Source organism: Rhamphochromis sp. 'chilingali', assembly GCF_963969265.1.
Source record: "Rhamphochromis sp. 'chilingali' genome assembly, chromosome: 16".
Classification (NCBI taxonomy): Eukaryota; Metazoa; Chordata; class Actinopteri; order Cichliformes; family Cichlidae; genus Rhamphochromis; species Rhamphochromis sp. 'chilingali'.
Genome location: NC_137943.1, coordinates 17,350,120 through 17,608,369, shown reverse-complemented (window position 1 = coordinate 17,608,369; position 258,250 = coordinate 17,350,120). Strand labels below are relative to the sequence as shown.

The 258,250-nt window shown below is 40.9% G+C and overlaps 16 protein-coding genes and 1 long non-coding RNA gene across 25 annotated transcripts; 6 read left to right on the top strand and 11 right to left on the bottom strand.

Annotated features, from left to right (window-relative positions):
• Window positions 1-12,248: 12,248 nt before the first annotated feature.
• Window positions 12,249-24,472, bottom strand: LOC308412885 (solute carrier family 12 member 9-like). Its single transcript, XM_080907555.1, has 14 exons — window positions 24,131-24,472; window positions 21,994-22,128; window positions 20,501-20,638; window positions 20,315-20,421; window positions 19,859-20,060; window positions 19,555-19,662; window positions 18,652-18,763; window positions 18,162-18,319; window positions 17,601-17,683; window positions 14,665-14,789; window positions 14,347-14,539; window positions 14,070-14,244; window positions 13,670-13,816; window positions 12,249-13,523 (listed from the first exon to the last, which is right to left on the bottom strand). The coding sequence occupies exons 1-14, from the start codon at window positions 24,330-24,332 to the stop codon at window positions 12,637-12,639; spliced, it is 2,772 nt and encodes a 923-aa protein (XP_080763681.1). The 5' UTR covers window positions 24,333-24,472; the 3' UTR covers window positions 12,249-12,636.
• A 145-nt stretch (window positions 24,473-24,617) lies between these two features.
• On the bottom strand, window positions 24,618-34,378 carry thpo (thrombopoietin). The gene is made up of 5 exons (XM_080907578.1): window positions 34,266-34,378; window positions 34,053-34,177; window positions 33,780-33,866; window positions 27,351-27,515; window positions 24,618-25,518 (listed from the first exon to the last, which is right to left on the bottom strand). Exons 1-5 carry the CDS (start codon window positions 34,276-34,278, stop codon window positions 25,372-25,374), a joined length of 537 nt encoding a protein of 178 aa, XP_080763704.1. The 5' UTR covers window positions 34,279-34,378; the 3' UTR covers window positions 24,618-25,371.
• Window positions 34,379-40,493: 6,115 nt separating this feature from the next.
• clcn2a (chloride channel, voltage-sensitive 2a) lies at window positions 40,494-101,260 on the top strand. Its single transcript, XM_080907554.1, has 24 exons — window positions 40,494-40,581; window positions 62,961-63,126; window positions 71,437-71,568; window positions 72,385-72,513; window positions 72,850-72,983; window positions 73,344-73,424; window positions 76,301-76,379; window positions 79,149-79,274; window positions 80,669-80,753; window positions 81,198-81,299; window positions 83,592-83,676; window positions 85,885-86,040; window positions 86,369-86,438; window positions 86,525-86,635; window positions 88,270-88,483; window positions 88,656-88,789; window positions 89,086-89,330; window positions 89,672-89,783; window positions 89,870-89,916; window positions 92,271-92,339; window positions 92,860-92,898; window positions 92,989-93,093; window positions 94,621-94,707; window positions 94,837-101,260. Exons 1-24 carry the CDS (start codon window positions 40,531-40,533, stop codon window positions 95,350-95,352), a joined length of 3,075 nt encoding a protein of 1,024 aa, XP_080763680.1. The 5' UTR covers window positions 40,494-40,530; the 3' UTR covers window positions 95,353-101,260.
• Window positions 59,998-62,457, bottom strand: LOC308412888 (zona pellucida sperm-binding protein 4-like; the record flags this gene model as incomplete). Its single annotated transcript, XM_080907564.1, has 8 exons — window positions 59,998-60,116; window positions 60,402-60,477; window positions 60,571-60,718; window positions 60,794-60,986; window positions 61,060-61,217; window positions 61,705-61,802; window positions 61,902-62,089; window positions 62,178-62,457. The coding sequence occupies 8 exons, from the start codon at window positions 62,455-62,457 to the stop codon at window positions 59,998-60,000; spliced, it is 1,260 nt and encodes a 419-aa protein (XP_080763690.1).
• A 433-nt stretch (window positions 101,261-101,693) lies between the features above and the next one.
• fam131aa (family with sequence similarity 131 member Aa) lies at window positions 101,694-107,279 on the bottom strand. The gene is made up of 5 exons (XM_080907402.1): window positions 107,006-107,279; window positions 104,297-104,408; window positions 104,025-104,207; window positions 102,727-102,864; window positions 101,694-102,621 (listed from the first exon to the last, which is right to left on the bottom strand). Exons 2-5 carry the CDS (start codon window positions 104,385-104,387, stop codon window positions 102,083-102,085), a joined length of 951 nt encoding a protein of 316 aa, XP_080763528.1. The 5' UTR covers window positions 104,388-104,408; window positions 107,006-107,279; the 3' UTR covers window positions 101,694-102,082.
• A 1,370-nt stretch (window positions 107,280-108,649) lies between these two features.
• Window positions 108,650-131,111, bottom strand: eif4g1a (eukaryotic translation initiation factor 4 gamma, 1a). 8 transcript variants are annotated; one of them, XM_080907392.1, is made up of 32 exons: window positions 130,661-131,111; window positions 128,867-128,993; window positions 128,682-128,768; window positions 128,457-128,489; window positions 127,053-127,223; window positions 125,394-125,493; window positions 124,401-124,511; window positions 123,379-123,530; window positions 123,075-123,164; window positions 122,170-122,239; window positions 121,178-122,080; window positions 120,993-121,081; window positions 120,691-120,880; window positions 120,167-120,300; window positions 118,115-118,234; window positions 117,372-117,740; window positions 117,015-117,161; window positions 116,691-116,927; window positions 116,376-116,480; window positions 115,229-115,507; window positions 115,028-115,145; window positions 114,839-114,938; window positions 114,209-114,507; window positions 113,981-114,102; window positions 113,715-113,887; window positions 113,491-113,616; window positions 113,128-113,209; window positions 112,900-112,998; window positions 112,421-112,564; window positions 112,225-112,306; window positions 111,852-111,992; window positions 108,650-110,145 (listed from the first exon to the last, which is right to left on the bottom strand). In XM_080907392.1, the coding sequence occupies exons 2-32, from the start codon at window positions 128,939-128,941 to the stop codon at window positions 109,964-109,966; spliced, it is 5,130 nt and encodes a 1,709-aa protein (XP_080763518.1). In that variant the 5' UTR covers window positions 128,942-128,993; window positions 130,661-131,111; the 3' UTR covers window positions 108,650-109,963. The 8 variants fall into 8 exon arrangements, with proteins under 8 accessions (XP_080763518.1, XP_080763521.1, XP_080763519.1 ...); XM_080907395.1 differs by having other exon boundaries at window positions 123,382-123,530; XM_080907393.1 differs by having other exon boundaries at window positions 128,867-128,989.
• A 2,434-nt stretch (window positions 131,112-133,545) lies between these two features.
• On the bottom strand, window positions 133,546-140,818 carry tfa (transferrin-a). The gene is made up of 17 exons (XM_080906831.1): window positions 140,709-140,818; window positions 140,467-140,618; window positions 139,668-139,770; window positions 139,343-139,534; window positions 138,404-138,533; window positions 138,252-138,307; window positions 137,711-137,883; window positions 137,451-137,604; window positions 137,200-137,363; window positions 137,012-137,108; window positions 136,895-136,915; window positions 136,143-136,307; window positions 135,778-135,928; window positions 135,383-135,450; window positions 135,116-135,297; window positions 134,011-134,203; window positions 133,546-133,887 (listed from the first exon to the last, which is right to left on the bottom strand). The coding sequence occupies exons 1-17, from the start codon at window positions 140,746-140,748 to the stop codon at window positions 133,844-133,846; spliced, it is 2,085 nt and encodes a 694-aa protein (XP_080762957.1). The 5' UTR covers window positions 140,749-140,818; the 3' UTR covers window positions 133,546-133,843.
• Window positions 140,819-141,921: 1,103 nt separating this feature from the next.
• LOC308412461 lies at window positions 141,922-150,144 on the top strand. The gene is made up of 4 exons (XR_013974578.1): window positions 141,922-142,180; window positions 142,968-143,027; window positions 143,283-143,412; window positions 148,294-150,144. It is a non-coding gene; the product is annotated as an uncharacterized lncRNA (long non-coding RNA).
• A 148-nt stretch (window positions 150,145-150,292) lies between these two features.
• ubxn7 (UBX domain protein 7) lies at window positions 150,293-165,625 on the bottom strand. Its single transcript, XM_080906832.1, has 11 exons — window positions 165,508-165,625; window positions 160,520-160,673; window positions 160,147-160,211; window positions 159,948-160,013; window positions 159,688-159,800; window positions 157,356-157,502; window positions 154,516-154,606; window positions 153,917-154,047; window positions 153,079-153,586; window positions 151,433-151,512; window positions 150,293-151,299 (listed from the first exon to the last, which is right to left on the bottom strand). The coding sequence occupies exons 1-11, from the start codon at window positions 165,611-165,613 to the stop codon at window positions 151,138-151,140; spliced, it is 1,623 nt and encodes a 540-aa protein (XP_080762958.1). The 5' UTR covers window positions 165,614-165,625; the 3' UTR covers window positions 150,293-151,137.
• Window positions 165,626-167,350: 1,725 nt separating this feature from the next.
• ppp1r7 (protein phosphatase 1, regulatory (inhibitor) subunit 7) lies at window positions 167,351-173,620 on the bottom strand. The gene is made up of 10 exons (XM_080907945.1): window positions 173,495-173,620; window positions 172,702-172,797; window positions 172,469-172,524; window positions 172,189-172,254; window positions 171,870-172,000; window positions 171,605-171,767; window positions 171,333-171,449; window positions 171,144-171,248; window positions 170,947-171,033; window positions 167,351-170,235 (listed from the first exon to the last, which is right to left on the bottom strand). Exons 1-10 carry the CDS (start codon window positions 173,601-173,603, stop codon window positions 170,059-170,061), a joined length of 1,107 nt encoding a protein of 368 aa, XP_080764071.1. The 5' UTR covers window positions 173,604-173,620; the 3' UTR covers window positions 167,351-170,058.
• A 3,630-nt stretch (window positions 173,621-177,250) lies between these two features.
• On the top strand, window positions 177,251-183,644 carry LOC308413132 (uncharacterized protein). Its single transcript, XM_080907946.1, has 6 exons — window positions 177,251-177,575; window positions 179,480-179,662; window positions 179,754-180,011; window positions 181,870-181,968; window positions 182,239-182,256; window positions 182,526-183,644. Exons 1-6 carry the CDS (start codon window positions 177,509-177,511, stop codon window positions 182,597-182,599), a joined length of 699 nt encoding a protein of 232 aa, XP_080764072.1. The 5' UTR covers window positions 177,251-177,508; the 3' UTR covers window positions 182,600-183,644.
• Window positions 183,645-184,206: 562 nt separating this feature from the next.
• On the top strand, window positions 184,207-188,240 carry cdc20 (cell division cycle 20 homolog; the record flags this gene model as incomplete). Its single annotated transcript, XM_080907944.1, has 11 exons — window positions 184,207-184,314; window positions 184,672-184,882; window positions 184,991-185,130; window positions 185,208-185,304; window positions 185,386-185,511; window positions 186,052-186,248; window positions 186,347-186,441; window positions 186,542-186,779; window positions 186,920-187,045; window positions 187,595-187,712; window positions 187,808-188,240. The coding sequence occupies 11 exons, from the start codon at window positions 184,207-184,209 to the stop codon at window positions 187,984-187,986; spliced, it is 1,635 nt and encodes a 544-aa protein (XP_080764070.1). The 3' UTR covers window positions 187,987-188,240.
• A 561-nt stretch (window positions 188,241-188,801) lies between these two features.
• elovl1a (ELOVL fatty acid elongase 1a) lies at window positions 188,802-192,572 on the bottom strand. The gene is made up of 8 exons (XM_080907391.1): window positions 192,260-192,572; window positions 191,613-191,706; window positions 191,226-191,416; window positions 191,036-191,116; window positions 190,830-190,886; window positions 190,609-190,714; window positions 190,355-190,494; window positions 188,802-190,237 (listed from the first exon to the last, which is right to left on the bottom strand). The coding sequence occupies exons 2-8, from the start codon at window positions 191,671-191,673 to the stop codon at window positions 189,929-189,931; spliced, it is 945 nt and encodes a 314-aa protein (XP_080763517.1). The 5' UTR covers window positions 191,674-191,706; window positions 192,260-192,572; the 3' UTR covers window positions 188,802-189,928.
• A 5,072-nt stretch (window positions 192,573-197,644) lies between these two features.
• On the top strand, window positions 197,645-208,620 carry bokb (BCL2 family apoptosis regulator BOK b). 2 transcript variants are annotated; one of them, XM_080861395.1, is made up of 5 exons: window positions 197,645-197,879; window positions 198,302-198,616; window positions 199,423-199,551; window positions 205,563-205,726; window positions 207,474-208,619. In XM_080861395.1, exons 2-5 carry the CDS (start codon window positions 198,394-198,396, stop codon window positions 207,597-207,599), a joined length of 642 nt encoding a protein of 213 aa, XP_080717521.1. In that variant the 5' UTR covers window positions 197,645-197,879; window positions 198,302-198,393; the 3' UTR covers window positions 207,600-208,619. The 2 variants fall into 2 exon arrangements, with proteins under 2 accessions (XP_080717521.1, XP_080717522.1); XM_080861396.1 differs by lacking the exon at window positions 197,645-197,879 and adding an exon at window positions 197,905-198,140 and having other exon boundaries at window positions 207,474-208,620.
• A 428-nt stretch (window positions 208,621-209,048) lies between these two features.
• On the bottom strand, window positions 209,049-217,978 carry thap4 (THAP domain containing 4). The gene is made up of 5 exons (XM_080907121.1): window positions 217,873-217,978; window positions 211,043-211,196; window positions 210,609-210,718; window positions 209,840-209,943; window positions 209,049-209,711 (listed from the first exon to the last, which is right to left on the bottom strand). The coding sequence occupies exons 1-5, from the start codon at window positions 217,895-217,897 to the stop codon at window positions 209,595-209,597; spliced, it is 510 nt and encodes a 169-aa protein (XP_080763247.1). The 5' UTR covers window positions 217,898-217,978; the 3' UTR covers window positions 209,049-209,594.
• A 128-nt stretch (window positions 217,979-218,106) lies between these two features.
• On the bottom strand, window positions 218,107-223,866 carry agxtb (alanine--glyoxylate and serine--pyruvate aminotransferase b). The gene is made up of 11 exons (XM_080907120.1): window positions 223,483-223,866; window positions 222,863-223,055; window positions 222,674-222,738; window positions 221,040-221,140; window positions 220,882-220,952; window positions 220,711-220,795; window positions 220,489-220,587; window positions 220,236-220,305; window positions 219,212-219,307; window positions 218,873-219,001; window positions 218,107-218,544 (listed from the first exon to the last, which is right to left on the bottom strand). The coding sequence occupies exons 1-11, from the start codon at window positions 223,756-223,758 to the stop codon at window positions 218,437-218,439; spliced, it is 1,293 nt and encodes a 430-aa protein (XP_080763246.1). The 5' UTR covers window positions 223,759-223,866; the 3' UTR covers window positions 218,107-218,436.
• A 6,746-nt stretch (window positions 223,867-230,612) lies between these two features.
• On the top strand, window positions 230,613-254,937 carry kif1ab (kinesin family member 1Ab). Its single transcript, XM_080906651.1, has 48 exons — window positions 230,613-231,166; window positions 232,248-232,419; window positions 236,058-236,131; window positions 236,372-236,551; window positions 236,672-236,740; window positions 236,997-237,175; window positions 237,258-237,369; window positions 237,667-237,744; window positions 238,807-238,872; window positions 238,967-238,984; window positions 239,070-239,148; window positions 239,241-239,319; window positions 239,656-239,798; window positions 241,135-241,265; window positions 241,461-241,540; window positions 242,391-242,466; window positions 242,570-242,649; window positions 242,744-242,850; window positions 242,933-243,016; window positions 243,151-243,331; window positions 243,419-243,491; window positions 243,597-243,687; window positions 243,774-243,922; window positions 244,338-244,516; window positions 244,698-244,835; window positions 244,919-245,037; window positions 245,147-245,232; window positions 245,367-245,502; window positions 245,640-245,823; window positions 246,157-246,247; window positions 246,399-246,517; window positions 246,603-246,658; window positions 246,900-247,008; window positions 247,128-247,194; window positions 247,291-247,375; window positions 247,474-247,579; window positions 247,701-247,724; window positions 247,835-247,949; window positions 248,033-248,166; window positions 248,458-248,519; window positions 248,614-248,759; window positions 249,885-250,073; window positions 250,203-250,274; window positions 250,941-251,050; window positions 251,675-251,794; window positions 251,926-252,118; window positions 252,225-252,343; window positions 252,590-254,937. The coding sequence occupies exons 2-48, from the start codon at window positions 232,314-232,316 to the stop codon at window positions 252,645-252,647; spliced, it is 5,052 nt and encodes a 1,683-aa protein (XP_080762777.1). The 5' UTR covers window positions 230,613-231,166; window positions 232,248-232,313; the 3' UTR covers window positions 252,648-254,937.
• The last annotated feature ends 3,313 nt before the right edge of the window (window positions 254,938-258,250 follow it).

The following is a 258,250-nucleotide window of genomic DNA, read 5'->3' as shown; positions in this document are numbered from 1 at the left end:
AGGTCTCATTGATCGCGGCTGTTACCTAATTACAGTCACCCTTACATAAAAAAGTGGGAACTTGTCGCTGAAGCTGCTTCTAAGATATGTCGTAACACAGAACTGTGCAAAATCATCTGACGATGACGTATCAAGATATAAAGGCAGGTTTTGTTCTTTTTTTGTATTTGTTTGTTTTTGTTTTTCCTGTTTGCAGACTAGTCACATAACTCAAGCAGTAAAATTAAATAATAAATGATAATTATATTTTGGTGTGACCACCGTTCCTCTCAGAGTTGTCGTTCCTTCAGGTAGGCATACACACAGGTCTCTTCACTTCTGTCTCTTCATATAATGACAGGATGATGTTGAGGTCAGGGCTCTTTGGGGAGGCACACTCTCTGCAGGACGACCTGTCCCTCTTGTGGCTGAATGTAGGTTTTTTCTGCCTTTTTAAAAAAAATTTTTTTTAGATATCGTGGACTTGGATACTGAGCTATAGGGGAAAAAAAAGAAAAAGAAAAAAATAATAATAAAAGAACAACAACAACAACAACAACAACAACAATAATAATAATAATAATAATAATAATAATAATAATAATAATAATAATAATAATAATAATATGGTTGTCTGTCCCTGTGTGTTGGCCCTGCGACAGACTGGCGACCTGTCCAGGGTGTACCCTGCCTCTCGCCCTATGACAGCTGGGATAGGCTCCAGCGCCCCCCGCGACCCTGAAAAGGATAAGCGGAAGCGAATGGGTGGATGGAATAATAATAATAATAATAATAATAATAATAATAATAATAATAATAATAATAATAATAATAATAATAATAAGTGTTGAGGTGGCTCAGGAGATAGGGCAGGTCACCTATTAAGCTGAAGGCTGGGGGTTCACTCCTTGTCTTCTCCAGTGCCAAATATCCTTGAGCAACATACTAACTCCAAGTCTCTCTCTGATGTGAATTTGTATGAATGGTAGATAGAAAGCATAGAAACAAGGGAATGTGGCATGATTTATATAAAAAAGTGCTTTGTGTGTTCAGTTAGAATAGAACAGTGCTATATAGGAACCAGTTTATTTCTTATTTAATAATAATGCACCTAAACATTTTACAAGTCCTCATTTTTCACCAGCCATTTTATTAGATACACCCATTCAACTGCTTGTTAACATAAGTATCTCAGTCATGCAACTGAGCACATTTAAAGCATGTGGACATGTTCAGGATGACCTGCTGAAGTTCAAACTGAGCATCAGAATGTGGAAGAAAGGTGATCTAAGTGACTTTTAAACATGGGATGGTTGCTGGCAGCAGATGACCTACTCTAAGTATTTCAGAAACTCTGATTTTCCTGGTTTTTTTCCACACATCCCTAGGGTTTACAGAGAATGGTGTGAAAAAGAGAACATTTCCAGTGAGTGGCAGCTGCGTGAAAATTTCCTGCTGATGTCAGAGGTTAGAGAGGAATAGCCAGACTGCTACAAGTTGACAGGAAGGCAACAGAAACTCAAGCACAGACATGTTAGAACCAAAGTATGCAGAAGAGCATTCTCTGAATGAACAGCAGATGGACTAAAGCAGCAGAAGTCTGGGTCTGCTGTCTGGGTCTTCTGTCAGCTATGAACAAGAAACTGAGGCTACACGTCACAAAACAGAAGACTGGAAAAACATTGGTGATCTCGATTTCTGATGCAACAGCCAGACGAAGAATAGTATGAACATTCAGAATTTGGCATAAGCAACATGAAAACATGGACCCATCCTGCTTTGTATCACTGATTCAGACTGGTAGCGGTGTGATGGTGTGTGGGATGCACTCCACAGCCAATCTGCGTATTGTCGTTAACCATCTTTTGATGGCTACTTCCAACAGGTAGCACACCATGTCACAAAGCTCAACACATCTAAAACTGGTTTATTTAATATGACAGTCATATCCAACAGATCACCTTTAGGATAAGTAGGAACAGGAAATTAATCTCTTGGATGTGCAGCAAACAAATCTGCAGCAACTGAGTGGCGCTATCACATCTTTATGAATCAAAATCTCTGAGGAATGTTCCAGCAACCATAGGAAATCTGCACCATCAAGAAATGGGGATTTTCTGGAGGTAAAAGGAGGTCCAGCCCAGTACTAGAAAGGTGAACAAACTGGTGGTACGTGTAGCTTGTACTCATGCTGAAAAGACTCTTGTAAATAAAGTATATCTATATACTGGTTCTTACATAGTAATTAGTCCATTATACAGCAAGACATGATTCAAATTTTACATACATAAATGCATAAAATGTTCATATTGCCCAGTAACAACTCTTAGCACAGTCAGGAGGAAGCAATTCAAAATCATCAAAGTTAAAATGTCCCTTCAGGGGTCTCTTTTGTACATCGCTTGTGGTTGTTGACTTGTCTTTTGCCCCAAAGTCTTAGTGGTCGAGACCAACATTCATGTTTACCCTTCGCTTTTGCTCCAGTTACATTATAATTTAACTTGTAAATCCTTACAGTTAAACACATTTTGTGGTTGTGTTGATGCTTGCACTGTGATATTATTTCTTCCTGTTCTGTGTTTACAGTAACGTATCACAGGTTGACTGTGTGAGGCAGTGCCAAGTTTTAAATGTGTAGCATTGGAGTAGCTGGTGTAGCAGGCACTTACATTTGTTCCAGTTGCCACTAAGTTGTGTGTGTTCACTTGACTAGAGGCAGGAAAAAATCAGTCACATAGTGGCTTCCCACATTCTTCTTAGTGAAGCTTGGTGACATATTGGAAGTCTTTTGTGTTAACTGTCTGTGGGTGTATCAAACAGCTCTGTGATTAATACTGAGATCTCAAACTAGGTTGCATGAATTTACCCGCATTTTTTGTTACTTGCACATTATTCATTTTGCAGTATGCTTGCCATGAGAGTAGAGTATGTTGCCTATGGCCCATATTTATGTACAGCCAGTTTGTTTTTCTACAGTTTGCTCCTGTGTGTGATATCGACAACCGATTATGTTTCAGTGAACTAATCCAACTGATTTATGTGAAGCTATCTCTCATCCTACACTGAACTTCTCATCATGTGTAAGAGGCTGGAGCATATCCCAGCTAACCTCAGCATGAAGACAGACAGACACATTACACACACCTACAAGTGGTCTGTAGTCTCCACCTGGCCTGCACTTCTGGAAACAGAAGCAGCTGGAGGAAGCCCACACAGACAAAGGGTGACACGTGCTGCTCATCTTTTCACACAGAGTGGCTAACCATAACGCTACCACGCAGCACTCCCTCATATTCCTTTTGTAGTACAATTTAAGCTAGAAGGCCACTGATCATACATGCATTCACTGTCGCAGGTAAAATGCAATACAAAGTCATATTTTGCCTTTATCAGCTGCTCCCTCTAGGGGTCGCCACAGAGGATGATCTGCCCTCTGGCATCTCACCCTTTCCCTAGCATCCTCTTCTGTCACACTAACCCTCTGCATGTCCTCCTTCACAGCATCCATGAACCTCCTCTTTTATCATCCTTTTTTTCACTTGCCTGGCAGCTCCATAACGTGTCCCGGGTATCCACTATCCCCCCTCTGCTCATGTCCAAACCATATAACTTTGTCTCAAAATGACTGAGTCCCGCTGATTCCCATCAAATTCTGCCACCTGTCTTTTTATCAGTGCCACTATCTCCAAACCATACATCATAGCAGGTTGTAAACATTCCCTTTCTGCTATCCTCCTGTCACAAATCACCCCTGACACTCATCTCCACCCACTCCACTATCTTTTTTTACCTCTCTTCTGTGCTGTCTGGTGTTTTGAATGGTTGGCCCCAGGTATTTAAACCCCTCCACCTTCACTGCCTCTGCTCCCGCAGCTTCACTGTCACAGTGCTAGTGCTAAAAATCCTACTGGTCAACAAACGCCGCACCTCATGCACTATTCTGACCTCTGATCACCGATTCAGAGACGTACTGTGAAGCACCAAGTTGGTGATAGCACAAGGTATAAATAAGGAAGCACTGTAGAAGATCTCATCCCATCACAATTTAAAATCTGAAAGTTATGTTGTTTTGTATTCACAAATACAATCAAGAAGGTTTTGAACATCTATGATTGTTGGACATCATTGATCTCAAGATTTGTAAAATGATTGCGTGGTGCACACATTTCCAAATGAGCCAGCCTGGTCTAAACCCTTTAAATAAAAACCAATAGAGCACATAAAAGTTTTTTGAGGTATACTTCTAAACTTTTACTGAAACCAAATCAAAATAGTTGTGGTCTAACTTCCGGTATCATTCAGTTCACCATTATCTGGGTCCACAGATCATCTGTCTGTGCTTACACAGAAAAACTGTTTCCATATAAGGAAGAGAGCAACAGATGGCAGAAAGAACTAGTCAGATTTGGCTTGTGCCGCGTGGTTTGTGCTGTGCAGAAGGCTGAGCCGGGCAATGCGAAAAGGCGAGAAAGTGGGCGTGCCAGACATGTGCAACCTCCCAAAAACAAAGATGACACCCAGACTCCAGTCACATCCTCTTTCATTCACACATTCGTGCATGACGAATGTAAAAAGACAGAAGGTCGATTTATATTTACGAAGAAAGAAGCTTTTCAAAGAGAAAGTCTTTCCATTTAATCCATACAGTATAAACTAAAGATTGAAAGTAACAAAAAGTAAAGTAAAAGTAAAGTGACCCTGTGAAAACTCAGATAGACTCCCCACAATCCTGCATTAGGAAGATGGAAGAAAATAGATGGATGGATGATTAAAGTGCTTCCAGTGCCACTGCTGCAGAGCTCCTAAACGTAAACCTACTAATCCACTGCTACGCAATCAGTGACGCAGGCATCCTAATATTTCACTGAACTGGGATTAGTAATACCCATGTAAACCGCTGATGGCTGACAAACATTATGAGACATCATGATGCAACATAAGCAGCTCCCTTGTTTGATCCCTGGATGTAAAAGAGTGAGACTGACGCAAATCAGCCCATCGGTCCACGGTGCTGTCAAGGCCTCCATAAAAACAAGGGCATCCCCGCTATGTGGGGGTGGTGTGAGACAGCCACTGCATGACCATCACAATCACTCAAGGCAAACAGTGAGTAATTTAGGATCATACAAGTTACTGTTGTAGGCATGTGATAATATTCTATTACATAAAGTGATCTAAAGGAATCCTGATAAGGTCAAGAAATGAAGTCTGACAGTGGCAACTTCCTGAGCTCCTATGGTCAAAAGTGGCTAATAAACTTCTAGCTGAGCCTGTGGAAGATGCTGAGACCCGAGGTCATGTTTTGTTTTTTAAATTTCAAAGACTTTTATTGGTAAATAAATCAAGTATATGCAGAGAGTCAGGATTTACAGTGCTGACTCTTCTTTGTAACCCCTGTAGTTCTCTGTGGAGATCCATTCCTGCCATATCAACGCTCCAAGCTGATCACAGTTCAATGATTAACCCCTGATCCTTGGTCCCATTAAGATCTGGGTAGTTTTCCGGTCTGAGATATTATTTTGCAGATCTCCGAGCCTCTGTGGTGTCATTCGTGCCTCCATGATGACATGGTGTTCCACGATGCTGGAAAACACACAGACTGTAAATTTAAGCAGGTTATTTTGTTACATAAACACAACATAAAATGCTAAATTTGATGAAATCCGGTCAACTGAAACTTCCTTGATTCATATACATTCAGTTTAAACCGAGCACATTTACCTTAATAATGAATTGTTTGAATTAATTAACCTTTGATTTTAAATATTTGACTTGCATGTTAAATAAAATTGTTATTTTGAGTTTATTGAGGGTGAAGTTTTATGTATGTATGTATGTATGTATGTATGTATGTATGCATGTATGTATGTATTAATGTTGAGCATATGCTAAACATTTATGTGGCAATTGAAATTGGGTTGTCAATTTATTAGGGACACCTCACTGACACAATTGCCTTTCAAGAAGGTTGTTGTTTTCTTTTTTTATTAGTTCTAAAATCATCTGATAGTGCTTCCTAAACTTTGTGTTCACTTTGGTGAGCTCTGCCGCATCGCATTAAAAAGGTTCCTGGTTCAAACTTTAGCTAAGGCATCTCTTTATGACATTTCCATGTTTCCACTGCGCCTGTGTGGAGTTTCTCCATTTGCTTCTTACTACAGTCCAAAGACAGCTCAGCAGAATAAAGTGCTGTATGACGGAATAGTTTAACACTTACCATCAGACTTGAAATGCCACTCCATGTCAGTCTTTGAAGGCGACAGGTTGTGTTGCTTTTTAACTGCACTGTATTATACAGAGAGGTGTTTCTGTTATCAAAAGGACCATCCATGTAATGAGCTACACTTCAGCAGCACCTTAAATTTAAGTCTGAAATTAGACCAATTCTCCAAGAGGGTTAAAAATGGACATTATAACCTTCATGAAGGAAAGTTTATTCAGGCAAAGCTGCATCAGGTTCGACCAAGTGCCCCAGTTTAGCCACCTGTGTGCAAAGAATAAAGCAATGTGATACAGTAAACGACTATCAAATAAAAGCAGTGAATAAGTTGAAAGCAAACATACACCAAAGCTATCAGTATTTTTATTGACACTGTGCCCAAGGTCCTGCTGTGGTCTCAATTGATAACAGTTATATTTGCTTAATGTAGGGCAGTAAATGGAGACACAAATGCATCTAAAACGAGTCACTTACTCCTTTAAGTCATGACCACATCTGACAAAAATCTGTCTATTTAACTGACAGGACAAACTCATAAAGCCTTCTTTTGTTTATCCCCCAGTTACAAACTAAATAATATGCTAGGAATTGATTATTTATTAACATGTATTTAACCAGGAAGTGAAACTTTTAAGATCAAGTGTTTATTTTGCATGAAAGATTCTAGTAAAATCTCAACCTGAACTAGGCCTATGGATGCTGTGGCAGCAGGAGGAGAAAGAATCGTACACTTCCACAGGACTAAACTGTCGACATATCCTCCCAGTCCGCCCACTCTCACATGAAGTGGAGCTATTTCCACAGTAACAGCAGTTTGAACTACGTCACTAGTGCAGATCCAGAGAGTAGAGGCAGATGATGTGGGAAAATTTTACATCAGCGTACATATATTGGCAGCACTATGCGGCCAGCTCCCACTCACACTATTTTTCACTTGAGTGGTCCTGATACTTTAAGAAAATGCAGCTGATGGTTAATCAGAACTTATAGATGTGTCTTTTCAGAGGTTTAATAATGACAAGACTACAGAGGAGATGTCAGAGAAGGAAATTCGGAAAAGACTTGATAATACCGCAATGCTTGAAGACACGTGAGGACACTTGTGACAAAAACACACCGTCATCTATCAGCTGGTGAATTACACCCACTGCCACTTCATTAGGTACACCCATTCAACTGCTCTTTCACGTAAATATCTGATGAGTCAATCACATGGCAGCAATTTACTCCATTTAGACATGGAGACATGGTCAAGATGACCTGCTGAAATTCAAACCAAGCATCAGAATTTTGAAAGAAAGATGATAAACATGGCATCGTTGTTGGTGCCAGACGGGCTGCTCTGAGTGAATACTGCTGATCTACTGGGATTTTCCCACACAGTCATCTCTAGGGTTTACAGAGAGTGATCAGAAAAACAAAAATTATCCAGGGAATTAGCTGAGTGGAAATGCCTTCTTCATAGGGGATATTGTGTTGGCACACTTTGGGCCCCTTAGTTCCAAATGAGCATCATTTAAACACACATCAGCCTACACGAGTATTGCTGCTGTCCATGTCTATACTTTTACAACAACAGTGTATACATTTTCTAATTGCTGCTTCCTGCATGTCCCAAAGCTCCAATGACCTCAGTCTGGTTTCTTGAGCGTGACACAGAAACAGTCACCAGATCACAGAATAATACAGCACCTTTTGGGTGTTGTGGAACAGGAGATTTGGATCATGGATGTGCAGCTGATAAATCGACAGTAACTGTGTGATGCAATCACGTTAATAAGGAACAAAATCTCTGAGGACTGTTTCCAGCACCTTATTGAAACTGTGAAACAATTACTTAATGCAGCTCTGAAAGAAAAGGGTGGTCAAACCCAGTACTAGCAAGGTGTGCCTACTGAAATGGCATGTGAATTTATACATGAAATATACTTCATTTCCCAGACTGCTCTTTGTATATTAATGGCAGGTTGCAAATTTGCCGTTCTTTGTCACAGACTGTTGTTCAAAGACAAAGTGAAAGAATCAAAAATCGTTGTCATACTGCTTGTAGAGGATGATATGCAGAAGCATTTGATTTGCTTTCACTTATCATTTATACAATACATCCTTTGGAACGCTACTTATGGCTGTAGAAACAGCATACAAACTTTTGGGCTGGCATGAAGCAGGGAATCGAACCAACAGGAAGACGAGCAGTCCGACCATCTCAAATCCAAGCAAACAGATTTCTGAACAGAAATTTAGCAAATATATCGTCATCCCAGCAGCAACATATGAGCAGCTTAACTATTTTTAGTCATTACCATTTTTGCTGCCATATCTACAATCTGCTTCTCTGATGTTTCTCATACCATTTATGGTAAGTTGGAGGTTAAAATTTTGATTTGACCACCTGAATTATATGTAAGGTTTTGGACCTAATTTAAACTTTTTGCCAGGAGGGCATTAATCTATCCCCTTCTCTCAAACTGTCTATAGTATTTTGTTTTTGGTACACTAATTAAAGACTAAAGGCAGGTCCAGTTTTTTTTTCTTTCATTACTGATCCTTCTTTATACTTTTCATACATCAGCACTTCTCCATTCTACAGCTGGTCAGTCGGAAGTGAGTCAACCTGTGGGCATGAAGGAATCCCCCTCAAACCAGTCCCCAGTGCTGCACGAGAAATACGCGCTAAAAGCAAAAAGTCTTCTCCTCGTAGGAGGCATGTAGGACTACTGCACGTTGTATCCAGTCCAAAATAGTTGAACACTCCGAGTTACTCTTATGACTGTAAACGTGGCATCCCCTTATAGTGCTCAGAGCCCAGGCTGCCTCCGCCTGTGAACGTGCTCCCTCCCACACGCAGTTTGTCAGTGAGGTGTAGGCGGGTGTCGATACACTTATACGAAAGATATGCAGCTCTGCAGCAAATGTGACGTATGCAACAGTTGGCACCGTCTTTTCGTCACAAGATGCATTATAGCTGTTGCCCACAATCACTAAATCTGCTGTTGGCAAATTGCATCAGCCAGCTCAGTGTCATGCCAAACTGGTGGGCAACTAATTTTCCCCATGGGAGCCACACTGAGGGACTGGGACTGTTGTGGAAGACCGCAGCAATAAACTTGTTTCTGCTCATTATTCACTTTATCTCTTTATAAACTCTTTATAAGCTTTGCAGCTCCCCGGTCAGCTCGAATGACTGAGATCAGGTGCTCATTAACATTTTGAAAGTGGAACAAAGTTGGTGATGCTGGGTGGATACACAGCTGTTTGGTGCTGAAGTGGGGCCCTCAGTATTTGTCTTTCATTCTGACTAATCCTCTGAGTGTGATTTCTCTCCATTTAACTGCTGTGTTTAAATCCTTGCCCAGCAATGAGACCTCCAATTGTCTTTTTGTCATCTCTTCCTCTGTCCTCTGCCTGACTGCCAATGCCCACTGGACTTGTTCCCCACTCAAATCAAGCTGCGCATATAATTACTCTGCATGTTTAAAAGAGCAGATAAGTAGAGAGTTAGACTCTGTGTGTATTTAACCTGGCTTTTTTATAATTACATTCAAGAAACCGTCTGTTCTTTTTGTGGCTGCTCATCTCATTCACTGCTCCTGGAGACTGGACCAGGAATCACACACACACAGACGAGGAGAGTCTGATTGTTTGGAAAGATTTATGTTCAGGGGTGGATACTAGAAGATGTTTTCATTTCTAAAAAAAAAAACAGTCAGTAAACATAATTGTTATGTTAGGAGCATTTTTCTTGCTTTTCTTATAACCCCTGACTGGCTCTTATTTGTCATTTTGGACACTGATGTGTCAAGGAAATGTGTGCAGATTTATAATCCTAAAAATATATATAGATTTTTAAGATTTCTAGTCTTTAATTTAGTAATATTTCACGCCTAACCGTCAAACATTGTAATGTTCTACCATAAGCAAGGCTAACAGCCCTAAAATGGAAAGATTTACTGCACCAGAAGCCTGTAGACCAGGGGTGGGGAACTCCAGGCTTCAAGGGTCGGTGTCCTGCAGATTTTAGATGTGTCCTTGACAACACAGCTGATTTAAATGGCTAAATTACCTCCTCAACATGTCTTTAAGTTCTCCAGAGGCCTGGTAATGAACTAATCATTTGATTCAGGCGTGTTGACATGGATGGATGACTAAAACCTGCAGGACACCGGCCCTCGAGGCCCGGAGTTCTCCACCCCTGCTGTAGACCAATCCCAACATCATTAAATCAATCACAGACAAGAACAAACAGCATTGTACTCCTTTGTATTTTAAGCAATTTATAATTTAAGCAATAATTTTAGTCACTAATATAGCTTGGAGTCTACCTAATCAAGCATCTTTACTTCTGCGAGTGTTTGGAGCTCAAGATTAAGCCGTTACAAGCTCTAAAAAAATGTATTCATACCCAGTATTTCACACTATGTCAGAACAACAGTACTTTCTTACTTTTTTGTTCATGGACTACAGCAATCTGTATTTAAAAGTATCACAGCCCGGAAGTGTTTTTATTACACTTTTACTGCACCAGCAGTTCTCCCAGCGGCGCTGAAGCGAGTCCGACCTTCAGCTTAAAACCTTAAATATAAAAGATGGGCCAGACTCGATGTGCGCCCACACTGTCAGATCACAGGAGTCACCGTGTGCTGGTGCACTATTGCTTCTTTGTGACTTCTAAGTAAATGCACTCATTAGAAAAGTGGAGAAAAAGGTGCCTCGGTGTCCTTGGATCTGCTGCCATCTGTGAACAAATTCCCTCCCACATACTGTTTGACAGTAATGTGTAGGTGGGTGTTGTTTTCTGCTGTAAACCCATTAGAATTTCTCTAAATGCGACATGCCGCTGGCTCCTATTCAGTATGCGCCGCCTTACCCACCACAGCATACATGTGCCAAACAATAGTGTCATTCAGAAAATCTTCACTGTATTTTAATTATCTTTTAAAGCAACAGATGAGTTTGCCTTGTTATCAAGCAATCTACATCATATTCTTATTTTAAAACTATCCTGTGGCATAAAAACACTTAAAGATACGACATCTGTACACTGGCTTTATTCCGAGGGGCAAAAAGTTGCACTACAAGTAAAAATTCCATTATAAAATAATGATAGTACAACACAGTCTGACTGGATAAAACAGTCATGTCTTTAATGATCGTGTTCAGTAATCACTCACAGCTCAGGCTGGAAAAACTAAGTTAAGTCTTGAATTTAGTAGTTCAAAGAAACTTCTCTAACAACAGCATCATTTCCTGGAGATGCTGATAAGAAGTGCACAATGAGTATTTGGGGGATTTCTTGATTGTCCAGCCTTGCTCAGCTCACACCACAGCATCTCAAGGTGGTTACAGACCAAAATTGTTGTTTCTTTTTCTTTAAACCATCTGTTCATTTATTTGTGCACCCCAGGTCAATGTCATGTTGGATGACCCAGTCTGTAGCATAGCGCCCTGACATTCGCCCCTAATATTTCTTGATTTAATTTTAGCTCCCTCAGTGCTAAGCCAATGGTGCTTTGCTGTTTGTATACAGCAAACATAATCCTCCTAGAAGTCATTTCCAAAATAATAATGAAAACACTTGACTCCAAGTTTAATTTGGAACACATAGGACTCTATTATTAGTTTAGTAAGACTGCCTTGGTCCATAATTACAACTCAGAAGGAGATCCTGTCAGCCCTGAAAAGTTTTCAACCGTTTTTCTGGGAACTGCATTCTTTATCTTGGCAAGAAAGCCGATCATAAACAGACCGACCACGTGGAGAGTTCTGAATGAGCAGATCAGTCTATGTTAGCTTATTTGTAGTACACATTCAGTTACATGGTATTTGCACCATTGTGGTGCACTAAGAGCCTTGTAAATTCTTACTTGTATAGCTGTGATTGTGGGCAGTTTGCTAAGCAAATATCGCCCTCTGCAGGTTCAACAGGAAACACTCAGGTGTAACTTTTTTTGTAGTAGCTAACAATTACTAACTATAAACAGGCCATTCAGGTAATACAATCGTTTATTTTTCTATAAATCTGTGCAAAATTTAAAGCACACAATAGCAAGATGGCACCCAACTGTGGCAGCAATATTTTAGCAAATAAATGAGAATCTAATACATTAACATCCAATCAGCTTACTAATACAATCATCTCCTCTCACACAAAAAAGTGCAGATTAATTTTCTTAATGCCACTATGGCCTAATCTCAGTTTCAAAGGGATAGCCTCAGTTCCCTCAAGCATTCATGTTTGTTGGTGTATTAGTGGGAGGAATAGGTGTGTGTAACATTCATGTTTGATTAAAGTTTAAAACTGAGATTTGCAGTGTTTTCATCTATTGTAATACTGTGGTTGACGACTAACATGTCAATAAATCGGGAGGCAACAGGCACAGCCCCGTCCATGAACGATACTAGATTCTGCTAGTCGATGACAAAGAGTTAGTAAAATTCTAGATGTCAGTCGTAACCACAGGAGTGACTCCGTGAACGAGCAATGTCGGACCAAGGTTTCGACTCAACAGGTCCACCTGATGCAGGTAGGCACGGTAACGGCTTCTATCAGCTGGGGGGTGTGGCAAATACAAGAAACGCACAGCTGGCTGAGGGACACCATGACGGCAAATCATATCATTGACGGCACAGATGTACTCATCTGTAAGTTGAGAGGCATTATTGGGATATGTCTGGTTACAGTCTTCTCTCTCATCTTCCTCATTCTGTTCAGCCCTTTCTCTTTGCCTCTGCCAGTGTAGCGCCACCACCTCATCCCAAGCCACCATCTGCACCTGAGCTGAGATCCTTAGATCCCTAAGCATACCCTGGAGCTTTGCTTCCTCCTTTTCTTGCAGACTGTAGCCAGCCTCCATGCACAAGAAGAGTCGGAGTCTCGCCTGGTTCCAGGCACGGGAATCGTGAAGCACACAAGCCAGCTGGAGAAGAAACAATGAGCAGATGCCAACATAACTATGGCTGTCTGGCTGAAGAAGATTCATAGGCCACACATCAATGAATGGCCCGGCCACACCTCTGATCTTTCTTCCTGACCCTAAGACTCTGTCCCGGTTGAACTGGTCGAAACACCGAGCCAGAGTCACATTCTTTCCCATTTTTACAGCATCAGCAATCACAGAGACGTATTCCTCTTCCTGGAGGTCTTTGGGGTCCTCAGCACCTCGCAGACTGGGAAAGAAGGGAGAGCGTTGCTCTCCAGGGACTTTGGTTGGACAGACCGTATCAAAGCTATGGCCTGTAGACAGGAGAATATGACCTTGGAGGTGGTCATGAGGAGTGCAGTCATCATAGAAACCCAAGACAAGGGTGTTGGGCCTCATTCCACCTAGAATCAAAGACTTGTATCAACTGTGCTTTGAATAAGAAAAATATGAATGATAAAATGATGTATTATATTGGAAATGCTGCCATAACTACTGCTCAGTGACAGACAGGACCTAATCCTACAACAGTAAAGGTAAAGCCACCTACCAAAGCCTGAGATGAAAAGCAAATTCTGAACGCCGTGTCGGACGGAGTCAGCCAGGGTCAGGTTGACAAACGCTTTGATTTTCAAATGATCCACTAAACAGAGCCAGGAGTCATATCGACTCTGCAAAGGATCAGAGGGCAGCTCATCTGCACACACACAGAGGCACACACAATATAACAAGAATCAGACTTTCATAGGGAAAACAAGCAAACTTCTGTTTTAACACTTTTCCCTCTCACTGTGAAATCTCGTTAACGTTAGGATTCATTAAAACTGATTTACACTCAGAAATAACAGCTCTTTTCATCAAAGACTATCACTGAGGTACAAATATCTCCCTCTAAGACCTAAAGTACTCAATAATCCACTAGATCGGGCTCCAGCGTACACATTTCTTACCCAGCAAGCCCAGCTTTATGTGTCCAAGCACATAGAGGCCGCTCTTCTTCAGATCATTAATGAAAGTCATGAGGCCTGTACAGCTGCGAGGGTTTGCAACCATCAGAAGCACCTGGGGCCTCCAGAACTTAACATGGTCCTTTCGCACATCCAACATCAACAAGTACTTACGCACCTTGGTAATTACAGAAAATAGTAAATAATGATTAAATATAAGTGATTCATGCATATTTATGTCACATTTGTGATTCATGTGAGTGAAAAACACTTTATGCACCTGGTGGAAGATGAGGGCCTGGCTGATGTAGCCCCAGTTGCTGATGGGCCCCAGGTAGTGGATAAGCATCAAGAGCACCAGCATAAAGGCTATGCTGGCAAATGCATAAATTGCATTGATCAAAAATATCATGACCAGGCAGCCGAGGATGCCCACAGTGCAGGTGTGCCATGTAAAGAAACGGAACGAGGGTCTAAATATAAAACAAGAAATAAACAAAAATGAAAGAACATGTATGAAAATGTTCCATTTTGGTTTTACCTGTGCAAATAAAATCTAAAGCAGAAAGGTAAGCCACTGCCTTATGCTGCACTGTACCTGAAGTTTGGTGCAGAAGCCCATTCAAGAGCCAAACAGGCCAGGTTCACAGCAGCATACACCAACAAGAAGAAGATGGTTACAATACCAGCAATGGTGTTCAATTTACCTGCAAATAGCACCATCTAGTGGAGGCGATTGGAAAAAACAGGTTTTAGTGAAAATTAAGAGTGGCTTTAGTAGAAAATCTCAAACTGATATGCCATTGAGACCAAAAATTCTTCTGTTTTAGTCCAGAAAAATATCCAGTCAAATGATACCAAGTGAACAGGCTTTGACATGCACCATTAAAATGCAACAGAACAATGTTTGCAACAATAAAACTCACCATACGTCAACTATGATAGCTTTGAACCCCCGGCTGCCTCGACACCACAAATTTAAACAGCTACACTGTATCTGAATTTACAGGATAAAATTTAAAATACAAAAATCCTTTCACTCGAGCTAATGAGCTGAAGTTAAGCAGCATGGTACTGTAAGAATTCACTTATTAGTTTGACAACATTCAGCTCCGTCTCCCTGCCAGAACCTTTCAAGCTGTGAGTCCTCTTCACTCGACAAATGAGCGAAAATCTGAAGCTGAGCACAATGATGCTCAAAGTCTTTTTGCATCGCTGAGCAGCGGCTGAAGAATGAGCAAAGTTAAATGAGCTATCAGTTTGTCTGCTCTTGATTTTTCCTTCCTCTGTTCCAGCTTTCATTTACAATCAACTGCAGACAGCACTGCACCTTTAGCAAACAGTGTATGACGTCAGTGCTGATGCAGCATCACTACACACATCCTAATTTATTTTTCCCCACCTGTATTAGAAACAGAAGACAGGGTGGAAGTGGAAAGATTTTCTTTTATTTTTTAAATTACTTTTCTTAATATGCTATTACTGACTTTTTCACTAGTTTCCTCAAATTTTATTCAGGGTCCATAATTCAGACCAAGAGAACAAGATCCCTTCAAAATGTGACTTGGACACTTTAAGTCTGGTTAACCTTTGAATCTGAGCCTTCTGCACTTTGGCAAAGCTACAAGAAGCTCGCCAAGCTTCGCCTAGTCACAGTTGCCACTGTAAACATGTTCATGCATTTGAGGGCGTCTACGGTTTGATGGCAGAGCCATACTTGGCAAATGGGCAATAAGCTGGTCCACTGATGTGCATGACATTGGTCTTAAAAGTGTTAAGGTACAGACTGAGTAGCACTTTTGGGTCTGTGCAGAAATTATTTTGCAACTTCAATCGTGTCTTCAAGAAGGCAGATGTTATCTGCAAAATCGAGGTTCTGAAGGATAACAGCTGCATGCTGGGAACCTTCTCTTAGTGGGGCCATCAGTACTGCAAAGCGTGTCGAGTGTAATGATATAACTTTAAAGGTGCAAGTGACTGTCGGGGGGAAACTGTACTCCAGCAGGGTCTTCAACAATATATTACAACTGATCTTCAAGGCAATAAAGCATGACTTTGTTAAGAGATGTATTCTAAAACACTTCTTTAGCTGAGAATCAGAGAGGAGAAACACACAGTTTTACTTGTTGCTTAGCAAGGGCAGCTCTGAGCTCTCGCACGAGAGTGAGGGCTCAGGGACTCGCACTCTGAGACTGCCCTGGTCTTTATTTCATACATCAGTGGGTGTTTATTCCTTACATTGGAATGTGGAGGTATATATATATATATGTGTGTGTGTGTGTGTGTGTGTGTGTGTGTGTGTGTGTGTGTGTGTGTGTGTGTGTGACCGACCCCATAAACGACTTCCCTAAACCTGCTGGTCTGGAAAATCCAACAGTTCATCTAAATGTAAAAAAGGCACTTAGACTAAAACTGACATAGCTACGTTTAGGCACGACCTTTCCCATGCTCCCAGGATGTGGGTGTGAATGCCAGAGCACTCTGGAATGCACACAAAGCCTTTGCAGACTATTAAGGATCGCATATCCTATCACTACTATATGTAAACTTATATTATTAAAAGATTATACTGACTACTAAGTACAATTTTCTATTGACAGACTTCCTTACAGGGGCCGTGGCCTCTTCCAGGACTCTGCGTTGTCAGAATATGGGCCAATGTTGATCATACTGATGTACTAGTTTGAGCAGAAGGTGGTTGTAAGAAAGGGTGATGGCAACTGCAGTCTTCAAGAAGGGTGAGGTTTCCTCTTGTTAGTACACGGACTATACCTGACAGACCTCAACATCAGTGGAGAGAAGTTTTAGAAAGCAGTATTTTCCAAGTGTTGGGTCTTCCTGCACCTTTATATGAAAATTTCTTCAGTTTTCTTGCCAGAGAGCTCAAAAACTAGTTTTCAAAGTGATGAACAGGCTGCAAGACAGGCTGCCGTCTGTGGTGATGTGAATGAACTCTGCAGTGTTTTCAGTTAGTAGTTAACGAGCATGTCCTACGAAGAGGTTATTAGCCACATCTGCCACCCAGCAGTCTTTTCGTGCCATCCTAAATGTTTCCAGGAGGAGCCCCATCACCTACAGGAACCTACTGAAGATCTTGAGTGTCACCCGCAATCACTGACTACCTCATGATGGCCATGTGATGCTTTAACATGTGACAACTGGGGCTGCCTCGCTGTGGGACACAGATGTTAAGAGGTATTGTGGCGGACCATCTCTGACGCAAGAAACTGATTGAAGAGGACGTTAGACTGCAGAAAGAAAACCTGTGTGTCATGCTGAACTGAGGTGTTTGGAAGGACTTCATAGTATAACCAAGAAGAATTGGAGGATGATGTGTCTGCCCTTTACCATTCATCTATTTTCATCAGGTATTTTGAATTGGTTGCTGTATCCTAGATTACTGGGTATGTGTAAACAATCAGTGTAAGATGGCTCAGCCTATAAGCTAATGAGATATCTGCTTTCAAGGCGAGACTGTCTAAACTTCAAACACAGAGGAAAATGCAAACATATGATGTGATACTGATATCCTACCTGCACAAGCAACCAAGAGACAAGCACTGAGACCCAGGGGTTTCCACTTTGAGAGGTTTTCCTTGCCAGAGCCAGAACACCGCCTGCAGAGATTTAGACAACTAACAAAAGCAAAGTCTCTCTGTCTGTTTCGCTCATCGTCCCAAATCCAATAAATAACTGAGTCACACGAGGACTTTTTTTCCTTTTGAGAAAGTCAACACCGCGTGCCATCTGTTGTCAAACGAAGCTTTCCAGATTAACATGTCTCCACTTGGAAAATGACACATGATGAAATTAATAACAAGTGACAATTTCTCACATTTGAGATGGAGACCCAGCTCAGCAGATGGCTGAATATTAAAATGTCGACTCAGCTACAGAAGACCAGATGAATTGGATATGCTTTTATATAATCCAGATCAACACTTCACAGCCTGATCATTAGTAATTAACTCCTTTTTATTACAGGAAAGGTTAGCATCCACATCTGATGGCTTCTTATAGGAAATTGTTAATGTTAGAGACAAGAAATCCAAATTACAATCATCAGGCAGCAAAACGCATGCTCAAGAATCTCACCAAACAGGTCGTCTTTGGACAGGGCGTACAGCACCCTGGAGGCTCCAATAAGGTTACTCATTGCTGCAGACAGGGCCGAGGAGTAAATGCCAACTGTGACCATGGGTGGCAATATATTAATGTCCCCCAGGAAGCTGTAGTCTCTTTGGAGAAGATAACTAGGAGAAATTGGGAAAATTTGACATGTGAAACTAGTTGTAAAGTCTAAAAAGTTTATTAAATTTTAATTATATAGTTCTAATTCACAACAACAGTCACCCCAAGGTGCTTTATATTGTAAGGTAAGGATGCTATAACATTAGAAAGAAACAATCAGACGACCTCCTGTGAGCAAGCACTTAGTGACAGTGGGAAGGAAAAAATTTTTTTTTGTAAAACAGACAGTTTTGTTTTCACAGATCCGACTCTGAAAGCAGTGACTGTCAACATCTTAAACAAGAGTAGTTGTTTATACTTGTTTCAGAGTATCTGTGTGTGTTGTGTGTCTAACCGGTCACAGGACCATGCCGCCAGCAGACTCAGCACATTATATGTGATGAAAGTTGTAAAAACAGCAGCAAGACTTCCTCTCGGGATGGAATAGCCAGGGTTTTTCAGATCACCTGAAGGAGGAAAAATAAATCAGCATCCATGTTGAACACATTTAAACATAGAAACATTAAGGTTTGGCCAAACTCAGACCTTTCCCACATTATACACGGCGTGCCGAATCTGCGCCTGGATCCAAGAAAAACCTGCAGTTCTAGAGATGCGTTAGTCAACCCATTATTTTGCTCTGCAAGCAGGCGATTACCTACAGCTTAATACGTACACTCTCACAGCATATTTTTCCATTTTTCCTTTCAGGCTGTCAACAGTTGCTGGTCAATACAGTGCTGTGAAAAAGTATTTTTCCCCTCACTGATTTCCTTGCATGCGAGTCACATTCGCATGTTTTATTTCAAACAGAATTTAACAATAGACAAAAATAACCAGAGTAAATACAAAATGCAGTTTAAATTATTTCCTTTATTAAGAGAAAAAAATGCTATACCACATAGACCCATGCAGATTTGATGAATAACTTAATTTGATGATCTGTGTGACAAAACGAAAAAAATAAATTTGGGAGGAAAATACTTCTACACACCACAGCAGCTAAAAAAAAAAAAAAAAAAAAAAAAAAAAAAGTGGTAAATTTTAAAAACCAAATGATTAATATCAAATAAAGTACAATAACTACAGGCTTTTACTCTCTGGCCTATGGATCCTCTGACAGGACTTTCTTTTATGGCTTTTGCGAGAATTATAGCACTCAGCATGTTAAACTTGTTGTTTTCATCATTCCTGAAGTGACATACAGCTAGAGAAAGCCACCACTGCTTTCCCTCATCTTTTTTTAATGAAGTTTTACCTGACATGTTGGACCCTGCCATGATTCCAGTGCAGCCGTTGAACATGACCGCAAACACTCTGGTAAAACTCATCATGGCACCAGTGGTGTAGTCCACCGTGTAGGCGGCTAGAGGGAGTAACAGGAGGCTCGACTGTGTCATTTATACAAACAAAAAGGATGTTTGAATGTAAATGTCAGCATTTTTTACTAATTCAAAGCGTTATTGGAAAACTGGATCTGTAATTGCATTTTTCTGTCTCCTTACAAAGCAAAAACTAAATAAAAGCCAATCAACACATCTGATGACGTGTCCAATGCTTACAGAACAGGTTTCCCTCCAGCGTGTGCAGCCTGAAGCCTGTATAATTGGCAGTGCTCATGCTGGTGGTGTTCACTGCAGACGTGTGTGACAGAGTCACCACGGTGGGCCCCACAATGAAGAAACTAATGAAGATCGAAGCCAGGACCGTCATGACTACGATGAAGATAATGAAGGTGGCTTTTGCATAGATGTGGGCTCCCACCTGTAATCATAAGCTGGTAAAGTTACTCCACTTAAATATCTATACATTGTTTCTATGCATGAATCAAAAATTCAGATATAAATATTAAAAGAAAAGTATAGCTTAAAAAATAAATTTGGAACAGTAATAATTGTTGATTTAAAACATTCAAATTCCTCAGTTCTTTATTTGTTTAGCTCTCATACAATACAGTAAATATCTCAATAATCTTAGAATATATCTAAAAGAAGGGCAATGAAAAACTCCAATCTCACCAGGCACACAAGGAAACACAGGAAAAGCAGGGCGGTGCCATAAAGCAGAGACCACCAGTATCCTGATGGCAGCATGTGATGGTGACCTGCAGCAGCTGCAGCCCCCTCTGAGTGACAGTAAAACAGAGTTAGTGCATAAACAAGCCAAAACATCTACATGTCCCATCTTGTCCCAATAGACTTCACCTTCTGGGACCCCGAAGGTAGATGTAATAGCCTCGACCAAACCCAAAATGTAGAGAGCACTACTGCAAATGTTGGCAAAGAAAAACATGATCCCAATGCTGCCACCAAACTCTGGACCCAGGGCTCGGCTGATCATGTCTGGTGGTCCAAGTTGAGGAATTTCTGACTTGAGGGTGGCAGTGGAATAATTAGTTTTCCCCTGGGGGGTCTTAAAGGACTGAAATGACCTAAAGTGTTCAAGTGTCATGAACATGGATGAATGCTCTAAATTAGAATGAAAGTTTCTTCAATGCTTCACTTCTAATCTCCTAAGAAAGAATACAGTGGACCATCATTACAAGAAAAGAGAAAGAGCTAATGGTCTACGACTGCTGGAACTGATCATGTTAATAAAGATGTATTTTTTATTGCATCTCAGGACTTATTTAAATAGTCTTCGATTGTCCAGTTTTAGTGAGGCTGTGCAAATTGTTGCCGCTTTCTGATCTTGCGTTCTTTTTGTCCTCCGTAAACCTTCGAGATGGTTGTGTTAAAAAAAAAATAAAAATAAAAGAATCCCAGCAGCAGGTTTTGAATACTCAGACCAGCCTGTCTGCCACCAACACACATGCAACATTCAAACTCACTTAAATCTATTTTGTTACCCATACTGATGCTCGCTTTAAACTTCAGCAGGTTGTCTGAACCATGTTAAGTTACTGCCAAGTAATTGGCAGGACAGTTATTTGCTGTCGTAAGCAGTTCAACAGGTGTACCTAATAAAGAGGCTACTAAGAATATAAAGTTTGAAACAATATTTAAAGGTAAGCCATTGCATCGCTTAAAACCTAATTTATCAATTATTGGCAGGCTTTAGGATTATCATGTATTATTTAATTTTGAAAGCATCTGTGACCAAAATGGGAAGGACTTACAAGGGATCATTTCTTCATTTAGAATAAAAAAAAAAAAAAAAAAAACATGAGTGGGCCAGTAGGAGAGCAGCAAAGCTCAAAGGAATAATACTGATTTACTTTTGACACTGGTGTCTTTTTTTATTTGAATTTTAACCATCTTTTATCTAGCCTGCATGAAAGTACACATGGACCAAAGCTAAGACACGCTTTAAAAGGTGCACAACTCAAGACAACTTGCTGCCATCACACAATTAAGCAGCCTAGTGTGGCTGCATTCTCTTAGCTATCTTTTCCTGAATTTGAATGACATCTCTTTCACGTCTTCCCTTACATAACCTCAAGACATTTTCAATCACAGTCAAGAGAAGACCTTTGACTGCAGCCAGATTCTAAAATATAAAATGCCAAACACTTGGTCTCAATACTTCCCCTTTAAGAGGCAGCTAAAGACCTGAAAAGAAACAAAGGAGATGCCTGTGCAGCTAGAGGATATACAGCAATAAAGCAAATCAGAGGGAAAAAATAAGTGTGTTAATGAATTCATAAACAAGGTGTGATTTGAAAGGCCACTTCCCTTTCTAAGCAATAAAAGGATACAGTAGGCACCTCCAGCATCTAGAGCTCCATTGGTGGAGATTGCACAGATGGAGAGCACAGTCATTGTGATGATGAAGTAGGCCACCAGGAACATGGCAATAGAATGGTACAGCCCTGCTTGGCCCACAACAAATCCTGTAATAAGCAAGTAATAGCACATCTTTCACTGAACATCCTTTTTTTTTTAAATCACTTTAAACCTTTGAGCATCACATTTAAAAAAAATAATAATAAAAATGATTGAAACAAGTTTAAAATCTATCAGACGAGAAATATCAAACATTTGCTGCAGTTTGAATACTCACAGCTTGCAGTAGTAACTTCTCCAAACTCAGCGCCCTGATTCATAAGTACGGGTTGGACTGTTTTACAGGCTGACGTGATAACTATCAGAGCCTGACTACACAGCTTCAGTATCAGTCTATTTTCTAACATGTAAGCAGAATTTTCCTCAAACAGTGAGCGTGCAGTGCAGAGTGGAGGCCCGAAGTCTACTCAGATTCAACAGATCTTTGAATAGCGAGCCATAATCACTTCAGCTGCATTTGTGTCACTGGGACTAGATTACCGTATTTCCCGATTTACCTTTTTTACGCATCCAAATAATACAAAACGCTGCAGCCAGACTTCTAATATGTTTCAGTAAGCAAGCCCAGATTATTCCTGTGTTACTTTCCACCTACTTCCACTTGATTTCAGAATTTGAGTTCAAGTAGTCATACTAACCTCAACACCATACAAAGTGCTATGGTCCAGACTCTCAAATTCTTGCTTTTTGCAGGATTTGCTAACAAGCTCTGAATTTAGTAGTTAGGGGGACTGGGAATAGTCTCCCACTCCAGCTACGTTTAGGTGACTGTGTTTAACCTCTCTGTTTTTAGGATCTGCTTTTTACCTGTGTTTTTGTTTTTAAAATATGGTTGTGTTATTTATTGTCATTTTTGATTATTTACTACGATTTTTCTTTTTGTATCTTATTTTGTTGAACAGCACTTTATGACTATATGTCTGTGGAAAGCATTTAATAAATGTAATCACTGAAAGTGCTTAACCAACTTAGTAGACAACCCAGTGTAAGGTTTATGCCACAGCTGCCCCACATTAACAATATTGGTAATGACCAAAATCAGCTTTTACATTTCTGTAATGGTTAATCCACCAGTTTACACAAGCGATTTAATGGAAATATTTTAAACACTAAAATTAAATAATTATTGTTCTCCATGAAGTTTCAAATTACCTTTAGAAAGTAGAAAATAGTAAAGCACTTTAAAAAAAAATTAAGTTGCCAAATTACAGTTATTTTCTTGCATTATTGAAAGACAGAAAAAACAGAAAAAAATAGTTTGCGGTCAAATGTTATGTTCAATTGATTTCCTATTCAGTCATTTTTTGTTTCGAACAAGTTTTTTCAAACAGTTCAAAAACATTTGTGTTTTCTTGTTTTGTATAAAAGGTGTATCATATATCATAATAACACACACGGGTCTTCAGACAGCTGCTTTAAAAAAAGGTCCAGGCATTTGTAAAAGCAGATGAATGAGCAAGGAAGGGTATGACCATTAGCACAAGGTTAAGTTTAATCAGCCCACATCTCCCCTGAATATCCATTAAAAACACCATCTAGATGATTAGTTGGATGACCTATAAAATCTTGAGGCCCAGGCTATTTTAGTGAAATGCCTCAGGTTTAAACCCCTAGAGGCGTTTGGTATTTTATAAAGTTGTTTCATAAAACAACTTTATGGGAGTTTTTTGTTTTATAAAGTTTCTAAAGGAGAACAAGCCGAGAACCAAACCAAATCAATTCCCTAGTTTGCACCTGTGGATCCTCACAGAGGGCCATAGCACAGGTGAGGCGTTGATGTCCAGAGAAAAATGAGGAAATAAGAGTTAACCGGTGATATTACTGAACTAATCGTCAGTATCAAGTTAAACTCATTTTTAATTGTCCATAACTGATGGAAAAAAAATGGGTGTGGGGAGTAAAATATCTCCATATTCTGGAGTCGGACATGAAAGATTGAAAACCACTTATTTGGCTACAAATAATCCACTGAACACGTGTCAGGACTCATTTTTGTTGAGGTAGAGACTTTATTTTTCAGTCTTTTTAAGATCTCCTGCTGATACTCACCAATCCGCAAGAACACAACAACGCTGAACATGGACAGTAAAGTTGGAATGACGACTCCAAACAGCACCCCGAGCTTCTGAGGCGCCCTATCCTTGGATCGTCCGGGGTGTACCCCTCCTCCGACCCCGGTGCGTTTAGATCCATCAGACGGCTCGCCGCTAGTGGTCAGTCGGTAGTGTAATAAAGGCGTTTTTTCTGACATCGTAGATTATCAATAATAAAGGTAAGTGCAACTTTATTGTTGTTATGGTGAAACGTGCCATCCACGTCGAGAGCCGCCATTTACCTCCACGCCTCACCTGCACGAGCCCTTCACCTTGGGCAGGTAATTTGCTAATTGGAGACAAAAATGACGTTGCTTCCTGCAAGGGCTCGTCCAATAATGTCCAGTCTCGTCTCCTTATAATTAGCTTCTTTTTTGTTTTTATTAGACAACAATCAATTAAAATAAATTAAATGATTAGTAAAAAACAAAAAACAGTCTTTCTGTGTTTCGTCTATATTATAAAAGTCCTGTATCACAATTATTTTGAATAATGTATCTTTAAATGCAAAATATATGAATTCTATCGAGAAATTTTCCAACAATACGGAGATTTCTTGTACTAGAAAAGCAAATAATAATCATATTAATAATAATAATGCTGATAATAATAGCAGCATACTTCTTTAGCAATGCTCTTATTCAAAGGGTAAACAAGATAAGATTTAAAAGTGCAAAGAGAAAAACACATTTGCTTTCTCCTAAAAAGATATTGCAGTATTAGCAGGGCTGAAGAGCAACAAATATGTTGGAATAAGTCTCATTCTGTTTACATTATTAAGCTGAAAAACATCTGGAACCAGGATTTAGATAATACAGATGTTGTCTGAAGGCATCATAAAAACGCTACATGGCAGATTTTAGCCTGTTGTAGGACCTACAGGCTTACAGTCGTATTTAAAGCATCTCCACTGTCCTGCAGAATGATACAAAGATAAAACTAAAACAAACAAACATAAAACGCCTCAATATCATACATTCATTTTTCTTATATTCATATTACCCTGGCTTTGCTTTATCTTAATGACCGACAGATAGTGAAGTATTCACTCTCTTCTGGCTATAAAAAACAGAACATCCATAACAGTGACTTCTGCGAAAAGGTGACGGAAAAAAATGTAGATCAATCCAGTTTTTGCTTTGATGGACCTCCTTCGTGAGCGACCCCCAGCTGCAGTAGTGAAAAGCTGCTCCGGTGTCACCGGGAATTGGTGCACTTGTGCTCCAGGCCAACCATGAACCACTCCAGCTTGGCTGAGATCAGCAGGTTGTAACTCATCAGGACTGTTCTCAGACTCTGAGTGCTTCGAGGAACACAAGACAGCGATGGAGTCACCACTGCCCCCTGGTGGTTGAAATAGGAAACACAGCAATGATGTGTAGTTTTTAAAATGGAAATAGGGAAGAGCATGAAGCCTGTGAAAATGTTCGGAGTCACCTGGAAATGAGATTGTTGTTGAACTGGGCTATTATTGACAGTAGGTGGTTTAATGACTGTCATTAATGAGCCTCTGTGTGTTTTAATACCACATTCTATATTACCGAATATTATAGTTAAAAAGATCTTTTATTTCCTATTTGATGACTATTTTTGTATTGTAGTAGCACAGCTGATTTTTTCCCCTGCTGTTTAATTAAACTTTAATTTAGTTAGTTCATTATCTGGAGCATCCATCTTTTTTATGGATGATTATAATTGTAAAATGGACCAAAAGTGTTTACCACTCGCTTTATAGAAAAGCACAAACTGACTCTAAACAGCATAAAAATGAAAATTAGATTAGATTAGCATCCAGATAATGGTCTTGGAGGCAGAGCTGTAAATTAAAAAATAACACCCAACTAAGACTGTCCACTAAAAGGTAAAGACGGGCTCACAAATACGATGATAAAATGGGAGATTTGTACAGGATCAAAGGAATCTTTAATAAGGAAGGCTATCAGTCCTATCGGTCCTCTGGATGCTGCATAGTTGGAGCCAGGTTGCTCCTATGACAGGACCGAGCACTAGATCCAAACTATTTAAAGAAGAAGCAGGTAGCAAGTATCCTGATTGAGCGGGCAGCACACTTGTGAGAAGCACTTTATGAGGCTTGAACACGCTGAAAATTGAAAATACTAGCAGTGCTACTCCTCAGCCTGCTAGCACTTATGATATAAATTGGAAAAATCGCAGATGATTTTCAGGAAAGTTGAACGACTGACTTTGACCTTGAGGTCAATGTCACTGGGATTCAGACTACTTGGAGATTTCTAGCAGATACACCAATCTCAAAATCCTACGTTGCCTCATTCATGAGTTATCGCATTCACAACCTTGGGTTACCACACTGCCAGCCTAGCAGGGTGACGACAATACACTGTCAGCCTTTTACATCTAACAAGAAGACTGTCAAAGGTTTGACATGCTTTGTCGTTTCTTTGACATAAACAAAGCAAAATGTTATTATTATTTCAACTAAAAATAATTATTTCTATATTTGTTAGTGCTGTACTAAATTTTTTATTCACTTTACACCTGATTGGATGATTAAAAATATGAGATTCATGTCAAATATAATTTCTTTTTGGGTGAACAGCAAACCTGTGCTCACGCACATTGAGCTTAAGTTTGTGGTCTTGCCCTTATGACTTCTGAGAACAACTTTCTCACTAACAAAGTATGCGCTGTTATCTTCTTCATGTCCTGAGGAAGGAAAGCTCGGGTCACACAGCATAACATCATCGCTTCCAGTGCACGGAGATTCCAGAAAGACTCACAGACTTACGAGAAACCAGGATATTTCCACGCCAGAGGAAGCTGATAATGCCTCTGTATCACATGCACACCAGTGGTAGAGAACCCCGTTACATGTGTTCCCTCACGATGTGCGAACTTGTATCAACACAACACGTGTCGTAATGTGTCTGATGTACTTGAGTGACAGAGACACTCAGTCAGCTTTTGGATTTGCAGGTGAGAAGACATGCAGACTTTAGTTTGACAGTGAAAGCTTCTAAGGAGCTGAAATTCTACGTTACCTAAAGAAAATATCTGAATCCAAGACATTCAGAAATTTTGTGGCCAAATTTACAGCTAGTCTACCATTTGCACTTACACTGAACGGCAAATCGGTGCTTACTGGGAGTGCTTATGAGCTTGTTTGCATGCAACTTGTCACTGTGAGTGCGTCTTACGCTCAGCTGAAGGCGGGTGAGGATGAGCAGGTAGTTGTTGATATTGTTCTCCAGTCTCTGCAGCAGCAAAGCGCCACATCCTGCCGGTCTGAGGCTCCTTTCAGACTTCACACCCTCGACAAGAAGCCTTAAAGATGCAACTATCTCTCCTCTCTTCTCCTGCTCCTGCAGTTACATGCACATTCAGAAAAGGGAGGAGAGGTAATAAAATGTTTGGCAGCACTTCATAATAAAGCCCATGACTTATGGTGCAATTTTCGATCGTTTTACGTGTAATTTTTCTTGATTTAGGGAGTAATTTTCAGTACCTAAAAATACTTAGAACAAAAAGGTTTTAGAGTGTGGTCACGTGGTACGCCCGCCCAAGATGGCAGCTTAAGTTGGAGACGCGCACTCCTCTTCCCCCGAAACCTCGTTAAAAATAGGTCAGAGCCGGTTATTTGTCTTATTTGGGATCTGCCCTGGTAAATTCAGTGGAAGGAGTCAGAAGAATCATTACGTTTTACGCAACGATTCGATTATGCCGCGAGGAAAAACACACAACACTCAGGCTACTTCACTAACTACTATGGTGGAGACACCTGATGGAGTCGATGCCAGGTGTCCTTCCCAAGATGGTGTGGCGGCCGAGCTGACTTCTATAAGATCTCTGCTTGAGCAGGTAGCACAAGACATGACGGCGGTGAAAGGTGGTATCGAGTCTCTCAAGGAAGCTGTGAACAGTTTGGGTGTGAGAGTGGATGAAACAGAGACAAGAATTTCTCGATTGGAGGACGAAGAGGCTAAAGCCAGCTCAATATGTAAGATCTTGAAGATACAGAACCAGCGGCTGCAGGAAAAAGTAACGGCGCTTGAGGGTTCCTCACGGCGCCAGAATATTAGAATATCGGGTATTAGAGAAGGATCCGAAGGCAGTAATATTGAGGATTACGTGAAGAATTTGCTGTCTGAGGCTCTGGACATTGAGATGGGAGATTACTACGAAATAGATAGAATCCATCGAGTGGGGCCAGCTTTTCCGAAGCCCACGGCGGACTCCAGACCGAGACACATTATTGTTCGCTTCCTATGGGATAAAGCCAAGATGTCCGTGCTGGCGGCTGCCAGAAAAAAGGGGCAGATCGTTTGGAAAGGCATGAGAGTTCTTTTTTTCCAGGATTACGCTCAGGAGGTACAAGAAAAACGCAGGAAGTTTGATGAGGTGCGCCGCTTGTTGCAACAGTACAAGATTGGCTATTCTCTTCGTTTTCCGGCTGTTATGACTTTTTCAGTGGATAACCAGTATCATCAGTTTTCCAACCCAACTGAGGCTAAGCAATTTCTAAGCGGCCTGGATTTGGTTAACATTCCGGGTGATGTAGATTAAGAGGATTTGATAAGCTATGGGTTGGTTTACTTCTGAGGGGGGGGGAGACGTAAGGAGGGACACCATCTGGGAATTTTTTTTGAGTGCCACGGACCTGCGATTTTTTTATGTTTTCATGTTCTTCTGTTTTTTTGTTTGTTTTTTGTTTTTTTTTTTTGTTTTTTTTTTTTGTTTTTTTCTTCTTTTCTCGTGTTTGGTTTTGTTGTTGGTTTTGATGGTATGGTACCAACTGTCCCGTATAGACCTAATTTTTGGATCATTGAGTTGTCTCATGTTACTGGCTCTAAGAGTTGTTATATGGGTAAATGGGATATTCCTCTGGATAAATTTGTATAATAATTCGGCTCACATGGTGTGATGGAGTTATGTAAAATTGTGTCGTGGAATATAGCGGGTTGTCATAATGTTATTAAAAGGAAGAAAATCCTCACATATCTGAAACAGAAAAAGACTGATATAGCCCTGATTCAGGAGACCCATCTTGATGAGGCCGAATCATTAAAGCTTAAAAGAGACTGGGTGGCGCAAGTTTATTTTAGTGCATTTTCGGCTAGAAAAAGAGGGGTGGTCATATTGATTAGAAGAAACTTGGATTTTCAGGTCTTTAAGCATTATACAGATCAGGAGGGTAGATGGGTGGTTTTGGATGCATGTTTACAGGGGCGGAAAATGACATTGGTCAATATATATGCTCCTAATTCTCCTCAGCCACAATTTTTTCATGAAGTCTGTAACATGGTGCGGACTATAGGTAACACACACATTGTAATTGGGGGAGATTTTAACCGGGTCAGGGATGTCTTATTGGATAAATCTTCTTGTACTGGACTAAGCAAGGACCCAACAAATGCTGCGGTGGACGTGATGTCAGAGGAACTGAGTCTAGTAGATATATGGAGACTTCTTCATCCTCAAGAAAGAGACTATACCTTTTTTTCGCATCCTCACTCAACCTACTCCAGGATAGATTACTTTTTGGTGTCCCGTTCTTTGGCAAGTCAAACTATTGGGTCCTCTATTGGTAACATTGCTATATCGGATCATGCTCCCATTGACCTTGTTCTTACTGACACTGATAATATTAAACCGTCACCTAGGTGGCGCTTGAATAACTCAATATTGAAGAATAAGGGTCATTGCGAATGTATAAGGGAAATGATAAAGGAGTTTTGGTTGTACAATGAGGGCTCTATTGACGACGTTGGAATGACCTGGGATGCTTTTAAGGCCTATTTAAGGGGGCGCCTTATTCAATATTGCTCCTTGATTAAAAAAGCTGAGAGGGATAAGCTGATGAAGTTGGAACAGGATATCAAGGAGCTTGAAAAACAACATATGTTGCTCCCAGAGAGGGACTTATGGAACAAATTAATTAAATTTAAATTTGAGATGAATAGCATATTGGAGAAAAAAGTGGAATATGCAATGTTTTGTCTAAATCAGAAGTACTTTGAACAAGGGGAGAGAACAGGTAAAATGTTGGCACACAGGGTTAAGCAGATAAAATCTAGTAACCTTATACCATCTATTTTTGATCCTAGTAATAATAATAAGTTGACTACTAGTAAAAAAGAAATAAATGATATTTTTACTAAATATTATCAGGAGCTGTACACTTCTAATGGACTGGTGGAGGAACAGAGGCTGTCAGATTTCTTCTCTTCTATTAAAATTCCCAGCCTGTCGGAAGATCAAAGAAGTATATTAGAAGGTAAGATTACATTAATTGAAGTTAAGCAGGCAATCGGCAGCCTTAGAGTGGGTAAATCTCCAGGTAATGATGGATTTCCATCAGATTTTTATAAGGTGTTTGTGGACGAACTAGCTCCAAGACTACTGTCGGTATATCAAGATGCGTTTCAAAGAGGGAGACTACCGTTTAGTATGCGATCGGCAGTGATCACGTTATTACATAAAAAAGGGAAAGACCCACAGCATTGTGGGAATTATCGCCCAATTTCATTAATTAATGTGGATGAAAAAATTATTTCTAAGATATTAGCTTTTAGGCTTGAAAAAGTTCTTCCGTATTTGGTGCATAGGGATCAGGTCGGTTTTGTGAAAAATAGAAGCTCTGCGGATAATCTACGTAGGTTATTGCATATACTCTGGAAGAGCAGGACTAAGCTAGACCCTGTCGTTGCCTTCTCTTTGGACGCAGAGAAAGCTTTTGATAAAGTTGAGTATCCTTTTCTGTTTCATACCTTGAAGAGATTTGGTTTCGGTCCCTTTTTTAGGCAGTGGATTCAGGTGGTATACACAGATCCAATGGCTACAGTTATTACCAATGGGATAATGTCACCCTCATTTTCGTTAAGTCGGGGTACTAGACAAGGTTCACCCTTATCACCTCTCATTTTTGCTCTGTTTTTGGAGCCTTTAGCCATAGCTTTACGTGAATGTAAGAAAATTAGAGGGGTGGATTTGGGTCAAGAAGAACATAAAACTTTTTTGTATGCAGATGATATTTTACTGATTTCAACTAACCCAGAACAGGCCGTTCTTGCAATTTCCTCAATTATTGATTCTTTCTCTGTAATCTCTGGATACACTATAAATTGGTCTAAGTCTGAAGCTATGCCTATTTCTAAAATGTGTCCGCCTGTTATGAGGAGTTCATGGCATTTCAAGTGGAAGCCCGAGGGTCTGACTTATTTGGGGATTAAATTGACCCCTGGTTTAGACAACATAATGAAAGTAAATATTTCCCCAGTGATTCAAAACATCCGTTCGCTGTTGCAGAATTGGGTTAAAATAAATCTGTCCCTTTTGGGCAGAATTAATTTGGTGAAGATGATTATTGCCCCTAAACTTCAGTACTTTCTTCACATGTTACCGATAGCAGTCCCACATAATTTGCTAAAGCTTTATAATACATGTGTAGAGGGTTTTGTGTGGGCAGGTAAAAAGCCATTGTTCAATCGGTCTAAATTATATGCTGCTAAAGAGAGTGGTGGGTTGGCATTGTCTAAGATGGTCTGGTATCATTACGCTTTCTCCCTCTCTCAGTTAGTTAAGATACATAATTCCTCTACTGATAAGCCATCATGGGTTGGGATTGAGGAAAGTCTTGTGGCCCCTTCGTCTTTAGAGGCCTTCCTTACTCAGAAGGGTAGGCCAGTACCGTTTAAAGATCCAGTACTGTCTTTCATGCAAGAGACCTGGCTTAGAGCTCACCAATATACCAACAGCAGCCCTTATCTCACCGCTAGAGCCTCTATTTGGTATAATAAGAAAGTATTAATAGGGAAGAAACCGGTCTGGTGGGAGGCCTGGGCTAGGACAGGTATTAATCAGATGGGGGACCTATTTGGGCAGACTGGCATGAAATCGTTTGCAGAAATCAGACGAGAATTCAATTTGGATCCAAGGGAAATTTGGAGGTTTTTTCAAATAAGACATTGTATTAAAGCCATTTTGAAAAATAATCTAGACCCTCCATCTAGTGTTCAGAAGATGTTTGCAACCCCTGACAATAACAGAATCAGGGCATCTAAATTTTATGGGAGCTTCAGAGAGGCACATGCTCCCAGTTTGGGGGGACTGAGGCGGTGTTGGGAGAAAGATCTGGGTATCCAGATCTCAGAGGACAGTTGGAAGATGCTGATCTCATCATGGTATGTTTGCTCACCTGAAACACAGTCTCAACTTATCCAGTACAAGTTGCTTCACAGAAACTATTGGACACCCAGTAAATTAGTCAGGTTGAAGCTCGCAGATAAGGACATTTGTTGGAAATGTCAGCAGGAAGTCGGGACTTTAGTTCATATGTTGTATACATGTCGGAAAAATGATTATTTGTGGGATGGGATCATCAACTTGGTGAATGATATTTTTAAACTTAATCTTTCTAAATCTCCAGCTATATGCGTCCTGGGCCTACTACCTGACGATAACATTCTCTCAAAAAAACAGAGATTGTGGATGCGTTTGGCTTTTATAACTGGTTGCAGGGTAATTCTTAGGCATTGGAAGTCATCCAGCCCCTGTTCTTTCAAGGAATGGACCGAACAAATGTCTAGGATGGCATCATATGAACGGGTTATGTATAGAATGAAGGGAAGAGAAGATATTTTTGAGCAGGTCTGGGGTCCCTTTTTGCGGTACATTGACAATGTCTCTTAGACATTATGATAAATGGTCTCTTAGAGGGATATTTCATGTGTCATTGGTATTTTGGTTGTTGCCCCTTTTTTTTTTTTTTTTTTTTTTTTTTTTTTTTTGCACCAGGGGGTTTTACCCTTATTCGTTTTTGTTTTTGCTGATGTTTTCCAGGAGGCGGTGTATTATTTTGTTTCTCCTGGGTTTTATTTATTTTATTTATTTATTTATTTATGTAATTTTTTTTTTTTTTTTTTTTTTTTTTTTTTTTGTTTGTTAGTGTGTTGTTTGTTTGCTTGTCTTAGTTTGTTTGTTTGTTTAGAAATGGACAGAGAAATGACAGTATGATTATTGCAGTTGTATATTTATTTATTAATGTTTCTGTCCATCCAAAAATATTAATAAAAAAAAAAAAAAAAAAAAAAAAGAACAAAAAGGTTTTAAAGGAAAGAATAAACGAATTATACTTTAAGTATTTTGCTTAATGTGAACCTTTTGTGTATATCAGCATCCTAATGTTTCCCAAATTACCCAAAGTTGACGATGAACCCTAAATGTCTATTAGTAATGTAAGAAGGGGAGGTTAAGATATTACATAATGCAGCCCACAGCCTTAATGAGGAAGCAGTGTTTGTCTTTTCCTCTAAAATAGCCCAAAGGTATCTTTCTCCATATTATATTGACAGTGTAATCTGGGCCTGCTTTATAATAACCCAAAATGTGTTCACTGCTAAATGCTCACAGTGCAATTTGTGCCTTAATTAGTTTAAATCCTCCAATTTGATACCAAGTTGTTCTGTTGTGCCTATTGTGCTGAACATTACACCCTAAATTCAGACAAAACACACTGTGAATACTGGGAAATTACACCATAAGCTGTGGGCTGTTGTACAAAGTGCTACCAAATGTTTTACTCAAATCTGCTGCGGTGGAGGATGGATTCATATGTGTGCCAGCATTACCGATTTGTGTTCCCAAGATGCTGCGTGAAGCTCAGTGCAGGGTAGCTGAACCTGTGTGGAGAGGGTTGCCGAGCCATTACAATTACTCTGCAACGGAGGAGACACGGGAGAGACAAGTGACAGAGACAAGACAGACAGGTGGCCAGGCTGACTACAGGTAACAACAGACAACAGGCGGATTAGATACAGCATCCAGATGGAGGTTGTGAAACAACCCATTTCTTTAAAATAAATTGATCTTGAAGCCAGAGAGGAAGGCAGTGACATTCTTACCAGTGCACTGGACATCTCGGGCACAATATTCAAAGCCTTTCTGGCTGCTCTACTGCACACAAACTCTGTGGACTTGGTCTCACTGTCCCACACTTCAGAGGCTATCATACAGAGCAGCAGAAGTCCTGGATAAGGTCAGAAATACATGCTGAAAGTGAGCCGTCCCAATAAAGTTTGTAATAAAAGACTCATAAGTCAACCTTTTGTACTCACTGCTTAAAGCCATGCCCTGCTTGGCTTCTCCGTATGAGTCCACATTTGTTCCATTAAGAGATGTGCCCAGAAATTGAAAATGTGGAAAATGCCCAGAGTCTGCTGTGGTGTCCTGTTTGTCTTCTCACCACTTGATTTCCCACCTTCTCATTCAGTAGTGGGAAGTGCGAGTGTTATCTAGCCTGAGAGCAGGATGTGCTCCAACTTCTCTGCTGCGCAGCACAACAGAATGTTATAAACTGAAAGTGGCATTTTATTGATATCAGCGAGACTATTTTGCTTCTGAGTTGGCTGTCGTAGTACTCGGGGAACAGCATCGTTGCTGGAAAACAGGTTAATGATCTATCATTGTGAAATAATCCATTGACACAGCTGTCCTGAAAGATATTTACTTTTCGTCCAGGTTAGCGCTGGCCAATAGAAGTCACAGCCAGGGTACATAAACGTCCCCAAACTGTCCTAGGGAGCTAAAGGCGCCAGCAGGTGGGTGTGTGTAAGCACCGTGGGTGTATAACCTGTGTGTGATGACATAATGCATGCGTGACTTAATGTGTTTAGAGAATTTGAGGCGCCCTAAACGCCCAGCAGATTGCAAATGTTTCATTTTTTTTTTTTAACAAAAGCTTATAGAAAGACACAGCTTGTAACTTCTAAACAGGCTTGCGGTCTTTGCAGGCAGGACAAGGTGACATCACTGGCAACGTGATTACCCACTCGAGGATCGCTTAATAGCTTGTAAACATGACAGAGAAGGAGAAGTGAACAGTCTGCACCCGGATGCATGCAATCACCCACCGGGTTGCGCTACCTTTTGGGTCGCAGCTGGAGGACGAAGCGGTGAGGCTCCAGTTCAGCTGCCATGTGAGGGTTAAGGTTAAAAGGAGGCGCATTAGCTGTCAACACACATGGACAGGAGACAACGTGGGGAGTGCACCATTCATCCTCATTTTCAGTCACACGCGCTCATCATCCTACCACCTCAGTCTGGACATTGACTGAGCCCCGCTGTCTTCACCTTCCTGCACCCGAGCTATTTTTGCGTGTCATGATTAAGACGCACGACGCTTAATATGGGACCTTAAAGTGTTTGCGCGCGCGTGTGGTGGTGGTGGTGCCACATGCGAGCAGAGAGGGAGAGAGAGAAAGAGAGAGAGAGAGAGAGAGGGATGCAGAGCATGACCGAGCATCAACACTCAGTCTATGTTCTGTTTCCCCCCTCCAAGCTTCCCTCTGTTTCTGCAGTCGATCCCGGCCGCTGTTAATTAAGACGAATGCGCGACGCCGATCCGCATATGATGAGCGGAGCGCCTGGATTTCTGCACACGAGGAGAAAACTGCGGTCTGTAACATTGACGGTACCCGCATTGCATCACGGACACGACACCCGGTACCCCGCTGTCTCCCTCCCACCTCAGCAGGCGCAGATGAGGAGGCTGTAGCATCTTATCATAGAGTTTCTTTGACTTGTGCAGCCGCGCTCTCAGGCGGCCGGCTGCTGTTGCTCATGGTCTCCAGATTCAGCCAACAGCTGGCTGCTCCTCTGTGCGCCGTTCTGGAGGCGCAAAGCCGGTAATTACGCGCGGTGCTGACAACTTTGGCGCGGCGCTGTATGGAATGCGCACCAGCAACAGGCCATTCTCTGGGATCTACTGAGATTTCCCTTCCTGGGAGTAAAGTGCGATTTTCGGGAGTCATCTGCAATCAGATCGCCTCATCGACTGAGTGAGCGCTACAACCTGTGGCTGTGCGCCACTTTATTTCTGTCAAAATCCTGCTAAGGCGCAATGGAAGGACAGAGCTGACGGTTTTGAATACGTAGCCCGGAGAGCAGGGGGGAAAAAGGGAGAGAGGAAGACAGCAGCCCAGGGAAAAAACGTGAGTGCACAGTTGGATTAGTGTCTCTTTTCTGTCTTTTTTTTAAAGTATCAAATGTCACAAAATGTTCCAAAGTTTGCTCATTCCAGGGTCAAGGGCAAATTCTAACTGAAGGTCTAACTGGGCTTTGGTGTATTTGCTGGTGTTCAGGTTTCGTTTTGTCTTTATTTCTTCTCAGTTTTCTTATTCTCTATCAGCTGTATCAGCCAACAGGAATGAAAGACAACTGAGAAACTTGGCACACAAAACTGAAGGGGCACAGGTGGTTGCACATCTTCATGTTGCAGAGGAATGACTCAAGGTGCTTGTGGCAGTGTGGCTGTATCACACATCTATGCCAAATGTTCCATAACAAAACAACTTTGCCAGTGATCCGTATGTATACACCACCTAAACATTCATTTAATTCTAATGACAGGCTTTTTATATAATACGGAAGAGCGTCTTACCTCATGTAGACACCGAGGATCAGTGGGTAAGAAACACATCAATCTGTCTGTGGGTTTTTTTCCCTCCTGTATGCTGGTGCCACACTGGCCTCCGTGCACAGGTGATAGATTTCTAAAAACTCCTGTAGAAATGGAGAGATGTGGGTCAGTGTGCTGGTGCTTGGGGCTGCAGAGCACCCAGTTTCTCTGCTGTCAGGACCACAATACACACAATACCTCTGCCCGTTTATGAATGCCAGGTCCTTGATATAATGATGCCAGTGACACATATTGCTCTCAAGGTTATAATGCAAGGCCGAGTTGGAAGCCCACGGTGCATATGAACACGAAGAGCATGAACAATTGTTTTTTGTGAACGTGTGTGTTTCTGTGCGTGTGTTTTTAGGTAAAATGCCACAGTGGTCTCTGAGGGCCTGGTTCATTTTGGTGCCTGTGGCCCAGCGCTTTGAACCGGTTGCCTTGCCAATAGCCAATAAGCTGCAGCCTTTTGCAGGACTGTCAGCCAGTCAAACTAGTCCCCACAGGAAGTTGTGATGTTTTTTATTCAGGATGACCTGAGACTGGTTCAATTTTTTAATGTGAGAGCCACAATTTCAAGAATTTATTAGCAACCCGCCATTTGGTGGTAAAACGTTCTAACAATGCAAGTAGCAGTTTAGAAAAGACTCTTTGGTTTGGCTTAAAAAAAAGTTTTAAACGTCCTGAAACCAAACAGAAAAAAATATTGGCAGACATGAAGGTTTTTTTTTTTTTTTTTTTTGAAGCAGTGAATCCCTGGAACAGTGGTTATCGTTTAGGTGTGAGGCCCACTTGGCAGCACATCTGTCAGGGCAGTAGATTTCACTGCCAGTATGTAGCACCTCTGAAAAGCCTTCCAGTGAAAGCCCAGAGAGATGACTGCTTGCAGTATAATTACACCGCACATGTGGGAAAAGGAAATGATCTGAATGTGTAGCAAGTCTTCTCGTGTGAGCGTTTGGAGGTGGATACTAGCTCTCTTGAGACACGCACAGATGGGTGACAAATTATAGGAAAAACATGAACACTTGTGCGGGGTTTTCTGTCTCAAATAGGCCTTTGTGTGTGACGGTTGATTAATCTGCACAGAGGAATGGCAATGAGCCTGTGTTACTTTACCTAACAGAAATCTGTGCATTTTTCTGTATTTTATAATTGAAGAAATTAAACACTACTTAAAATATAGTCAGTACAGTCCTAGTAGTTAACTTTTTTCCCCCAAGTCCACTTCTGCCTTTAGAGGAAAAGGTCACTCCAAAGCATGTTAAAACATCACATCAAGAAACATTTCTATTTATTTATTTACTTTTGGATTGGATTTCTTTTTGAATGAAAAAGCTTTGCAGAGAGAAATGCATTTTAGTTTCCAGCACAATATGAGGCATTTCCAGCTCGCACATTTTTCACATAAAAAATCTCTTATATTTTCCTCATTTCATCCTGAGAGTGTGCTGCCTTCGTGCTTCAAAGAGTCAGAGAGTTACTGTCATTTTAGCTCAGATTGCATCAACACGAGAATGTTTAAAAATTTAAGGCCACACGATACAGATTTCTCATGTGAAACTCAGCGTAATTGTTATGGGAGGCGCTAAACGGGCTGAGAAAACAGTTGCATCTTGTCTGTGGCTCCCAGAGGAGATTTCTAAAGTCAGTGAAAACAACTTTGATCATGTCATCAGGGTTATGTTCGGTTTTAGCACAAAAGAGTGCAACACCAACGTAGTTACCCCGCAAATGATGGAGGGCTCAATTACACACACTAATGAGTTGCTTTATGGGAATTCACTTTGACCTTGCTTCAGTTTTGCCCACTTCACTTTTCATGTTTGAGAGATATTATCACACATGCTGACTTATCTTTTTAAAATATCTATGAAGGATTTAATGCAGTCAGATGCTGTGACATAGACCGACAAACAAGATCCTCTACAGGCTATGCCAAAAAGTGATTGCTGGTATTTAAACTGATGTAAATGACTTGCTGACCTGTAATCTCTCAAACATATCTCTCTTGAATGATTTCAAGCCATTTTGAGACACAAGGTAGAAGCTGCAGTCAGTAATTTTTATATAGCCTTGAAAACGTCTCATTAAGATAAAAAAAAAAAATCTGCTTTTAAAGAGACAGCCGGCCAAAATACAGGATAAAAAAACATGAGTGAGAGAAATAGGTATTTGATCCCCAAGCAAAACATGATTTAGCACAAGATGGAGAAACCCTTGTTAGTGAGTACAGCTATAAGATGTTTCTTGTAGTTGCTCATCAGGTTTGTGCACATCTCAGGAGGGATTTTAGCCCACTTCTCTTTACAGAAGCTTTCAAAGTCTGTTAGGTTTCTTGGCTGGTCTGGAGACTTGCTAGGCCACTCCATGACCTTAATGTGCTTCTTCTTAACGTACTCCTTTGTTTCCTCAGTGGTATGTTTTGGGTCACTGTCGTGCTGGACGGCCCATCTATGACCCATCGTCAGTGTTGTGACTGAGGGAAGCAGGCTCTCGACCAAAGGTCTATGGTACATCGGTGCTAATTTTGACAACAAAATTTGATTAAGTTCAATCTTTTACTTTTAGTCCAGGTAGTTAGCCCCCCCAATTCTGCTTTTCAGGCACAGATAAAATGTGCGTACCTAACCTGGAGATTACCTCTGACCAGATCACTTTCACACTCATCCCGCTTTTGTACACTACTTAATTAGTTCTGATTGGATTTCATCTCTCCAGAAAAGTTTCATCTTGTTTTTATTCATTGACACAAATGTCAGTACATTTCCATCCCAGTTTTTGTGCTGGTGCATTTGTTTTTATTTAGTTATCGTCTTGTTTTTATCAGAAGAAAAGGTCATTGATAAAAACTGATCAAAATTATTGGTCAGTAAAATGAACACTGTTGTACATGGCTCTGTCCTTTGTCCCCTCAATGTAACAAAGTCGCTCTGTAACCTTAGCAGACAAACAGCCATACAGCAGAATGTTTCCACCTCTGTGCTTGATGTGGGGATGCTGCTCTTTGGGTCATAAACAACACGGAGGATCGAGCAGATGCCAAACAGCTTGATTGTGGTTTCATCTGACTTTCTCCTAAACCTTCTCTGGATCATTTATATGTTTCTTCCATTTCCAAATAATCACACCAACAGCTGTCACCTTCTCACCAACCTTCCAATCTGCTGGAGCCAGAATTCCTGCTGGGTTGGGCATCACTTATTTGACTCAAATGTGTATAACACCTTCAAAAATTCGATTGGTTACAGCCTATTAACCCCAAAATATAAAAAAATATACAAGGACATTAACCGTTTTAAAAAACAAAACAAAAAACAACAAAACAACAAAAATGACTTTTTTGTCACAACACCTCGTCCTGACAGCCCTGCTGGGATATTGTAAGGACTTCTTTCTGACACTCATTGAGCCATAAAGCTAAGCCCACTACATTACTCATCACACTTGATCAATCCAGTGATGACTCAAATCAGGAGCAAAGGAGAGCTGGGTCGTCCATGATGTTTGTCCGAAACAATCTCGGCAGAGCCGCAGGCTACCTGACGCCCTCGCACTAAAGCACGAAAAAATAAAGCAGAATAAAATGCGAACATCCTCAAGTCCAGTAAGTCCAAAGAGAGACAGACAGCAGCGGCAGCACAGTGAGAGTGGAGGAGGGAGGCGGTGTATGCAGTCCAGCCTCACCAGCGCTGCTGTGACGCTACAGCCGGCCGTGGCTCTCAATCCGGTGCACCCACCTCGCTTTGCACCATGCAGGAGGTCTTACGATAAAGAAACCTGTTACTCTCTGCACACGAGATGGCAGGCGGCAGCACAGAGTCTTCCTCCTCCTCCTCCTCCTCCACAGACTGATTAGCGGGCGACTCCTGAGAGTCTCGGATTTCTTTTTTGTGGGGGTCTTCAATGGGGATATTGCCGCAATGGTGAAGGACAAGGCCGAAAACAGGACGCTTCAGTACCAGCAAACTTTGGTGAGTTTCACAGATCTCGGTTTGAGTCGTGTGGAGGGCTTTCATGGATGCTTGTTTGACTGGAGGACGGGCGCAGCTGGTGCCTGTTCAGCCGTGTCCTGGATGAGAATAGCAGGAGAGTGTGCAGCTCCTGTGTCCAACATTTCTATACAAAACCAAATAAGATATCTATTTTTTTCTTTTAAAATATGAAGAAAGGGTTTCGGTGTGCTCTCCCTCCTGTGATATGTAACGTCACTCGCTGCTCTCCAGTCATTCACCTTGATCCACAGGTGTTGCATCACTCTCAGCCTCTGCCTGCACCGACCCTCCTAATTAATCCCAATCAATTCCGATGTCACCAAACCACGTATGATTAATTAGTTCGGCTTGCAGAATCTCATGTTTGCCTATCTATATTAACCTCATATGTGTCCTAATTGCTTATTATTTAGATGTTAATAACCTTGAAATGCACATCAGAGCCTGCTGGGTGCTTTTGTATTCCAATCATGTCCTGTATTTTCTTATCTTCTCCATTTCTCCTGCACATCTTGGTGTCCCCAGTAATGCCCCCACCCTCCCCTCTTTTATCTTCCTCTCAGCCCTCCTGTCTGTGAGAGTGGCCCCTTGCACATATGAACTAAAAGTGGAGTGTTTCTGAATATTAATTTCCTCGTGCACTAGTTTTCCTCACTTATGTCATTTCACTTGGCTGACAGTGATACCCTGGAGCACTTGAAACAGTGATATTCAGATAAAGGGAACGAGAGAGACAGACAGATTGGCAGGGAGTCAGTCAGGCAAAGCAGTGGATTAAAGTGTCACCCTTCACTGATTTGTGAGCCTTGGTGTGCAGTTGTCTTTTAGCTTCTGGTGACATGTTTTTTTGTCTCGCGTGGATTTGCACATGTGGACTTGAGATCTGTTGGTCAGTCTGTGTTCGTGCAGCGGCATAGGTGTTAAGTGGTACAGAGGTGTTTTTGCTGTTCTTGTTTGTGTGGGGGATCGATGCCGTGCCGTGTGCCTTAGATCAATAGTAATGTAAAATGGCAGTCGGTGTCTCTGAGGATTGGAACGTGCCATCTATCCCCAGAACCTCCTCTGGCCATAGGACTGCGATCAATGGCTTTATCATTCACTCCCCGTACAGCAGTCCATTACCCCAAAAATAGATATGTGTGTTTCTCCACATGCTTGCCATGGTGCAGTGTGTCTCGTAATGCTTCCTATAGGTACAAAGTGGCAGCGCTATTCATCACATACTTTCGTGCAGGTGAAACATCTGTGCTTCTCCCGGGGAAAACTGAGAGATGGATACAAATAAAAAAATCTGATAAGTAAAGGCTCGCAGTGTTTCTTCAAAGTGTGGCTGCAGTCTAAAATTGGATTCTAATGTTGACAAAAGGATCTTTTGTGTTTTATTGTTTGCCATCAGCAAGATTCAGAGGATTTTCAGTAATGCTTGGATTTTGGCAGCAGAGGAACACGGGTGCTGTAGCAGGACTGAGCAGATGACACGGAGCAGATAGAGCGATATGGAGATCTGTTTGATAACTTCTGCCGGATGAGGAAGCGCAGAAACACCATCCCTTCATTTACACGTATTGTAGTCCAAAAAAAGGCTTTCCCCTCCTGTATTTACACTATACTGGCAAAAATCTTTTAATACACCGAGCAGCAGTTTTTACAAGACAATGAGACAAAAAAAAACCCTTTAATTTATTACTGCTGTTGGAGCTGGAGCTTTTACAGCCTCTCAGCGCTGCTGTGACAATCCATTAAGAAAAGCTGTGCTGGGTATTACAAACTTGTCATATAAATGGTACTAACAACTGAATAATTGATACAATTACATTGCAGATGGCCATGTTTGCATTTCTTATTAGAGCCACCCCTAAAGTAAACTGACTTCTGAGATGTAAATAATACCCACTGATATATTGTGCACCGATGCTGCACAAAACCCTAGCTCTTGGAAATTGCTTTGGAAGGAATTCACAGTCTTCACCGATGTCTCTGAGCTTATTATCCAAAGAGAAGAGCAAAAACTGAGAAAAAGAAGTTATTAATAACCATTGAGACTTTCACAAGAAGGAAGCATGAATGAATTTGATCATTTTAGGCAGTAGCGGTTGTTTTCTGCAGGAGGAATCTGCGTGTGACAGTTTGAAAGCAAACAACAATTTGGTGCATGGGTCACTGGCTTCTACAACTGTCAGGTGCAGTGGCATGCTGGGACGGCGTGCGGCGGCTTTCTGCCTCCCCGCTGTCTCGTGGGACGGAGGAACGGAGCAGGTGAAGTGAAGAAGAGGCAGGTCAGAGACTGAAAAGAAAAGAGACAGACGGTGTTGTGGTGACTTGGTTGTCGAGGTGTTGCCGCTTCCATCTGAAGCTTTTTCAAAGGCCTTTCTCAGAGGTGTGGGAGGTCTGAATGTGTCATTGGGTTTGCGTGTGTTTTCTCTTTTCAGAAGCGTGGGCAAGTTTGCTCTATAGGTCCTGCATGTGCAGTTAGTTTGTGATTATACGTGAGTGTGTGTTTGTGTGGGAGGGTATGCACTGCACCTACGCATATGTCTGCCTACGTACACAGTCTTAAACGAGTGCGTGGTGAAGTCGTTGTCAGAGCAGATGTCAGCAACAGCCCGTTCGTGTCCTTCCCGCAGCAGGAGGCTTTTACATTCCACTGCTGCAAGGATCAAAGTCCTCATCCAGTTGAGAAGGAGAAGCCAGCCGCGCTCCACCGGCACTATCACCACCAACACCACCACCAGAGCACTGCAGCGCCACAGAAATATACAGCACCTACTGTACACATGTTGAAATGTATGTGTATGTAAATGTATGTAAAAATGTATGGAAGTCTACACAAGGTGTTTTTTTTTATTTGTGCCTTTTAGCGATCCAATTCTTGCTATTTTAAAATCACTTTCAGCGTGTGTGTGTGTGTGTGTGTGTGTGTGTGTGTGTGTGTGTGTGGACGCTGACTATATAAAGCAACATTACTGCATTTTTATGTAAAGAGAGCACACAGTGGCACACCAGGAAAGAAATCCATTTGATATTTTCCCAGCGAGACCGAATTTTAGCATGTGGATTTCAAATTCTTGTATAGATTATGGAGATTTTCTCAAAAATGTTCCTTTATTTAATACAAAAACCCAACTTACGTGCATCTTTTTCATACATGCATCCATACAAATACGGTGCTAACACACTATTTTCATAGCCTGTTAGTATGCACAGATTGCCTCTAGATCAGCAGCGAGCAGGCGCTCTGTCTACAGAAAACTGGACTCACCAGTGCGAGTCTATTGCCTCTCTTCTTTCTTTTGTATTGTTTGGTGCAAAGTGTCACAGACCAGTTGGGTTGGTAAATATGAACATGCTGCTTGCAGTTTACTTGTGTCACTCTGAAGGATTTCTGCCTTTTGGAATTAACAAAAGTGTTACCATTTCTCTCAGTGCCATTTGGTGCAGCTAGCTTCAAAAGTTGCCTTTGCGCTCTATGATGAGATCTCTTCAGGATTCAAACACTGTGTACATTTATATTCATATATTTTCAGCCTCTTTCTCTGTTGTTTTTGCACACACACACACACACATACACACACATAAAAGCGCTGTCTCTTCAGGGGGGTTTAGTTGCTCTTAGTCAGCATTCTGTTCGTTCTCCCACACAGACGCTGGCTCGAGTCCATTTCAGGTCCTGTCACTTCCAAATAGTGCTGTTACCTGCACACAATTGAACAGGCCACTGCAGAGACTGTAGACAGAAGAAAATCTCATTTTAGGCGCTTCTTAAAATAGCCCGTGCTCATTGTACTGTGTTCATGAGCTAAATGGTATCCATTAAAAGAAATGCATAGTAGCCATTAAAAATGTTTAAATGGTTACATGCTCTGTGGAACAACTTCAAAGTGGATGCAGGGGACAGTGACTTAAAACTCAAATAGTGAAATGTTGACAAACCAAAATTCATGATTAGCAACGTGTAAAACAAAGCGGTGGACGAGTAAATGTGCTCAGTAACTAAAAATGCAGTAAAGGTCAATGTCAGAGGCAATATACATTTATCCTATGATAATAACGGCATAGTTGGTTGATGTGGCTAACTAATTTAACTAATTTATACTGTATACTGTTGAGCAATACTGAAAGCACAATATCAGGCTAAATGTGTAACTGTGCTGACGGGTGGGTGATTAGGGTGTACGACAGGTCCTCAGCTCTGATTCCAGGCCACCTGGATATTTTTTGTCTTAACGTCATCCCACTGCTCTCTTTCCTTACACTTCCTGATTTTCTCCCTACTGCAACTCCCCATGTCACTGGTAATATATTCCTTTTCCTTTCGGCTTAGGAGAGATTGCCGCCTGTGTGGAACGTACAGGAGGCGGCACACATGACAAACACTTGCTTGCTGTGAAATCACTGAGCTGTTACTGCTCTGTTCTTATATTAGTGCCGTCAAATGTCATACAAATTTTATAGTAGAGAGCTGGCAGGTTAAAAAAAACCTTTGTGACAGATCTTAGCCGGGTACGATCTATGGATGTAGTAATAGCTTCAAGCAATATTTTCATGACTAAATATGAATTATCTCCATGATTTCTAATATTCAAATCAAAAACCTGCTTTTTCATCCCCTGAAAGTTCAAAACCCAAAGATATTTAGACTCATATAACACAAAGGAAATCAGCATTTTCTGACATTTAGGCATCTGTTGATAGACTAATCAGTCGAGTCACTGCAGGGTTGAACTTCAATCAAATCTAAAAGAGCAAAATGAATAAAGTTCAAATAAATAACAACATCAAGGCTTGGCTGAAGAGGTACCGAAGTTTGCAGGATTGACAGTTCAATATGAGAGAAGCCCGAGGGAACCAGATGATTCCAATTGGATGGATCGTGTACGTGTGTGCATGCGTGTGTGTGTGTGTGTGTGTGTGTGTGTGTGTGCGTACACCATGAACAGATGAACGAGAGGCATTGGGGAAAATAATATATGAAACACAGTGCAGTATTGAATTTTTGCAGACACCTGACTGCTAACCACATTGTAGATCATTGGTTAAATGATCACCAAGCAATATTTGTTTGTGCGGACCTGCCATAACTGTGGGGGACTAGTCCAACCGGAATAGTATGGTGGGGGGAGTTTTGTTCTTCCGGGGCGGTCTGTGTGTTTTGTCATGTGCTGGAGTACGCATTAAAAGTTTTACAGCGGACTAACATCGAGAGTGATTATTAGCTCGTCGCATCACACGAGAGTGCTACATGGTGTCAGAAGACGGTACGGACGTCACGCCAGCGCGTATGTTTATATCCCTGTCGGGGTACCGCACTGCTTATTGTGCGCTGTATCGGATTAGCCGCTAAAGAAAAAAAGAAGTCGCCCCATCATGGCGGACGGATTTCGCAGACCTGACCCTCTGGTTTTTGATGAGAACATTGCCGAGAATTGGCGTGTTTTTGAAAGGGAGTATGATATTTTCATCGCCGCTGCTCACTCTGACAAGCCGGCGAAGACAAGGGCTTACATTCTCCTGAATATTGCTGGACCAGACGCCATTGAACGAGAACGCTCGTTCGTTTATGCTCCTGCCGTTCGCGCAGCTGGTGCAGATGGAGAGATACTCACTGCTGCTGAGTCCAGAGAGGATCCAGAGTGTTTAAAGGCAAAATTTCGAGAAATCTGCAATCCTCAACACAACAGGACGATGGAAAGATATAGATTCCACACCAGAAATCAGAAGCCAGGTGAGACACTTGAATCATTCATCAGTGATTTAAAGATCAAGGCTAAATGTTGTCACTTTGGGGACCTCACTGACGAGATGCTCAGTGATCGTATCGTCTGTGGTGTCATTAGCGACACGTTGAGAAAGGCTCTGCTAAGAGACAGCGAGCTAACACTTGCTAAAGCTATCTCGGTGTGTCGAATACACGAAATGACTGAAAAAAACAGCAAGACACTAGCAACACAAGCTACCAGTGTCGACGCAGTAAAGCCCATTCTGAACAGCAAGCACAAGCCGAAGCCCCTTTCATTCCCACAGACTGTCACCAATTGCTCCAATTGTGGAGGCAGCCACGCGGCCAAGCGAGACAAGTGTCCAGCATTTGGACAACAGTGTCACAACTGTAAAAAACTGAATCACTACAAAAGTTGCTGCAAGTCTAAACCACGCAGCCATCACAGAGCCCCTAACAGACAGACTGCAAGGCGGCTTGTGAACGAATTAACAGTGAGTGAGCCACCACTTCAAGATGAAACGTTTTACGTGGATGGTGTAGAGCTTGACAGACAGATTGACTGCATCCACGCTAAAGCTAATAAAAAAGATGAGGGATTTGTCACAATACACATAAATGGCGTGCCCACAGAGATGAAAGTAGATACGGGAGCGAAATGCAACGTCATGTCACTCAAGACTTTCGAAACAGTGAATGGCGGAAGACAGACTGTTAAACAAGAGAATCCTGTGAGCCTTGTTGCCTATGGAGGCACGAGAATTCAGACCACTGGAACTGTTACACTCCCTTGTTGCTTAAAGAAGCAGTGTCACACGTTGCCTTTCTTTTTGGTGGATAGAGAAGTGCAACCGCTGCTAGGATTTCGAGCATGCATGGAAATGGGCATTGTGAAAATGAGCCCTGAGGTCCACCAGATCAGCACAGAAAGCAGCACAGATTTCAGCTCCCACATATTCACACAATACCATGACCTGTTCAGAGATGAACTGGGGGAACTTCCAGTCACATACTCAATGATACTAGACCCTGATGTGCAGCCTGTGGTCCGTCCAGCCCACCGCATCCCCATCGCGATGCAGGAAAGAGTCAAAGCTGAACTTGAACGCATGCAACGCATCGGCGTTGTAACACCAGTCACCGAGCCTACTGACTGGGTGTCCTCAATGGTGGCAGCACACAAGAAAGACAAGCATGAGATCAGACTGTGCATAAATCCAAAAGACCTCAACACAGCACTGAAAAGACCCCATCACCCAATGCGTAGCGTTGAGGAAGTGGCAGCACAGATGTCAGGAGCAACAGTGTTCTCAGTGCTAGATGCAAAAAACTCCTTCTGGCAAATAAAGCTCGACGAGAAATCCTCAATGCTGACCACATTCAGCACCCCATTTGGGCGATACAGGTTTCTGCGGATGCCCTTTGGTATCAACTCAGCCAGTGAGGTGTTCCAGCGCTCCATGGAACAGCTGTTTACCGGTTACCCGTGCTCTGTCATCGTGGATGACATCATCATCGGAGGACACGGAGTGGCCGAACATGATGCCAACCTAAAAAAAGTGCTGACACGTGCTCGAGAGATCAAACTCAGGCTAAACCCTGACAAGTGCAAATTTCGCCTAGATCAAGTGTCATATGTGGGCCACATCTTCACAAGGGACGGTCTAAAAGCAGACCCCTCCAAAACCACAGCAGTAGGAGCAATGCCAGTGCCCACGGATGTCACGTCGCTACAGCGCTTCCTCGGTATGGTTAATTACCTTTGGAAATACATACCGAACCTTAGTGAGATTGCCGCACCCCTAAGGAAACTAACCCACAAAGAGACTGCGTGGTGCTGGTTCCCACAGCACCAAGAGGCTTTCGACCACCTCAAATCATGCCTCTCCAGCCCGCCAGTATTGGCGTATTACAACGTCAAGGAGCCAGTCACACTGACATGTGATGCATCATGCTATGGGCTGGGTGCCGCGTGTTTGCAAAATGGCAGACCAGTGGCCTTCGCCTCGCGTGCTCTCACTGACACAGAGACGCGATATGCTCAAATAGAGAAGGAGCTCCTCGCCGTGGTGTTTGCCTGCACGAAGTTCAAAGATTATGTCTATGGCAAAGCAACTATCATTGAAACCGACCACCAGCCCCTGGTGACCATAATGAAAAAGCCAATCCATGCCGCCCCTGCCCGGCTCCAGAGGATGTTACTGCGACTACAGAGTTACGACATCAGTCTGGTCTACAAAAAGGGGAAATACATGTATCTAGCCGACACCCTTTCAAGAGCCCCGCTTGCCCCGCTATCACGCTGCCCGGTCGAACACACTGATTATGAAGTGATGACAGTGAGCTACATCTCCACTGCTCGCCTGGAGGAGCTAAGACAGCACACAGCACAAGATGATGTGCTACAAGCGCTCAGCACAGTCATTCAGCGAGGGTGGCCCAGCAGAGAGAGCCAAGTCCAGCCCGCACTGGCTCCGTTTTTTCCATATAGAGATGAGCTCAGCATGGAGGATGGGATCATCATGAAAAGCCACAAAACTGTCATTCCCCAGTCCCTGCACAAAGAGTACATCAACATCGTACACAAAGGCCATCCAGGTACCGAAGCAACCAAGCGCAGAGCTAGGAGTGTAATTTTTTGGCCAGCAATGTCAAAAGACATCGCAGAAGAGCTGCTCTCTTGCACTGTGTGTAACAGCACTAAGACACATCAGCAGAGAGAACCGCTACAACTGCACCCTGTTCCAGACCTCCCATGGTCAACGGTGGCTGCTGACATTTTTACCTGGCATGGAAAACAATACCAGGTCCTTGTAGATTCCTATTCAGGATGGATTGAGATTGACCTTCTCCGTGACTTGACCACAGCAGCGGTCATTTCCAAGCTAAAGAGACACTTTTCAGTTCATGGCACACCGCACACGCTCCTCACTGACAATGGCAGACAATACACTAGTCAACAGTTTGTTGATTTCGCAAAACAGTGGGACTTCACCCATTCAACCAGCAGCCCAGAGTTTCCACAGTCAAACGGTCTTGCTGAGAGAGCGGTGCGCAGTGCAAAACAGCTCATGGAAAAATCTCACCGAGATGGAACCGATGTGTTTCTTGACCTCCTAAACCTTAGAAACATTCCCCGTGACACACAACTAGGCTCCCCTGCTGAACGCCTCATGTCTCGTCAGACACGCGCGGGCATTCCTGTGTGCAGCAAGCTGTTGGCACCCATTGCAAAAGACACAGGACAGATCCGTGACCGACTTCGCGACAAAAGACTCGGACTGAAGCGTCACTATGATAAGTCCAGTCGCACGCTACAGCCGTTGCAAGAAGGACAAGTGGTCCGCGTGCAGACAGAGAAAGGCTACGACAAGCTGGGAATTGTGGAAAGGAAGAGCAAGGAGCCACGATCCTACATCATTCAGGTCGGTGGAAGAACCTACAGGAGGAATCGCCGCCACATCCTCCCAGTGGCAGAACCGCCTCCGCCACCACTCCATGACTATGACCCTGAGTGCCAGGACACTAACCATTCTACAATGGACAGTTCCACACTCACACCGCAATCACACACACGCTCAAACGAAGATTCACAAAACACATCCTCTCCTCAGCCCCAACCTGCTGTGCAGGTGCCCGGCCAGAACATTGTGAACCAGACACCATACACTACACGTGCAGGTCGCATCTGCAGACCCAACCCAAGATACACGTAAATGGAAAACACTAGGATGCCTTAGGTGTAATCAGTTTGTTGTCAGTATGTTGAAATATGATGCTTGCTATTTGCATTTTTCATAATTGCTGTTATGTTAAGGTGTGGGGTTACTCCGAGCAAAAAACATTGTTACCGGTAAGTTAAAGTTGTGTTAAGAAGCACTGTCTAGAGACTTGTGAGTGAATTAGTTTTGTTAGGTGCTACCAGCTAAATGGGGAGGATGTAGATCATTGGTTAAATGATCACCAAGCAATATTTGTTTGTGCGGACCTGCCATAACTGTGGGGGACTAGTCCAACCGGAATAGTATGGTGGGGGGAGTTTTGTTCTTCCGGGGCGGTCTGTGTGTTTTGTCATGTGCTGGAGTACGCATTAAAAGTTTTACAGCGGACTAACATCGAGAGTGATTATTAGCTCGTCGCATCACACGAGAGTGCTACACACATGATGCTGACTTGTCCGTCGTTTTGGAAATGTTACATTCACGGTGACAATGTAAGGTCAAGTGAATAAGGCCTCAGTCACACAGGCCAGTAACTCCCTGGCAACAATATTACGGTTTGCCTGAAGATATCGTACAACTGGTCATGAGGGAAATTGTATTTTGTGACTGGCTGCAACTGGTTTGATCAGTACAAGATTGACACGTATCACCTGTAGTTTGCATGGAGCATGTTGTTTTGGTCTCCAGTTATTCTACAAGAGCAGAGCCATCAAGAAAGTTTCATTCAAATTAAATGGCTCTGTCCTAGCGGTAGTGAAAATGCGAAACATGTGACTCCAAACGGAAATGGTAACCATTTGAAACATGCTTGTTGCAGCAGTAAAGCACAGCTTTTATTTTGAAGGGGAACATACTCCGTTTCGCGTTTCCGCTCAGCTAGTAGTTTGCAAGGTCCTCCGTACAAACTACAGGTGACTGCAGCAATCTGTTGGCTGCTGAGGAGGTTTTAGGTGCAGCACCCGCTTTGGAACCAATTTCACCTGGTGACAGTTTTTCACCTCCAATAATCACTCACTAGGGAATCCATATTTGTCCTTAGCGACCTGAGGTTGTATCACGTTCAACTCTTAAGCAATGTGTGCATGACGTCAACTACGTATACAGAAGCTTTTAAGTATAAAACACCATTAACGACAAAAAGAATGTACACACATTGTTGATTAAAAGTATCTTTTAACAGTTTGAATTGCACAAATCAAATTTAAATGCTTAACATTTAGTTGCATATGCAAAAAACAAAAACACCTCTCTTAAATAAGTATGTTGATGTTTGAGTCTCTCTCAGTCCTTCGGCTGTCTCCCATCCCATGTTCTGCTTTCCCACCGGTGTGACTGAAGTGTATTTTGTAATTTTTTTCCTCACACGTGTGCACAAGTCTGCTCGACTACAAAAAGGTTTTCTGCTGCGTGGAGCTCTGACTCACGGTTAACTATCCTAAAAGCAGCCTCCGCTACCTGCCTGAATGCAAATGTAGACAGTCGAGTGAGTCGAATGTGTCACTTCCTCCTCTAATTCAATTTTCCTGTCCCTGGAGGCTGCAGGGTCCAGATTAGCTTGAGTGCTTTAGTCCTCTTGTTGTTCTCCTGCTCTCATCAATACACACTCAGCATGCGCTTAAGTAATCACACGGCCTTGACGGTATGTAGGAGTTTAAGGGTCTAAAACATCCGTCATTCACAACAGAAGAAATTAAAATCACGCCATGAATATGTGTTAATAAAAAGCAGCAAGGATGGAAGTTTTTTGATGTTCCAGCCTTCATCATTACAGCGTCAAATATTTGTCCTTGGTGTCGCCTCATGGTGAATAAATTGTCTCGCAGCGCTCCTGATAATTGCTGAATCATATAGGACGTTTTAGTTAATCTGTTGTTCTGGACTCGCACATGGTCGGACTTAGAAAGGCGGGAGAGTGTGGTGTAACAGTAAAGTAGGGGGTCGAGCGGGAGAGTGTGGTGTAACAGTAAAGTAGGGGGTCTTACGCAGTAGAATGTCGCAGGACAAGTGGTCCTCGCTTCTTGTTAAAATGTTGGTGGCTTGATTTGAAAAGCTGTGCTCACACTGCCAAAATAGACTGACTACTAGACATTTGAAAGGACGTGGGCATTATAAAGCTACAGACTGAAGCCAACACTTGCTGCTGTGTGATGGACGCGATGAGGGACTGATCAAAGTTGAGGAGGCTTCAGTTTTTTAGCAGCATTGCTTTAATACTGTAAAGCTCAACGAAGCGCATTTATTCATGTTCGCAGACACACACGAGTCCAAATATGATGTTCATGAGTGCTAGAGCAGCATTTCAGTATAGCTAACCATGCCTGGCTGTATAATAACTTTGCTGCTTGTAGTGTTAATCAGTTTAGGGTAACTCAGAGGACAGATTTGGGCTTTTTTTTTTTTTTTTACAACCATTCACAGGTGATTAAATTTCAGGTGAAGCCAAAAATTAATTAACAAATTTAATGCTGATTATAAAAATCAACTGTAAAACTAACAATAGGTTTGTCGATGCTCGCTTACGGTCAGGCCACACAAGTCAAGTGCTAATGGGTGATTTTGTTGTGTATAATTGGCTAAAAAAAGTCACCACCTGGATTATGTAGTAATTAGATAATTACTACAGTGATTACTGTTTTGGCTGATAACAGGGTTTTAAGCTTAACTGATGCAGTGTGTAGCTTCGCATTTCATTCTCATTACATATTCTGTGGTTATGAAAAAGATGTTCCTATGTGTCAGAAGCATCAAATTATTGGTTTTCTTTAAGGAAAAAAAACAACTAGAGAGATTATTGAAACTAAAGCTGGATTAAGAACTGTCCAACACGTTACTAAAACCAGGAAGGATAGTGGAGAAACATTACCTTCGAAGACGTTAAGAAACAAAACCTCATGAGTCGTCGTGATTGATTACTTAAATGTTTCTAGAAAAACAGTACAACTGGTGTTCATATTTAATAGCGAAAGTAAGAACATTTCCACATGCACAGTCCAAAGAGAACTCTGGGGACTGGGACTAAATTAATTATCGGTGACGCTAATTTGGAAAGCAAAAGGTCTTCAGTTTGCTAGGGAGCGTAAAGATTGAACTCTGGATAAATGGAAAAAGGTCACGTGGTTCGATGAGTCCAGATTTATCCTCTTCCAGAATGAAGGTGCATCAGGATAGTCAGCTCCTGTCTGTAGGGCCGGTGTTTGATCAGAGGTTGTTTCAGTTGTTTAGGTATGTAGTTCAGCTACATGATGGGTGCAAAAAATTAGGTCAGCTGACTACCTGAAACATACTGAATGACCAGGTTTTCCTCCATCAGTGGACATTTTTTTCCCCCCTGATGACACTCAGATGTTTAAGATGACAGTGCCACGATTAACTGGGCTCAATAGCAAAAGGGCGGTCACACACACACGAGACCACAGAGCCAAGACTTTAAGCCATTTTGCTGCAGTGGTCTAACTCTCCCCTAATCAATTCAAATCACCAAGGGCTTGGTGAAAAATTCCTGCACTCTGAATGGGAATAAATGTAATATTGCATAAACTCATTGAAAAGAATCTATGGTGAATACATGCCAAAAAAGGAATGAGTGTTTTCCGCTTACAAACTTTCTTCACATTGATGGGAGAATGTCTTAAATCGGTGCTGCAGGCTTACTGGCACATTGTCAGCACATCGTGATATTATGGATACTAGACAGTAAAATTCTGTTTTCACTTTCTACTGAAATTTTTAAACAAAGTTTCAATCTGTTGCTGATAGAAGCAAATCTACCAAGTGTCATCACATGAACCAGCTTTGCAAAGGACTACATTGAGTCATGCCCTCAACGTTTTGTGTTCTTTACCATAAACGGGAGTGGCAGCTGAAATCAGTCAAAAACTCAAGTGCACAGACATAGTGTCAGGCTGGTGAACACAGTGGAACATAAAACAGGCATCTATGGATGCACGAATAGAAACTGTTTGCGACCAAAAGTATGCAATAGAGTAAACATTGGACTCCATTGTGATGTTTTAGTCATTGGTGTTTTGTGCTGGTGAAGATACTGGTGAAGGTCTCATCCAGAAATCAAAATACTTATTTGGGCTGCCAGGTTTGGTTAAGCCAATAGAAAATAAAACTTTCAACTTTTACCTGAAATGAAATATTTGAAGTGCGGGTTCAGGTCAGGAGATTGCCAGGCATCCCAAGTGTCTTTTAAAGGTTCCAGGTAGAACCAAGTGCAATTGGGATAGCCAAATTAACCCTTAATCATTAACCCTATTGCTGCCAGTTAATATTAGTGAAGGCTTTGTGAAACCCAGAAATGTTCAGGATTATGCGTGAATCATATAGAGCATAGGTGTCAAACTCTGGCCCGCGGGCCAAATTTGGCCCGCAGCCTAATTACATTTGGCCCGCGAAGCCAATACCAAATTACTATTAGAGCTGGCCTACTGGTATTATACAGCTAATATATATATTGTTTAGTATTAAGCTTTGCTTGTTCCATATTCAGTTTTTCAGCAAAACTTGTTTGAGTCAATAAGAAAAGATTCATTCTTTTATCTAGATCTTCAATAAATATTAATGTTAGCCCGCGACTTTGTTCCAGTTTTGAATTTTGGCCCACTGTGTATTTAAGTTTGACACCCCTGATATAGAGTTTTCGTTTTCGAACCCTTCTCCACAGAGACACCTGCTGGCGTCTTTTGCTATTGTTACATTTTGGCTGTGCTGTGGCAGGCAGGAAGTGGGTCCAAATACAGGACTCAACACGAAAAAGGTAAACTTAGAACGGCAGCTTTATTCGCTGGGAAAACTTCTCCATAAAAAAAAACTAAAAAAAACCAAAACAACCCAAAACCCTGAGTAAGAAACTAAGAACAAAAAACACCAGGAAAGTAGTACAGAACAAAGCTAGAAACCAGAACCATGAAGAGACTTAAAGCACATAAGGCGGTATGACACAACAAAGGGCAAAGGAAAACACAGGGCTTAAATACAAAAGGGAGTAACGAGGGAATGGGAAACAGGAGGGAAACACAGCTGGGACTAATCAGACATAATGAGACAAGAGGAAGCAAAACTAGATGCACTGCACACAGGACAGGGACTATCAAAATAAAACAGGTGACAATCACAAAGACAGACGTGACACAGAGACATGACTGACTGGGGAGACAGAGGGAACATGGAGACAAGAGTGACTAGACGTGGAACACAGGAAAGGCAAAGTAACAGAAACCTAAATCCTAGGAACTACAAATAAACATGAGCAAAAAACATTAAAAAGACCCCAAACCTTGAATAACAATAATGAAGGAATATAAATTAACCAACAAACACAAAACACTGGGTCACAGACCCAGTACCCTGACAAAATGCCACTATGTTTGTTGTGATAACCACACAGGTTTTGTGGGAATGAACGTTTTCTTTGTAGGTATGCTAAACGTAGTCCTTGTGGAAGATGTGTCCTGTGCGGTGGATTGAAGTGTGAATGAATGAGTCATTGTGCTGACTGAAAATGAAGATCAATAAGAGAAAATCAAGTAAAATATGTCTAATGTCTTAATTTGTCATATGTGCAGATTTTTATTCAAAATTTCATTTTCTGTTTTTCACTTCTCTCTTAGCAAATTAAGTCACATAACTGAGTTGTTGCAAGTCTACGCAGGAATTTTGTAGTTTTTGCTGAGATGAAAGTCATGGATATACCACAAATCCACTTGCCAATAAACTAATACCATACCATACCATACCACCTTTATTTATAAAGCACTTTAACATAAAACCAGAGTTCACAAAGTGCTGTACATGCTAAAAGCATAAGTAAAGAAAATTAAAATGAGATAAGATAAAATAAATAACTAAAAAACTAAAATAAATTGAAACATGTCAAAACAAATTGAGTCAACCCCTCTAATCAATGCCAAAGGCTTCAGCGAATAAATATGTTTTAAGAAGACTTTTAAATTCAGAGAGAGAAGAGGCCTGCCTAACATGCAAGGGTAGATCATTCCACAACTTTGGAGCAACTACAGCAAAAGCACGATCACCTTTAGATTTATACTTAGTTTTTGGTACCTTAAGGAGCTGCTGATTGGCGGACCTAAGGGAACGGGGAAGTGTATATGGTTGTAGTAGCTCCGAGAGGTAGGGGGGGGGGCAGGCCATTAAGAGATTTAAAAGCAAATAAGAGAATTTTAAAAACAATCCTAAAATGTACAGGTAGCCAGTGGAGTGAAATTAAAATTGGGGTAATGTGCTCAAACTTTTTTGTTCCAGTTAAGAGACGTGCTGCAGCATTTTGCACAACCTGCAGGCGCCTAATGGACGCATCACTAACCCCAAAATAAAGTGCGTTACAATAATCCAGCCTAGAAGTAACAAAGGCATGGATTACTGTCTCAAAATGCTGTTTCGATCATATGCCCTTGGAACAAATGATTAGTGAGGTATCTTTTGACCTCTACAGCAGGATCACCAGTTGCATTGTGGGTAAAATGAGCTTCTCTAACCCGGCTGTCAAAAAAATTCCCACAAACTGTCTCTTGCTGTGGTTTCTGCTAGTGATGATGATGGCTTTTAAGCTTTCTGGGAGTTTGCGGTGTCATCAAGTTTGCTCTACACTCTGTCAGTCAAGCCTAGTAGCAGCAGGTAAGCTACCTGTCAAAACCGTGGTGAAAAAAACCTCACTGAGCTCTGGTGATGTGACGTGAGTTTGGAGCAGTTTTTTTGAAACATCTGCACTTTGTGAACTCGACACAGCATTGAAATGTCAGTACTGAGTGTCTCCTCACTAGTTGACATCAGAAGCTGCTGCTGGAGTACTTGTGGGGAAAAGCGTCTAATTTTGTTTTTAATTCATTGCATCACTCTAAATTTTAATACAATAGTAATAATGTTTAATTTGAGGTATGTTGCTTTTATTGTGATAAGGACAGAGGAAGAAGAGGCAGAAAATAGAGGAGGGCAGTATCTGAAGGCAGGAATCTGCTGCATGGGATATATGCAGCCTAACTGCTGGTTAGCCGTGTTTGTTATATTTAAAATAGTAAAAATTAGTAAATGTAACACTATTCTGTTCTTTTAAAATAAATGATTTTCTGTTACAATCATAGGTGTGTGTTTTGTTTTTTTAGTTCAGAGTGTGTTCATGTTTAAAAAAACAACTTTTTAATATGACATAACAGCCATGATAGTTGCCTCTGACTACTCCGCTCCACTCAGGCTTTTGCTGCTATTTAACCAATTAACTGACACCACCTTATTCATTGGAGACGTGCCTTCTTTCTCTCTGTGAGCACTGTGATCAATGAGAAACCAGTCAATACCAATCAGCAGGAAGCAGGAGCCGAACTGGTTTTAAAGGGTTCAAGTGTGGGATGCTAACCGACTGATGTAGATACAGAGGTTAGCCATGTAGGAGTTAAGCTGGTTACAGATAACAGCTCATTTAACCCACAGGGTCCCACCTGCTGCTCTCACCAGGGGGCCGTGCTCCAGATGGCCTGTGATTGGTTTCACACAGGCCGAAGTAAGAAGCACTAACAGGCCCTGTTTATACTCCCAGTGGGAGTTTGTCTGATGCTCATGGCGGATTTGTGTGCAACCATGTGGGTGCATGAAAATTTATTTGCCACCTTATAAAAGTCAGAGAGAATTGAGTTTCTGAGTGTAGTGATTAACATGGAGACGCTACTTTTCTGGTCAAGATCTTTAGACTTTGACTGATATGAGTCATTTAATTTGGGAGGTACTAATCTATTTGAATTTTATCTTCTATCTTCTGTGTCTAAATGCTTTATGTCTAAGATTCATACTCTGATGTACACAGCAACTCGGGGTTCAGTATTTTGCCCATGGACACTTTGGTGTGCGGACTGGACTGGACACCCCTGATTCTTTTTGATTACATTAAATTGAAGCTGTCCACACCGCCCCCATTTTGTCAGTTTTTGCAGCACATTGTTTCTTTACACTCATGCTTTGTTCTTTTAGAGGTTTCTAGTGCAGGTGTTCAGCACATGCATGAACAAATATTAAGTCTCCATCGTCACTGAGCAGATCAGAAGCTTTTAGCAGTGGGGTTTCTCTCGCTGGTAACTGAGAGCATCATTGGCACCTCAGCTATGATTCACAGCACTGCTGCTTCCTTATCAAAGGACACTGAAGAATTGTAAAAGCCAAAAGAACAATTCATGTGTCACAATCAAGCACCAGCCTCCAGAGCTGAACAAAGTAGCAAATATGGAATTGGCAGAAACTGCAGTTCCTCCAGTTAAGTTGCTGAAAAGGATTTACCTTCCCAGTACATTCACCTGTGGCTGACACCAACAAAAAAACCCAAATACAGACTCGACCCATTCATGTCACAGAGTGCAGAGTTGGACACGCTAGGCTTTTCGGCTAGCCAAGTAAAAACAAAAAGTTATGTGATGCTAGTACAAGGTATATTATTCAAGTGTCTCTCCCCCACAGTTAAGGCTAGAGTAGTAGATATTTAATCTTTATTATCCGCTCCACTCACAGTTGGAAACTGAGTCATGCATGCCACTTAAACCACTAGTGAGTGGAGTCAGGTGGAGCCCCCTGTAGTTTAAAATTGGTCAGCTCTCAGAGAAGCCCTCCCCCTGTCTGTAAGGCCTCACTCTTTTGGAACATTTTCATAAAGCAGAATTATCTGAAAAAATATTACAATGATAAAACAAATAATAATACAGAACACCAAATCACCCCAATGATCTTGAAATGCAGACTGAGAAAAACGTGCATGTCATTAATGCATGATTGTAGGACATGCTGAGATTGATGTGAAGTTGTGTCACAAAACCTGAATACGAGGTTTTTTTTAAATATTTTTTCTTCATTGCACTTTCCAGACTGAACAGCGTTAATCTCATTCGTTAGAAACAGATGGAAATGAATTTTCAAAACAATCTTACATCCTGTATTTTATCAAAATGAAAGCTTTCATTAGCTGGAGTTTCTCATTAAGGACAGAAATTGATTTACATGAACAGTTCCATTTTCACCCCAAATAATAGTTATCATAACTGCCCCCCACCCACCCCTTGTTTCTCTAACATTTAGCATTCCACACTGCACCTATTTTTAATCTATCAACCCGACAGCATTTTTAACCAGTGGCAAAACATTTTCCACTGTTTATATCCACACAGCAGCTGTTACTGCTCGCCATCCAATGGGCCAGTTCCTCTGAGAATTTTGCAGCAGTACTTAAATGCAGTCCTGCCTGAATATGATACATAGCGGCATCATGTTTGATTTCCAGCAGGTTAGGTTTTTTAAAAAAAAAAATACAAAGTAGAGTAAGATGGACATCTGACAGCATAGTTCTCTGCACGTCAGACTGAACCTATACAGCTGCTCTGCTTTCCCTCTGCACCTCCTGTTCATGCGAGCAGAAAGACAGTCTGGAGGAGTCGTGATGCCCATCTCAATAAGAGGAGGAGTTGAGTGGGACACAAAAAGGGAGGTGGTGCATAGAGCAGTGGAGGAGAGATGTTGCAGGTTGTAGCATAGAGAAATCTACAAGCCTACCAGCAGGTCTTGAGGAATCATGAGTCTCATCTTAATGAGACATGGTAGGAGGAGGTCGGAAGAGAAAAAAAAAAAACTCTACATCTAATGTTGCTAGTCAAGCACATTTCCTGACATGCAGTTTTTCACTACTGAAAGCAAATCTGCTGTGTTATACAATGCTATTGTACATTTCAGTATAGATTTTCCAAGCATCTAGTTGTAATGCAATCTTGCTGCCTTGTCAGCAAGAATCAGGAAAACAGGGTGGCACCTTCATCATGTTACTGGCTTGACTTTGTAGAATATCTACCTCAGCGAAAGTTAGTCACCTTCAAGCAGTGATTTGAGACAAAACCCAGTTGTTCAGCATGAGCTTTTAACAAGCTTTTTATTAAAAATGACAGCCAGAAATGGCGTGCCAGTGGAAGGTCATCCTTTCAGTTTAGCGTTCAGTGCTGCTGTGGTCTTCTCAGTCAGGATCACTTCACCACTTGAGACTAGGCCCCTCTGGCTCTGGGAAACTTTCCTTGCTGCAGATACTGCTCTTCCTGCAAGGCAGGCATTTTTTCCTTTAAGTGCTGAAAAAGAAAATCTTACAGAAGTGCATAAGTGAATATGTAAAGCTAAAAATTCTAGATGCCATTTCAGCTCTTCCAGGGGGAAGCCTTTCTACCTTTGATTTAAGCTTGCAAATGCCAATTTCAGTGCGATCTACCTTCTTGAAGTGTAAAAGCTCTGGAAAGTTTTGCTAAACTTGCATAAAGCTGCAGTTCTGTAAACTTAGGGCAGAATGCCAGGCAGTTTAAGTATTAGACTACAATCAAGATACTCACGCTGTCGATGACAGTACTGCTCACAAGAGTCCATGCTGGTTGGATAGCAAACAGCTGTGGTGCAGTGGATGAACACCTTTTTTTTAAAAAAAAAAAAGAAAAAAAAAGTACATTTGGTCAAGAAAACAGTTTCTGTAAGGGAATCCAATTTAAATAAGCTCTGCTGTACCCGGTCTTGCTGTGGAAAGAAGTCGTTTGGATCCACAAATGTAAACATCTTTATGACAAAACGTTTGTGGTGCGTCGGGTACTGAAGCCCAGAGGAGCCGTCCACATGAACCACTGTGGTCAGGAATTTGTCATCATGGTATGGACACCTGCAGCCAAGAAGAATCCACCTTAGCACAAAATACAAAAACTGTACAAAGTTGTATCTGATTGCTTTTATATACCCATTAAACAGAAGGTCCCACTGTGGCAGGCTGTCAGGATTTGGATTGGAAGTGGCCCAGCAGTGCTCCAAGTTCAGAATGATATTTGGGTCGGACCTTGCCAAGATGCGCACCTCAACATAGACGGGTTCCCGTAACACTTTGGTGATTGGGTAGTCTGACGGGGCATAGAAGGAGCTGTACGCTGCCACTTCTGCAAGTAGAGTAATAGTTTTAGTGCATACAAGTTCATTTCTGTACTGCTTCTTAGGGGTTGTGTCACTCACCCTCCACACATCCTTTTGTGCGGCACTGTCCACTTCCCAGTCTGAGCTCCACTCTGAGAGGTCCTGCAGCAGCAACCGGTACGGGAGGAGGAACAGGGCTCACCTCCAGGATGAGAGCCTCTGTGGCTGTGCCGGAGTACCGACACTGGAACAGTAGCCTGTTGGCAGAGCACAACTTTGTGCTATTTAAGCAGTCAAAGGCCTACTTAAGTTTAAGAGTTAAATCATAGAATGAATGGAAATCAACTACAGGCTAATTGCTTTGTAGTGTGGCACGACAACAGAGGCACTGGTTCTAGATATTAGTCCAATAGGATCGACAGGTTCTCTTTCAAGTCCAACATGTACCCACTGAACTGCTTAAGCTTTTTGGAAATTATACCTTAAACATACACTATCAGAAGTATGAACCTTTTAGGGATGGCCGTCATTTTATTTACAGCACATTTAAACAAAATTTGACTGGCAGTGCTTTAGAAACAGTACATTTACATCGCAGCTGCCAAAGGAGAAAAGTTTACAATACATGAAGCTAAAGGGGGTTTTATATAGAGTTGACTCAAAAATAAATAATCAGTGCTTTTGTGTTGTCATTGTGTTCAGAATTTGCCAATTAATGACTCAATTCCCATTTGACAGACTCACTCAAAATGGCTGTCCCTGGTGATTGAGCCTTTTAGGCCAACTCCTACTTCATATGAAGACGACATGTGGTTTTCATAAACAACAAAACCATCCTCCTCCTGTGGGAAGAGGGGAAAAAAATATGACTATGTTCAAGTGATGAATCCGATCAGATTGTATTTTCATATTAAAAACTGTCTAGATAACCCTCCACCTACCGTAACTGTGGTGCCACATGCTGTCACAGGGAACTGAAAGATGGCAAAGGCAGAGGTGCTGTCGACAGAGGTACAGAAGACATCGTCAGTCTCCAGCAGGTCGATTGAGTCCAGCTCTATAGGTGGCAGGGTGGCATCTCTAGCCACAACCACCACAAACTGGCCATCCCTGGTACACTGCACAGTCACTGGGAGACAAGACAATAGATGGGTGAAGGTCTGCTCAGTTTCACATGTCCACCAACAGGAAAAGAAACCTCACCGAAGCATAAATACCTGTTTTCCCATAGTAGCACCGTAGCCCATCAAAGCAGCAGTTCATTTTTTCACATTGTTCAGGGGTCAAATCTGGAGTCCCACACCGGAGCTTCTGAGCCTCCTCTACCAGGCATTTATTAAGAGGAGCTGCAGTTGGAGGGACATTTGACTGTTGTTGAAACCACTGAAAAGAATGAGAAGTTTGAGGTTTCTGCAGAGGAATCTTCCAGGAATGCTGCGCAGTAACACAACAAACACAAACAACCACAACACTAAACAGCAGCTTGAAAAACTTCATTATGGTGTTAATAACTAACTACACACTGGCCAAATCTACAACAACCACATCTATGGCTGGGATGCAGTCTTTATACGTGATTGATTGTGTGTAGTTCGCTATGAACACCGCCTCTCATTGTTAGTAGTCAATTGTGTGCCAGCCCTGCAGAGTTAATCAGCTGGGAGCTGACAGGTGGAGCTTATTGTCTGCTCATCTGTCTGAAAAGAAGTCATTACACGACTGCTGAGTCAAAGCTGAGTGATTTTTTTTTATTTATTTCTAAAGGAGAATTAAAGAGGAAAGCTGTGAATGGAGTTTCTATTTGCAGTCAGTGAATTTTCCACAGCTGGGTCTGTTTACTCAGAGCTTGAACCTTTGCATGTTTACGCTGAATGTATTATTGTGACCCAACACAGTATTAATTTTTAAAGTGGAAAACATGCTGTATCACACTGACATTTTCTACACTGCCTTCCTCTGTTACTGCCAGTGTAAAAACTTTTTCCTTTCCATCTATTCAGATGTATGGGCGGTACACCCAGGAGCTGGGTGTGTTTGCCAAGGAGGAGGCGGCGCGCCTACGTGATGGAGGGGTGCGGGATGGCGGTGGCATGAGGAGGAACGCCAGCGTTCGTAGTCGTGCTGATCTTCTGGAATATGAGAAGGACCCTTGTGCAAAGTGCCAGTGTAAGTGACGATCACTCTTTTAACCCCTAACCCACATATTGATTCATAAACCACGTACAGACAAATTTGATTTTAGGTGGGCCAGACCAGTAAAACGGTTTCTACAAAATGTTCCAGTTTTTCTATTTTCACCTATTCAGTTTATCTAAATGATATTTATGTATCACTAGTTCACAACAGTGACTTCAAGTCACAAAGACACTGCAGTACAAGCTACTGTTGTACAGTACTGTGCAAAAGTCTTGAGGCAGTCCTCATTTCTTTGTATTTTGTTGGGAAAATGGGAAAAAGGTGCAGCAATTTATTAAAACGTGCAAACGTGCCTGGAAATACAGTATATCATGCAAAAACAGAGTTTGTATACTTCTAACAAGCTTGAAAGTCAATATTTGGTATGACCATATTTATTCTTCAACATAGCCTGAACTCTCTTAGGCAAGCTTTCTTGTAATTTCTTCAAGTAGTCTTCAGGAATAGTTCTCCAGGCTTCTTGAAGGACATTCGGAGCTCTTCTTTGGATGTTTGCTGCCTTTTGTTCCCTTCTCTGTCACAATGATCCCGCACTGCTGCCTGAAGATACAATGGTGCTTTTTAAGTTGTCTGCTACGTGTAGATACAACACTTGTTCGTCCCTTGAGTTTGGTGCCTTTTTATCCTTGAATGATTCATAGGTCAGTGTTGAGTGGCTTAACAAAACAAAACAAAAAAATTCCTCTGAAAATGGTCAGCTACAAGAACTGGAGTGAACAAAACCGCCAATGTCAATATAAGAAGTTTGAAAGACCTTCAGAAAGCCTGGATTTAAAAAATCATAGAAACACATCGGTATGGTGTAGTGTGGGTAATGTTTTTAAAACTGACAATGATTTAGACTTCAGAGTTTGGACAAACACGGTCAGCTCATGATCTGCTACAACAATACTTTGTGATTAAGAATAAAACCGTCCTTCTCTCCTGCTGGACTCTGCAGAACTCGTTGTAAGGCTGAATGTTTGATACTCCCTCTTCAGACTCAGGCTTGCAAGGAGAAACTGTGCAGGTAGTGCCTGAAGGTCAGACCAATGTAGTGATTAACTATAGTGAATCGTGTGTGTGCGCACCCCTAAAAATGTGATTTCAGCTCTCCACTGAGCGTTAAAGTCGTGTGAAAGCGACGAGTTCTTGAAGTACAGCACAGCAGCTACAAAAGATGGAGAAAAAAGGTCCTACATATTTATGGTTTCCTGATAGTATTCCTGATGGTGTCGGACTTTTACGTCCGATAAAAGTTCCTCAGTTTAACAGTCCCAGCCTGGCAGTGATCAGGACAAAAACTCAGAACTGAGGCTGATAAACGTCTTAGAGAGTAACACCCCCACATAACCAACAAAAACATAATTTGCATTAAAAAACTAGACTTTCCTTACAGAATAGATCATTTACATGTCACAGTAAGATTTTCTAAAAGGCTCATTTTGAGTGTTTTTCTGCTCACACCATGCTACCTGCATGCGACTTGTATGCTTTATAAATGAAGCCCAAAGAGAAGAATTAAATGTGTCTGATCTGAGCAACGACCTCCAGACACCAAGGACTGTCTCAATGTCAAAGGCAGGGACAGCGTCCTCTGCTGGCAGCCAGTGGCCCAGATTGTGTTTGTCAGTGTGTGAGTGTATCCGATTGCTTCACTTTGTGTTTACGTTTGTTTATGTGAGCAAAACGCTGATCTGAGCTGTCAGGTTATTTTATGTCTAGTCTTCCCAGATGACTGCAGATAAAGGAGTGGCACCAGCAGAGAGCTCCACTTGAGACCGATGTACTCTACAGTAATGGAGTGTTATGTGTATTTCTGTGTGTATGCGTGCATCTTCCAAATGTGTTTTGAATGACTGTGATATTGCTTTTCAGAAAGTCACACTGTATTTGTCATTTTTCAAAGCTTACAGCTCTACAAATGAACTCATCGTATCTTAATCAATCCAGGCGAAACCTTACAGATAAATACGTATCTTAAAGCTGGAGTGTCTGTCGAGCGAGGAAATGTTTTAGTGTCTACTTCAAGTTGAGTCGACCTTCTTTCCAGAGCCTTGTACTACAAAGTGAGTTTAACACAGCCAGGGGATCTTTTTGTTATCTGAATTCACTTACCCTAACGCAGGCATTCGGGATAGGCAGCAACACAAGGGTAACGATCTCACTGAGCTAACCCAGGGTTTCCCTGCATATACACGTGAAAGAGGTGGTGTTGGCAGCATCTGACCATTCACAAGAATGGCTGAAGAACTTAAACTATACTATGGGAAAAATATGACGAGGTTAAACACAGCAACACAGCTCCTGCAGACAAATCAGCAGTGTGAGTTTGCGTGAGAGGAAAAGCACTTTAGAGTAATATTGTATTAAGAGTGTCTACTTTAAGTGCTTTGGTCAGTAAGGTTGGAAAAGAGCTGCTATATTAATAAAGTGTAGCCTATTTATAGCCAGGAAAGAAAGCCAGTAAAAAAGCATAGTGTGTGAGTTAACAGACCTATCAATAACACGGTTCTGTCGTTAAGATAAGGGAGAGTGGGAGACTCTGATAGATTATAACGAGTATTTGATTAAATTGATGTTTAAAAGATAGTTTTAGTTTTTGTTCTTTTAGCAGCAGCCTCAGTGGTGTTTAACAGCCTGACAGTAAAGAACAAATATAAAAACTGTACTCAAACTTAGGCTTAGTTTACGTGCAAGTCGAAGATGAGGTCAGCCAGAACGTGTTATATTATGATGTCAATATACCCAGTAAGAAGTGATCCACAACTCATAGTATTAGGAATCCTGGGTTAACCTGAAAGTTGCCTGGATAAAAGGAAACCATGCCTCGTAGTACAGACCTCTGCTGTGGCATTTTGGTTGGTAAAATGAAGAATCTGATTATTCAATTTATTGATTTTTGTAATTTCTGATTTTGTGGATCAGATAAAATACATTTTTCCAAAGCAGTTTATATTATAGAGTAAAGATCCTATGATAATAATAATTCTTAAGGTTTGCTTTGCTGCATTTGCATTTATTGCTGACACCATCAGCACTTGCAGCTGTAGGAGAACTTTAATAAAACTGTCTGTGCCCACTCTCTACAGTTTGTGTCAAAATTGTTTTTTTCTGCTTAGACTCCAAATTTGGTAAAGTGTGAACATGCAAACAAGGGCCACGTTTTTAAATTCACTTCGACTTGCACTCATATTTGTCAAAGCTGATGTTTTGACACTTTGCGGATCTGGAGCATTCAGATGTGTGTCTAACAAGATGTCACAGAGAGACGGCACGGCTTTTGGAAGTATTGAGAAATGGTTCTCTTAAGTGTTCCTGTGAGTGGCTCAAAGATTACGGCCATTAAAATCTGTTTTTCAGACCTTTTTCTCGTGTATAGAGGTTCCTCCCAATTCTCTGAATCTTTTCATGATACTGGCACTGCGGTGCAGTGGTCTTAACTCACAACAAGAACTATCCTGTGTGGACTGCATGTTCTCCTTGTGTCTGCATAGGTTTATTACTGGTGCTCTGCCTTCCTCCCACCATCCAAAACATAGACGATGGGTTAATTGGTGATTCTAAACTGGCCATAGATGTGAGGTGGATAGAGGCCTGAATGAATGCATGGTTAAATGTGATCATAGTGTAAAAGAGCTGTAAATGTTAGCCAGTGTCAGTCCACTGTGTACAGAAGATGAAACTCCTTATCAGTATAGCAAACTGTTTAGAGTGGCCAGATCCTCCTTATCTTCACCCATGAAATAAGTAACAATAAGGACTTAATAAGGCAACATGATTGATTATTCCCAGTTTTTGTTGCTTAACCTAATTTCTTTCAAGATATTCCCCACAACACAAGCTTTAGCATCACATACCTTTTCAGTCTTTTGTCTGTATTTTACACATTTTTTTGGAAACAGCATTATAAATACTTAAAAGTTCCACTTGCAGTTTACCCGATTGTTTTTCAGAGGGGACACAGATTTATTGAACTCTATTAGTAACTGGGGGAAAAAGTTATGTAAGCCAAATAACAGAAAATAAAGTGTTAAAATAAATAATCACTCTCAGGGATGACTCTCGACAAGGCAATAGGAGGGAAAGGCAGTGTTTGTTTTTACTCGTGCTTGCGTAAGTGAGCCAGCGTGGCGGCTTTCCAGTATCCATCGCTGCCTCTTTGCCCTTGTGACTAGTGATCTGATTAAAGAGCAATAGATTGCACTATAGGTGAAAGCTGCACTATATCAGCACAGCGTTGCTTGCTGGCTGTAATAGAAGCCATTTAAAACAATCAGTCAGATCAGCAGCCAGCCAGAGTGATTTGTGTGTTCACTGTCTGCCGTGTGTGCTCATAGATCAAGAGGTGTTCGTATTTTTAGACTCATCTTTGGAGAGGCGCTCAGGCTGGCCAGGCACCGCTGCTTTCATTCTTAGGTAATGTGTGCTGAGAGAGCCTTCAGATTTGGTGGAAGTGGGAGTTTTAGTGCTTTCCTCTCATGCATCTGTGTGGGAACATCATATCTGTGGGTGATGGACTAGTGTGTGCCTCGGTTCGTATCAGTAGTTGGAGGTTTTTGAACAAGGCAACCTACACATGCAACTAAAGACTGTGCTGCTGAGCTACAAAACATGTACTCCCCTCACTGATTATTTTTGCCTCACAGAGTGAAATGTTGGTGCATTTTTGTAGCAGGTATTAATCAGACCTGGGACTGCAGGTTATTCCAAGGTTCAGCCTCAGTGAATAATATCACAGCTAGTGTTTCACTGTACATTCGAGGACTGTAAATCTTTGAAAAGGGCTGTAGGTGAATGATCTCCTGCATTTTCAACATTATTAATGATTAGGGTGATGCAATGCAGGACTCGCAGAGGTGGAGAAAGTGTCTGGCGTTGGGTGTGATTTTTAGTGCGGGATCAGGAGAAGACATCTGTGAACGCCACTGAGCCTGCGGATGTGAGTGTGAGCCAAGATGCACATGGAAGTATGTGGTGGTGCAGGTGCCAGAGTGTGTGTGTGTGTGTGTGTGTGTGTGTGTGTGTGTGTGTGTGTGTGTGTGTGTGTGTGTGTGTGTGTGTGTGTGTGTGTGTGTGTGTGTGTGTGTGTGTGTGTGTGAGAAAGAGATTAAAGGGAATACATACAGAGAATCTCTGAGAATACCCCCTCTTTCTTTTTAAAAAGAGTTTCAACTGAACTGTCAAGTAAAATGACACAATCTAGAAAACCATGTCATCTCATATGTTCACTTAGATTTATCTGCTAAATATTTTTCAGAGGCATGTTTTCTTTTTGACTCTGTGTGAGATTGTGTCATGTGTCAGATTGCATGCTTATCCCATGTTCATGTGTAGGTTCTATGCTGGCTGTTTGCCATCCAGCAGGTGGCCTGGCAGCTGGACAGCCTGCCCCATCACGCACACAGTTGTGCCTCATTTGCCTCAGGAGACGCTGCATCCCATTGTGACCCGCTTCCCGGCCTAGAAAGACTGCTGCAAAGTCCTTTCATTTATCATTTTCCTTGTTTTGGTTTTTGAATAGCAGCATGCCATTCAAACAAGATTTAACACGAGCAGTTCTTTTTTTGAGCCACATCAAAACATTATACAAGCAGCATAACCACAAGATATCTTGATGTGAAATAGTAAATATTATCACATTACACGGTGGGGGCAGAGTAATGTGACTCATTGTGAACTCAGTGAACTCATTGTCATGTTCAAGAAACCAGTTCATTCATTTGGTACTAAGAGGTACCGAGTGTGCCAAGAAAACATCCCCCACACCATTAGCTCACTACCATCAGCCTGAATCATTGATACAAGGCAGGATGAGTCTTTCATGTTGTTTACCCCAAATTCTACAATCAGAACTCAAGACTTAGACCAGGCGGTGTTTTTTTTAATCTTCTGTTGTCCAACTTTGGTAACTCTGTTTCAATTATAGCCTCAGTTTCCCGTTCTTAGCTGACAAGAGTGGCACCTGGTGTGTTCTTTTGCTGTGTAGCCCATCTGCTTCAAGGTTTGACATGTTTTGCATTCAAAGATGCTCTTCTGAATATCTTGGAGTGGTTCTTGGAGTTGCTGTTGTCTTCCTACCAGCTCTTTGGCATCAATAAGGTATTTTCACCCAGAGAACTGCTGCTCACTGGATATTTTTTCTTTTTCAGCCCATTCTCTATAAACCCCAGAGATGGTTGTGTAGGAAAATCCCAGCAGATCAGCAGTTTCTGAAAGACTCAACATCCAATAACTATGCCACGTTAATTTCAGTGCTCAGTTTGACCTTCAGCAGGTTGTTTTTAACCATGTCTGTAAATGCATTGAGTTGCTGCCATGTGATTGGTTTCATTTAAAAATGATAAATCATTTCATAAGACAGCTCAGTACTTAAGCTTTGAGCAAATGTCACAAACTGCATCGTAATGAACATTTATTTCCAATTAGTCACATAATGAGTGTCGAATAACAAACTTTTTCCTCTACAACCGTTTCCATTTCCTCTACAAACAAGCTGAACAATTAACAAAAAAGTGTTTTTGGTTTCTCACTTGGCTGTAACGGTGTCATGAAGTGTGGATCTGGCAAATGTGTTAGTAGCACATTTTTAGCTTCTCTGGGGACAGGCACATCTATGAATGCTCTGGATATTTGTGAATTCCAGGCTTTGGCAGTGTCCGCAGACAAGCGAGGAGAAATTAGTCCAGCAATGCTTCTTTTAGCTGACCTAACCCAGAGTTATAGATTATAATGTAATAGTAGAATTTATAACCATGACCTAGCTTTTTTTTTCTTGATATTCTCATATTTGAACTGGATGAAGATAATGTGATTCTCTCATGTGCAAACGTGATAACATCTCTCTGCTCACTGCATCTTTTTACTCTTGTTTTCTTCATCAAAATACACATAAAATCACTCAAATTTTGTCCAGTGCTGACCTAAAAATGTATTCAGTTTTGTTTTGTTTTTTAAGACTAGTGCAACCCCATGATGTCTCATGCTCCCTCAACCACTCTTTTACGATTTGAACCCAGTGAATCCTGGCAGTGTCATCTATAAATATGCCTGTGCCACCAGTAAAAGAAAACTCCACTGGTAGAAACACCTTTTTTGGCAAATAATGTTTCTGAACCTAAACTTGACCACCTGAAGCAACTCCAAATCAAAACACCACCACAGGCTTGTAAAGCAAGCGCTAGTCACAAGGGGTGCATTGCTTCATCCAGCTCTCTTCTTACTCTGATTTAACCTTCACAGTGAAACAGGTCAAATCTGGAATCATCAAACCACATGAGCTTTTTCCATTGCTCCAGGGTCCAATCTTTATGTGGCAAACTGAAGCCTGTTTTCCAGATTAGTCTCACTGATGAGTGTTTTTCTTAAGTCTACACAGATGTTTATTGCCAATCCCTTCAGATCTCTTTGCAGTGTATGTGTCGAAATATAGTCGTGAGTTCCATATTTCTTCTTAAAAGATGATAGTTTACCACTATCTTTGAACTGTTATTATAATAGTTTCAGCAGTCTCCTTAGTTGTTTTCATCGTTTAATGCTGGCCAATAATTTAGTTACTCACTGTCCCGTTTAGAGTTAAATAACTTGTTGCCAGCTGAAACATATTAATTAATGCAACCAATGGGTGACTGAGTTTGTAGGACCAAAAGAAATTACGTTCCTTGAATGCAACTAGTTGTTGTTTATTTATATAATTGAGTTATTATTTTTTCCATATGTAGTAGAGTTGAGTGATTATGTGACTTTAACAAAATATGACAATTAGTAATTTTTGTGAGCTTTTTTTTTTTTTTTGGTTTAACTAGCTCACAAAGAAATTTAGGTTACATTTACCAAAGAGAAGTCACACTTCCTCTTTAAAAGCTGGGCTATGGCAGGCAAGCATAGTCCTAACAAGCTGGTTAGTCTTTGTAACAGTGAAGCCGACAGTTTTCACTCTAAAAATGTCCATCCATCCGGTTTTTACCGCTTCTCTGGTTTTGCGACCCGAACCTGGTTAGGCATATCTATATAGATATGCTAATATGCCTGTATATGTAGCAGCCATATGTCTATGCCTATTACGTTTAAATGAATGGGTGTATTAATCTTTTATTCATACCTTTTTTAACTCAACCATTCAACATCATATCACAGTTTTGAATCTTTTTCAAAAGTTTTATTATTTAGACTTCCTTTTTTCAGCTTATTTATAATTCAGTTTGATTGGAGTCGCATACAAACAAGTATATCTCTGCAGTCTCATCACACCTGGAATTTCTTTGCTTTTGATTCCCTCTCTCTGTTTCTCTGTGCCCTCAGTGTGTGCATCTCGCTGCCAGAAGTTCTTGATCTCACGGGTGGGGGAGGACTGGATCTTCCTCATTCTGCTGGGGCTACTCATGGCTCTGGTCAGCTGGGTGATGGACTATGCCATCGCCTTCTGCCAAGAAGGTAGGAAAGAGATGCATACCAAAAACGAGAGAGAGATGCTTGAAAGACTGGACAGACAGCAAATGTGATGCTGTTCTCACAGGGGCGGCATTAAACCTCGAAGAGTTAGGCTTCATATGAACGGCTAAGAGGTGCATTGTGAAGACAATTTAATTGTGATGAAATATTGGTTCATAATATTTAGAAATCACGGTTTCTATTCACATTTCAAACAAACTGGGATTTTACAAACATCTGTGATGTGAATAGAAACTATACAGTATTTGATACAAAAAATTCCCAAAATCTCACAATAAATTATAATAAACCAGATTATTTTTCCTGACATTTCTTTCCTAAAAGTGTTCAAACAAAACCAAAACTTGTAAAAAATAAAATAAAATGAAAAGGTTGACACATCATTAACTTTAACAAAACACTACTCAGCCATGACTGAGCAAACACGCCATCTTTTCCGCCCATGCTGATGTTTTCCAGCGCATCCTCTCTGAGCATCAGAACATTTTTGAAAAGATCTTTTTTTCAGGTACGAGTGAAGAAAAATAGATGGCGAAATACACAGCTGGCTTAGTTTAGTAGCTTTCGTTTTTTTTCCTCTGTTTTTGAAACTGTAAATTTGCTCGTAGGAATGAAAGAGGAGTTGCTGAGGGTGAGGAAATCAAAGGCAGAGATTTGAGGTTAGAGCACAGAGAAGCAGTCGAAGAGAAGAAGAAGAGAAAAGGAGTCACAGAAAATTAATTGGGAATAGTTTTTGACTAGTTTAGTTTTGTACTGCATGATACTGAAATGAAGTTCCTTATATATGTGTGTGTGCAGCACAGAAGTGGATGTACGGTGGACTGGACAGTAACTTGCTTCTGCAGTACATTGCCTGGATCAGCTACCCTGTAGTCCTCATTACTTTCTCTGCAGGATTCACACAGATACTTGCGCCTCAGGCTGTGGGTAAGACATGCACACAGAATGTGGACATAAACATATGTATTTATATTCAAATTCTAATTCATGGTCTTATTTCTGTGTAATTGGCTCTGTAGTGCTCCATAAGGGCTCCAAGGACATGTGCTGTATGTCTTAGTGATTGCATCTGCAGGAAATCCATTAAATATAGCTCTGATGAGATGTGCATACTAAAACTATATGAATATCAATCAGCTTTTCCCCTTACTGTCTCCTCTTGCTCTTCATTTATTCCCCCACCCCCCTCTGTGTAATTGCTTTCTTTCAACTCATCTTTTCTCTGCACTGCATCATCCCACCTGGCATCTTTTCATGTCTCAGGTTCAGGTATTCCAGAGATGAAGACCATACTCAGGGGGGTGGTCCTGAAGGAGTATCTGACTTTTAAGACCTTTGTTGCCAAAGTGATTGGTCTGACCTGCGCGCTGGGTAGTGGAATGCCTCTGGGGAAGGAGGTAGAGAGTTTATTTTTCCCCTAGCCTTCACCCATTAGAGTCTTCTTGGCTTCACAAATTACAACCAATGAATTAAAGGCTTTTTTGTAGGTCTGGAAGATTTAATAATGTTCTCTCTTCTAGTCTCATTAAAGTCAGAGCTGTCAAAATAAAAGTGTGATTTACTGCTAATAGCAGTTACATTTCCCATCCAGGGTGTAATAAAGCAGTTTGAATCTGCATCTGAGCGTGGTTTAATCGTGCAAAGGTTTTTGAATAATGCTCTTGATCTTGGAGGCAGCATGCTCTGCTTAGTCTTTAAGTGTGCTTTTAGTCGTGTCCTGTCTTCTAACGTCTGCCTTTCTCTATCCTCCCTCACAGGGACCCTTCGTTCATGTTGCCAGTCTGTGCGCCGCTCTCCTGAGCAAATTTATGGCTGCTGTTTTTGGTGGGATTTACAAGGTGAGGATGGAGAACAACTGATATGCAGATGTCCCAGCAGACTGCAGCACAGCACTGTGTTTGAGGGCTTTCCGCTTACTTCTATAAAAAGTGTCATGTTATCGTCTGTGATAAAATCTAATTTATGAGTTCTCGTATGTCTGCAGCTCAAGTCCACAAATGTTTTCAGTCAGATTGAGCCTCTGATTTTAATTAAACAGGAAAGCTGTTTTTGGCTCTTTACAATAATTTTTAAAAAAGCTTGAAAAATTGGTGTGAAAACTTTGAAATGTATTTCTGTCTTCTATTCATCAATCATCATCACTAGTTGTTAATTTGACCCCTTTTGTGCTCACATTCAGCTGCAGAGTCACACATGCTGATATTTGTAGTGAGATCTGTTTAGATCCTAACTTTAGCCTCAATATTGGGGAGTGTTTGTTTATGAGTGGGGAAAAGTGAAAGAGCCACTTCCTTACATTACTATCAGAAGCACTACAACAACAGATTCATTGTAAAGATAACTGTCACTGGTCTAAACTGTATGAAGGGTCACTACAGGTCATTGCTGCCAAAGACCAGTCAGTGACCCCCCCCTGGCAACCTCCAGTCGCTAGGGAAAAATGCGTATTTCCTGGTTGGTCGTGATGTGGTTGCAGGCATTGGCTAGGGTACTATCTGTAGCAAAGAGAGTGCTGCACCAAAACCCTCCTTGTGATTGCTTTTGCCACTAGTTGAGTAAAAGTTGCACCTTTTGAAATGTGTTGGATTTATTAATCCTTTATTTATCCAGGTAAAAAATGTCATTGAGATTAAAAATCTCATTTCCAAGAGAGACCTGGATGAAGTGATGAAGCATAATTTGAAGGCAGGGAGTCTAAAGGGTGCTAGTTTAACTAAGTTAAACTTTTTAGTGCATAACGAGAGCTCGATAACTTCTCACAAGAAGTGGTGGCCCTCCCTCACCTTATCACGCTGCCACTTCAAGACCAGCAGGGGTTTCAGAGGGGCATAATGAGTTACAAATGAACTCGTTAAATTACACATTAGAAAGTGAAGTAAGGATTAATTAATATTTAGTTTTATTTATATAGTTTTAACTCATAACAACAGTCATATTAAGCCACTTTCAATTGTAAGGTAAAGACTATAAGATATAAGATTGGTTGGGAATGGTGGGAAGGAAGAACTCCCCGATAAGAGGAAGAGACCTGCAGCAGAATCAGGTTGAGGAAAGGGCAGCAGATGATATTACAAACTACGAAAAAAAGAAAACACAAGTTAATGATCTTTAGTAGTGGCTTAACATGAACGAGAAGTAAAAAAAAAAAGTGGTGGGGGGGTTCTTAGTAGTACCTGTGCGATGCTAGCTAAATCACTGTGACTTTTATTTTCTTCAGTAATTAACTAACACAATAAAACAGACCAGTCAGATTTTCATGTATGTTGGAACTTTTTTTTGGAAACCTGGACTGTAAACGTGCCTGTCATTGAAGGTCAACTTCTATTGTTTAAATGTGTTATAGGCTATAAATCAAATGGTAATGACAGTGAACATAAAAGGTTCAGACATTTTCATAGTGCATGTTTGAGGTGTATTTTTTCATTTCTAAAAAAAAATCATTTATATAACACAAGTCAGTGGGTTACATAGTTACAAGATGCAACAAAGTATTGCACTGATCCAATACCAAGTCCCCGAGAATGAGCCTAAAGCTAAACTGAGCTAAACTACTTTATCATTTCTGTGTGTAAACTCAAACCAGCAGACGAAGAGCTTACATGTAAGTGTGTACCACGCTTTGCTGAGAGTGCCACTGATATGTGCACATACACGTTAACTCACACAAGTGGGAGGCAAATAAAGGCAAATGTGGAATAAATCATGTAACTCCTTAAGCCTGTAATTTCATGATTTATCACCTTCCTCCTTATTTGAGTATAATCACTGTGAAGGGCGAATAACACACGCACATGCAGTTTTTATTTGAAAAATCTTTGACATTTCTTCGACTTTCTGCCGTTCCCCAGGACGGACTCTCACCTCCACTCATGTGAGACTTCACCCTGAGCTTCTGTCTATTTCTCCACTGGATACTGTGATGTGCCTCTCCTCCTTGCATCAACAGCCACATCAGCGTGGAGGAAGATAGGCTGCAGTGATGTGAAGGAAGAAAAACACGTGTCAGCACAGTTAGAACGACTCAAATAGTGCAGGGACCACTAAACCTAATCAGTCTGGGAAAATGTTAATTCAGTTCACAGTAAAATCAGGATTGTTTGCTGAAGCTCATTCGCTGCTTGTTTGGGTCTGCTTGCTTTGAATAATAACTTGGATGTCTTCCAGGAGGAAGATAAAAAAAAACATACATTTAAAAAAAGGTAACCACTACACTCACACATGTCTGTCCTCTTTTCACTTTTACTGCTAAAGGAAGAGCCCTTTGAAGGAAGCAAGGTACGAATGCATGACTCGGATAGTTTCTTTATTTCCAATCCCATCAACATTAATTCAAGCTGTCCATTTGAGAGCTGAGACAGATTGATGTCTTTCCATTTGTCTGCGCTGTGTTAGTGAACCATCGCAGAGAGGCATCATTCTGTGTTGCTTTTGCTTCGACAAAATCTCATTTCATGATTTCAACCCTCAATCATGGTTTTTCAGTTATAGCCTCCCATCAAACTCCAATCATATATAAGTAATCTTGTCGAATGTGTGCAAACAGCAGCTTTGCAGTCAAACTGCTGCGTTTGTAAAATAAAACTGGTTCTGGATGTACGTTTGTGGCATTTGCAAATAAACGTGCACCTCTTGGGATTTGAATGTGTGTGTATTTGCTTGAATGCACTGCTCTGCGTGTATTGGTATGTGCGTGTATCTGACCCTTGTTGGACAGAATGAGTTGAGGAACACGGAGATGCTGTCGGCTGCCTGTGCGGTGGGTGTGGGCTGCTGCTTTGCTGCTCCTATTGGAGGTAAGTCAACACGACTGTAGCCTCTGATTGAACTGGATTTAATTATGTGAGACATTTACAGGAGCTAATTAGATGAAGAGAATATTTACCCCACTAGCAGCCGAAGATGCCAGTCTTAGCCAGTATATTTGTCTAAATCCAAGGTTCTCAAAGTCTGACTCTCAGTCTAATGGCTGTCCATAGGAAGGAATATTGCGCATTTCATTCATTAACAGCTTATGTCATCCTATGATACAGCAGCACATAACAAGCCCAACTCTTCTCTCCAGCTTTAGCACTTTTCTTTTAATGCTTGATGTCAAAATGCATGTTTTTAGGCTACACGTGAACATGCCATGAGGTTAAAATATTTATTAATACAGTTGTGGTCAGACATTTACACATACTCATCATGGCTATGACAGTCATGCTAATTTTGGCCTTTTAATGATTTCTTTGAACTGTACTGTTTTTTTACAGAGTGGAGTGAGTGTACGGCATACACCGTTTCTAGCTAAAAAAAAGTCTGCAAACACTCCTCTTCAAATGCTCTTTTCAAGCTTTGCTGGAGTTTTAACCTCTTCAGACCTTTTCCTCTCCTTCACGCGCTCCTTAATTGGGTGAAGTTGAGCCAGAAACTTTGCTCTATTTGTCATTTAGTTAGGAGAACTTAATTGGTAGACTGACACGTTCTGGTCTTCTCCAGGATCCCAATTAACCATATTACACACAGCATTTTAAATTGGGTTGTAACCACAAAACAACCCATCTTATACAGCCACATATAGATTAAGATATGTGTAACACCATATTTGGTCCTGAGGGTACACACGTCTTCTTTTAGGTGCTCCACTTTGATTGATTGATTGATTGATTGATTGATGGGCTTAAACCCACATGACTATATGACCCAACCTACTGTATGTATGCCTCTTTGGCTTTATATGTGTATTTGAATGATCACTTATTTTGTTTTTCTTTTTACTACTTAATACCAATCCTCTTTAACTGCTGTCGGCAACATATTTATTTTGATAGACCGCCACAGCTCTAACAGTGAAGTCAGCACTGCTGAAGTTTTAACACCTTCAGCTCTTCCGTTCTCACCATTTTAGCAGACTAAACCTTCCTCATACTGATAAATTAAGTTGGCTTCAAGTTCAAATGTAAATCTACCGTATTCACTGATGGTTAATATACAGTCCCATGTGAAACTACATTAAAACTTTAAAAACTGCTTTTCATTCAGAGAAGCAAACTCTGTCAGCTGCCAAATGCTCATGTGTCCATGAATGTTAATGTTTCCTGTAACTTTAGATAACCTTTTGAGCATTGTTATCAACTTTTACTTGATCAACTCTTTAAATTACTTTGAAAGTGATCTAAATGATATTTTATAATACTAATGCACCAAACTATAACATGAAAACAGTGAGGAATTGTTGTACTTAGCGTTAAACATACAGATAATTCTCAAATTTGTGGTGCTTTTGGCGACTTCGAGCAGCTGAGGAGCTTCTGCTCTGCAGGAGCTGATAGGGATCAACGTGGGTTAAAAAAGAGTGATTATTAGATTTATGTCTTTAAATGGATGACGTTGTGTCTTAGTGGTCCTGTTTAACTGTTGGCTGTTGATACTTGTGGTGCAGCGGGGATTAGGATTATGTTTTCTCAAGGGTGAAGATCATAATCATCCACATTAGAGCCACGTTAAAATCCTCAGATTAAAGTGGTTTTCCGTGGATGCTCACATGATGAATCATACTTGGTATCACTCGGTGGTTGTTCTGCATTCGACTGCATCTTACCATCTTCTTCAACAGATGGACTCGCCCACTTATGCAAATGCTAAAATTTCCATTTTTTTCCCCTGAGAACTTCAAGTACTTCTCGACCTTTGCTCTAATTGTTGATTATTAGGGTGAATTTCCATCTTCTGCTTCATTATAAGATTTTTTGTTAGACCTTATTTTCTTCTTTCTTAATTGACGTTCTTCATGAGTCGGGTTGTTCAGAAGGTTTTAATTGTCGTGTGAATTCACTTCTGTGTTTGAAATTTGCTTGCTAAATAAAGGTGCCCATTCTTTCACAGCGGTTTGAATAGAGTGACATGTTCTTTAGCATTTTAATCTATGCTTAATGACAATGACAAGACTAATAAAAGCTGTAAAGAGGACCTTAAGTTATAATTATTTTGATCAATGTCTTCTCGTCTGCATCATTTGAGCCATATAGAATGGATGCTTGTGGCCACAAGCGACAAGAGGAACTTGTTTTTGGGGCGTGATTGACACCCTGTCTCATTTATTTAGAACGACTAGACAAACTCATACTGACAACAGTACAGTATGTACTACACATTCACCGAGACACGATTCATGTAGCTGTGTGGCATTTCCAAACAAGCAAACAAACAGGTCCTGCGAGTTAGAAATCTTTGTTGGGTTTTTTGCAAAATGCTGAAAATCCATGAGAAAATAACAAAAGATTATAGCCGTGATGATCAGAGCTGAAGTATTTAATTGATTCACTGAGTCACTGAAGCTAAATATGCAGCTACTGTGGTATTTTTGTGTTTTTCTAAAATGTTATAGACTACATGAATCAGTTAAGGAAGGTCACGATTTATAGAGATCATCTGATAGTTAAATAATTATAAGGTGAAAGCCTGAGAATAGCTCTTTGCTAGAATATCTGATATTAAAATAAAGTTGAGAATTTGCTGCTTTCTTGACTGCAGTTGGGCTCTGGGAACGGCTCACTCTCTGTATGTATATTTGTGCGTTGCAGGGGTGCTGTTCAGTATTGAGGTCACGTCAACATTTTTTGCTGTGAGGAACTACTGGAGGGGCTTCTTCGCTGCCACCTTCAGCGCCTTCATATTCAGAGTGCTTGCTGTCTGGAATCAGGAGGAAGGTAAAGTACAAAACAGAAACAGACTCTTCCAGTTCTGTTTCAAGAAAAATATCATAATATGCAATTAAACGAGTTAATTTAAACTCACCGACCCTTTCATCAGGTACATCTATTCAACTGCTCGTTAAAATAAATCTAATCAGCCAGTCACGTGGAAGCTACTCAGTGCATTTAGGTATCTAAACATGGTCAAGACGACCTGCTGGAGCATCAGAATGGGGAAGAAAGGTGATTTAAACAACTTTAAATGTTGCATGTTTGTCAGTTCCAGACTGATGCTCAGAGTACTTCAGAAACTGCTGATCTACACAATCCACACAACTACCTCTAGGGTTTACAGAAAATGGTCTGAAAAAGCAAAAAAATATCTAGTGAGAGGCAGTTCTGTGGGCGAAAATGCCTTGTTGATGTCAAAGGTCAAAGGAGAACGGCCTGAATGCTTCAAGCTGACAGGAAGGCAACAGAAACCCCAACAAACACTTATTACAACCAAGACATACAGAAGAGCATCTCGGAAATTTACATCATGTCAGTCATTGAAAGAGAGCGCTGAAGCAGCAGAAGACCACACCAGGTGCTGCTTCTGTCAGCTAAGAACTGGAAACTGAGGCTACGATTTACTCAGGCTCACCAAAACTGGACAATAGAGGATTGGATAAATGTTGTCTAGTCTGATTTATCTTAATTTCTGATGTGACCTTCAAATCATAGGGTTAGAATTCAGCATGGACAACATGGAAGCATGGCTCCATCCTGCCTTTTATCAGTGATTGAGGCTGGTGGTGCTAGTGTAATAGTCTTTTCTCTACTGTCTTTGCGCACGACACCACGGCCGACCTGAACATTGTTGCTGATCATTTCCACCATGTCACAAAACTCAAATCATCTCAAAATTATTGTCCCTGAACATGACACTAAGTTCATTGTACTCAGATGACCTCCTTTGGGATGTGGTAAAACAGGGGATTCACATCATGATGGATCAGGATCATCAGGACATGATCAGGATGTGTAGCTGACAAACCCACAGCTACTGTGTGATGCTATGTCTATACTACGCTATGTCATGCGAAGTGTTTCCAGCACCTTGTTAAATCTCTGCCATTAAGAATTAATGCATTTCTGAAGGCCAAAGTGGATCTCTTTCATATAAAAGGGTGAACTTAATCGAAAAGGGAACCCCTTTCCAATTCAATTTAACAAGTTACTAGGTGTACCTAACATGGTGGCTACTTTAATGAGACTCTATATAAAATGTAATTCAGTATATATAAGTATATCTTTAAGAGGCGTGATGAGGTAAGTGGTTGTCTTTAGTGGTTCAGTTTAAAAGCCAGTTTTCATTCATAACAGATTGCTGTATAGCAGAGTGAGAACAGTCTTCTTTTTCTCAGAGACCATCACTGCTCTCTTTAAGACCCGTTTCCGTCTGGACTTCCCGTTTGACCTTCAGGAGCTGCCAGCCTTTGCCATACTGGGGTGAGTGTGTTTCTCTGGACTGGCGCCACATTAAACGGAGCCCTGATCCCCAAGCAGCTTCTGTTACTGAGGAGATCTGAGCTCCTTTTCTGCCGTTCTCCCAAGTCTTTTAAGAGTCTGAAGGTTGATTTGTATTCGATGAACGGGGCATGAAATTAACTTTTTACTCTGCTGATTACAAGCAGAGGCTCGGTCCAGATCAGAACGTGCCAAATGTGATTTGTTTGATGTATCTTCATGGAGAGAAACGATGAATTAACATCGGTTGGCTTCCTTGAAAAGAGCTTCCAACTGTGACTGACTTAACCAGGCATAGCAAAACTGTAGCTTTGTTTCATTTGTGGTAATTCTTTTTCCATGTGGCTGCTTTTGTTTTGCACCACAATGCTGTTCTGTTTTACCTTCAACAGGCCAAACAAGCCGTGTCTCTGTGTGTGTGTGTAGGATTGCGTGTGGTTTTGGGGGAGCTCTGTTTGTCTACCTGAACCGGCTGATAGTCGAGTGCATGAGGAAGCAGAAGACAATTAACAAGTTCTTGCTGAGGAAGTAAGTATCTCACCCCAGTCTTACACAAAATCATTAAACATTTGTAGATTCATAGACCCAACGTCCCCTTGCCCAGCTTAAAGGAACAGTTTGACATATTTGGAAATTACTCACAGAGTTTGATGAAACGATTAATACTGCAACTGCTAGCAGAAAGCTAGCTTAACTGAGACTGGAAACAATGACTGTGGATCTTTCACAGGGTACTGAAACTAGCTAACCAAGTCATCTAAAGCTGACTAATGTATAACATCGTTTTTTTCATGCTCTTACTCTGAGGCACAAACTGTCTCACAAACTCACAAACCTGCTGTGAGTTGTACACACACTTTTTCCCTCATCCATCTTCTTTCAGCTGGTCCCTTTATGAGGCTCTAAAGCACTTCATCTGCTTCCATCTCACCCTGCACTTAGCATCCTGTCACACTAACCCTCTGCATGTCCTCCTTCGCCACATCCATGAATTCTTTACCAGACATGTCCACTGTCCCTCATCTGCACATGTCCAAACAATCTCAGCCTTGGCTCTCTAACTTTGTCTCCAAACCACTGATTTACACATTTCTAATTCTGTCCATCCTGCTCACTCCCAGCTCTGCCACCTCCAGCTCAGCCCTCTGTCTTTTTATCAGGTCTCACTACCATCTTGTAAAGCTTTTCTTTAACTCTTGCTGCTGTTCTTCTGTCACAAATCACCCCTGAAACTCATCTCCACCCTCTCCACCCGGCCTGCACTCTCATCTTTGTCTCTCTTGTGTGCAGTCCTTTGCTTTGAATGGCTGACCCCAGGTATTTCAACTCCACCTTCACTACTTATGCTTCACTGCTACACAAGTTACATCTGCCTCCCTCTCATCTACATACGTATATTCTGTCTTACTTCTACTGACTTTCATTCCTCTTCTCTACGGAGCATACCTCCACCTATCCAGAGTTTTCCGCCTGCTTCTTACTCTCACTACAGAACACAATGTCATCTGCAAACATCAGAGTTCACAGAAAGTCCTGCCTGACCTCATCTGTCAACCTATCCAACATCACTGCAAACAAGAAGGGCCTCAGAGGAGATCCCCGGTGTAATCCCACCCCCACCTCCTCATACATGTCCTACACCACCCTCACATACTTTTCTCCCACTCCACAAAGACACAGTGCAATTCCCTGTTACCTCCTCAAAGCAAACACTGGATCTGTATGAATTCATACTGCTGCTCATTGATCGTCAGCTCTCTTCTCAGCCTAGCCATACTTTCATGGTATGCCTCATCAACTTTTTCCCACTGTAGTTACTATAGCTCTGCACATCCTGCTTGTTCACGAAGGTACCAGTACACTTAATCTCCTTATCTGGTTAAAAGGTCCACTACCCTCTCTTCTAGACATCTCCATAGTCCCAGAGTGCCGTGCTTCATCTTCTTCAAAACAGCAACTTTTCAGGTTGATGTTTTGACTTGTGTACAAAGGAGCCAAATAAAGACAAAGCTTGTAAATCTAGGAGCTTTGAGTGCAAGGCTAGCTGTTTCCAACATAGACTGTATGTAAAAGATGGACATGGCAAGTGTCGGCTCATTTGGAAGCCTCAAGCTGAGCATTTTTGGGTGTCACCATCTGTGGGAACTGGGAAGCTATAAAATGAGTATCATGTTGTATTCAAGAGGACATAAACTAGTGACTGAAATCATAAATTCATTAGGCATTTTACTACAAGCTTAATTTTCCACTAGTCTTTTTTACAACCCTCTGTGGGAAATAGGGGGGAAAAGCACTTTGTGTTGTTTTTTTTATTTTCAGACTGCACTGTTCTGTCCGTCATATATATATAATTATACTCTTTAGTTTCCAGTCTTTATACTCAGTTAAGCTATCATCTGTTGGCTTTAACTTCATATTTAACAAACTGAAATAATAACAGTATTATGATCTTCTCATCTTACTCTGCCTTAAAACCAATAAGCATATGTCAGATATTAAAGACACATCTAAAAACACAACCACACACACTGACACATTTTAGCTGGTTAAACTCTAACTAAACACAAGGATCATGAACATCCTGCCCATGTGCTCCTATGCTTCTATTTAAAATTGGCCTCACACTCTATGTCACAAAGCTAATGTAGTCCTGGGAAATGTAGGTAAATCTCTTGTATGAATTGGGTCGGTTTCACACACGTCATCGGGAGCTATTTATACACTATCTCTCTCTTTCCACACCACCAAGAAACTAGGTATGCACATACAGTGTGTCAAGCACACTCATTAATGACCCCACAGTCCATCTCTTCCTGTCAGGCGTCTGGTGTATCCTGCGCTTGTCACCCTGCTGATCTCCACACTCACGTTCCCTCCGGGCTTCGGACAGTTCATGGCTGGACAGGTGAAAAAATACTTTCACACTCCTTTGACAGTATGGAAGCATGCGATGACTGTTGTGAGATGATTGATGGTCATTTTAAATGAAGCCTACATAAAGGCTTCAAGAGGGCTTAAAGGCTATTCCCAAAGCACGGGGACAGATGTAGTCTAATCACTGGGAATCAGAAAAGGAAGACTGCAGCAAGATCTTAATTTTTATTTATATATAATTTTTTTTATTTATTTCAGCAGTGTAACTCTGTATCTGGGAGTGGAGTGGGGATGCTCCAGAACTTTTCTTCAGTATTAAAAGCAGCTGTCAGTTCAATTCTATTTCATTTTTATCGCACCAAATCACAACAACAGTTGCCTCAAGGCACTTCATATTGTAAAGTAACAATCCCAACAATCAGAAGACCCCCTACGAGCAAGCACTTTGCAACAGTGGGAAGGAAAAACTCTCTTTCTACAGGAAGAGATAGGAGAACGACAGGAAAAAAGACACACTGTAGAAGTCACATATTATTATTATTATTATTAAATAATTATTAAATACAAAGTGATGTATAAACACATAGTGAGTAAAAAGAGATGAAGAAGAAGCACTAGGTCCATCATGGGAAGCCCCAGCAGGCTAGGCCTATTGCAGCATAACTAAGAGAGGATTCGGGGTCGCCATACGCCTAACGATCTGCTTTTTTAAAAACAACAGTTTTGAGCTTAATCATAAAAGTAGAGAGGGTGTCTGTCTCCTGAATCCAAACTGGGAGCTGGTTTCACCTCCCATTGTACTTTTAAACATCCTAGGGGCCACAAGTAAGCCCACTGTCTGAGACTGAAGTGCTTTTTTACGGTGATATTGTAATAGGATATCTCTAAGATAAGATAGGCCTGATTATTCAGGATCTTTTGAGAAGAAGGACGTTAGAATTGATTCTGGATTTAAAAGGGAGCCAATGAAGAGAACCCACTATGGGACAAATATGTGCTCTCTTATACTGTAAAGTACACACAATTGTATGCAGTTTAAACAGAGCTGATAATAGTTCATAATTCAGTCATGTCAGATCAATTCACGCATTTATTTTACAGAGCAGTTACACATCTAATCCAGCAGTCGCCAAACAGCTATCACCACTCTTCTATACGCAGAGCTGTTGAATTTGTGTGGGAGGACTTTTTACCTGGATGTCTATCCTAACATTTGTGCAGCTTCCATAAACAGCTGCTAAATGTAATCACAGCACTTTGAATGACATTGAGAACTTTAATCTCCTTAAAATCCTTCCTCATAAAAAAATGACAAAAACGGTCAGCACTTGGCCATGAAACTGCTCGTGAGTCAGTTTTGTGGTTACTTCTCAGTCTATTGAGATGATTTTGTGTGTAAAAGGGAAAAAAAGTGTAATCTTTGGTGTAATTTGGCACATTTAAAGCACAGATGTCAAAACTTACACATGACGGAGCAAAATTGATCAACACCGTCTCCTCGCAGCCAGTAGACACTGGGTTCGGACCTTCCTGTGTGGAGTTTGCATGTTCTCCCTGTGTCTGTGTGGGTTTCCTACCAGGGCTCAAAGACATGCCTGTTAGGTTAGCTAGTGATTCTAAATAAGCAGGAGGTGTGAATGCGAGAGTGTGTTGTTGTCTGTCTCTGTGTTATCCTCGTGATGGGCTGGCGACCTGTGCGTCCTGCTGGGATAGACTCTGATGCCTCCCCGCAACCCTAAGTTGGATAAGCGGTGGATGGATGGAGTGTTTCAAGAGATGTGTCACAGTTATCAAAAGTAGTCAGTCAATTAATTGCTACAGCTTACAGTTTTGAAGCCTGCAAGATGAAGTTTTAAACAGCTACATCATTTCTTCTACAGTTTTTGTGCCTAAATTTGAAAGAAAAAAATCAAAACTACTTTCAAGTGCCAAGTCTCCAGTGTACTATGAGTAGGTTTATATCAATATAGAAAGAACTGTGTGGGTGGAAATAGCCCTTTCTAAGACAGAGAGCAAATAGTATGGGTTCACATGTAATTGGACCCCTGGTTACTGAACGTTTCTTTTTCCAGGGGACTTGTATTCGAACAGAGCCTTTGTGGCTGACCTTGTCAGACTGCTAGAGTCTCCTAAACAGATCCTTCTGACGTTAGAGAGCCAAAACAGATATTCAGATTCAGGATGCTTCTTTTTTGGGTATGTCTGTGTGTGTTTGCGTTTCCGTGTGTCGATCTGTCAGCTGACGCAGCACGAGTCTCTAGTGGCGCTGTTTGACAATCGGACATGGTGCCGTCAGGGTGTGGCGGAGGAGTTTGACTACATCAGCCACCACCATGCCTGGAAACACCCCCAGGTCAACGTCTTCATCACGCTCATCCTCTTCACTGTTATGAAGGTAGGCGACGTGAAAGGCTTTTATGCACTGAAATCAAACCGGCGACGCTTTCAAACTTACTGTGACAAGTAGTTCTTGTCGATTACCTTTAGTGTCATTGAGAGCTTGGCAGAGGTCACAGCAGTGTCTCCTGCCTCTTCGTCTAATCCCAAACTCACTCTGTGATAATATCAGGGCTCTGGGAGGGTCAGACAATCAGATGTGGGACTGTTTTCTCTTTTCATAATTAATGATAGTATTTCAAGACTTCATCTGTATGTCTAATCTTGGTGCCTTGTAAGAGTTTCAGAGATGGTTAAGTCTGTAAAACTCTGTCTCCCTCTTTCAGTTCTGGATGTCTGCTGTGGCCACCACCATGCCCGTTCCATGCGGAGCCTTCATGCCTGTTTTTCTTATTGGTGAATTAAACCTCTTTCTCTTTTTTAAATGATTTCCACTGCCCTGGTGAACCTTAAACTAATGTTCTTGCTGTATTGGTGTGCAGGTGCAGCCTTTGGCAGACTTGTTGGTGAGATCATGGCAACCATGTTTCCTGATGGTATACATGCTGCAGGCAGCGTGTATCCCATAGTTCCTGGTGGTTATGCTGTAGTTGGTGAGTGACTCTATTTCTATATCGATGTTTGTTTTGAGATTTAATTAGATTAATTACATAGTTTCTTTTTGTGGGGATCCTGTAGTATTAGAATGTATCACAGCTGGAAAAGTCGTCACTGTTTTTACTACTTTATCAGTTTGGTCAGAAGATTGTTTCTAATATTACTTGTACTATGACTCTGTTCTGAAACATACAAAGCCAGTGTTGGGGAGAGCAGCAGAAAGATTAATTGCTGAGTGTTTCAATTTGCTGTTTTAATTTTTGTACAATTAGCAGTACTGAGCAAAAGTTTTAAGCCACCCATCATTTCTTTACGTTTCACTTCCCAGCAGCCAGACTTTTATGCCATTTTTTTTAAAAAGTTGTCTTGAGCAATAGTTCTCCAAGTTTCTGTTTTTCTTTGGATTTCGGCTTTTACCCTCATTTTCAGTCCAGTCCTTGTACCTGACTGTGAGGATTGTTTTGGGGTTGTTTTTTCGCTTAACATTGACCTATGATTCATTCAAGCGTTAAACAAAGTAGCTAACTCAATGAATGAACTCATTTTCTGTCTAAAGGTAACAGACAATTTATCAAAGAATCAAATTTAAATTGTCTCTTTAGGCACTTTGTTACTAGGAAAACAAGAAAAAAACAATTTTTTTTAGTTAGTTTATTTAGTTCCGTGATAAATTCCCAAACTAACTGCGTTTGATAGCTATAGCATAGTAATTTTGCTCAAACAGGGTGATTCCCAAAGAGCTATTGCCTGAAAATTTGGCATATCTCACCATAAGTTTGTCCATAAAAGGAAGCTGGACAAGTTGAGAAAAAAGGGAAGTAGTGGCAGGCACAAAAAAATCTACAGCAGATGAACAGTCTCTGAAAATAGGAAAAGATCCAGCAAACATCTGTCACAGGACCTGAGAGATGCATCTGACTCTTTGGGTGATCCATCTGCTGTTCACTGAAGGCTCATTAGAAATGGTCTCAGTGGAAGGATGGCTGTCTTGAGGAAAGGAAATGGAGAGAAAAGGCTGAGGTATGCAAAATTACAGACTTTACTGAAAAATCAGGTGTTATGGAGTGATGAACCCAGATTTGAATATATGTATGGTGAAAGTCAGGAAAGTGATACAACACAGTGTGTCTGAAGCCATCTGGAGGCACTGTCATGATTTAGTGCTGCGTCTGACAGGTTTATTTTTTTAGTATGAAAACGATCCCAAACACACTGCCAGTACAATAAAATCATACCTGATGGAAAAACACACAGTAGAACTCAACATTGTAGAAATGGTGTGAGATCATCTTGACAGAGAGCAAAATAAAAGGCAGCCAACATTCAAAGAAGAGCTTTAAATGCCCTTCAGGAAGCCTTAAAAGCTGTTCCTGTTTTAAAAATTACAAAAGGCTTGCCTAAGAGAGTTCAGGCTATGATGAAGAAGAAAGGTGTTCACACAAAATGTTGACTCATTATTACAATTGACTCTCATTAGAATTGTATAAACTCAGATTTTGCCTTATATTCTGTATATACATGTAAATTTAAACTTTTTCTGTGGATCAGACACTCCATCTTTGCCATTTTGCTCCATGTAAATGGCTTCAAGGAGACTGACAGATATAAAAGATTTTCCCTTCATTCACAGGTGCTGCTGCTCTGTCTGGAGCGGTCACCCACACTGTATCCACAGCGGTCATAGTGTTCGAGCTGACCGGTCAGATCTCACACATCCTGCCTGTGATGATCGCTGTGATCCTGGCCAACGCCGTGGCCCAGGCGCTCCAACCATCGCTGTACGACTCCATCATTCGCATCAAGAAGCTCCCTTATCTGCCTGAGCTGGGGATGGGACATCATGAGTGAGTCTGCTGATGCTGATGCTGCTTTCCTCTTTTGCAGTGATTCTGCACCTTTTTTCACTTTTTTTATTCCATTTCCTCTTCATCTTCCTTTCGCTTATCTTCCCGTTCATTTCCTTCCCTTATGTTTGCAGGTGTCTCATTAACCTCTATCTTCTCCTCCATGTTTCAGGAAGTATAATATCCGTGTGGAGGACATCATGGTCAGAGATGTGCGCTACATCACCCTTAACTCTTCCTATCGGGATCTGCAAGAGATGTTAATGACAGGTCAGCTCAAAACGCTGGCCCTGGTTGAATCCAGAGGTAAGAGCATACACAGTATGGGTATGAGCTCATCACTGTGCTTGTGCCTCCTAATTAATTACAAGGTCCCATTAAGAGACATGTCAATGCATTCAGCACAAAGTTATGACTTATTCTAAGCCAGAGGCAACTCACATCAGCAGTACTACAGCACTAAAAAGTCCCAGACAATACCGACCTCTCTTGTCTGATTTTCTTTTTAATATGTGCTTTTTTTGTTTGTTTTCACAGCCCCTAACTAATAATTTTACTCCTCCCTTGCCATTGCCTATCCCGTGCCCTTCCTTCTCCCTCAGACTCCATGATCCTGCTGGGCTCCATAGAGCGTTTGCAGCTCCAGTCGCTGCTTTCGCTTCAGCTGTCACGCCAGCGGAGGCTGGAGTACCTCCGCCAGCTGGCGCAGGACAACGGCACGCACGATCACCTGCCCAGTCTTACCAGTGACAGCACCCCCAGCTCTCCCTGCACCCACACCCACCTCAACTCCTCGACCAATTCCAGTGCTCGCCAAGCGGTCCGCTTCTTGGTGAGCACTCAACAGGTGTGAGGCGTCCGGGGGCGCCAGGGCTGGGCTGGGGCGAAGTCTGGATTGGGTTGGGGTTGTAGCAGTAGACTAAAAGTGGATCAGCATGTGTGAAGCATGTAGCAGTAGGTAAAGGCACAGATGGAGTTTTTGGACAGCTGTTGTGGTAAGTGCTTACAAGCTGTGTGAATGTACTTCATTTGTATTTTAACATTAAAATGTGTCTTCTGTGTCTCTGTCGTCTGTGCCCTTACCTGTGCTGTCCTGTTCGTTTACGTGCATGTGTATTCGTCCTTTGTGTGTCTCCCTCGTTTTTGTTTTTGTCCTTTTTTTCCTGCGTTAATGTATTTTCCGTGTAGATCTCCACAGAGGAGTCTTCATCCTTCAGCCCAGTGGTTTCCAATGTTCAGCTTCCTCTGAAATCTGCCCTGAAAACCGTGTCTGCCATCAGTGACACAGAGACGCCAAACAGTATGTATTTTACAAAAACAAATAAATTAAAGATCAGAGTTCAGATTCAAATGTACTAAACCTTTTTTTTTTGTCCCCTCTCTGAGGCTCTCAGACCCTTTCCTGTGCTGACCAAGACAAGGAGCTGCTGGAGGTGAGGAGAAGCAGAGATGTTATAGATGCATGAGTGCGAGTGTCCTTTAAGAGTGCGACATGCACTGTACGAGCGGGGATGTGTGCGCTCTCTCAGTCCTCACATATATCGTCCACCTCGTCGTCCTCCTGCTGCTGACAGGCAGGATCCACCCACAGACAGCAGGGTTTTCCTGTGTAATCTCATGCTGTGGTCGAAGCTTTTTGTATAAAACGTCTATGAATCATTGCACCCTCACCGCACAGCACATCCACTGCTGGTCAAACGGGTTTTTTTTAACATCCTACATTTTAGCATTTCTTTTTTCTTTTCTTTTTTTTAGTTTTATTTAAAGCGGTCATGGCGTCATGCAGTGTGGTTTAAAAAAATGTTTCTTATCTCTTTTCAACACCTTTCAGCACAGTTCAGTCCTCAGCCACTGCTGTGCTGCCAAACGCTGTTCAAATGCGCAATTCTTTTTAAAAATCGGGTGTAGATCAATCAGAGATATAAAACGTGTCAACCTGATGGTTTTGGGTTTAAATATTTCAGTCGGTTCACACATAAAGGATCAAGCTGTTTCTACTGTTCTGGAAATGAAACATTTTTGGTTTTGGACTGGTCAAAATAAGTAATATTGAACACGCTCCTGGAAGTTTAAAGCATAGAGCAAAGCTGAATTACAACCCTTATTCAAAATATTTGCAAATCTCATAATCCCATATTTTATTCTCAACAAAAACATATCAGAGGCTTAAACTAAGACAATTTACCATTTTAATAAAAATATTGGTTTATTTTGAATTTGAAGGCAGCAACACATCTCAAAAAAGTTGGGACAGAGTCACGTTTTCCACTGTGCAGCATCCTCTCTTCTTTTAACAACAGTCTGTAAACATCTGGGAACTGAGGAGATCAGCTGCAGGACGATTTTACAAGTGTTGTCCCATTCGTGTCTGATTGAAGATTCCAGATTCTCAACAGTCCTGAATCTTCTATATCATATTTAACTGTCTGACATCAGGCAGATCAATTCAGCACTCAGACTCTTCTACTATGAAGTTGTAATACATGCAGGATGCAGTTGAGCATTGAATTACTGAAATATTTAAGGCCTTCCCTCAAACCCTCATCTAGATGTTGCTCTAAAATCTGTACACACCTTGATATGTACGAGTTGTACATCAGCTCTAAGGCACCTCAATACCATCAGAAATGCAGAGGTTTGAATTGAGAGCTGATAGCTGGGTTCACGTCTTCCAACAATAATTTCCAATTTCAAATCGTATGATCACTTTTTTCCACTTTGTCTGAGTCCATTTTAAATGAGCTTTGGTTCAGAGGAGACAGCAGCAGTTTGGGATCATGTCCACATATGGCTTCTTCTTTGCTGTTTGGGAAGTGTTCCTCAATTTAAACATTTGATGTATTTTCTGTGTTGTGAATAAAATTTGGGTGTATGAGATTTGCACATTTCAAAATTAGAAATTATGATTGTAGATTAAAAATTAGCATTGCCCCCAGAAAAAAACCCAAAAAGTGGAAAAAAACTGACCTCAGTGTCATATCTTTGTTATTATGTTACTCACCTTAGAGGCTGGCAGCCTGTCCACACTGTAGCCTTCCGCTCGGACCAAGACGGTAGGCTCCAGCCTTCCTGTGACACTAAATCGGATAAACATTTAAAATACAGATGCACGGATGGACAAAGAAAAGAAATGTAGAACAGGTATTACAAAAAAAACCCCACAACCTTTTGTAGAGACACTTGACTGACACTCATGTAGGCCCTAATAGGCAGGTTGTGTTGACAAATGTAACCATAGTATCTGAACCCTGAAATAATTGCCAGAAAATTCAAGTTACTTTGAAAATAAAAAACTTTATTGAATCTTCTGACAATTTTTTTGCCAAATAAAATGATGGAGATGATGTAGAAGTCTCAAAAACTCACAAAAATGGGATAAAGTCTTTTCTTTTTTTTTATCCAACCATTTGAAGAAGCAGCCATTTGTTCATTAAAGAAGCTGATTCAATAAGACATTTGCTCTCAGCTGCAAAGCTCCTAAAGGGATGACACGAGATATTAAAATACTAAAATATAAGATGTTCAAGCTCCTTTTTTCTGGCAGTGCATCATATTGTATTAACCGTTGGGCTTCTTGTACAGCTTCTGTGCCCTCACCTCCATCTGTGGTGTAGTAATTATACCCTTTCAGCAACATTGTGCTCTCATCACAAAGACTTCTCCCAGCAGAAGTCAGACTGGGCTCCAATGTTGCAGTGGCGCGATGTTAAAGGGGAAAAACTGTCCGCTTCCACTGACGCTGTGTTAATGTTGTGCTGTGTTGATGCCTTCTCTCCCTGGCTGGAAGAGCCCGGCTGGGCCGGCTCCTTCTGAAAAAAGAAAGCCCAAGCCCAAACGTGTGAGGATCTCCATGGCGGTAAGATTGTCTGCCGCCTAGAGACTGTTGCTTAGTAACCGTTGCCTTGCGACACACACGTAGTGAGTGCTGGACCAAAATATTTGTGGTGCACAAACCAGAGCATTAGAGTGCTTTAGCAGAGAGAGCGAGAGAAAGTGTGTGTGTTTTAGAGAGGTGTGAATGTCTGTCAGTGTTTCATCAGCTTTCACTCGGGTCTGAATGCCTGGTCTGTGCGACTGTGTGTGTGTTTTTTATTTAAAGGTGGTTGATTCTCTGAGTTTTATTGTTGTTGTCAGTGTAATTTTCGGGATTCTGGCTGCACAGAGATCAATAAACCAAAGTTTTCCTTCAGCCTCGTATTCTCATAGACTGGTAGATATAAATGCTGCACTGGTTTACAGCCTGTGTCTTTACCATACTACACTGAAGCAAACACATGTATACTAGGTATTCAATCAGGTGTTGCGTTTTGAACATTTACTTTGTATAAATCTGTTTGTTGAAGCAATGAATGAATAACTGAATGTTGGCTTTTTAGGACTCTACCGAGGTGGAAGACTGCATGACCCCCTCAGAGGTGAGCCCTACACTAACAAAAGATTTAACATATGAAATGAGCTTTCTTTGAATTCAGAGTTTAGAGGTTCCAGTGTCCTCCTTAATGCAGATAACAGAGTGGGAGGAGCAGCAGCTTGACGAACCGGTGGATTTCAAGAACTGCAAGATTGATCCGGCACCCTTCCAGCTGGTGGAGCAAACATCTCTGCATAAGGTGCAATATAAACAAACAACTAGCAACACAAATAAAATACAAATTTTAACTATAAATCACACACACAAAAAATGTGCAGACATTATGCTCCTTCAGTTGCATTAGCACGATGCTTTTAAAATATTACGTCAGTGTGAGCTCAACACAACCCTTTAATGCCAGCTTCTGGTTTTGTCTCGCTCCTCTTCTGCGCAAACAGTGGTAAGTGTCGTAATGCTGCTCACTTCTGCTGAATACATTTTCTCTGACACCACCAGGACTTTATAGTAGAAGCTTGCATTGGTCACTGGAGGATCAGTTTCACAGCGCAGAAAACTGAATGAAAAAATGCAAAAAAAATAAATAAAACAAAGCAAACCGTGCAAGTGGTCATAATGGGTCTTCAAGGGATCTAAAAATAGCAGCTGTGCCAGAAGCTGTCTGGACAGGCATGAGAAGATGACCTTTGCGGGCATATAAAGTTTAAATCAGGTATGCCTTTTATGGGCCGACCTTTTTCATTACGCCTCATAAAATGAAAATGGTCCCTTTAGTCACAGACTAATATGCAGAACAAGTCACTAACACTGATGTTAGAAAATCCATGAACCCACTCTTTTTTTCTTGTTTCTTGAAAGGCTCCATACAAATCTAAGTTTCTAGTTTTTGATGTGCTCATTCTCTTCCCTCTTGTATGAAAACACAGACAGTATGGTGCTCATTTATTATGTATTCTTTTCATCTTCCTTATATCACTGTATATAATCAGAAGGCAGAAACGGCTTCTCATGAACAGCAAACAAATTAATATTAAAAATACAGACTTATTGTTCTTCTTTTGGATTTTTGGACTTTCATTGTATAAGTAAATGGGCTGGTTCTTGTGTAGTGCTCTTCTGCTCGAACACAAAGCGCTTTATGTAACATGTCTGAATCACCCGAGCACTTTATTTTCTGTCTTAAGTGCATTCTAGCTAACATTCACGCTTAGATGAACCCATCGAGATCAACATGTTGCACAAAGATGGCACATAGAGATCGAACCACCAACCTTCTGAGTAGTAAATGAGCTCTCTCAAAGACAGCTATGTGCACTGTATATGAGCTTATTATAGTAAGATTATTATTATTTAATAATGAAAAGCACTTTGAATGAATGTGTGCTGATTGCTAAGTTCAAACTCTAAACTGCTGCTCCCATGAAATCAGCCCTTTAATGGTCCAACCCAACACATTTATCTTGAAGGTCAGGAGCGTTATACCAAATTAACCACAGCACCCATGAGCTTACCTGGTTTTACCTGAAGACTGTTGCTTCGATTCCTTAATCTCCTTTCCGAATACCTGTGATTGTCATGCATCATAAATCACAGCGAGCTGTGGTTAGTTGGTTCAGTTTTATGACTCGGGCACCGTCTTGTCTGACACAGTGTCCATGTTGAAAAGGGAGAAACATGATGCAGTTTCTATAACCCAGATCCAAAATGCATGTGAACTCCCTTTGAGTCTGTATCCAGGGCATGACCCACCTTTTCTCCTCCTCCACAGACTCACACCATCTTCTCTCTCCTTGGTCTGGACCACGCCTATGTGACCAGCATGGGACGACTGGTTGGAGTGGTTTCTCTCAAAGAGGTGTGCAATTCTGTCTGATGAAAGCTGTTTTATTTATATGTTATATGTTCCACCTCTCCTCTTTCTTCACCTCTTTTCTTGGCTCTCCTTCCTGTCTTTCTTTTTTTTTCGGGCTGACCGCATCTCCAGCTGCGTAAGGCCATCGAAGGCTCAGTGACGGTGACTGGAGTGAAAGTGCGCCCTCCGCTGGCCAGTTTCCGTGACAGTGGGAACACCACAAATGTATCCGAGGTAACTGAACTTCACAAGCTGTGCATCCGCCACAGGGGGCTCTCTTTGCCACGGGAACCCAACCCTCCAAATGTGGAGGATCAGCCAGATCTCCAGTACAAAGAGATCCCTGTCAACTTTTCGGACGAAACAAACGTGCAGTTCGAAGCCAGCCCCGGCGACATCACAAATCCCTCGTCAGAGCTGCCGCTCCAGGAAAGCCCCTCGTTCACAGAGGATCAGTCTGAGTTTACTTTTGACTGCAGCCCCTCCCACACCGAGGAATCGGAGCTGGCCTGTGACTTTGACCCCTCCAACCAAACTCCTGAGCCAGACGAAATGGAGCAAGAGGAGGCGCCTCCGTCTCTAAACAACAGCCAATCCGAACCTGGGGGGGAGGGTAGCACAGGCCACACTGAGGATCAGTCGGAATGATCAGATCCACACTGTCGCCTCATGAATGTTGACGTTTCTTACATTTGTTGGGGTCACACTCACCTCCAAGTCCAGCCTAGATACTCGTGGTATGACAGTGAGCGAGTGCTTGAAAGATATATGAGGGATAAAGCTGGTTTTGTTTTATGTTTTTAATGCTGACAGCTAATCTCCTGGAAGGACCAAAAGTAGCACTTTCTGACCAAAAGAGTCAATATTTACAGGGTATAAAATTCAAATATCAGGATTTTTGGTTTTAAAATGTTGCTCTGCTACGCCTGCGGAAGACAATGAAGTTGAATCCACAATTTGTAAACTGGTTTCTCCATCCATACAAACATACAAACATACATACATGTGAAACCAAGAACACAGCACTCAGTAACAGATTGGTGCCCGTGAGCATACCCTGAATAATCTCCGTTCCGAGCTAATAACGACCATATTTTACAAAAAGAGTCTCATATTATATTATAGATAATCTGTAGCTAGCAATTGACCCAAAGAGTCATCAGAAACTTTGGGAAAGGGTCACTTTCACATAGACTATAGACTACACTATACTACACTATTCTGGTGGTCTTGCTGCCACCAGAGGAGTCGCCCCCTGCTGGCCTTCATAAAGAATGCCAAGTCTGATTAGAGGGCTCAGGGGGTTGGAATGAAAGGGCTCTTTGTAGTCTTTTCTGCTGTGTTAAGCTGGATTTATGGTCCAGTAGCATTGGCTTTAATTTTTCTCCCCTTCTTGTTCTTCTTTTCTTTATTTCAGCTCCTTTTTGTTAGATGCCAGCTGCTGGACAAAGAGTTTATACACATATGTGCATCCAGCTGTCAACTTGCAGCTGGTTGTAGTTGGAGATGATCTTCCTCTCTTGCCTCTCTCTAGCTCCTCTTTCACTCCTCCAGTTCTTTTAATCAGTGTTTCTCTTCTCCTCCTTTTTTACCTCCTTCATAATCCATGACGGCTTGTCGCCTCCTCTTTGAAGCTCACTTCTAGAGCATCACAAGTGTTTATCTGGGGTTGTCTACTCCTTCTCAGCTCCTTGTCTAATTGATTGTGGTCAAGGGTCTAAGCAAGAGCTTTACTGAGTTTGTACTTGATTTTTCTTTTTCTTTTTCGTGCTTTAAAAGAGCTCAACTTATTTGAGCTCTTCTCTGAGTCGTCTCACTTGCTGCTTTTGCCCATCTTCCACAAGGCCAGTCTGCTCCTTTTGAGATCTGTTTCCCTCCTTGAGACACTTTATCTCTATGATGGCAGAGCAGAGGCCATCTCTCAGTCCCTGCACAGCTGAGTTTTGAGGGGAGTTGGTCAGTGTGCTATTTCACACTGAAGCTGCTCTCTTTAAACTGCATTAGCCCAAATCCCTTAAAGATTCAAACATACTTATCATTAAAGTCCAGGCACACAAACATTAAAATGGCAATATGCCAATAGGATCCTTTTTCTCATCTTATTTTATTGCACAAAGTACAATGAGGACGAGGATGAAATCACAGAAAAAAAAGATTTAGGAAGGTTTGTGGGAAAAAAAACGTGAAAAAGGGGGGTGAGTCTCATCTGTGACTGCTGCTTTTGCACTTCCCTTTAGGGCTGAACATTTCCTTTTTTTGTGTGTTTTGTTGGCTTGAGGCAACAACACTTGGTTTATGCTAAAAGCAAACAAAGACAACAACTTTGGATTAAAATACACAATTTACAAAAATACAATGATGCTTAAGGGATACAGAGTGCTTTCACATGTAATGCCTCAGCGTCAGTACATGTGACTGTAGGGAAGAGTAGGGACTAAGGTTGTTCTCTATGGACAGCCCTCACTACAGTAAAAGTCATCAGGGAGCAAAAATTTACTTTATTTATTCATTTATTTTAGCTATGGCATCACATCTGTCACCCGCCTGTCTGTCCATCCACAGGTCATAGGAATCGCTCCGACGACGACAGTATTAGTCAGATTTTGTTTCATTTAACTCTGATCGAGAATGCTTCTGTTGCAGCAAGTTGGTTCATGAAGTTTTTTCCTTCCTGGATATTCCACAATCAACTGTAAGTGGTTTTATTGCAAAGTGGAAGTGTTTAGCAACCACAGGAACTCAGTCCCAAAGTGTCAGAGTGAGGTCAAAGAGCTCCAGTCCTCCTCTGGCATTAACATTTTTCAATTCAATTCAAATTTATTTATATAGCACAAAATCACAACAACAGTCACCTCAAGGTGCTTTATATTGTAAGGGAGACCCTACAATAATGCACACAGAGAAAAACCCAACAATTATATGATTGTGAGGAAGCATGAGCAAGCACTTTGATGACAGTGGGAAGGAAAAACTCCCTTTTAACAGGAAGAAACCTCCAGCAGAACCAGGCTCAGGGAGGGGCCATCTGCTGCGACCGGTTGGGGTGAGAGAAGGAAAACAGGATAAAGACATGCTGTGGAAGATCAGCACAAAAACTGTGCACTGGGAGCTTCATGGTGTCACAATGTGCTATGTGGCAGGCAGGATGACGGACTCAAGACAGAGAAATAAACTTAAAATGGCAACTTTTATCCTGGAAAAAAACTAACATTAAATACAAAACTAAACTAGAAACAGGAAGCAAGAAACTTCAATTAGAAAACAAACCAGAAACTGTAAACTTGGTTATGGCTGGAAAGACGGTGGGGAAACGCAAAGCATAATGAAGATATGATGCAAGAAAGCGCAAAGGAAAACACAGGGCTTATATACACAGAGGGATAACGAGGGAATGAGACACAGGAGGAGAGCACAGCTGGGAGTAATCAGGCCTAACAAGACAAAGGAAGCAAAGCAGAATACAATGACAAAAGACAGACTGTCAAAGTAAAACAAGAAGTATAACACAGAGACACGGACTTGACAGAGGCTGAGACAGAGGCATGAACTGTAGTACAGGGGGGGAAAAAAGCACAGAGAAGACATAACACAGACACAGGGAGGGCATACTGTCTGAAACTAGAACAACAAAATATAACCTCAAGAGAACGGAAACCATGAATAACAAATAATCAAAAAATCTAAATTAAATACAAAACACTGGGTCACACCCAGGACTATGACACATGACATGGGTTTTCATAGACCAGCAGCTCCTGTATGTGTGGTGTGTAGGGGCCCAATGCTTTTGTCCACATAGTGGACACTAAATATCATTAATTAGTAGGGATGGGTATCGAAAACCGGTTCTTGTTGAGAACCGGTTCCCACTGTTTCAATTCCTTGGAGTTGTTTGCCATTTTTGGAAACGATTCCCTTATCGATTCCAGTCACCACGTTGCAGAGCGTCATTTGCCTGGCAGGAAACACGGCGCGTAAGCGGCTCAAACACTCAAAAGTTTGGTTATACTTTACAAGAACGGATGACAACAGGGCAACTTGCAATACTTGCAAAGTAGATACTTCATTTAAGGGAGGAAACACTACGAATATGCAAAAGCATTTGCTCACAAAACACGTGATAACCTTAAATGAATGTCATGTTTTTAATTCCGCTCCGGACTCGTTAATCTCAACCCAGCAGCAGCGGTAACGTTTGCACGTCCTCTCCCGTTAATGCGGCAGGTAAATAATCAACTAACAGTGCATATTATGTTAGCGCGATCTGCCTTGTTACAAAACCTGCCATTACTGCGCATTTAGGTGACCATGATGAGACAGACAGACAGAGTCTGGCTCAGATGCTGGCAGTTGTCGCTGCAGTCTACCGTTAGCGTCTCCTTTCAGGCCAGGATAGACGAACGTCACAGAGCAGTGGCTAAGTTTGTGGTAAAAGGCTTGAACCCATTTGCCACAGCAGATGCCCCTAATTTTCGGTAAGTGAATGTGTTTAATTGTAGGCAGGGACATTACTGGATATTCTTGTGTAATTGCTACAGAATCATTTATGTTATACTTTGTTATTGCTACAGAAGAATATTTATTTTATTATTTTACATTTACAATTTTTTTTCCTGGGGACCCTGTGACACCCCATTGAAGAGCCGTAGGCTGTGGATCTCTTAAGATGTCATTGTTGGGTTTGTAAGGCCATGTTACTCCTAAGTTTCTATCTTGTTCAAAGAGAAGATATAAAACAAAGTTCTAAGCTAATCGAACTTAGTGTTCTCCTTTTTTAAAAAGAATCGATAAGAGAATCGATAAAGAATCGAATCGTTAAACAGAATCGAAAATGGAATCGGAATCGTGAAAATCTTATCAATACCCATCCCTATTAATTAGTCACATTTAACATGAATTACCAGTTGTAATTCAAGTAAAAATAATTTTAATGAGGTAAATGATAAAACTCAACAGTAGCAAACACTACATGCAGAGGTTAACTGCATGAACCAGTAGTCTGATAAAAAAAACCACATAAACTGCTATCCTGTAATATCATCATGTTACGCCGGTGCATTATTGGTTAGGATTATTTTTAGCGTGGATTAAATACATTTACATGGCCAGAGAGGTGTGTGAGGGATATAACTCCTGTTGACTATAATAGAGGAACACCCCCACCCCAGCCCCCTGAGCAAGAATGGTTTTCTAACGCAGCTTGTTTTTAGATAACATTACAAAAACGTAGTGAATAATAAAGAAATCGTATTAGAAGCTATGTACCGTTTCTGATAGATAGATTAGGAAGCGTGTGGTGGAAACTACAACTGCCTCTATTGTAATAGAGAATCACGTCCAGCAGTACAACTCTGTGGTTCATTAAGTTTCCAGACCCACTAACCTACTTCCAACACCACAGGCTGCTTTTGTCAAGTAAGATGGTGTTAGTTTGGTCTTTTTTCTGGGATTTGTTGACAGCAAAAACACAGAACACCACCTCCAGCTTTATCTTTTATGTGTGTGTGATATGTGTGCATATATATGTGTGTGTGTGTATGTGTGTGCGAGAGTGCAACTTTCTTTGCCACACTCAAATCTGGATCAGACTCGTAACTTTTGGGTCTTCATGCCAAATCAACATCCTGTAAACATGATGCCAAACATTACAAGGACAGAAATGAGTGACGTACGATTAACTGCGAGTGGAAAAATCAAAACAATAAGAGAAAGCACAGAAAAACAAAGAACATTTCTAATGAGCACACGATGGTATGACTTCAAACAACTACCTATTCACTAGCGGTGGGTTTATATATCCGAGGGTCATAATGTTAAGACGTATTGCGGTGTTGTTTTATGTGTTTCGGTGATAGGCAATAAATTTACATTAACAATGCAGGAAAGGTTCAGACTACATTATTTATAACACTCTGCTGTCCTGTCAGAGCTTCATGTTGCAGCATATCATGAGGTTTGGGCGGGTTTTTTCTTCTTCTTTTTCTGCTATTAAATACTGGTTGCATCAGCCCCCGGTAGTCCACAATGAGCTGGGAACTATAAACACATCGACAAAGGCAGCTTCCAAATGTCCACCAAGCTTTAGTACAGGGCTCTAAAGAACAGTGAAGCACATTGTAATTACCATGACTATAATTTAATGCACATGTAGCCTTGTCTGGCTTAATAAGGGCAATGCAGACTGAACTGCCTCTACATTCGTGTCTAGCGATGAAGGAACGCTTTGGCTCTGAGTTACAGGAATATACTGGCTGTTGTATAGAGAACACACACACACACACACACACATTTATACGTATAATACACACATATACCGTACCGTACGTGGCCTGTAGATATTAAACATCACGATATGTTACCACGTGTCTTTATGACATTTACTCCAGCCTGACCTCTAATGCAGCGTTGAGAAATGTAACTACTGTCTGAAGCCCGTGACACCCACAAGTCCCCCCCAAAAAAAGAAAAAAAACCTTGTAGAGCTACAAGCGTGTGTGTGAGTCCTTGTTACGACCTTCAAATGTTTTTTTTTTCTCCTTGCAGGCATCTGTGCAGAGATTTTATTAATGTCTTAACTTTTTTTTCTTGTTTGCATTTAGGAATGTGAAGTAGTGCTTGCCATATAAGATTAATTATAAAGGAGTTAAACTTAGAGAGTGTATAAGCTCATTTGCAGCGTATCTAGTTAAGCAATAAGTCTGTAGTATCTCCCTTTATATGGCACTGGCCTGTATATGCTTTGTATATATATATATGAAAGAGTTACGCACATGCTATTGTACATAGGAGAATTATGCATTTGCAGTCAACAGCCATTGTTATTTTTCAGAGGACATGAACTTGTTTTTGTACATGAGTGAATGATTAAATTTAAAGGGAAAAAAAAACTGCATTTGAAGGGTAAACGAGCAGTCGTGTTTCTTTCTTGCTTTTTGGATTGCGGAGAAAAAATAAAACAACAACAAAGTATATTCTTTCAAAAACTCATATTTATATATGCAAGACATTCAGGCATTCAATATCAAACAGAGCCCAACCCACGTGACACAGCGTGACCCAGAGGAAACAACACTAGAAAATATCCATAGAAAACCAATGCAATAGCAACACATGACTGTTCACACACACACAAAAAATAAACGTACAAAACTTAGTGAACAACAGCATTACATTCTGATTGAACTCTCTCAACATATTGACTGTTTACAGCAGCGATAAACAGTGGAGCAAGATCAGTATGAAAGGCTTGGAGGATGAGAGACAGGAGACAGAATGAGTGGAGGAGGAAGGAGAAGAGGAGGAGGAGGAGAGGTGTAAGGATGAAGCATAATATCCAGAATCAACACAGACTCAAGGGGATAAAAAGGTGGACGACACATCACATCAAATACTCTTTTTTTCCTTCTGCTTCTTCTCTCTCTTCTTCTTCCTCATCGAATGACGCCACCCCGGAAGACGCCCGGTCAGAGAAAAAGCTCCTGGGGCTGCAGTGCCACACCCGGACCTCGTGAAACACGCTGCCTTCCTCTTCCTCCTCGTCTTCCTCGTCCTCCTCTCCAGGAGACTCGGAGTGAGAGGTGGAGTAGCAGGAGTCAAACCTGCTGCTCCTGCACCTCGGCCTCCACTCGGGCTTGCTGTGGATGCACACTTCGCTGCGGTGCTCCTGCAAAGGAGCCGGCTGCTCCTCGAGGCTATCCAGCCTCTCCTCCTCTTCCTCCTCCTCCTCCAGGCACGTACTCATGGAGTCGCTGGGCAAAGTGGGTGAGTTGCTTTGTGATGACTGTGGGGCATTTTCAGTTGCTAGCCTGCCACAGGGCAGGCTGCTGTTGTGGGAGCCCAGGGGACCATCGGATGGTGGCGTCTCAGTCCGGTCCACCCCGGGCGGTGCTCCAGAGGTGGAACTGTAGATGGTGGCTTCTGAAGGAGGAACAAAGAGTCAGAAGACCGGGAAGTGGATTCACCGATGAGGTGACAGGGTGCAAAGATGAGATGTTTGATGTAGAATGATGCAAAGTTGGATACCTGAGTTTTGGCTGGATACCGTGTGAGTCTGTCCGCTGATGTGGGAGTCTTCATCATTGAAATCTTCCTCATCATCGTCATCCACAGATGCCCAAGCACGTAGCTTAGCCTCCGCGATGGCAAACTGCTCGGCCACTCCTAGCAGGAAAACAGGTCCGACAAATGAAGCTAGATTAAGGTGGCTGTAATGTCATTTCAAACTCTAAACTGTGTATTTACTAATGTTGTCTGCAATACGGTGAGAAAAAAAGTGAATCATCTTGCTTATCTTTATCTCACAACATCTTATACGGGACAGAAACAAAGTGAGTATTCTAGTGATGACGTGGACCAGCTGATAGCTCAGCTTATACTCATACTGCAAGCCACATTGCAACCCATGGTCCTCTTCATGCCATGTCTATTAAGTTGTTTGCATGACCAGGATTCTTGCTGCCTCTCTCTGCCTACGCCCTTTCACATACACATGTTAAAGTGCAGCGAGGTCCCACAACACAACAAATATAAATTACTGCAGATGGAAGCAACAATCTTCTCTGGATGTTAATGGTCCAGGCAATACAAAAGGGAGGGGGGAGGAGTAAAGGTGAATTTCTATCCTCCTATTATTTGCTAATTTACCTGAGTGTGACATTGTCTGAGTCATCTCTGCCACCGATGTGTCACTATGAGCCTTAAATAAGAGCGTCAAATCAGAATTCCCAGGGTTACCTATTCAAACGGCTTGAAAAAATGACCCATAAAAAAGAAACTAACACATAGTTTTCTGCTTTTACTTAAAGTGACCCAAAAAATTCATTACAGAAAATAATTTCATTCAATTTAATATTATCATAACACAGCTAATTGTTTAAGTTCGCGAGCTTCGCTGTGTGGCATACGCAGCTGCATATCAGTCAGCCTCTCTCTCTCTCTCTTTCTCTCTCGATCAATCCACACCGATGGCACTGGTGCCACAGATGATGAGTCACAGCAAAACAACAGGAGCTGCTGTAACATTGGTGGCCAGTGAAGTGATTGGGGAGAGTATCTAACAGGCCACCATCTGCTGCCAAGACAAGCCGTCACCCAGGAGACACGATGGTGGGCGGAGCAAACCGCTAACATGCAGGAGTTTTAGGGCATTAGATGCATGACAGAAGGTGAGAGAAAGCCAGATGAGAGGATGCATGTTCCCACACACACACACAAAAAAAATTACAGCTAATTATCCTGTATGTGTGTTCTCGAATAGCATTTTAATCTGAATATCAAACATTCTGCTGGCCGAGAGGTCAGAAGGTCAAAGAAGTCAGTACCTGCAGCAAAACGAGCCTCCTTCTCCCCTTCAGTCAGATTGCAGTAGGAGCTGAACTGGGAGTGTGCGGCCAGTGAAGGAGCTGCAGGTTTAGGCCAACCTTTCCACTCGATGAGGTGAGCGACCCGGCCCTGAGCCAGCGAGGTGGGCTTTGTCATGTGGTCTCTCACTGCCTGAGAGATACCTGGACGGGGGAGAGGTAAAGGCCAGGGTTTCATGTTTAAATTCACAGCATATAGATGATAACGAGGCTAGTGCTAGAAAGATCATCACCATTCAAGGAGGATCTGGCAAGCGCTGCAAACTCATGAATGCCGGCAGATTTCCGTGAGTCTGCTGGAGATTTTCCGGACTTTGGAATCATTTCAATCTCCTCAAATTTCACCTGTAAAACAAAATTATTAGTTTTTAGAAAGAAAAACTAGATTTGTGCGCCACATTCAGAATTAGTCTGCCATTTCAGTATTCCCGCACTTGTTTATATTGTACAGCTTTTATTACAGATGACACCAAATCTGGCGCACAGACCGAGTTCAAGAAATAAAACCTCTTGATTTTCCTACCTCTTCCTCTGTTTTTGTCTCCATTCTTTCTCTACTCCCGGACCTCAGCTTCATCGTGGACGTGCAGAGATGGTATCACGGCACAGCGCACAAACGACTAAAAGTCACAGCTTGCGTTCACTGGTTTAAACCACCAGCCAGACAAGCAAACATCAATGGCCTACATTTACCGCACAGATGCTAAAGCCACGATAAGCCTGTGCAACCGGTTAGAATGGTTGGGGTGGAGGGAGGCGAGCGCAATTGCGGCAGTTTCCATGCGTCTGAGCAAACATATGGCGTGTGACCAGCACGGGTAAGCAGCTCCAGCTGGGCCTCCTCATTGCAAAGCTGCAGATTAAAATGATAGCGCTACCTAACTAACTCCACAACAAACACACATGGCCACACTGAGCAGATGTGATGGGTCAGCAAAATCTACAATGTGGCTTACAGTAGCCGGAGCACAAGATGGATTTGTAATATGTTGTGTTTTCAGGCCATCTGACTAGCAGGAAAGGAAACTGTGAGCACGTGCATGAGTGGACAGATATCCTTAAGCAGATTGACCTCCAAAGCGGCTAAGAAAGACGAGGCCCCTGACAGCATTTAAAAGCTCACACTGAAGTCAGCCATGAAAGTAAATGTGTGTCAGAGGCAAACAGGTGGGTAGGGACTCTGGGAGGATGTGATATGAAGGTGCAACCAGCTCTGTTCAGAGGAAAGCTTCAGCTGTTAAACACCCGTGAGACGTCACTCATGCTGAAGGCTGATAAACACAACACATGTCCAGCATGTACAGCTCAGAGCGGCTCCCTCCAGCGAGACCGACAGCTCGCCTCTTTAATCATGCAGGCACAATAAATCTACAGCTTTTACTTGAACCTGAATATCAAAGGCAGCCACTGCTGCAAATGTGGATTAGGACATATGGAAATTAAGCCTTGACTACAAATGGAGACGTGTCCAAAACTGCCTGTGACGTGAGTTTTTGTCCTGCAGTTTTCCCTAATCTGTTCTTTCCTTTAATAATTTAAAAGAAACTGAAACTGTCAGGGAACATTAAGAGTCTGAACAAGATTAAAGGGTACTCATTAAGAGTTCCCTTATATTTCTGTCAGAAATGTAACAGTGTAACAGTTTCAAACTCAGATCAGAACATGTGAGTGTGAGCCAAACGCCTCACCTACCTGCTCAAACCTTGTGTCTGCAAGGGGCAGATAGATAAGTGTCTTAAATGGGAGGGGCAAAGACTAAAACTACTTGTTTCAGAGTGAATGTACTGTGCAGGAGAAATAAGGGATATTTTGAACCATGCAAAGCGACTCTAGTAGAATTCTGGGATCAAAATATGGTCTCTTATTCTTATTTAAATCTTATTTCCTATCCCATTAATCAGCTCAAACTTATTATGGGAACCTCTAAAAAGGGTGCAGGGTAATAGACGATGATCACATCTCTTCATTTGCTTTAAATGTCTGCAGTTTTACTATTTTAATATTCGTCAGCCCACAGGCGACCACAGAAAAATGTAACCTTCAATAAACTTAATGAGCAACTATTTGTGATTAAAAAAAAATCCGTTTTTGTTTCTATTCAATAATAAATAATAATAACAGAAGAAAATAAATGATTTAAAAACATCACACTTGCATTTGTAAATCTTGTGTTTCATTCTTTTTTCCCCCAACCAGTGCACCTGCATATAATTTGGCCTCTCTGGAGCAGTTAATTACGTGAGGTGCTTTTAAGCGTGCGCGCACACACACGCAAACACACATCCCCACCCCCCTTTTTAATTTTTTTTAATTTTTACATCTGACAAATGCTGCTAATTAGCACCTATGATAATAACAGCCACATGTGTAACTGCGCTTCTAATTAACTCGCTCTAGGCCTTTTTCCCCCCTCACGAGGTGTTTGGATTGTTTTGTCCACTCCCTGCAGAGGCAGACCAGTTTGCGACTTCCTGACATTAACATATGCGTGACTAAACATATACAACAGGGCTGATGTGTCGTCTGACACCTCCAGAGACACTGATTGTGACTTAGGGGACCAACAAGTGGGATCGAGCTAAGCCAGCGTGTCTGCAGCCAAACATCTTCAGCTCGGAGGAAGCTGCAGTGCTCATATGTGAGGAGGGTTTTTTTCTTCTTCTGGAAATGGTGCATTCAAGCAACAGAAGCGGAACGCTGATGGCTGAATAACACATCACCCCGCCATTGATGACAGATTACGCAGAAAATAACGCAGGAGAAGTGCGGATGCTGCAGCAGCAGGTCCCCGGGAATCTCTGAAGTCTCCATCTGCATACCAATAGCTCCATACCCGCATCGGGTAAACACCAACAGCACCTGCCATTTATCTGCACCTCTACCGCTCTATCGGGGTTCGTGTGGTCGGAATCGTTCCCCGCACAGCCACTCTCGGTACCTACCTGTAAGTCGGACCGCGGCGGCTCGTCATAATGCCTGTAACGTCTCCAATCCGATCAACAGATGTCACCGCGCTGTTCGTCCTCCAGCTGCAGGGTCTGCAGTAGAGCATTAAAGCGACGCTGACGGCGGAAACATCTTCCCAACTCCAGCATCAGCTACATCTCCGACACAGACGGACGCACCATTTGTTGCTCGCTATGTGGGTTACATAGGCTGTCCGAATGTCTCCCGATGGCAAGCGTCATCAACGCAAGGCGGTGTCATTGCACCCGCCCCCCTCCATGCAGCCAAGAAGACACAGCAACCTGCAGCTTCAGTCTTTCCTAGAAACCGCACGTTTTTAATCCCCTTTCGTCTAAGGCACCAGCAGTACGCACGCAGGACGGATGTGTTGAAATTTACTTACTGCAGTAAAAATAAAAAAGGGGGTGATCGTTCCAAAAAACGGGTTTCCGTCACGAGTTTGACCTTATTTGTCCAGTTTTGTGAGCGACAAGATGAACAAATCAGACTTTAAAAAAAAAAGAGCAAAAGAAAAACATTAAAACCGTGATTCGAGGTTAAAGGTCAAAACCGTGCAACCTCCGACAGTGAACTCTCTAAACATTTAATAAAAGGTCCATTCATTTGCATTATAATTCATTTACAATGTGTTTATATGGCATCATATCCTGATTTGGACAAGGCCTCGACAATAGTCACAACGACATATAACCCGATATCTTCTTATAGTTTATGTAGATTGACACTTTAAAATAAAAGTGCATCATCTGTTACTCTGAAAATCAATTTGTAACATCGGGGTTTAAGTCAGGAAATGTATATTTTAAAATATACATTGGCACAGATTCAAAGTGCTGGAAACATTCCTCATTGATTTCGGTTAGCACTGACATGCTGGCATCACAGAGGTGCTGCAGATCCATGATGCAAATCTCCAGATCCACCACATCCCAAGGGTACTCTTTTGGATTGAGATCTGGTGACTGAGTACAGCGAGCTCATCGTCACATTCACAAAGCCAGTTTGTGATGATATGAGCTTTGTGCGTGGTTCTACTGGAACCAGCCATCACACTTTTCTGTTGCACCGTTGTTTCTGCTTCATTCTGTTCTGTCTGGTGTTGCACCGTTTTTGGTTTTTTGCAGCTTTTGCACACCTGCACTTTATTATGTAGTCCTGTGTTTATTGTCTGTTATACGTAGCACCATGGTCTTGGAGGACCGTTGTCCTGTTTCACTGTGTACTGCACATGGTTGGAATGACAATAAAGCCACTTGCCCTGACCGGACGACGGGTACACTGTGGTCATCTAAGGATGAACACGGTCAGTAACAATACTCAGACTGTGGTGTTGAAGTCATTCTCAGTTGGTACTAAGGCACTTTTCCCATATTTGTAGGTCTGCATGGACAAATCTTCAAAACTAGAAACTGATTGCAATATGGATCAGTAAAACCACAGTGGAGGGACTCGTTTTTCATCTCATCAAACACGTTTTGCTGTCACACACATTGACCCTGTGTTAACTTACACGTGACAAAAACAAAAATACAAACTGAAAATAAACTGGTCTGGTTTCAGATGAGAGTGGCCTTAGTTCAACGTAAAATCATCATCAGAGGCAAAAACCAAAACTCGGCTCAGCAACTTAATAAGTCCTTTATTTGCAATGTTCCATTACCTTTCCAGTTTCCGATGCAAAAGAAGCAATAATTTTTTTTTTAAATAACGAAAGCGGAAAAAAAAGAAAAAAAAAAAAAAAAAAAAGGAAAGAAAATATTTACAAAATTCAAATAAAACTAATAATCAATGGATTATCTAAAGCACCTCTCTGCATCCGGACAACTGCGGTTTCTGCTGGATAAGGAGACACTGCAATTACATCAGCAATTTGTTTCTGAAAAATAAAACTGAAAAAGTTTATTATCATCATCATTATTATTATTATTATTATATATTTACAGAACGCTCCTGAAATCCTGAAACTAGTTTCCACTTAAAGTAGAAAAGGCTTTCGGATCATTTCTGTGTCTTTTTTTTTTTTTTTTTTAACTTTATATATTTTATCAAGTCAATTTTCTGTAGATTTCAAGTTTTAACGGTGATTGGGTCGTTAAGTGTCCTCTACAACAGCTCAGGTTTAAGTACAGAAGAGGTAAAAGATGAAGAGTCAGTCAGTGTGGTTCACTACTGGGGGATGGGAGAGAATGGCTTTAAAGAGGAAGCATTAAGACCACCCCCTAGTAGTCAAGGTCAAAGGTCAACATCAGCCCTCTGTGTTTCTGTCCTCTGCTAGTTTATCATGATAGGAAAGGAGAGAAAATAGACAACCTTTGCTTTAAAAACTCCGTCAAATTAAGATTAGTTCATGTACACTGTAACGTTTTGTCCACTGGATCGTTAATAGGAACACACTTCAGTCATGCTGCACACTCCGGAAAAGGACAAGGACATAAGAGCCGTGTCGGGACTGAACAAATGTTATGGCATGTTGATAAACCCCCCTCCACCAACCCACCCGCCCGCTACACTTCACGCCCTGCTGTTTCCTCTTGTAGATCAGAAAGGTTGTTTGTCATTAGAATCGTCTAGAGGGGTGAAAGAGCAGCCAGTTGGTTTGCTTTACTTTGACATAGAAAGTTTCGTAGTGATGTGGGATACTTCACACCTCGCTAATGAGTAATCCTGCTGAAACCTGCATTTTCAAGTTTGCTTTGATGAGGACACTTGCTGTGACAAGCAGGTGGAGAAATAATGAGGAAGCAGGAGAGGGAAGGTAGAAAAGAAATGATTGTTTTTCAGAGTCCATCCCTCCAAAAAAAGAAGAAAAAAAAGGAACACAATAAAGATTTATCCTCATTGAGGATTGATTCGAGTCTGCCTCTCTGGCAATACTGTCCATGACTCTCCGTGGTCGCCTGCAGAGCTCTGGCGGCAGCTTTTAGTTCAGTATTTTACTCCTTGTCAGATTCCTCTTCGGCCTCGCGGAGCCAGGTGAAGAAGCCGGTGACCGACTTCAAGGCCACGCCTTTGCCTGTCTGCTCTGCCGGGTCTTTGCTGGTTTCCCATTCGTAGAAGGCCTCCTCTTTAATGACGTCCTCATCATACAAGGCGTCGAAGAACATCCGCAGCAGGTCTGCAGAGACAAAATTAGAGCATTATAGAAGCTTTATTAACAGCTCCATTTTAAAATTGTTTCTGTTTGCATTGAGTCAGGGACACTTGAAAAGCTATAAAGAGCTAATCAGTAGGTCAAATCCTAATTAACACGTTTCTTTTAGTGATTAGGCTTTTCTGTTTCAACCCTCCAATCCAGTTCATAACACTTTAAAAAATAAATTTAAAAAAAAAAAATCACCCCAAGAATGTGTTTTCCTCCAAAATAGACCACTTCCATTTCTGTGTTCAGGGAAAATGACTCAGGCCCTCCAGCAGCAACACTACAAAAACCTTCAGTCTCATCTTTAAATCTTGATACCCTGAATACACAGCTGCTGTACACATGATGATTTTATCTGTTTTCACCCTGAACAAAAACAACCTGGAAATACAGGCAGATCTTTTCTGATAAGGAGCTGCGTTTCAGACAAACCAACAAGGTCCATTTTTTAATGCCTGTGATCATCACATAACCAATTACACATTACTTTAGAGCAGCAGCTGTTTTTGTTTTTAAACCCCCCCCCAAAAGCTGCACCCAACAGCACATAGAGGTAAACATTAAACATCTAAGAAGCTGCAATCCGTGTCTGGCAAAGGGAATTTTACAGATCCTTTATTTATCCAGGTAAAAAGTCTCGCAAACATTAAAAACATATTTTTAAAGAATGATCTGGGAAGCAAAAATGACAACATAACATTGCTGATCTATAAAAATTATTTCAAGTGGTCAACAAGGACTGGATTGATTAGAAAGTAGATACAATAACGCAAATCTATAAAGATACTTTGTAACAGTTGATTTTGTAGTTTTCGCTTAAAAACTGACTTTAAGTTTTTTCCTTTCTTTGGGGAAACATGAACTTTGTATATGCCAACAAGACTGCTTACAGTGACGTGAAGGCTTTTTAAAATAGACAGCAACATAAAGAACCGAAGCATTGAATTTCCAGCAAACAGCTGATTTCGTTACATGTCCCTGCTCGATTACTCTGAGCGACAGCTACTGTCAGCTGAATTTGAAACAAGCTCACAGGAAAGATTTCTGCTTGATTTGTGCTCTTTAAACAAGCTTACTGGACTTTAGTAACATTTAAAAAAAAAAAAAAAACTTCTCTGAAATAATTCAAAGACAGACTTGGAGGGAGCGAGACTCATCCAGAGAACATTTATCACTAATAATTTACAAAGGCCAATAAATTTGCCATCTTGTGCCATTATCTGAACCGATTTATGGTATCTTCCTGCTGTGTCTCGATGCACGATCAAGAATCCAGGTTAAACAAAAAAGAAATCTCAGAAAGCTGAGCGACATTATCAGTGGGAGGTGCATCAGTGGGACATTATCAGTGGGAGCATCACATCACTCATCCATGTGACTTCTTTAAGTTCCCCCAACCTTATAATCAGCCCAGCTGCACGACTGAAACCAGTATCACCGCATTACAGTAAGCCTTGAGTTCAGTTTCGTCTCCACTGACTTTCATGAAATTTGGGATCATTTGCTTATGTTGCCAAAAAGACGCAACAGCTGAGGAAACCACATTAAAATGACACTTTGAATCATTGGCGACTTTGACGCCTGGATTTAACAGATGCTTCAGTATCTAAATATTTATAAGTGAACCAATCAGATTTGTATGTTCGGCAGTATTACAGTTCACTGTAAGTGGGGAAACTCACGAGCAGGCTGCTCCATGTGCACCATCAGAGCCTGGAGGGCGTACAGGGCCTGCAGCTCTTTCTGCTCGTCGTACAGGTATCTCTGCAGCAGAGAGGCTCTCTGGCCGATCTGCTGTGCATCCACCTTGTACGGGTTGTCACCTGAAACGAAGTGAACAAGTTTTTAAACCAGAAAGTGTGATTTTTAAAAGTAAGCGCTATTAAAATTTACTATAAAATAAATCCGTTTTAATTTATTTAAAAAAAACAAAACAACAACTATATTTTCCATACTTCAGAATTTGAGCTTGGGTCGTTGTGAAAAGAAAAAAGACTAAATCATAGACACACACACAGAAATAGAGGCAGCTCGTGGTGTATTAGTCATACTTACATATGATAGCAGACTGGCACACTGATGTCATCAATGCTCGTACAAACTGGTTCGAAGCAGTCTGCTGCTCGTCCAAGTTAGCCTGAAAATAGGAAACAAAATGCAGTTGGAGAGGGGGAACATGAACAACACTGGGAAATAAGAGCACGCACAAAATGTTCAGGTCTGAAAACACTCTGTACTGCCTCACACACACCTCGATCCAGTCTCTGATGCGTTGATTGTTGGCCTTGTCCTGGAGGAGTCTGTCCAGCTGTTTGCTGATCTCCTCTCCGCTGAGGACCTTCTTCTTACTGGCCTCTTTGGGCTCCATCTCCTCTCCCACGGTGAACTCCACTTTCTGAAATACACAATTAAATGTGTAAAAAAAAAAGAAAAAAAAGAAAAAAAGAAAAAAGCCTGAAGACACGGAGTAACTTGTTTCTAATCGTAAATCCCCACAAGCAAAAATCTCTCTTGCTTTCATCTCTGCCCACCAGGTAGACTCCAGCTGTGTTTGTCTTTGGTGCTGTGCAGGATGTGCTGCTTTCTCGTTACCATTTTAAGCTTTGTTGTTACAAAATAGACCAATTATAGCTGCTTTAAACGTATCCTAACATTTTTAGACCACTAAACAAAACTCCAAAAGTGCAGACAAGTGTTTTATCGTCTAAAACCTGAACGTGTTGCACGTACCTGATCGGTGACAAACTTGTTGACGTCTTCATCTTTGGGCAAGAAGTCGTTCCAATTTAGCCCAGCCTCTGTCCACAAAGCCCCGACCTTATTGGGGGTCTTAAGGGGAGAAAAGGGCCAGATAATTAAATATCTGTGGCTTTTATTTCTTTTTCTTTCTCTCTTTTTTTTAACCAAAACCAAAAAACATGTGCAACACAAGGTAATAAAACGAGTGTGTTCGGTTACCTTTTCTTTACAAAGCAACTTGAGGATCTGTACCAGCAGCACGCTGGCCTTCCCCAGAGGCACAAGAGGCTTTGAGATCTCCCTGAAGACACAGATGCACTGAATTAAGCTCCCATTTTTCTTAGAGCTGGATTATAATTCAGTTTATCTCATTTTAAAGCTGGAAATAAGTGACCTAGTTTTAAATTTAGCTTAAAATCTTTATTTCCGAGAAACACCGTCAACAAAAGAATCTCTGGAAAATGATTCCAACACTATTTACAGTTTAAAAACGTCCATTTCCATCAGACTATATTCTAAAGTCAAAGTATTCGAGTTTGCTTTCACTTATTTGAAATGTGACCGCTGACATTAAGCTCTCACCTGAACAGCTGTCCCATAGGGATGCCTCCCTCGTGGAGCATAGGAGTAATAAGCTCAGCCAGGTAGAGCCAGATGTGAGGTATATCTATGGCCATGTCTTCTGCTACCTCCAGAATCTCTAGTAGCCTGCAAAAGAATCGGCTTTAGTTCCATCTGCTCGAGAACATCCATCGAGGGTAGATTTTAGTTGAAACCAGGCGGCGTTCTTCCTGTTACACGCTTACCCTTTGTAGTACTGCTGCGTGGGCAAAGTCCCTGCCTTTATAAGCTGGTGCAGCAACAGGCCCATGTGTTCCCGAGCGATGGTGCTTCGTTCAAGCGTCGACTCCAAGCCGTTCCGCACGAACACGTACAGCAGTGATGTGCTGTTGAGCTCCACCACACACTGCAATGCCTCCTACAGCACCAGAGTGACACAAAGCAATGCTGTTAACACGGTTCACTTTTAAACATGGAAGTACAACTCTGATTGTTAGAGGCAAGTCTGCACCTTGACATCATTGATGTGGAGGTATTCTTCAATGATCGCATGCGACTTCTTCTCCACTTCCTCTTCAGTCAAGGCAGGTTTAGGGAGAGATGGAGGAGGAGTGGGAGCGCTCTCACGCTTAACTGAAGAAAAAGGTAAAAATACAACTTGAAGCTCATTGTTCTTTATGTCCTTTTCTTTAAACCACATCTTTCTCTATTCAACTCTTTTTAATTCTTTATTTCATACCTGGGACGAAGTCACTACCCTTGTCCCGACTTCCTCTATCTCTGCTTCCTCGGTCTCTGCTTCCCCGATCCCTGCTTCCTCTGTCCCGACTGTCTGTCATGCTGGCGACGCGGCGCACAGATTCAGTTGAAGACCTGCCATCTCCTCCCCTCCCGCCGCGCTCTTGCGACTCTCTGCTGAAGCTTCTCTTGGTGACTTGGTTCGCTTCCCGTCCTTCGCTGCGATCAAATCTGTCAAATCGATCCCTGTTGCGGTCGCTCCTGTCCCTGTTGCTCCCACGTTCGCGGCTCGAACTCGACCTAATGGTAAAAGGAGACACAAAGAGGTCATTTTAACACACTCAATCAATTTGTAATCATGTACCACTAAACTTTTTGTATTTTTTGAGACCGCAGTAGGCTCTTGTATACAAAGGGGAGGCCAGATGGAGGAAGATTAGTATTCAAGTGGTCGCCATCTGCAACCTCACAACTAGATGCCAGTAAAATGTGTTTTGAAAAACGTGACATAAACATAAAGTAAAAAATAAGAGTGCCTATGACAAGTGATAAACTAAAATTTGTGAATCAAGTACTCAACTAAAGCAGAAGCAGACCAATTAATGAGAAAATATTTGGTGCTTCTGAGTACCTTTGAGGAACTCTGCGATCAGAGTCTGTTGCAGACATCAATGACCCAGACTGTAGGGCAGAGAAGCGGTTGAGAGTGCTGGTACCCGGACGCCCAGAGTCTAGAAAGATGGAAATGAATAGATTAAGAGCCAAACCACAAACAGCCACTAAGCAATGCTGTGCTTTAGAAGAAAGCTGAAGGTCTTACCCTGGTCTCCACTCGCTGGTTTAGCTCCAGTTCCTCCGCTGCTGCCTTTTCCCCAGCTGCCCCACATGCCTTTGCCACCCGGAGCCAACAGCTGGTTGTTGAAATCCATAGCACCAGGCTACAGGGAAACAAAAAAGTTATATTCATTCTCAAGAGGCCTGAGAAAGAGCTCAAGCCTTCACATGAATTTTCGGACGTTACCTTTGTGATCTTGCTTAGGCGGGTGGTGTCAATGGGTCTGTTCTTGGAGATGGGGACTGTGTTCCACCCCTCATCCTGAGGCTGGCTGGTCCGGCCACCTCCTGGTGTGTGAGGGCCTCGGCTGCCCATGTTTCCCGTGAACCTGTCTCTGCTTTCCTTCTTGGTCATGAGCTGCTGCTGGACTTTCATCTGTTCCCTGTGCTCCTCCATCTCTGCTTCCTTGTGAATCTGATCAATTGTCTTAGGACCCTGGTCTCCTCTACGAGGCACCCAGTTATTCTGTGGATCAGAGACAGAAGACAATTAACACCCGTGAGCCACTCTGGGGTGTTTCCTGTCTGTGTTTTGGATTACATTTGTAATAGTACAAATGTTCTGATAGGAGAACCTGAGACAGAAAGCATATCCACCCTGAATAACACAGTTTTACGTGCGTCAAAGATTTTCATTTTTAAGCCCTTTGTGACATAAAAGAAAAAGGGGAAAAAATGAAATCCTTGTTCTATTCTGCAGCTTCAGTATGATCAACATAAACCGCTTTCCAGTGTTCCTCCTGTTCACAGCAAATCTCTAGAGCGGAACAAAAATTGTCATTGCCAACTGCAGGCCAAGATGTTGGAGATGAGATACTGAAAGGGCAAGCAGCTGAATGTTATCAAGAACCACCACACCAGTGACATGGCTTGATATCCAGCAGGTAAGGAAATATGAGAAGGAAAGAACTGGACCTAGGTGATTTGCAACGTGAACACCGTAAACTTTCAAAATAAAAGTCAGGGGTCTGCTTGCTGGCAAATCTATGCCTGATGATGCCGTTCTCATGGACAGAAAAAAAAAAAAAGTTTTTTCAAACTAACCCTTTACCCCTTTGAAACCTACCAGCAGTAACCCTTGACGCCATTTTCTGAACCGAGTACTCACTGTCTTATTTTAGCACTGCTTATAGAACAAAACAACTGGGTGCGCACCACAAGTTTGAGAGTGTGGTCTCTGCTATGTAGATAGCCTTGTAAAAAAACAAAACAAAACCCTTCAGATTGTACTGTATATAAACACTGAGATACATACACTACTAAGTCAAGTCATGATAAATGCTGGCTATCAGTTCTTTATTGCTCTAAAATGTTGAATATGATTTAACAGTTACCCTTCTGAGGTCCAAAACATCTTGCAGCATGAAGCGGATTCTTGATGAAGTCTTTCTCTCTTTAATGATCTTGTCCATCTGATTAAAATACTGATCCATGCGAGGCTGTCGGGGACACAGAAAAGAGTGAATTTTATGAGGTACAGGTACCAAATGACAAACTGTGTGTACCTAATGATACATCGAGAACTGCCTCCTCAGTTCCTCAACCCATCACTAATGATCAGTGGCCCAGACACGTGGCACAAAAACAAGGTCATCACAGGAGACATCTTAACGTGTACATATAGCGGTGTTAGTCCATGCTTTACTTACCTTTGCCTTCTCAAAGTCCAGGTCTTTACCAATAGTCGACAGCAGTCTGCAGAGACACTCGAGAGACTCCTCATCATGATTCTTAAGTAGTTTCACGACACAGTCGTGCATGATTGGCTCTGTCAGCATCTTAAGCTTAAACAGTTCACCAATGAACTTTATGTTGCCCAGTGAGCGGCGTCGAGCTTTATCTCTGGCCTCCTCCAGCTCCACCCTGAAGCGCTCACGCTCCTCACCCTGCAGGCGGATACAAGTTTGTTCTTAGTGTATGAGTCATATGACAAGTTTACTCTAAATCTGAACGGTGGTTTTGACAGTTCTTACGTCTTTGGCAGCCTCCAATTCCTTTTGCTTTTTCTCAAAGATCTCATCATCATCCTGGTCCTTCTCAAACTCTTTCTGGCAGCGGTTGAGCAGCAGTTTGCGGAAGTTCACAAAAACTCCTGGCTTGTCTGAAGTGGGGACTTTCAGCTGGTGGAAGACAACATTCAATGTCACCAGGGGGTTTTAACGCACGTTTTCCTATTCAACTGCATTTAACAAATATGTAGCTGAGAGTATGCTCCTTCAGTTCCTCAATACCATCACAAAAAGTTCAGTGGCCCAGACACGTGGCACTAAAAAGAAGTCATCACTAGAGCATGTGATCAAAGCACAACATCCAACCTTCACTAGACTCACCCCCATAAGGCAGCGGCACATGTTGGCGTAGGCCACAGAGAAGTTGGGCTCTGAGATGGCCTTCTCAAAGATGAGGTCGATGGCTCCCTTCAGCCTCTCCTCAGTGTCTATCGTCAGCTCTGTCACTTGTTTCATCAGCTCCTGAAACTTCTGTGGCGTAAGCTTGTTGAGGATGCTCCGCAGACGCTTGAACAGCTCTCGAGTCTTGGCCTGTTCTGGGTCTTCCTCTTCAGGCTCATCAACACGGCCACGAGTGACCTTTTTCACAGAGGGCTTCCAGGCCTTCTCAGCCTTGCTGAGCTGCACGTCGTCATTTAGCGACATGCTGGTGATAATTTTTTTGGTTTGAGAGCGACGGGGCCCGGATGGCTAAATGGAGAGAAACGCGTAAATATTTTAAAGAGCTAGTAGGAAAAAACTTCACTAAACAAAAAGTTTACGTTAGAGATCGCTGCCTTTGCAAACAGCTTGTCTGCCAAACGTAACATCACAACTGCTGGCATTCATTGCACTTTTGTGTCATGTCAGCTCATAATACATCTCTTTATCTCAAAAAACATCAGACAAGTACTCCAGCACGTTGTAGGAAGACAGGCACAGAGGGAGATCGTTTTACTTCAGGGCATCACGTCTCAAGTGCAAAAGTATAAAAACGGTGTGCTGACGACACAATTGGTAAACCTATTAACTATAATGCAAGTTAATGCTTAAAGTGTCTTTTAAAAACTGTAAAATTAGCTAACCGGGCCACGAGGTCCTCCCACTGATCTGCTCCCAAGGTTCCCTAAATATGAGGGAGTAAAATCAGGACCAGTGTTCATCAGGCGAGATGGGTCAGCAGGTCGTAGTGGAGTCTTGTTCACCTGCAATTAAAGAGGCAAAAATAAATAAAGGAAAAATCACCCGTGTTTTCACACAAAGTTTAAAATACTGGCAGTCGGCAGCACTACCCCTCAGCCTCCTAGTAGATCAACATATGGTATCAGTTTGAAAATCCTGACTTTGTTCTCGAGTTTTTGCATTCACAAGATTTTCAGGAAACTTCACCTCTGACCTTGAACTTTAGGACAAGGTCACTGAAATTCAAACTTGGAGATTTTTAGCAGATGCACCTACTGATGTGAATTTCAAAATCCTACATCGCCTCATTATCGCATTTACACCCGCCCACTCGCTCGCTCTGTGTGGTGACAACTAGAGATGGACCGATCCGATATTACGTATCGGTATCGGTCCGATACTGACCTAAATTACTGGATCGGATATCGGAGAAAAATAAAAAATGTAATCCGATCCATTAAATATCACGAAAGCACCTCGCAAAACTTGCAACGCGCCGTAACTCGCCTCCGAACGTTAGCAGTATGCATCACGTGATAGAGCGGCTGCCGCATGCGGGACCTGTCGTGGTCTGGATAGCATGTGGAGCTTCGCTAGCAACCCGGCATTTCATCTCCGACAAAGTTATCCCCGAGAGAAGTAAAGCAAGTGTGTAAGTCCATCTCTGAATGTTTGTAAAGCATTCCTGCGTTAAGCTTAACAAACGATATATGGAGCGACTGCCTCTCCTGCTGCTACTTCAATCATGAAACTGCTTAACGATCAGCTGATCGGCTTTTCTGTCGGGAGTCCGTGTCTCTGGTTTGTTTTTGGCCCACTTTGCACCAGAAAGAGGAAACCAGCGGCTAAACAACAGCAGCACGTTTAAGCTTGATCAGCTGTTGTTAGAATGTATTTAATATTACTTTCTACTCCAGGATCTTTTTCTACGTAGCTGACGCTGGTAACTGTGCAGGGGCGGATCTAGCAAAGTTTAGCCAGGGGGGCCGATAGGGCGTTAACAGGGAAAAGGGGAGCAGAAAGACATACTTTTCTTTCTTATTCTCATTTAAAATGTCTAGCTTTTAATAAATAATTATCTGACACCCAAAGTTTTAATTTGATGCAAAATGAATAGAAGTCCATTACTGTATATAGTAACTATTAAGTCTAATATATACCCTAGTAAGCTATAGTACTTTTTCCTTTGGGAAGGTACCATCTGTGCAGTCTGCAATTTTGTTGAAGAAAGATGTTGAATCTATTTAATATTTCTTGAAAAATAATTGATTTCTGTGCATTTTTTTTTTCACACTGCATCAAATTAAGGTTGATTACGTTGATTAAGCATCATGAGGTGGAACGTGAGGGGTGGTTCCCTATTTTTTATTTATTTATTTTTGTTGTTGCTGGGAGTTGGAACCCTATTAGTTAGGTTGCTTAATATTTACGCTAAGTACTCTTTAAAATACCAGAATAGGGAGGATGGTGTAGGTTTAAGTTTATTAGATTGATCAGTGTTGCTGAACTATGAAATATTTTTTTTGCATACAGGTATAACAGAATAGCTTTAGTGTAGTTGTTGTTTTAAACTTGAGTATGAACTTATACAAAATGCAGCAAGATATTTAAAAAAAAACTGTTTTGTTGAAACACACTATATCGGATTCATATCGGTATCGGCAGATATCCAAATTTATGATATCGGTATCGGACATAAAAAAGTGGTATCGTGCCATCTCTAGTGACAACAATACCCCGTCAGCCTTTAACAAAGCTGTGACGGCCCGGGACAACGCATCGGGTTACAAAAATCGGGAGTTGCACGACTGGCTGAAGCGCCTCAAAGATTGTGGTGCGCTTCATGATGTGAGGTCAAAATTTACAGATGAGGGGTAAAAAAAACAACTGCCATATTCTTCAACTCAATTTGTATCGTTTCTGCGTTCTTTTACACAAAGCTCAACATCACCTACCTTATCCAGCACCACATCACTGATGATAGGCAGGCCCTCAGGCTTGTGCATACTGGCGCTGATGAACTGGCAGCCCAGGAGGAACTCCCTGTCGTACCGCTTCTTGTCCTCCGGGTTTATCGGCTTCCATTCTTCTGCACAACGTACAGGAAATATGCAAAGGCACATGATTAAAGGCACACTACAGTAAAGGCACAGCTGAAAGATGGCTGTGATAATCCACTCTGTCAGTGCAGATTCTTTGAAACTAAAATAATAAAACGATGACGGCACATGAGCAAAACTATGAGAGAAACTAAAATCACCATAAAGAGATTTTCACACTGTGCTTAAATCAAACAAGGCCTCATCCTTCCAGCATATAAATGCAGGCACAAGGAAAAAACAGACTTAAAATTTAATGCTGAAATAAATTATATTTGCCCTAAGACCAAAGTATGTACAGAGTTTTATCAGTTTAGCTTTAGGGAAAAGATTAAAACATTTAAAGATTTTTTTTAGCCTTTTAAGCTTTCAAAGCGTACCTTGTTTGTACTGGTATTTCTGCTCAGTTGGCTCAGGTGTGGCTTTAGACTTGTCAGGTTCTGCATTCTGCTTGTCCTCTTTTTGCTCCCAGGTCTCATCTGCCACTTCGACAGGAAGTTCAGCTGGTGCTGGAGCTGGAGGGTTGGCCTGAGTGGGCATGGGTTCAGAGGCAGGCTTGGCACCCTGTTCCTGCAAAAAGAAAGAAAAGATCAAGTTTTCTAAGAATCTGTTGTTTATTGAGAGTAAAAGATGGACACCCAGTTTAAGAGCTCTTTGGACTGTCGTCTGATTTAACACAAACCTCTGTGAAGGCATCCAGGAGATTCCCAATGGCCTCCTTCTTGTTAAACTCTTTCATGTTCTTTTTCTTCCTTTGCACATGTGTAGCAGCTTCAAAAGGAAAGACAAAGTGATGACATTAAAATTCAGATAAAACAAGATTAGGCATGTGACAGCCTGAGAAGCAAGGGGGGGGATTAACTGTACCTTGCATAGTAGATTCTTCTGGGCAGCTAACAGACGCAGGAGGGGTATCCTCACTTTTCTTCTTGCACTCTTCCTCCTCCTCCCTCTCTTCAGCCTCCTCTTTCACCTCCTGGGCTGCTGTTGCCGTTTTAGCCATAGGTGTGGATTCCTGAGATTGAGAAGCGTCTGGCTGTTTGTGGGGCGTAGTGTCTGAAATTGCATTATCCTTGGGCAGTTCTTCGGTCTCCTGAGGAAGGCCGTTGGGGAGAACAGGCTCTGCTGCCTCAACTTGTGTGGATTCAGGTTCGGGGGTAGAGCGCAGAACGGCGTTCTGGGTCTGTGGACCAGCAGGCTCCCGTGCAGGTGGGGGAGGCTGGGAGACTTCAGTTGCCGTTTTTGTAGCCATTTCTTCTTTATTCTTTCTTTCTTCTTCAAGATTGGAAGAACCTGCTGCTGCAGCCTCAGCTGCAGGCTCCAACTTTGTGGTGGCCACCTGCTCTTCTTTTTCCACCTTCTTCACTTCCTCTGTTTTTGCTTCTTCCTTTTCTGGACCCTTCTCAGCTTGAGCTGGAGCAGCCGGTAGTTCCTCTATTTTCACAGGGGCTTCTGGTGCTTCTGAAGACTGTGAGGTTGCATGAGGAGCATCTACTGTATCAGAAACGGTAGTGCCAACTTTATTTACTGCCTCAGCAGGAGTAGTGGTCAACGTTGCTCCTGGAGGAAGGGAAGGAGGAGACTGCTGGTCCTTTATCAGTGTGGATGGCACCTCAGTAGTAGCTACGGGGGCTACAGATTGTGCAGCTAACTCAGTAGGCAGCACTATTTGGCTGTCCACTTCCTGTTTGCTCTCCAACACAGGCTCAGCATTTGCCGCAGCAAGAGAAGGAGGGGTTTCAGCACTAGTAGGACGCTCTGTGTTATCATCTGGACAGCGAGAGACGTGACAATAAATGACGAGAAAAAAATTTAGTCATTTCTTTTTCACAGAGTCAAACTTAAGAAAATATTCTCACCTCTTCTCGTCTGTGCAATCACAGGCTGGGCAATTTCCCCATTGACCTGTGCAGAACTTGCATCCGGTGCCTGCAATCACAAAGCAATAGCGGCCTTTAATAAATAAAATAGAAAACCCACTAGACGGGCTTTTAACAATGAGCATCAACACATTTGGTGCAGTTTGTTACAAGTTTTTTTTCTCCTCACATTTGGTGGATATTGTCTGAGGTGGTATTGATTCAGACCTGTTTCTTTGAAGGCTGCAGTGTCACTCAACTCTTTTAAAAAGTGATTCGTTTGTGTTGCCCGTTTCCCCTCCAACTAGCAATTTTCAACTTTGGCAATAGCTCAACGCATCAGTGCATTTTTGTTTGCATTTGCTTAGACTCAGCATAGTTTGCTTAGTGAAACTGACCTCAGCTGTGCTGACTATTAGAAAGTACCATGAAGACAAAAAAAAAGAGAAAAAAAAAAAAAAAGACATCAACACAGTCGCAGATGTACTTAAAAAAAAAAAAAATCCACAACGGTGCCTTTATGTACAGATAAATTCATATTCATTCCTTTTTAAAGTAAGAGGAAATAAAAATAAAAATAAAAAAGTGAGAGCAATCCTCACCTAACAACATCTTCTTTTGTTGTCTTTTTATAACTTACCATTGTTTTGTCTATATAAAGCAAAACGTTGGCTTCACATTGAAAAAAAATTACTTTGTTCTAAAGCAAATAGTGAAGTGAAGTGAAGACAAAATGAACATGAGAAAAACATAATGAAGTTCTGAGCTTTACTGTATTACTTTAAACACAGAGTACCACATGTCAGTACAAGATAGCCAACTATACTTTAGATTTCTGATAAAAGACAAATGTACAACACCATCATTACTCTATTTAACTCAGTCACTTCAAAGTAAAGTCTTACCTGTGGTGTCGGTGTGGTGGAGGACATTACACCCGACAGGATCTCGTGCGTGATATCGCGTCCACCCTGGTTGGGGTCTCGTATTGTTATCTATTAGAGAAAAGGCAAATGACATTAAAATACAAACAATGTGCAACCATCCTGCCACTACTGATCTACAGCTGCTGACCCCCATCATGACAAATACTATTGTTGTTTTCAGGTTAAAAGGGAAAGTTCCACATTGAACACACAATACAGTGTCTCTCCATTCAACATTTTTGACCTCATTCAAGAGGTGTGCTGTGCTTTTGTTGGGACATACTACCGGTCTGCGTTCTCTCTTCATTAGGCCTTGTGACTGTGCAGGGGCTTGCTGAGGAGGCGGGACTTGTAGCTGTTGCTGGGTGGACAGCATGACCGTTGAAGGCTGGACAGATGGGGGATACTGAGGCGGAGTTGGATAGTATGCTCCAGCTGTAAAGTTGAAATGAAACAAAGAATAGAAATTACAAAATAAATCATAAAAACAACTCAGAATAAACAAGAGTTTTCAAGAGTTCAAACTAAAATAAAAATCTGTATGTACTTGTTTCATTTGATTGAGATTTTTTTTTCTACCATTGCTGATAAATGTTGGGGGGAAAAAATGTAAAGGTGCAATAGCAAACATTTGTACGTGTACACAAAGTGTGGTTTCAGATATAAACGTGTACTTAAAGGCTAATTTGTGGGCTTATTTTTTATGTTTTTGATCCACATTATATATTAAGTTAACAACAAAGTCTATGAATTAATGATGGCTGAATTTGACTACTACACAAAACTTTACTACTTCTGTCTACAATACGTGATGAATTCAAACAGCCCACTTTACATTCAGTTGTGTAAGGAGGCATAACTGCCATTTGCTCTTTACATTCACATCTGTCCAGACTTTTTAAAGCAATTTAATGGGCTGGCACCAGAAGCTGGAGCCACCGATTCAGCATCCAGCCAAATTTAAACATTTACAAGTAGTATTGCTGTACAGAAAATTACTTCAAACGGAAGTTGGTTTTTGACGCTTTGTATGCAAAATTCCATTTATTTAGCTTCTTAAACAAGAAACAAATGGAGAGGGAAAAAAAGCCATAAGCTGTCATCACCACAGAGGCATCACTAGGCTACAAGCTAAAAGTTTCAGTTAAAGTTTTTCTCTGTATTTGCTACAACTACATTTAAATAACATCCATCGTCGTGTGTACGTGGCCTACACGTACGAAATCAGAGACAGGAAGACACGGTTAGAGACAGGAAGTGCCACAGAAGCCTGCTGACCACCACAAAAGCACACACACTACTCACCGGGGTAGCGCTGGGAGGCGAGAGGCGCACCGTGGAGAGAGAGACGGCCGTTCTCTCGCCCGCCTCCTCTCCCCCCGCCACCCCGCCTCTCCCTCGCGGCAAGAGAGGGCTCTGAACCAACGCAGCAAAGGAGAGGAAGGGAGTGAGGGACGGGAGAGGGAGGAAAGAAGGAGAGGGCAGGAAGAGACAGATGCAGAATGTGTTAATGAGAGGATCCAGAGGAAGCAGGGTGTTAAGAAGGTCCCATGAAATGAACAATGTCTCTACTGTACACTTACCTTGTGCTCTTGGCATATATTTAGTTTCAAATAGTACAAATTTTGAAGTGCACTACCATCACACAAGGGTCTTTATAAGTAAATACAATGGGGGTTTTAACTGAGCCAACAAACCCCCACTTATCTATACGTCGTATATATAAAATATCTGTGCATTAGTACAAATGTACTAAAGCAAATCAGTTTTTGTAGCAGTTGCGTTTCCTGCTTAAAAAGTGCAGTTCATTCATATTTAAATAGGGTTTCTGGCAACGTTAGCTCCCACACAACGCTTCTGCTGCTGTATGTAGACATGCAAAAAAGGAGAAAACTGCGGTTTCAAAGCCATTTCATGGAACCTACAAGGCAGCGTAAGGTGCAGAAAATGAACACAGGCCAAAGCAGAATTAAGCCCAACTACATGCACATACAGCAGTGTTTGGACTCAAAGGCATATTAAAAAAAAACGAAGAAAAAGAAACACACACACAGAGACAGACATACTACAGCAACAAAGACAATTAACCCCCATCACAGAAAAAATAGAAACAAGAAAACAACCCAATCAGCCAAGCAAAACCACCCCACATTCAGGAATACTTCACAGATGAGGAATTCTGCATGTGGATGTGGTTTTAAATACGGGTTAGAACTTCTCCATTAAGTTCTGTGTTTAAACTGAACGCGTTTGTGGTTTGGCTTGGTTGTTGTGAGTCTTGGGGTTAAAAACCCTTACCATAAGGAGGGTATTCAGCAGGGCTAGTTCCAGTATAGAAGTTTGCTGTGCCGCTGGTCACGGGATACTGCTGGGTAGGAGGCATGTATGGAGCTCGGTACTGTAGAAACAAGACAAACAACAATTAAGTTTTGAGATCCTCACTCCAAAAACCTCTATTAAGAGGACTTTCAAATATTAATGTAGCTCATCGTAACAGGTTTCCAAACTGCGTCTCTCCCGTCCTCACATAGGATCACAAGCTTCAGACGAATTTCCACACTAGCGCTGGTACAGGAGAAGTCAAAACCGAAAGCAAAGAAACTGCCAAGTTTTGGATTTTTTTTTTTTTTTTTTTTTTTTTTACAAAAGTCTCGTGTTACTACATGTCGTCTGTACAATTTGTGAATCTCTGAGCTTTTGTAAGGTTATCATTAAAACAGTAAAAACCAACACAATTATATACAGTGTTCTCAACTCAGCTGTGATGGCAGCAGCAGTGGGAGATTATGACAAAATAAATAAATACGTTTAAATTGTGAGGTGAACAACCTGCAGAATCGGCTGTGATGTCACCTTCAGTTTTGGGTGTGGCTGCTAAGGACTGGAAGGTGGGTATAATGAAACTCTTTAGAAGACACTTTGGATGAGCCATCAGAAGGACTCCTAAAGCACTGAGTGTTTGTTCTTCACTATTAGCGCTTTTTCAACTAGTAAGTACTTGGCACGACTCGGCTTGGTTTCAGTCGTTTTCCATTACACCTGAGTACCACCTAATGTGCATAGGGTCGTTATATCAACGTGGTCGAAGGGCCTACAGCGTTATTTGTACCCGACACAAACAACACAACAATGGAGGACATCGAGGTGAAGGTATATCCTTGTTGCCGGGTTACAAAAGTGGCCATTTTGATTTTTGTGAAGGAGATGCTCTCATGACTTACAGTGACACTATTGACCAGTCAAACAGTGGCATGCAGTCTATTGACATCACATTTTCGGATCAACGGAGAGCATTTTGGAACCCCAGCCGAGTACCAGGTACTAAAAAAGTACCTGGTAGCGCCACCTAATGGAGAACCCTAAAAACAGTCGATCCGAGTACGTACTAGTGAAAGAGGGCTTTGTGTGTTTATACACCACTATGCATTTAATCATTAGTTATTCTTAATCTCTGGCTCTCTTGCACAGAGTGTCTTTTGTCCTGTTTTCCTCCCACCACCCCCAACTGGTCACGGCACATGGCCGCCCCTCCCCAAGCCTGATTGCGACAGAGGTTTTTTCCTGTTAAAAGGGAGTTTTTCCTTTCTGCTGTCAACAAGAGGGTCATTTGATTGTTGGACTTTTCTCTCCATTGTTGCCGGATAACTCTACAATATAAAGTGCCTTGAGATGACTGCTGTTGGGATTTGGTGCTAAATAAATAAAACTGAATTCAAGTTTAAAATGAAATCTGACACTAAAGACACCAAACTGACATGAATAATACTGCAACCTTCCAACATTAAACATACAAACAATAATGAAGAGCAATAAGCTCAACATGTTACTATTAAATTCAATTCATTCAGAAGGTAATGTTATCCAAATAAAAGTGTTAAAAAGTGATTGCAACTGTTATGATAAGTATGTATTGATTACTTGGGCTGGCTGCAGAGTAGAGCTCGTGTGTGCACTAACCTGTCCAGAGGGAATGAAGTAGCCTTGAGGAGAGCCAGCAAAAGGTTGGGATATCATCATCATTTGTGAGCCGGGTGGGTAGACATGAGCTGGTGCAACAGCTCGAGGGCCACTATTTCCCGGTACCCTTGGAGCACTGGTGGCCATGGTGGGTCGGTTCTGATAGTAGCTCTTAAAAGAACAAAAACAAAAAGATGAAGACTGCATCATATCAGCAGCAAACTTCTGGTTCTGCCTGTGCATTTCATAACAACGGTATTCCTAATTCTTGCTTTTACATTTTTCTGTGCGTTTGCTTCGAGTTACGCACACGCCGATACCCTTCACCTGGAATCTACGCACTCACAGCAACTGCACATGTGCACACTAAATTCAATTCTGGGTAACTTGGGAGTTTAAATTATCCTGAAAGTCATGACTTCCTGCCACAATGAAGTTAGCACAAGTTAACAGGGGAGGGACGAAGAGAAAAGCTGTTACCTGTAATGCTCTGTATCCACCCTTCAGCCGCGCAACACATGAGCAAAGAGCAAGAAAGGGAGTAAGATTAAGGTGAAAATGAGGACCGGACACAATGAGGGGGATGTTTGAATTTGCAGGAAGAAGGGAGGAGTATGAGAGGTAGCAGTGTGCCTCGCAGTCATGATGGGTACGCTCAAACAACTACAGACGCACATGCAATCGATTCTGGACAGATCATTATAGAAACACGATCCCCTTCTAGTCCTGCAGGGCCCTACTTCTGGTAGGTTAAAGAATCACATTAAGGGCTGCAGGCACATGCAGTTTAATTCATTTTAATATCTGGTGGCAACAAGGCCCTTTATCACTGTGGGATTAGGACAAATGTGGTGATCAATGCAAAACAGTGGCGAGACGTGGGCTGTTTTCAAATGACAGCCTGCTGCACAATTTAGACCGTATCAGAAATGCTTTCATTTCTCAAAATTTTCACAATAATACAATTCATGTCTACAAACCAGGTATTTAAATAAAAAACGATCTGATGCAAGATATGCTGACTTGGTACTAAATTAAGATGAAAGGGGAAAACAAGGACTGAGGAAAAAGGAAAGAACTTTGGGGGACACTGGAAAAGAAAACTGCGTAGAGTTGAATTTTCAGCTGTTTTTAATTTACATCATAGACTCACTTGCAAAACGTAACTTGCATTAAAGTTACATAATGTTGATTACACAATCTATGGGCTTGAATAATAATTTAATGTTGCAAAAGAGCTCATTTGGATTTGAATGTTTTTTTTTAAAGTAAACTAATCTAAATGGATGTTTAGAAGGGCAGATCTAAACACTCATCTTATCTTCTTTCCCAATTTGTATCTGAAAGCATGCATTACACTAAGGAGACAGAGGGGATGTGAGGAAAAGTAAGGGGTGTTAGTACCTGTTGATGTAAAGTACGGGGCCCAGTAGCAAACTAGGACAGCAGAAGAGAGGAAAGAAGTCAAGATTCACATTCAAGGACAAGGACGGCAAATAGCGGTTATAATACACAAGTCGAGGCAAAGCCTTACAGCAGAAGAAGCTATGTCAGAAACTGTTGTGAAAGAGCAAGAAAGAAAGGGGTTTTCAACCATATCAACAACAGAAAGCATGCTGTGAACAATACCTGTCTTGGCTGTGGTGCAGAGTTCATTTGTGGAGGTGGAGGGGTTGCAAAAACAAGAGAAGTTGGCTGTCCAGGGCCGTAGGCAGCCTTAATAGGAGAGAACAGAAGAGGAGGGAGAGGGGGGAAAAGGTTACTAAACTCTAAACTACCAAAATAAATAAACAAACTATGTTAGTGGGTCTCACCTGTGTCAATCCAGGGGAAGGGGCAGGATTGGGGACAGAAGTGGGTCCCGCTATAGGCTGTGGTGGTTTGTTCATTTCACGTTCTTTTATGGTACTGCATTAGGGTGGCGATGTGGTGCCAGCCTTCCTGGGGGGAAAGACGAGCAAGAAATAATGTCAAAATGAGAAGAACATGAAATTACTTTGAGCTGAAATGTGATTTTTTAACATTTGCAAGCAGGCACTGGTATTCCAGGTCTTTGTTAAAAATACTAATTACAGCCATTGAGGTTGGATACTAAAGATCACTGTAAGGAGACATGTTGAACCTTTAGTGTAGCAACATCTAACCAAGCAGCCAGGGTGTGGCCTGCAGTTTCGCCTGTGATAACACCACCACCTCCCCAATCTCGTTCCCTTGCATTTTTACAGAGCTCATATGAGGATGCAATTAGTGTCTTTCCCTCCTCCATCCTTGATTAAATCAGCTGGTAACACAATTATGTGTTTTATCTTCCATTCAAAGCTTAGGTTGAGTAGATAAGGGTTCAAATTACTTTCAAATAAATTCCTGCCTTAGACACCAATGCTAATTCGTCAGTTATTAAAGCTCACACGCACGCTGTTTTTAAGTGAATCTAAGAAAATGGATACCTCAGGTCAAAGTTCATTTACTGTGTGAACAGAAGCTAAGCCCCCCCTCCCTCCCGTTTGTGAAAATAAACCATACAAAACTCAATACTGACTGCCGTTTTCCCATGAGTAAATGACGGCTGCGGGGGGTTGAAACTAAAAAACAAAAAAATGATAGAATTGCTTTTAAAAAATATAAACTGCCGTAATAGCAGGAGACGTGTCATACACCATCCACCTGCTGACACAGTGACTATCGTCAGATGCTAGCTGGTGCCATGCTTCTTTTTGACAGGGCTTCAATGCTTCCATATGGCGCGCCAGAAGCGATGGCTAACGGGCTTATGATTCACGAATAAATGTAAACGGTCTTGTATTAGCTGACATTTACCGTAAAACATTTTTTATGGCCTGCTAACGAATCAGAAATGCCCCGGCGAGGTTGGCTGGATCGTTAGCCCACAGCCGGCTAATGTTACGTGTCCCACCATCACAGACATTTTACTTAGTTACGCTACGTGGCTGAGTCCGCATTTAACCTTAATGTACACAGAGCCCGGTCAAACAGTTTTACTGTGCTGATTATAAGAATACACATTTATACTCAAAGGCCGGGAACAGTGAAGTAGTTAGCTTTGTCAATAATGTTGCAACACGCGACAGCGATTAGGTTAAGTTACAGTCATGCTATTGTTGGTTAACATTGGCTAGCGGTTAGCGGGGTGTTACAGGCCCGGCGACACCGTGTACCTGATGTTCATGGTTAACGTGGCCTAATATTTTGGCACTGAGGGCACCGACTTTAGATTCAAGACAAACTAAAGAAATCGATCCAGATCGCAGTAAATATTGATTTCATTTCATTATTTTTTTAACCGAGAACCGAAAAAGCGTTAGGTTAGGGTTAGCCATAGCTTTCCCACGAAGCCCACCGAGATAACCAAACCAAAACAGCCAACGCTGTTAATTTAGGTAACTTTAGGTTAGCGTCAGCTCTAAATAAAAAAAATACTGAACTGACGGAAAACACTAAGATAAAGTAGTTTTACCGGGACCCAGGGGAGGATTAGCCTGCTAGCTCTGCTGGTGTGTGTGGACGGTCAGGGCCTGCTCAGCCCGTGTGCCTTTCACAAAAATGCAGCCCCGCTCGGGGAACTAGCATACCGCCGGGTTTCTTCTTACCAGGAATTATAACAGTTACTGTGTTGCAAGGTAGGAACTCGGGGAATCAGCCTCGGCTCAGTCTTCTGTTAATGAAAGCGGTGGTGCTGCTGTTTCCTTGTCCTTTAACTCCAACAGAAAAATGATGCCCTTCTTGGCTAATGACTTAGCGAGCTAGCTAGCTAACCGGCAGATGGGGGAGAGTGCTAAACTGTCAGTTCGGTTTAAACCCCCAGGCGTGCAAAAGTGACAGTGCTCAAAATCAAATAATATAGTCCTTCGGGAATACTATTGACAACTCCGATGGCCCCAAGAAAAGCCTCTGGACCGCAGGTCCATGATCAAGGCGTCGATGGTGATGGATTGCCGGTTAGGTATATACACAAGTATCGTGTGATGCGGCTCAGAGAGAGGCCATAGTGCGATGTTTCTCCTGTGCGAAGCCGGTACGCCTCCGAGTCGCATGGGTAACTTCCGGGGAAATTAAAATTTGATGCAATTTCCTTGGTCATGTGATGCAGGAGCTTGACTCCTTTGATCAACCGAGGCCTCCGTATTCAAAGTGAGCCATTATCTGGAACAACACTAAGCTGATATCTTTAACTCTTTTAAGGTGTTTTAAAAAAGCGCATTTGAGTACTTACATTTCCATCACAGCTGGGACATGATGTTGCTGAGTAGACTGTGATTAGCCTCTTGTTGCAGAAGATAATGAAGTTAGCTTAACTTTATTTTACTGCATCATGTTTGATTGGGAATCTGATCATTTCTATTTATTTAATGTTAATCTGTTTAATACCATGAAATAATTACTAATGTATCTGATATTAATTTTGAGTTGTTTAACAAAGCAGTAGTAAGGGAATATAGTACAGTACTGAGCAAAAGTCTCAAGCCATTTCTCATATATATATGTGTGTGTGTGTGTGTGTGTGTGTGTGTGTGTATATATATATATAGATATATGTATGAAATATGTGCAAGCATTCATGCAAATAGAGTATATACCATTCCCATTGTCTCTAGAATCACTGTCCTGCTTGAAAATGAAGGCGATGCCAATGGAATGCTTTCCAGGTGGTATTGCATGGTAGATCAATGGATCAGTCCCTTCACCACTGGCTAAAATGCAGCCCAAAGCATGACACAGCCTCCACTGTGTTTTACTGATGGCAGTGTACACTCACTGTTGTACCTCTCTTCTGACCTCTGTGCACACTCACAATGATTTGACGAAAAATTGATATTTGGATTCATTACTGACCTGTTGGAAAGGTTATTATAGTTAACTCAAACGAAACTAAAAACCGATATTGTATGGGGGAAGATTGTTTTCGTTTTAGTTAACACAGCTAAAAATAAAAACTAGACCTTGAAAAAAATTAACTTGTCAACTTGGACAGCTAACTAAAATAAAATAAAAATTGTTAGTTTTAGTATTTGTTAATGTGGTAAAATATTTATTGTCATTGTTGTGTTTTTATTGTAATACCTGTTCTTGTGCAGTTTTGCATACCTCAGCCTTTTCTTATTGCTTCCATTTCTTGAGCATGGTTTCAGATGGCCCTCCAGCGAGACCATTTCTAATGAGGTTTCAGTGAACAGCAGAGGGATCAACTGAGGGCCAGATGTGTCTGTCGGGTCCTGTGTCAGGTCTTTTCTGGAATATTTTCAGATTTCTTCAGAAGATGACTTTCAAAAACTTTTCATTTGTTGTTGATACTTTTTTCAGACCTGCTACTCATTCTTCTGTCCTCCACTTGTCCAGTGTCCACAGATTTTCTTTAAGGATACACAGCACACCGCACTAAGATATGCCAAACTTTCATGTTGCGCCAAGAATACTATTTATTTTATGCCCGTCGTACAGTGTTGCCATTAGCCTTTTTTGTGGATTCACCCAAACAAATGGCAACAAACTAGATGTTTGGTCTAGTTTTTCAATGAAAAGATATATAAAAAGAAATATAAAGAAATAAGGAATGGCTCAAGACTTTTGCTCAGTGCTGTATAGATATAAAAATACCACTTTGGACTGAAACTTGGATGTTTCACTATTTTCTGACAATATATATATATAAAGTATAAAAGTATTCAGCAGATTCATGAAAAAAAAATCAGCTCTAGCATTAACTGATGTAGTTTTTCTTCTTTTTGTCATGTACAGTACAGGGTGAATATTCCTAAATATACTGCATATCTGAATAGAACTAAGTTGTGTCAAATAGGAGTCATATTCCAAAGCTCCTTTTCCCATGTTTAGGTTAATCCAACCATGTGTTTGTTCACCAGCCAAGTGTTAACAGGGGTTTCCAGAACATGCCAACCTGCTGTGAAGTCTCTATGATGGAACAGCTTCACATTGTTCATGCCACAGGATTTTGATTTGAATGTAAATTATCCAAAAGTCTTCAAAGTATCCAAAAAGCAGATGGTGCCACATTGTCTGTGCGATTCACTCAAACAGATTTTCCTCAAATTATGTTTATTTATTCATTTGCCTGCGAAGCCTGTGGAAATGCAGCTCAGCTGACTACCACGGTTAGAAACTGTACATCCATGTGCTTAAATATAGACTGGTAACAATTTGAAGGTAGCTAGTGAAATCACATTTTAATAAAATGTAGTCTACAGTTATACTTATTGTATTATAATTGTATAATGTACATTACCGGTACTGACAGTCATTCTGCTACATGTTTTTTCACCTAATGTTTCATTATTATTGAATGCACCTTCAGACAGCAGCTCTTTAAACCTGCACTCGAGCCAGTGACTCAGTGTTTTTGGTACTTGCAGTAAATGTGATAATATTGTCTTTTCTTTTTTGTTCTTTTGGTAACAATCATTAAGGGAGAAGATCAGATAAAACACCATCAGCGTTGTCAGAAATTGTGCTTTCACCGTGAAAGAGCATTGAAATGTCTTTATTTGAGAAAAGTCAGTCGTGTGTTAACAAAACATAGTTGATCTAGTGACAAATGCAGTGTAACATGCTGTTTCAGCAGCATAAAAATAGCTATATGTGGAGATGATCGTTTCACATATTGTTGATTGGCAGGACTGATGATATTTGGTGTCAATTGTGCTTCTAAAAACAAGTCTATAGTAAGATCAGAAGAGGAGACAGGAGAAACACTATGTTTGGGTAAGTGCAGGAAGTAAGTGGGTAAGATGGCTGAATCACTGTGTTGTACATCTCCATTAGCCTTGCTGGCAGGTATGGAATGTGCAAGATTTTTCCAGATCTGTTGGGAAGAGAGGCAAACAAAAACAATTGGAGAATGTCGAGTATGAATGTTATTTTATCTGGTACAAGATGGTACAAAAGTAACATTTAAATGCTAAGTAATTTCTGCAGTAGTACAAACCTGGAGTAGTTTCGCTGCAATGTCTCACTGCCTTCATGGCTTCCATGTAAGGATTTCCCAAAAACTGCTCATAGGTTGTTCCCAGTGGTACCTCATGGAGACACTTAGTGGAGTCCTTGAAGAGGAGGTTCTTTCCATTTTCTGACTGGAACATTCTGAATGAAGGATCGGTTCCGGTGTTTCCAAATCTGGCCTAAGAACACAATTTAGGTTTGAAGCAGTTATTTAGTTTAGATTTCTATTACACTGGTTACTTTACTCATTGAAACCGACAGAATGTGGAAAAACAGAAGTCATCATAACTTTTGTAACTATTGGTTTTTGAAATGCCAAGGTCCCCCCCACTTGAGATCAAGTGCAAGTACAGTCATATCAAAAAGAAAGTTTTCACAGGACTCTATGCAGTTGTGACAAACTAAGTACACTCCATGATTCAGTAGCAAGTAGAATCAACTTTGGGAGCAGTAACTTGAAGTGTTTGTGCCACGTTGCTGTGAAAGAAGCCCAAATCAACACCCCTCCACCACCAGTTTCTACTAGGTGTTTGTGCGAATATGTTTGATTTTCAACAAACGTGGTCCTGTACATTAAGGCCAGACGTTTCCACTTTGGTCTCGTCCGCCCAGAGAACATTGTTCCAGAAGTCTCTTGGTTTGTTCAGATGCAACTCTGCAAATATATATAGCTGTCCTGCTATGTTCTCTGTAGAGAGAAGCGGATTTTTCTTTCCAAACAAGCCACATTTGCTCAGTATTTTTCTAATTCTGCTGTCATAAGCTTTAACTTGTTAACTGAGGCCTGTAGAGTCTTAGATGTAGCCCCTACAAAGGGACAATGTTAAAGTTGTCAGAGTTAATTGGCAACTATTTGAAAAAATCGGTTAAAAATTCATTGTTGTGCTCAAAACAGAATGCCAAACAAACTGTATGCAGCTTCTGTAATGAAAGGATGCTTCTCTATTTCAGACTCAGCATCTGTGTCGGCTAGAGAAGTTGAACCTTGATGTCAGATTTTTGCACTGGGAATTCAGTGCTTTGAAACAACAACAATTTTATTTTAAGCTCTTATTTCATTTCAAGTAGCTATCTTAGACTTTATCACAAACCTGCTGTTCCTGAAGGATGCGGACCACCTTACTGTGGCTTTCTGGGCGTGTCACCACAGCGTGTGCAGGCACCTGAGCCAAGTTACAAGTGGCATATTCACTGATCTCCACTGGTCCTTTCCCAGGGCAGATGAGCTGGTAATCAGAAGATCTCAGATTACGAGCCCAGTCTGGACCGTTACCTTCGATAAAGAGAGGTGGAATAAAGTTTAGAAGCTGTTGTAATGTCATCGGAGCAGGTAGTGCAGATCAGTGCAGTCCTCTTACCATTGCTGTTTTCTGTCACAATTGTGTGTTTAATGAAGGCAACATCACCACCACCCTCAACCAGACACCTGTAATGATATGCCATACATCATGACTTTGGAGACAAAGAGTGAAGTTGGGGGTAAATGGCTAACCAATTAAAAATTACACCTTATCACTGCTAAAGTTCACAAAAATTTTAAAAACGATTAAAAAGTTCTGGTTTTAGGAGGAAAACATGCTTCAGCTCTTGACACATTCTTGGCTGTTTACAAAAGAAATATATAAGAAAAAAAAAAACCATAACAGTAGCTGGCAAGATTGAGCAAGATTGTTTTCCTCTGCTTCCCGTCTCTTTGCTAACTTTCTCCTTATACACAAACTTGTATGCGATGCCATTCTGTTTCTTGCTGTACCTAAAGGCTCCAGCATAACCGTAGTACTTCTCATCAGCGCTGGCTTTGCATTTGGCCTGGTCTCCCACAGCTTTACCGCTGCCGACGCACAGAGAACAGAACGGAGAGTTGGGCTCTGCTCCGGGGGCACAGCCACTACTGAAGAACTTGGCTGATGAGAAGAAGAGATGCAGAAAGAGTTCCACAATCAGCAAACCTCTCTTTTGTCAAGGTTAATGGAAGATTGTGGCTTTTGTTTAAATACAGATTCATCACGTGAGTCATCTAAACAAACTTTTTTAGAAAAAGGGGAGTTGCATGATTTCTGTGGGTGGCTTTAAATTTCTTTCTGTTGGTAAAAGAAGGAGAAGCTTGCAGTCACTCACTGAAGTCACAGTCATGTTCTGTTTTGTAGATTTGACCCATGGGGATGTTCCAGCCAGCAGTTCTGCCGATTCCTGTGTGGCAAGACTTCTTGCCCTTCAGAGTGTCCCAGGTCACCCCTGAACCCTTCTTTACCACAGCAACAGCATAGTATGAGGAGGATGTGACTGAGAGTGGATACGGGAAGTAGAGGTAGACATTTCAGATGATTCAACTGCAGAGAGACATTCATATAAATCTACTCTGTCACTGATTAATTTGAAATTAATCCACTTTTTAAAGGTCATCTTTCATTATAATGGTGGACACTTACAAAGCCGGAGCCACTAAAATTTTAAACAATGTACAAGCAATACCTTTGAGCTAAATGCTAGGTCTCCAGATTTATGTAAATGCTCAATTTGGGGATTTATTTAGTATTGTTTTTTTAATCTTGGTTGTTTGTAATGCCATAAAGAGACTATATCCTTAATATATAATGAAGACAAGCTCCATCCACCTGTTGTTCAAAGCTTCAGAAGTTTCAGAGGATAAACTAATAAATAAGGATTCCTTGAACTGGTTGTTCATATAAAGCTAGTTAAATTATAGTTGTAGTAGTAGAGTGGTAGAGTCCAAGGATAAAAATACAAATCTGGTCATCAGCACAACAGGTCATTGAAGTTGTGTTACAATTAAAATAATGCACTTCGAGACTTTTTAAAAAATTTGTCCATATCATAAAAAGAAGAGGAAAAAGATGAAAGTTTACTACCATCAGAGCGGCTGCACAACTCTGTGAGAGGAGACAAAATGAACAAATATTACTCATAAAAAAGTTGAAATAAGACACAGGATTGTGTGTGTGTTATTTCTTCTTCTTGTTATCTACCTTGCACATACTGCTCCACCATGACAGGAACCAGGCCACACTTTCCAGCCGTAAACACCTGACCTCCATCCACGGCCACTGCGTCGGCCTCTTTACGCTGCGGGGCGATTCAAAGCAGAGATGAATGTCACAGAGTGGAGACAAAAAATAATAAATTAACAGATTTTGATATTTCCTCCAGAGTTTACCATAATCTTCTTCAGGCACTCTTCAACTGTAGGGGCGTTCTGGCATTCAATGGAGGTGGTGTCCCCAGACACACTGCTGATGCTCCACGTGTCACACTTTGCGGTCTCAGCATGGCCCACAGCACACCATCTGATGGCAGGGGATGCATCGTCTGATGCCTGCTCTAGAGAGGGAAGAAAGACTTAGACATAAGCCAGACTGACACCTGACTAACAATTGCGTTTCTGCCTGTCTTGCTTGTGTTCTTTACCTTTTTTAAGGGAATGGACGATGCTCATGTAGTTCGCACCCAGATACAGGAAGGAGTCTGTGTTTGGGGGCACCCTCAAGAGCCTCACTGTTGAATCTTTGAACATCAGGTTCTTGGCGGGTGCGTAGGCTTCAGATGAGAAGAGGTTAAAGCTCTGAAAAGGCAGCAAGTGAGATGATTCATTAGGAAAGCAATGAGGCTGCTGAAACACAAGGAATCAGAATACGCTGAAATTAGATGTTATTCAGTGTACTTCCTACGTGGTCAGTCTGAACTTGGTCAAGGCTCTGCCAGATCAAGTCGGCCAGCTGTGGATCCTTGCGAGTAACAACAGCGTGAGCTGGCACTCTGGCTAGGGAGCAGGCTTTATAGTTGTCAATAGGTGCTCTGGTGTTGTCCTTGCACAGCAGCTCGTACGATGGCTTATCCGATTCTGGAAGTGTGATATGACACAGGTTTTACATCAGTGTTTTTCACAGTTATCCTTTCCCATATTTTGTAGAAGTTTCAGGGCGTTTAAGACGATTTTAATCAATGGAGAAAATGACATTCTTGGTCAACGTGATTGCTCTGAAATTTGCTTTGAAATTCTGCTCAACTTGTCCTTGACTTGTGCAGTGTGCAACAGTTGTATTTGTATGTCATGCATGTTCATCAGGTCCCCTCTTGTCCCTGTCGCTTTTCAAAATGAAACTTTTAATCTTGGTAAAGCTTTTTTTTTTTGATAAATAAAACCTGACAATGCTATGATTCAGTGCTTCTTTACATGTTAGAATGGATAAAGGTTGTTGTGATACTGACCTGGCACAGTGAGATGCTTCACAAAAGCCACATCTCCAGCTCCCTCCACCAAACACCTGTCACAAAAGTCATATTATTACAGATAAAAGGTTTGGCTAAATGTGTAGACGTTTATGTTCACTAATGAGAAGCATTAAAAAGTGGACACTGACTGAAAGGCTCCATTGTAGTCATAGTAAGGCTCCCTCTGGGACCTGGAGCAGTCTCCCTTGCACAGTTCACACAGCTTGCTGCCTCTTGCTGCCCCAGGGGCACAGCTGGCATGGAAGAAGGTGCTCACAGCTGCATAACAAAAAACAAGGCCAGGGTCATAATTTAGAAAAGAAAACCAAAACACTGACAATAGAGCCAGAGTGTCACCACTGTCTCCCTTTAAAGACAAATATGAAAGTTCCCATATGCATTTTTATCATTTAGAAGTTTCATATTATACTGTGTGTGCAGAGTTTGCATCCCCTTGCATGGGATACTGCATACACCAGTTTCTTTCATGTTAGGTTAATTGTCAATTCTAAACTGACCATATGTACGAATGTGAGTGTGGGTGGTTTTCCTGTCTTTTCCTGGCCCCTAACAGACTGGCAACCTTTCGCGCCTCTCACCCTGAGAGCCAGGCTCCAGCCCCTGTGATCTGGAATTGGTTAAGAAGAAGATGGATGGATATTGATTTGTTCAACTGTCTAACAGGCCTAACTAGTCTAAACAGACTAGTTTTTGAACTTCAGTAAATTATATTTAACAAAAGGAAGTGTTATAAGTGATAAGAAGTGCTGACAGGCACAGGATTTTATAATCCCTGGGCAGAAGCCAGGTCTCTCTTGGAAATGACATTTTTAATCTCAATGAGATTTTTTTCCCTGGTTAAATAAAGGACTAATAAAAAAAGAAGCTAGGTAGCCCCTGTCTGTTTCTACTTTTCCTGTAGTTTTGATCCCGTCAATAAATTCTTGTCAGTAAAGCAAATAAGTGTGTTTAATTGTTTCTCAGGTGTCCAGTTTCTCATAAAAAGGTCTGATCTTATTGTCCTTTGACCATACATGCACTAAAACTGTCAAATGTTATTAGCTAACCAGAAACAAAAAGTCCTTTACCCTCCTCCAGAGGTTTGTCTTCAATGCCACCCCACTCAATAACATTCATGGTCACCAGAGATCCTATGGGAATGTTCCAGCCTGCAGATTTCCCCAAACCAGTGTGACATGATTTCTTCCCCCTGAGATCTCTGAAGCCAAATCCAGTGTTCTTCTTTGCCACAGCAACAGCATAGTAGCAGGTGTCCGTACCTGAATGAATGAAAAAAAAAAATGGATATAATATTATTGAAACAGCTAAATCACATTCAAATAAAACGCTAAACATGTTCTTGCTTGAGCTTATTTCATTAGGCTACTAACGACAGCTGATGACTAGACATACCGGCGCCATAGTCCTCAGCAATGATGGGATGGAGGTCATAGTTGTTCAAGCCAGCAGTGTAAATGTCCCCACCATCCACAGTAATGGCATCTGCTTCACCAGCCTGCCGGAGAGTATTTGCTGTATGACTGAGGTCAAGTCATTTTTACATAGAATTTCACTGGATAAGTTGAAGGCATTGGTAGTTTTTCCCCCACATTAAATACTTAAAGGGGGGGGGGGGGGGAGTTATTCATCCTCAGCAAACATGATGCAATCATTTTGAGTAAAGTGAGTAAAGCTGAAATATATAAAATCAAATGTTTATTTAATGAGCTAAATAATCATCAAGGAAAATGTGCTTGGTATAAACTGAATCCATGCCAATCAAATAAATTTTATTTGACAAGCTTCCATTAAATGTAACATTTAAATTGTATTTATGTAACCAAATGAAATTGAATATTTAGATACAATTGAAATAGTTAAAGTCAAATCATTTGGTTCGGATTTTATTTTTTTATTTTTTAACTCGACTCTATTTTTCTAGAACACTCCACAGCAGATACAGTTAGTTTATCTTTACTTTAGATATGTTTTAGTAGTAGTTCGAGTATGAACCTACTCGAAGAAAGTGAAGAAAAAAAAACAATAAAATGAAGTCATTACATTCACTTATTTTTATTTAAGTAACATTTCAGAATAAGCCGAGCACTGTGAAGCACTTCAGTTACATTGCGTTTATAACAACTGCCCTGGTCAAAGTCTATTATTGAGTATTTGTGGTTAATTTGGTGCTCTGGATGTAAAAAGCGCTCACCTTAATGGCAATAATGCACTCGAGGGTGTTTTCTTTTTTCACACAGGAGAACGCAGGAGCCGCAGCGGCGAGATCTAAACATTTACGCAATTCTTGGTCCGACTTGACGCACCATTTCACCTTCTGAGAGCCGGGTCGGGCGAACGCGCTGGCTGTTAAAACACATGGATGTCAGTTTGGATTGAAAATGTGATGTCATGTGTGTGATTAAATATAGTAGTGCGGGGCTGAAAAGCTTTTACCGAGCAGTCCGAGCAGCGCCACTAGGAGGAGGGGCTTCATGTTGGGCGGTGGGGTCTCCGGATCAGCAGAGCAGAGAGATTGGGAGGCTGCTCGGGCTTTTATAGCAAACCTGAGTGGACCGGGACAAAAGATAAAAATGCCAGAGTTTGCTCAGGTTTCCTAATGTGTGCGCATGTGGGGGCGCACGTGTGTACTTTAGTGTGCAAAAGACAGAGATTAGGTTTCATGGACAATCTGAAATTGCCACATAATACGAAATAACATTTAGTCATCTGAAACAGTTTGTTTGCACAATTTGAAATCAGAAATATTTAGAGATGAGCATATTTAGGATACACGTGCAGGACCAAAAATCTTTGTTTTCAGGTGGGTTAAAGGTTTGGTCAGAGGACAAAACATTCTGCAGCACAGAGTCTAAACTACATTTAAGAGTAAAAAAACAAAACAATAACAAAAACCCCTGGAGTTTTTACTGCAGTAAAGCATTCTGGTCTCAGGACTAACCAGCCACGTGAAAAGGATTTTGGTGTCTGAATAAAAGTATATATGGCACAATGTAAAAATACTCCACATGTAAAAAGCCCTGCAATGGAATATCTTCATAGTCATGCTGAAGTTAACTTAAAAAAGAAAGAAAGAAAGAAAAATCTAAACTTTGGTTCAGAATATAACTCTGGACTGCTTAAAGTAGAGAATTTAATATACTCATGTGATGTTTTGCAGGAAAGAATGGATGTCCTGAAATATTTGTTGTGGAAACATCTGTAAAATATTTTAATTTTTTAGTAAATACGTGGAATAGAAGTATAAATGCCACCAGACTTTATATAGCACACAAAATATTGTATTTCTTGAGAAAATGTCTTTATTTTGCAATTTGTTTTTTAATTTAATATAATTGTCTTTATTCTGTATCCAGAAGTGGCATGAAAGTTTCATTCAATATTCATAATTATTCAGCCTCTAAAATCAGAACCTGCAAACTTTTCTTTTGTTTTTTTTTTACTTGGAAAAGTTGCAGTTTGTGTGACCCACTTGGGAGCTGTGTTTACAGAGTCAATATTACCCAATGCAAGCACTAAGGTTCATGCTGATTTGCACATTTGACCGCTTCCTTTATTCTCAGCCATCAAATGTAGAGATATCACATAATACCTCTCATAATACATTTCATGTTTAATGATGCATGTTCGGTGGTGTAACTTTGGAAGATCCAAAACATGATTCTGGATGGATTTAATACTTAATGTAGCAACATTACTGTAGTACACCATCCTTTAATATTGGATAAGAAGAAGAAGAATATTTGCTGTATCTAGAAACTACTTAGTATTTCTGGAATTAGGAGACATAATTTACCACTCACAATGAAGTAATCAAAATAAAATATTATTATTGTTAACTAATTAACCTAATTTTTACAGCTCTGCAGAGGACTGCACACCATCCTGTGTCCACAGCCAAAGCCTGTGTAAGTGAAAACTGATCTATTTTTTATTTTGCATCATCTGCTTTTCTTTCTTGCTTCTGCAGTGTTTTATTATCCAAATTCATTTTTATTCATGCAGTTTTTGTTCTGTGCTGCTGTGTCCGTTTGCAACTTTAAATGTCTTACTTGGCTGAAGCAGGTAAAACTTAAAGGAACAATAGGAAACCTAAAATAATCATTTTTAATAACAGAATAAGGTCCAGTGAAGATGATGAGTAGCAGAAGTAGCTAAATTATCCCTTATATCAATTTTAAAGATAAAGGTTGGACCCATCCAACTTTGAAATTGGGCCAGCCATGAATAAAATTGATAATCGGAACAAAAAGCACATCTCTTCCATGCTTCTTTCTTTAAAAAAAAAAAAAAAAAAAAAAAAAAGCAAAATAAGAGGGAAAGAAATATTTATGCAGATTTTGCTCCCAGCTCTAGATATAATAACACATAATTGTGGAATAGGTGATTGCAAGTATTAATATTGCTATGGTTAAATTTACTTTACAACATGAGGAATTAGTCCAGCCATCTTATCAGGGTCTCTGATACAGTATTATTCACCATCAGCTGAGAAATCAATATGATACCCCTGAGTATTGAGAAATGTTTACATCTAAAATAAACCCATTCCACAAAGAGGACAGTTCTGAGTAGGGAAAGTTTGAGTGCACATTTTTAAGGTGTTATGCTGACCTTAGAGTGGGCTTGCAGGAAGTACCCCTAAATAATACAAGCAGGGAAAGTACAGATTGTAAAATGTTTCTTTTTTTTCAGGTAATCAGCACAAATGTGTGACTTGGAAGATAAACTAGCAAAACTGAAATGTGTCCAAAGGTGAGTCTGCAGATTACACAAGTCTTTATTTTGAGAGATTAAAGTCCTCAAAATCAAGATAAGCTTACTTTATAGACTTATCTATGAAGTAGAAACTGATCTCCTGCCAAATAAAGTTGTACCTTATCAAATAGTTGTAATACGCTGATAACAAACATATTTCTGTGCTTTAGATTATCAGTTACATTTATCGTTATTATAATTTTGTATTTAACTTTATTTTAATAAATCATGACTACTTCCCATTCTAATCAGCAGGACGAAACAGTGTGATGATGTGGGTCATGATGCTCAGAGCGCACTTCACTGGACATCTGTGGGAGATGCATGGCAGGAACCTGGCACCGGTTGACTGTCTTTCTTTGGCTGTGTTTGTGCATGCATGGTAAGCATTTGTGAGGTTTTGTAGTTCTTCTTCTCTCCAGGTCTTCAGTTCCTTCACTTCCTTCCCACAGTACGTGAGTTTTTATGTTTTATGCAAACTTGGCATCATGATTGCCCCATACGTCCAGCTGAGCCATCATACTCCAGCTTTGTGACACAGCAGAAACAGGGTCAGGACACAGCCGGGGGAAGGCGGCTGTAGTGTTTGACTGGTGGAGGAGGAGGTGGTGTTGTGAATGACGGCCTCCTTGTAAGAAAATCCATCACTCAGTGATACAGAGAGGGTCGAAGTCCAAGTAGCGCCAGGCTGCCATTCAGTTTTTGTGGAATGATTGTATTAATTGTAGGACTAAATCCCAGGAGGAGACACAGGAGTCCAGGTTAATCATTTCTGTGTATAAGCATCTCTTTCTATTGCTAGGGTGCGGAGTGTGTTTCTATTAGGTATACACTGGACAGATATTGCTCATGCAGCTGATCTGATGGGGTATTTGCTGCAAGGGTTGTTTATTTTCTTGCCCTGTTTTGTGTTATGAACCTAAAGAACTCAGATGAACCAGAAGAAATACAAATGAATGTTGTGGGCATCTGAGGTATGTAGTCTGGAATTGATCTTGAATGATTTTAGCCCTCGTTACAGTGTCTGTCTTGTGAGTCTGCAGTTCAATCTGAATGTTGTGCTTTTGTTAATCTTTGCTGACACTTCACTCAGAACTGCTTGGGCCATGAATTGTCTTTCATTTGATTCTACAAAACGTTATTAATCCTAACAGAAATTAATTCATCATGGTGGTTGTTAGGTTTGTAGCATAAACCTATTCGCTGGAACGTTAAGACAATATAATTACACTGCAAGCAAGACACAAGTAGGCAAAGTTCTTCATGTTACTCGTGCACGGGAGAGAACCGGACAACCGCTTGACTCCAGTTGGTCTCGTCCGTCCTCCTGTAACACTGCCCTTTTATTGAGGTTACATGAATATGCATAGGTTCATTAACATACGACGTCTACATACACAAAGAGTACCGTGTGTGTGTGTGTGTGTGTGTGTGTGTGTGTGTGTGTGTGTGTGTGTGTGTGTGTGTGTGGACTGCTGATCAAAGGGTCAAACATCCTTGGTCAGGAAGAGGGTAGCCTCCCCCTCACCCTAGATGGTTCATCCTAGATAACACGGTGAGGAAGTCCTGCAGTTCATCTAAACAAAGAGCACTTAGACTAGAACAGACGCAACTACGTTAATCCTACCATAAAACAATAAGACACGGTATGACCTCTCATGCTCCCAAAGTGCTGTCTAATACACACAAAGTTTGCAGACTATCAAGGATCAAAACCTCTACCAATCTACAACTAATTACAAAACTCTAAGCATATATAAGTAAATATTTCTAAGCATAAATGACAATCAACAATACAAATCTAACAGTGGTTAACTCCTGCCGCACACACTAGAATTAAACATTTACTCTATAAAAAAATCAAAGAAGATTATTGCTGTCAGTCCCATTTTTAAAGGACTTTGAGGTGCTTGATAACACACCTGGCAATCCCGTAACATACCTGTCCAGCTTTTGCAGGCAGGACCGTTTCTTGTCATAAGATCAGAAAACAGAACCAAATAAAATCGTCACACAGTTCTATATTTTTATATGTGGCTGTGAACATGAATTTGAACACCATTATTTGTCTTTGTAGCTTTGTGACTGAACTTTCTGAAGTGTAGGATTATTGCGAAGGACTGCGTATCAGAGATTATTGTTCGCTAAGTCATTCTGACTGTGCTGAGTCAGAGGAGATAAGCTTATCATCCATGGCTGTTCTCCTAGAGTACACAGAGCAGGGGAATAACAAAGTACTGTAGTCTGCATAAACGGGTGAGCTTCAAGAGCAGATGCTTTGTTGTATTTTTTATGGTCATCTTTGTTTTTAAGGTTTTGTTCCACTGTGCATGCAATAACCCCTTCAGGTGCAGGTGAAATGCTGTGTGCTACTGTAAGATGTGAAGGCGTGTTCAAGGCAGGCGTTTGAGTGAGAGGCAACACTGGAGTTAACTGTGACACATGAGCCAGGAGTGATTCATCTTGAGGCCCACACATGAGTACACTTTGAGAAAGTGTCAGTTTGTAGAAAAACATCCATCTCCTCCATCAGGAATCAGAGACATCGGGCTCCTCAGTTATTCATACTGTTATTACGTCACTGATAGAAATGGTGACTTTAATTGCACCTTCAGTAGAGATTGACATTAAAGTGGAAGGAGACATATTCAGAGCTGCTTCTCTGATACCTGAACAGCCGTCATTCTGAATTATTCCTGTCATACAGTCAACTCCAGGAAACTCCAGGAGTTTTTGGGCAATGTCACCACACTGGAGTTTAAATAAACAATCAAGATGTTTAGGAATTTCAGCGATTTTTCTAAACAGATCCCCGTTTTCAGAGGCTCATAAGTGATTTTAAGACTCACAGGCACTTTCATGGCAAGTTGAGGCTTGTTCCCTCATCAATTCATGATATACTTGGCAAAAGATCTGGATTTCACTCAAGTCTGAGGGCAGATGATGTCATGGTTAACCTGTAGAGAAATGATAGGAAGACTGGAGGATCATGCTGAAGTGAGTTACTCAGGTGTGTTTTGGGAAACTGGTGGCCAGTTATTGAAAGATTTATGGTGGCACCTTGCTTCTTTTTGCTCCTGGACATTTTCAGATATTCGTATACTTTCCCCAGAATCTGTGTTTTTACACAATCTATTGCAGGTCTACAGAAAAGCCACTGAACCTCCATGCTAGGTTTTCATTCTGGGATACACAATTACATGCAAGGATCTTATATGAGCTAATTTGCATCTCTTCCTGTTATGAGCAATACTTAATGGATTTCAGTCAAGTTGTAGTAACTTGTAACTTTTTGTTGATTGAGTTAAATCCATTTCATAAAGAGTACAAAAGAAAATGTGCAAAACCTGCAAGAGTCTAAAAACTCTCCAAATATGCATAAATATTAGTGGGTACTCCATGGAGGTCATAAAATTGGGACTCCTAAGGAACAAATCAAAGGTCAACACATCAAGCACCAACAGCATCTTCACTGGAGCTCCTATAAAGTTTTCAAACTCTGAAAAAGCTCCCCAGGGGACACAGAAGACTAAAATCCCAGTCTGAGTACTGGTTCATGTGATGTCCAAACTGAACTTTATGTCTAAACTCAACCCAAAAATGGCTCACTGTTTATTAACTGTTATTGATTTGTTCTGAGAATGAGCTAAGAGGTAATTAGACAACTGGGGTCACCAGCCTTTTATGCAACAGACAAACCCTTTGAACAAACAAAGCCTGAGGGCTGCTGTCCTGCTGTGTCATTAAAATTTCAGCACCGATTAATCAACTCGGCTTCAGTGTGAAATTGATTTAGGTCATTGCTACTCGATGTGGGCTTTTAAACTGTTGCTCCTTTATTTGGAGGTACCAGAAATTCAGCAGGGGAAAAACACAATTTCTCTGACTGACTGACAAAGTGAAAAAGAAAATGCATGTTTTAAAGAGTTTCCTGCTCTGAAGATGTGACTTTGGAACACACAGTAATCTCAGACTTGCGAAACTTCTGATGGGCTTAACGATTTTTCGTGGGGGGAAATGGTTTTAGCTGTTCTGTTTTAGTCAGCAATAAAATTTCCCTTCGCCCTCCTGTGTTTATTCACCCTTGTCCTTTACACAAAAAGCAGGAGGTGAAAGAATGATTGTCTCATACTGTATTATCCACACAGCGAGGGGAGTGAAACAGACTCAAGACTCCTCATCTGTTTGCACAGCTGCACACTATACTCTTTCACCTCTGACCACTGCCCCCCACACCAGGCACTGTTAATAACAATTTTCAGGTGTTGTCCAGGGATTTTTCTTTTGGAAAGATCTCATTCTAATCTATGAGTCACAGCAGTGGTCACATATTAGTTTAAAAAGACCAGACAACTGCTTCTAGGTGGGTGTGACAAACAATATGTCAACCCATCAAACTGGAAATAATGCCTGTCACACAAAGAGTTGATGCCAGTGATGCAGGAGCATCAAGTCTTGTATTAACTGTGAGATTTCTTATTTGCGAAGAAAGATGTTTTGATTGATTGGACAAAATTTGAAGCCAACATTCAATTTGCAGCACATACAGCCCATTTTTTATCCAGACCAGTGAAACTCCCATTTCAGTTAGTAAAAAGAAGTTTACCTACACACTTGGCTGTGATGTCTTAACCCTTTCAGGCTCAAATTAAACTTTTTGTTGCTAATGCACAACCAAGTCCTGCAGTGGTACTTCTGAGTAAAAAAAAAACCTCATAAAATATGTATGTGCCTGCCTCGAGAGGATTAATAAAAGCAGCCATGTAAATTCAACAGTATATCTTTGTTTTTCTTTATGTTAAAGAAATATTGTTTGGGCTTAAACTGCAAGAAATAAATACGCAAAATTAGACAACGTCTGGTAGCTCAGACTGTGCTCTAATTACAAAACAAAGCTTCTGTCAATTCAAAGATTTGATTTCAAAATTGCTTTTTGTGAACCCACTTTAAAAAACAACAAATTTTTTTAATAGCTGATGGAACTTTTCTGTCATTTAATTGTTTATCTGTCTCTTAATTACTTTGGCGTTGTATGAATGGCCATGGAGGAGACTTTATCAGCAAGAAAAATGAATGAAATCTAAATCTAATAAATCCATCTAAAAGTCCAAAATTCATGCCCTCCTTCATATTTTCCAAAGTCTTCCAGTGGACCAGATAGTGGATCTTTGCTGGGCTGCTTCTAGTCCCCTGGCCTTATGATTGTTACCACTGACATAGATCACTGTAACATTTTTAAGAAACATCACCTCTTTTCTTCCAGGACTGGACGCCTGAGTGAAAAACTTAAACACAGAAAAATCTCTGGGAAGGAAACAGCTCATACTCCACCACAGAAACCCCTGCACCAGTTAACACGTGCATGACTCCAAGTGACGAAACGCTACGTCCAGATGAACAGAATCAACTTTTGGAGATTTACTTACCTTGATGATTGAGAATGCATCAAGATACTTCCTAAAACTTTTTTTTTTTTTAATCTGAACAGTTAAAACTTAAAACACTGCTTATAAAATATTGGTGTCAGTGTCTTTTTGGTCTTAGTGGAATTTTCACCTGCGTTCGGGGAATTGTTGGTATTTAAGGTACGTTATCACCACCATCTGTCCATATTAAGAAACACAAACCTGCTCAGTCTGAACAGACACACAGAAAAGTCTTTAACAGCCTCAGCACAAAAAAAAAAAAAATCTAAATACACCGCTCCAAAAAAATTAAATTAAATTAAAAAAAGTTACAGGAACACTTAAATCACACATTGGTTCTTGATGACAAAATATTCAGGCTGAAAGTTTTTACTGATACACACTGTAATTTGCTGAGAACAAAATTATGTAACAAAAGCCAGGGGAAACCAAAATCATCAAATCACAACAAAAAAGCTATAAATTTATATCAGAGTGATCAGACTAATCTGGCTCACTAATGTTTACAGCCTCAATGTGCCTCCATGCACTTCAGACATCTGGGTACGCTCCTGGTCAGACAGTGGATGATGCCCTGGTTCATCTTCTCCCAGATCCTGGATCAGAGCATAAGTGAGGTACTAGATAATCTGTGGGACTCATAAATATTGTTCTAGGGCCATGATACCTATGCCTTTACCACTATGGCTACACACTGCCCACACGAGGCAAGGCACCACTCTGCACCAGCAAAAGATGTAAAGTGAATCTGAGGATTTCATCTCTATACCCAACTGCTGTTGGCTAACACACGGAGGTCTCTATGCAAGGAAATCCCACTTGAGACCACCACTGCCCAACCTGTCATACTAGATAATGTTGCAGAAAACATTCACCACAACGTCTTCAGACTCTTTCATGTTGTTTAAAGGTGGTCTGCTCTCATCTGTGAAGAGAACAGAGCACCAGTGGCTAACCTGCAAGCTCTGGTGTTGTCAGGCCATCACCAATTGAGCTGCTCGGTGCTGTACTGTGAGCACACGTCCTACTAAAAACTGCTGGGCATTCATGCCACCCTCAGGTAGTGTTTCTATCAGAAACATGCTCAAGTATTCCAGTGGAAGTCATTTTGTAGGGCTTTGGCAGTGCTCCTCCAGTTCCTTCTCGCATCAAGAACCAGATACCAGTCCTGCTGCTGAGCTGATGCCCCCTCTGTGGCTCTGTCTAGTTCTCCTTGTGCAATAACCCATTTACACCTTCAAGGCTGTACTAGGAGACAGAAAACTTTGCAACTGCCTGTTTGCATACGGTATCACAGAAGAGCTGGACTAACTGGTATCATTTCATGCTGCCACTGATGGCAAGGGCACTTCCAAAAAGGAGAACTAGAGGAAAATCAGTCAGGAGCAATAGTCTGTGGCCTTCCCTGCGCAGGGGGGAGTTGCCTGTCCAGTGCAGCTGTTGTCACTTCATTTGGACCAAACCAGGTGGAATGGATCCCCATTGGGAGCTGTGGTTACCAACTGAAAAGTTTAACCATCTGTGTTATACTGTGATGATCAAGTGTTCCTGTCATTTTTTTGAGAAATGTGCATTACACATAAGATGTAAAATACTCTTACTGGTTTCACCAAGGCTCCAGGAATAAAACATGTCAAAACGTAGTATGGACACACTAAAAATGCTTAATCTTTAAAGTGAGGTGCACTACACATTTGTGTTCTCAGTAGTTCCAGCTGAATCTGAAGTTATTTACTCTGTTAGCTGTTCAAGCGTTTGGGGTTTTAACTTTAAATTAAAGCCACACAAACGATTCAAAATAATAATAATAAAGAAAAAGATGAAGCAGAACCTCTCTTTTTGTTTTCTGGTGGTTATATTTCAACATCAGCATATTTTCTTGGCAGCATATAAAAAAAGAAAGGAAACAATGACTACATCGAAATATCAGTCTCTCTAAGCCATCTCTGTACAGTGTAGGTGTGACTGATGAGATGTACCACCTTTTATTCATTCCCTTCTGTATCAAAAGACACATTTTCACGACTTTGTAATTTTTGGACCTGGCCTCTTAGCGCCCCTGCCTTCCAAATAATTACAACTGTTTCAACAATGACCGAGTGAGAGACCAAATTTGGGTCAAAATAAACAAGAATGAGCCTCCCTTTACCTGTCCCAGGTAGAGAAAATAACAAGAAGAGCTAGAAAATAAACTCTGACTGATTTAATGTCCTTTCTGAGAGGTAAAAGTCTCTTTGTACAAGTCCCTTGTGGCCCATCATCAATTAGTGATCTATTATTTGTGTTTTTTTCTTCTTTTTTCATTTTTTAATTGAAGACGAGCGATATGATATATATTCTGTTCTGATATGCCTCAGTGTTGAAAGCTAAATGAGGCTTGCCTCAGAGCAGAGTATATAGTTTATTAAAAACATTAAAGACTGCTGGCATCCATTAAACCTTACTGGCCAATTGTAGAGCACTACAAAGGTATTAGGCTGTCAGTAGAGACGTCAGTATTCGGACTAGTGGAGTGGCGGTGAAAGTAGCCCATCCACCCTTATCTGTCTTGGCAAAAACCAGGGCCACCTCCAGAACAAAAGGTTATGGGATCAAGGCCAGTAACATCATCCCACATCATTGGTGAAAGGGTGAGGTCTACCAGAGATACAGACAAGCGAAAAGTGAGTGTGTCTGGAAGGCTAGTTCCTCTCCTGCACAAATACAGTCTCCTGTGGACACAGCCCTGCCTCCTGCAGCGTGATGTCATAGTCCAAGTGGGCGAGCTTCCTTCTGGGGAAGTTGGTGACGAGTTCGAAGCGTTCGTTAGGATAACCCTTAGACTGGACGTGTCTTACCAGGGCCTTAAAGAGAGAGTATAATTTGGAAGGTAGGGGAAAAAAAGATTTAAAAAAATGTTGCCATGTTTATTAGGCATTATAAACATGTACTACTGTTTATTTTACTTGAATATCAGTGATTTTGGGGTTCACTCACCAAAAGTTTTGCTTTAGAAGACAATGAAATTTGCTCTCTCTGTCCATCAGGGTAGCGGAGCATCAACCTGGCTTTGGGACCTATTAAAAACAAAACAGTTACTAAGATGATGCTGTCAGAACTGAAAAGCCACTATACTTAAAAATGCCAGAACACACTGGTCAAAAAGCATAAAAAACACACATCACATAGATAAACAATGGATTGATCTTTGAATTAACAGCTACGACTGTGTGCGCTTGCATTAAACTTGCATTCTATTTAATGGTCAGCAGAGGGCGACTCCTCCGACTCAGCCTTGTCACGCTCCGCTTTCACACTATTAAGCTGTCAGTAGAGACGTCAGTATACGGACTAGTGGAGTGGCGGTGAGGGTGGCAACGGGGGAAAATGCTCGGCTTGAGGTTTTATGACAGGACTTTACTAAACAATAGGTGACGTCACAGAAGCTACATTCATTGCTTTTTCTGTCTATGCTCCAGAACTACAACCACTAGAAGGTACCCGCACACAGATATTACACCAGACTGTAATTAGACAAGATGAGTGAAACCACTAACATACTTATCACTTGGGTCCCGCCAAGTAAAAACAACACACAACCACCACATTCTGCAAGGGATGTGACTGTAGAAACCGTCAGAAAATCTAGTGCTTAGTACCAGTCTTCACTGGTCATATATGGTACACATTTTGATAGAAATCTTCACACACACTCCAGCAATAAAACTAATGCTAAATCCAGCCAAAGGGACCAAATAGTACAGTAGGATTAAGGGTCTGTCTACATTCAACTGACTAGGACTGACTTCACGGCCATCATTGATCTAAAAGGAGTCAGTCCAGCAGCACCCACTTATGTGTTGGCATAAGTGGGCTCTTAAGACACCTTAAGGCTTTAATACCCTGAGCACGTTGAAAAAAGCTAATTTTTTGGATCCAAACTTGTGGTGTAACGCAGATGCACACTGAAAGCATTGCAGTTTGCAGAAAATTCGCCTGAAAAAAAAGTGACGTGAAAAAGATGACATTAACATCAAGCGATGATGATGATGGTCCTGATGTTTCTAAACACGAACATCATCAAATTCATCATGAGAAGACAGTAGTAGGGACAATTTCATGGTTTGATCAAGGAGCTGAAGCAGCACCACGACCGCTTCTGTAAATATCTCAGGATGTCAGCGGGACAGTTTGAGCTGTTTTTGAAAGAGTTGGAACCACAACTGAGGAGGAAGAGAAATAATTTCAGAGAGCTGATTGACCCGGAGCAGTGTCTAGCGCTGTGTCTGTGGCTAAACAGCATTATTTTACGATTTCCATATCATTGTATATTCAGTACTGATGCACTTTGAACTACAGTGCAGTAGTCTGTCTGGGCAGATCTGTTTATTTTTCCAAATGTGAATAAAAGTCACAAATTCATGCAGTGAAATAAGTTGACACTGAAGAATAGATGAGCCCTAAAATTAACTTTTAGTGCACAAAATATTCGGAAAGAGTTTGCACGTCCGCAAAGGCCTTTAGACTTTTGTTTTTTTAAAGCAAACTTGCTGCTCACCTTATTATGATTGCATCGAAAACAGACATATAGACACACACACACGCACACTCATGAAACCTAAAATACTTTTCATTTGTCGTACCATTGTCCTCAGGACAGTCCACATCACAGGTTGTGGTGGTGCTGATCTTTGAAGTTCCTGCGCTTTCAGGTAGTGGGGCGCAGTGATTCCCACCAGAGTCTGAATCAGGCTGGGGATGACGAGGCCCGGGAGCCGAGGGCTCCAGGTGGTTCTTTTTGCTCTCCTCTTTCTTGTGACTGTGGTTGTTTTCTTTGTACGGTGATTTTCTGTAGGAAGAAGTGGAGCTATCAGGATGAAGACGCTGCTGGGCTGCAGTGGCTGCAGAGGGGGTCGCAGTGTGTTTGCCGGTCGAACTTTTCTCTTCATGGGGTGCTGGCGTCTCGCTGTCTGAGCCGTCAACAGAGAAAGGCCCTTCGCTGTCAGAGAAAGGCTCTGCATCAGATTCATCGTCTGATCGAGGAGAATCGGGGGGTTCGGGGACATTTGAGGACTCGTAGTGGGTCTCTTGTAGAGAAGCTCGGATTGCTGCCTCCAACTGACTGTCTTCACTGGCATCGATTAAACTTTCCTAAAAGATAAAATAGTGTACAATTGTTTAAAAAAAGTAACAAAGATCTGAGTAAAGCAACACAAAGACTTTAAACAATATGGATGGCTGCGTGACACTGACAACATCAAATATCACAGCACTAAAATATGCTGATACTGATCATAGCATGACATTTATCCAAACCCTGAAGCTCTGATGCAAAATCCTAACAAACATCCCAGATGCCTCTGAAACTGATCAGAGGTGTGACTGAGGAAATTCCAACAGAGCCACAGCAGGAGCGAGGAGCTCTTATTAGAGCAAAAACATAGAGGGAATTAGAGGTGACACATGAGATGAGAGACCCACAGAGCGAGCTCGTTTGGCAGGAGGTGCGTGGCAGGATGGCCCGTCGAGCTGTCCGTGCTCTGCCAGGAAGCCAGTTGCCTGCTCCAGGAACGACGCCACATCCAGCTGGTTCCACTCCACCATTTTTTGACCTGATGTGAACATGGTTTGAACAGAACCGATCACCAAAAGCAGGAAATAATTAAGTATTTAATTATAAGAAAAGAGAGAGAGAGACGCACACATCAGTTTGGATCAACACTGCAGATTTACACAGTTTATTGTGACATAATAGCCAATTGTGTCGCTTTAGTATTGCTTTAATCCCATTTCCTGATATGAACACTGTTATTCAAGCTACTTGAAGACTACTGACATTTAAATTATTTTTCATAACACTATTAATGTCTTACAAAATGATGCATGCAGACATCATCTTCCTGTGCATTTATAATAAAAACTGCTTTTGTAAGCCTCTCAGAGTGAGAGCTGTACTTTAATCTTGCCAGTAAATCACATATTTGTTTGTTTTCTTGATCAGCTGGAAACAACTCAATGGTGTGAGTGTGTTCGTACATCAGCAAACCCTCATCATCAATCAGCCCTCCACAAACACTCACCTGTGCGTGGATCCAGGATCGAAATGTAGGGAAACTTGTTCAGCTTATAGAACTGGATGTATCTTTGTCCCTCTTCACTATCATGATATACCTGCAGAGGGAGAAAATGAACGATAGAATATAAACTGAACTTAAAGTGTGCCCACACTGCATAATGCAAAGACGGGTGGACTGCTTTGGAAAAGTACCTCCCTCCCCAACTCTCCATCATCCACCCATTTTCTTCCACTTATCCAATTCAGAGTTACAGTCAGGCTCGAGCCTATCCCAGGTGGTGTACACCCTGGACAGGTAGCCAGTCTGCCATGGGACTAACACAGAGAGACTGACACACTCACATTCACACCTGCAGCCAATTTAGATTTACCAGTTAACCTAACATCCATGTCTTCTATGGACTGTGTGAGGAATTCAATTAAATTCTTTTCTATTTATATATCGCCAATTCACAGCAACAGTCGTCTGAAGACACTTTATTTTGTAAAGTAAAGATCCTACAGTTATTACAGTATATGACCCCTTATGAGCAAGTGCTTGGTGACAGTAGGAAGAAAAAAACTTCCTTTTAAAAGGAAGAACCCCTGCATTTATGTTTCATTTTAACATGAAAACTTTTCACCAAAAGGCTCAAGCTGGGACCATCTTGAGGCTAACAGCTGCACCACTGTGCTGCTCCTCTCCATAGCCCATTATTTTGAACTTTTACTCTCACTTTAAGCCCTTTAGAGCTAACAGGACCAGAGTTTTCTACTTTTTACTCAGGCACACCCCACTTCAGAAACAGAAAAGCATAGCCTCACTCACCAATACCAACCAACCTTTTACCTCTACGTGGAAAACTGCTTCTTTTTTTTTGTCTTTTGTTGTTTTTTACAGCTCTAAAAATACACTTTCCCATCTAGGGCTGCTCAATTAATCGAATTTTAATCACGATTACGATCTGGGCTTTCAACGATCATTAAAAATGACTGAGCCGATTATTAGCCCCTCCCTCATTTATCCGCGACACCTTAAAGGCCGGTCCGTGAAAATATTGTCGGGCATAAACCGTCCGTGGCGCAAAAAAGGTTGGAGACCGCTGATTAAGAGGACCCGAGGGAAACTCGGAAAGCTAAGCAGAAGTTATTTGGAGAGTGACTGCCGTTGGTTGAAAAGAGAGTTTAAAAAAAAAAAAACTTCAGTGGTGTTGCACACTATTTTATATTATTTTTTTAAAGTCATTGTTAACCCTTTAAAGCCGGTCAGAGCAGCACGCTCCATTTTGCGTAACTATTTTTAAATCCCTGTAGAACCTGAACCGTGTAAGCTAGCGCAATAATTTGTTTTGCATATGAAACCGGAGGAGTTGTACTTACATCTGATGCCATCAGCTTGTCCTCGGTCACGGTTTCGTTCCACATATAGCTTTGCAAAAATTGCATAAAAAGCGCTTGCAGGAACAAAAACATAATATTCCAGAAACACGCTTTGCCGTTCCTATCAGCTGTTCGTAACACTTCCCACAGTGAAATGATGCACATGCTGTTTTCTTTGCAAATTTGCATCATAGGACTGTTTTTTGTTTTTCCTGCAGTATATAAAAATTGCTGTATCTCCGAAATAAAACTATGAAGACACTCAAAATAAATTTCCTGTGGTGGGAAACTATTTTTTGCAACTTTATTGTATTTAAAGTTTTGAGGGATAAGCCTCTTAAATTTCTCCAAGTAGAAATATATGTAAACAAAACAAAAGCGATTTTCAATTTTTTTGTAGTTTATTGCACTTTTTTGCAATTTATGTAATTACTATGGACTTAATGCATACATATTATTAAAATATGGGCTATAACAGTTGTATTGATGTATAGCAACTTGAAATGCTCCCACAAATGGCACTACAACATGTAAAAAAAAAATATAAGCTCTGGTGGACTTGGTTCTATAGTAGGTCTTAAAGGGTTAAATAAATATCGTCAAATAATCGTCATCTCAATTTCAGTGAAAATAATCGTGATCTCAATTTCAGTGAAAATAATCGTGATTATCATTTTTGCCATAATCGAGCAGCCCTATTCCCATCTTTGCTCAATGATGGCTAATTCACCTGATGGCAATTTTAAACACGAAACAGAATTTAAACACCTTTGATCATTGAGTACTGCATTTTCTAAAGACTATAATCCACATCTTACAATATGACATGCCAGCAGTTGTCTCGCCCCACCCACGAACGAGCCAGTCGTTTGCCATCTGCTATAAGCAGCATGTGACTGCAGTGACACCTACACACAGCAGACATGCATGATGGTCTCAACTGCTCGGAAGCAGGCACATCTGTTCGTTATTGTAGTGAACATGTAGGCTTGATGTACTTTTTGGCTTGGCTTGCTGTATTCATTGCAAGAATTAGGGTGGTATTTAAGTGCTCTGGTAGCATAAACCAGAGGTGTTGATTGTGGCACTGCTACACACTGAGCTGCAATTGAAGTTATACCATTGTTAAATTTTGTCCATACATGGGAAAAATATAACGTGCATCATAGAAGTATATCCTACAGGTTTAAAAAAGCATTTTATACCCTGTGTAGAACAAAAAACCCAAACTTTATAAATGCATGTCTTTGGTCTGTAGGAGCAAGTACCCAGAGGAAACCCGCACACACAAGGAGAACATACAAACTCCATGCAGAAAGGCCTGAGCTACCCAGTGGATTCAAAAGCAGGACCTTCTTGCTGTGAGATGATGGTGCTAACACCTAACTACCAAATTGTAGATGGATGGATGGACTAAATAAATTCCCTCACGAATAACGCCATGCATCACAGAAAACACCACACTGCGCTCTTAAAACCTCATACCTGCCAGAATATGAAGTGTTCTCTGATGATGGTCTTCACTGAATCATTACTCCACACATCTCTGTTCAGACACTGGCAGGCAAAGTCCTGAACATTTTGAATGTTGATCATTAGCCATTTGTTTTCCATCTGTCCGCAGTCTTTAGCCTATAAACGTAAAGAAAGACATATGGAATTAGAGGGAATTCACGATTTACAAAGACAAATATACTTTATGATGGAAATCATTAAGTCTGCAAGTTTTGATTTAAACGCAAAACATATCTTTTGCTTGGTGGAGAACAAAGAATAAAATTAACTAAGAAAAAAGATTATTTACAATGAACTGAAACCTTAATTTCAACTGGAAATAGTTCAAAGACTACAAATCAAATGCTGAAAGCGAAAAATTCTGTTCTTCATTCTTGTGTGTGTCGTTATGTGTAATTCTGTGTGTACATGAAATTTTTATTGAATTTTTTTGTATGAATTCTGATGAAAAAAAATTAGGGGTGGGGTCGTGTTAACAATCCATTAAAAGACTTAGTGACTGTGACTCTGAATATTGTGGTAAATACTGTCAACATATAGAAAAGTTTATAAAGTTTTAAAATATGTCACATTTGACCTCTGCTTCAAGGTCAATAGAATGATCTGAAGGTCAAAGTGATAATAATTCTATATAGAGATATTTAAAACTATGGGGGTGTCCAAATTCATGGGGTGCACCCTCCTGAGGCCGCATTTGTAGGCCAATTGCGTCACAGCGACGTGACGAAGGCTGTCCAAATTCGTAGACTCCTCCGAATTTAGCCGACAAATGTGTCCTCCTTCTCTCCGAATTTGAAGGATGGGTTGGGTGTATCCATCGTCGCCCACAATATACCAGAATTCATAGCGCGGCCCAGCCAATTCCAGTTTTCAACAATGGCGGCCACTACTAAGTTTTTAATATTGTTCTTATTACTCTTTCTGGGTCACAAAACAAACTTTTAACATATTTTCAGGGGAGAATGTAGCTGTGTAAACTTCAAATATCTGCTCGCTTTATCAAGATATCACATATTTGCAAAAGTTGTCTGACGTGTTCGGAGACGTCTGTTATCCACCAGCTCGATAGCTAACTGGGAGCTAAGCCGCTAGGTCACTAGAGCCGCCGAGAACGGCAAACTCCCGGCACATCATTTTCAGAACACCACGGTCTTTCGCTACTCAGGTTAAAAATAATATAATATACTTAGATAACCTAAAAATGTTATTGTTTGGCTTTTTTCGGTGTTTTATTTGTTCATGAGTAAATCGGTTTGGCTGAAATTAAAGTTATTAGATTAGGTAAAATAAAACTTTATTAATTCCCCGGGTGGGTTCCTACTTGGTTTTCACACAGCTGAATAAACGTCAAACAGAAAACTGATTAAACAGACGTGTGAGATGGTCGAGAATTTACACTAGTGTCCTGTTATATTTTAGATAGCAAGGAGCAGACAGCTGAGTTAATTAGACTCCACCGAGACAGCGGTGTCGCAAATCTGAAGGCTAGACCGTCCAATTTCACAGCCGTTTACTTCCGGCCTACCCGACCTTCTGAGGACCCGGCCCACGTAGACTGCGAATGCCAGGTCCTCAGGAGGATGCAGCCCATGAATTTGGACACGACCTAGGTTTCTTACTGGTATATTTACAATGTAAAAAAAATAAAGGCAATGATCTTTTGGGATTCTCAACATCACATTACTTTGACCTCTGACCTCTTCTCCAAGGTCAAATAAAGTCGAACTTTTATCAAATCTAATTTTTCTTTGCAACTATGCTAAAAATTCTACTGTCTTTGTTTATATCGGCCTACATTTAGGAAATGATACTGGTACATATTCTAAATAATTATAAATATCTATTTTTGGCACCAACTCCCTAAGTCCCCTTAATGGTGGCATATTTTGGCCTAAAACCTGTATATATATCATCCAGCATTTCCCAGTGTTTCTTTAGGTGGGGGTCATGCTGTTTTGAAGTAACTGCCCATTCAAAGCAGTCAAACTAGTGAGAAAAACATAGTGTGTCCTTTCCAGAAGATGAGAAAATTTCTGATTTTAAGCATTTGATGTTTCTTCCACTACAAACAGTCAAATTGGTGTTATGCCAAATCATTGCAATCTGCTTTTACACAAATTTTAGTCCTCCCAACTTTTTTGGGAACAGGTTTTTGCATTAGCGGTGTGCGATCACAAGCAAGGAAGCATGACATTGCAGGTTTTCACCATCTACCTACTCAGTCATCATCTAAAATTTGGCTGAAAGTTCACACAGGCTGAATAAAGGTGTGGGGTACAGTGTCCTGTGAGTGACTCCTCACCGTCTCAAAGCTGCCTTTGTGCATGAGCTCAATGGGAGGACGGAAAAGGTCTGCCAGGGTGCTCAGTTTCTTATCCACTGTTCCACCGTTACGCAGCTCCTGTTCCTGGCGGACTAGGAACAGAAAAACATTCATTCACTCATTACTGGAAGTTAAGATGCCACAACAGAAATATGAGACAGACTTTTAATGGTGATTGTTAGGAAACAGCACTACCACATTTTATTTGCTTTAACTTGTACATTTTGGAAAATACTCACTTGTTTCCGTCTGAAAGTCTCGGAAACCATCAAATATTGATCGAGCAGGTCTTCTTCGCTTTGGCACTGAATATATGTAATAAAAAAATAAATAAGTAAACAAATAAAAAAAATCATCATCATCTTTACAGACAGCTGGCAGTCTACATGAAGATTTCTTTGCCTTAAGCAGGACTGACAAATAAAAGCAACAACATACCTCCAAAAAGGGGTTCTGGTTCCACCAATATGTCCTGCTTCTGAGGAATTGGAGCCCGCACTTCACTGAGGAAGGCATGAAGGCAACATATACAGAGTTATTTATGTAGACAAGCAATCAGCTGTAAAAGATCTGTAATCATATTACAAACAATCAACATTTAGTATGATAAGGAAGCAATGAAATGAATGCTATTTTTCGTCTCATGTCAGCTTGTGGTAAACACAGATTCTAAGCTTGGATAAACAATCAGCAGAAAATTTGAGAAGTTTCCATTTTTGAAATAAAACATGACCAAAACAGACAAACTAACTCTGTGGGTTTTGTTTTACTTTTGTCTGACCTAGGCTTGTGGAGAAAAGTCACAGCTTACTCTGTAGAGGGCGCTCTGCTGCTTGACGCTGCAGAACTGGAGCTGGTGCTGGGCTCCTCTGCAATCCCGCCTCCATCTAGGAACATGGTCACTGCCATCTCCAGGTTGTTGTTGCATGCTTCCAGCATATGTTTTCCTACGCTCTCTGTGGCCCCTGGAAGAGAGTTAGATATGTAGGCACTAACCATGAGCACAATGCGTTCACAAATGTTTACAGATTAACAAATAACATTGAGAATTTCATAGTGGCACATTGTATTTCAGAGCCAAATATCAGCTGACCGATATTTTCAACCAGCAGCTATAAGGTATTTGCTAATATATCCGTATTGGAAATCTCATAGATGCTGATAAATAAAAATGAATAAAGTCAAAATGAACAAAATGCACTTCCACCGTGTTATGAGTGTTGATGTTGCATAGTTTTCCCACTAGAGGGCACTCTGCTTTTTTTCTGATGGCAACTTAATTTTGAATCACCGCAAACAACAACCTGCTAATCTAAGCAGAGATGGGCAGAGTACAAGGAGCAATCTACCACTTCTCATGACAATAAAAGTTTATTTTTAAAATGCATCGTCATATTATCTTAGCCCCCATCTTAGTGGCTGGGGTCTTTCTGTGTGGAGTTTGCATGTTCTCCCCGTGTTTGCGTGGGTTCCCGCCGGGTACTCTGGCTTCCTCCAACCGTTCAAAGACATGCAGCTTGTGGGGATAGGTTAATTGGATAATCCCAATTGCCACTAGCTGTGAATGTGCGAGTGAGTGTGAGTGCGAATGGTTGTCTGTCCCTGTGTGTTAGGCCTGCGACAGACTGGTGACCTGTCCAGGGTGTACCCCGCCTCTCGCCCTATGACAGCTGGGATAGGCTCCAGCGCCCCCCGTGACCCTGAAAAGGATAAGCGGAAGCGAATGGGTGGATGGATATTATCTTAGTAGGGAATCATAAATAACCACACATCACAAATATTTTTTTGTTTTGACTGCCTAAACAAAACAAAATATTGGCTGAAAATCAAATATTGGTATCTGTGCTAAAAAAAAACAAACAACTTTATTGGCCAGGTCCTAATTACATTAGTGTGATAAAACATTTAAAAAAAAAATATTTTTTTCTATAAAAGACTGTCAAGCAAACCAACACTGTCACTAAAAACTGCATTAATGTTGCCATAAGTCTGCTTTTGGTCTGCGAATAATTGGGGTCAAGTTGTTAACTAAATGCAGTCTATTTTGGTTAATGCAGCAATTACCTGTGACAATTTGTTGAAAATCACATATCTGTTGCTGTGTATATACACAGAAATGAACATTTAACAGTTACACTCAGCAACCTTCCTGTTCATAATTCAACTTTAATTGAATTTATTAATATACCACAAAAACAGTTGCCTCAAAGTGCTTCATACTGTAAGATAGACCCTACAACAATGCATACAGAGAAAAACCCAACAATCATATGACACCCTATGAGCAAGCACTTTGGCGACAGTGGGAAAGAAAAACTCCCTTTTAACAGGAAGAAACCTCCAGCAGAACCAGGCGGCCATCTGCTGCAACCAGTTGGGGTGAGAAATATTACCAGAATACAACCAGTGATCAGCCAGTTCAGTCCTCCTCGAGCTGTGCTGACGACTCATTCAGACCGATGGCAACATGTTAGCAATCGGTCTACGAGAATAAATTAGACGCAATTATTCATAAACTTCCAACAATCTCTCTGAAGCTGACTGCAGTCAGTCCAGGTGAGACTGTTACTGTTTGCAAAAAAGTTACCACCTATCAGGCAACCTAGGGCTGGGCGATATGACCCAAAATTCATATCTCGATATTTTTTAGCTGGATGGCGATATAAGATATATATCTCGATATATATTTTTTAAAGCCATAAAGTAAGAACAAAAAGAGAGTTCTTAGTCAAAGCTGTGTCCCAGATGTCACACAGGCACTTTTATTAACATAGAGCAGATGTACATAAAATTTACTCAAAAATAAATTATGAGCATTTATTAAATAATAATGCTCCATAAATAAAAGAAAACAATGTTGTTTTTGTGCTAAACAAAGAGCTCACAATTGTGCAGTCAAAATGTAAACTAACAGACGAGCACAATAACAAAGACAGATTTCACAGCTGCTCTGTTCCCAACTTGTACTGTGTGACTGACAGCCTGGAGTTTGTAATCCGCTTCGCAACCACGTCTCTTAACAGGTGCCATTTATGGTCCTTATACACAGTAGGGTAATATTACGTTGATGGACAGTACGTATCACTCCGCGAGGCTCAGCCGTAATGCTCCGACAATCCATCAAGCGGTGCAGCTCCGTAGCTTACCAAAGTCGTACTAAAACATTTGTGACAGATTGCTGAGCGCCGTGTTCCACATAAAATCGGTTCGCGGCCATCAAGCACAACCAGAATTCATACATAAGGCGCGCTGTCAACTTTTGAGAGAATGAAAGGATTTTAGTCCGTGCAGCACCTCTGGGCTGCATGGCGTTAGCGTGGTTAGCTCGTTAGCGTGGTTAGCTAGCTAACACGTTGACGCCGTCCAGCCCCACGCACGGGGCGATGCGCAGTAACTCGTTAACGGAGATTTGCCGTGTCCGTCTTGTCGCTTCCTGCAGGTGAAGCGATGGGGGAGGAGGGGGAGTTGTGTTCAGTGAAGGAGAGGCGAGGCCGAGTAACGTAAAGACGAAAGTGGACGAAAGAGAGGCAAACTTGCGGCTCCACAAGTATAATTATAACGTAACATAGACTATATCGATATAAAGGATATTGTCACATCTTATATCTCGTATAAAAATATATCGATATTTTTTAAAAACTCGATATATCGCCCAGCTCTAAGGCAACCCGTGCAATCACCAATGCCATAAACATTTAGTTAGCACAAGTTGTGGTCACAGATTAGAAAAATATGAAATACAGCCATTATTTTTATATACAAGGAAGCCGCTGTCCTATTTTTACTCATTTGAGTTAGCCATTAGCTGTGAATTAGGTAGTTGCTTTGTCAAGCTAAGTGTCACCAGTGTTAGATAGTTTTTCAGTTCAGTTGATTTAGTTTAATTTTGCTTGGCTAATGTTATCTCGGGATGATGGTGCATTAGATCAGCCCCCTTGTTTGCAGTATTCCCAGGGTATTTAAACTTGTTTAATACAATATCAATATTTAGCGTCCCTGTATTCACACAACATCACCACACAAAATATCATCATACTTCGCTCTATCAATTTTTCCTTAATCCCTACTTGCTATATTACAATGCTCATGTTTTTCTGAGAGTGGTATATCACAGTCTAGGTATCCATCTTCTACTTGTGAGGTCACATAAGGCTAGAGCCTATCCCAAGTTTCATAGAAAGGCAGGGCACACTGGACATGTTCCCAGTCCATCACATTCACACCTAGAGCTAATTTAGTATCACCATTAAACAAGCATGTCTTTGAACTATTAGAGGAAGCTGGAGTACCAAGGATGGATTCCAAAGCGGTACTAACCAATGCACCAAGGTGTCACCAGCATCACATCAAACTCGTGACAGTGAACCTTTTGTCCGCTTTTTTTTTCTATTACACTGGATCAAGTCTTTTTTCTGCTTTATGCAAACCTCACCAATAATTTCACAACACTGTCAGCAGTATGAATAAAATCATATAACTGGGTGAAAGCAAAGCACAGAGGGTGGCAAACAGCAACACTGACCTCATTAAAAATTCTTAAATGTTCAAACTTCTGTCATATGCTATAACTGTTCCACATAAGGCCCAAAGTAAAGTTATAACCAGCTCACTAAACATTATGAGTACATACACACGTGTTTTATTCACTCAAGGGATTAAATGCCATTTATTATCATGTGACAACATAGTCTAGTAGTACTTGGTAACCTTGGAATATCTTAGTATTTGATTACTTGTTTTTCCGTATATGTGGTCACAGAAGCAACCACATGTCACTTTGACAATGGACACATTTATTTTACCTTTTATATTTATTTTGATTTTAAATGGGAAAAAATGCTTTACTTGTTTTACTGAGTTTCCCCAACTTTTAGGACAAACAAAGCACATCTTAAACTAACGCTTTATCACTATAGTGAAATGAGTTAACGCCAAACAACCGCATGACAGTTCAGTTTCAGTTCAGAAAAGGTTTAGTGGGCGGAAATGCTCCGCATATACAACGCGATGTTTGGTAAATAAACGGAAATGTGCGAAAAAACCTGAACAATGCAAAAAGCCTTAATGACACACATGGCGGCAGTCCACAACGTCGTGACAGTGATTTGGACACTCCACATCTGAATGAACCTGATTTATAAGCGGAGTGCCGCGGGGCGACGATGAAATTCTGGTCTGCACTGCGCATGTCCGTATAAAGTAGCAGCCCCTTAACAGAGTCTCCCTCTTCTTTGCCGCTTAATAACTTAAAAAACACCGTCCACTGTGTCAAAGTGCTGATAAACTATAGATAATGTCTGCGATGACACTCGGAGTCCTCAGGTTGTGACCAATAAATAGTGTCTGGGGCCACAGTCAGAGGCATAGTGACAGCAACAACATGAAGTCTGGCTGGTGGTGATGAAGAAGGGAAATGTTGAACAGCCGACCTCCATTCCACATTATCGAGCAACACGCCACGCAAAAAAAGAGCATACAAACCGCTCTAGGTTAGCGAGATTGTGTCTTTAACGAGCACTAATAAGAAAAACAGACATTTTTAAGTGATGATTAAAAATAAGTTTCAAAGCTGGCGGCTTTAAGGTTCATTTTCCGAGTCTTTCACTTGAGTTTAGCTGATAACTGCCTGTGCTTTTTCCCCTCTGCAAACCACTGGCAGCGCAGGAGCAAGAGCAACACTTAACGCCCGTTTTCTCATCTGCGCACGGATTTCAAGATTTACCCGGCGAGGGAAGTGTTCCTATATGAGCACAAAAATCCACTGAGTGAAATAAACGCTAATTAAAATGTTATTTTTACCTGTTATTGCTGTGAATTGTTGTATTAACCCGTTCACCCCCGGAGCTGAGGTATCTCCGAGCGCCGCCATCTTACCGCCACAAACAACAACATAGATGAGGCGCATGCGCAAAGTCGTAATTTTTCCCCTGCCCGGCGCGACGCGGACCCCATGCGTAACAATAGTGCTGCATTCTGGGTCATGTAGTTTTAATGATCTAAAGTCAATTACCGTTGATGGCTTATTATGTAAAAAATACGTGTTGGAATTTTATACAGTTTTTTTTACATTATATTATATTATATTATATTATATTATATTATATTATATTATATTATATTATATTATATTATATGCCCTTTTACATTAGTAATAAAAGTTAATAAAATTTATCTTTATTTTCCTGATGTTTTGCTAAAAATATAAACTTTTCTTTAATTCATATTCAGAAACTGAGTTACATTTTCTGTGCTGTAGACACAGAGTTATTCATATGATAATGTTGTGTGTAGACGGCTATATTTCATAATTCATAATTTACCTGGTCATAATTCAGTAAACATATCTACACTCATCTACACTCACCAGTCACTTCATTATGTACACCTGTTCAACTGCTTGTCAATGCAAATACCAAAATCAGCCAATAGCAGTACCATAGCAGCAACTCAGCATATTTAGACATGTAGACAAAGTCAAGATTACCTGCTGAAGATTAAACCAGCCATCAGAATGGGGAAGAAATGGGATAGTTGTTGGTGCTAGACAGGCCGGTCTGAATATTTAAGAAGGTGCTGATCTGCTAGGATTTTCCTACATAACCATCTCTAGGGTTAATAAACAATACGTCAAACCTTAAAGCAGATGAGCCACAGCAGCAGAAGACCACACCGGGTGCCACTACTGTCAGATAAGAGTTCGTACGGGCAAATTGAACAATAGAAGACTAGAGCTTAGATCACCTCATATTGGTTTCTTGAATATGACAATAAATTCACTCTGTTCAAACTGCGTACACAGTCACCAAATCTCAATCCAATAGAGCACCTTTGAAATGTGGTGGAAGTAGAGATTTACATCATGGATGTGCAGGTGACAAATCCGCAGCAACTGTGTGATGCTGTCATGTCAATATGGACCAAAATTTCTAAAGGATGTTTTGAGCATCATGTTGAATCTGAATCACAAATAACTAAGGCAGATCTGAAAGAAAACAGGGAACTAACAAGGTGTATCTTAAGGTGTAACTAATGAAATGGCAGGTGAGTGTATCTAGATTTTCAAGGAATTAAGTTTGTTTAAAGTCAAAGTCCATTAACTTTAACTTAAAAGAAATTCATTATGCTTTTCCTTATTGTCAGATACATACATAATGCATGCAAAAAGACAAATACTGCTAATAACCATGGCCAACGTTTCGTATGCAAAAGCAGTCCCTATGAGGCCAGACTTTGTGCTCCCCATCACACCCTTTATATATTTTCCTGTTCTTGAGTCTCTATGATGACTCACGATTGATGTCCCCTAAAATGTGAGCATAGCAAGCCCCACCCACCTGTGATTTAAACCGTCTGTTTGCTGGGGGCAGCCAATAGGACGAGTTCTAATACACAGGAGACCCAAAGTTTGGCTTAAATGGCCATGCAGCTAAAACAGCTTGTTTCAGACAGATGATGAGCTGCGGGGTTTCATAGTGTGTTGTTATTGTTTTGGCTGTTAATGTAGCAAATCTAATTTATTAAGCAGCTGTCATAATAAAGGATCCTTTAATACCCAGGTACATAATCATTTGACGGTGAATCAAGTTTCACACTGTGCTTTATGAGACTCTTTATCTTTGAAATTAAAACTAAACAAACCCGCTTCTTAAGTAGTGTCATTTTATTGTTATTTGCTTCATACATTCAGTTTGAAAACGGCATCAACCAAGCCCAAAACCTGAAGACTCAGTCCTAACAACAAGGAGCAAACAGCAATCTGAACAGCTGCTCCCTCAGTGACCAGTCAGAGTCATGTCATCTTAAGTATCTCGCACAAATCTGTTGTGCTGCCGGGTGAAAACAAAACAAGAGGAAAAAGAATGTCACTTTACAAAGGGAAGGTGATGGTGGAACTGACTTTCTACATCATGGCATGTCCAAACTCTATTTACAAATACACAACGTGATACTTTCAACCCCACTGGCCAGTTTCAGTCAAGCTGAATATAAAAATAACATTACATTCATTTCAATTAAGCAAGAACGTCAGTGCTGATAGTCTGATAATTGTTCTACTGTTAATTTATGCTCACGATCACAAGCAACTGGATTTAAAAAGGCTGTGATCATAAGCATAATAAACAGCTGTTCTACGATAGAAACCAACATTTCAGCGTGGGTTTTAGGCTACAGTGGGAGATTTAAATGCCAACTCAGGGTACTTTTAACGATTCAAAGGTTTCCAATGAATCCAAATAAAATCAGGTTATAATTATGAGTGCAAAGGGAGCACTTCGTTTAGCACTTCTCATTTAATGCACATAAATTTGATGCTTCTCTACTGTAATCATGTGTGAACTTAAAAGCCCTGAGGTGGGGAGTTCATATTTCATATAAAAGATGCATCGCATTTTAATTGTACCAGGGATAAAACCAAGTGCACTCAAGCATATACAGGAGTACTATATACAGGAGACCCAAAGAGTAATCTATTAACTTTGGTTCCAGGCAGTCATTGTATTTTTTGATCTGAGAAAATCCTGTATTAAATGTTGTCAATAAATACACAGAAATTCTTTTTTTTTTGGAAGCCATCCTAAATGCCAAATGAATCAATGCAGTGTCTTCACACATCTGCTGAATGTAGTTTAGTAGTTTATAAAGACTGTCTGTACCAGCAGCATTAATAGTCTATCTTACATTAGTTATCATGAGATCAAACCAGCCAGTAGAATGTAAATGAAGGAAAAATCTACATTTAGATTTTATCGGTTCAAATAAACTTTATGAGCATTTTTTTTAGCCAAAGAAATCACCAAGCTTTAATCTATGAAGTATTACAGCCACATTATGAAAAAAATATTATCAATCATTTTGAGAAAAACAGTCAAAATGTGGAGGTTACAGTTGTTTCCAGACAAACTATCATGGTTTTTATACCCCCTGCGTTAGTAAAATCGAGTAACAAGGAAGGAAATGATTTCTTTTAAGGACGTTGAAAAGTTTATACAGAAACACACAAACTCAGAAGAGCTGATTTGTACAACACGAAATGACTGGCAGTGGACAGATGTGAGGTTACCAGTGGTTACACTCTCGTCCAATAAAGAGGATGTATGTTTGATCACAATTTGTTTCACTAACTCATGTAAACAAGGCATTTTTTAGAGGGTAGTGCAACCGTGGCAGTTGGTCTCAAAACAACAACGGTAATCTCCACATTTCGCCTTTAATCTCGAAATGTCATCTTTATTCTCAAAATGAGCAACAACGTTTTTGTTTTTTCTCAATGTGGCCCTAATACGCTGTCATAGTAATCAGTGATGCATTCAAGGCTAAAAAAATAAAAATAAACTAAAAAAGTGACGGCACCACCGATTACAAAACCATCATTGTGGACACATTAATTGTTCTTACATTCTCATGAGTTTTATTTTACTGCAGAGGTCACTCTTGTTAATCAGCAAATGGATCTATAAGCTGTAAAATCTCTGAACAAGGAACAGACAAGGCTGCTGGACATCAAAAAAAAAAAATAAAAATCCCCCTTCTGTCAGTAATAGAACCAGTTTATTAAAATGGTAAATCAAGCCGTAAAGGATCCGCTTTCCTTAAAAAGGACTGATGAAACTGCACCTTTACTGCGCTGCTCTGAGTCAGCATGATGTCATTATGGCACAGTGAGCTTCGTTTTAGAGGCTTCTCAAACTGTCACAGTTGGTACTAAGTGTGGAACAGTTTTGAGGCCGAATGCAATGGTGAGCTATATCCCAAGGTTTAACATAAGCAGCTTCTATTATGTTATAGACGTTCCCTTTAATGCTGAATTGTTCTTTTACTTAATGTCTCAACAACCCCCCCCAAAAAAAACCCCAGCCTTTCTCCGCCCAAATGAAAGAAGTAAACTCACAAAATCCCTTAAATATACAACAATGCCTCCAATGTTAAGAATTCCTCTGCTATAATAACAGTGAAACTTCAATAGTGTGATAAATAAGACTGATTTCATAATTTCCTCCACTTCATGAATGAAAACGGCACATCCCAAATGCAAAACAACACAAGGGGGGAAAAGGGTGCAGAGGAAAAAAAATGTGGAAATGAGTGTATGGTAGTTTTTCATTTTCACAGGTCCACCTTAATAAATAAAAGCTTCCACACAAAAGTACAGATTCAAGGTTTGAATGAGTGCATACATGCATACATGTATGTTGAGTGAGCAGTGGGTGTGCTATATGTTGGAATGTGTGACGCAGCTATATAATCGAGTGAGGCCAATGTGATTCCAAAGGTTGTTGTTTGTGTAGGCAGGACAGGCAGGGAGGTGAGGGAGAACACTGTGAAGCTGGCAGGTAAATCGTACGCTGCAGCTTAGAAGCGGATAAAGGTGGCGTCGATCTGGCGTACGCTGGGCAGCGCCAGCATGATCTTTCGCCGGTACTGTGGATCCTTCTGTAGAGGGTTTCTTTCAAGGTAGACTGTCTCCAGAGAAGTGGCGTTCTTCAACTCATCAAGGTCAGACCAGTTATCTATCTGATTATCGTTCATCTGAGGAGATATTACAAAACAACAAGAGCAGTGAGGGTGCACCATCAGTTTAACTCATAACAATATAAGAACTACACTTTGAAACTTTTTGTACTGACCCACTGTTTAAAGAGCAACACACTGAACGTAGCAACAAAAATTGACTTTTAAGAAAGTTTCATTTTAAATGTGCTGCTCAACAAAAAAATTATGCGATACAAATACACGAGTACTTCAACTAATTATGTCTTACTTTGAATTTTCTGTCATTTATTTTGTCATTTTTGCTCTCTGTCCAACCAGCCCTCTGGATGTCCGCCTTCATTACATCCACCCACCCTGCCTCCACGCTCTTCTTCACCTCTCTGCGCACTGTTGTTTTGAATAACTGACCCAGGGGAATTAAACCCATCCACCTTCACTGCCTCTACTCCTTGCATCTTCACTTTTCTACCCATCTCCCAGGTGTCTCATTCCTCTTTTCTCCAGCGCATACCTCCACCTCAGCAGGATCTCTTCTATCGGTTCTCTACCCACAATGTCAACATTTTTATTAACAAGCAAAGGTGTAATTAATTATTTGATGATGGTTGTCTTTTAATGCATGCCGACGTTAAATTTTGTTAATGTTCTAAGAAACTTTTCTTCTTCTGTCAAACTGTCAGCAGTGAAAAATGGGCTGTCTGTACTGAGGCTGTACATTAAATAACATGTCAAACAAACTATTTGTACCCAGAACTCCTGCAGCTCCGTCAGGTGGCTGATGTTTTCTATTTTCTTTACTCGATTGGCTGCGATGTCGAGGGTGGTGAGTTTTTTCTGTTCGGAAAAACAAACATTGCTGTTACATGTTTGCACAATTCAACAGTATGGAACCCCATTTTCTTTTATGTGTCTTGGAAATGTGTGCCTTAAAGCTTATAACTCACGTTGTTTTCTAACCCCTCAATGACCTCAACGCCGTTGTGGCTCAGATAGAGCTCCTTCAGGTTGATGAGGTTCTGAAGCCCCTCAATTTTCGTAATCCGGTTGCTCTGCAAGTAAATGCAAACCCAATGATTATTGGTTGCCTGGAGCGTGTGCAACTGTAATCAAGTGATGAATATGCGTGATGATACCTGGATGCTTAAAACAGTCAGGTTGTGTAAAGCGTCCAGATTCTGAAGCCTTGTTATTTTATTAGTGCCAAGAAACAAACTTTGCAAAGATGTAAGTGAATCCAGGTTTTCAATGACCTGTGAACACAACAACATTGAGGCAACACTTTAAAATCACATCACAACTTACATTTTCCAACAAATCTTCATTTATATTTTGCAAACAAAACCCATTATTTACATAAGGAGTTCAAAACAATTTCTCAGTGCAGCACAGTCCCTTCGTATCTCACCCTAATGCGATTGGAGCCGAGCTCCAGCATCTCCAGACCTGTGAGGTGCTCCAGATTCGCAATGCTGCTAATTTTGTTGTGAAGCAGAAAAAGTTTCTTCAGCCGAGTCAACTGCTCCAAACCCTCCACCTTCCTCAAAACGTTAAATGACATGTCAAGCTGCCTGTGGGTTGGCAAAACAACAGTCCCTCTCAGAATAAATATACCTTGATATCTTAGACTTTTGTTTAGGCTTACGTAAGAATCACAGTTTTGTCACACTTACTCCAACTCTGTGAGGTTGTGCAGGTTCTCCAGTTTGCGGATCTGATTGTCATAGAAATCTAGTTCTCGCAGGGCACTCAAACTGTCGAGGTTTTCTATCTTTTTTATGAGGTTCTGCCGTAAGGAGAGTGTCTGCGTGAAGAGAGGAGAGGCAAAAATAACAGAGGATACCATCAAGAGCAGAATTAAAGTGCATGTGACAGGTCCTTATTTTAGAGATTAATATTTTTTTTAAAAATGCAGATGAAACCAAAATGCTAATAAAACGCCTCAGACGCCAATGACACTGCTGCCAACAGCATCACCTAAATAATTCTTACTTTAGCCTTCTGTAGCACCTCCAGTCCTTCAATCTTTCCAATACGACAGTGAACAAGATCGACATCCTAGAAAGAAATATAGACACCATAAGAGATCACGCAGTCTATGGTTACTAGCCATTATGGTACAGCACCTGTATACAGATTTACACACAGAAGTTTGTAAATCCCAAAAATCACTGTTAATATGAACTCTAACACTATAATCTTCACTTTCTTAAACTCCAAACAAAACAAGTCATCAGAGATGAAAGGCAAGTTCTTCAAAACTTAAACTGACCTCTTCCTCAGGGTCCAAAGTTATGGTGTCCATGTCAACAGGAGACTCTTCTTTACCTTTAATATGAGCAAGAATGAATGAAATTAAATTAAAGCATCCACTGCAATCACAAACATATTGTCACATAAAGATTTTATCTAAGAAAGTTTTTGTGAGAAAATAACACAAGCAGCATGCCTAATTTGTAAACTAAAACACATTTATTGGCTGGGTAGGAGGTGATAATGACCTACTTGTAGCAGTGGGCTGATTAGGGTCCACATCGCCATTGATGCTCTTCCTCCTGGTTTCATCATCACCAGACTCCTCAGACTCTCCCCTCCGGTCCACTACAGTACGCAAACAGAAGAGAGCCTCAAAACCTCAACAAAGATTCACAGCTTCCGACTGGTTACACACACACATTTGGATGATGCCAAGCCCAGGTTTATCTGGAGCAGCCACCCTCTGTCTCCACTATGACAAGATCGTGATAGTGCACATTTCTGTGCTCTGCAACGCGCTCAAATTGTGGAAAAATGCGTGGAAAAATGTGAAAGCACTACAACGGATTTTATCTATTAGTATTACATGTTGCGGGATGTGTCCCAGCTTTATTTTCATTTTTTAAAATCAGTTTGAACGCGCGTTACCTACTGAACACACACATTGCTAAGCACGTTAGCCAGCTAGGTTGCTGACTGTATCACAGCTAGCAGCTTTTACGAGCTGAATCTGAAACATGTTACATGGACGGGGAAACAAATAAACGTCTATGACTATGGGGTACTCAACATACCCTGAAACGCCGCAGTAGATGGCCTTTATAAAGATAGCATGAACTGACGTTAAATTAATATCGTCAGCTAGCGTCTTGTTATTAGCCTGTTAGCTAGCAAAGCAAGGATGAAGGTTTGGTTAGTCACAAGAGAAAAACATCAAGGAGCGTGCTCAGATGAAAAAAGACTCTTTTATCCAAATTTCCGCCAGGCTACCAAGCTATATCGATCACAACACGGCTGCACCATTGAAAATTTGGCTACTCACCTTCCATTTCTTGAAGCTCTCCAACAGACAGGGAAGCCATGTTTCCTGTAAACACTCCTGACAACCGCGCAGCCAATCCAGTGGAGGCATACACTGACATCAGCCACATGGGGGCGCTGAAGGCCGCTGGAAACGAGCATCAACAAATTATACGGTAAGGTTTATATAACTCAGGACATAAATGTAACACTACTAGTTGACAAGAGAGTACCGTTGTTGAACTTGCATTATTCAGTTTAAAATTTCAAATGCAAGCTGTTTTTATTTCCTCTCTTATTCTGTAACTTATTGGATTTCACACGGTACACCTGAATATAAAACTGTTAGACTGCACAGTGCAGTTTTTTTTCTTTTTTTAAAAATCTGTTCAGCAGATGTTATACATGCAGTTAGAGCTGGACTGGGACAAAACAATTGGGCCTGGCATCAGGTTGGTACAGTTGTTGTAGGGGTAGTTCTTAGTTGCCCTGCAGCATGGGACAATTAAAAGCTACACATTTAAAAGCTATTAGCAATGACTCATGATCAGAGCAGCCATTCATTTCATCTGAATCCTTGAATCCTACCTTCCTAATTATGTCCCTTCATCTATTTTCTTACCACGTTAATCTCATCTTCCTCTGTGGCTTCCTCCTTCTCCACAGCTGGTGGTTGCAGCAGCAGCACAGCTGTGACTGTGAGGTCTGGTAGTTGTTACTACTGTTCTGCAGCAGCACGACACCTAACATGTTGGTTAATTTGAGCACTGTAACCCCTTTCAGACTGATAGATGTTATTAGCTTTGTTTGTCAGCTGTTTCTTTAGATTGCAACCAATAACTGTATTAAAGATGTTTTCCTTGAGTTTGACACAGTGTGTTGCTTTTTGAAATCTTATCCTACTTCACTTTGTCTGACAGGGTCTGTCTAAGTATATTCTCAATTCAGCAGGTCTGGCATCAATCAGGCCTCGGTATGTAGTGAAATTGAGCTCACTTTTCAAAAAAAATGTGTTAATTCAGTTACAGTTAATTCATGAAGAAACATGTCTTTTTAGGGCACTGTATGTCTTTGTAGGTTCTTAGTCATCAGCTCCTGGTAGCCAAGTGCTTGAAATGAAGGCACCTAGATTTCTTTTTGATTTATGAAGATGTTTCATTTCTAGTAGGAGAGTCCCAGATGGGATAGTCCTGTTGGAGGTGGTTCTGAGTCACTCACACATCCTGTCATCATGTAATTAGTTAAAAGTCATATGAGCCACGATTCTGAATTACGGCAAGGGTCATTAAAGTGCCAAGACTCCTTTGTGAGATATTACCCCACCTTGCCATCATGTGCGCCAGTGAGGTCAAAGTGTATGACTATCAGGATCCCCTCCACTGCAAGGTTGCATACTGCAAAATAAGTCCAGATGCATATCCCATGATGCATTGAGCATTTCTGCTTTACTCACCTCTTTTATCTGTCTACCCTGTGGACCCCCAACCAGTCACAGCAGATGGCTGCCCCCCTGGTTCAGCTGGTAGTTTCTTCCTGTTAGAAAGGAGTGTTTCCTTCCCACTGTCACCAGCTGCTAGCTCATAAGGGTAATCTGATTGATCATCATCAGATTTTATTGTTGGGTTTTTTTTTGCTGTGTTATTGTAGAGTCTTTACCTTACAATATAAGGCACGTTGAGGCAACTGTTGTTGTGATTTGGTGCTGTATAAATAAAACTGAATAGAACTGAATTGAATATCTTGTGATTGGAAGGTCTGTTATTTTATTTGCGTTTCAAGCAATTATTTGGCGCAGACTGTAAAAATGTTGATGTTTGTGTAGCACATTAATGACTCAAAAGAGGGAGAGATGACAATTTAAAGTGAGCAGCACCACTTTACATATACAAGGTGAAAAGGGTGCTTAAAGTAATTCTGTCTGATGTAACATAAAACAGCCCTGCCTCTGTGCTCATTTCCTGCAGTACCACAGCAGGTTGTTTATACGACCACTTCCCATGCGTGCTACGTACCGCCCATCTTAAGAATTCCCTTGCATAAGACTGAGGCACTGCTGTCGTCCACAAAAGACCTGATTACAACATCAGCATCCAGATAGTTAAAATTTCTAAAAACATAACAAGCAGACACTGCCGATTTGAGCCCACGGTGTCTAATCAATGTGTTTCTGTTATGACGGCATGAGTGTGATTGTGTAACGTGTTAGATATGATTTTTTTTTAAAAGGAACATACAATTCTTACTTGACATGTTATCGGGGGTAAGCAGAGGTGTGGCCGCCAGGATAGGAGAATAAAGGTTGTTTTCATGGTTAACTAGCAGCTAAATATGTTTCTAAGCTGCACCTCCCAGAATCATTGACCAGTCAACTCAAGGCACAAATGTAAATATTAACTCTTCAGAAGAGTAATGACAAAATTAGAACATTTGTCTGAAAGTTGAAGGCACAGCAAACATATAAACCGCAGAATATACAATATACAGGTGGGTCCATAAGTCATTTTTTCCTCAGTACACCAGCAAAAAGGATAAAAAAAAAAAGAAATTTAAGATTAAAGACTATGCATACTGTAATCTGCTAAAGTATTGTGTTAACTGTTTGTACTACAGCAATTCTGATGCACTCTCCCCAAGAGGCTAAATTGGCAGAGAACAATTTAATGGCCTGATGAGGATCTGTCTGGTCCCTCGTTATTCCATGATACAAAGAGGAGTAAATGTATTTTAGTAGTAAGCGCAGACATCTTTTTTTCCTCCTGTGCTAGCTTCAGTCTGCTGATTTGTTTTGACTTTTTTTTTTCATTTCCTCTCTTGAGGGTAAAACTCGATAACTCAGAGACATCACAACCCAGCCTGAAGTTAAGCGGACTGACTCCATAATTCACAATCAGATCAGATTGCTAATTGGAAGGTCAGGCTCCTCCAGCATGTATGTCAAAGTATCCTTGGGCAAGATATTAAATCCCAAGTCGCCCCAGATGCATCCATTGAAGTATGTGTGTGCAAATGTTAGGCAAAGTTCTTAGACATAGAAAGAAGCACACGTACGAATGTTTGTGTGTGGCTGAATAACACTCGTAGTAAGAAGATGCTCTGAGTGCTCACACAGAGTAGAAAAGTGCTATATGTAAAGTCAATTTAAGCATATAAACTGAGTTTCATTGTTTACACTTTCAACACATCTCTGACAGCAGACAGCAGCTGTGTTAAACTGGACTGACTGCAGGATTTGAGCAAAGGGAGAAATCTGCTCTCAGGGATATCAGGCTCAGGGTTATCCCTCTATAAATACCTTAAATTTAGTGCGTCTCCCCCAAAAGTGCATACCTGTCGTAGAAACACAAGCAGGGTAGAATAAAGTAATAGAAACATACAGGTGCTAGAGCCCTTGAATAAGTCAGAGTCGTGTCAGGGTTCAGAATTCGTCACGTGATAGGCGGTGACGGTACTTACCGGTGGATTTAAATTAGGAGACAGTCCGGCAACTTTTGACTATTATGAATCTATAAATGCGTTGAGTTACAATATTTACATACAGATGGAAAATAAATAAATAAAGATGACGTGATGGCTCTGATTTTAATTATTTACGGTTTCCATGGTTACGCAGCGCTGTTTTGAATTATCAGTCGAGTCCTTTGCTCTGACTTCTTAACTTCGCTGTTTTGAAAGCTACCTTAAATGACCTTTGGCTGCCCCACATGCTCCCCGCACCACCACCACCACCACACACACACACCAACAGCAACTCCACCTCACCGGACAGCCAAAAGAGAAAGCAAGGCGGAAGCCTGAAGTCAGGTGAACCGAAACGTAAACGCCTAGAGGATCGGGTCTATCCGACTATTGCTGTCGTTGTGTCTGTGGAGTAGTTTCTGTTAAAGCCTGATGGATTGGTCATCCTTCGAGCACCATTTTAATGAGGAAATGGCTTAAAGCACACTGCTGCTGTGGAGTTTGTGCTTCTTTGACAGATGAACAACACTGAATCTGACACCGAGCGCCAGCTACAGTACAGTCCTGTACGCGTGTAGAAATGTATTCATTGCGCTTTGTTTTGATCCTATCATTTCACGTATGCCGGAGTCTTCCTGTCGATGCAGGTAGGAATCACGTCTTTAAAAAAAAAATGGTTTCACTGTAATTCATTAAATAAATAAATAAAATGTATAGGATTGCTTAATTTCTTTTGACAGAACAGCAGGGACGGCTTTCAGCAGCTTCAAACAGTGCATGAATCCACCCATTTTCTGTTATTCTCTTTAATCTTCGGGTGGTGGATTTGACTGGATTTAATTCTTTCACAGGTCGTTTTATTTGTATGTGCAGGACTCCTAGGAATATAAAACAATGTCTGGCCATGTAATCAGAAACTGAAACAACCAAACAAAAGTTATCTGTGGGCGTCTTATGTTGAATTGTATAAAGTTATCCAGATACAAAACAGGCAACTTGCACAGTACATGATTCTTTTATTGCATCAATTTGACAAATGCAGTGAATTTTAAAATATGCATATATATAGAGAGAGAAGGAGAGATGAAAAACAATCAAAATATACCGAGGGATGTGACGCTGCAAAGCATTTCAAAGAGCTGCACTTGACTTGATTTAGTGTTGGTTATTTAATCAACTATAAACACTGTGTGACAGAATGTAGAAATCACCGCATCTTGTTATTTCACACCATGCGATTAACATAAAATGTCTATCCTGCTCCAGAAAGCAGAAGTATGGTAAATGCAAAATATTTACTAGAAAGGCTATTAGCTTTTGCTTTCAGTTTTGCTTTTGTGAAGTGAAAGTTAGATACATCAGTTCAGTGTGATTTGGTTATTCCCCCTCTAAGGGAGGGATTATGTAATTGGTTGTGTTTGCAATCTAGTGCTCCAAAGTTTTTTGGGATATCATTTTCAGACTTTGTGTGATGGTAGATACCAAAAACAGCTCAAGATCATTTAGGTGAAAATTGGGTCAAGATCAAGGTTCAGCAAAAACTTCATATTACCCACAATTTCTTATGGATTGTCTTCACACTTTGCAACAATATACTTGTGGGACACGAGTACCTAGGCTGACTAAGCATTTGACTTTCATCTTCCTTTTTAGCACCCATTTACAGTTTGCCCATTGGATCATCTCCAAACCTTAAAGCAATATATTAGTCAAACAAAGCACTATCTTTGTTTGAGTGCTAAAGCCCGCCCCTCCACACACCCCCAACACAAGGTTATATGACTCTACAATGACACAAAAAGATTAATATACTACAGTAGATTTTCATATTACCAATGAAAAAACTTTTTTCCTCACAGCTCACACATTTTCATCTCCTGTGACACCATGTGAAACGTGTCCATAGGAAACTAAAGCTTGCTGTTAATAATGCTCACATGATAATATGATAAATTATTGTGTGTGGTTCTATCTCTCACGCCATCTCCATAAACGACAACAAGAAATAAATAAAGTGTCAATAGAAAATTGTACTTAGTAGTCAGTATAAGCTTTTAATGATATAAGTTAGCATATGATAGAATACTGCATGATGACCTTTTGATGTGTTAGACTGTTGTTCACTACAAAAACTTGTTCTGTTCTCTTTCTTTGTTTCTTCCCACAGCGATAATAAGAGCTGAACCACTCTTATCTTCACTCCCTTCTGAATCCCACAACACACACATAAACCTGCATACGCACATACATACGCACTAACATTCCTCTGTCTATGAACAGATGTATTCACTATTGTATTACTTTTGTATATAAATAAAGACCAGAGCGGTAACAGAGCGCACTTCACAGGGCCCCCACTCTGATGTGAGCGCTCTGTGACCGCCCTTGCAAGTAAAAACTGCAGCGTGTGTGTCTCCACTCTCTGACACTCTCAGCTGAAGAAGTGTCATTTAGAATAAATCTCTTGACATAAAGCTACAATTGCATTTCCTTTTTTCTTTATGTTTTTAAAATTTATATCTGGTTTTTGTTTTTGCCCATATTACATTAGATACCGTCGTACTGCAGATCCAGCAGTGGAGGAGGGCAGGAAGTCAGCAGGTTGAAGAGCAAGTCCTTCTCAATGGAATTCCTTTAATGGGCAAAAGCCCAGAATTCAATGCAGTTATCAAAGCCGTATTAGATGACACACTCCTAACATCTCTTATCAGTTTCAACCAGACCTCTTCAATACGTAAGAAAATCAAATTGTCTTGTTTTACAACTGAACATTTGTGTAAGTGAGATTGTTGTCACCAGGGCCACAACCCATTAACTCTCAACAGGTAACCACACCATTCTTCGTTCTCGAGAATGCACGTGGGAAGGGTCTAAGCTGCGCTGGGCAGATCGTGTATTTGCTGACAGCCAGTTGTACCTGACTCTCAACCAGAATGACATGTGGACAGCCCACGTACAGGAGGCGGTGGCCATCAAAGCGGTTTGGGACCAGGAAGTGCAGCAAACAAGAGCAGAGAGACTCCATCTGCAGGAGGGATGCGTCAAGCTGATGAAGCATTTGAACCTTTCTGAGAAACAGTCAGGTATATTTTACTTCAGGCTGTTTTCCTGCCTGCTTTAAGCGCTGCGGAACAAAATCAGTTCAATAAAGTGTTGAACTTAGAGAAACTTTTTTACTCCTGCTCCGACTGCCCTTTTTAAACTTGTCAGATTCTCCAGCAATAACTGTAATAACATTTTTCTAAGCAACCCATAAGTATAATATGCAGTAATTCATGTCTGAATACAAAAATAACAAAATATTTTCAATGACATATACTTGAATGATACACTGCTCTTCAAAAGTCTCGAGCCGCCCCTCATTTATTGTTATATGTTTCTAGGAAAATGGGAAATAAGTGCAGTGACTTATGAAATGTACATTTCTACAAATCTGTGCACTTCTAACAAGCTTGAAAGTCAATATTTGGTATGACCACCTCTATTCTTCAAAATTGACTCCTTTGTTCACAGTGAGTCATTATCTGGAACAAACACTAAGCTGATAGCTTTAACTCCTTTGCAGTGATTACAGACCTAAAAAATGAACATTTAAGGACTTACATTTCCATCACAGTTGGGCAGACTTTGTTAAGAATAAGAAGACGATGTTACTTTGTCAACTTTGATTAGCCTGCTACTGTAGAAAACAATAAAGTTAGTTTAAATTTATCCTTACTGTGTCATATTTGATTTGAGGATATGCTGAAATTCCTTATCCAGAAACAGGACATTTATTTATTTAATGCTAATCTTTTTAAAATGCAGAAAATGCGTAATAATGTATCTCATAATCATTTCAGTTGTTTAGTTTTAAAAGCCTCTTTGAAAGTAGTAGTAAAGGAATGTAGTACAGTACTGTGCAAACGTTTTGAGCCACCCCTCATTTATTTGAAGTAGGTGCAACGATTTATTCAAACATGTGTAAGCGTGCACGGAAAGAAGAAAAAAAAGGCAAAACCAGTTTGTCCAAATGTAAGAAGCTTGAAAGTCAATATTTGGTATGACAACCTTTATTCTTCAACATGCGCTGAACTCTCTCAGGCAAGCTTTCCGGTCATTTCTTTAAGTAGTATTCAGGAATAGTTCTCTGGGCTTCTTCTAGTGCACCACTGTGGGTTTTTCTATTTTGGTGTGCTTTTACTCCTTTGGAATCATTTTTAGGCTGGAAATGGAAACTGGTCTCATTAAGCTGCTTTTTAAGGGTTGGTGGCTCAAAATTTCTACATTTATAATTTCATCATTGTTGACAAGATCTCCAACACCACTTGTGGAAATACAACCCATAACCATGACAGAGCCTCAAGCATGTTTTACAAATACACACTCACTGAGACGGTACTATTTTATGTCTGTCATACTGTGTTGTCTTTTGTATTGTTCAGAATCAGCTAAAAAAAAATGGGAACAGCTGCTTGTAACAAAGAGCCTAAAAGCACAATTTAAAATTGGTTCTTTGCTAAGTTCGTTATAAGTGCTCTATAAGCAAACATAATACCGGTTTATTGTTTGAGGTAAGTTTATGCTTAAATGATTCATAAGTCAGTGTTACATGGCCTTATCAAACAATAAAAAAAATACAACAGATTTGTCTGAAAATGGTCAAGCAGCCAATGTCCAAAGAAAAACTTTGAAAGTCTGGACTTGAACTGTTGTTAATGACCACTTGTAAAAAAAGACAAGAGTCTGGCTTGAAATACAAGATATAAACAAATAAGGGGCAGCTCAAGACTTTTGCACAGTTATATATGACGCTAAAACAGAAAAATGGGCATGTACTTAAACAAAACAACTTTGTTTCATGCAGTTACAAGAGTTCACCTCCACATACAGGACATATGTGTTTTGGAGCGGAAATTTTTTTGTTGACTGTCGGGTTACAAATTTAACATATTTTCTTAGTTCCAGGAATTCTTCACCTTCATCTTCTGGTCCCAGTCCTGGCGCTCATTGTGTTTGGTGTACTAATTATGGTCAGCATCGTTATCTACAAAATAAAAGGTGGGCATTGAGAATTTTTCTTTCTTTCCATTTAGATGTCAGCGCATGAAGTTGTGCATCCTTTATTCACTGTTCACTGCTTAATGTAGCAACAAGATGCATGTTTAAGAGGTGACTGCAGTCCAGTGTTGCACATTGTCATTTAACAGAATGTGCTGACCTTTATCTCTGCCCTAACTTTAAACTGTCACATGATTTTAATGACTCTTATACCCAAGAGAAGTGTAAACTATGTTCCTGTGTTTTGTCTTTTTCACACTTGCTATGCAGGTTTCAGGCACCCTGGAGGTAAGAAAACTACAACTGTCATGTGTTCTCTTTATTTTCATGCATTTCTCTGCTCGGAGTCCTAGTGAAAGATTCAGAAAGTTAAATATTAAGTGAAGTCAAACAGACTCCCTTTGCTTTTCAAAGGTGTTTGTGGCCCAGTCATGTGGTCTGTCTAAAATGACTGTAACTATAGTATCATTAAAAGTATCATTAGAGATTAAAACCACATATTCATGAACTCAGTAACATGTCACATACCATAATCTGTGTTTTTCCTTTCCCCACAGGTGTCATTGGCTCAATTGTCCATTACCACAGAGATATGAATGAAATGACTGAAAATGATCGGGAAATTGTGTAGACGTCTTCTGTTACAATACCTCACAACTGTAATAATACTAAAAAAACGGATGATATTTCCAGCATATTTCTGTATGAAAACTGATAGCGTAGCTCCATGAATATCAGCAGGCCTTTGCGATGTGTAATTCAAGCTTTAGGTAACATTCCTGGCTCCAGTGAAACATAAGCTTTTGTTTTTTGCATTAAAATTGCACAGTACTCTGTTTTGGTCACCACCTCCACCTGGCATTCGTATTCTATTTTTATCTTATTGTATATTTTTATTCTATTTTATTCTACTGTATATAGTATATTATTTTATTCTATTCTGTACAGCTGTGTACTGTATTTATTCTTATTGTATTCTAATTTTTGCGTCATAACTTTTGCACTGTCCACTTCCTGCTGTGACAAAACAAATTTCCCACGTGTGGGACTAATAAAGGTTATCTTATCTTATCTTATCTTTATGTAGAATATTTAAATGTTATGTTGTTTTGCTACTGAGAGACTGATCAAAGTGTCAAATCCTGGTTGTTTTGAACTAAAAATGTGACTGCAGCATCTTTACTTGAAAAGCTTTCAGTGTAGTTGCACGTCTCTTTATACCAAACACTGTTGGGATTCCTTGGCCATGAGATTATTTAAGTAAATTACTTTTTTTTATTTCCTACTGCTTTATTTAGTTTTTTTTTTTCTGTTGGCATGTCAGGTAAGAGGAGAGCAGAATAAAAGTATAATCTGGAATTCACATTAACCTGTGATGTCAGAGTTATCACTTTATTTAAAGTAAATCCTGATCATGTAAATCAGGGGTGTCCAACTCCAGGCCTCAAGGACCAGTGTCCCTGCAGGTTTTAGATGTGTCCTTGATCCAACACAGCTGATTTAAATGGCTTAATTACCTCCTCAATATGTCTTGAAGTTCTCCAAAGGCCTGGTAATGAACTAATCATTTGATTCAGGTATGGTGACCCAGGGTGATATCTAAAACTGTAGAGTTGGACACCCCCGATGTAAATCAATTGACCAAATGCCAAGCAAACAAGAAAATGACTTTAAATCTAAATGATAGTGCATAATAAACAATAAATATTTTATTTGTTCAATACTAAAGATGTTTGTTTGAGGTGCCTCCTTTAAGCTGTGGTCCAGACCTGTGTACAGGTGTGTCAAGGTGACTGAAAACCAACGTGTACACATCAGTCAAAGAGCAAAGACACAATATATTATCAGACTATGAGAAGATTTTTGCTTAATCACTCAGCAAATATTTATATTTAAACTCTCCCTGAAATTAGTATTTACCAATATTAGATTCTTAAATAAAAAAAATAAAACCCAATATTTATTTATTTATTTTACTAGCCTTCAAATACAGAAAAATATACTTGATAGCGGTCTCGTGTTTTAAAGTAAAGCGTCTTACAGGTCTTTAGTTTTGTGTCGCTCTTTAAATTCATACAGCGCAGACCTAAACTACAGATAGAGGGCCACACCTTTAAGTGGAGAGGTTTCTTTTCATACGTTAAAGAAAGTATCATTGACCAATCACGTTAACGTATTCGTAAACGTCACCATAGCAATGCGCTGAGCTTACTGCAGCTTCTTGAACTAACCAATCGCATGAGCGCTCTGTGGTATTTAAACGTCGTGGCGTCATACGCACGAAATTCAAAATCGAGAGAGAGACAAGAGTTTGTGCTTCTCTGCATTTCACGTTTTCTCGACGAGGTGAGGTCATTGTGTTGATTTTGAAATTGCAGAAATATACTTTTAAATTCAATCACTAGTTTTAAGTTTGTTTTGTTTATACTTGAAATCATTTTTAATCGGTTAAGCGATGGTGCTAACGCGTTCTTTCATTGGATTCATGCTACACAATCGTTTAGCTTGGTCACGTTAAGCTAACGTTCAAAACAAGAATAGAAGCATAGCGAAGTTTTTCAATCGGACCTGACTTACTTTTTAAATGAAGACATTTTTGACAGATGCTATCCTAGCATTAGTCTGAGCATCGTAGCTGTCAGTAAGCCTTTATACTGTTTCAAATCAGATACGGACTTACTGTTTATCTGTTGTGATGTCCAGGTCTATGAAAACGTTGATAAAATGGCGCAGTTTGGGTTTGAGAACGACATCCACAGCATCTTGAAGCTGGACATGCCGATCACAAACGCTCCCATGGCGAGGTGGCAGAGAAAGGCGAGCTCATCAAACGCATCCGCCCTGAGCGGCTTGTCGCCGGGAAAGTCTGCTAATGTGTCCCTGAGCTCATCAAAAACACCAAGCAAAACGCCAGGTAGTGTATTTGTCTGCATTTATACTCGTATGTCGGGGAAAGCTTTGCAAATGTTAACCACTGGGAAGTTTTTTTTTTTTTTAAATTTTTTTTTTTTATGGGTCATAGGCAAAAACAAGAAACAAACCCCATCCAAGATGGGGGGTGATCGTTTCATTCCCATCAGAAACAGCAAGCAAATGGATGTGGCAACTTTCCTGCTGACAAAGGAGAATGAGCCAGCGGACACAAACACATCAGTTACATCAGTAAGTTGTGTAACAAACACTTAAGCTTCTATTTGTACAAGTAGGATATCAATCAGTGTGGCTCCCTGTGTCTGAAGGAAACCCAGAAAGCGTGGTCTGTGTCACTGAATGGATACAACGTTGAAGATGCAAAGATCCTCCATCTTGGAGGGAAACCACTTAATGCACCAGAAGGTAGAAATATGTGCATTTTATAAATATCTGCTGTATTGAAGGCAATTCTTTTTATTCATTGTCGCTCTGTCTTGTTTACAGGCTACCAAAACAACCTAAAAGTCCTCTACACTCACACAGCAACCCCTGCCTCTATTAAAAAGTCCAGATACATATCTTCAACTCCTGACAGGATCTTGGATGCTCCTGATCTTAGAAATGATTTCTGTAAGTTGGGCACTTAAGAGGATTTTACATCTCTATACAATTGACTTTATTTAATTGCAATGAATCTTTAAATGATGCCACAAATTTACAGAAAGGCAGAGAATGGACGCTGATCAATAGATTCTAAAAGAGCAAATCTTGTATGTTTGGTTTGAAGTCCTTATTCGTGACTTGCATGCTGGAATATTTAAGTCAGACTTCTTACTAGGAAAGTTGGAGCAGCCCTCCAACCTCATAAGCTAAGATGGCAGTGCAAGTCATTTTTGTTTCCATTGTTGTCCATGACTGGCTGTATAAACACTATCCAGATCACGACAAGGCTCCGTCATGAATGCGCTGCAGCATTTAAGAAAGAGAGAGAGAGAGATCTCTATCTCAGAGCAACACCATTCCCAAGTTGTTTTCCTGTTTATATATGTTCCCGTTTAATAAATAGGAACCCAACTGAAATTCAGTGTTGCATAAACATCCTAGTTTAGTAAATTAAGAATACTTTAACATGCAATATTAATTTAGGCTTTTTTTTCCTCCCCCCTCTAGATTTGAATCTACTTGATTGGAGCAGTAGAAATTTTCTCGCTGTTGCTCTTCATAACAGTGTTTACCTGTGGGATGCCACTCAAGGAGACATCCTTCTTCTCATGAAGATGGAGCGTGAAGAGGACTACATCTGCTCCCTGTCCTGGACTAAAGAGGGAAGCTACCTAGCTGTTGGCACCAGTGACTGCAAGGTTCAGGTCCGTGTGGAGATCATCGTGCCAAATGAATATGGGACATATCAGAACATGTGTTTTATATATATTTTTTTTTATAAATTGTATTGATTTCCATTTAGTTGTGGGATGTTGAAAATCAGAAGCGCTTGCGCAGCATGGCCAGCCACACAGCAAGGGTTGGAAGTCTGAGCTGGAATGACCATGTTGTCTCCAGGTAAAAATGTTTCTCCTACCAAAGACAGTGGTGATATCTCCCTGGTGTTTTCCATTTTTGCACTCAAGTGTGTGTTCTCCTCTTTCACCACCCCCTGCAGTGGCTCCAGATCTGGACACATCCACCACCATGATGTGAGGGTGGCAGACCATCACATCGGCACCCTGACTGCTCACGCACAGGAAGTGTGCGGCCTGAAGTGGTCCCCTGATGGGCGATACTTGGCTAGTGGAGGCAATGATAACTTGGTGTGCATATGGCCCCGTGCACAGGGGGGCAGTGCTGGCAACGACAGCCAGCTGATCCGTTGCTGGAGCGAACATCAGGGAGCAGTCAAGGTGAGCAGCAAACAGAAGTTCAATATGCTAATTTTCTCCTTTTCAGTTTCCTCTCCCTTCCTGCTCCTTGTGAACATTTAATGAAGACTGAAGTTTAAATATTCTCGTTGCCACTTGTGTATGCCTTTCCATTGTTCTAGGCTCTGGCCTGGTGTCCATGGCAGCCCAATATCCTTGCATCTGGAGGTGGTACTAGCGACCGCCACATCCGTATCTGGAATGTAAACAGTGGCTCCTGTATCAGTTCGCTTGACACTCAGTCCCAGGTAACTGCATCCTTCCAGGGATGTCAAACTAATTTTACATTGTGGGCCACATACAGCTCACATTGTTCTGAAATGGCCCCGATCAGTAAAACTCCGTTTTCTGGCAGTGTAAAGAAGTTTAAACATTTAATCTCTGAAATCTCTTAATATAGAATAAAATTTCAACAGCATTTCTCAGTTTTTTTTATATTGTAAAATAAAGGTCTCGCCCAAAATTTCCACTTTTTGTTAATGCATAACAGATTTAAATAGTTGTAGAGGATTAAAATGAACATTTCTGTATTAATATTTAAGTGCATATAGTATTGAGCTACTATAGTGTGGAATGAATGGCGATGTGGAAGGTCTTTATCAATAGGAAAAGCTGGTTCAAGTTCAAAATCATTTCTTTCACTTTCAAGAACTGTCCAGTGGGCCTAAATGGAGACTTTGCTTGGCCGGTTCTGGCCCTGCACCTGTTTGACATCCCTGTTCCACACAGTTCGGTTTTAATGGTCATTCCCACTAAAATGTGTTTGACTACATGTCTCATCCAATCCAACTTTTTAGATCTCATCCCTGGTGTTTGCACCCAACTACAAGGAGCTGGTCTCTGCTCATGGATATGCCCACAACAATGTTGTTGTCTGGAAATATCCCTCTCTCAGTAAAGTCGCAGAGCTCAATGGTAAACAAGTCCCGTCCACATAAAGGCACATCCAGTGAACTGAGAACCTGCTGTTCCTCCTTTCTCCTGGTATAATTTGTTTATTTTTCTTTAAGGCCATGACGACAGAGTTCTGAGTTTGACTCTCAGTCCGGACTGCTCGACTGTTGCTACTGTTGCTGCAGATGAGACCATTCGCCTGTGGAAGAGCTTCGAAATGGATCCCATTAAGAAGAAGGCTAAAGAGAGGATGGTGAAATCAACCAGCAGCGTCATTCATCAGTCCATCAGATAATTTTCTTCAATGAGATTTTACATCTGTTATGAGTTTGAGTTATTTGTGATATATATTTTTTCTTAATTTATCCACAATAAAGGAAACCACCTGGTGTTCTGTGATGCTCCAGTTGGTGGTTTAAAGTGTTAATGGCCGTGTGTGTGGTACTAGTGATTTTTGTCAGTCAGTTTTTAAAATGTATAGCCTAGGTTTTTTTTTTTTTTTTTTCTTTTAAAATCTGGATGTTCTGTATACCTGGGTTATAAATAAACACTTCACCATATCGGCTTCCCTTTGTGTTGCTTCATGTTGCCAGGACCAGTTTAAAAGTTTACTGGTGTGTTGTTTTCAAATACATCCTGCTTATGATGTAGAACTAAATCTGCTGTTCATTGTCAGACTAGAGCTGGCTTTTGTTACATCACAAAAGTTGATCTATTATAACGGATCACTTAATCTGCTGTTATTCTGTAGTGTTTGTTGATAAAATGCAACCAACTTTGTAGATGTGTCTCAAGTATCTAAGGCCTGAGGATGTATTTCATTGAACTTTTTTTCCCCACTTAATGTAAATACAAATGCCCAAATATTGCCACAAGGTGGCTCACTCTGAATTCAGAACTGAGTGCTTGCATTTAAGTTATTTAAAAGGAATGCTGATTGGGTTCACATGCAGAATTTCCTAAAAGTATGTCATATTGCAAAAATAAGCTGGGTTTTTGCTGTCAACTTTTTTTTTTTTTTTTTTTAAATTGATGTGCAACTGCTACGAGTACAGATTATGAAAGCTCATGTTTATAAATCATTGGCTTTTAGAAAGGTCCCATAATGTTATCTTTAATTGACCAAGAGTTAAAACCAGCATAACAGGCCCAACCTCTGTTCCTCAGAGGGCACATACACATTAAAACGGGTCCCCAATCCCAGTCCATGAGGGCCAGTGTCCCTGCAGGTTTTAGATGTGTCCTTGATCCATCACAGCTGGATTAAATGGATAAATTACCTTCTCAACATGTCTTGAAGTTCTCCAGAGGCCTGGTAATGAACTAATCATGTGATTCAGGTGTGTTTGACCCAGTGTGAGATCTAAAACCTGCAGGGACACCGGCCCTCGCGGGCTGGGATTGGGGACACCTGCGTTAAAGTAATCAATAGCAGCAAACAGTGATGGGTTTCAGTATATTCAGACTTCTTTAGTTATAATTCAGAAACAACCAACAGCATAGAAAGCCTATTAACTTCAAGCACAGTGTGCAAAGAGAACAGACCATACAGAGTTGTAAAACAGACTGGATTAATACAGATGAACATGCACAGCAGTGTATGTGCACTTTAAAAACAACACAAAACTGTAATATACAGTATAACATTGCTCTCCCACAACTCTCAAAATTGAAATTTAGTTTAGGTGTAACACTTTTCAGTCAGTGCACACCATAACTGTTTTTCAAGTTACGCAGACCTTTAAATTTAGTTTTATTTCAAAGATAAATAAAAAAATAAAATAAGAAAAAAAACCTTAAATATTTGACATTTACAGTGAAATTCTTTGTGGGGGGCTAACAGATAATTGCAGTTATTTACATGTTCTAGTCTTGTGTGAAAACTGTGCCGTACTCCCAAGCAACAAAGCCCATGTTAGCAAAAACAGCAGTGTGGGTCGAGCCCGAGTCGAAGAATACTATCAGTGACAAAAATAAGCACCAATCTTCATACAGTATTCATCACAGTTACAACTTACAAACACAACGTGGGCAGGTAGAGATCACCATTCACGCCCCAAGAACACTGGATGTGCTTTCACAAAAGACTAGATTTACAAAGAAACTACAGTTTAGATGAAGCATACTGAAATTGATGTCAGTCCAATATGCCAGTAGATATGAATGATGAATTTAATGGTGTTAATTCGAACTGACAGTCTGTGTGTCTCTCTCATTTTCCAGGCAGGGTCACAGAGTTAGACTTCCTTGACTTTGCCCATGAAGATTTTGCCGTTGGTGCAGTGGTGACTGTTGCCATTCTGAAGGTGCTTTCCGTTGGCCACCACAGTGAACGGGTCGCTGGTTGAGCCGTTCTGTTTCGACTTTTCGGGCGTGAGGGGAAGTCTGTTGCCTTTTATGTAGGCCTGCACCCAAAAGTGGGAGAACAGGAGAAAGAATAAGACCCCATACATCCAGATCAGGTGGATCCAAAAGGGGACTTGATAGTCACACTTTTCCATGAAGTAGTATTGGCTGATGTGAATGGAGACCAGAATGAACTGCGTCTGAAAAACAACCACCCCTCCCAAACATTAGTTTTTGTAAAACAGTTGAGCTGTAGGCAAAAATCAGATATGCCATTTATTTGAATTTTTTGCTGTGGAAAATACAAAACAACGTACAAGCTGGATTGCGGTCATGTACTTCTTCCACCACAAGTATTTGTGGAAGCGAGGCCCTGCAGCAGAGAGTGCGTAGTAGGTGTACATGATAACATGGACTGTTGCATTCACCATGGCATGGAAGGAGCCCATTCCTCCAGCTTAAGAAGGGGGTAATAAAATATTATGTTAATGTACAGATGCAACATCTCACAGAAAAGTTGTGCTGGTCTTGCACTGTCAAACAATGCGTTTACATGCATTTGTAAGCTCACCGGGTGTCAGGGTGACGCCCCACCACCACGTCCAGGGCATAAAGGAGTGATGGAAGACGTGAAGAAATGTGATCTGACCTTGTTTCTTTCTCAGCACAAAGAATACCTGCAAAAGCACACATGGGATCAGTCACGGTTAACTGATCAAAAGGCCAAAATAATAAGGGGAAGATTTAAAAAAAAAAGAAAAAAAAAAAGAAAGAAAAAGAAAATGCACCTACTGTGTCAAGAAGCTCAATGAATTTGGAAAAATAAAACAGCCAGGCCACCCAAATCATCTGTGGAAAGGAAGAGGGCTGTGATGTCAGATATCTGACACTCAATCAGAAATAAAATAAATTACATTTAAAAGACCCAAAAAAAAAAAAAAAATTTAATTATTAGCTTGAGACAATGAAAGCTCCCCTGTAAAAATTTACTGACTTACCCTAAGAGCCTGTGGGCTGGTGGAACGGTCAATAAGGTCGCATCTCCATGTGAAGGTGGTGGCCCATCCAGACATCATAAACTAAGTGTAAAAAAAGAAAAAAAGAAAAAAAAAAAACCACACCAGCAGCTTTTAGCACTGACATCACACCTGTAGTAAAAGAGCGCAAACAAATACCTTTTCGTCTTACCTCATACACTATGTAGGCATTCAACAGAACCATGGAAACATTGTAGATTATCATGGCGGTGTTGAGGTGGAAAGGTTTGCGATTTGCCATCACGCGAGGCCCCACGTACACGGAGAAGGCAACGTAACCCAGGAGGATGGTTGTCATGTGCACGGGGCTCTGCATCAGAGGGTAATCTCTGACTCTGGCATCTGGAAACCGCATACAGGAAACACAGGCATGTTTTAGTCCTTGAGTCATGGTTCCATACTGGAATATCTGGGTGGGTCCACCGGCACTTCAGGTCATACATACTTTTGTGCTGTTTCACACCTGATGATGATGACGAAATAAAATGTTCTGATTTGAGCAGATTGTAGGTGTGAAGAGAGAAATGAAGACACTTACCAGTTCTTGATTGTAGATAACTGTGGAACTCAACAACGCTTGTTATAGCCTCTTGCAGCATGGTGACTGCTTCCTCTTTACCCTTTCAAAACACCTGGAAAAAAAAACAACGAACAGTACAAAAAGACAAAGAGTCAGAGAACAAGAGATAAAGCGGAGCTGAAAGAGGTTGGTTGGGCAGGTGAGCAATAATATGACTGCTCAACCTGCTGACTCAATGACTGAACAAACAGGAGACAGCTGGATGGCCTCAACAAACACCCCTGAGTGCCCTCGGCTCCAATTTTTCAAACAGATATACAAGGAAAAAATGAGAGCGAATTTAAGAACTTCTTTCACAGCTCAGACTTTTTAAAAAGAAGAAGTCCTTCATAGATATTTTGGGCAGAATTGTGAAACGTGATTTCAGATGACAGGTTTTAAACAATGAAATGCTCATTGGGACTAACAGAGCAAGTCAAACAGGTGAGGCAAAGAACTTGGCCCATGTGGCCAAATGAGTGAATGAAATATGAGCAGATCATGAAGCTCAGGTAGTAAAATTGTAGAACGAGACACGATCATTTATGTTGTTTTGAACTAGTTCAAGCTTATTCTTCAGTTTTGACAAGAAGGTGAAAAGCTACAAGGTGTAACAAGTGACTCACCCTCTGAGCACTCCTGTATGCGAGGAAAGCAGCTCCTCAGCCACAGCCGGCAGCACTCAATCCAGTGAATTCAACAGATCTGCGACACCCGTGAGAGCGATCAGGCAGAAAAACCAGAAGCATGAAGGGATTTTCCGTGGGTTGAAGCCTCCAGCTGTCCTCTGATGTATGATATTTACACAATTACACAGAAAACAGACCAACAATAGCTAAAATGCTTTAAGGAAAGACCGATAAAGAAACCGAGAGGGAGATGAGTAAAAGTGACAGAAGAGCTATGACAACTATGGGACTGGGCTCATTCAGCTCAATTTAAACCCCATGGCTCTACTTTGTAGTTTCACAACCACACCCTGTTTCAGTGCTTGGCTCCACCTCTCTGTCCACACTGAGACTGCCTGTGATTGGACTGCCTCATCAATAAGTGGTGAAGGCGATAGGGTGAAAGAGTTAAAGGCCCCCTGCATAAGACACCTACAGCCAAAGGCGACTACCTCCATTGTTACTTAATAAGTTCAGTAAAATGCAAGAAAACAAACAGAGTTATGTGAAAAAAGTGAACTGATATAAAAATACAGATTCCCAAAAGCCATGAAATAAATAAAGTAAAGAAGTACATGAGGATAACGTAATAATGTTATCCTTCATACTTGATTTAGGTTAAAGGTTGCAAACCCACACAATACACTTACAAACCTAACGACACATTTGGATTTGCCCAACCCTTGCAGCTATTTGACAGGCCCTCTGGTGCCTCTGGTTTGACCTGTTCCCCAAGCACCGGCGATGCTGGGCGTGAGGCCTGGATAGTGTTAAAAATTTACTCGGCACCACAAGATTAGACGGAGAGGCAGGAATGAAAGGCATCCATGCACATGAAAGAGGGCGAGAAGGAAGCGGGGAGAGGCAATCAGTGCTGTCTGTTTACATATTGTATGACACTTTAACACTAAGTGCACTCAAGTGAAAGCATGAAAACATAAAGTGGAAAAAAAAAGTGAAATTCTTTTGGAAATGCAACGCATTGTGTCAGAAAGTAAAGACTTTCCAACATGGGCAGTTTTAGTTTCAGATAGAGCCCCTTAAAAACTCGACAGGTGGCTTCCTGAATGTGCCATTCACATTCATGGCAGGCACCATATTGTAAGTGTAATATCCTGATCTTGTTAACATATTAACAGTTCAGTTTCACCCAGAGACAGGGCTCTTACAAAAGTGAAGGACTTCTTCTAAAAGCATGCTAAATTCATGGGCGCTGTCAGTTTCACATGCAGCCAGAACTCTATGCAATGACACTTATATGTTAAATCATCCATGCATTGGTGGAAATGTGACAAAACCTTGAACTTAAAATGATCATCCAAACCAAGTCTAACTGTGCAGGGTGAGAGCAACATGTTGCTTATTGGAGTGTTTTTGCCCTTTTTAAGCATAAGCTGACATGAATGTGAGACTTGGTGTTTTTGTCTCCAGCGACGTGGTCAGCTGTTTTCCATTGCTGCCATATTCCTAAATAATACAGCACACTCCCTGTCCATCTTGGTCCTGTGACTGTTAAACACTGACTTTAGTTTATCGCATATGAGCTAACAAACCGGCAAACAAGCTGACATTCAGTCCCACTGCGCAGCGCAGATAATAGTTTCCCTCACTTTGCCAATTGTGGAAAATTAGGCAGGATGGGCCTCATCTGGATGTGGAAAAATGAATGAATGGATGTGGGGGGGATTCTTTAAATTCTCAGCTCTGTGCTTTATGTAATAGCAGTGAGGATTGCTTAAGAAATCATATGGTTGCCCATGCTCATACATTCTCTCTTCAGTGATTCTGTCATTTGTGGAAGCCGGCACTCCAGAGCAGTTTGTGCTGTTTGTGAAGAAACACAGTCGAGTTCACATGTGGTTAGCAGTGGCCGAGTTATGTAATTCATTACGTTTATGTATATATACCCCAACATTATCATTTTTAATCCATTGCTTGTTTGCAGCCCATCTAAACAAAACTGTAGAGACATTACCAAACACTGGAGCTGAAAGGCACTTTTCTTTTTCTTCTCCCCTCCCCATGGATGTGAAAATTCAGGTTTGTGATACTGATCATATGTGTGAAAAGGTTTTTTCTTTCTTATCACTGTTTTCTTACAATAAAATCACTTATCTGGCAACTGTTTTGCTAATAACTAAGACAGGTGCCTGTCTGCAATGGAAGATAACTGGAGTCTGAGATCTTAAGTAACATTTCAATGGCAAGCTTTAGGTGAGGAATTTCAAAAGCCTGACAAAACCTTTTCATATTGTGGGTATTCTAGAAAAATCCATTCAGTGCTATGAGTTCAAGCTTGGTTTTATTTATTAATTGTTTTGGATTTGTTCAGTTAATTTTGATCATGTAAACAGTATACAGGTTGTAATTTAGAAAAAAAAAATACTATACAAAATACTGCAAAACACATTATAGTCTCACTTTACTTATTCTGATTCCCTTTACATATAGAAAAGTATTTAAGTTGGACTTTTAATAAGTTATTGCAGGTGTCTGACCCTATAAATGTATTTATTTATTTTTTCTTTTTGATCATGCATTTAAATGTTAAAGCCTTGAAAACTACTTTATTGTGCAAAACTGACTGAACCAAGAAGCCACACCGAAAATCTTTTGAGATCATATGTTCCCATTCACCTGAGTTTGGACAAGTAAGTGCACTCCCAGTGAAAACAATGACTTAACTTTATAATGCTTCATCTAATCCTTATGTGAATAAAGCCTGCATCAGCAGCAATCAACATGCCAAGAGAGGTAAACACTCTTTCAGGGAATCACCATGCAGAAGCCTAATCTGTTTGCAGATTATTAGCTTGGTTTTGAGGAGGAACGGCCATCATTCGTCATTCCTAATTTCTTTTTTTTTGTCTAAAGGGGGGTAAAAGTGCAAGTGGTGTGTGATTACTTTCTGAGTTACAGAAGAAGAAGAAATTCAAAATATGTGTGTGTTGTACATTTATGACTGTGCGTTTGTCTTCCTGAAACTGTAGTTTTCAATCCCTTCTGCTGAAGACCTAAAGGACAAGATGTTTCTTTTTTCCACAAGAGTATAGAATAACAAATAAATTACATAATGTGCAGCAAGAAGTTATTCAGACTGACTATGTGTCAGAGCTGTATCAAACTAAAAAAAAAGGTCCCCAAGTTGCTTTTTGTCTGTCAAGTGTCAAGTTTTGCAATTATGTTTTTGGCATTAAAAAATGTTTTCTGTTTATTTTTTGTATCACTTTGGTTCTCGTGGGATTTTATTTCACTCCGAGGTCTTTCTCTAATCTTTCTGTCTAGACAAACACAGTGACACGATGTTCCTTTGGCCTCTGAGCATTTAGTCCTCATGTCTGGAATATTTATACTGTCAGAGTTTAACTTGGCAGATGTTACATAAACATTAAGCATGTGTAGTGTGATCATCTGAGGCATGGTGTCCTTGTTTGAGCAGGAGCTCATTTGCAATCCTCTGCTGAGATTTGACTTTGCAAATCATCTTTCTGTGCATTTTGCTTACAATAAAAAATAATAAAATCTTTCTCTTTATTCGGTTCATTTATAGGGATTAAAAGAAAAAGGAAATGTGAAAGGACGTAGGTTAAAACTACAGCTACACTTATACAAAAAAGTCAACATGTAAGGAAAATTACATCTTTAACCGATTGAAATATAGAATTATGATAAAAGATAAAGAGCAAAGATACAAGAGACCGTTCATAGTTTCACATCCAGCTGTAGTTTACCCTTTTATAACCAGAGCATCTTCACACTAACATCTATCACAATACTGAATTTTTGTATTTGTTTTTTACAACTTTTTTTTTTAACAGTTTCAGTTTGCTACACTTAAAATCCAGTTTTCTCTTGAGTTCCTGTGTCCACATTGTTTGAATCCGTGTTTGCACAAATTGCTGTTTTGCTTTTATGTAATTCTCAGTTGTGGATATTTTAAGAGGATAAATGGCTCAGGTCTTCAAAACACAGGAGAAACAGCAACACTGCAGGGAAATTAATGAAGCCAGTTCAAAAAAATCCTTTGGATTAGTTTTTATAATTTAAAACACACGAGCAATTTAAAAGCAAAGTAGCAAATAACAGTTTTTCTTTTCTCTTTTTTGAGGATGACTGTTTGAAATGAAATAACAAAATATTTAATTTTACATACTTAAAATTTTTTTTTTACAGTCTTTTCAAATAAAAAAAACTTACATTTAACCAATGCCTTTCACCTGTTATTTTTCATATAGTTTACATTGTAATATTTATTCCTACTTAGAGTACTTGTTTTCTAAAAAGCCAAACAAACTAAATAAAAAAAGCCACACACACACACATTTTCATATCTTGGTGAGGACATTGCTTTCCTTAGCCCCTTACTAAAACTGCAACCATCAGAAATGAATACCTAACCCTAACCCTAACCTTTACCCTGACCATAACCCAATTGTAACCCTAACCCTAAAAAAACAATTTTTGAGCCTCAAAAACGCTTTCAAATTTGTGAGTACCGGCATTATGTCCCCAGAAGTGACTGTTGTCCCCACAAGTATAATGGGATACTAATTTTTGGTCCTCAAAAAGATGTTTAAACAAGTACATCCACACATCCACACACACACACACACACACACACACAGCAGAAAACAACAACAACAAAAAATATCTTGTCTTCTTTGACTGAATAGATGACAGAAAATATAAAGACATTAAGAGTTTTTTCTTTTGTGTTCCATGACTGTAGCAAATATTTCTTTGTATTTGTACTAAGTATGACAGTGCAATGACAATAAAGAGTTATCCTATCTTATCTCATTATCTTAGATAGATAAATAAATAAAAAGATCAGGATGCAATGCAGTAAATCTACATAGATATTACCAAACAACACCCACGAGCAGAGCGGGACATCTAGCGGCGTGAAGGAGCTCTGCAGGGGATTGACAGTGGCACAATTCTGGCTTCAGGAACAGTTACATAAACTTTGGCAGGTGATCGTCTCCTGAGTCACACCTGTGCTCAAATCACAGCATAATGGTGATTTGCATCAGTGTGTTGAAGGCTGAATATTAGAAGAAATTCAAACGAACTGGCTATTCTATTAAAGCCGAGCTAATCGCCCCTCAGATTTGTGAATGAAAGTAGTTACAGTTGAATTGTCTCCCTCTGTCCGCCGGGGTGAGAAGCTGCTTGTGGTGGGAGGGAGGCGGCGGCTGTCAAACTCCTTATCCGGGCTTTTCCCGGCTCTGAAACGAGCACACCCACCGCGCGCCAATGGCAAGGTGGAACAACAGGTAGGCGTCCTCCACCCGCCTCCCTCCCTCCCTCCCCTCCGTCGGTGCGTCTCGGAGAAGCAAGTGGACCCACTATCCGCTGCGTGGAAATGAGAGCAGAACTTCGCCCGTTGTTTGCTTGATTGTCTGGGCCGGTTTGTCTGCACAGTGGAGGAGTTTTAATGCGCTTGCTCTGACAGTCCAGCTTTGTTTGAAAGACCTCAGAGATTCGCTCTGAAACGTCTGCTAATTAATAAATCGGATAAATCGCGTTTGCGACATCAGGCGCAGGTGTTTGTCATCATGTGGATATGCTGATGGTAAGCGTGGTCTTTTTCTCGCGTGTTAAAGCGGTTCAGGGATTTAAAATTAGGGTTAAGTTGTGACTGCAGTGAAAAAAGCTCGATGGGTTTGTGCGTGCGTGCGTGCGTGTGTGCGTTATATTGAGACTGGGAAACAAAATATTTCCTCAGTCATTTTGTGGTATCGCCGTTTGTTGTTGCATAATCCAAGAAGTGTAGCAATAAGTTGACTATCCCACCATGTGACTCACAACAATAACGCCTCCATCATATTCTTATGTAAGTTTCTGCTCCTGTTTTAGAATCCAAATGTCTTTATACACTCACCCACCATTCTTGTGAATTAAAAAAAAAAGTGTGTAGTAGCAGCAGGGATTTTTAATCACCTGCTTCGTTTTCCTCTTATCTGACCTCTTTTCATCTACTCCTATTCCTCACAGCTGCCATATTATCTTCACCACTGAACTCTGAGCTGATTGAAAGAGGTCAGAGGCTCTCTGACTTACAGATCCCCCTCACCCTGCATGAGGACATGGAGGTCCTGCGCAGGTCTTCAGTGTTTGCTGCAGAGGTCCTGGATGTGTTTGATCGATCACTGACCGAGAAGGAGCTGGTGACCCAGTCTAAGGCGCTGTGCAGAGACTACATCTTGTCGAGGCTCAACCAAAACGGGTTGGGATGGTCTAAAACTGAACTCAATTTTTCTCCCTCAAACACAGCGCTGGCTGAAGTGTCTATGGTGCTTCTCTGTCTTGGTAAGTTTCCATAAATGCCACCTTATCGATGACCTCTGAACTATGATTGCCTTGCTTCATTATTAGTGCTGTCATGAAAATAGCATGACATAAAAAAAAGGATAATGGGTATCTTTGGGATGTTTTTTCTTCTTCTTGTCCAACAACCATACTTAAAATGAAAGGAAATGTTGTGTTTAAGCATCTCAGAAATGATTGACATTACATTTCATGCATTTGCAATCTAACATGCATTCCATTTTCACGATCTGCCGATTAGCTGCTCAACTAATTGATTATTTGTTTGGCCCATAAAATGTCAGAAAGTAGCAACGGCTGTATTGAATTTACACCTGCTTTCAGAGAATGGTAAAGAAACCAGAAAATTGCGAATGATTAGAGACTGAATTTGCTGATCACCTACATTATGATCCTGTGTCTGGAGTATTTGCTACATTTGCAATATATTAAAGCAACACATTAGGCTTATACTCCACATGTCTATACAGCCTGTACTGAGCATTTGAAGCTCTGATGAGCTCAGACCAAATGATGAGTCGAGGATTATATCTGCATGTGTGAGAACAGCTTGAACCAAAACCAGGCAGCAGCGGTCCAGCCCTCCTCTTCACATCTATCTTTTCTCAGCACACGGGTATCTGAGGGAACTCTTGTCACGTGAAATGTTTGAATTCAATATTCAAGCAGGTTAAAATGTGTGACGTGGTACACGTTCACCTGTTTTTAATCTCCTTCGCTCAGATTCACTTCCTAACAGACTTTTCTCCTTTTCTTTTTTTTGTTTCTGCTCTCCCTCTGTTACCTAGGCGATGAGCTGGAGTGTATACAGCCCAGTTTGTACAGGAACGTGGCGCGGCAGCTCAACATTTCTGTTGCCATGGAGAACATGGTTTCGGATGCCTTCATCGGTGTAGCAACAGAGATTTTCTCAGCAGGTACAAGGCTGTTATGAAGCTCAGTGTTGATGATGATGATGCATCGCAGTAGAAATTAAAAGAGCACAGGAAGTGACCTTCACTGCTGACTGCTTATGGAGGCACTGACTGTGAACCTCTGCAGCTTTCACCAGGCTCATTCGGCTCAGAGTGAGTGGGTGCGAATCAGATGTAGGTGGAGTGAGACTCCATCTGAAACACATAATTAGTCCTACATCCAAGTTTCTATGTTTAGACATTAGTTTACTAAATTGAGCCCAAGTTTGGGATGTGGATGCTGAACATAAAAGGGCTTCTTGGTAGCGTTGTCGTGTCTTGCTAAGAGAACTCAAACATTTTTCTTTAATTAATATAGAGTAGTCCTGTGACAGATTGGCGACCTGCACAGGGTGTAACCTGAACTGGATAAGCAGTAGAAAATGGATGGATGGCTTAATGTAGCATAGTGTTAAAGTGTAAGCCAGCATGTCCAATCTTGGGCCTCTCAAAACGATGCACAGGAAGGAAAATTAATGCAGAGCGGCAGGGGATAATGGTGTTGCCTAAGAAAAGATTTTAGATTCTCTAGTTGGTTTTTGGCTTTTCTGAGTTTTGACCTTCCTGAGCCTACATGTTCTTAGGTTATCTTTGAGTTTTCCTCCATGTTGCTTCTGGTTTCTTTCTGTAACCCTACAATGTGTATGTTACGTTAGGGGTAGCATGCTTCTCACCCGCTGTCAGCCGGGACAGGCTTGAGTCTGGTTGGATGGGCATTTAAGAAAATAGAATGAAGGCCGGATGGCTGTATGAGGTTGAATTGTAGTCACTGTTAGTCTAAGAAAGCTAGCTGCTAACTCCATAGTGTGCTAACGAAGACGGTTCAAAATCTAGGAGACACAAATCCCTGGGTGAGTTCCTTCAGGATAGTTATCGAGTGTAGATGTAGGTGTGCTGATCTGTCCGCTGTGGTGAAGTCTTCAAAATAAGGCTAAAGCTGAAAGAAGAATCATTTAGCCAATTATAAGATATGTAACATAATTCTGGTGCTTAATTTTGTCTGCATTTTCTTGATTTTTTTTTTTTTTTTTTGTTCTTAAATTTTGTACTGATACAGACGCAACTGCTGTTGTGCACAAAGAAAATCACAATCTCCAGCTGTGCTCTTTGGTGGTGTGATTTATTTATTTATTTATTTTTGAACTCTGAGTAAATCTTGTAATTGTGTCCTCACATAGTTCAGGTGTTGTTTTTGGCAAATAATTCATCTGGTGGTTGTTGTTGTTATTATTATTATTATTATTATTATTATTATTATTATTATTATTATTATTATTATTATTATTACATCCAGTCTAACATAGACACAGCCTTACTTTAATACCCTTATGTAAAAATTTGCAGGCTACACCAGTGGAGTTCTGGGATGATACCAGCCATAATTTTTTTTTTATCATCAACAATTTTTATTTATTTCATTTTAAACTTCAATAGCAGAACTTAAATGCATAAATAAATAATTTAAAAAACAACAACAACAAAAACAAACAGAAAAACAACAACAAAAAAAACCAAACAAAAAACAAAGGGAAGTTATCCTATTCTTTCTTCGCACACCAATCCCCACACCACCACTCTGTCATTACTCCTCTGTTCTTCAAGTTACAGAAAGCCAGCTTGTGAAGATGGACCAAATACAATCATATTGATGCAATTTATCTAATAAACCATAAGTCACTTTTTCGTAAGACGCCAACTTAGCCATTGTCATTAGCCACTCTTCATAGGGAGGGGGTTCTTTTTCCGTCAATGTCTTAGCAGGACCTGTTTGGTCGTAGTAAGAGCCTGAATAACCCATCTTTTTGTATAACTGGAAAAATCTCCATCAGAAAGTTCTGTGGTTATACCAAGTATGGACAGTTTTGGTGAGATACCAAATCTCCTTTTCAAAACACTGAAAATTACCTCCATTATGTTTTCCCACCAATCCCGAAGTGCCGAACAGCTCCATAAGATATGTAAAATCAAAGCGTTTTGACCATCACATCTCCAACATTCGTCTGTAGGGGCCAGGTTCCATTTATACAATTATTGCGGTGTTCGATGCCACCTATGGATTATCTTAAGTTGAATAAATCTACTGCCTGTTTCTTTATACATAGTATTAACATTTTGAAAACATGAATCCCGTTCAACTGAAGGATATGTCCAATGCCATGTCCTGGGCCCAGTAGCCCTTAACTTTAAGGAGCGGGTCAGCTGACCATTCTTGCAATAAATGATAAATCTTAGAAGTGATACCTTTACCCAAGGATGATCTTGAGAGCACGACTTCCACAGGGCTGCCCACAGGACAACTCAAGGGGGTTCCCAGCCACTTCGATAATGAACTATGTATTTGAGCTTATCTTCAGAATTGATTATGCTGCAACTTATATAACTCCACAATTTTATCAAAGCTTAAAAAACATTTGGTCCCACAGTCAAATAAATCTGATACATAAATGATGCCTGCCTTACGCCACTGTAACCAGTCAACCGATGTCCCTCCAATTAAAATTCTTTTATTACTCCATAAGGTTGTCGAAGGAGATTTAATAAAGTCCCAGCGACCCGCCCTATGTAATTTACACCACAATGTCTTCGCATTCGCAATTATAGGATGGGTAAGTTTATGACTGGTATCAAACAGCTCCTTCCAAGGAGAAATACCGCCATTAACTTCCGTCTCTATATGGGACCAAATGGGTTTAACAGTAGATAACCAAGCTCTAAGTTGTTTCACATTCATCACCCAATAATACCATTCGAAATTAAGCAATGAAAAACCTCCTTGTTTTGCACTCGCTTGAAGTTTCTTAATACTTAAACAATGTGGTGAGCTACCCCAAAGAAACTGCTGGATCAAAAAGTCTAGATCTTAGTCTAGATCTGGAATATTTAATAAAATATAAAAGGTCATGGGTGCAGTCATCATCTTAATACAGCTAATTTTACCCCATATTGTGAGACGTACCCTGGACCATCTACCAAATTCCATTTTTATTCTTTCAAACATTGGCTCCATATTTGCTCGAACCATCTTAGTGTAATCCAAGGTAATTTGTATCCCCAAATACCTCAAACCATTCATGGACCACCGAAACTCCCACTGTTTAAATAAAGTATGAGGGCAGTGTCCTGACATAGGCATTGCCTCTGATTTATCCCAGTTGATGTGATACCCTGAAAGCAGCGTAAAGCTTTCTATACATTCTAATAGGGCTGGAATAGACTTCCCAGGCTGTGTCATAAGTAACTACATATCATCAATAACAAAAAGCCCGGGGCTAAGGGGACAGCCTTGTCTTGTGGATCTCTGTAAAAGAAATAGATCTGATATGAGCCCATTCGTCAATACTCGCGCTGAAGGCGAATCATATATCTTTATCAACCTAATAAAATTGTCACCAAAACCAAACTTTTCTAATGTCTTAAACAGATAATCCCACTCAACACAATCAAAAGCTTTAGCAGCATCCAGCGATAGGGCCACTGTTGGATGTACTGAATCATAAACATAATTTTGCAAATTAACCAGCCGCCTAATATTATCTGAACCATAGCGGTTTGGAACAAAACCAGATTGGTCTGCATGTATTATTTTCGCCATTACTACTTTTAATCAACCCGCTAAGACCTTTGCCAAGATTTTTTGGTCAGAATTAAGCAAAGATATGGGGCGTTAACCACTTGGGTCTAAAGGGTGTTTCCCAGTTCTAGGAATAAATGTTAGAAGTCCAGAGTGCATTGACTGAGGTAAGGAGATACCAGCCAAAATTTTTAAAATAAGTTGGCCAATAGGTGAAAATATTTTTGTTGTTTTTGTTATTTTAATTTGTGTTTATTTACTCTTTTTTTGATAAGATCTAGTTGGTTTTTTTTTTTGGTTTTTTTTTAAAAAAAAAAGTGAACTTTGGAATAACTAACAAAGACTCAAAGTTAATGAGCTGGGAACAGATAAACATCCTCTGCTTCCTCTGCTAAATGTCATCCTGTCTCAATCTATGCTGATGTAGCTTAGCAACATCTTCTTCCTTGCACCTATTCTTCTTCTTGCTCTTCCTGTGGAGGCTCCACAGCAGGTCATCTCCATCTCACCCTATCCCTAGCATCCTCCTCTGTCACAGCCTCTCCCATATTAAGTCATGTAAATAACACTGTGCCATCTGTGAAACTTCTCTGCGGTCTTGCCCTTTTCCTCCTGCCTGGCAGCTCCATGTTCAACACCCTTTGCCCAGTATATCCACTATCCTTCCTCTGCATGTGTCCAAGGTTGTCACCAAACTGCTCTGCCTCAGCTGTCCCTTTCTGATGTACTTGTTTATTTAATAAAAACATATGGTCAGCTATTCCTGTGGTTCATTAGATTAAAACCAAGGAGAAGATGGCTTAGGACAACAGCAGCTGGCTCTGGCTTGAATGTGGAATTTCTTACTTGATTCACAGTTGTTACCTCTGGATAAACAGCCCAAGTGGTTCTTCCTGTTATTCCTGGCTAGGAGTGATTTGTGCTAATCTAGTGACAACATTGCAGAACAAATGTGTCAAAAAGCCTGTTGGTTAAATTCTAGTTGAGTCTATTTGGGTGAAGTCGATCATGCTGGTCTTGGTCTTGTGCCTTTTTTTTTTTTTTTTTAAATTCTTTTATTTATGTTGTCTTGACAACAGATGTGTTTTGTAAACCGTCCAAAGAAGGAAAGACATTTTGAAGGATCCAAATAAAGAGTGACTTTATGTCCTCTGTATGCGCCTCGGGAATAGATTAGAGTCTGGTAAAACTTTGACGCGGGACCAGGAAAGATCAAACACAGACTTGGTTAATGACATTTTCATGCTTGTGTTCTGGATAAATGTCTGCTCTTTTTGACGTCACGAGGGTATCGTTTTTAGAAACGGCGTGGGATTCCTCCTCAAGAACAACAAACTGGTGAACCCAGGCAGCCCCAGCCCTCTGGGACGGGTTGGAACTTGACTATAAATAAAGAAAAAAAAAAAGGCATGTGTGTTTTTCCTGCAGTCTCGAGATTGTTTTAAAACCACCCTTTAAGCTTTTAGTTAGTCATTACTTTGTGGTGGACATAAAGGAATGACATTTATATGGCATCTGTGGATCATATCTACATATCTTCCTTTGGAAACAGTCATCTGTTCTGTGGTCGCCTTCAGTAAAATCAACACGGCTCATCTCTCCTCCATCCATCTTCACCTGCCTCCCACTTCTGTTCTTTCTCTTTCCGCCCTCCTCTCCTCCAGCTTTATCCCCGGCAATCTTGTCTCTATTCTTGGCCCGCTTCTCAGTAGGGAAGGAGACATGACGTGCTCTGACAGCTTCCACGGACAGTTATCTCATTTAAGCTCTATCCTTTAATAGCCACACTCAGAGGCTGTGGCTCAGCTCTAAGGAGCAACCATGACAATACAAGCAGGGCTAAAGGGGGCCAATGCCATTAAGCCCTGCACTGCATCAATGACGTTCGTTATAACAATCCCTCGTTGCACTGGAAACTTTGCCTGGAGTGGCCGGATGCCGTCATTTATCATATTGGACTGTTTTGAGGTCGGTGCCTCTTGGGTAACGGGACAAATACTTGGTCTTTTTCAGCTCCGCTGCTTCTGCTCCATTCACAGTTCAGTTTTGAACCTGTTGACCTTCCCGTATCTGAAACTGCGTCAGTGGCAGTGCAGTCTAAACCTGTTTATTTTACAGCCTGGCGTGGCCTTATCGATAGCATTAACACCAGTTTGTTGACTTTCATATTTACAAGGTGCACCAACTGCCCTCTGTGCTTCCTGTCAGGTCACAGAATATGAGGCTGGAAAGCGATGGGTGTTGCTTTGTGTGGGAGGGGATGTTTATAGTGGGGTAAAGATGGCAGTTTGATTTTCGGTGGCTGCAGATAAACAAAATCCAGATCAGCTTGAACTGTGGAAGCACAGATACACAGATATAGAATAATTAAACATAATCCACTGGTGTCTGTTTTTTCCTGTAGGCATAACATGGGGTAAGGTGGTGTCCATGTTTGCGGTAGCTGGAGCCCTGGCAGTGGACTGTGTCAGACAAGGCCATCCGGCTACAGTGCACATCTTAGTGGACAGTCTGGGACAGTTTGTCCGCAAATTCCTGGTTCCCTGGCTGAAGCGACGGGGAGGATGGGTAAGTTTCTGCCTCAGCAAAATTTTGGGCAAACATGAAATGCATAAAAAGTTGACATTTGAGATACAACAGCGATTTGCATTTGCTAGTTTTGTGTGTGTGTGTGCAGGGGTGGGGTGGGGATTTGAATTTGATGCACTGCTTTGTGCATGACAAACATGCTGATTGTGCATGAAGCTCCGTCAGCTTTTAGTCGTCTTTCAGCAGTCTGAGATATGGGGATGCTATTTGCTTACTCTGGCTTCCTGCTGGATGATTTGATGAAAAGTTTCTGCTGTAAAGTGGATCATTCTCATGCTTGATTTAAATAATATTCAAACTCTGTTTTATTTTACTTTAGTGTATGTGTGTCTGTGCATCTTCTGAGTCAGACAGTATTTTTACTCTTAGTGGACTGACAAAAGAGACAACAGATTGCAATAAGAAATGCCACTAGTAAAAAAGGCATTATGACATTTAACTCATTTGATTTCCTCAGTAACATTAATTTTACAACTTCTTTCTTTCAGACTCACAAATTCAGGTAGAAAACAAAAACTGTAATACTAATGACATCTATAGACTAGAATTAAAATACTGAGATCCTCACATACTGGGGAAAATAAAATATGAAATTTCATTTAAACAGTTAATTTTATTTGTAACAATACAATGCAACTTTATTTATATAGTACATTTAAAACCGAAGGTACACCAAAGTGCTTCACAACAAAGTTAAAACATAAGATAGAAGATAAAAGGCTCTAAGAGAGTACCCCCCCCCCCCAAAAAAAGTACAAAGTAAGAAATAAAACATTAGAGCATAGTTTAGAGGATACAATTACTGAGTATTCATAAATATAAGGTGGGAGTTTTTATACAGTGGAACATTAGTAGAAGATAACATAAGGGTAAAATAATATAGGGAATGTGCACTAACTGAAAACGCTCGGTCAAACAGTTTTTAACTGAGATTTAAATGAATAGATGGAATCAGAGGCGCGGATAGCAGCAGGAAGATTGTTCCAGAGGCTCGGGGCTGCCAGGGCAAAAGCACGGTCACCTCTGGTCTTTAGCTGGGATCTAGGCTGCACTAAGAGTAATTGTCCTGATGATCTTAGAGCTCCCCTAGGGTTATGTGGACTAAGGAGTTCAATGAGGTAGCACGGCGCAGCATTGTTTATGATTTTAAAGGTAATTCCAATAACTGCAATTTAATCACACATTAAGTGTGATTTTTAAGTACTAAAAACTCTGTTCTTCTCTAAAATGCATCTAGTCTGCTCTTTTCCAGCTCCTATGTCTATTCGTGGACTGTACCAGGGTAGTTTTGCATGATTCACAGTTCAAAAATAATCCTTACTGACCTTAGATCAGTCCTCGTAGTAGCTCCTCAGTTCGCCGGCTATCTAATTCTCTTCCTTTCTTATGATTGGCTGTTCCCAATTGTGACTAGCCAGACCTGATGCAAAAGTCTGCTATCAGTGACATCATACAGATTCAAGAGTAGGAAAAAAAAACCCTCATCTGAAATGGAGTGTGCAAAGCATCTGATGCTTTTTGGCTCATAGGAATTACTTGCACAAACACCTCCTGTTCAATATGAGTGTCCACCATTGCTGCAGTGCATTCTGAAAGTGTATGTGTAAAATTTTTTATATATCAGAAAATAAATGGAAGCACAAAGTTTCCCTTTTAATATTTATACTTCAAGAAATTTAACAAGTTTGTTTGTTTTTAAATATCCCTTTTATCTCATTTTGTTAAGGTGGAGATCACAAAATGTGTGGTGAAAAAGGATTTTTGCCCTGAAGAAAACTGGCTGTCCTCTGCCTTTGAGTCCCTCAAGTGCTTCCTCACGACGATGTATGTCTACATCATGAAGGAGCTGTGAACGAACAGCGTGTGGGAGGTGGGACGGTGGGGGTGTCATGTGTGGGATTAAAATCTCAGACTTGTCAATAAAAAGCTGGAGTGGAGAGGGTCGCTGTGATTGATGGGGATTGAGCCTGCCGGTAGATTTCAGTTGCTGTGTATGGCCATCAGCAAATGTTTGACCAACAAATGTTTGTGTTCTCTCAGTGTCGGCAGAGCCCGTGAAGTGGTTACCCTTCATCCAAAGAGTAGTCACCGTGACATTTAAGGGCATATCACTCCGCCTCTATGTATTATCTTACTGCTTTAACCGGTGTAGTAAGCAAGGCTTCTCCAGTGTTGTAACGTGAGGCTGTTCATACTCCAGAGACAAACACTCAGACGTTTTAATGTGGTGTTTCTCAGAATATTCACACTTAAAGAGGCGAAAACTGTGTTTGTGATGAAACTGACGCTCAGCTGGCTGGGTCCTGTTGTGAGGTTTGAGTCTGGAAAAAGTGAGTTCACGCCTCAAGAGTAATGTCAGGTGGATTCAACTGTTTACACTTCATGGAGTAACTCTATTGTACTTCACCAAAGCACAAAGAGTCTCTTTACAAATATGATCCATTTAAAAATAATGAAGAGAAACGTTGGATCTCATTGCGCTCATTTTTGGCCAAAGAACTCGAGGAATGGTTATATATATATATATATATATATATACTGAATGTGCATATTTTTGTGGACACTGATTTCCTTTTAGATTTGTAAATAGTCTATTTATGATTTTATTTTTTTATTTAATGACTTGTATTTCAAACCACTGCAGTATGAGGACGCCACTACAGCAGCTGTTTAGGATGATTGTGTGTGATGGGTGTCACTTTAAGTGTGAACTTATAAATGTGTCTAAAAGTTTTTATGAAACCTATAATAAACTTCAACCTTCACAGACGGGACTTTTGTGATGCTTTTGTTATAACAGGCTCATCCTTACCCTTGCTGTGAGGAATACGAGGTGGTAAAGAACAGCCCTGTAGGGTGACGAGGTGAGGGTGTTTAATGCTGCCTGGGTCATTGAGGAAGAGTTGGATTTGGTTAAAAAGAAGCGGCTTAGATAATTTTGAAAACCTGAGGCAGACAACTGGTGGAAAAAGTGTTAACAGGACCCCTTTGTTGCAGGGAATTAGTCGCTTCCTTTACCCAATTTGTCCCTCTTCTTACAAAGGCAAGAAAACGGAGCGAAAAATAGAATTTTACACGAGGATTTATAATATCACGCAACTAAAGACATCAGAGCTTTAACTGTTCCTCAAGGTGCTCCACAATCTTAGCTCTGTGTTTACATTATATGGCGCTTTCTATTTAAAAACCATGGCTGTAACAGTCATCGTGTGTCAGCCTGCAGTGTCTTCTCGTGTTTCCAGCGCCGATGTTGTGTGTTGCAGTGCATTAACACACGCTAATCAGATTTGTATCATCCATCAGGACAGAAACGCATTAATAGACTCAAACAAGCAAAGACAAAATGAGTAATTTAATTTATCCAGCGCACGAAGCTGCCCCCACGCAGACATGGATGTCTGTGAGCACATATGTGAAAACAGTGGCCTTAAATAGTCCTTTTTTTTTCTACATAGTGCCACTCAGTAAAAGAAAAAACCCCTGAAGCCCACATTCAAAGGACAGTGCAATGTCTCCAGCTGCTTTAGCTTACAATTTTATGATAGTGCAGTGACAGTCACATATAGTACTTCTATTATCTTCACATTGAAATAGCTTTACAGATTAAATATACACCATGAACATCCTGATATTGTCTGTGATGTTTAACTAGTGGTTAAGATTAAGTTTGATTATTTCAGTTCAACAGGTTATACCACAGCCTTTTTACCACATAACAGTATAGAGGTATATCTCTGTAGATTTGTTTATGTTTTTCTTGCACAGCTGGAATTATTGATCGAGTGTTTCCAGATATATTTTTATATCTGGAAACTTATTTCAGTGCATGAGAAGCCCTCCTGCTTGCTCAAGACGATCGACGGTAGGTGATGCGCAAGTGCTGCATCAGGGGCTGGTTGTCTGTTGCCATAGAAACTGTCTGCTCCAGCTTCCCGTCAGACCGGAGCTGAAACACTCTGCAAATCTAAAGAGGGGAAAGCGAGCAGGAGTCACTTTATTGATCACAAGAGGTTTGATGGCCAAGTGTCATATTTAATCCTCTTATTTCTGCAGCTCAGTGAGTGCGTCTTGCAGACTCGGGATTAGCTTTACCTGCTTTACGTAAGGCTCTTTTGCAAAAGAGGTTCGGACTAGTTGCAGGGACTGCAGGCTCAGCTGCTGCCCTGTCAGCTCTCCCTCCTCGATTTCCACCAGACCTGCAGCAGACGACACAAGGGGTATCGTGTGGGTATTGAAAGAAGGGTAAATCACTGGAAAAAAATAATTAATTTGCCACAAATGTGATCTAATAAAAGCTTTTTATCACTGCAGTAAGCTTTGAAAAAATACTGTTTGAAATAGTTTTCTTTCCTGTGGTTATTGAATGTCATAGCAGGAGAAAACAGATGAGTAAAACACATTTACTCGGCCCTGTAAGCTTGAATATCAGGAAAAGCCAGCCAAACGCAATCCAGACATTATTGTGTTGTTTTTTGCACTGAGAGACACTTTTGGTCCCCTAAAGAGGATTTATCCAGAGCAAAAAAAGAAAATTACCAGCACTGTAATAACATTTTTAAACATTTTGTCAGTTCACCTTCATTTAAAAATACTGGTGGCCACCAGTGCTGAGACCAGTGTTACCCCTCAGCCTCCTGGTGGACACATCAATGGTATCAGTTTCAAAATCCTGTGACGACAACACCCCATCAGGCTGTAGGGCCTACAGGCTTGTGGGGTGGTTACTGGTGATGACGAGCGAGGCTGATGCACATTTACAAAAGGTACATCGGGACTCATCACATCAAATGACCTTTACAACTGAACCAGAGTCCAATCTGATGAAAAAAAAAAAAAGTGAATACAATGACGTGAATTTCACCTGAGTTCTGTGCAATGATGAAGGCCACTCTGTTAGTCCCCGGCTGCATTCGAACAAACCCGCACTCTCTGTGCAGGGGCTTCTTAGACTCGGCATGAAATGCATTGAACCTGTAAAACACGACATCAGTGGGAGATCATGTGACGTCCGGTGACGAGCTCTTGTTATCGGCAGATTTTATTAATTTTATTCCAGTTGAATTTAAATGAAATACACAAACTTAAAACTTACACAAAAGACATTTTCCAGCGTGTTAAACTTAAGCATAATTTATGAGTCTGTTCTCTTGAAACACTGAACTCAAAGTCACACAGTTCACTCGTAAGATATTCTGACGTGCAGAACAGCCAGTGACCTTGCAGTTATATTGACTAAATGTTCCAATCTATAAATATCTGTTATTACTTGATTTGCCACTTCTTCATATAACCTACATGAAGTTGATGACTGGTTGTCCTACATGACTGAAATGCAGCGTCTCTGTGTAACGGAAAAGTTTTATGGTGGGGAAGGAGCCCTCTCCTGGTTCATCACACTCCCAGGTGCCCAGAAGCCATTCCAGAGGGAGGAGGGTGGGGTTCAGCTCCACTGATGGTTAAAAAGATAAAGCACAAGACACAAACAAACAAATTACGCAGCATTACTATAAAAAAAGAAAAGAAAAAAGAAGCTTCATCATGTAATCATGTAACAGAATCATTTTCTGAAGGATTCAAACTGGATTTGTTTGATTTGCTCCTTGGGCAGATAGACTTAAAATCTGAACCATCTTCAGTTAAAAGAAAAATGTCATGGCATGATAATGTTTAATACCAAATATATTTAACAGAAGCTCTCTTTAATCAAAAAGATTAGGATTTTTAAACTCTTTAAACTTCCACTAGAATTTTTTCTTATTACTTAAAAAAAAACAGTCAGAAAGTCAAGCACAGAACACGTTTTTGTGTATCAGATGGGCAGAGATAAAAGCAAACTGCACACACTTTGTTAAGTAAAATAACCCACGCTCTTTGTTTAACTACGTGCAGACTCAAAGACCATTTAGAGGCAGGGAAAAAACCTCCGACAGGAACGTTCAAACTTGCATACATCTACAACACTACATGCCAAACAGTAGCTTCCATCCAAAATGGCTTTAAAAGAAGGAGCTTTTTGGCCAGTTTCAACAAATGTGGAGATTTTGTAGCAAGAAAAAGAAGTCTGAGGCTAAATCCCAGGAAAATATGTCACATTTAGAGAAATGGGTATAATAGAGAGCCAGATACTTGGACAGGCAGACTTTACCAGAGAGAAATGTTCCCAAGCAAAAAAAGATGAGCTAAATTTGTCACGTCATTCAATGCAGTGGAACAAAGCATTAAAAACAAATTAAGATTTACTGAGACTGATAATATCCACAAATTACTCTTAATCAATTTTAGGAAGCATGATGTACATGGCATGCATTGTCTCCAAGCAAACCGCCAACAAACATGACTGGGTAAAGAAAACAAAACTATATCTATCTATCTATCTATCTATCTATCTATCTATCTATCTATCTATCTATATGTATGGAGAGAGAGAGAGAGAGAGAGAGAGAGAGAGCCTGAGAGGTTTTGCAAAGAATAATTGGAGAAACTCCCCAACAGTAGGTGTGCCAAGCTTGTAGCATCAAGCTCAGAGACTTGAGGCTGTAATTACTGGCAAAGGGGCTCAAGCTAACTTTTTTTTTTCTCCACATTTTTTTTCCGGGTAGAATTTTGAACACTGGATTTAATCCATGTTGTAAAAAGGCTGTAACTTGATAAAATGTAGAATAAGTGAAGTGCTGTAAATACTTTCTGGATGCACTGTAAGCAAAATTATTGTAGTCACCACATAGGAAGGAGGAGACATCTGTTAATTATTTTATTAACTGTAACCCTTATTTTCCAACTCTTTACAATGTCACAGCTTTTTAAGCTGTAATAATAAAATGATGATTTTAAGGCAAATGACTGGAGTGTAAATGTGCCAGTTTGTGAAGGGGAATATCCGCTGCATAGTGGAACTCTTCATGGTGACTCGAGCGCACTACAAATCTCTGGCATTACAGCAAAGCTGCTTTTTCCATAAACTCACCGTTTCCCATTTTCTTTGTGATGTTCAGCCATGTTTTAGATGTTACAACACCTCTTTATTTGAGCTTTGAGAATTAAAGTTTACCACCATCTTCTGATACCTTAGGGTATTTACAACCAGGTGAAACCAGTGGAAGAATCCATGGACAACACAATACTGCTGGAGGAACATTACCTACAAAACAACCTGAAACCAGCTAAGCAACAATTATTATGCAGAAACATGCATGTTCTATTGAAATTACACAACAGGGAATGAAAGCGTGGCAGTAAGGTAGCATGCATAGTGCTGTTAATTATCTGAAAGCAATATTCCTGGTGGAAAAAAAAAAGTTTTTCTTTAAACTAACGATACTTTCCAGTACCACATTACCAAATCAAAAGTCTCATAGTTTATCACAAGATAAACTTCACCATTACTGGCTATTTCAATTTGAGGAATTGAACAATGTGATGTGATCCAATAATATAAAAATTCATTTTAAAACACTACCTCTCAATCAAGTAAAATAAACTGCAAAAAAGGTTTTGATGATTTGGAAATAAGTGAAGCTGCATTTATGAATAACACAATATGAGAACATAATCTGGTCCCTTTCATTGGCATTCTGGATAAAGCAGAGGCAAGTCAAACAAGATGGTAAATGGAAATTTCCAATCTCACTAAAACCTCGAAGCACCTTACAATATGAGCCATTCACGTGTCACACAGGGACACTTCAATGTGAAGAAGGTCAATTCCTGAGCCAAAGCATAGAGGAGCTTTCTGCTTTAAGTTCTATTTTTCCTTTGAGTTTGCAGTGTGAGTCTGGTCAGGTTTAAGTACCTAAACTACTCAGTAGGATTTAGTGGAGAAAAAAAGAAAAAGAAAACAGGTCATGGAATTTGATAAAATATGTCCTTTCAACAAGCTAAACGACATCCTACTGGTTTTGTGGACAGAAAGCCTTGAAGGTCATTTTCTTCTAAAAGTGCAGCTGAGGTGTATCATCATAGGGAAAGGGCTGAGCGTGGAAGAAAGTCAACTAAGGCTGCACGCTACGAGAGCGAAACAGTAAACACATCAAAAGAAATTCACTATTTTTCCATTAGAGACAAGAAGTGGTGGCTGGGGTAGGCAGTGCCCATTCTGAGAAATGAATGTTAAACCAGTCTCTGAACGAAATCACTTTATTTACCTACACGCCCTCTCTTATTATTCTTGCTTGGTGTCTTAGGTCCTCCCTTAGAGGTGCGAGAAAAATACGGCAACGCAACAGGCATTTAACGTGTTATTTTAAAGCAACGTCAATTTGAAAACACAGCTAGAGTTAGTGCTCCTCCTAAACAATAGAATTTAATTTATCTTCACACCCATGCTACAGACTCTGTTAAGTGAACTGAAGAACCCGTTTAGCTGCCCTCAGTGTTCCAACTTAAACACCTTTGATTCTTCTCCACTTGTCTCTCTGGTTTCTAAAATTTACCAGTCCCTTATATAGTTTCACAGCTGATCTTATGTTTTACCAGCTCTGTGTTTTTTCACCTGTTCACTTGGTGGATTTCAACGGCACCATTTAAAACGTGCAGAAAATGCAGCACACGTGCCTCATGGGTCCACTTCTGCACCCAGAGTGATATCTTTTGTTTTTCTCGTGATTTGCCTTTGCAATCTGAGACAAATATTTATGTAGTGTCTCCTTCCATATGTGTGTATAGCTGCAATCGTGCATACTGGTTCATAATTGTGGTTTAAGGCAACTTTTTTTTTCTTTGAATTTGTTGTAAAGGTGGACTGACTTTTGTAAGTACCCTTTAAAATTTACATTTAACGGGTATTAGTGTTGATTTTAGTTTAGTGGACACAGTCTGTATGATGTTGTTTTTTAATGACATAGCAAAGTGACTTAAGCCAAATGCTGACTTGACAAAGTTGGTTGTCCATCCAGTTCATCTACTCTGGTCCCAACCCTGTTGTTCACAACCGTTATGAATTTGAACTGCAGGTTTGAGAGAACGAGTTGCAGCAAGAAAGCCATTGCTAAGATGCCAGAATAAAACAAAGGGACTTGCCTGGGCCATGAAACACCGCTATTGGAGTACTGAAGACTGGAAGAAGGTATTATGGACTGATGAATCAAAATTTGGAACCTTTGCTTCATCACACAGGATCTTTGTACAGCTTCGAGTAGGCAAAAGGATGGTTCCACAGTGTGTGGCATCAACTGTCAAACATGGAGGAGGAAGTGTGATGGTCTGGGGCTGTTTTGTTGGATCCAAGGTCGGTGACTTGTACAGAGTAAGAGGCACCCTGAACCCAAACAGCTACCACAGCATTCTGCAGTGCCCTTTGGTATGTGCCTAGTATGTGCCTACAGCAAGATAATGACCGAAAACAAACCCAGTGTCTGGGCTAGTAATCAACAATGTAATCAATAGTAATCAACAATAGGGCCGTAATGATGCACTGAATACAGATCTTGATTCAAATGTGCTGTATTCATTTAGTCTCACATTAGAGCAAAGAACTCCACATGCATTAATCAGCGCATGCTTGATTGTGCACACATGGTCAGCACTCGCATCTAAACTGCAAAATATTTACCGTTCAGCTGTGTGCAGGACCTCAAAGTTATTTCAGATCTTCGCTGCACTGCTGCGTCTCAGCGCACTAAAGGTCAGCTCTGCTGCGTAATTCTCTTTGGCCTCGTTGAGCCACTCCTGCGAAAATGCCTCCAGACCTGCAGGTCAGGTCACAGTGAGGTATCCAGGTCGAGCAGTGACCCACATTTGGGAGCTGCTCTCGTAAAGGGTTTATGCCTCACTGTTCCTTAGTAGTTTCTTGTGGGATTTCTGTTACTGAATCTTATATGTAGGAGGTGGTTCTTGAATCTGAAATTTTCCATCCATTCGCTTCCGCTTATCCTTTTCAGGGTCGCGGGGGGCGCTGGAGCCTATCCCAGCTGTCATAGGGCGAAAGGCGGGGTACACCCTGGACAGGTCGCCAGTCTGTCGCAGGGCCAACACACAGGGACAGACAACAATTCACACTCACATTCACTCGCACATTCACACCTAGTGGCAATTTGGATTATCCAATTAACCTATCCCCACAAGCTGCATGTCTTTGGACGGTGGGAGGAAGCCGGAGTACCCGGGGAGAACATGCAAACTCCACACAGAAAGACCCCGGCCTGATGGTGGAATTGAACTCAGGACCTTCTTGCTGTGAGGCAACAGTGCTAACCACCATGCCACCGTGCTGCTCAGCTGAAATTTTAGTAAAAAAAACAAAAACAAGACAAGACAAAACAAAACAAAACAAAACAAAACAAAAAAAATCCACCTCTTTGTCCAATGCTTTGCTGTTGTCATAGAAAATAAAAGGGCACTAATGCAGTCAGGGAGCCTTATTAGCTTTTAAAACACATTTATATATTTCCATCCAGGAGGAACGAGCCTTCAATAATAATAATGATAATAATGATAATAATTAAAAAAAAAATCAAAAAAATAAATAAAAAAAATCACACTGCATCCTACACTACAGTTGCGCTGTCCTGTGACAAGACTTTGAAAGTGCATGATGAATCTTCTCTGAATATGCTACATCGCTGGTCAAACCAAAGCCCTGCGTGACCGGCTCATTTGGTTTAATGATGGAGGGCAAGAAGGCAGAAGTGGTGTCCCACAGGAAGAAAAAGAGAGAGATAACTGAAGCAATTTTGGATGCTCAGGGCTCTAGAGTGTGACCAATTTGGTTGCACATGCGACCTAATTTCTCAATGGTGCAACTAAAAAAAAAATCCTAGGTCCAACCGGTGCGACCAGCCGTTCAAATAAAAAAAGAAAAAAAAAAGTATCCTAAACTGTGAAAGTCTCTGTGTGGTCAGACACACATTTTGCCCATATCGTGGTCTAAACCAGTCAGAGTCAAAATTGAATCGAATCGTACTGATTATATAAATCATTGACAATACCCAGTCCTAGTAAGTAGCCTAGGCTGTGGATGTAGCTGTGGGTAATGAGAAAAGAACGATTTATAACTTTTTTATTAAGTTAAGGCCCGATCCATGTGAAATTCACAGCCAGTGCTCTGACACGGAACCATCAACCTCTCAGGTTATGCCTAACACTGGTCTGGAGACGGCATCAGATAGTGAGCCACATACGATCGACTCCGAGCCAGACCCCACTGAAAGTAAAAGGGGGAAAGTGTATATGTAGTGTATTTCAAAGAGAGTGGTTTGACCCGTTTCCCTGGCTAAGATACAGTAAAGCTGACAACATGATGAACTGCATTTACTGTCATGAGTTTGGAAAGACCATGGCAGTCCTGCTAATACGTTCCAAATCGAAACGCTAAAAACGCACAGTGTATCCTGAAAACACATTATATGATGTGATAAATGCACTACCCAAGTGTCCCCTCTCCCCATGCCTTTTTGCAGCAGGCAGCAGCAAACAGGCCTTCAGAGGAGTCCGAGATGATGATTACGTTTGACATTGCCTACAATATTGCCAAAGCACTTAAGCACAAGCACTTTTTCAGTAACTTATCTTTCTGGTAGAACTGTGCTCCAAATAAAGAATTACAAATCAATATTGTCTGTATGGACAGAATTTTTTTCAAGTGAACATGTAAAACTGTGGGGTTAAGAGATTCGGTTGAAAAATTTGGATGCACCTCACATTTGTGCTGGTGCACCTAAGAAAAAAGTCTAGAGCCCTGCACTAGGTGGCGTAATGTTGCTGCAAACGAAGGTCTTCGTTTTACAACAACCTCTCATGTAAATCGAAACCTTAAATCTAAACGCTGTTGATATGAAAGATAAAACTGAGGACTTGTCCTCGCAGGACCGTCACAGGAGCAGCTCGGTCCTTCCGGTGGTAGTTTGTTTACTGTTAACGAGGCTAACTTTGAAGTTAGCTTGGTTAAGTTAAAGATAGAAAAATAACTGTGCAGTTGGCTTGAGTTAAAGTGCAAAGAGAGTTCGAATGACACGAAAACAAAGATACTACACTTATAAACGTCTGAGCCTTTATAAGTAACATTAAAAGTCAGCACAGTTAGCTTGTGCTTACAGGAGCTGATGACGATTGAGAATAATACTACCAGTATTAAACTGTTAAAATGTTGTTGTTGTTTTTTCAATTTAAAATAAAAATAAAAAATAACCTACCCGTGTTATTGACAGGACAGGCCATTACAGTCGGTTTCGGAACAGCCAAACTTAGCCAGTACTACAGAAACGTCACTCCACGCACAGCGCGGTGTTGACGCAGAATGATGTAGATTTACGCAAGGCATCCTGGGAAACGTAGTATGCACAGAGAAGTACTCCCTTCTTTTTCTTCTTTCGTCTGCTCCCTTTAGGGGTCGCCACAACGGATCATTTGAATCCACCTCATCCTGTCCCTAGCGTCCTCCTCTGTCACACCAGTCCAGCTGTCATTCCTCTTCTCTCCAGAGCATACCATGCAGAACAGGTGTTTGATAAAATAAAGCTCACTTTATTGACATTTTCAGTGCACTCACCATGGGCCCAATAATATCTGTTTATTTATTTCATCATTAGCCTACTTATACAAGAAAAAACTGTGTTTTTCTAAAATCCCTGTAGTCATAAAAGCATTCCCAAAATGTATGCACAGTTCCAACTGTCCTTCATACGGACACTGAGTGTTCTTTTCTTTAAATTCCCTAATGAATTAGTACATAGTCAGTGGTTTAGGAATATAGGCTCTTAAGGCTTGCTTTTTTTGCAGTTTTTCAGAGCATCTGCCAGGGCGTGCAGTGCCATGTCAGCATTAGTCTTCTCACAGTTGTATCCCATCAATCCAATCCTCATCACCTAATTAAATGAGAGATGGAAAGCACATTACATGAGTATACTCTGCAGCAATTCAGCAGGATGATTCAGAAAGCTGCTCAGACACCAAAGTGATGACTTTGCTGTTGTTAAAAAGCCATTGTAATTAAACCTGTCACACAGTACCTGGAAATGGTCCTTAAACATTATATCTTTGTTTGTCTGGATTAGTTTGATTCAAGACAAGATATGCATGTTAATTTAAGAGAAAAGGACAACAGGACAGGAAGCTGAAAAGCTAGAACGCCCTGAAACTACTACTACACATCAGAATTAGTTACCACCAATAATGACTGTAAAATTAACTCACCATGCCAATGGAAGGGCCCAGTCCTCCTGTCATCTCCATGTGGTGATGTTTCATGATATATGTCAGCATCTCCCTCCAGTCGTAGCCTTCAGGGATAGCAATGGTGGTGACGGAGGGAAGCCTCAAATCCTGCAGGACACATATAAAAAATGGCTTTCGTCGCAACACAAGGAAAACTGCTCCAGTGAGTTTAAAAGCAACACAAATATAAAGCTAAGTTGTACAGTGTTGTTTTGTTTGTCTCTATTATTTTGTTTCATGTAAATATCCCCTTTATTCTCTCTGTGTATCTATGTTTTCATGGCACCACGATGCTATTTTCTTGCATTTCTGTCTCACTCTTTCGGGGACGAATAGCTTGAGGCCCAGATCCTCCAGTCCTCTGTACAGGTAGGCTGCTACCTCCTTGTGCTTCTTCCAGGACTCCTCCAGCCCCTAGAGGGAGACAAAGATTTATTGTGTTTAGAAATAAATACCTAAAAGGGTAGGGACTTGATCATTGATAGTGTTCCTGTCAGTAATACCAACTCAGAGGTTACTAAACAGACAACGATTATAACATTTATTTTGTTTGACTGGGATCACTCAGATGCCTGGAGTCTAAAAGATCATGTAACTACCAAAGGAAGCATGCACATTTTGCCTCACATAATTTACTCCATTAGTTAGCACAAACATAAAAGAGAAGGCAGTTCACTCACTAAAATACTGACTGTATAACATACTTTTCAGTTAGATAATTTCAAAAGACAACTCACATCCTCAGTTCTCAAAAAGCTGGGGCACTGTGCATTAATTGGCAACAGATCAGTAACATGATTGGGTATAAAAAGAGCATCTTAGAGAGCAACATATGTTTCCATGGCTTCATATTAGCAGAGCCCTGCAGTCCAGACTTGTGACTAAACATCATGAAACAAAAGACATGACAAAGAAGAGCCAGGACGGTCGAGGAGCTAGAATATGATATTAGACAAAAATGGGGCAGCCTTCCTCTTGGTCTCTTTAGTTGTCAGACGCTTATAGGCGGCTTTTAAAAGAAGGGATGCTACACAGTGATAAACAGTACCCTATCCCAATTTTGTTGAGACATGTTGCTGCCATCAAATTAAAAAATTACCCTCTTTTCATAAAATGGTCCATTTTGTCAGTTTAAACACTTGATATGTTTTCTGTGTTCTGCTGTGAATGAAAAATGGCTTTATGATACTGTAAATCATTGCATTCTGTTTTTATTTGTACTTTGCATAGTTTCCGAAACCTTTTTGGAAATCTGTGTTGTATACAAAGAATAACAGTATCTAGAAATTACAGATTTTTTGTTCAGAAATGTGACTGAAGAAGTTGGGAAATATCCCTTTACCCTCTCAGCAAGAATGGCCAGACTCTCTCTCAGGGCGAAGAATCCAGACACTGGACCGGTGTGGTGGTATCTAAAAGCCACATGACACAATGACACTTTTACAATTCAAGGTTTAGTAGCTTGAATAATATTTTTGAATTTTTTTTTCTCATTCTAGGAGTTTTCCTGCAACATTTAACTTTAAACTAAAGTTTAGAGGGTATTTGGAACTACCAACAATCAGCTTGTAATCAGTTATCTGCTGTGGACTTACACCCTTGCTGGTTTGCCATCGCAGCCCCAGTAGTTGGACAGATGTGTCATATCAAAGAGGTAGGAGACTGGTTTTGTTTTCCTGTTAAACATCTTGTGGCTGTGCAGAGGAGATAGCATTGCCTGAACTACTTTTTGCTTTTTTGTGTGTTTTTTATTTTAAATATTTGTAACAATTTAGGATAAGATGCATGCATAACCACTCCACCGTCTCCCTCCTTACCATGCTCTGTCATTAAAAGAGATGGGTGCTGTACCAGGAGGTGCATTCAGAGCCTTTTGAGAACCAGAGTAGAGGATATCGATATCTGGAAACACAATAAAAGACGGATTAAATCCCACACAGGCGCATCTGATGGTAGGAGAGGAAGTTGATCTTTCATCACCGCCTTACTTTGCTTGTCCATAAAGATTGGTGCCGCACCGAGTGAAGCGACTGTGTCGACCAGGAAAAGGCAGTCATGTCTGCGCGAGATGTAACAATGAGGAGTGAGAAATATGACACTATAATCTGTTATGCGCTGTTTTAGACTGATGTGGTGGGAGGCTCACTTTCTGCAGATGTCTCCAATGCCATCAACTGGGTGACACAGACCAGCAGAGGACTCCCCGTGTGTGAGGAAAAACAGGCCAGGCTTGTGCTTTTTTATGGCCTACGGCGAGATGTGAAGACAAATTTAATCATGTGTGCATGGTGTAAGTGAATCTTAGTGATTTACCCAACTTAACCCTTACATACTGTTCAAATTTCATGCCTTCACAGATTTGTTTCAGCCACGCCAGGCTTTCCCTCATAATATACAAAATTTTAAAGTACAGCTCTATTTAGGATGTATCGATAGCCTGTCTGACATAAATAGATGATTAAACCTTAGTTAATGTTTCAGAAGTTTTATAGCACCCTTTTTTGTAGAAAAAAACATCTACTATCACATAATACCATTTCTCTAAGGCATGAAGACACTAACAGCCATAATGATTTGAATATATTTTATTGAAAGTGACTATGGTAAGAACATCCTGAAATGCTAGGATTTCTTATACAACTCTTTATAACCATTACAACACTCATCACTGCTATATGATTAAAAAATCTCAATCACTACCATATATTATATAATACCATAACAATGAATATTAACAATATTCATTTAACATTAATTAAAACTTTGAACACAAAATGTGCTTATTGCAAACTAGTCTGTTTGTTCACAGCAGTGACAGGAGTGCGTGGGACCTGCACATGTGTTCACACACTCTCTGAAATGGCAGCTCAGGTGCCTTTATTATCTTATGACGCCCTTCAGGCCTATTTTGGTCTTGGTCTCTGTTCTAATCTCACTTAGGGCAGAATAAATAGATTTTAATAATCATGGGTGGCATGCTTGCAGGTGTAAATGTAACATATTTTCCATTATTTAGAGTTTGTCTTACTGTCCACTCAAAGTGCTTTGAACTGAAAGTTACACTTTAACTATTCATTATAACAAATACCTCATATACTTATGGCCAGTGTAGAGTCACCAGTTAACCTAACACTGATGTCTTTGGACTGCAGGAGGATCCCAGAATACCCAGGAGACCATGCAACATGCACCCCAGCCAGGATTTAAACCAGGAATCTTTTTTCTGTGGGGCAACAGTGCTAACCACCCTATTTTAAATCTTGTGTCAAGGCACCATGTCTAAATTCACCCTCTGACCACTCTAGGTTTTTTTTCCAATTGTGCACAAAATATCACTGAATACTGCAAAGCTTGTTTTTACTACTTCACTGTTTTGAGATCCCCTCCACGATCCTTCACAGACCAGCAGGACAATTCTGGTGACAGTGTCAGAGGACAGTGTCATGGTCAACCTTTAACTCTGTCACCACTGGCCCATACAAAAATACAGACAGACGTGTATTTTTTGTGTCTTTGTGCACACAGACATGAAACACACACACTTGGCAAGTACAGTTTCACAATTTCAAGATTCCCTAAAACCAACGTTTTCCTTTATTTGACCAACACTGACATTTTACAATACTCGCTTTAGGTATATTCATCAAAGTTAGGGCAGAAAGAAAAGACTTGAACAATATGTAAGGATTAAAAATCTCACCTTTAGCATCATGGGCTCGGGCGGATATTTTTATTTTATTTTATAGTAATAATTTCTCCTTCAACAATATCTTTAAATACCTGCTCAATTTCCGTATTGGTGAAATATCCTCCAGGCGTTTTTACCATTCTGTGTACATTGGCACCTACAGATAAAAACATATTCTCTGTAAGCTACTGAATAAATACATAAATTGGCTAATAGTTAAACAATCGGTATCAATGTAGTGTACTTATTAAGTGTGCGTAAACCTGTGCGTAAACGCTTACCCATCCTCTCTGCAATTTCTGCAACGCGCTTTCCCCAGATCCCGTTGATGGCTATGAGCACGCTCTCTCCGGGCTCCACCGTGTTGAATACCGCACACTCCATAGCCGCGTGCCCGGAGCCGCTCATAGCTATAGTCATGTTGTTCTCTGTCTGAAAGGCATACTGGATTCCTTTCTTGATGTCATTCATGATCTGTGACACGAAGTGAAAATTGGAAATAATTTCAAGTTTAATTTGTCAGGAATGGTCACTGTTGACGCTCAGGTGGGCTGTGCGTAATTACGCACAAGCTTATGTCCTAAGGATACATTTGGTCTTTTGTTGTTGTTGTTTTTAAAAATAAATTTTAACATGAAAAAAAGACAGAGAAGAATTTTTGGTCTGAGTTATTTGTGTGCCAAAAACAACTTAAAATCAAAAATTTCAATCTAATAAAGCAATTTTAGTGGTAAAAATGATGATTAGGCCTTGCCAAAGCAAAGATGGAAAACAAAAATATCCACTGGTCACAAACTTACAGAGCTAGTCCAGATTCACCACATTAGGAAGCCGTTCCTATTTCCCAGATAAAAATAATTTGAATTTCCAGTATAAATTAACTCAAACAAAAAGCACTTACCTCATACATTTCTGGGTGCAGGTGACCAATTATTGGTCTGGACCCTGCAGCTAAGATGCGTGGAGGAACGTTCGACGGTCCCGGTCCGAACAGGTAACGAAGAGGCACCTCCAGTGGTCGCAGCATGCATGCCGGCGGCGGTATAGTGACGGAGGACATGGAGCGGTCCTGGCGCAGCAGCACTGGCGCGCTCCTCGCGGCCAGCGGACCTTCGAGGGCCGCTGATGTCTGCTGGGCGAGCAGGGCGCCCCGGCTGAACAATGCCCGCTGCATCATGGCTGATGACCCGATACTGAGAAGCTTGCGCCCGGTGAGGTCACTTATGCGAGACAGTTAGACTGAACCGGAGTGTGTGACAAGGTGAAGATTTAAAACAAACAGGTCTTTGACCTGCTGGCCACGAAGTGTTGTGCGTCACACTTAAGGGTTGGCATCTTGTGCATGACGACACACCAAATAGCAATGCATGTAGTAATGAGAATGTACTGTTCTACACATTTATTTATTATAGCCTAGTTTTTGTAGCTTCCTGTTCTCATGCTAGAGATAGTGGAAGCTTTTAAACTTTTTTTAACGTTTTAAACTTTAAACTTTAAGCCTCTCATATCATAATTTTATAAGGGCCTTTTAATGTTGGAAAAACTATATGTGGAGATTAAAAACCATTTTGGGAAACCTTTCATTGCATTAGTAATAAACGTGTGTGGGTAGAACTATTAAACATCCTAGTGACACAAGTTATTCAATACTGTTTAGTGTAATTTATACTTAAGTTATGTCTGGCCAAGACTGTCCTGTAAAGACTCAGAGGTCTACTACAGCTTTTACAGTTTGGATCCACCACAACTGGTTTTGGTGACTCATTTCTGGTCTAAATCAACACACTTGACTCTTGAACTATGTGGAAAAATGAAGTCCTACACTTGTCAGCTTAGAACCAGTTGAGGTGAGTTTGTAGGTTAGTTGATTTTGTAACTGCAAGTATTCAGTCTGTAAAGAGGAGTTTCCTCTCAGAGAGCCAATCTGCTCTCTCAGAGGAAGAAGTGGGGCAGGGAAACAAACAGCCACACACCTACCAACCCACCCACCCACCCATCCACTCATATGAACACAACACACTCCAACAAACAACTCGGGCTTATTATCTAATGTGTATGAGTATTGACATATGCTATTATGTGGGGTCGTTCTCTTGATAAGAAACAAAAATATAAATGATCATATGGTTATTACACAAGTGTTTTCTTGTTTCCAAACAGAACAGCAACCTATAGATTTACTGGATATCGGAAATCCAGATAAAGGAGGCAGGATAGAGATATTATATTTTTAAATTAAGAAAAAAAAGTTGTTATAACTTTCAGAGCTACTGGGCACTCTTCACTGCTTCCTCCAAGCTGAACCTCAACATATCTTATTTGTAGTGAAACAGCGTCTATGCTTCAAGCAACAGATGCATATTGGACAGCAATTTCCAAAGCATTAAGTTGAACATATAACTTGATCAGGAGTTGTTCTGTCTGACTTTATAAACGTTTCTACAAATTGACTACAAATATAATCTAGTGTTTGATTCCTTTGCTTTACTTTGACTAATTCTGCAGCATTTCTCAGTTTTTCTTCAGCAAGGTCAGTAGAAGGTTCTGGGTAAATAATTAAACCACTCGTAAATAGGTGGACTTGGTTTATCCTATCACTGGCCTTTGCACTGGACCCAACACTCAAAATCCACTAAAACAGAGCAGCAGGAGGAGGAGGAGCAGGGGAATGATCAACAAAATAAAGACTGTGAGCTCCTTCCCATCTAACCACAGTTAGACTTTTTGAAAATGGCTGTTTTTATGTTTACTAATAATCACAATACTTGCTAACAGTTGTGATGAGAAAGTAGACCCTTAAACATGATTTTTATCACAGTCCAGTGCAGCCAATAGCATGCTATATTTTACTTGAAGCATGTATATTTTTCCCCTCAGTCTGTACTTTACCCCATTCACTTCCCCAAAACATCATGGGTGACCAACTCCTGCACTGGGGTGGACCCTGATAAGTTCTGATTGATTGCACCCTTGATTCTGCTTATGGGTCAGACTCTGTATTGATTGTCTGATTGATTCAGGTGAGGGAGGTGAAAAGGAGAACTACACAAGTTTACAGTGTCAACACAAGTACAGGAAGTGCAGAATTATTAGGCAAGTTGTATTTTTGAGGAATAATTTTATTATTGAACAACAACCATGTTTTCAATGAACCCAAAAAAGTCATTAATATCAAAGCTGAATGTTTTTGGAAGTAGTTTTTAGTTTGTTTTTAGTTTTAGCTATTTTAGGGGGATATCTGTGTGTGCAGGTGACTATTACTGTGCATAATTATTAGGCAACTTAACAAAAAACAAATATATACCCATTTCAATTATTTATTTTTACCAGTGAAACCAATATAACATCTCCACATTCACAAATATACATTTCTGACATTCAAAAACAAAACAAAAACAAATCAGCGACCAATATAGCCACCTTTCTTTGCAAGGACACTCAAAAGCCTGCCATCCATGGATTCTGTCAGTGTTTTGATCTGTTCACCATCAACATTGCGTGCAGCAGCAACCACAGCCTCCCAGACACTGTTCAGAGAGGTGTACTGTTTTCCCTCCTTGTAAATCTCACATTTGATGATGGACCACAGGTTCTCAATGGGGTTCAGATCATGTGAACAAGGTGGCCATGTCATTAGTTTTTCTTCTTTTATACCCTTTCTTGCCAGCCACGCTGTGGAGTACTTGGATGCGTGTGATGGAGCATTGTCCTGCATGAAAATCATGTTTTTCTTGAAGGATGCAGACTTCTTCCTGTACCACTGCTTGAAGAAGGTGTCTTCCAGAAACTGGCAGTAGGACTGGGAGTTGAGCTTGACTCCATCCTCAACCCGAAAAGGCCCCACAAGCTCATCTTTGATGATACCAGCCCAAACCAGTACTCCACCTCCACCTTGCTGGCGTCTGAGTCGGACTGGAGCTCTCTGCCCTTTACCAATCCAGCCACGGGCCCATCCATCTGGCCCATCAAGACTCACTCTCATTTCATCAGTCCATAAAACCTTAGAAAAACCAGTCTTGAGATATTTCTTGGCCCAGTCTTGACGTTTCAGCTTGTGTGTCTTGTTCAGTGGTGGTCGTCTTTCAGCCTTTCTTACCTTGGCCATGTCTCTGAGTATTGCACACCTTGTGCTTTTGGGCACTCCAGTGATGTTGCAGCTCTGAAATATGGCCAAACTGGTGGCAAGTGGCATCTTGGCAGCTGCACGCTTGACTTTTCTCAGTTCATGGGCAGTTATTTTGCGCCTTGGTTTTTCCACACGCTTCTTGCGACCCTGTTGACTATTTTGAATGAAACGCTTGATTGTTCGATGATCACGCTTCAGAAGCTTTGCAATTTTGAGACTGCTGCATCCCTCTGCAAGATATCTCACCATTTTTGACTTTTCTGAGCCTGTCAAGTCCTTCTTTTGACCCAATTTGCCAAAGGAAAGGACGTTGCCTAATAATTATGCACACCTGATATAGGGTGTTGATGTCATTAGACCACACCCCTTCTCATTACAGAGATGCACATCACCTAATATGCTTAATTGGTAGTAGGCTTTCGGGCCTATACAGCTTGGAGTAAGACAACATGCATGAAGAGGATGATGTGGACAAAATGCTCATTTGCCTAATAATTCTGCACTCCCTGTATTTTGTCCTCTGAGTCCAAACAAAAAGTACACAGTTAAAAAACAGCCTTGCATGTGATTCAGGCATGGAAAAGCTTCACAGCCATTTGTCTGAGATCCCCTGCTTCAGTTAGTTGCCAACAAATTTTACAATTAGCTACACTCTGCTCAGCACCTCTTCTCTCTGTATGTCTGTATCACTCTCTGGGATGAGTCTCAAAACAATGATTAATGTGAAAGTAAAGCTTGGTGAAAGCATTCTTTAGGGATGTGTCCACTTTTAGGATGGGAATAAATATTTTTTCCTTATCAAAAAGATATGCAGGCAAAGCAGAAATATTTCCAGGATACTTGCATCTTGTTGTGCGGTCCTTTGGGTTCTTCATTCAGATCCAGCCAGAGTTTCAGGTCATAAATCCACTATGACTATGAACTGCTGAGACAGCTTTTCTGGATTAGCTTGCATCTCATCTTACTGAGTCACTTAGTGAATTTAAAATGACCTTTAATGTTTTCATTTTGAATTTACTGAACAAAAAAAGGCAATTTTCAAAAAGACATTCCTGTTTGTTTGTCATTTGGCATCCCATTTTATACTGTCTTTGCCATAGTTAGCGGAATTTGAGAGTGACCACTAATCTCAGCTGATATACCCAAGATATAGTGGTAAAAAAATGTTTTTCATTTACCTTTTAGGGCCCCAGCTGTGTGTGGGACGCTGGGATAAAGGCCTGGGCTCTCGCACCTTCACGCAGCTGACTGACCATGACGTAAATATACTCCATGACGTTCAATTTGTCCTAAAATTTTCTTCCCCTGGGCACCCTCTGTGTTCACCGAACATGTGACAAATCATGTGACACTTTTTGGCTTTTACTTCAGCTTTGTTAAAACTATTCTGACACCAGACGTCATCCTGCAGGTTTTCCAAAATTGTCATCTAACAATAATGCTACTCACACAGGCTTCCCTGCACCAGTTCTAACTACTCAGTTTAGCCTGCACTTGTTTAAACTGTCCAGTACTCTCACACAGTCTTTCAATAACCTATTATCATTCAATATGTTGTATTTTATAGTACATAAATCACCAAAATATCAACATCAGCAACAAATCCTGCACAGATCAAATGTCTGAGTAAAACAATGTAAAATGAATCACATGGACGTCACATGGAGCCCAACCTTTATATTTCTAGTTTTTCAAGCTTGATGTTCTTCTCCAGCCTCTTTAGGGTGCAGGCAAATTGTGTGCTAAACTGCACAGAAACAATTTGTGTGCTTGATCATATTTGAGCTATTTGAAAGATTGAATTTGAAAATAATCTGTTTTCTAAGTAACTGAGTTTATGCTTTTTCCGGTGACAGTGGGGGGGACATTGCTTAAATTTGTTGAGTTAGTATCTTCATAGCACATTGAAAATGAACCTATTTAGTATTGTTGTGTAATGCAGCAGTCTGTCAGATGAGTTACTCAATAATCCTGGGTGAAAGGGAAGTTTTGAGCAATAGTGAACTGATAATTAACAGACCTATAACAGATTCGCTCCAAACAAAATGCAAAAAACATCGAAATGACAGTTGACTGAGGTGCATGTGGCCACCAGTAGGTCAGATGTCAACTGCAAGAGGAGAGGACAACTTTCATGAGAACACAAACATTTTGTCACACAGTCAACAGACAGCACATGTGTGAGCATGTTTGTGATTCTGGCCCAAATGGAACCTCATAGGTAAACAAGATGATGTACAAACAAGAAAATAGAATTAAAGTTTCACTCAATGGACAATGATTCATCTGATAAATGACCAGCACTGACAGACAGTCTCTTGAAACAGACTCAGATTGTTCCAAATAAAGTCCAGTCACATGTTCAGCTGACAAATTATAGGTATGTAAAGATTATTGAGGCACAAATATCAAACCTCTTTCAGAAAGTTACATAAACTGTGAGACGTCTCTGCACCATCGTGACCATTTCAGAGCCACTGGAGCTGAAGCTTTGCCTTAAAGGCATTTCTGACATCCTGGCATGAATACTGTGGCAAGAAACAGGAGATAATTTAGTTATAAAAACACAACTAACTAACTATAAGAAATTATTTGTCAGCATGTCAGTATGGATGAGTGACAGTGTATGTGGAAATGGAAAGAAAGAACCCCGGCTGACAACGCTATTCAGTGGAGCCAATCAGTTACAGGCAAATATGTGATTTGCGTGCCCAGACGTGCAAACACACACCCACGTGTCTAGTTTGCTATCCTCCAGTAAACTCCTGCAGGACAAAGTGCAGCATATCCAAAACAGACAATTAGACCCATGATTTTCTAACATTGTAGTGGAACAATACTGACAGACACTGACATGCGGTTTCTGCCACTTTTAGCTGCTGTGTAAATTAGCATTTTGTCCCAAACTGGAGTGCAAAAGTTATGGTCCAAATGAAGGACGCTGGAGGCAAACTTAACAACAAAAACAAAAAAATCATATATGAGGCCGTAAACACAGCACAAAATAGAGAACACAGAAAAAACAAAGCAATAAACAGACAAGCACAGGAGATCACAGAGTGACTCAATCACAGAGAGAGGCACAAGACACTGAGACAAGGGAAGACAGGACTATTTATACACAGAGCGTGATTAGGGAAGTGCTGAGGGAACCAGCACAAGTGCGGACAATGGAGGAGGAGTTGGAACAGGTGGTGACCAGGGCGTGATGGTTCTGCAGTGATGTTACCTGCTTGTTTTCTGACTTCCTGGTTTTTATAAATCCTAAATTTGCAGTGATTTTTCTGCACACCTCATTTACCATTGTAGTCTGATTGAGCAGAGAAGAGATGGTATTATTGTGGAGTAGAAACTAAAAGAATTGTAAGCAAGGCACAAGAGACAGCTATCTAATAAAATAAAACAAAACTGGAAATGACCCAAAAGATAACTAATAAGCATAAACGCGAGAAACTAACACCTAATGTAGCGACTACAGGAAAACAAACAAAATGTCGCTGAGAGTTCGAGGTTGGGTTTTGTTGACTTTGTCTGACACGCTGCCAAAAAAATACACACAAAAAATAACACAAAAATGATTTATTCAATGAAATTCAACTCATAATAATGTGCACAAAATATATTCAAAATAATCACAGCAACCAAAATGAAATAGTGGTGAACAAAAAAATATGGACACACCCAGGAGTCTATATAACTCCACCCTTTTGACCTGGTACCTTCTTACCAGCCTGAGAACAAACAACATAACAGAAAGTCATCCAATCCTCCCATTAATCACTCCATCTGTCAAATCTACCAAATTACCACTGTCAGATGCTTTGGTGAATAGAGACTTCCTTTACATTCGTCTGTTTGTTTCGTTGTACAATTTCTGCTCAACTTTCATGTAAATTTTGTGCTTGAGTCGAGCTTCGTGTCTGATTTGTGTCTCTCCAAACCTCCAGACTCACGCTTTGTCAGTCATATTTGCGTCTCTGAGCTCTCTCCTCTCCATCTCCTCTCCTCTCCTCCTGTGCTGCATCGCTTTGCCTCGTGGCCGCCCGCCACTGATGATGCTGAAGCTGATGTCATCACCGCCTCCCAGCATCCCTGGCACAGCTGCACCGCCATTTTCCCTGCTTTCAGACTGCCTGACGGACAGACTGACGGCCGGCCGTCGGAGCATCCCGCACCCATCCTCCTGTTTATCCGTGCGGCACCCCGCTCCTCCCTCCACACCACTCCAAGTCTCCCACTCTTTTCTAACTGACGCACCGCTGCTGAAGCTGAGGCACGGCGGATTATCCATGTATGGGTGCGTGAGGGGAAATGATGCTGTAGGCTAACCAAAGGATAGAGCGAAGGACCAAAATACGAGCTGCAGAGGAGAATCGGAGGAGGCACCAGAGGATCCTGCCGCTGTTTTGAATGGGAAGGGGGATCCACCATTTGCGGCTGTCGAGTCTGAGTTGCTGAGGTAAGACACGGCGTGTTTTTTCAGGGCAATAATGGGTGTCACGCCTCGGTGAGGACAGGGTATTTTTGCGTGTTGGTCATTTCGAGGCTTTTGTGCGCTTAAGAGACGCTGCGTCAGGGTGTTTGGGGTATGATTCTGTGTTTAAAAAAAAACAGTCAAAAAACACAAATCTGCCATCTTACTGAGTGAATTGGACGAGCAAAGGCGTTGATAAAGGCTGGGACTGTCATGTAAGCTGTAATAATGTGTGCTGACCTCCTTTCTGACGCAGTCTGGGATGAATTGGTGTCTGAGCTGTGTATGTTTACGCGGCCTGTCGTCGAGGTGCGGCAGGCACAGCAAGATGGAGGAGACATTATTTACATGGCTTAGGAAATATCCAGGAAATGTCATCGGTTAAAATTCTTCTCATCCTCAAATTTATAACGTATCAATAATGGCTTATTGTTTGGATGTTAAGCAAGATTTCCCCCCTTGTTGATCGACGGGGGCTTGGATGTGACGGTGGATGTGCGGTGTGCTGTCTGGAAGCAATGATACGTTTATGAATTATTGTAAATTAGCTCATTAACTAAGAAAAAAAATTGTAGGGGTTAGGAAGAAAAAAAAAGGAATATCGAGCTTATTTTGGAAGGCGCAGTGAGAAGCGCCTCATATTTCAGGGTTGTGCATTATTTTCATTGATTTGAAGCAGTCAGGCCTTCATCCATGGCGGTGTTGCTGGCAGGGAATAAGCAGCCATTTTACTGTAGAATTGCAGAGACGCTGATGATCATCCTGCCAAATGTTGGTCCAGCCATTTAGTCAGTAGGAACTGGGTGTTTCTGCCTGAAGACAAACTGACTGTGATTCAGGGCCTAAAAATGGAAAATGGTGTCATGTGTATGTCTCAGCTGTTTGTGGCTAAGAAAGCTGCATCACCATTATTAAAAAAACAAAATGACAAAAAAACAAGTCAGAAATATTAAAAGATAATGTTTAATTCCTGGATTAAATTCTATAATATGGAGTCTTAATGATTTATGGTGTCACATGTGCTGTCACTGCTAATGAACTCCTCTGTCATTGTCTACCTGTGCAGGTGCCAGGTGCGCACTGGCCACGGGGATCTCCAGCTCTTCTGCTCACTCACACGTAGACCTGCAACATGGCGGGGGCTTCCGTGAAGGTAGCGGTGAGGGTCCGACCCTTCAACTCCAGAGAGATCGGGAAGGAGAGCAAGTGCATCATTCAGATGTCTGGGAACACCACGAGTGAGTATACGAGAGTTCAGCTGGTAGCGCCGAGACTTCTCAGTGAAGATTTAGTCAGACTGACTTTAATGTTTGAGAGTTTAATTATGCCTTTTAACTGAGAGAGGTGCTTAAAATGTAGTTATTGTGCAAACTTATAAAGTCGATTTACACATTTCAAGGTTAAAAATAATCCTTATTTATCTTACACTAGGTGTCAGTTTATCTGCTTTCTGAAACTACACATTTTAGCTCATTTGCCTTAAAACCAGCCTGTTAGGTCTGAGCCATCATAACCCTAACTCTATGAATATATAATTTGTTTGTCTGTGTGTGTTCTCCCCAGTCTTGGCAATCAAGTAAAAAAAACCAAACAAACCCAAAACAGTTCTTCTAACTGACAGCCATCCAAAACTATTCACATTTGTTCCAGAAGAGTCATTTTTCTTTTCTCCAAAATACAGAATTAGGGTTGGGTGCACGCTTGACTCATCACCAATGATAATGTAGATCTCGGAGGGTTAAGTCCACCCTCCCTTTTAACCCAGCTTTCTTCTGATTGGCTGCCCCTCGCAAATAAAAGGTTGGAACAGCAAGTGGATAAAGTATCTTTGCTCACAGCCTGTGATGACCAAATCCAGACTATCCCCTTTCAATGACATCATACAGAACCAAGAGTAAAAAAAACTCTCAGCTCTGGTGCTCTTTATTTGAAACTGTATCCACACGAGCATCCAGCCATGTAAGAGAATATGTATGACCAAAAAAATAGGTAAAAGCATTAAAGACCCACTTTACTGAGGATCTAACACTGAATATGTTAACCCAGTGGCACTGCTTTAATTGAAGTTTACCTCTATTACTTAATTATTCATTTCGTCATTGACATTTTGATTAATTAACTTTATAGTTCTCTTTAAAAAAAAAAAAAAAATCAAAGCCCTCAGGTGTAGGTGTAGAAATGCAGCATGAGGTGGAAACTTAAACCTGTGGTTCACTTAGACTGAAAAGCACCAGAGAAGCACTGTGATGTGCATTTAATCTTTAAAGAAGAACGCCAACTTAGCTTTTCATTGTGGAACAGTAAGTGTGTGTTTTAAGAAAGGTAAGTGGCCTTTTTTGTGGAAAAAAAGACAAATTATTATTAATTGCAGAATATTTACATGTGTTTTGTCTAAAAGATCAGTCGACTGAAAGCTCTATACTATATAACCACCAACTTTAAGTCAAGTTGTGTACTTTTTCAGGACAAAATACAAACAGAATACTTGGAAAAATGCTGCAATCTCTAAAACAAAAATCCCTTAATGTAAGAGATTAAAAGAAGCATTCAGCATTTCTGACTAGTTTGTATGAGGTGTTTATGGAGCATTTTTGTTCTGTTTGTGCTTCAGAATAACAGGCTTTATGTAAATGTAGGCATAATTAATAACAAGAAGAATATTGAATATTCATTTTTAATTGGCCAGTAGGATAAGGCTGTTCTTAGCTTCTTAATTTTACAGTAAACTGATTATATAGCGCTCTATTTTTAAAACAGACAGAGCATATGACACGTGTTTATGTGAATAATTACAGCAATTCGATTCAGTGATTACGAGGTTGCGTCTGAGGTGCTTCACTGAAAGTCTGAGTTGTGTTTAAAGTGATCCTCTGATGCTGTTTTGGTCTCATTTCTGTGACCCACTTTGAAGCATTTTTAGTGTTTCACCTCGTCTCGCGGGCCGCATTGTCCTGCGGCGGTATAACAGCGGGCAGGGAGGCATGCAGCATTTTGGCAGCTCGAGACGGAAACAAAAGCTTCAGTCAGGCCTGAAACCCGTCAGTGTGCGTAGGATGTAGCGACAGCCGCGGCTCTCTTCTCTCATCATACGAGCTGCATGGACCAACAAGGGCCCGTTGTTCTGGTCGAGTCCAGACCCGAGGTCAGCTGATGTAAGGGTGCAGGAGAGAGCAGGCGCATGTCAGACTGCTGTGCCTGTTTTTAATGACCTCATTAAAAGCCAGAAGATTCAGGCTTGCATTACTTCAGCTCGGTAACTTCACATGTATCGAGTGCTAAGAGCCTTCGCTCCTCTTAACAGGACTGCTTCACTGACGCTGCTGCTTTATTGAACTCGTCCACAAGGGGTGATACGGTTTATTTAATTTGCGGCCAGAAGAGCAGCTGCTCCTCCTCAGAAAAGAGAGCTGTGGTGTATAATTGCAAAAGCTGTTATTGAGCAGAACTGTAAATCCTATCTGATCCAGAATGTTCTCATTTTTTGTGTTTTTTGGTAAATATAATTCAAAGTGATAGAAAAAAATATGCTTACTGGACACTTTACTAGTACCAAGTTGTTGTCAGAACTGCCTTAATGGCCTGTGGCATATATTCAGCAAACTGCTGGAAACATTTCTCAGGAATTTTGGTGCCTGTTGACACGGGCCAAAGAAATATCCCCCACAACTTTATATCTCCAGCAACCTGAGTCAGGTGTATCCATGCTTTCATGTTGTTTATGTCAAATTCTGACCCTACCATCAGAATGCGGATATCGAGACTCATCAGACCAGGAAACGTTTTTCCAACCTTCAATGGTAACAATTGTCCCATTTTGGTGCACTCAGTTTTCTGTTAAGCTGACAGAAATGGAAACCAGTGCAGTCTTCTGCTTTTGCAGCCCATCTGCTTCAAGGTTCCCCATCTAACCTTCCATTCAGAAATACTCTTCTGCATACCTTGGTTGTTACAAGCTTTTATTTGAGTTACTGTTGCCTTCCTATCAGCTCGAAGCAGTCTGGCCATTTCCCTCTTTGACCCTTGCCATTCACTGAATATTTTCTATGTTCTGGGCCATTCTTTGTAAACTTGGGGACGATTGTGCGGGAAAATCCCTGGAGATCAGCAGTTTCTGAAATACTCGCACCAGCCTGTCTACCAACAACAAAGCCACATTCAAAGTCACCTAAATAACCTTTCTTCCCAATTTTGATACTCAATTTGAACTGCAGCAGGTCATCTTGTCTACAGACATAATTGAGTTGCTGCCATGTGACTGAGTGATTAGATATTTGCATTAATGAACAGCTAAACACGTGTTTCTAATAAAATGGCCAGTGAGTATGCATGTTAATGTAAAATGAAGGTTTTAAACAAAACCTTTGTTTATAATAAGAACTGGATTGTAATTATCCGTGAAATATGCATAAAAAAAGACCAGTAAATAATACAAATGATAAGGCAGGAGTTGAACTAACTGTGGGGGAAACACACACACACACACACACACACACACACACACACACACACACACACACACACACACACACACACACACACACACACACACACACACACACACACAAACATTAGATGGATCATTATTGGACACACTGCTCTGGGTGGAAACAATCATAAAAATAAATAAAAGAAGAAAATCAAAGCAAACCCACGAGCATTTAAACACAGCATGCATACAGAGTGTGGGTACGCGACAAAATTAACCGGTCACAAAGACTGTGTGATAAAATACTGATATAGATTCATAGCAGATATGAACTGTTTCACAGTTTCCTTCTGGCTTACTGTATGTAAACTAAAAAAGCCAGATAAGGAAGACAGAATGAAGAACATTCAGCTTTCGATGCTTCTAACTGATCTGTTTTGATCTTTTTAGCAATCTTGAATCCAAAACAGCCGAAAGAAAACAAGAGCTTCAACTTTGACTTTTCCTACTGGTCACACACCACGGTGAGTCTTACAGCTTTCATCAAAGGAAATACATCTGCATTAGAATATAGAAGGCTCTGCTCTTAAACAAGTCCCCAGTGACTAATCCCTCTAACTTTTCTTTTCTTTTTTTTTTTGCCTGCAGCACACTGTTTGATATTTAATGTGTGTTAGAATAATGAATATTCATGCTATTAAAAAATGCTAATTTTCAACCCCCCCCCCCTCTTCGTTATCACTCCGCTATCTCCATGTCTGCAGCCTGAGGACGTCAACTATGCCTCCCAGATGCAGGTGTACAGAGACATCGGAGAGGAGATGCTGCTCCACGCCTTTGAAGGCTACAATGTGTGTATATTTGCATACGGGCAGACGGGTGCAGGCAAAAGCTACACCATGATGGGCCGACAGGAAAAAGACCAGCAGGGAATCATTCCTCTGGTAAAGCAGGAAGCAGTTTTAAATACAGTTTAATGAAAGACAATTTTGTGCCGATTTGACTCCAACACAGAAGTTTGAAGTCCTTAAGTTGTAAAGTGACAGTGGCATTTTGTTTTCTAGCTGTGCGAGGACCTTTTCACCAAGATCAATGACAGCAATAATGACAACAGCATGTCCTACTCAGTGGAGGTGAGTCATGCTAAACTCTGATATGCCTTTTGGCAGGCTTTCCTGTTTGCATTTAAAGAAATTTTTTTCAGGTAGTTTGGCTGAAACATGTGAAACAGAAGCAGGTTATATTGGAATTGTGTTGTTTTATCAGATAGTCAGAAGCTAATTCATTCATTTTTAATCTTATATTGTTCCTGTAGCAGCAAGTCACTTATTATAACAAATTAATTAGTCATTAAACATCTTTTATGACTGCCTTCTCTTCTCCCTGCAGGTGAGTTACATGGAGATCTACTGTGAGCGTGTGCGTGACCTGCTGAATCCCAAAAACAAAGGAAACCTGCGTGTCAGAGAGCACCCGCTGATGGGACCTTATGTTGAAGATCTATCAAAGCTAGCCGTCACCTCCTACAATGACATCCAGGACCTGATGGATTCTGGAAACAAGGCCAGGTAAAAAATTTAAGATCAGTTGTTTAGATTTGATAATTGTTATTTTTAAAAACCCATGAGCATGTATTTTTGTTTTTTTCAGGACTGTGGCTGCTACCAACATGAACGAGACAAGCAGCCGCTCCCACGCCGTCTTCAACATTATCTTCACTCAGAAGAAACACGACATGGAGACGGACAACACGTCAGAGAAGGTCCGGTGCAAATCACCCACAAACGAAGATTTTATTTTTCCATTCTTCTGACTACAAACAAATCAATAAGGAGAGTTGAGGCAGAAATGATTTTATGACGTTTTATGGCCTGTTAGGAGGCCGCGTATGCGGTGCTGCTATCTGTTGAACGTGTTTCTGTATTGACTGGTAAACCACACTTTACTGCCAGCTCTCCTTTTCAGCTCCGGGTGGATTGTGTTTGCTGCGGTGGATATTTAGTCCTTTTCAGAGAGGGTGAATTATTTTGAAAAAAAAAAAAAAATATTGTCTTCTTAGGTCAGCAAGATCAGTTTGGTTGACTTGGCTGGCAGCGAGAGAGCAGACTCAACTGGAGCTAAAGGAACAAGGCTGAAGGTGAGATGATGTTGCTGTTTCAGTGCTATGCAATGGCAAGCAAGTCTTTTCTTGAAGAAGTTGTTCATTTTCATCTAATTTCTCTAAATATTTGTAAAATTTGACAAAATAAGTATTTAATATTCCCTTTCAGGGGGTTTAATGGTTTTACAAATGATTTTGAGTATTTCATTACAGATTGTAAGGTTAAAATGTATTTTATAATCTTCTAAAACAAAGGGCACACCAAGAAAAACACAATAAGTAATGCACCACAAATGTAAACATTGTGGAAGAAAATGATCATGGAAAAGTAAAAAATGAATAAATACACAAGGATAAAGAAGCAAAGTAAAAAACTGATTGAAAAGCTCATTGCCTATATTTTAAAACAGACTCCACAGTTTTCTACAACAAAATAAGAAACATAATTTAAAGTTGAACTCATAAATATGCACTGATTGGTACCTAATTACATCTTTCAACAAACTGATCCATTTTCATAAACGTAGAATTAATAATACATAGCAGCGGGTGCTGATTTTGGACACGGCCACGTTGCTTACTCTGAACTCTCTACTCAGATTAGCTGTGGTTCTTTGAGCCCCGTTCTCCATTTGTCCGTAATGGCTTCAGCTTCATTCTTCCCCGACTCAGATGTCCCATCCTGAGCCTCTCCATCCTGCAACAATTTGCCAACTTCAATTGGAGTCTTCTATATACTCATCTCTCAACCTTATCTAGCTAGCTCATGTTATAGCAGCATTTATATAAAAAAATAGTATAAACAATATGTGTCACTATACACCCAGGCCTGTTGCCATTGTTTAGTGCAGCATTTTACATTGATTTCATTTGGGGGTCAAATTTACTCCGCCATTGGTTCAAGGTATAAATGATTGAACGCCCCAATCAATTTCATCTTCTTTTGAGTTACATGACTTTTAAAATGCCAAATGAGTAAAAAAGACTCCTTTGGTGGTTTTAGTGCTAATTTGAAGTAATATATCTAAAATGTACTCATGATTAGATGGAAAAATACATGAAATGGCTGATTTCTATATTTTGTGTGTGTGTTTGCAGGAAGGAGCAAATATCAACAAATCCTTGACCACTCTGGGAAAAGTGATTTCTGCTCTGGCTGAACTGGTATGAACTTTTACACTTTGCTAAAAATCTTACTTTAAAATCCTATTTTGTGTGTTTCAATTACAAATGCTGGTGTTTCTTCTTCTCTTTTTAGGACTCTGCACCAAACAAGGTTAGTATACAGCGGCACGCAGGGTATATGGAGCATCTTTTTTTAGGGTAAACTTCAAATATTATTGTGATTCCTTTGTTGATAGAACAAGAAAAAGAAGAAGGTGGAGAGTTTCATTCCCTACAGAGACTCGGTGCTCACATGGCTGCTGAGGGAGAACTTAGGTATGCAAATGCAACCAGAAAAAAAGAGGTTTCAGCATAAGAAAAAGATTTTCTGTGTTAGTTAATGAAATATATTTGTGTATCTGTTTTAGGAGGAAACTCTCGCACAGCCATGGTGGCTGCCCTTAGCCCTGCTGATATTAACTATGATGAAACCCTAAGTACCCTTCGGTAAGGAAAATATATTAAAGCTCTGTTTTTGGGATCATTAAATTTGACATTTTTCACTATAAATGCATTTTAAAGCTAAAGTCACACTGTCATACTGCAGGGTCAAGCAAATAAATAGAAGTGCTGATTAGATTAGATTTTAAACTCTGCATACATCTGCAGAAAAGTGGAGTTCATGTCGCTCTGTCGGGTAAAACCATTAATGGACACTTCACAAACGTATTTTTCTGTTCAACCAGCTGTGAGACACCATCCTCACTTATATTTCATATTATCTGCTCACTGTTATTCGGTACAGAGAGGCTGAGGAATGATAACTTATCGACCACCTTTTAGGTACGCCGATCGTGCCAAACAGATCCGCTGTAACGCCGTGATCAACGAGGACCCCAACAACCGGCTGGTGCGCGAGCTGAAAGAGGAGGTGGCTCGTCTCAAAGACCTGTTGTACGCACAGGGCCTGGGCGACATCATCGAGAGTGAGTGTCACAGCAGCTCACGCACACGTGGCACACACGTGCACAGGAAGCTGGTAGTTAAAAGCTTTTGTGCAGGTTATGTTTTTTCTCTCAGTACATTGAAGACAGAGGATTAACTTGGGATGTGAGCGCCACTCTCACACAGTCTCTTCTCTCCTCTGTCCTATCAGCGTATCGCTGCACTGGTCCTGTCATCACTGGTTTGAAATGTGTGTATAACTGTAGCAAGCCTGCGCTTTGCAGCTAAAAAGAAATGAATCCCGAGCCGACTTTCCTCCTCCACCACACCAGAGACCAAACTAACAATCCTGAGAGAGTGTACATGGAGTCAGACGATGCACAATTGATTAAAAAAATAAAACGAACTTTACAGAACAACTAAAATTATCTTTGTAGTTAAATCTTGTTAAAGCTGTAATCCATTGGCTAAGAGAAAAAAATGGCCTCCTTTCTTTTTTCCATGGTGTTACATGTTTCTTTTACTCCCCAAACCTCGAAATACTTTTAGCCACAAAAGTATGTGACCCCACAGTGATACTTTGTTTAAGAGATGCCGATAGGAGAACAGCGGAAACTGTCAGATTCAGGGTTGTCTTGAATCTTGCTGTTATTTAACAAGATTAGTGACCATGGAAGAAAGGACTGACTGAGAGGATGCCATTTTAGATTGTGTTTTGCAGTCTGGTCCTCTGTGTGTGGAGCTGCTGCATTCGATGCTCTGAGTCAGGTGCTTAGAGGCCTGCACCGCCGGGATCTTTGCTACAAACGCTGTGCTAAACAGCTTAAAAACATCAGTTCTTCTTTCACGAAAATAAAAATCAACACTCTATATTTGGTCCTCATGCATTGTAGTGATGTATCTATTATTTTTTTGAGTACACTTTGTCCTAACCATGCTTGCTTGCGAGCTTGTTGTGTGTGTTTGTGTGCAGTTCAGTGTCAGAAAAGAAAATCCCTCTGGTATTTAGCATTCAGTCTCTGACATTGTATGCCGTGTCAGTTTGAGTTGCTCTCTTTTTTTCTCCGTCTGCGATGGCTTTGGAAAGCAAATACGTCTGCTTCTTTGATCCATTATTTGAGCTTTCTCTTCTTTTTTTGTTACCCTCCCTGTTGTTCCCTTATTTTATTTTTTTTCCTTTTAAATCCGTATCCCTGCGTGGTCCTCTCAATCCTTGATGTCTTTCCTTGAATACCTTGCGTCTGCTCCTACCTTCCTTCCTTCCTTCCTTCCTTGCTTTCTTCCATGCAACGCCTCTCTTTCTGGCAGACCTGTGCGATTACAAGAACTTTGTGAATAATCGCCAGGCTGTCAATCAAAGGGGTGATCTCTCCACAGTGACCCATGCCATGACGGGAATGAGCCCCTCACCCTCGCTCTCAGCCCTATCCAGTCGAGCCGGCTCCATCAGCAACCTCCACGATCGCATCTTTAGCCCGGCCAGTGAGGAAGCCATTGAAAGGCTCAAGGTAGGAAAAAATAGGGGATGACGATGCATAGATAGAAAAAGTTCACCGGAGCAAAAGTGGATCTGGGTTGTGTGAGTGGGAATGAAGGGAGGAGAGGGGCTTAGGCATTTGGTGGGAAGACTCCTTGATGAATACGAGAATGAGCAGAGGTAATACTTCCATTTTGAGAGCAGGCTGTTTCTCCATCACCAACAGGAAACCGAGAAAATCATCGCAGAGCTCAATGAGACATGGGAAGAGAAGCTGCGCCGTACTGAGGCCATCCGTATGGAGAGGTTTGTCCAAGCTCTTTATGCTGTTTGATATCCACGAATGCAAAACCACCTGAAATTATCATTAAATTTAACATTTGCGTATCTGCCTGGCTTTTCAAGGCAGTGCACCTACAAGTAAAAAATCAATTGTCCATTTTTGATTGGACTTATTTCAAGGACATGTTACGGCAGTGCGTATGAGTGTGGCAAATTACACATTTTCCTAATGAGCAAAAAATCTCTGTTTTGATGCCAGGAGGCAGCACAGATTGTTGTGTCGGGAATGCATCTCGTGTAAATATCTACCAAATCAAATTGCCTAAATTTCTTTTTTATTATACATTGTGGAATTTTCAATAGAAGTTCACAATGTTTTTGGCCATATGACAAAAGCAAAACTAATTATTACACCATGAGATTGAGATCTCTGAAAGCTTTTAGTGAAATTTCCCGTTCATATCCCTCTGAGGATGAATTTCTCTCACTGGCAAGTGATCCAAACGTCCTTCCTCACAACTGAAAAATAGTTCCAACATTAAGGCTGTATTGACATCGTTCCTGAAGGAGGTGCTTATACAAGTCAAATGTGTTTGTATAGCATTATCAAGCATAATTCAGATTGTTTTACAGAGGACTACAGACATGACATGATGTGCTTTTACCCAAAGTTTTGCAAATCATGGAACTCATCGATTACAAAAAACAAAGAAGCACATGAAAAGTGTGAGATTTTATACAGTTTGTATAAGGAACACAAAACATTATGCATTGCATGGATAGACTGTCAGTTTAATGAAATAAAAAGAAATAGCATTATTGTAAATTTCCATCTGAGTTCATGGATTGACTCCAACTCTGATTAACTCTGTAGAGAGGCACTGTTGGCTGAGATGGGCGTTGCCATGAGAGAAGATGGAGGCACAGTCGGCGTCTTCTCCCCCAAAAAGGTACAGGTCCTCAGTCTGTGCCACGCACTTGCCAAACAACTTCTCAACCTCTTGAACGATCAGACCAAACTCACACAAACACTGAAACATATTTCTCTTTCAGACGCCTCATCTGGTGAACCTCAACGAGGACCCACTGATGTCCGAGTGTCTGCTCTATTACATCAAAGACGGCATAACCAAGTAAAGAGTTCTATAAGTTCAATTTGACATGAAATCCATCCGGATACTGTGCAGTTTTTAGTAATTTCGATATATGTTTTTAATCTTCCTTCAGGGTTGGCCGTGAAAATGCCAAAACTCGCCAAGACATTGTTCTTAGTGGCCATTTTATCAAGGATGAACACTGCACCTTCAGCAGCACCACTGGCCCTCAGGGAGAAGGTAAAGTCTCTCCCTGTAGACAAATCTGCTAAAAAGATCCGTCTTTCCAGTCACACGTACATTTAACGCTTTTCTGCAACAGGATGCGTCATTCTCGAGCCGTGTGAGGGAGCAGAGACTTATGTCAATGGCAAGAGAGTGACCTCACCTATTGTCCTGAGGTCTGGTAAGTATTAGATTGTCTTTGATTTTCTAATAAATTTGGCAAGTCCTGAAATATGTGTCTATTTAAGCAGCGGTGTAATTTTTAATGCTTGAGTCAAATGTTTCAACATTCATGCTTCCTGCTGCATCTTTAAGGAAATCGCATCATCATGGGCAAGAGCCACGTGTTCCGCTTCAACGACCCCGAGCAGGCTCGTCTGGAGCGGGAGAGGACGCCGTGCGCCGAGACACCCGTGGAGCCCGTCGACTGGGCCTTTGCTCAGCGAGAGCTGCTGGAGAAACAAGGCATCGACATGAAGCAGGAGATGGAGCAGAGGTGGGTGTGGTCGCATGACTTGTTTTAATGGTATGAATATATGTCTTGGGAAAGTTCTTTGGTGTTGATGAAAATGAAACGTTGCAGGCTTCAGGAGCTTGAGGATCAGTACCGCAAAGAACGAGAGGAAGCCAGCAACCTGCTGGAACAACAGCGGCTGGTGGGTGCTCGCATGATCGCCATCGATCATAAAAAGTACTAATCAGTTCTAGGTGTTATGTAAATCCGCACCTCCTCTTGATCTGTACTGCATGTTTTCTTCCAGGACTATGAGAGTAAACTGGAGGCCCTTCGGAAACAGGTGGACTCTCGGTACCTGGAGTCACCTGAGGAAGAGGAGGAGCCTGAAGAGGAAGGTGATACTATCACTTTAATTTTTTTTCTTTTAGTTTTGGCATCAGACTTTCATTTTATTCACATCAAGTTCTCGTGTACCCTCCAGTGCCGTGGACGAAGCGCGAGACCGAGCTGGCGCTGTGGGCTTTCAGAAAGTGGCGTTTCTATCAGTTCACGTCCCTCAGGGATCTGCTCTGGGGCAACGCCATCTTCCTCAAAGAGGCCAATGCAATCAGTGTGGAGCTGAAGAAGAAGGTTAGATTGTTGTAAGATATATGCTTTGGCAGTGCAATGATATTTTTTGTGCTATGTTTCATTGCACATTGTGTTAATTTTGTTGTAAACAAACAAAATGCAGGTCGTTGCTCTATGAGGTCTGAAAAACTCGAATTTTTCATTATTTCCCTGACTTTAAATATGTGTCTTGTACTCATTGACATTGACATTACTTTGCATGTTGTTATTATTAGTTATTTATTTTTAACTAATAAAAAAGGCACATGAAGGATTTAGGTCTTTGACAGATGTCATATGTGCAGTTAAAGTATTTAGAACAAATACTACAATTTCTCAGCTGTTCAATTTTCTCATTTTCGTTTTGGATTACTCAAATAACTGTGAGCTGCTGTTCTAGTCTAAATTATGATGCAATCTCGTGTTTTCTTCACAGGTGCAGTTCCAGTTTGTCCTCTTGACAGACACTCTCTATTCTCCGCTGCCCCCTGACCTGCTGCCTCCCAGTGAGGCTAAAGAGAGAGAGAGGCGACCGTTCCCTCGGACGATAGTGGCCGTCGAAGTGCAAGATCAAAAGAACGGAGCCACACATTACTGGACTCTGGAAAAACTGAGGTACTCAGAGGTTTTGAGAGTCTGGCTTGAAGCTCGTTTCACGGTCACAATTTAATGGTCATCCCTGTAGAAAACAGTGCAGTTCTTTTAATTCAAAGCACTGGTCAAAGTAGCTGACAGTTGATACACATGTCTGCATATCAGCAGATACTGACCTGTTGTTTTCTCCTGGCCCTTGTAGACAGAGGCTGGACCTGATGAGAGAAATGTATGATCGTGCTGCGGAGCTGCCCAGCAGCGCCGTGGAGGACTGTGACCACGCCCTGACAGGAGGCGACCCCTTCTACGACCGCTTCCCCTGGTTCCGTCTGGTCGGCAGGTCAGTAACATTCACAGATTTAAGTTCTTTTACTGCACAGTGAGGACGCCCACAAACCCATCATCACTTTCCCTCCTCCTCAGGGCTTTTGTGTATCTGAGTAACCTGCTGTATCCGGTCCCTCTGGTACATCGTGTGGCCATTGTAAGCGAGAAAGGAGAGGTGAAAGGCTTCCTTAGAGTGGCAGTGCAGGCCATCTCAGGTACAAATAAAAATTAGCTGTCAGATGCTGCACACGTCCTCTTGTGTTGTTTTGTGTTTCTGGAAATGCTTGTTAACTATACTGTTTGTGCTTTTGTGTCTCTATTTAGCTGATGAGGAGGCGCCTGATTACGGCTCTGGCGTGAGGCAGTCAGGCACCGCCAAGATCTCCTTTGAAGACAAACAGTTTGAGAAGGTACGTCTGGGCTGGTGTTGTGCAGCTGAGTCCTTCTTGTTAGATTAAAGTGGAAATTTGGAGCCTGAAAAAAGAAATTCTAGTGTTCTGCTTGTAAAAAGAGGCAAAAGCTGATGATTTTATGTTCTGTTTAGTTTCAGACTGAGTCGTGTCCCGCAAGTCTGTCGCACTCCAACACCTCACAGGAAGAGCTGCGAATTGTGGAGGGAGAAGGACAAAATGCTGAGACTGGAATCTCTGCAGATGAAGTTAACAACAACACCTGTGAAGGTGAGGGGAGGGCGACGACAGGGACATGGTGGTCTTACTAGAAATACCTCATGAACGGAAATATATTTCCTAGCTGGCACATCTAATGTCAAAATGTCAATGCGTTTCTGAGTCTCAGCTTCTTCTGTGCCACGCAGCCACACTGGATGCTCCTCTAAGCCCAGTAAAGAGTTTAGGTCTGGGTCTGGATCTTCCTCTGGACCTGTCTCCAGAGAAAGCGCTGTCCCACCTCAAGATCGGCAGCACTTTCACCTTCAGAGTTACCGTCTTACAGGCCTCGAGCATCTCTGCAGAGTACGCCGACATCTTCTGCCAGTTCAAGTAAGTTAAAGCAAAGTTCCTGGAGTAACATCGTCTACCTGATGTGAATTTCATTTAACAGTTCTCGCTGAATGCCTCTCCTAGTTCTCTCTTTTGTCTTTATGCAATTAGATACAAAGATTTTACAAATTTTACCTTACAGGTCACATGAATTAATGGTTAAACTCTAATCAAACTTAATGTATTTTCTAATTTACGGATTAAAGTCTTTGTCATTTGAGAAGCTGACAGTGAAATAATCTGTGCTGTTGTTAGCCAGATGCTTTGGGTGATATAATGTGTAGGAAAAACAAAAAGGCAGGTCAGCTGATGAAATGACTTCACTGTTTTCAGCTTCATCCACCGTCATGACGAAGCTTTCTCCACTGAGCCGCTGAAAAATACCGGCAGAGGGCCGCCACTGGGCTTCTACCATGTCCAAAATGTAAGCAGCATTAAACGCTTATATTAACAAAGACAACTGATTACCTACTGTTCACTTCCTCTTGTTATTTGACATATTATGTTAGCAGTCCATTTCTACAAACAGCTTTCTCAAGGGTTCATTCGAGTATTTTTCTCTCTGCCTCCGATAGATCACAGTGGAGGTGACCAAGTCCTTCACGGAGTACATCAAGACTCAGCCCATCGTCTTTGAGGTGTTTGGACACTATCAGAAACAGCCGTTCCCTCCACTCTGCAAAGATTTAATCAGGTCAGGAAGAAATCTGACCGGGTGACTTGAGATAATTTGATGGAAAAAAAGTTTTTCTCACAGTTTCATGTTGGGGTTTTTTCAGCCCACTGAGACCTTCCAGGAGGCAGTTCCCTCGGGTAATGCCGTTATCCAAACCAGGTTAGCAATGACATTTCAGCCACCACAATCTAACTTCTATACATTAATCTAATGATCAAAAAAAGGGGAAATTAATAAATGAATGAATGAATGAGTGCTCTGCAGGCTCCTCTGATTCTGCCTGTTTCCATTTTAATGAAATAATTATTTAATTCAATCATCTATCGATGATTACCGTGTGTGCTTGATTTAATATTCTTAGCAACAAATGAATGAATCTGCATCCTCTTCATTCATCCAGTGCCTGCCACCAAGCTCAACACTCTGACTCGCTCCACTGCGGGACCCTGTCACGCCAAATACGATCTCATGGTCTTCTTTGAGATCTGCGAGCTGGAAGCTAACGGAGAGTGAGTCCTGTTTGTTCCTGTTGCTGCTTAAATATGCAAAAGGGAAAGCATACACATGCATCTCACTTGTTATAATGTTATAATACGTGTCTAAAAATGGATTATCCCTCTGCCTCCAGTTATATCCCGGCTGTTGTTGACCACAGAGGTGGGATGCCCTGCCATGGGACGTTCCTTTTACATCAGGTCTGACCATGTTTACCTCTGCTGTCACACTGCTAAGTTCTTCATTTTAACCACTGAGAAACTAAATCCGCTCCTCATCTTCTTGCGACTCCACAGGGCATTCAGAGGAGGATCAGAGTCACAATTGCTCACGAAACAGGAAATGATATTGAGTGGAAAGAAGTGAAGGAGCTCGTTATTGGTGAGTACGATATACGTGGCCACGTTTGTCAGATTTTTGCAGGAAGAGCTCAAAAATCAAAAAAATGACCAGTCTAATTGTCACTTGTTTGCCCGCAGGTCGTATTCGAAACACGCCCGAGGCTGATGAGACCATCATAGACCCCAACATCCTTTCCCTCAACATCCTGACCTCTGGATACGTCTGGCCAAAACATGATGACAAGTAGGAATTTGTTTTTCCAGTCTTCCTTCAAAGCATTTTTCTCTTTGTTTGCTGAGTTGAAACTGTTGAAAGCTGGAGAGAAAGGTTCATAACTCACCTTATTTCTTTTTGTTAATCGCAGTGTCTCTCTGGGAGTTGATCACAGGTACCATGTTTTTCCATCTTTGTTTCTTAAAAACAACATGCAACAATGTCCATTTGTTCCTTAAGCTTTTCATGCAATGAAAGGCTAGATGCTGTTTTTCCTCTCTGTAGAACTTTCTACCGATTCGAGGCCGCATGGGACAGCTCCATGCACAACTCTCTGCTTCTGAACAGAGTCACACCCTATGGGGAGAAGATCTACATCACCCTCTCTACTTATCTAGAGGTGGGAGAGTGTTCGTGCATTGTTCTGCAAAATTGTAATTTTTTTTTACTTTACTTTATTAATGTTTTGTATATTTGGGCTAGATGGAGAACTGTACTCAGCCGACAGTTATCACCAAAGACTTCTGCATGGTGTTTTACTCCCGTGACACAAAGCTGCCGGCATCCCGCTCCATCAGAAACCTCTTCAGCACCGGCTGCCTCCGGCCCTCTGAGAGGTACTGGATTAAGGATTTTAACTAGGGCTGTCAAACATAAGGATGGGGGGGGCCAAAAATGGTCTGACCAAGACTCCAATCCAGCCCACTGTACAGCTTTAAAAAAAAAAAAAGGATATTTTCTGTGACTTAATGAAAACTTTCTATTTAGAAAGTTGGGAGGCTGTGATTACACATTTATCATGTAGTTTCACTGGTTTGGCACCATTTCAGATCAAAGTTCTAGGTTGATGCATGCTTCAGAGTTTAAGATTTAAGTTTACGACAACCTGCTCTGCTTTCTCTCCTCAGTAACCGTGTCACTGGAGTCTATGAAATCACTCTCTGCCACGTGGCTGACAACGGAAGTCCAGGTGCAGAATAAAATATAAATCAATAATAAATGAAAATGGCAAAAACGTTTGTTTGTCCTTTGTCGTTCTAAATGCTTCTGTTCCCCTTCGTCAGGCATGCAGCGTCGTCGCAGGCGCGTGCTGGACACCTCGGTGGCTTACGTGAGAGGCGAGGAGAACCTGGCTGGATGGAGGCCCCGCAGTGACAGCCTCATCCTCGACCACCAGTGGGAGCTGGAGAAACTTAGCTTACTGCAGGAGGTCAGTGGAATTATTGGAATTATATTATAGTTTATTTTTACAGTGCTTACATCATAATAGTCTCTTATATCTTAGGTTTTTCTTTGGACATTGGATGCTTTTGCACTCTTTATCAGTCCAGTCCTGGTACCTCATCATTGTGACTGGAGTGGGTTTTTTTTGTTTCGTTTTTTAAGACTCTTAACCCGGAACTATGAATCATTCAAGCATAAAAAGCAACTAACCCAAGTGATAAACCGGTGTTTACATATATTAGACAACTTAGGAAAGAAATAATTATAATATTTGTGTCTTTAGGCATTTTGTTACTAGCAGCCAGTAACAGAAGCACTTCATTTGTTCCCATCTCTTTAGTTGATAGCAAGAAAAATCCCAAAGATAACATGGTTTCACAGGTATGAAGTTGTATTTTGCACCAATAAGATTAATTCCAGGGGGCCACAGTAAAACTTGGGGTTGTGTGCAGTGTGCCCGTAAAACATTTTGAGGAAACTGGACATGTGGAGGCCAGAAAAAAAAGAAATGTCAGGCATAAAAACTATCTACAGCAAATGAACAGTGAAAGTCAGAAAGTCATGCCCTTATGAAATATGAAAAAAACCAGCAAAACCATTCTTAATGAAGGGAAATCTGGTAACAGATCTCGTAGAGCGATGAATCCAGATTAGACATTTGTGGTTCAAGTTGTCGTCAAAATGTGTGCAGGAGATCAGGAGAGAGGGACAACACTGAGTGTCTACAGCCATCTGTAAAACACAGTGGAGGCTCTGTCATTGTTTGGTGCTGAATCTCATCCAGTGGTGTTGGAGATCTTGTTAAAACTGATGGAATTATGAACTCAGAGAAGCACCATCAGATTTTCATCCACCATGCAATACCATCTGATTGGCAACAGTTTCATCATTCAGCACAGGATAGATCCCAGACCTCAATGTTATTGAAGGGGATCATCTTGACAATAGAGCAAGAGCCAGCCAACATCCAAAGAAGAGCTTTGAATATCCTTCAAGAAGCCTGGAGAACTATTCCCGAAGATTAGTGAAACGACTGCCTACTTGACATGTGCTAAATAAACTCCTGTTGGACTTTGTCTTTCAAGTGAAATTCCCTTACATTCTTCTAAAGGTGGAAAAGACCAGGCACTATTTGCTGCTGAGGGAGAAGCTGGAGGCGACTCTGCATGCGGGACAGGATGCACTCTACAAAAATGGCGACATCATCGACTTTGCAAAGAGTCCCGTCCTCAGCCACAGCCCCAGCAGCAGCCCCGCCCCCGACAGCCCCAACCAGAGGCAGAGGGAGCTGGCTGCTAAGGTGACTGCTGCTCCCCTCATCTCTATTTTACACCTCGGTTTATTAGAGATTTATTTTCTTTCTATTTTTACACACAGCTTCATTCAGCTTCATGCTTTTAAATTGTTTTTTCTATTTTTCACTTTCCAGTGTCTGCGTCTGCTGATGCACACCTTCAACAGGGAGTACAGCCAGGTGAGCAGCAGTGCCAGTGAGAGCAAGGTGAGCCCCAGCCTAGGCCCTCTATAACCCAGTCCTTTAGTCCTTCTGAACCTAATGTTTACAGCCTTCACTAAATATTTAAGCCCCGCAGTCCTTCTTTCCAGTCACTCCCTCTGCTACATCTGTTCTCATTCTTTCATGTTTTTTAAACACTTCACGCTTCCTTGTTGCAAAGAATTTCATACTTTTCACCTCTCCTCTGTCTCTATAACCAGATGTAATGTTTAACCTGGCTTAAACATTACTCAGAGATAGTTGCTGGATAAAACATGCCTAATATGACAACCATTTCTTTCAGTACTGACTCAGGTCTACTGATTACTCTTTTACACCATGCATCCCCTCCTACTTTCCTCACCCCTCACTGTCCCTTCTTCTTAGACACTGTGAGGCTTCCACTTACTTAATAACTCTCCTGCATGTCCTCTTTAACATCAGCGAGGGGCTCTTAGACATACCGAGGATTTGTACCACAGTGCTGCTTCTGTAGTACATTGCTAGAAGATGACAAACTGATCAAGCTGTTCTCTGAATGCATGTCTGTGTCGTTTGTGCTTAATTGTTTGCTGGATTGTTTTGTCTTTGTTTGTCTCTCTTCTTGTCTTGCGTGTCCTTGCTGTTGCTCTGGTTTCTGTGTGTGCGTGCTTGCACATGTGTGCGTTTTAGCTTTCTGAGATGTCTGCGTCTCTGATGAGGGAGTCATCCTCTTCTACACTGAGCACGCTCACCCCGTCCTCGACCTGCCCCTCACTGGTGGAGGGACATTATGACATCAGGTGAGGAAAAAATGTCATTTTGAATACATCTTACTCGCTTTTTGGTGCTTTGTTCAGTGAGCAGTAAGTCTCATGTGGGGCCAGGTAGTATCAGTAAAAGCAAAATGCTGTTGTATTTTCTATAATGTGCAGAATTTGTTTTTTTAGAAACATTTATGTCCTCAGTTTTTTCAGTGTAGGCTCTTAGATTACGAATGGCAGGTGATGAAAACACCACAGAAGACTTTTTTTCTGTTTTTTCAACAGTCACAACATTTAGCACAACTATGCAAAATAATTACTGCACTGTAATAATTAGAATTCAGAAGAAGGTACGTACACACACTGGCCACTTTGCTAGGTACACCTGTTCGACTGCTCTTTAGGTTAAGTTTTTTTCAGGGAGGGGAAATTTTTTGAAGTTCAGCTTTGTAATTCATTCTCAACTGTCAGAAAAGTGCACGAAAGCTGCCCTGTAGATTTTCATAGGAAGTAACCTGCTTACAGAGATACACCTTGTTGTTTTGTTACACATTGCAAATGTGTTTTAAATCAGAACTAAGAAAAGGGGCTTGAAATGTTTTCTTTTGTGTCTTGACCGTTGCTCCCTTTTTGATGCAGTGTGAACATGTTTGCGTTGTCTAGACACACTGATCCCAGTTCTGGAGCATCCACACCGGACCTAGATCCGTACAGCCCCGTGGACAGAAAGAAAGTCCTCAGAGGATGCACCTTTGTTCCCGACATACAGGAGATTCGTGTCAGGTCAGATCACACTTGATACGTTTAATGCACCACCAGCTGCAATCACATGTTAGGAGATCCTCTGGATTATTTTCCTTAGTATTCAAATCGTAGGCCAGTTATTCATTTTGTATTTCTTTCAACATGCGCAGCCCTATTGTGTCAAAGAAGGGCTATTTGCACTTCCTGGAGCCTCACACCAGCGGCTGGGTGAGGCGTTTCGTGGTGGTGCGCCGGCCCTATGTGTACCTGTACCGCAGCGAGAGGGACAGCGTCGAGAGAGCCATCATCAACCTGTCATCTGCAAAGGTGGAATACAGTGAAGACAAACAGACGTTACTGCGGGTATGCTTCACTTCAGTCGTGAAACTCACTGCAGAAAAGACATATGACCATTTAACCGATAAATCTGAATGAGGTTTAGTAATCCCGGAGTATTTCCTGTCTTCAGACTCCCAACACGTTTGCTGTGTGCACCGAGCATCGTGGGATTCTGCTGCAGGCAGCCAATGACAAAGAGATGCATGACTGGCTGTATGCTTTTAACCCTCTGTTAGCAGGCACCATCAGGTGAGTGGTGGAGAATCTGTGAAGCATACAAATAGTTTACTATGAGTGAAAAGAGACCCAGAGTTTATATTTTGTCCACCTCCAAACACCCACACAAAGTTTTGACATTTTAATTATTCTGTTTTTTTCAGGAAATGGTCACTTATCCCCTAAAAATGAAACCTATTATTATAATTGCTTATTAGATGGTATTTTCCCCTTTATTTATCTTTCCTGCCTAACATATTCTTACTCTCCTTCTGTCAGGTCAAAGCTCTCCAGAAGAAAGTCGGTCCAGTCGTACCCATCGGCTCAGCGGATGTGAGAGTTGAAGGGGCCTGGCGAAAAACAGCGAACAAAACAATACAATCTAAAAGCTCAGCTCAACATCCTGCTTAATCGAGCATAGACCATATAGCAAACTTACACATAGAACCATTTAAATATCCCTCTATGTGATGACCGCCCCTGTCACTCACTCGCTCATCCACAAAGCCGACAAAAGCATTTTTTGCCGTCACCACCACACTAACCCTGCATGGTGTGCTCCCTTCCGACCTTTAGAAGAATTCCTAAGAAAATCTAACCACCCAAAACCCGTTACATAACTTACCTCTGCTGGGCGCTGGGACTAGTTCAGATTAGTTTTCATGTTTCCTGTAGATGTGTCATCTGTGAGGCTGCCAGTTTCCAGCAAAGACATAAGTCTCAGCTGTGAAACAGACATTGAACATCAACCATTAACGGCATCAAGTGAGGGGAGGGGTAAAAACATCTTATTGGATGTTTTCTCTGTGTAGGTGTGTTAAGTGCAGCGATGATAGCTCCATATCCATCCTCCATACATATAATGTACATAATAATGTACATTGGCTTGGTGCTCTGCAGCATAGAGTATTTGTTTCACTGAAGAGGTTTCAGATAGCAGAGATTCATCATTGCTGTTGCTCATCATTTTAACCTTGAAGTAGCATGAGGGGGGATCCAAGCTGTTGTTTCTGTGTCTTTTTTTAAGATCTGGTTCTATGAAAACACGAGATCGTTTGCTAGATTAGGACGGCCCGTTCAGGAGAGATAATACGTGTCCTCGCCTTGTTATTGATATGTGCTTCGTCCTTCCTTTATTATTATTTATATTGTTTTTTCTACATAACCCCTTGCAGGTATAACCCTGAAGGAAAATGTTTAATGTTGCTGTTGAAGCTGCACTGTATTTTATTGTGACAGGACCACTGACAGTTTTGTTGCATGGCACTTTATTGAGTTAATGTCTCGTACCATTTACTCTGTTATTTTAACCAAAGCGTTCTTTTGCTTTTTGTAATCGTTTCACTTACTGTGCATTTGTGTGCAAAGATAGTTATTTTATTTTATTTTATTTTAGTGGGATTTTAAATGAATAGTTTGACACTTTGGGAAAATACTTTTCCTGCTGAGACTCAGATGAGAAGACAAAAAGCGCACTTATGATCCTGAAGCCAGCAGATTTTTTTAGCCTAGCTTGGCAAAAAGGTAGGAAACAGAAAGCTTGGCTGTGGCCGTTAACAAAAAGGGAAAATAGCACGTCTGAAGCGAACTAAATAGGACTCGTTTAATGGGTGACTAAATCTTGCATAAAGAGCTGCAAGTATCATGGAGTAAAACGCAAATTAGTGAGCTTTAGAAGTGCTAGTAGGTGATTTTGTTGCTTGAGTTAATCAATTTTCACACAATAAATCCACATTTCTGGCAAAAAAGGTGAATTTCCCAAAAGGTTACACTATTCTTTTAACCAATGAGTCGCACCAGATTTGATCTAATTGGGAGGACAACTGTACTGTGTGTGGTTGTCATTTTTATTTTTATGGATCAGCAGAGTTGCTCCGTTCGATAAGCTGACTTGTGAAGACTCCTCTTGTAGCTCAATAGAAAGGACAAAGTTATAATCGACCGTGGACCTTCAGTCTTTTTAGGGCGGTTGCTTCAAGTGGACGAGAGCGTTGTCCTAGCACCAGATAGTGCCTCCCTTTCTTCACCTCTCTTTTCTTTCTCTCCTTGATCCTTGTCTTTAGCATTAATGCTAAATAAAGTTACTCACATGCATTCATGATTAGCTTTTATGTAAAGTTATAGTAAATGCTATTAATCTTTGTTTTTTAAGTTTTCATTATGTATATCAATGTTTTGGAGAGTGAATATTATCAATGATCCTCTATAGCATATAGTTATTGCCTGTAACAGACTGTAAATGTTTCCTTTGACAGCAGTCTCCCTGCCAGCTTTTGTACCGTAGCTGCTCGGTATTTGACAGCCTGACGCTTGTGTCGGACATCGGTAAAGCATGACTGACTTGATGTTGTCATGACAAGGAATGGTTTGTAGGTCTTTAAAAAAAATCTATCGATAATGTTGCTTTGAAATCTAAAACATCTTTATCTTGTTATGCAAGAGTGACAACATTGGGTCAAATTTACCGAGTAGGCATATAATGCATTCAACACAGGCCTGGTCAGCCAGCCGGTCTGCCTGTCTCATTTCCATTTAAATGCTAATGATCAGTTTTCTACACTCTGTAAGCAGAATTTAGGACTTTGTGTGCCACAGGCCAGCCAACTTGTTGAGCAACACAGCCTAAATCATGTACAAGTTTGTAGAAAATCTGACTCTAGTTAAATTTTGCATTTTATTGCAGTTTTATTTTGCTTTTTTTTTTGCCACTTTGGGTTTTTTTTTAATGTTACTTTGTCTGTAAACAAAGAGTTAATTGAGTTTATTTATTGTTGAATGTGTTGGGTAGAACATGTTGTCTGCTGGTACAGAAGACAAATGGAAAGTTTTATTTGTAAAATATCAAAACATAAATTATGTTCTTGAAAATTAATGCACTTACGCACAAAGCATCTTTATTTAATATGATTTTTGTATTAAGCATTTAGAAAATCTAGAGGACTTAAAAAAAATATATATATATATACGTCAAGGTAGTCGATACACAAACACTGGCACATAACTTTCAAGGCTTCCAACCCTAACAGTTGAAGAGTGTCAGAAACACTTTGTGAGGTAGTTTTAGTGTGCCTGCCAGTGATTGTTGAACGGCACATCAGTCGATCGTTTTGTTTTTCTTTTCCTTTGGCTGTTTTAGCTGTCACAACTCTGGATCAAAGCATGCAGGTCCACTTATCTTCCGCTTTCCCCTCTCTCCTGCCTTACCGCTTGCTAATGACAACAGCTTTCCACTCCTGAAAGTGCTGCTTGTAAAGTATGTCATCCATGATCCCCGTAATGATTTACTGGAAACCTTCCTCTTGGCTCGTGTCTTGTATATAAATGGAGATTTCTGTGTTTGGGTCTCATTACACAGATGATATTAACTCTCTTTTACTCTGTATACCATGATGAATAAGAATAATTGACCTGCTGCTTGGTTAAGTGTCACTGCAGAGTACAGAGTGCGGATCAGGAAGCAGTTTCGGACCTCTCGGCTCAGTGTGAGTAAGACGGTCATCCTGGACTGGGTACGTGACCCCAAGTCTGTGCTCTTGCTTGGAGTTGCTTGACAGAAGCAGAAACAGGTCGCAGCCTGTGATAAAGTCTTAAACTCAGTGCTCACGTTTATCTTTTGAGTGTTCTGGAGTTCTTTCTCATGTCTGTGGACACATAACAAAAGTTGTCAAAAAAAGAATCAAGCAAATAAATAAATGTGTTGAAAAACGTGTCGGCATTTGAATCTTGTGTTTGATTGTTACCGTGCACAGTTTAAATCAATAGTTGAGTGTGGAGTTCCCCTGGGATCTATTCTTGGTCCCCTGATGATCTGGTTACAGTGTACTGTAGGAGATCATAACTACAGTGGTAACACTTCACTGTCATCTATCTAATACTAAGTCGTGTGGATACATAAGAGATGTTTTCCTCAAAGCTTTTATTTTCCAGTTCCATTTATTTGACATTATTATCAGTTCTTGGTCTCATACTAAATACATTTATACAAGGAATAGGTAACTGATTTTAAACTTTGATATACCGTAATATGCAGAAGTCTTGAGCCACCCCTAATTGCTTTTGATTTTGCTTCAGTAGCCAGACTTTCATATCATTTTTAGTCATCCAGTCCTTGTGGCATTTTGTAAGCCACTTAACACTGACTGAGAAATCATTTAAGCATAGAAAGGGTGGAGGGATGAGCCATTCTTGTGTCTACACATAACATAAGTTATAAAGAAGCAGTTTTGAATATTTAGGCACTTTGTTACTAACAGCCTGTCACAAAAAGACACAGTTTGCTCCCATTTATTTAGTTGAATCTCTGAAAAATGTAAAGCACTGTTTGACAGGCATAAAATAGCAATTTTGCAATTACAAGGTGATTTCCAAGGAGCTGCTAGCAGAAAACTCAGCATGGTGTGCTGTGTGTCCTTACAAATTTAAGGAAAACAGAAACAAACCAATTTAGTAGGTTATTTAATTTCAGTTTGTTGATTGCTTATCTCCAGCTAATCATACTTTTCTGACTGCCATGTGTCATAATGCTGTATATAACTGTACTTGCTCTGTCCAGTTTTGGCAGGTTGAACGTCTAAAGAGCCAGAAACATGTCCAATAAAACATGACCCCAGTGAGAGACTGTTTTTGCTGACAGTGCAACCTGATAAATGAATAACATTATCATAAAGCTTTTCTATGTTCTTTTACATAATAGTTTGTACTTTTGCTCAGGGTGAGCACATCTGCATGCCTTTGTGCAGCCCTCCATTATTGATCATGTGCTTACCATGTGCAGCAGGGCCAGTCAGGCTAATCCCCTAATAATGGAGGCAGGAAATCTGGGCTACACACAAAGGCCCTCGACTGGTTTAGCTGTATGTCACCAACACCAACCAGTATGTTAATAAAGGTACTGTAGGTACTCACATGTTGTGTTGTGGTTCTCTTTTCATATCATCATGCCACATATATATGCATATGCATGCACGCTTTGCACACTTCCAAGAAATTTTAAAGACAGCCGCTGGCTAATTGAGGTTAACTTCTTTTTCAAGAAGCTTAGGCAATAACTCGATTCACAAATCTCTAAATACTGTGGGAGTGACAAAATATCCACCGTAACCTTGATATTTACAAAATGAAATGTACTAATTACATTACTTATACATATATTGTCATATCATAGGTGATCATAGAATGCATATTTTTTGTAGGCAGGGTTTAGTGTAAGGTTACAGACCCTTTCTCCATCTGTCAGGAATCTGGACAGAGGACACAAATGGATGGTGAGGCAGATTAAATTGAAAAAAGCAAGGCTTTGTTTGGGCTGATGAAAAAGCCAAAAAAACAAAAAGTTCAAAAGAAACATGAAGCAAAAAGGAGGAGAATAAATTTCCACTGGCGCACTGACAGGGCAGCACATCAGATGAACCAACAAAGAAAGGGTGGTAAGCACAACTAAACATACACAGAGACTTGATCAATTCAGGAACCACCAAAGTTCAAATCTACCATGAACTGGAAACTGCTGGAAAGCCAGTGTAACTGTCCACAGTGAAACATGTTTTACATCCTGATGGACTGAGAGGGTGCTTGACAGAAATTTGCACCTGCCCACATTTATACATGAACTGGTAACAGTTAGCGCAAGAAAAAAGTTTCAGAGTCAGACGAACCAAATATTGAGCTATTTGGCAACAATGACAAGATGTATGTTTGGAGTAATAAAGGTGAAGCGTTCAAACCTAAGAACACTGTACCAGCTGACAAGCATGGTGGTGGTAGCATCATGCTCTGGGGCTGTTTCGCTGCCAGTGGTGCTTGTACACTGGATAAAGCGGAAGAAAAAATGAAGGAGGACTATACTGAAAATTTGAGGACTGTGCTGGGTCAGTGCCAGGAAGCTACATCAACTCTGCCAGTTCTGCTAAGAAGAGTAGTCAAATATGCAGCCAGAAGTAT

Bases quoted from the DNA above. Each gene is read 5' to 3' on its own strand.
- LOC308412885 (XM_080907555.1), bottom strand. From the start codon at position 24,332: ATGTCAGAAAAAACGCCTTTATTACACTACCGACTGACCACTAGCGGC. The intron at 14,790-17,600 runs GTAGGATATCAG...CGCCTCCACTAG, and splicing joins TCTCTTGGTTGCTTGTGCAG to ATGGTGCTATTTGCAGGTAA. The intron at 14,540-14,664 runs GTACAGTGCAGC...TTTTATATTTAG, and splicing joins GCTTCTGCACCAAACTTCAG to ACCCTCGTTCCGTTTCTTTA.
- thpo (XM_080907578.1), bottom strand. The intron at 27,516-33,779 runs GTAATGCTGGCA...ATGTAACTGCAG, and splicing joins CATCTTGGGAACACAAATCG to GAGCAGGAGAAGAGAGGAGA. The intron at 25,519-27,350 runs GTAAGACGCACT...TTCAACCACCAG, and splicing joins TCACCCGCCTTCAGCTGAGC to GGGGCAGTGGTGACTCCATC.
- clcn2a (XM_080907554.1), top strand. From the start codon at position 40,531: ATGGTGAAGGACAAGGCCGAAAACAGGACGCTTCAGTACCAGCAAACT. The intron at 71,569-72,384 runs GTAGGAAAGAGA...GTGTGTGTGCAG, and splicing joins CATCGCCTTCTGCCAAGAAG to CACAGAAGTGGATGTACGGT. The intron at 86,636-88,269 runs GTGAGTGACTCT...CTTCATTCACAG, and splicing joins TGGTGGTTATGCTGTAGTTG to GTGCTGCTGCTCTGTCTGGA.
- fam131aa (XM_080907402.1), bottom strand. From the start codon at position 104,387: ATGATTCCAAAGTCCGGAAAATCTCCAGCAGACTCACGGAAATCTGCC. The intron at 104,208-104,296 runs GTGATGATCTTT...TCCCCCGTCCAG, and splicing joins TGCCAGATCCTCCTTGAATG to GTATCTCTCAGGCAGTGAGA. The intron at 102,865-104,024 runs GTACTGACTTCT...TTTTCCTGCTAG, and splicing joins GGAGGCTCGTTTTGCTGCAG to GAGTGGCCGAGCAGTTTGCC.
- eif4g1a (XM_080907392.1), bottom strand. From the start codon at position 128,941: ATGAACAAACCACCACAGCCTATAGCGGGACCCACTTCTGTCCCCAAT. The intron at 122,240-123,074 runs GTAAGACTTTAC...TTGTGATTGCAG, and splicing joins CCACCACACCGACACCACAG to GCACCGGATGCAAGTTCTGC. The intron at 117,741-118,114 runs GTTAGCTAATTT...CTCTCCATTTAG, and splicing joins TGGGAGGACCTCGTGGCCCG to CCATCCGGGCCCCGTCGCTC.
- tfa (XM_080906831.1), bottom strand. From the start codon at position 140,748: ATGAAGCCCCTCCTCCTAGTGGCGCTGCTCGGACTGCTCG. The intron at 140,619-140,708 runs GTAAAAGCTTTT...GTGTTTTAACAG, and splicing joins GGCGCTGCTCGGACTGCTCG to CCAGCGCGTTCGCCCGACCC. The intron at 135,929-136,142 runs GTGAGTGACTGC...TCTTCTCATCAG, and splicing joins AGAACATGACTGTGACTTCA to CCAAGTTCTTCAGTAGTGGC.
- ubxn7 (XM_080906832.1), bottom strand. From the start codon at position 165,613: ATGCGCCTCATCTATGTTGTTGTTTGTGGCGGTAAGATGGCGGCGCTC. The intron at 154,607-157,355 runs GTATGAGGTTTT...CTCCCTCTGCAG, and splicing joins AACACTTCATATTCTGGCAG to GTATATCATGATAGTGAAGA. The intron at 151,300-151,432 runs GTGAGTGAACCC...TCTCTCTTTAAG, and splicing joins CTTCTAAAGCAAAACTTTTG to GCCCTGGTAAGACACGTCCA.
- ppp1r7 (XM_080907945.1), bottom strand. From the start codon at position 173,603: ATGTGGCTGATGTCAGTGTATGCCTCCACTGGATTGGCTGCGCGGTTG. The intron at 172,525-172,701 runs GTAGGTCATTAT...CTCATATTAAAG, and splicing joins TAATCAGCCCACTGCTACAA to GTAAAGAAGAGTCTCCTGTT. The intron at 172,001-172,188 runs GTAAGAATTATT...CTCTTCACGCAG, and splicing joins AGGTGCTACAGAAGGCTAAA to ACACTCTCCTTACGGCAGAA.
- LOC308413132 (XM_080907946.1), top strand. From the start codon at position 177,509: ATGTATTCATTGCGCTTTGTTTTGATCCTATCATTTCACGTATGCCGG. The intron at 177,576-179,479 runs GTAGGAATCACG...ATATTACATTAG, and splicing joins GAGTCTTCCTGTCGATGCAG to ATACCGTCGTACTGCAGATC. The intron at 180,012-181,869 runs GTATATTTTACT...ATATTTTCTTAG, and splicing joins CCTTTCTGAGAAACAGTCAG to TTCCAGGAATTCTTCACCTT.
- elovl1a (XM_080907391.1), bottom strand. From the start codon at position 191,673: ATGCTGCAAGAGGCTATAACAAGCGTTGTTGAGTTCCACAGTTATCTA. The intron at 191,117-191,225 runs GTAAGACGAAAA...TTTTACACTTAG, and splicing joins ATGCCTACATAGTGTATGAG to TTTATGATGTCTGGATGGGC. The intron at 190,495-190,608 runs GTGAGCTTACAA...CCCCTTCTTAAG, and splicing joins GGGCGTCACCCTGACACCCG to CTGGAGGAATGGGCTCCTTC.
- bokb (XM_080861396.1), top strand. From the start codon at position 198,394: ATGGAGGTCCTGCGCAGGTCTTCAGTGTTTGCTGCAGAGGTCCTGGAT. The intron at 199,552-205,562 runs GTACAAGGCTGT...TTTTTCCTGTAG, and splicing joins AACAGAGATTTTCTCAGCAG to GCATAACATGGGGTAAGGTG. The intron at 205,727-207,473 runs GTAAGTTTCTGC...CATTTTGTTAAG, and splicing joins TGAAGCGACGGGGAGGATGG to GTGGAGATCACAAAATGTGT.
- thap4 (XM_080907121.1), bottom strand. From the start codon at position 217,897: ATGGCCTGTCCTGTCAATAACACGG. The intron at 211,197-217,872 runs GTAGGTTATTTT...TTTAACCATCAG, and splicing joins CTGTCCTGTCAATAACACGG to TGGAGCTGAACCCCACCCTC. The intron at 210,719-211,042 runs GTAGGTTATATG...CGTGTTTTACAG, and splicing joins CAACCAGTCATCAACTTCAT to GTTCAATGCATTTCATGCCG.
- agxtb (XM_080907120.1), bottom strand. From the start codon at position 223,758: ATGATGCAGCGGGCATTGTTCAGCCGGGGCGCCCTGCTCGCCCAGCAG. The intron at 223,056-223,482 runs GTAAGTGCTTTT...TTCGTGTCACAG, and splicing joins TGCACCCAGAAATGTATGAG to ATCATGAATGACATCAAGAA. The intron at 220,306-220,488 runs GTAAGTCCACAG...TGTGGCTTTTAG, and splicing joins GATGGCAAACCAGCAAGGGT to ATACCACCACACCGGTCCAG.
- kif1ab (XM_080906651.1), top strand. From the start codon at position 232,314: ATGGCGGGGGCTTCCGTGAAGGTAGCGGTGAGGGTCCGACCCTTCAAC. The intron at 236,132-236,371 runs GTGAGTCTTACA...CCATGTCTGCAG, and splicing joins CCTACTGGTCACACACCACG to CCTGAGGACGTCAACTATGC. The intron at 243,492-243,596 runs GTGGGTGCTCGC...GTTTTCTTCCAG, and splicing joins TGCTGGAACAACAGCGGCTG to GACTATGAGAGTAAACTGGA.